The sequence below is a fragment of the Rhinatrema bivittatum genome, chromosome 1 (assembly GCF_901001135.1).
Source record: "Rhinatrema bivittatum chromosome 1, aRhiBiv1.1, whole genome shotgun sequence".
Lineage (NCBI taxonomy): Eukaryota > Metazoa > Chordata > Amphibia > Gymnophiona > Rhinatrematidae > Rhinatrema > Rhinatrema bivittatum.
In genome coordinates this window covers 25,157,969-25,446,326 of record NC_042615.1, presented here as the reverse complement: position 1 = coordinate 25,446,326, position 288,358 = coordinate 25,157,969, and the positions used below count along the sequence as shown (strand labels likewise).

Here is a 288,358-nt window from a genome sequence, read left to right as displayed (position 1 = left end):
TTAGAGAGATTTTTTTTTTAGATAATTGAATTATGAATATATATAAAGAGTAGCCACAGTGGAAGCCTCGAGGATAGGCGCCACTATTCACAGGTTACAAATGTGGGCTAATTTAACTCTTTTTTTGTGACACAGGCAACAAGTGCAAGTTATTTATTTAGTTATTTTGGTTCATAAGAGAATCAAGTCTAGTTACCCAAACTTATTCATGGCCTTTTGCACAAAGGAGTGGATGGAAGGCCACAGACATCAGATCTATGATGGAACATCTTCTTCAACAGAGGACTTACCAGGTTACGGTAAGTTTTTTTTTGTTTTTTTTTTTACATACTATCTATGCAGAGAAAGTGCTAACAAAGACTCTCAGCATTTGAACACCTACACATTGAGGTTTATAGATATTTACATTTTTGGAAGGCAGAAAAAAATGACAGGCTTAATACTGAAAGCAAGTTCAGTGGTCATTTTGTGGGCAGGTAATGGGCGGCAGCGCTGATCCGGCTAAGCATGCGGTAGAAGGATCCACAGATCCTGGAGAGGGCAAAGTCATAGTCATTGTGGAATGTTGATACCTAGTGTCTGGATTGAGGGCCCATGATTGTAGGATTCGAGAAGGAGCATGGCTCCCAGGTAAGGATAGGCACTGCATTAAATGACTAAAGTAAAGTTGAGAGGGAATTTAAAATAGAGGCTGTATCCTGGGTAGCTGCAAATGAAGAATAAGGGCTGGATTCACTTATGCCGCAAGGCATAGTGAATCCCGTGGTAACGGGGGGCGAAATGGGGGGGCGGTCCGGCGCTAGCCGGCAGCGATCACACCGTCGTGGTGCGATCGCTGCCGGCATCGCGCCAAATAACTACACCATAAAAGGTATAGTTATTCGGCTCGAAAAAGAAAGCGAAAGGCATGCGTACCTTTTGCTGTCTGGGAAATCTATGCAGAGTTGGCCCCGGTGCCGCCCCCGATTTCTCCTCTTCCGGGGCCGACTCCACCCCGAGCTAGCTATCACACACGTGCGATAGCTTTAGAAAATTACCCCCTTAGGGTGGCAAATCACAGCCCTGGTTCCAACTGAACTAGTAGCCCAAAGGGAAATGATGAAACTACTAGGTAAAAAGAAAAACTCCTAGAGAAAGCACAGCGAAGCATACCTTTGCTAATGCTTTCCAACACAGATTTATTTACATTTGATTTATTTTCTTTTAATTATGTGATCTCAAAGCAAAGTACAATAAAATGAATGTCATAAAACCTTCTGGTATATATATCTCAGTACAATGTTGTTCAACCTCCTTATCATCCCAACCCTAGTACATTCAAGCATTACATTTTCTATGCTCCTACCATAATAATATGCTCACCCAAACAATAGGTATGTCATTCCTTAAAAAAATCTATCCCATCCAAATTAAATACTACCCAACACCTCCTCTCCCAACAACCATCAGACTTGCTTTAATCAACACACAACCTCCCATTTAATTTTATAAAACTTTTATTTATTATTTATTTATTTATTTTATTTAAAAGCTTTTATATACCGTTATTTGGATATAACCATCATAACAGTTTACAATATTTGTAATTATCTAACAGATAACAGACAGCAATACAATAGTCAAAAATATCAATCTTTCTTTTCTTAAACAAAATTTACAATTTAAAGTCAAAAATTTAAATCATTCATCTATACATTCATGTCATTAGCAGTCTCAAAATCTATGCTGCGTGCTAGCTCCACCTTATTACTGAAAGTACTTATCATATCTCAGTTTTATCTGTACCAAATGCTTGCTTGTATAACCAAGTTTTGATTTTTTTCTTAAATTGAACTACATTGGTTTCTAATCTTAATTCTATTGGCAGGTTATTCCAAATTATTGGTCCAGCCAATGACAGATTTATATACAATAACAGTTTACACACCAGCTTTCTTCAATCCTCTCAAGCAATGCCTCATCACTTGCAATCTTAATAAAAATTAAATGTATCAATAATTCATATAATCTAGGTAATGAACCAGAATCAACAATCCAGACCTCCATATTATCCACACATTCATCCTATTGACTGATATATTATTAGCAGATATAATCCTGCCTAATAGGGAGGATGAATCTTAATCTTCCAAACTGTTACCTAAATACCTCTGTGGCACACCTCCAGGTCAGGCTTCTTTTGTCCTTCTTTTATTCCCTTTTAATAATAATAATAATAATAATAATAATAGTTCTATAATTGTAGATCTGTAGGTAGGAGATAGGCCTTGGCATTTTTCCAAAATGTAAAATAACTGAGCTCTTGACGGATATCCAGTGGAATAAAATTCAAAACAGACACTAAATAGAAAAATACACAGTGTCTAGAGAAAGCCAATTGAAGATTTAGAAAAGATAGTACTTGTAGTAAATCTTCTGCAAAGATCTTAATGATCTCTGTGGTACATAATAAGAAAATATCTGAAACAAACACAGCAGAATGCCTTAATGAAGACCTCGAAACATAAGTATGAGAATCTTAAACCGGATCCTCTGCTCTACAGGAAGCTAATGTAGGACCCAGAGAACTGGAGCCACATGTTCTATTCTTTCTTCCCTTGTAATTAGATGTACAATTGTATTAATATTCGCATACTATGAATTTGCCTCAATAATATAAATCAAGTTTTAACCACATGAGATAATAGATATTTGAGCAGTCAAACAAAGTCCCAAAATACATCCTTAGATTCAAGTGCGATTCCCAGAACTGATGGTAAAAATTCTAATTCTTTTTAGTATCTACTGACTCATCATAGCTCTTTTTTGATGGGTTAAGGTTATACTCAACAATAGTCTAAATGGGAGGTACTGAAAGAGTAGATAAAAGTTCTGATAGTGGTTTCAGAAAGGAAGGATGGATTTTGGTAATGTTATAGACAAGGAAATACCACATTTTAGCAGTACTTTGGATATCATTCTCTATAGAGAAGGAGAAAGAGTAGACGAAGATGACCCCAAGGTTATGGGCTGAGGAGACCTTTTCAAATAATACTAAAACAAGGGGACACTCCATGAAACTAACAACCAGCAGATTTAAAACAAATTGTAGAAAATAATTTTTCACTCAATGCACGGGAGTTCATTGCCATTGGATGTGGTCAAGGTGACTAACACAGTGGGGTTTAAAAGAGGTTTGGGCAAGTTCTTGGAGGAAAGATCCATAAACAATTATTAGTCAGGTAGATGTGGGAAAGTCATTGCTTATCCTTGGTAGTGAGCAAGAAGAAGAAGATCTACTTTTGGGGCTCTACCAGTGTTAGGCTTCAGCCACTTCCCCTATGTAAGCCTTTCACCTCTGATCTGAAGCGACTTCAGGATAGAACTTACTGTATACTTGGACTGTCTTTATAGACTCCCTAGCCAAGACTTACTGTGGTACTGGCTGATGACATCACATCCTCCAGGGGTATATAAGGAAGTCTTTTGCAACCAGCCAGGGCCTTGGCAACAAGTCTCCTGAGTTGCCTGCTTCTCAGTGTATGGTGCTTGATCTTGTTCCTGCCCTGTGCTTCCTGCTTCCTGCCCCTGCTCCTATATTCCAACTCCATAGTTGTCTGGTGTCTGTTTCTTCCTTTGTCTCTTGTCTTCTTGTGTGTCTTGCCCCTTGTTCCTCTCCTGGCTCCCCTGCTTCTTCAGATTGACTTCTTGGTTGACTTCAGCTTGGCCCAGGATTCTGCTGACTGCTTCTTGGACTTGACCCTGGCTTTGGACCTGACTTACTGTTTGCCTGCCGCCTGCCCAGACCCTGATTTGCCTCTCAGATTCTGCCCTATGCTGCCAGCCCCAATCTTAGTTTGTGCCCTTGACTTCCTTGTTTGCCACCTGCCTTGACCTTTGTATGGACCTTCACATTCCCTCTTGTCTTGCTCTAGGACCCAGTTAAGCCCTGCCGGCTGGCTGCACCAAGGGCTCAACCTGCATGAATGATGGTTAGTATAGCTGAAGTTCCAGATAATCCTACCCAGGCATTTCCACCCGTGGATTATGTAGGTTCCATGGATTCACCCGTGCAACTGAGTCAACTATATCACTGCACAGGGGTAACAACTGGATACTTGTGGCTTGATCTAGCCACTATCATATAATGGATGCTGAGCTCCATGGAAATTGGTCTGACTCAGCATGGGATGTCTTATGTTCTTATGACCTCACTGCATCTGCACTACAGATGTGCCTCTAATTTTTTAAACAAACATGATTTTAGTAATATGAAAAATAGAACTGTAATGCATTGTGTGTAGGGAGGAATGTGTACATGAGGATATGCAGGGATGTGGTGGTAGTCAACGTGATCGACACGGGCTTTTTTTATATTTATTTGAAAATGTTTATATACCGTCATTTGTATTCACATCACAACGGTTTACAATAAAATCACATCAAATACAATGATATAAAGAAATTACAGTAAACATCATAAAAGGTATGTGAGGGGAGTGAGTGTGTATGTGGATAGAAGCATGGGGGGGTATTTGGCAAGAATTGTGTGTGGGCAGCAGGAAGAATATGAATGCATATATGTGTGTAGAGAGGTGTGGGCATAGCCAATGTGCTGGAGGAGTGTGTAAAAGGCATGGGTGAATATGTGGATGTCTGTGGGGGGAAGTGGAGATGTGGAGATGTGAATGGAATTATATATGTATATATATGTAATAAACACAAAAAAATAGCTGGTATGTATTATTATATGCTTTTTCTGCTGTATACTATTCAATCACATTTCAAACAGTATATTTCTTTTAAATATTTTGTGATTGCTCATGAAAGAAAAGAAATTTTTGGAAGACGAAAAGACCTCAGTGCTGGGAGGAAGCGTCAATAACAGAATTCAAAACCAGTTGGTTACAGTTACGGGTCTAAAAAAAACCCTCTCTTCTTAATTTTTTTTTTTAATTGTCTCTTTTCCCAAAACTTTTTTTTTTTTTTTTTTTATGCAACTTATTTTCTTGAGTTTTATTTACAAAAAACAGCAGTGTGCCCAATATTGAATGAAAGTGTTTTGTGAAAAGTACACTTGTCATTAATGTGTTCCTTTTCCTTAATCTTTTCCCACAATGTATCTCCAGAATGCTGTAGTCTAAGCCAAGTGTGTAAAAAAATGCACTTATCTTTTAGAAATGTCTCTGGTATTAAATTGCCTCTGCTTTTAGCTTTTCAAAAAAACACCGATGTTGCCAACGTTTCGCAATATATTTGTGTCGGGGATTGTAAGCAACTTCATACTGCTCGTGCTTTACAAAATGTATTCTCTTGTTGTGCTCCTCTTGGCTAGATGGGCTAACTGCCTGCCATGCTGTGGCAGGTCTTGGACAGCTTTGACGATGCAACTACTGGATAAGTGGCAATGTGCATTCAAAAAAATGAATCAACGGTTAACGCTTAAACACAGCGGTAATTAGAACATCTGTTCGACTTGGGTGAAATTACGCAGTGACTGCTTCTGTGCAATGTTTAATGAAAGATTGCTAGTTCCCCCTGAGGAAGCCTGTGGTCAGGCGGAACAGAGGGTTTGGTTGGGGTCCTTCATCTGTAACAGCCAGGTTTACTTTGCATCATGCAACAGTTGGGGTGACATCATAACTGTGAAACAGCAAGGCACATATTGCACGGTGCTACAGTTGGAAGATTAATGTGGAATAAGCCAGGAATATGACTTTGTTGGACAAGCAAAGCCTCAGTATGTCTAAAAACATCTTCAACAGACTTATTATCAGCAATATTTTGTTGGATAAGCAGAATATAGTCCTTGTTGGAATTTCAAGAACTGGTAGAGTATTTCAAAGACACAAAAGGGAACCTGAAATTTATGAGCATTTGAATACAAGCAATTTAATTATTAGACTATGGGGCGGATTTTAAAAGGCCCGCGCGCGTAAATCCTTCCGGATTTACGCGCACAGGGCTCTCGCGCGCCGATGCGCCTATTGGGGCGGATTTTAAAAGGCCCCTGCACGCCGGCGCGCCTACTTTGCATAGGCTGCCGGCGCGTGTAAAGCCCCGGGATGCGCGTAAGTCCCGGGTTTTCGAAAAGGGGAGGGAGGGGGTGTGTCCGGGGGCGTTCCCGAAACGACGTGGTGTTTCGAGACAAAGGTAGGGGGGGGGGGGTTAGATAGGGCCGGGGGGGTGGGTTAGGTAGGGCAAGGGAACAGGCAGGCCGCGCTGGGCTCGGTGCGCGCAGGTTGCACAAATGTGCACCCCCTTGCGCGCGCCAACCCCGGATTTTATAAGATACGCGCGGCTACGCGCGTATCTTATAAAATCCAGCGTACTTTTGTTCGCACCTGCTGCGCGAACAAAAGTATGAGCACGCGTATCGTTTGAAGATCTACCTCATTTTGCATAGGCTGCCGGCGCGCGTAAAGCCCCAGGACGCGCGTAAGTCCCGGGGCTTTCGAAAAGGGGAGGGAGGGGGCGTGTCCGGGGGCGTTTCCGAAACGACGCAGCATTTCGGGGGCGGGCCCGGGGTTGTGGCACCGGCCCGGGGGCGTGGTCGAGGCCTCCGGACCAGCCCCAGGGACCGGAGGACGGAGCGGGGCTGCCGGCCGATGCGCGCAAAGTTTTGCCTGCTTTCAGCAGGCGTAACTTTGCCAACAAAGGTAGGGGGGTTAGATAGTGCCAGGGGGGTGGGTTAGGTAGGGGAAGGGAGGGGAAGGTGGGGGGAGGGCGAAGAAAAGTTCCCTCCGAGGCCACTCCGAAATCGGAGCGGCCTCGGAAGGAACAGGCAGGCCACGCTGGGCTCGGCGCTCGCAGGTTGCACAAATGTGCACCCCCTTGTGCGCGCCGACCCCGGATTTTATAAGATACACGCGGCTACACGCGTATCTTATAAAATCCAGCGTACTTTTGTTCGCGCCTGGTGCGCGAACAAAAGTACGCGATCGCGCAAGTATTTAAAATCTGCCCCTATATGTTGATAGCTCTTAAGGCACTATTGAATATATTCCTGTGTTTTTCTTGAAACTTAAATGCAGTGTGATATCTGAATTTTAATAGGGTATGAATGAGTCAGTGGATGTGGTTTATTATACTGGATAACAATCGGTATGTAATTTTAAAGAGATAGAAAATGTTTTGAAAATTATCATTGAATTTAAATAAACATCGTACGCTATTGTAAATAACAGATGTATTGTATAAATAATTGTGAGAGGAAGAACATTCTTTGATTGTGTTTGTATCCATATATGGCTTCCCTCTATATTATATATTATTTGTGCCATATTTTGTATTGTGATATATATATATATTTATATATATATCAACCTAATAAATGAAGGTTGACCGACGTGCCGCAAATGCGCAGTAGAGAGCAGCTCTACTGCGCATGTGCGGGCGAGCACGTCGGTCTTAGCACGCGTCAAGAAAAAAAAAACATGGCGGCGGCGGCAGCGGGCCAGCGGACGGTAAGCGGCTGGTAGTTGGTTTCGATGGCCGGCGGGCGGCTAGTGCCGGCAGCAGTAGCTAGGGGCGGCGGGCGGCGGGCCGGCGGCGGCGAGCGGGCGGGCCAGCGCGGCGGCGGTCGGCCAGTAGCGAGGGAGGGAGGAGAGAGAGAGAGGGAGGGACCGGACTGAGTGAGAGGGAGGGAGGGAGGGGGAGGGACAGAGAGAGGGAGTGGGAGGGAGTGACTGAGTGAGAGGGAGGGACTGAGTGGGAGGGGGACTGAGTGGGAGGGAGGGAGGGATTGAGTGAGGGGGAGGGACTGGGAGGGAGGGACTGAGTGAGAGAGAGGGAGGGAGGGAGAGGGAGGAGGGACTGAGTGAGAGGGAGGGAGGAGTGGGTGAGTGTGTGGGAGGGAGGTAGGGGGGGGGGAAGAGTGAGGGGAGAGGGGGGAATGAGGGAGAGGTGAGAGACAGGGATGTGAGTAAGTGGAAGGGGGAGAGGGAGAATGAGGGAGAGGTGAGAGGCAGGGATGTGAGTAAGTGGAAGGGGGAGAGGGAGAATGAGGGAGAGGTGAGAGACAAGGATGTGAGTAAGTGGAAGGGTAAGAAGTTGTGGAGCAGAGAAAAAGGGAGTGGAGGAGGGCTGAGGGGGAGGGGATGGGATTGAGAGAGGGTGGGGAGTGACTGAGGGAAGGGGAGAGAGGTGGGAGTGACTGAGGGAAGGGGAGAGAGGTGAGAGTGAGGGGAAGGAGGCAGTGGGAGACAGAGGGTGAGTAAGACTGAGTGGAGGAAAGGGGAGGAGTGAACGAGGGGAAGGGGGAGAGAGGGAGAAAAAGTGTAGAAGGGTGCTGTGTTAGAAAATGGACTGAAAACAAAATGTAATGTAGCCCGTTTTAACGGGCTTAACGGCTTGTATATATATATATATATATAAAACATGGAAAATGGCAGAAAAAAATATATAGCCCACATTTCTCAAACAGTGGCAAAAATTCCTATGACAAGAACATGAGAGATTCAAAATTATATTGACAAATATATTATTCATATGAAAAAACTCACTTAAAAATGATGAGAAAGCCAGTTTATAAAGTGGTAAGCTGCGAAACCATCTGCAGCCACCAGTTAGTCACTGCTAGAACACCGCCAGTCCGGCAGTTATATAGTTTTAATCATCGCTGGCAAAAACAACGTCCTTAAAGAAAGTACAGTGGGCAAACCAGTATCTTTTAAGTGTGAAACCAATTATTTACAAAACTAGCAAATGTTGAAAACCTCGCTGTTATTGCAAATGATATCAATACTGCTGAATACAAACGTGCACCCTGACAAAGGCCCTTCATTTCACCTAGGATTAGGCTTTCGTAGCAGGCTTATGGCAAAAAGGTGGAAAAAAAATGCCAAACTTGTCTTAGAATGTCCTAATTATGGATAAAACCGGAATGGCCTGCGCACTCCAGATGTGCCTTTAAAGTGTCTGCATTAACTTCAATCAAAGAATGCTGAATTAGCTTGCTCGCAGCAGGATACTGAGCTTCATTTTCTGAGCTTAATGGCTTCTCTTACTTAGAACACTTAACAAGTTTTTCATCCTTTTTTTAAGTGAGCTTTTTCATATGAATAGCTGTCAATATAATTTTGAATCTCTCACGTTCTTGTCATCAGAATTTATATTTAAATAGATAGATAGACAGATAGACATAATATGCAGTAAAATGACACTGCAAGTCAAGATAAAGTAGACAAATGAAGAACTTCAGATTTATGGATACCCTGGCACCCATTCTGTAACTGAGCATCATTTTGCATGATGGTTTTCTCTGACAGCCTCCTGTAATTACCTGAAACATAGAAAACTGTAATTTGTTACAGGACAGGGTTCTTGATAGCTACAATGAACCTGACCGAGCGAGGCCGCTGGTTTAATACAAATAAATGGAGATGCTCATAAAGACAGTCGTATGGCAATGCATGTGAATGCTTGGGCGTGAGATGCTGAATATACTGAGGCAACGGTTCACACTGATTCATATCTCCACTAACAAGTACCTGAGAACAAATCTGGGAAGAAGCTACATGAGACAAGCTGCTCAATTTTCTATTTTAAGGCCAACAATCATTGTTTTATTTCTCCAAATGTACTTCAGTCTATTTACATCCTCTAGCATGCAGCTCCAAAACTGTATCTTAATGCAACCACACCATCAAAATCCAACACCCTCCCCCCAAGGATTGTCACCAGCATCCTCATCATATAACCATCATTGGCTCTTTGGATGCTTGAAAACCAGTGGAGAAAAACAGATGATGACAATATAACTGGCAAAAAAATTAAGTTTTACTTCCCAGAGTTTCCACCTCTCCCTCATTCTATCATCTGCCCAGATTAGCATACTCTATCCCCAAGCTGATCTCCTACCTACAGAGCTACAATTATAGAACTATTATTATTATTATTATTATTATTATTAATAAAAGGGAATAAAAGAAGGACAAAAGAAGCCTGGCCTGGAGGTGTGCCACAGAGTAAAGTTACAGAGATCATGACCTATAAAATAAATGCCAACAGCTCTGCTACGTGAAGCAGCTACTACTAATTACAAATCAGAGTTATTCAGCAGCTTATACTAACAAGCCATTACCCTATTAACATGCTGAAAAGAAAATCAGACATCTTTAAATCCCTGCTAATGACTTCCAGAATCTTAATAAAGTGATACAATATCTTGGCTCCAGCTGTGTCAGTAGACAGCACGCCCGAGAATGAACCTACTATGCATACAGCAAAGATTGCACAGGGCTTAGAATGTATATTTAGTCCCTAATAGCATAAGCCATGTATTGCACTCATGGTAATGAGTAACTCTGAATTCTCTTATAATCAATGCATTTCTCCAGTGCCACCCCCTTTTCCCCTCTCTGTATGAAAAAGTGGGTCAACAGCTGATTGCCTTCCTATTTAATCAACGGAAAATGGACCACCAAGCTCCTCCGCTACTGCATTTCCTGCAGTAATAACAATAATTATTATTGTTATTATTTATTAATCATTTGTAATGAGTGAAGTTTACCAAACTCCAGCCACCCAAGGCACAATGGATAAAATGAATGTAAAGCAACTCAGAATAAGCTGAAAATAATATATATATCCCCAATCAATATCCATGCATAGAATGGGGGCCATTGCAATAAAGTGTGCTGAAGCTGCCGCAGGTTTGCAAGTGCCTGTACGTGCATTTTCCCGCGCAAAGCCCTACACGGGGATGTAAAATGGGGTTTTGTTCGTGGGGCAAAAAAGCACGTACGTACGCGCTTACTGACCCACAGGTTTTTCTGCAGGAATGAATGCTAATGGCATGCAAAGAAGGCAATTATCTAATCATGGCAATGCAGGGAGCCGCGCTAATGCTAGTATGTGTGTGTGTGTTTTTGTTTTTTTTTGTTTAAGTAGTTTTTATTAGCAACAAATAGAAATACAACGATGTAAACAATGTTATCACAAAATTGCATAGAATTGCACCTCGAGATATAAACTGGCCTCCACAGTAAATGTTTACATATTTCACAATTTTAAACCCTCGGTTTCCCCCCCCCCCCCCCCCCCCTGTTCCCCCACTTCCCACCATCCTTCCCAAGCACTGGATACAACGGTATGGTCAAGGTCCAAGAAATGCTAATAAGGTCCTCCAAAGAGCAATCAGGTAGACTGTCCACGGTTAGATCCTTGCAAGAATAAATTCCTGGAATTCGGTGGCAATGACTGAATGTACAAGTTCCACGTCTGTTGAAATCGCCGTTTATTACCGCCACGGTCAGGGCACGAGTTAAGTGAAAGCACCAGATTCCTGCTTAGCTGGGCGCCTTTCTGGATTCCTGAACGTCCAGATTCACGCCCAGCTGAGCGCCTACCTCGCTGCCATGCACTATGCATTATCACCGATGAAAATATTTGTCATGTTTTCTGCAGCAGACAGTTATTCAAAATATTAAAAACACATTACTGAATAGGAAAACCCGTTCAGTCGTTCACTAGCTCACTTTTATGCCCAGATTATCGGCGCAGCTTTTCGGCACAGATGCCGCACTTATGTACGCGCATTTCTGCACGAGTGTGAGGATGTCTGCGTGCAAATCATTTGCATAATTTTTTTTTTTTTACATCCCGCGCAGTCGCCAGCTTTAGCCACGCGTACGATCAAAACCCGCCCTCATAACTAGCGCCTCCTTTCCCGCGGGTCTTATTACATCGGCCCCAATCTGAGGAAACGTCTAAATGCTCCAATCGTCAACCGAAGGGAAGAAGAAGGTGAAAACTTGTCTCACCACAAGAGAAAAGTCATTAAGGCTCCCTGCACACTGAATGTCACATGCATAAAAGGGTATAGCTTTTCGTTCATAAGTAAGTAGATGCTCAAATGTTTAAAAATATAAAACATAGTGTGCTATCAGAGGAAGCCTCAGGGGCAAGAAACAGGTAAGCTAATATTGCATGAATTTGGAAAAAGCACTTTCACAATTAAGTACTCAAAACAAAAATTGGTCTTTGATGCACCTGCTCAAAGTTAATTCACATTTTATAAAGAAGGGAAAGCACATTGATATCTGCTTACGCCATCTCCTCTCGCAGCCACGAATGCAGCTCAGAGCATTTGGCGTTGCCTAAAGACTTCAGCGCCTCGCCCCCCCCCCCCCCCCCCCCCCCGATTCAAATCTTGCCATGAATGAGCTGTTCCTTTAACCTAAAAAAAAACCTGCCATTCCTTTTGATGCATTTGATACTGCAACCCCATCATAAGAACAACGATCCCTTCCTTCCGTTCTTTACTTACATGTTTTTCAAACTAATTTTTGTTAGATTTCTCTTTTCCTGCTAGGAAAGTGCCCCTACGAATGCTTCTTGTTTTGCAGAGATATTTGCATATTGATATGAAGTTACACATTATTGCTGATTTTTGTGCTCGTCTTTATTGCTGAGTTATCGTCGCTACTCAGTTCCTTCCAGTTTGCATCCTGTCAAAATGCTAAGCGCTGGGATGTTTGTGCATTGATTCTAAGTTTAGACATTACTGTTGGTTTTCCATTAACTCCTTACTGTTGATTTATATATTAGTCCAGTACAGGACTTCCTGTTACCCACTGTGTGCATCTTATTCTATGTTAAGCTGCCGATGATCTTGGATGGTGTGCTGGTTTTCTAATATGTTGTACCCTGCCTTCAGTGGATTCTTAGTCAAAAAGGCAGACAGTAAATCAAAACAACTGATAAATAAATGTATATAACGATATGGTTACTTTCTTTCATTCTTTTATAAACTTTTCTACAGATTAGTCTTTGAGATCATTAACCAGACTTTCTACCCAAAGTTCATTCTTTCTTTCCTTGAAGATTCAAGCATATTAAAAGTACTATAACTGCCAAGCATGCTAGGATCTGTTTTAAAGAAAGATGTATTCGCATCAAAATAATGTACATTGAGTTTAATTCACCCATTTTAAGGCTGAAACGGAGGCCATGGTGATAGCTATTTGGGAAGACTGGGTGAATACAAAAATGGGATTCACTGCTTGAGCAACTGTACTAAGCGAGGGACTGTTCGTGGGAGCATGGTGTGCTATTCTGCCAGTTTATAGTTTCTGTTTTCCCCAATATGAGATGTGTTGATGTTCTAGGGACCAATCCAATATTTGCAAGGCTGCCATTTCATAGCTTCTGCAGCCAGGTTCAGGTGGCATGGCTCCGAGCAAATACCCCTTCCCACTCCATCCCCCACATGTGAGTAATGGCACCCTTTTTTCCAGAAAAAAATAATTGCATTGTAAATAAATATGTTTGTGTAACATTTTGAATAAAGAATTGTGGCTGCCAAGTTCCATTTGCTGTGACTCCTTTGTGGTTTTCCTAAGTCTAGTGAATGATGGATCTGAGGGCAGGAGGGTGAGTGGCATGTGTACAGAGTAGTGGCAGACGGTATAAGCTTGTGAAAGTGATTGTGAGGATGAGGGACACATGGAGAAGGAAAATGTTTGGCTAGTGTTCTCAGATGCATAAGTAGGGTCTGCAAAAGACACTTCTGAACAGCCATATGCCACAATAAGCATGGTACTGTCTCTTTAAAAGTGGTGAGAAAGGACTCCAGAGGAGAAATGCTTAAAATCTTCTTTCTGATTGCATTCGAATGGAATTGGACAGAGTAAAAGTAAGTACAGTAGACTGACATGGTACAGTTGCCATGATGGCAGAGTAGATGGAAGATACAAAGGGCATGAATAAAAGCTGTATATTTAGGCGGGGTGATTTGCCAGTTTGGACAAGAGTAGAGGTAAAGCAGAGATTAGACTATAGCGGTTCTACTCCCATCCACTCCACATACTTTCTTTTTAAGCTCATCTGAATAACTTTCTGCCACTTCCAAAACATCCCAAATATCTCTTCCTTTTTATCACAGTAGATATCCAGGAAAACCTAATATTTGGCAGCTCTTCCCCTACTGGAAGCTCTTATGCCTGGGGGTGAATCATCCCCATTGTTATTATTATCATTATTAGCAAACTACAAGAATTGTTTTACTCATTTTAGAGATTTGTGTGGCTGGAAGAGTATTTGAATGTCATTAGTATTATATAAATTTAGTTCCAATGGGACTCCTACTTTCTTTGTACCCCTTGTATAAAATGAGGGATAAAGTTCACCCTTTAAAATAGGTTCATGATTCCTTACATCCTCTCATCGCCTTGGTTGATATCACTGCCATCGAAATGTAATGCCAGCCTTCCCGTTTGCAAGGACTTGAGATCACCAAACAGAGCATATGGCATATAGATGGTTGCTAAGCATCCACACGTGTGCCTCTCTGATCAAGAAGGTCTGGTGTTGCTTGTCTCCTGTCATCACCTCTATAAAATATGACGGAAATAAAACGACAAATGTTACAGAGACATCAGTTTTCCCCATTACACATCTACCTACATATTGGCACCCTGCTTCCACTGCCTTCAAAAAGTACTAATAAACAAAGGGTGACATTAGATGTGGTCTACTTAGATGGTTTTTGACACTGTTCCACACATGAGGCTCTTAAACTAGCTGAGCAGTGTAGTCGTGAGTTCTAAGGTTGTATACTGGGTTAAAAACTAGTCGTGTGATAGGCAACGAAGGGTTTGGTCAATAGAATTTCATGCCAAGGAAAGAGGTGTTTTTAGAATGCCACAAGGATCAAGTCTGGAGTTCGTTTTATTCAATATCTTCAGTTGTGATATGGCACAATGAACATTAGAGGTTTATCTTTTTGCAAATAACACTGAGATCTTCAAGAGGGAAAGCATGCCAGAGGGAATGGAGAAAAACTAGGGTGGTGTAAAAAAAAAAGCCTGAGACATGCTCAAGAGTTTGTTAACTAAAATTTAATGCAGAAAAGAGAAAAGTCAACGATCTGGGGGTAGAGAAACCCAAAGGAGGAGACATTGATGGAGGTAGGAGAATACTGATGTGCACCATAAGAAAGAAACATTGGGTGAGTCAGTGAAGTGCTACAGTACTTACAGAGTGAAATTAAGCAGGAGAAAATTGGAAGATGAGAATACATCTATTCAAATCATTGGAGAGAGTTCACCAGGAGTATTGTGTCCACTTCAGGAGGCCACATCTCTAATGAATATAGACAGAGTAGAGGCAATTTAAAGAAAGATATGCAAACTGGTGAAGTCTATGTAAATAAGACCTATGAGATGAGGTTTAAGAACCTAAATATGAATATCCTAAAGGAGGGGGAGGGAATAGAAACATAGAAACATAGAAATGACGGCAGAAGAAGACCAAATGGCCCATCTAGTCTGCCCAGCAAGCTTCACACATTTTTTTCTCTCATACTTATCTTTTTCTCTTAACTCTTGGTTCTATTTCCCTTCCACCCCCACCATTAATGTAGAGAGCAGTGATGGAGCTGCATCCAAGTGAAATACCTAGCTTGATTAGTTAGGGGTAGTAGGGGTAGTAACTGCTGCAATAAGCAAGCTACACCCATGTTTATTCCCTTTACCCAGACTATGTCATAAGCCCCTATTGGTTGTTTTTCCTCTCTCCTGCCGTTGAAGCGGAGAGCCATGCTGGTTATGCATTGAAAGTGAAGTATCAGGCCCTTTTGGTTTAGGGTAGTAACCGCCGTAACAAGCCAGCTACTCCCTGCTTTGTGAGTGCGAATCCTTTTTTTTTTTTTTTTTTTCTTCTCCCCTGCAGTTGAAGCTATTCTGGATATGCGTGAAGCCTCAGCTTTTCTTATTCCCCTGCTGTTGAAGCAGAGAGCTATGCTGGAAATGCTTGATGTATCAGCCTTTCTCCCATGCCATGAAGCAGAGAGCCATGCTGGATATGCATCGAAAGCGAAGTATCAGGCACATTTGGTTTGGGGTAGTAACCGCCGTAATAAGCCAGCTACTCCCCGCTTTGTGAGTGTGAACCCTCTTTTCTTCTCCCCTGCCGTTGAAGCAGAGAACTATGCTGTATATGCTTGGAAAGTGAAGTATTAGGCTTATTTGGTTTGGGGTAGTAACCGCCGTAACAAGCCAGCTACTCCCCTCTTTGTGATTGCAAATCCTTTTTTCCACATTTCCTCTTGCCGTTGAAGCTTAGAGCGATGTTGGAGTCACAGTAAGCATCTGTATGTTTATTTAATAAGGGTATTGTCTCCGGGCAGTAGCCATCGTTCTGGTGAGCCACCCACTCTACATTGGCGGTCTCTTGACTTTATGGATCCACAGTGTTTATCCCATGCCCCTTTGAAGTCCCTCACAGTTCTGGTCTTCACCACTTCCTCCGGAAGGGCATTCCAGGCATCCACCACCCTCTCCGTGAAGAAATACTTCCTGACATTGGTTCTGAATCTTCCTCCCTGGAGCTTCAAATCGTGACCCCTGGTTCTGCTGATTTTCTTCCTACGGAAAAGGTTTGTCGTTGTCTTTGGATCATTAAAACCTTTCAAGTATCTGAAAGTCTGTATCATATCACCTCTGCTCCTCCTCTCCTCCAGGGTGTACATATTTAGATTCTTCAATCTCTCCTCGTACGTCATCCGATGAAGATCCTCCACCTTCCTGGTCGCCCTTCTCTGTACCGCTTCCATCTTGTCTTTGTCTTTTTGAAGATATGGTCTCCAGAACTGAACACAGTACTCCAGGTGAGGCCTCACCAAGGACCTGTACAGGGGAATAATCACTTCCCTTTTCTTACTGTGAAGATTGGGACATTGAAATACCTTGAAGGAAAAGAAGACACAGGAAGCAAACATTTTTCAGTGGATACAAAACTAAACCTCATAGAAATATAGGCAGAAGCCAAGAAGAGGTGAGGAAGGAGATGAATGTGGCAGGAGGGATTGAGACTAGGAGAAGGTGACAGAAGATAATGAGCACATGGAGGAAAATGATCAAATGTTAAAGAAATTAGAGGAAGACCAGAAAATAAGCTTGAAAAGAAAAAGGAGTGAGGAGGCAGAGTAGAAATTAAGAAAAAGCTAAGAGCAAACAGAGAGAGAGAGACTAGACAACCTACCAACACAAAGGTTGGAAAATTGTTTATTTGAAGTTTATGAACATAAGAACATGCCATACTGAATCAAACCAAGTGTTGTGCTGGAGGTGGAACCTTGACCTGGTACAGGATTTGTACGGCCCTCTGGTTGGACCCAGAGAGCGCCTGCCACCAGGAGGCAGAGCACACGAGGAGACAGAGGCTAACTGGAGCTTCACCAATAACAGTTTGGGGTTTCCGCAGGTTGAGCCCTTGGTGGTCTCCCAGAGAGGTAGCGGAGGGGTGTGCCCACCACGAGCAAGGGTGCACGGCTGATGCAAAATGGATGGACTAGACCCGAACTGGAAGCTCCGGGTACCTCAGGGAGGTAGCAGCTCAGGGAGGTCCTCTGGACTGGATAGGCAGCGCCTGTGGGTCTAGTCAAGTGGAAGCGCAGTTGATTTCCAAGCATGTTGGTCTGGTAGTCACAGTAGGCCAGAAGAGAGTGTCTGAGTGAAGCGCAAGGGTCAGAGCCAGAGTATCAGTCCAGGGATAGTCAGCCAAGGCAAGGGTCAATACCAGAGTCAGTTCCAGGTGGCAGGCAGAAGAATGGTCAGGCAGGCAGAGATCAGTTCCAGGCAGCAGGTAGAATGGTCAGGCAGGCAGAGGTCAGTTCCAGGCAGCTGGAAGAAGAATGGACAAGCAGGCAGAAGTCAGTACCAGAGATCAGTCCGCAGAGGTACTATCTGAGAAGGATACTGGAACACACGGAATGAAGAGACGCTGGGTCAAGAGACACTAGAACAGGGAACGCTGGAACAGAAGACACTGGAACAGGAGATGCTGGAACAGGAGATATTGGAACACATTAGGCAAACTCACTACACCAACGGTGTCGACCCGATTGCCAAGGCGAGGTCCTGGGGACAGGGCCTCGCTTTAAATAGCAGGACTATGTGACATCATTGGGAGGCGCCCCCGCAGGTTTTCCTGCTTGGGCCCTTTAAAGGGCTGCATGTCGGCCGCGCGCACACCTAGGGGCGTGGCCAAGGACGACGACGACGCAAAGCCCCAACAGTAGCTCCGCTGTCAGGCCTGTGATGCGGAAGGTGAGTGGAAGGCCTGAGGATGCCGTTAGCTGGCTGCGGCAGCAAGGGAGGGGTGCCCGGAGCTGGTCGAAGGAAGCGCAAGGTGAGCAGGCCCATCCGCGGCGCCAACACAGCCAGGACATGCAACACCAAGGGTCCATCAAGCCCAGCATCCTGTTTCCATAAATGGTCAATCCAAATGACAAGTACATGGCAAGCACCCAAACATTAAATAGATCCCAAGCTACTATTCCTTATTATTTAATAGCAGTTTATGGACTTCTCCTCTAGGAAATTATCCAAAACTTTTTTAAACCCAGTTACACTAATGCCATAATAACATCCTCTGCAATGAATTCTAGAGCTTGATTATGCATTGATTGAAAAAGAATTTTCTCCGATTTGTTTTAAATGAGCTACTTGCTAACTTCATGGCATTCCCCCGGTTCTTTTATTGTCTGAAAAGTTAGATAACTATTTTAAATTTTGTAGACTTCTGTCATATCCACCCCTCAGCCGTCTCGTCTCCAAGCTGAATAGCCCTAACCTCTTTAGCCTTTCTTCATAGGGGAGCCATTCCATCTCCTTTATCATTTTGGTCGCCCTTCTCTGTACTTTCCCAAGTGCAACTGTATCTTTTTTTAGATGCAGCGACCAGAATTGCACACAATATTCAAGGTGTGATCTCACTTTCCTGGGTGGTAACTCCTAAAATGGAACATCATATAGCTACAGCAAGGGCTATTTTTCCCTTATGCATTACCTTGCACTTGTCCACATTAAATTTCATCTCTCATTTGGAAGCCCAATCATGAATTGACTTTTTCAAATGCCTTCTGAAAATCCAAATACACCACATTCCCTGGTTCACCTTTGTTCACATGTTTATTTACCCCTTCAAAACAAATGTAGGAGATTTGTGAGGCAAGACTTCCCTTGGGTAAATCTATGCTGGCTGTGAGTAGGATGACCAAAAAGGTGGATGATCTGCATAAAATGACTTATGAGGAAATATTGAAGAACCTAAATATGTATACCCTGGAGGAGAGGAGGAGCAGGGGTGATATGATACAGACTTTCAGATACTTGAAAGGTTTTAATGATCCATGGTCAACAACAAACCTTTTCCGTTGGAAAAAAAAATCAGTAGAACTAGGGGTCACGATTTGAAACTCAAGGGAGGAAGACTTAAAACCAATGTCAAGAAGTATTTCTTCATGGAGAGGGTGGTGGATGCCTGGAACACCCTTCCAGAGAAAGTGGTGAAGACTAAAACTGTGAAAGATTTCAAAGGGGTATGGGATAAACAATGTGGATCCATAAAGGCTAGAGGATGGGAATGAAGAGAAGAGCCATGGGGGTGGCTTTCTGGAAAGGTGGCTACTACCTGGTGATTACTACCCTTACTCAATAAGCCTTTGCATGGTTAATGCAACTCCAACATTGCTCTCTGCTTCAACAGCAAGGGGAAATGTGGAAAAGATGATTTGCATTCAGACAACAACCAACAAGGACTGAATTGCACAGTCTGAGTAAACAAATAAGCGTGGGGGTAGCTTGCTTATTGCGACGGTTACTACCCTAAACCAGTTAAGCCTGATACTTCACTTTGAATGCATATACAGTGTTGCTCTCTGCTTCAATGGCAGGGGGAAAAGTGGAAAATAGGATTTACATTCAGACAACATCCAACAAGGTATTGATTTGTGCAGTCTGGGTAAACAAGCATTGGGGTAACTTGCTTGATGCGGCGGTTACAATCCTTAACCATTAAGCCTTATGCTCACCTTTGATGCAACTCCCACATTACTCTCTGCATCAATGGCAGAGGGTGGCAGGAAATTTGAATCAAACAGTTACCAACAAGGGCCCTGAACTTGGTGGTCGGTGAAACAGATAAGTATGGGAAAATAAGTGTGGGAGCTTGCTGGGCAGACTGGATGGGCCATTTGGTCTTTTTCTGCCATCATTTCTATGTTTCTATGTATTAAACCATGTCTATCTAAATGTTTCGTGATTTTATTCTTTATAAGTTTCCATGATTTTTCCCAGCACTGAAGTCAGGCTCACCGGTCTATAGTTTCCTGGATCTCCCCTGGAGCCCTTTTTAAATATCGGGGTTACATTGGCCACTTTCCAGTCTTCAGGTAAAATGAATGATTTTAATGATAGGTTACAAATTCAATTGTAATAGTTCTGAAATTTCATTTTTGTGTTCTTTCAAACCCTGCAGTGTATACCATCCAGTCCATGTGATTTACTACTTCTCAGTTTGTAAATTTGGCCTACTACAAGTTTGGTGAAGATTTCTGTGCCAGCTGGGCAGGGTCAAGAGTGGGGAGCAGATGGTCTCTGCCTTTTTCTTCCAGCCCTGCAGTGACCAGGGCAAAAATGGTATTTTACTAAAAGGATAGGGAAGAGGGGGAAGGTGTAGTGGTTTGCAAATATCATAGGTTCAAAATCTCTCTCTCAAAAATTGGCAGCTCCAGTATCGGGAGGGATAGTGGTAAAGGCTTGAATTGAGGTGAACATTGCTCCCCCTTCTTACAAAAATAAATACATATTTCCCTGTTATATCCCACAGGAGACAGCAGTTATCTCTGGGGTTTCCAAGTCAAGGGCAGGAAATACCAAATGCAGCTGTGGCCCTGGAGTTGTGGAGATACTAGAGGTCAGGACCTGCAGGAGTGGCATGGCTTATGCGGACCCTGCAGGCATGAGGCTGTCTCTGGGCTGGAATCTGTGAGTGCCAGCCCGCAAGGGGCTGGGAAGGCAGGAGCAGCTGCAGGGAGGGGAAGTGCCCGGGCTCAGGGAGTGCAGAATCAGGGAAGAGTGAGCTGAGCCTGCCAATGAAGGGAAACCCAACATACTGATGAGGAGTGGCAATCACCGAAGGGATGAGTGAACCAGAGGAGGGCAGCTGGACAAGGAGGGGGGTGAGAAGGACCCTGCTGGGGAGCGGAGAGATGGGAAGAGGAAATGGAAGGGGAGCAGAGAAGGACAGGTCAGTGGGGACATGAAGAGTGCAGCAGGCTAAGGTAATGAAAGGAGTGGAGCTAAAAGAGGGATATTAAACTCCTTCCCCCACAAATATAAAATGTAAAATCTGCCCATGCAGGAGGGGGAGAATTAAGAGTAAAGAGGGAGTGAGGAAGGAAGGAGGAAGAGATGAGGTGAATAGGAAAAGGAAATTAGGAGAATGAAAAGGGGGACTGGGAGAGAGTGGTGGTGTCAGGAGAGGGTGGGGTAGAAACTTTGGGTGGGGGTAGAAACTATGGCGTGGATGGGCTGATGTGCAAGGGGGCAAAGAATGAAGCAGGTGGGAGGAGACTGGTGGGGATGATCTGGAATTAGAAAGATGAATGACTGGTGGCCCTTTGAGTGCTCTCTTAGCTTTTGTTGTGGCCGGACGAGTCTTCCCCTTGTGCACATTGCCTGCGTCTCTCTGCACACGTGCGTACAGGCTGCTCAGTCGGATGCACCGCCCACTCTGCTCTGTGCTTTTCTCCTTGCTGGTGGTTTTGTAATTTGCGGCGAATTACACACCCCCAAATATTTTCAAAAGTCAGCTCCTGTGCCTGGAAATTGATTTTGGAACCATCCTGCCTCTGATCTTTTGTGTTACAGGGAAAAGTCAAAGGCGAAAAGAGCAATATGCGTACTCGCTGCTTTATCAACATGCATATAACTAGGTTGGCTTTGTGAAGATATATTTGTAAGTTATGTTTGTTTTGAAGTGCCTCTACCCTTTAGGGGGTCATTTTCTACAGCTTTTCGCGTGCGATAGCTAGATTGGGGCGGAGTCAGGGCAGAGTCAGGGGGGAGTCGGCACCAGAAGGGGAGGAGTTGGGGCGGCACCGGGACGGACGCGGCAAAGACATTGCTGACAGTGAAAAGGCAAGGCCCCTTATCGCTGCCAGTAACGCGCTCAATAGCACCACCTTTCACGGTATTTGGTTTGCGAAAGCAGGCAGCGATCGCACCGCGGTGGTGCGATCGCTGCCTGCTTTCGCAGGCCCGCTCCCCCGCCCCCCAGTACCGCGTGATTCACTAAGGCCTGTGATTTTAGAAAATCCAGGCCTCAGTGAGGCAGTAGTTTGTATATACTGGTGAATTGTTTTGTTTGATGTTGCCCTGGGTTTGCACTCCCATCTCTATTCCATTTCCATCTCCTACCCCTACTCCCACTCCCACTCCTGTCCCCTCTGCCACTTCAAGGCTGCAAAGTCATTGTATCTGAAAAAGTCCTAACTCGTCATGATTTTTAGGGCTGGACTGTGCTTGTTGGTGGGTTTTGTTTTGGGTTTTTGTTTTTTAAGTCTGTCTTTTGTACTGTCATTTCAGAAAATTGAGCTTTCGATTTTGTGCACAAAGGAAATTCAGGCAATGAGCAATCCTAGGGAAAAAGAAATGATCAGCTTTTGGCAATTGCTATGCATTACATGGCTTGCTGCTTAGAAAAGGCGGATGACCCTTTGAGATCTGGCATTAAAAAAGAAGAACAGAAAAAGCTTTCTGTTTTACATTCTTCTTCTGGTTATATTAATAACGGGATGGGACAATTAAGACCAATAAAAACATGCAGGATAGTACTGCTCCCAAGGCAAAACCACCTAATCTGATTTGAAACAATGACCTTATACTGAGTGCACATTTGAAGATTTTATGTTTTGGGGCAATACATCGATGCAGAGTTTTACTTGCAGATTATTTGAAACTAATATTCTTTTATGGAAGCATAAAAAAATTGCTTGGAGGCAAGAGCAGGAATAATAATAATGTGTCATCACAGTATATATAGAAATATTCACCTACAGAGGCAATTTTATGTAGTTCCTCTTTCCAGCTGTGTATAATCACTTCTCCACAGACTTTAAATTCCTCTGCTTGATAGATGATGGAGGAGACAACATCTGAAAGGACCTAGAAGTTACAAGGATCCAGTAAGAAGTATGATTGCCTCATTCCACTCTGATTTACACTGAGTTTATATGCAATTCAGAAATGATGTTCTCTATGGATGCAAGGGATGCTTTCATATATCAATATTTAAAGAGGAGAACTAAATCCTTTTGAAATTTTAGGTGACTTATTGTCCAATAAATCAGATTTACGTAGCACGCCATCTAAACAGGATGACAAAGCATGGTCCAGTTTTTAGTACTCTAGGGACTTGACCCCAGTCACCTCTGGGTATGGATGGCATGGCATCCTATTTCTGGTGCCCAGACTACAAGTAAACTGGGAAAGGAAAGAAAGAAGAGGAGGAAGAATAGTGTTATTACCTGGCCTAATGGAAGAAATCTAAGGCCATGTTCGCTGGGGTCCCATTCTTTTCGAACACATCAGCTGACTTTTTATTCCTACAAAGAATAACTTGGATGCAGATCTCAGTGTCATCTGCAAAAGACAAGCTTTTACTGCTAAACCACTCAAGAAAGATATTGAAGTGACTTGGCCTCAGAACAGAGCCCTGAGGCACTCCACTAACCACCCTCCTTCCCTCGGAGTGAACTCTCTTTATCACTGTCTTCTGTCATTCAGTCAGTTTCCAATCCAGGCCACCAACCTGGGTCCCGCTCCCAGAGCGCTCAGTTTATTTGCAAGCCTCCAGCGTGGGGCAGAATGAAAAAGTATTGCTGAAATCCAAGGACACGACAAGCAGAGCACGCCCTCGATCTACTTCTCTGGTTACGCAATCAAAGAGCTTGGTCAGATTTGTGTGCCATGAACCCCCTCTGGTGAAACCATGCTGCCTTGAATCCTGCAACCTTCTGGGTTCAAGATACTTCACTATCTTTTCCTGCCGCAGAATCTTCACTCATTTTCCCAACGCTATTTTGCAACACCCTCCCTATTTCCACCTTTAGGAAAAGGGACAACGTTTGCCCTTCAGTCTTTTGCAGCCACGCCGATCTCCAACGAGACTTGTCAGAACTCCTCTGAGCTCCCTTAATGATCCTAGGGTGCATTGCATCTGGCCCCACGGCCTTGTCTGCTTTCAGTTTTGCTAGCTCCACACAAATCCTCTTTTCTGTAGCAATGTAACTTTCAAACCAATTCACACAACTGGATTTGCACACACAAGTGAATGCGTGGAGATTTATCCTAGTGTTTTATAAACTCTGCAATGGGAGTATAGCCCTTCTCCGAAAGTACATATGTGCGAATATTTGCAATGTAATAAAAGTGCCTCCTTTCTTTACTTACTTTATAAACCATATGTGAGAAAAATATATAACATGGTCATCTAATAACCCTGATTTAGGTAGAGAGGCAGGTATTTCATAAATTATGCACGCATACTGTTTTGAAAATACTTGCACGCATGCTTGAGATCACCAGCTCTCCAAAACCTCCAACGGTTCACCCAGGGTACCTCCAGTTCTCCTAGAGCCTCGAGCATTTCATCCTGAACCCACACTAGCTCACTCAAGCCTCCCACCCAAAAAGTGCAGACATGTCCGATTCCACTTGCACTAGTTAATTAGCAGGTGTAAAAGTATCCAAATCAGTTTGATCATTTACATGCATATAGCTCTTATAAAATAGCAACTTTTGTGCATACCTCTTGACTTCATCCTGAAACACCCCAGACCGCCCTCTCTTGCGCTGATAAAATGTACACATGAAACTGGAAATGCACCCATACTTTCAATGTTTATAAAATAGCATGTGCACAAACATATGCTACTTATGCGGATATATGCAGTTTTTTTATGTGACTTAGGCCTAGATTTTATAACACCGCAGAGCTCTATGAATTCGGCGGTAACGGGGGCGGGGGGGGCGAAGCGGGAGGCGAGCCTGCGAAAGCCGGCAGCGATCACATCACTGCAGTGCGATCGCTGCCAGTAACGCACCCAATAGCACCACCTTTCACGGTGGTGCTATTGGTTTGCGAAAGCTGGCAACGATAAGGTGTCTTACCTTTTCGCCATCAGCGAAGTCGTCGTGGAGTCTGCCCGACTCCTCCCCTTCTGGTGCGGACTCCACCACAACTCTGTCCCGATTTAGAAAATGACCCCCTTAGTTTGTCTTTTCCCATTCCATACACAGGAAATATCTCTGAAAATTCTACTGCTCTTGCCTGCTGCTTATAATCCTATCCTATTTTCATCAACGCTCCGTTTTTCACAAGTGCATTGTGAAAAATTGCTAGAAAAACTTGTGAGACTAGAAGACTGGGTATCTAAATGGCAGATGAAATTTATTGTGGACAAGTGCAAAGTAACCCAAACTGTAGTTACACAATGATAGTTTCCATATTAGAAATTACTAGGGATGTGAATCGTTTTTTGACGATTTAAAATATCGTCCGATATATTTTAAATCGTCAAAAACCGTTAGGGCCACGATACAATACCAATTCCCCCGATTTATCGTCAAAAAATCGTAAATCGGGGGAAGGGGGAGGGCAGGAAAACCGGCACACTAAAACCCCCTAAAACCCACCCCCGACCCTTTAAATTAAATCCCCCACCCTCCCGAACCCCCCCCCCCCAAATGCCTTAAATTACCCTGGGGTCCAGCGGCGGTCCGTAGCTAAATCGGGGGAAGGGGGAGGGCAGGACAACCGGCACACTAAAACCCCCTAAAACCCACCCCCGACCCTTTAAATTAAATCCCCCCCCAATGCCTTAAATTACCCTGGGTAGAGCGGCGGTCCGAAACGGCCTCCTGCTATTGAATCGTGTTGTCTTCAGCCGGCGCCATTTTGCAAAATGGCCGCTGCAAAATGGCGGCGGCCATAGACCAACACGATTCGACTGCAGGAGGTCGTTCCAGACCCCTGCTGGACTTTTGGCAAGTCTTGTGGGGGTCATGAGGCCCCCCCAAGCTGGCCAAAAGTTCCTGGGGGTCCAGCGGGGGTCTGGGAGCGATTTCCTGCCGCGAATCGTTTTCCGTACGGAAAATGGCGCCGGCAGGAAATCGCTCCCAGACCCCCGCTGGACCCCCAGGAACTTTTGGCCAGCTTCGGGGGGCCTCCTGACCCCCACAAGACTTGCCAAAAGTCCAGCGGGGGTCTGGAACGACCTCCTGCAGTCGAATCGTGTTGGTCTACGGCCGCCGCCATTTTGCGGCGGCCATTTTGCAAAATGGCGCCGGCTGAAGACAACACGATTCAATAGCAGGAGGCCGTTTCGGACCGCCGCCGTTCCGGACCGCCGCTGGATCCCCAGGTAATTTAAAGCATTTGGGGGGGGTTCGGGAGGGTGGGGGATTTAATTTAAAGGGTCGGGGTGGGTTTTAGGGGGTTTTAGTGTGCCGGCTCACGATTTTAACGATTTTCACGATACTTTACCCACCCAAACAGCAACAATACGATTCCCTGCCCCTCCCAGACGAAATTGATCGTTAAGACGATCGAGGACACTATTCACATCTCTAGAAGTTACCACCCAGAGTATTGACTTTGAAATCCTCAGATCAGTATGTGGTGGTGGTCAAAAAAGCAAACAGAATGTTAGAAATTGTTAGGAAAGGAATGAAGAATAAAACAGTGAATGTCATAATGCCTCCATCGCTCCATGATAAGGCCAAACCTAGAGTACTGTGTGCAGTTTTGGTTGCTGCGTCTCAAAAAACATATAGTTGCATTGAAAAAGGTTCAGAGAAGGATGACCAAAATGATAAAGGGGATGGAACGAAGCCCCTATGAGAAAAGGTTAAATAGTTTGGGGCTTTCAGAAGAGATGTCTGAGGGGGGATATGATAGAGGTCTATTAAATCATGAGTGGAATACAATGGGTAAAGGTAAATCAATTATTTATGATTTCAAAAATACAAAAACTAGGGGGCATTCCACAAAGTTAGTAAATATAAATAGTACATTCAAAACAAATCAGAGACAATTCTTTTTCACTCAATTAAGCACAATTAAGCACAATTAAGCTCTGGAATTCATTACCAGAGGATGTGATTAAGGCAGTTAGTGGAGCTGGGTTTAAAAAGTTGTATTTCCCATATGATTGCCTCTATATTTGTGATGTAACATGTTTTATGTTATGTAATTTTGAAGATTTAATAAAGAGAGAATTAAAAAAAAATAAAAAGGTTTGGACAAGTTCCTGGAAGAGAAGTCATTAAACTATTATTAACCATGTAGACTTATGAGAAAGCCACTACTTATCACTGTGCAATAGCAGCATGTGATCTATTTACTCTCTGACATCTTTCCAGGTACTTGTGATCAGATTGGCCACTGTTGGAAACAGGATACTGAGCTTGAAAAACCCTAGGTCTGACCCGGTATGGCAAATTCTTGTGTTCTTTTCCAATTCAACACTGACTTGTTTTGTTAACTAGTCATTAGTCCCAGAGTGACATCTAATTTGCTTTAGCCAACAAGACATTTGCCATTTTTGTCTCTCTCCGATCCTGACCCCAAGTGAACTCTTCTATGACTGATTCACATACTAAAGGGAGATTCTGCTTGTTTTGAGATATTTTGATCCAAGGCAAAAACGTGTGTGTTCCAAGAAGATTTATGGTTGAAGAAATCAACAAAACGTCTTTATTGAAGAGTACTTCATATTGTACATTAAAGCAGATCTATCCATACATATGAGATTCCCCATTAAACTGCTGCCTTTGAGATATTTTATTTTGACACACAGTTGGGTTCCCTTTTATGATGGGTCATCTCCTTTAACTTTGCCTCTACATTAGATACCGTTTCAAATAGTCTTATGTTTCTAGTGCCATGAAGTTGTGAGCTCAGGCCCCCAGGGGATCCCACCAATCCTGGGCCCTTCTGGTGTGAGATAATGAGGAAATAATAATGGGAGTGACAAATATTGAGTTTGCATCCTTTCACAGGATCCCACCTCAAGTTATGGGCTTAAGCTTTCAGCTTTCCTTTCCTGATGTTAAATCTCTCTGAAAGTCCAAGATTCCTTATCAGGGTGAAGATTATCTTCTAGTCCCTGAGCGTTATTCACATTTAATTCAGTATTAAAGCCTCTTTTATTCAGCAAGCATAATTAGGCTGAAAGCAATTGATGGTTTCCAACTTAACGTTTACTGATTAAAGATGTAAAAATTGATGAAAATGTCCAATTACAAGTTCTTGTTATTTACAATTCATTTTACAGATTTAGTTCTTCTAATAAATCTGTGACATTGAGCTTCCAGTTAATTTATAATGTTACAGAGGTCAATTAATTCTCTTGTTCCTGATCCTTTCCAATTAATGAGCTAGTTTTAATGCTTTCTTCCAGAATTTGGTGGATAGGATGATAACCACAATTGAAATATTTTAAGGTTAGATTCCATGTTTCATACCGTTAGGCCAGTTGTTCATCACAAAGCTCGTACTCCTTATCCTTTCACCCTTTTTGGTACTTGGAGGGTCCCTCATCACTCTTTATTTAATATCCCGATGATGTAGATGTGGTTTACACCAGATGAATGTCACAGATCGTCTTCACATTCTCCTTCTCCCCAGAAATGAATGCAGAGAACCTGTGGATCACTGTCAGACTACAGGACTGACAGTGGTCTACAGATTTTGCCGAGACGAGAGATACTACTCCTTATAGAAGGAATATACTGAATCCCTGGGCCCTAGGGTACTCAGGTAGGTAAAAAATAAAACCTTAGAAAGGGATGACAATAAATAGAGAGAGGAAGGGTGGAATAATTTCTTCTCTAAAACCACAAGGGTTCCAAGAATGCATCTTAAAAATAGACAAAGGTAACCTTTCATCTTTTCCTTACCCAGGCCTCATTTTTAGATGCCAAAGCGTCCTTTCCTAGGAAAACCAAACCAAACATGAGCCAGCATAAAGACATGGAGTCCCAACCAGGGATAAATAATGAGTGAACACCCTAAAATGGTGGTATGGGCTTTATATCCTCATGGGATAGGTTGCAATGTCCTATTTTGGATTCCCAACTGGTTAAAAGATAGAAAACAGAGAGTAGGGTTAAATGATAAATTTTCCCAATGGAAAAAGGTGAATAGTGGAGTGCCCCAGGGATCTGTTCTGGGACCAAAGCTTTTTAATATATTAATAAATGATCTGGAAATGGGAGCAACAAGTGAGATGATCAAATTTGCCGATGATACAAAATTATTCAAAGTTGTCAAATCACAAGAGAATTGTGAGTAATTGCAAGAAGACCTTGCAAAACTGGGAGACTGGGCATGCAAATGGTAAATGAAATTTAATACCTGCAAGTGCAAATTGATGCACTTAGGGAAGAGTAACCCAAATTATAGCTACAAAATGCAGAGTTCCACATTAGGAGTCATCACTCAGAACAGGATCAAGGTGTCATCACTGAAAATACATTGCAATCTTCTGCCCAGTGGGCAGCAGCAGCCAAGAAAGCAAATAGAATGCTAGGAATTATTAGAAAAGGAATGAAGAATAAAACAGAGAATATCATAATGCCTCTGTATTGCTCCATGATGCAACCTTATCTTGAGTATTGTGCTCAGTTCTAGTCACTACATCTCAAGAAAGATACAGCAGAATTAGAAAAGGTACAGAGAAAGCTGACCAAAATGATAAAGGGGATGATGGAACAATTCCCCTATGAAAATAGGACTCTTCAGCTTGGAGAAGCAATGGCTGAGGGGAGATATGATAGAGGTCTTTAAAATACTGAGTGGAATGAATGCGTAAAGGTTAATCAGTTGTTTACTCTTTCAAAAAGTACAAAGACCAGGGGACACACAATGAAGTTACAGGGTAATACATTTAAAACTAATAAGAGAAACTATTTTTTTACTCAACACATAATTAAGCTCTGTAATTCATTGCCAGAGGATGTGGTGAAAGGTATTAGTATAGCTGCATTTAAAAAAGGTTTTGACAAGTTCCTGGAGGAAAAGTCCATTAACAATTATTAGGGATGTAAATCATTTTTTGACGATTTAAAATATCGTCCGATATATTTTAAATCATCAAAAATCGTTAGAGGTGATATTTAATACGAATTCCCCCGATTTATCGTCAAAAATCGTAAATCGGGGGAAGGGGGAGGGCGGGAAAACCGGCACCCTAAAACAACCCTAAAACCCACCCCGACCCTTTAAAATAAATCCCCCACCCTCCCGAACCCCCCCAAAATGCCTTAAATTACCTGGGGTCCAGTGGGGGGGGTCCTGGTGTGATCTTTTACTCTCGGGCCTCCGGTGCGTTGTAGAAATGGCACCGGCGCTACCTTTGCCCTGTCATATGACAGGGCAAAGGTAGCGCAGGCGCTATTTTGTACGGCGCTATTTTGTACGGCAAAACGATTCGAGTGCAGGAGGTCGTTCCCGGACCACTGCTGGACTTTTGGCAAGTCTTGTGGGGGTCAGGAGGCCCCCCCAACCTGGCCAAAAGTCCCTGGGGGTCCAGCGGGGGTCCGGGAGCGATCTCCTACGCTCCTGACGTCGTTTTGCCGTACAAAATGGTGCCGGCCATACGGGGTATGGCCGGCGCCATTTTGTACAGCAAAACGATTCGAGTGTAGGAGGTCGTTCCCGGACCCCCGCTGGACTTTTGGCAAGTCTTGTGGGGGTCAGGAGGCCCCACCAAGCTGGCCAAAATTCCCTGGGGGTCCAGCGGGGGTCCGGGAGCGATCTCTTACGCTCCTGACGTCGGGGGACAAAAAACAAAATGGCGCCGGCGCCATTTCTACAACGCACCGGAGGCCCGAGAGTAAAAGATCACACCGGGACCCCCCCTCTGGACTCCAGGTAATTTAAGGCATTTTGGGGGGGTTCGGGAGGGTGGGGGATTTATTTTAAAGGGTCGGGGTGGGTTTTAGGGATGTTTTAGTGTGCCGGTTTTCCCGCCCTCCCCCGATTTACGATTTACACAATATTTAAAAAAACAAAACCACAATGATCCGATTCCCTCCCTCCCCCAGCCGAAATCGATCATTAAGACGATCGATCACACGATTCACATCTCTAACAATTATTAAGGTAGAGTTGCAAAAATCAACTGCTTATTCTTAGGATCCTGCCAGGTTCTTGTGACCTGGCTTGGCCACTGTTGGAAACAGGATACTGGGCTTGATGGACCATTGGTCTGACCCAGTATGGCATGTTCTTATGCTCTTATGATGACAGGAGAAAAAGGAAGCAAAGATGTGTTAATGATGAAGAGGATATTCTTGTGCAAGAAATGAAACTTTGATCCAAGGAGGCTGCGACAATTTTAGATAGAATTATTCTTCATGCCACGACATTTCACATGATCTGTTTCCTTCCATGTTTTGCTTTTTGATTTATTGGAGATTTGGGGAGAGGGAATAGAAATGCAATATAATGTTGACTGGGCCTGTAATTGTTTCTAGAGATTACCTCATACCACGTCAACCCATGAATGGCTCAATCCCATTATTGTAACTGTAAAAGACTGCACACAAACGAGAATCAATTATCTGAAAGTCATATTTAGAAATAAAAGTGGTGCCCAGGGTAAATAAAGCAATCATTTATGATCAAGAACAAAGATTAACCAAGCACTCAGATCTATCAAACACTTTAGTAAGGTTGATTTATCCCATAATTACCAGCATTTCATTCTCACAAAAGAGATCTGTGGGCCACTTTTCATATTCATATTGTTGAGAGGAAAAAAACTATCTGCAAAGGTTTTACTATCAAGATGTTTCCCAGCCAAAACTCCTTAAATATTCCTCCGTACTATATATCACACATAAATGAAACAGAATATAATTAAAAAAAAAAAAAAGATTTGCATGCATCTTTTAACACCTGGTGTGAATATTCTCGATATTTCAGTGGCACTAGAAAATATTGCCCACTTTCAGAACGTTCTCTGGTTTGCACGATGACCTGTATGCTTCTTCCTGTGGAGTTCCTTAAATTTGACCCTTGCTGTTCATCTTCTATGTTCTTAAATGGGTCCCATCTTCTGCACAATATATTGCCCACTTTTCATAATGTATTTGTCTTTGGACTCCCCTAGAGCTAGGAAGCTTTGAAACCGCTCTGGAGCCGCTGCCTTTTGAAGAGCACCGTACGGGGCAGGACTTAGGTATATAAGGAAATTTGGGTGATGCGCAGGGTCTTGGAAAGTCAGAAAGCTGTCTGGCGGCTTTCAGTGGTTGGTGGGGCTGTTGTATCAGCATTAGCTTGTCGTCGTCCCCCACCCCACTCCCCCATCTCAATCTGGTTATCCTGCACACATAACCTCAGGAAAGTGGTAACCTGTAGTCATGCTGGGCTGCCTCGAGTTCCCGCTCTGTCCGACCACGTCCTCCACGGGGCGTCCCTTTGTCAGACATCCTTCAACAAATGAATCCATTTAATCTCACATTGCAGGAACCCGCCCCGCCACCATCCCTCCCAAGGAGTTTCTCTTAGGACACATGTAAACCTATGAATCTCGATGAACTCGCTTTTATATGTTTGTTCTGCTAATGTTTGCCATGCAGGATGCAAGGTCACCTTTCTTTTTTTTTTTTTTTATTGCTCTCACGTACTCTTAAGACTTTTGCATAATTCGGAAATATAGTTTTTGATTTGGATTAATTTATTATTTAGTTGCCATCATAAAGAGATCAGCATGGAATAAGATTGCAGCTGCTTTTTCATTTTTATTTTACCAAAGGCTTCCCATCTCTTACAGTATGATGCTGTGAGGCAAACGAAGTACATAATACAGTCATATAGGGGTACATTTTAAAACATACACGCACCGTACATGTGCGCGGGCTACCCGGCGAGCGCACGTGTACGCCCGATTTTATAACATGCGCGCGCAAGCGTGCGCATGTTATAAAATCGGGGGTCGGCGCGCGCAAGGGGGTGCACACTAGTGCATCTTGAGTGCGCCGACGCCTGTGGCCTTCTAGCCCCTAGCCCTATTCTAACCCCCTCCCCCCGACCTCTATCTTATATTTTGCGCTTGCCGGCAGGCTGCCGGCACACGATCCCCCAGCACAGCAGCAATGGCCGCTGTGCCAGAGGCCTCTGGCTCCGCCCCCACACCGCCCCTTTTTAAAGCCCCGGGACTTAGACATATCCCAGGGTTTTACGTGTGTCGCCGGGCCTTTATAAAATAGGCCCGGCGCACATAACACCCTCTACGCGCGCAAATCCACTGGATTTACGCACGTAGAGATTTTAAAATCCGGCCCAGAGCGTTTTCAAATTATTTTGTCACGTGTGTTTGAATTTATTTTTATTATACTAGTACCGAGGTGGCCAGCTCTGGTCCTCAAGACCTCAAACAGTTTAGCCACCATGAATATGCATGGCAGAGATTTGCATGGAATGGAGGTACTGCATGCAAATCTGTCTCAGGCATATTTATTATGGATATTCTGAAAGGCTGGCCGGTTTGTGGCTCTTGAGGACCGGAGTTGGCCACCCTGTGCTAGTAGTTTATAATTGTAATGAGTGATGTCGTTCATGGGGCATGGGGGTGGGGAGGAAGAGCTATCCAGCTCCAGCATGTAGGTGATAAGATGTGCAGCTGAGGAAGCAGGCTGAAAAGTACTTTCTCGGCTCGCACTCGCCTTCCCTTGTGTGGGTGTTGTGCTTCTTTGTTTTGAATATCTACATCCAATAAACATTCTGATACATTTCTTGTTCCTTATAACCACTTAATGCTGGCAATTTTGTTGCATAAGAACATAAGAACATGCCATACTGGGTCAGACCAAGGGTCCATCAAGCCCAGCATCCTGTTTCCAACAGTGGCCAATCCAGGCCATAAAAACCTGGCAAGTACCCAAAAACTAAGTCTATTTCATGTTACGGTTGCTAGTAATAGCAGTGGCTATTTTCTAACTCAACTTAATTAATAGCAGATGGTTTAATTGTGTAAGTGTTGAACTTTTATTATGCCCACCTATTGTCTGCTTTGAGAAAGCTGACAGGTATAAAACTGCTTACAGATTGATCGAAGAACTTTGTGAATGCTCAAGAATCAGTTTTATCTACCTGTTTGCCAGTGGGGAGCACAGCTCATATTTCATCCTTCGTATCTCTACAGGCTATCTGGGAAAGATTCAGACACTTTTGTGAACTGTAGAATGACAGTTTCGTAACATCCTAAAAAAAAAAAAAAGTATTCTGAGAAAGTTACTGATTTAATTTGGAGAACATCCATCCACTTCCTTAAATCTTTCAGATATCCAAATGCATAAAACAGTGCTTGATCAGTAAAGTTATTTTACCATCAACAGGATCAGTGAGAGAATGCAGGGTGGTTAGGGGAGGTAAGCACTGCAGGGTTAACTCAGATTCTTTCGAACACTCTCGTCATCCTAAAAAGGATTAAGAGAAGCAAGAACAGAGAAGAAGAAACCGTTCTGATCAATGAGGAAGACAAGCTGGAGGGGTTTACTAATGCAGTTTGCAGTGCCAATCCTAAAAACTAAAAACCATTATTCCTACTCTATATTGCACATGGGGCTCTGTGTTAAGCGGTCATAATTACCCCTTATCTGCATAAAATCTGCCTTTATTATCTGTCAGTCAAGAGTGTCTTGTCTTCTAACACATCTTTACCTAGTTCTTATCTGAAAAGTCTGGTTATGGTGAAAATGGTGAAATTCTTAAATATATTTTGCTAATCTTGGTTTCCTCTAGCTCTCATTGAGATACTGGTATTCTGTACAGATAAGGGAGCACAAGCCAAATTAAAAAGAGGCATGAATAGTCTACAGCTTCCTAGCAGAGACATGCAGCCTCAAAAAATGTGTTTTGGTTTGTTGGTTCATTTCATTAGTTTTGAAGCAAAAAAAAACATTTGTTCATCCATTCCATTCATTTTTCATTTTCAATGGGGCCTTCCCCCATTGACTTCACTATAGAGCAAAAAAAGGACTGGGATCAAGGCCTCACCTCAGAACATGACCCAAGTCAGGTCCATTTGCTGAGGCCGAATCCTAGGCCCGAGGCTTAGGCCCAGGTCTGATGGCGTAGTTTGGATGAGGCTGATTCCTGGTCACTAAGGCCCAAGTCTAAGCCTAGACCAAGGCCTGATGCTGGTCCCAGTCACATAACCCCAAGACCTAGATTTCAATATGAAGCCAGGGCCTATACATCTATTTAGCACCTAAGCCTAGGTCCAGGTCCAATGCCGGGGCATTACTGAAGCTGGACCCCAGACGCCGAGTACCAAGCCTGGGCCAGGTCTGGGGCCAAGTCCCGGTCACCAAGGCCCAGGTCTAGGCCCAGGTCCAAACCTAGGGCCCTGCTGAAGCCGGGTCCCAATTGCCGAGTCCTGGTCCTGAGCAACCAGACCTCAGAGTCAAGGACCTGGCCTAGACTGGGTTCCGGCAACCAGGCCTTGGCTTCAGACCAAGGCCTAAACCCTGGTCCAGACCCTAGGGACACAATTAGATCTAGGCCTGGTTCTACTCTAGGTCCATTTTTTTTTCCTAGAGAATGACTATTAATATAATTTCCATGTATATTCCTCCAAGGCTTATTTTCATTTTGCATCATTCTTACGAACTGAAAATGGCTTCATTTGTTATGTTTCTTGCCTTTGTTCAAAACAAATGCACATCCTTACTTCCTAGCATATACTTTCTAATCTTAAATTCAAATCTGTAAATATTGGAGAACCAAAGTCAGTAAACTAATTCAAGCTGACGGAGATTTATCCGGGCACAGGTCTTTCTGATCATATCATAGTGTGCCTTGCACTAATTCCGACTATCTGAACCCTATCCAAAGTTTCAATGGGGTTTGGATTTAATTAGTTTGCCGATCCTTATTACATTTCAACAGACTTCAGGGGCTTTGTCTATGCTGTCAGAGTGGAAAATCAGGGTGACAGATTCCCCCACTGAGGAGTGAGAAGGCAGAGCTGTGTGATCATGCCCCTATAAAAATGAAATTCCAGTAAAATTATGCAATAGGTTAACCTAAATAAATCCCCTGCAAATTTCATATCACTTGTTTACAATTTCTCAGTGACACTGAAAATCAGTAGGAGGATACTGGGATTTGAAAGTCTCCATGTTAGGAGTGAGACCCTCTCTTTGTGTATTTGTTTATATTTGTATAAGCTTTTCCCCTTTCTTTCTTTCTACAATCTCAACTAGTTCCCTCTTCCCAGACAGCATTGCCATGTAGCTCCATGATCTTCACCAACTCATGAGTTGCCTCCTCCAAGATCACCCTTAGTGCCTCTTACTTGCCATCAGCAGTCACCACATTAGTGGCAGCCATCTTGATCCATCTCTGAGCCATCTTACTTCAATCACATCCATCCTAACCAGCCCTGATAGACAAGGGATCAGAATCTGGATGCCCAATACAGTACTATAGTCTGAGGTGGGAGGTCCCCAACAGATTATTCTTTTGACCAAAAATGTTTTCACTTGGGCTGGCCTGCTGGCTTGGCAGCAATACTGCAAACTGCCATGCTGACGGTCCCTGGTTTGGTCTTCCATTCCCCAGATCAACCTGGGCTAGAGATTCTGTGGAGGCAGTGTTTAAAGTCCAGGGAAAGAGGGTGAAGGTGTTGTGGTCATTGCTTATGGGGGATATGTAGTGACCAGATCCAGGGCCCATGATTGCAGGGTTCTGGGTGGTGCCTTGGTGCATGGACCCTGGACCAGGGCCATCACTGCAATGACCTGACTACTGTACGTATGATGGGATGGGATGGGGGAAGTGAGTTATAAAATAGGGGGCAAAATCCCTAGGCAGTTGGAAATGAAGGCTCCTCTTGCCAGATTCCAGCCCGGCTTCAGATCGAGGTGGAAGCACAATGAAAAAAGGAGAAGCTGCCAGCTCAAAATCAAAACGTTTTCACTTTTCCATTTTGCTTTCTCCTAAATATTCACTTTTTTTCAATGCTTTGAAAAAAAACTCCAAAAATATTTATTGTATTTATTTGATTTATATCCTGCTTTCTCAGCCACTTCAAAGCAGATTACATTCAGGTACTGTAGGTATTTCCCTGTCCCCAAAGGGCTCCCAATCTAAGTTTATACCTGAGGCAGCGAAGGGTGAAGTGACCTGCCTGAGGTCATCTCGATTTCTTTCACCCAGTTTCCTATTTAATAGCATTGACATGTTAGACAAGGAGAACGGATTCTGCAGCGTATCATGAAGAACCCTTTGCATCCAGAAGCAAAAGAGTTGGCCCTGCACGGGTGATCTTACAGCTGAGGTTTTACTGCAGGATTGCCCTTTCTGGGTTTGTACTGATCATTTTCTATACCAGTAGCAAACAGGGGCAGCAGGATACCTTTTTTGATTGGGGGAGGGGGGGGAGTCAAGCTAATTTCTTCCCCCTCCCTCTCAGTCCTCCTGCCCCATTCCCCCAAACGTTTCTCTCTTCCTCTCTTCCCCTTCCCCCCCCCCCATTACAATCTCCCTTCCACCCCCAGGCAGATCAGCAGCAGGAAGAGGAGAAGAGCGATGGCGCCTCGGGCTATGTCCTCCATTTTCTCTCCCACCTGGCCTGACTGCTGCTTTGAGCCACGTGGCTCTTACATGCTGCTCTCTTCCTCTTGTCGTCAAACAGATGCTGCCTCTCCGACTCCTAATCTCTCACAGTGATACTGCAGGAAGGGCCACATTTTGGTCGGACCCTGGCCCCTGCCATTCTGATGCCTATGGAGTAAATATGTACTATGTGTGAGTGGTAAATATTTACTACTGCTAAACAAACTCACCAATTTACAGGAAAACACTCTAGGAAATATGAATCCAGAAAGGACATACTGCATAAAACCTTGACTGCCTTAACCACGTCCTCTGGCAATGAATTCCAAAACTTAATTGAGTAAAAAAATAATTTTCTCTGATTTATTTTAAATGTGCTACTTGCTAACTTCATGGAGTGCTCCTACTCCTTGTATTATCAGAAAGAATAAATAACCGATTCACATTTACCCATTCAAGTCCTTTCCTGATTTAATAGACCTTGATCTTATCCCCCCTCAGCCGTCTCTTCTCCAAGATGAGCCCTAACCTCTTTAGCCTTTCCTCATTGGCGATCCGTTCCATGCTCTGTACCTTCTCTAATGCAATGATATCTTTTTTTGAGATGTGGCAATCAGAATTGAACATAAAACTCAAGGTGCGGTCTCACCATGGATTGATACAGAGGCATTATGACATTCTCCATTTTATTCACCATTTCCTTCCTAATAATTCCTAACCTTTTTCCACTGAAAAAACTGTCCATATAATTCTGTTCTCTGTTTCCTTTCGTTTAACCAATTTGCAATCCACAAAAGGATTTCATAGAAGCCTCTCAAGAGGGACTTTGTCAAATGTCTTCTGAAAATCCAAATACACCACATCTACCGGATCACCTTTATCCACATGTTTATTAACCCTTTCAAAAAAATGTAGCAGGTTTGTGAGACAAGACTTCCCTTGGGAAAAACCATTCTGGCTGTGTGCCATTAAGCCATGTCTATCTATATATTCTATGAAATTGTTCTTTAGGAGTGAGATACCTGAAATAGATCAACTATTTGGGATCTGCTGAGTACTTGTGACCCAGACTGGATATAGAAAAGGTACAGAGAAGGGCAAAAAAAATGATAAAGGGGATGGAAAAACTTCCTCATGGAGAAAGGCTGAACATATTAGGACTCTTTAGCTAGGGAAAGTGATGACTGAGAGGGGATATGACTGAGATTTATAAAATCTTGAGTGAGGTGGAATAGGTAAACAGGGAATGGTTATTTACCCTTTCCAGCAACACTAGAACAAGGGGACAATCCATGAAATTAGCAACCAGCAGATTTAAAACAAATCCTAGGAAGTGTTTTTTCACTCAGCGTGCAACCAAGCTATAGAATCTTTTGTCAGAAGATGTGGTCAAGGGGACTAACATAGTGGGGAACAAAAGAGGACTGGACACACTGCTGAAGGAAACATCCATAAACAATTATCAGTCAGGCAAACTTGGGAAAACTAGCCCTTATCCCGAGGAGGGAGTTACAAGAAATAGATCAACTATTTGGGATCTGCTGAGTACTAGTTGCAACCCGGACTGGCCACTGTCAGAGACAGAATGCTGGGCTCGATGGACTTTGATCTGACACAACATGGCACTTCATTTGTACTCATGCTCAGATTAGACATGGGGTCAGTATGGATTTCAAAAGCCGTCCGTACAAGCAATTATGGAACTTTTTAACTCCAGCTATAAAACAAGAGCTTCTATGTCAATCTAAGCAGAATTCCATTCAGATGATGACAACGTTTGAAAATAATAGGCAATCAGTGCCTCCAGGCCATCTATCAAAGCAAGGCTAGCACAGCCCCAACACCATAGGATGAGGCATCACAGGTGACTATGAGTGGCCTCAGTTTACCACAGTGAATAAGCAATGAGTCTAATGTTAGGAATTTATTAATGGTTCAGAAACCATCTTCATGTTGGCGGGTTCTATGGCACCACTTTATGGAGAAAATTGTGTTGTAGTTTAGCAAATGTTGCCTTTTATGGAAGAAACATATGATAGAATTGTATTTATTTATGAACTTTTATTTACCGACATTCGAGGAGCACATCGTGCCGGTTTACAATGAACTGAAAGATAAGAAAGGAAATTACATTGAACAGGGATGGGGGAGGGGGAAAGGCGAGAAAGAGAAGAGGAGTGGAAGGGAGAGAAGTGCTAACTGAGAAAATGGGAGATCAGAGTGGAAAAGCAGCGGCGAAACCAAAAGGAAGTTATAAAATCATAGAAACTGAGAGCAGCGGAAACTATATACATAATATACCTGTAGTGGCTAAATGCAGTTATACACGGATACTAATTAAAACTGAGGTTACAAAATTATAACTGAGAGGTAGAATCTATAAATAATATACCTGAAGTGACTAAGCAGTTATACAAGGAAATGAAATTCAAAGCAGTTATGCAAGGGAATGAAATTACAGTGCGGTTATACAAGGATACGAAATTAAGAGTCAATTTAGGCAGGATCTGGGGAGGAGGGGTGGGCTATGGTGGTATTGGGGGGGGGGGGGGGGGTACCGGGAGGTACAGGGATGCAAGGAGGCTGGGGCAGGTAAATACAGAATAGCGTAACTGTGCAAGGAAACTAGGGCTGCAAGGAAAACTAGGGCAGGTAAGTACAGAATAGCGTAACTTTTTGAGAAGCTGAGCTTTCTCAAAAAGGAGCTCAGCTCATCTTTAGAAGTCTGTCCAGGGGCATCATGGTTTGCCCCTTTACCTTGTCTCCTGATGGATGGATTCCTGAAGCATCAATGAGAGAAGCCCAAAATGAGGCAGGTATTCAAATGCCTGACTTCTCAAATCAGTGCACAATTCCCCTAAGTTACCCAGAGAGTTTGTCATCTGATGCTTCAGTGACAAAGGCATCATCAAAATAAGATGCAACACCTGGAATTCCAGTTAACATTCTAGAAAGTATTGAAAGATGTTTTGTCTGACAGAGATTGCAAATTGAAGACTTTTAATTTGGAAAACGTGTTATGCTCAGGCTTGTGAACCCTTGGGCCGACGGGAGGATGGTATACCTTAGGAGGAAGATCCGTAGGTTCTCCCGTCAGGTGGCGAGGCAGGAACAGAAGATGTGACCAGCTGACCCTCGGCACTGGAGACAGAGGCGACTGTGGAGGCAGACGAAGAGTCGTGATGTTGAGGAGGAAGTGTGTCTTCACCACTGGAAGTCCGTGGTCCCCCCAGGAGGAGCCCGTAGGGACCCGGACCACTGGGACTTAGGCGGACCTTTGAGAGGTCAAGAAGTCAAGTGTCCGGTGCAAGGGCTGACTGGAGCTTCACCCCTGGAAGCCTGCGGTCCCCCCGGGAGGAGCCCGTAGGGACCTGGGCCGCTGGGACTAAGGTGGGCCCTTGGAGACGATGGTCAAGAAGAAGTCCAAGGTCAAGTGCCAGAGGGTCCAAGGTCAAGTTACCAGTCCGAGATCACACATCGAGGGATCACCACTTGCCAGTCCAAAGTCACACACCAGAGAATCACCGCTTGCCAAACCGAAGTCAAATACCAGGAATTACCGCTAGCCGATCCAAAGTCAGGAACCAGGAATCACCAAGACGAGACAGGAACAAGGATCCAAAGCACAAGAACTCACCGAAGCAAGTAGACATGACCAACCACGGAAGTTGCCAAGACAAGGAATGAGCAGAGGAAGCCTCCTTATATACTTCCTCTGCTCTGGATCATTGGAGGCAGCTGTGTGTAATTAAAGGGCTTAGGTCCCTTTAATTCTGGTGAGGAGGCACGGCCTCGCGCCTAAGATGGAGGCGGCCTTCTTGAATTCTCGACCCGCGGGGGAAGCTACCCAATGCCGTGAAGAGGGAGCAGGGACCGCTCCCAGCCCGGCGGTCACCTCGGTGGCCCGCGCCACCGAGCGGGAACAACGCACCAGACCGGCTCACTTCCAGGTGCTTGCCGCGGCGAGTCGCTGCTGTGATCAGGTAGGGGGGCACGCCCGCGGCCGTCCGCGGGCGCGGAACACAACAAAACTCCTCAATAAGTAATGATTGTCTGGGTTTCTGAAGTTTTTTCATTCATAACCTGTTGTTGGTTGGCTTGCGCAAGGTCAAGTTTTTAAAAGACCTTCTCTCTAGCAAGCATGGCAAGTAGTTGGTAAAGAGCATGCATGGGGTGTGGGTGATCTTTAAATGCCTTGTTAACGGTGCACTTATAATTGCCACAGATATACACATCTCCATTTCATTCTAGCACAGGTACAAGTGATGTAGCCCATTTTATGTATGTAACTGGCTCTAGGATACCTTGTGCTACAAGATGCTTGAGTTCTGCCTTGATTTTAGTTCCTGCACTTCAGATGAATGGATGTAATGGTTGTGTCCAGGTGGACCCTTGTAAGCTTCTAACTCCTCAGAAAACATCCTAGGGAGTTCATCCATGATGCCTTTAAGATGCCCATCAGTAACAACATAATTCCCTTGAATACTGATTCCTAAAGAAGTGATCCATTTTCTTCCTAACAAGCTTTGTGTATACCTAGCGTGACAATGAGTGGCAACATCCCTAAAACAAAAGGCTGCAGTAAGCACTTAGAACAAAGCTTCCGGTGAGCTGTGTCCATTGTAATTGTGGAAGCTGCACTGTGTGGGGCACAACTTTTTTTCTACTCATAGTACTCCCAACACTTTGAACCTGTCTTCACTGATAACTGATACCCCAGACCTCACGTCAGCCACTATTTTGCATTCATGACTCCATGATCTGTACAGTCTGGATGTGACATATTTTACAATTCTGGTCAAACATTGCTGTGTTGAGCATATTTGTTTGTGAATTGAGGTCTTTCTTAAGAACATAAGATATACCATACTGAGTCAGACCAAGGGTCTATCAAGCCCAGCATCCTGTTTCCAACAGAGGCCAAACCAGGCCACAAGAACCTGGCAATTACCCAAACATTAAATAGATTAATAAATTGATTAATAGAAGTTTATGGACTTCTCTTCTAAGAACTTATCCAAACCTTTTTTAAACCCAGCTACACTAACTGCCATAACCACATCCTCTGGCAACAAATTCCAGAGCTTAAGTATGCATTGAGTGAAAAAGAATTTTCTCGGATTTGTTTTAAATGAGCTACTTCCTAACTTCATGGAGTACCTCCTAGTCCTTCTACTATATGTGAGAGTAAATAACCTGATTTACATTAATCTGTTCAAGTCCTTTCATGGTTTTATAGACCTCTAACATATCCCCTCCTCAGATGTCTCTTCTCCAAGCTGAACAGCCCTAACCTCTTTCACCTTTCCTCATAGGGGAGACGTTCCATGCCCCTTATCATTTTGGTTGCCCTTCTCTGCAACTATATCTTTTTTGAGATGTGGTGACCAGAACTGCACACAGTATTCAAGGTGTGGTCTCACCTTGGAGCGATACAGAGACATTATGACATCCACCATTTTATTTGCCATTCCTTCCCTAATAATTTCAAAAATTCTGTTTGGTTTTTTGATTGCCAGAGCAAACTGAGCTGATGATTTCAATGTATTATCCACTATGACGCCTATAACTCATTCCTGGTTAGTAAATCCTAAGATGGAACCTAACATCATGTAACTACAGCAAGGGTTATTTTCCCTATATGCATCACCTTGCACTTGTCCACATTAAATTTCATCTGCTTTTTGGAAGCCCAATCTTCCAGTCTCACAAGGTCCTCCTGCAATTTATCATAATCTGCTTGAGATGTATCTTCTCTGCATAATTTTGTGTCATATCCCTTTCCAGATCATTTATAAATATATTAAAAAGCATCGGTTCAAGTACAGATTCCTGAGGCACTCCACTGTTTACCTTCAACTGTGAAAAAAGACCATTTAATCCTACTCTCTGCTTCCTGTCTTTTAACCAGTTTAAAATCAACAAAAGGACATTGCCTCCTATCCCATTACTTTTTAATTTTCTTAAAAACTTCTCATGAGGGACTTTGTCAAATGCCTTCTGAAAATCCAAATATACCACGTCTACCTTTGTCCACATGTTTATTCACCCCTTCTAAAAATGTAGGAGGTTTGTGAGGCACGACTTCCTTTGGGTAAATCCAAGCTGGCTGTGTCCCATTAAACCATGACTATCTAAATGTTTTGTGATTCTATTCTTTTAAACAGTTTCCATGATTTTCCCAGCACTGAAGTCAAGCTCATTGGTCTATAGTTTCTTGATTCACCCCTGGAGCCCTTTTTAAATATTGGGGGTTACATTGACCACCTTCCAGTCTTCAGATACAATGGATGATTTCCATCCTTAAAGATTTGATTGTGAATTTAGTCTCTTGCAGGATCTTTATCCTGTTGGACTCTATGCCATCCAAGACATAAAGTTCCACCCACCACCAAGTTGCTCCTCTCTATCATTGCAATATCATTTGTACCCTGGTAAAGCACTATCCCATTGGTTATTCTCTTTCCACCATGACTCTGAAATGCCAGTTAATTCTATGTCACCATTCACTACTTATGCTCTAGCTCTCCCATCTTAGACTTCTTAGATTTCTGGCATTAGCATTCAAATACTTCAAAGTGTGGTTTTTGTTTGTATTAACATTCTGTTTTTAAGTTGATAGAGATAAATTGGAATATTTTAGCTCAGGTGATTCTTTACATATAGGCACATGGAATACTTTTCTTACTATTGGAACCTCTGTTGAGATTTTCTAACTCAAATGCTTCATTAGTATCCTTCGAAGATACCTCCCTCCGAACCATGTGCGCCTGAGTGACTGTTGGCTTTCCACCCTGGTTAAGGTAGAGCCCATCCCTTTATAAAATATTCCCCCTTCCTCAAAAGGTTCCCCAGTTCCTTACAAAACCGAATCCCTCTTCCTTGCAGCATCACCTCAACCTCAGACTCCAGAGCTCTTCCTGCCTCTAGGGACCTGTTTCAGAGAATGCTACCCTGAAGGTTCTGGATTTCAGCTTTCTAAGAGCCTAAATTTGGCTTCCAGAACCTCCCTCCCACATTTTCCTATTTCGTTGGTGCCCACATGGACCACGACAGCCGGCTCCTCCCCAGCACTGTCTAAAATCCTATCTAGATGACACATGATGTCCACTACCTTCACACCAGGTAGGCATGTTACCAGCTGATCCTCACACCCACCAACCACCCAACTGTCTAGTTTTGTTTTGTTTATTAGCATTTCTATACCGTCACATCAGACATGCTTTCACAACGGTTTACAAATTAAAACACACAAGAAAATACATTGTTTCGTTAAAATAGTAACAGCTAAAAACTACATAAAGAGAAAAATTAAATAAATTAGCTGTTATTATGAAAATAATAATAATTGAATCACCAACTATGACGGCCAACCTAACCCTTCCTTCCTGAGCAGTAGCCCTGGGAGACATATCCTCGTGTGAGAGAACAATGCATCACCTGGAGAGTGGGTCCTTGCTACAAGATCATTTCCTGCTGCACCAGGTTGATGCTTTCTGACCAGAAGACCTTCCACCTCCAAGGCAGCATCAGGGCTGCCAAACTGGAGTTGGGACTTAGCTACTATTTCCCCTGAATGTCTCATCTATATACCTCTCTATCTGCCTCAGCTCCTCCAGGTCTGCCATTCTAGCCTCCAGAAATTGGACTAATTTTCTGAGAGAAAGGAGCTCTTTGAACTGGGTACACACATACAATCTCTCACCAGCAAGTAAAAAATCATTCATGTGACATACGGTGCAAAAACCTTGAAGGGCCCCCTCTTACTGCTGGACTGCTGCCTTCATCTTGATTTTGTTCAGTTCCTAGTTAAGTTAGTTTGGTATCTGAGTAGGAATTTGTACAATTAGGGTCCATTAAATGTATTAGTATATTCACTATTGACCTACAAGGGGATGATTAAACTCTTGATAAAGCCTGAGGCAATCCTGAGTTTAAGTTAAAAGGCTGATTTTTTTTTTTTATGTGAAAGTGTCACCTGCCTAAAAATCAAAAGATGAGCTAGGGGTGGGATGGAAGGAAAGACAACACGGAAACTCCTGTTTTTTGCCTGCCTTCTGACTAGCTGTTTAATACAAAATACATGCACGCCTAGTTTTTGCCTGCCTTCTGACTAGCTATTTAATACAAACACACAAACTCCTTGTTTATGCCTGCCTTCGGACTAGCTATTTAATATAGGCACACAAACACACTAAATAATATAGCCCAATAGTTTACTTCTTCCCCAAATTTTTAAGTTCTAAAATTTTCCCAAGTAGTACTTCCAAGTCTCTTCAGCCACCAGCAAGGTGATCCTCTCCTCTCAGTGCTCCCACTGGATTGTGGGTGAACAATATTGGCCAAATTTCTAATTGCCAGTGCGCACAAAAACCCAGAGATATGCGTGTGGCTGGGCTGCACATATTTTCCAAGCAGCCCAGCCACGCACATATCTTCCAGTACGAGTGGAAGAGCTGGGTTTGCAAAAAGATGTGGATTAGGGGAGGACCAGGGGCTGGGTCTGGGGAGGGATTGGCCAGGACAGCAGGTGCTGTCCAGGTGAAGCGCACACAACTTACTGCTGCTCCATCAAACAGGTAAGTTTAAAAAAAAATAGGGTAGTAAGGTAGGTTTTAAGGGTCGGAGTACAGAGGGGAAGAGGGAGGCAGTGTAGGTAGGGGGTTAAGGAAGTTCTCTCCCAGTCTACTCCTTTATTAAAGTGGACTGGCAGGAAACTGGGGAAGGTCCTATCATGTTGCCGTGCATTTATTACAAAATCTCCCCAACCTTGCACATGCGAGTCGGTATCCACCTGCACATGCGCACATCGATATAAAATCAGGCATGCATGTGCACACGGGTATCAGATTTTATAACATGCACGCGCCACCGCACGCATGTTATACAATTGGCGTGTCCTTGTGCGCACGCCGGGAAATGCGTGCCTATGGACGCCCATGCACCCTTTTTAAAATGTACCCTTAAGTTTGTATATGTGTGTGTATATATTATTTTAGTATTCTGTTTTTCTCACCCTACTGGGACTTGCACCAGCGGTTACTAGCGGTTGATGAATTGATATAACTGTTGAGCTATAGCATCTGTTGCAGGACAGCTTTGTACTTTAATTGATATACATAATAACATAATAATGATGGCAGATAAAGATCAGATGGTCTATCCAGTCTGCCCAGCCATCTGCCCATGGTAGCAACTGCCACTCCTTGCAGGTTACCCCCATGTGTTCTGTTAAGGTAGTAACTGCCACTCTCTGCAGGTTACCCCCATGTGTTCTGTGAAAGGTAGTAACTGCCACTCTGTGGAGGTTACTCCCATGTGTTCTGTTAAGGGTAGCAACTGCCACTCTCTGCAGGTTACCCCCATGCAGAAATGTTACCCCATCCCTTTCTTTTTGCCTATAGGTATCCACAGTGTTTGTCACGTTCCCTTTTAAATTCATTAACTGTTCTCATCTTCACCATGTCTTCTGGAAGAGCATTCCAGTCATCCACCAGCCTCTTCATAAATATTTCCTGATATTGGTTCTGAGTCTTCCCCACTGGAGTTTCATATCATGACCCCTAGTTTTACTGTTTCCTTTCCAGCGGAAAAGGTTTGAAGTTTGTGCTTTGTTAATATCTATCAGGTATCTGAAGGTCTGTATCATATCTCCCCTACAGAGCGCGATGACCAAAATGATAAAGGGGATGGAACAGCTCCCCTATGAGAAAAGGATAAAGAGGTTAGGGCTGTTCAGCTTGGAGAAGAAATGGCTGAGTGGGATATGATAGAGGTCTTTAAAATCATGACAGGTCTAGAATGGGTAAATGTGAATTGGTTATTTACTCTTTTGGATAATAGAAGGACTAGAGGGCACTCCATGAAGTTAGCAAGCAGCATATTTAAAACTAATCAGAGAAAATTCTTTTTCACTCAACATAATTAAGCTCTGGAATTTGTTGCCAGGGGATGTGGTTAGTGCAGTTAGTGTAGCTGGGTTTAAAAAAGGTTTGGATAGGTTCTTGGAGGAGAGGTCCATTGACTGCTATTGATCGGGTTGACTTGGGGAATAGCCACTGCAATTGCTGGCAGCGATAGTGTTTGGGTTCTTGCCAGGTACTTGTAGCCTGGATTGGCCACTGTTAGAAACAGGATGCTGTTGCGACCGTCGCTGCCCGACGTCTCCACTCCGCCCACCTTACCTCTTTGGTGACTCCCTCTTTGGTGATGGAAGTTTGGCTGCCGCGGCGTCATCTTGCCGACCTCCTCCGGCTTCCCGGACCAGCTAGACGCTGTCTTCCGCCATGTTTCTCCTGAGACCTAAGGGCGCGCGCGCGGCGTGGCCCCGACTAAAGTACCAGCTGTGGCGCGAACCCCAGGGGCGTCCCCCTGAGATGACGTCATCATCATCCCCGGTATTTAAAGGTCTCTTGTTTTGCTAGCTAATCGAGTTAGCAAAGGATTTCCTACCTAGCTACCTCCAGGTATTGCTGCACATGGGATTCGCTCTCCACTTACCTTGCTACTCTGCGTCCTCGGACTTTACCAGGGGTACCCGCTTTCTCTCTTGCTTTTCAGGTCGCAGTCTGGAACCAGTACTCGCTCCTCGAGGGCCCACGTTCCCAGACCTGCCGCCGAATATAACTTCTGCCAGGAAGTCTTCGCTGCCTACAACACCAGTGAGTTACCATCTCTCTCTCAGAGCTTTCCCTGGAACCAGGTCTCGCTCCTCGAGGGCCTTCTTCATTCCAGCTCTGGGGCTGTTCCAAGAGACTATTGTGTGAGTGTTACCATCAAGGTTCTGTTCCTGAACTCTGCCTACTCACTATCTCAGTTTCTCTACAGCTCAGCCATCCTGGGATTGCTGTTCCAGTGCCTGAGGGACTGCAGCCCAGCCGGGCTCTTCCAGCTCACTACTGCCACCTCTGGTGGTTCTTTAAAACAGTTTAATAAAAGAACTAGTGTGTGCCTGTCTCCCAACTCTGAGCCTGACCAGTAGACCCTCTCGGGATCTTCCCCCCCCCCCCCCCCCCCCCCGATGACGTGGTCATCTGCCACCGGCCCAAGGATCCACCCACAACTATCACAAATAATAACAGATGCTGGGCTTGATGGTCCTTTGGTCTAACCCAGTATGGCAATTTCTTATGTTCTTATGTTCCTCTCCTCCAATGTATACATATTATTTAGATCCTTCAGTCTCTCCTCATAGTTCTTCTGAAATAGACCCCCCACCATTTTGGTCACCTTCCTCTGGAGCATTTCCATCTTGTCTCTTTCCTTTTTGAGATGCAATCTCCAAAGTTGAACATAGTACTCCAGGTAAGGCCTCACCAAGGATCTGTACAAGGGCATTATCACTTCCCTTTTACTTCTAGTTATTCTCTCTCTATGCAGCCCAGCATCTTTCTGACTTTAGCTACCGCCTTGTCACATTTCTTTGCCATCTTCAAATCACCAGACACAATCACTCCAAGGTCCCTCTCCTGCTTCATGCACAATAGTCCTTCGCCCCCCATCACTTACAGCTCTTTTGGATTTCCGCACCCCAGGTGCAGGACTCTGCACTTCTTGACATTGAATCCCAGCTGCCATATCTTCGACCACTCTTCAAGTTTCTTAAATCTCTTTCCATTCTCTCTACTCCTTGTTGTACCCCCCTATGCTTTTACCTCTGATTTTTGATCTGCAAAGTCATTTAGCGTGGACTTCCATTTTGCAGAAATAATATTTTGCCCCTTTTAATCTTTGTACAGATCATTGGTGCTGTACTCTGCATCTAAAACATGAGTTTGGAAGTCCAGCCCCCTTGCCTGGCTGCTGAATGACTTTCTTATTGTAGCTACCAACACCCACATTGGTCGCCGAGATACAGATTTCTTTCATGTACTGCAGTGAGATTTCAGCTGCCAAAGCTTTTTCCTGTGCAAGGGTCAGATTTGGCTGGGTGAGAACACGGCACTGAAGTGCTCCATTTGGGTTCCTGCAGACTAGACGGTCGCGAAGAATTCAGTTTAAAAATCTGTCCAATTTGCAAGGCTCCGCATTTTTGCATAGCTCAGCCATATGGGTGGCAATGTTCTCTTTATAATCTTAATTTCTCTTGTGGAAATGAAATCTTTGCACAATGACAGACAGTGTAGAGACACCTTGGTCTTCACCAGATGGCCCTAGGTCCCTATTCGGCCCCAGCCTAGCACAGCAAAGGAGAGACTCAGCCCTGCCACTGCTTTCTGCTAAAGGCTGGAGGGAAGGAGGAGCAGAGAAGGATTTTGTCTGTTTTACTACCTTTGTGATACTTTTAGGACTGTTCAGACCAGCACTCTCTGGGGAGCAGAAATCCCCTTCTCCGGAGGAATCTGTCTATTTTTCTCATCCAGCTAAGACCACGTAATAGTCTTATTTCATTAAGCTTATACCATCTATTGGGAAAGAAGTATTTTCTCTGCCCCCTTCCTTGCCCAGGACTGGAAGTTAAGATCTGCTTGCCGAGTCGACCTTTTTCCCCAGAAAGGTCCCATGGTAATCAAAGTAGAGAGAAGGGAAGAACATCTCGAGCCCCCACCCCAGGATGCAGAACCCCAGACAGACTGGATTTTGGGACATGCGAAGTGGCCTTTGGGTACCGTGGGCAATAGAGACCCTACACACAGCTAGGCCACCCCGGCCATATTGAGCTATTCACTCTTCCCAAAGGGAGGAAACGGATATCTCAGCTTCCCACACTGAAGGACACTAAAACAGGAAAGGAAGCGCAAATATCTTCTACTCTAAAGTTTCTACCAAGCCTGGATATGATTGGACTTTAATTTTTCTGTACATCTTGACTGCATTATTACAATTCCCAGTAAAATATTGTTTGAACACCCAACCAGTGAGTCACAATTGGTCTGCTCAGGTACCTGCACCTAAGAGCTATGGTAACACACACACAAGGGAGAACCCTATGGCGTGGGCTAAGTCGGTTAGCCTTCATCCCCAGAGAAAGCACCCACATCTTGGGGATACAGGAAAGGGGAATGAGACGTGGGAGGACAGCCCCAGATATACATTCTTTTATGGCCCTTCAGGATATGTATTATTTTTACCCAGAGGAACTCGGCTCAATTTAAAGCCAACCATATACTTTATATATATTTATTTCAAAACAACATCTCATAATATGGTAGATACTTTGTATCTGATATGATATTTAAGAGCTGTGTTTTATAAATAATACAATGTAATAGATGTTAATGAATAACTGATATTTGGTACATTGTAATATATGTTGATTGATACATGTTAATCAATTACAGATACTTGGTATCGGCAATAACAGTGTATGTTTAATATAAAGGATGTATTGCAACATTAGGGTTATATAGTGGGGGGCATTAGCAATATTTATGTATTAGTGGGGTTTTTTAGTATGTGGTGGTATGTGAGGGTATGTATGGTGTGTATGTGAGTATGTTTTTTAATGGGGATATTATGTATTGCACTCAGCACTTTTTGTTAAACTGTATGAGATGTTGTTTTGAAATAAATATATATAAAGTATATGGTTGGCTTTAAATTGAGCCGAGTTCCTCTGGGTTGTAATAATACAATGAGATTAACAGAGGGTGCACTTTAATATATAACCTGATTAGGTTACCCCTTCAGGATATGTAACATCCTCCAAGAAAGGGTTACAACAGTATTGGTGAGAAATGGGCTTTTAGTAAGGTTATTATCTCCTCATATATCTTGGTGTTTGGCCTGGCTGGTGAAACCAGCAATTGATGGCATATGTTTTTCTGTTCTGAGATCTCAGTCTTATTTGCTTCCAAATAATGACTGTGAGTAACAGCGGGCATAGCTGCAAATGAACTTGGAAATGAACTTCTAGGAAAAGTAAAAAGTCATGGGATAGGTGGCGATGTCCTTTCGTGGATTACAAACTGGCTAAAAGACAGGAAACAGAGAGTAGGATTAAATGGACATTTTTCTCAGTGGAAGGGAGTGGACAGTGGAGTGCCTCAGGGATCTGTATTGGGACCCTTACTTTTCAATATATTTATAAATGATCTGGAAAGAAATATGACGAGTGAGATAATCAAATTTGCAGATGATACAAAATTGTTCAGAGTAGTTAAAACACAAGCAGATTGTGATAAATTGCAGGAAGACCTTGTGAGACTGAAAAATTGGGCATCAAAATGGCAGATGAAATATAATGTGGATAAGTGCAAGGTGATGCATATAGGGAAAAATTACCCATGCTATAGTTACACAATGTTGGGTTCCATATTAGGTGCTACAACCCAAGACAGAGATCTAGGTGTCATAGTGGATAACACATTGAAATTGTTGGTTCAGTGTACTGCAGCAGTCAAAAAAGCAAACAGAATGTTGGGAATTATTAGAAAAGGAATGATGAATAAAATGGAAAATGTCATAATGCCTCTGTATCGCTCCATGGTGAGACCGCACCTTGAATACTGTGTACAATTCTGGTCGCTGCATCTCAAAAAAGATATAATTGCGATGGAGAAGGTACAGAGAAGGGCGACCAAAATGATAAGGGGAATGGAACAGCTCCCCTATGAGGAAAGACTAAAGAGGTTAGGGCTTTTCAGCTTGGAGAATAGACGGCTGAGGGGGGTTATGATAGAGGTGCTCATCCAGTGGACAGCCCACGCCATTTTTAAAGATGGCGCCGGCAGTCCACTGGATGGCCTGCGCCATTTTTAAAGATGGCGCCGGCCATCCAGTGCTCCTACCATGTGACGGGGCCGGCCAATGGCACGGATACCCTGTCACATGGTAAGGGCAAAGGGCCATCGGCGCCATTTTTATTAGCGCAGCTGATGGCCCGAGAGTGGGAGATTGCTCCCCGCGCCCCCACTGGACCACCAGGTGATTTTAAAATGTTTTGGGGGGGTTTGGGAGGGTAGGGGAGGCTAAGGGGTCAGGTTTAAAGGTTCGGGGTGGGTTTTTTGTTTATCGGATCGGGCACAGCCAATAAACAAAAAACCAATCGGGCCAGATGATAAAAATTATAAGATTTGAATCGGAACTGGAACCGAACCGATTCCGGTTCCAATTCACATCTCTAATATGTACTCAGTTAATCTGTTATTATACTGTACCATGTCATTATAAGGCTTGCCTTAGCCATCCTGTTGTATGTAAACCGGTGTGATATGTCAAATCAAATACCGGTATAGAAAAATAAATAAATAAAATAAATAAATAAACCATAGCAGAGCCTCATCCTCGACACCAGAAAATGGAGACACGTCTAACCTGTCGGCTTTTTTGGATATCTAAAATGAATATACATGAGATAGATTAGCAGACATTGGAGACCCAGCGTATGCAAATCTATCTTATGCAGATTCATTGTGGCAAACCTGAAAACCAAACTGGTTAGGTGTGCTTCCAGGAGAGGGTTGGGAAACACTGGGGTAGGAATTAATTTGGTGGAACCAGCAGATATTAACCAACTTTTATTACATACACCAGCCCCGCCTAAGTGGGAGCTGCAACATCCAAAAAACATAGGAGAGGAGCAGCAGGAATGAGAGTGCATCGAGGTCCCAGGCAACCCTACCACCTCCTGCTGCATACGTAACAAAGCACCAAAAAACCACTTGTATCTTTTCCTTTTCTCCTACATCTTTCATGCTGTTCTCTCTCCTCTCATCTTCTGGCTCCTCTTCAGTCTCTTCCCTGGTTTCTTTTCCTTTTACCTTTCCCTTCTGGCTCTCCTCCTTTCTCCAGTTCTCTCTCTAGCTGATAATGTTGATTCCTTTCCACGTTACCTCTCCCTTCTCTGCCTTTCTTTCACCCATTACCAGCTCACACCAATCATTCTTTTGCATCTCATACAATTTTTCGTACCTTTCACTTATCTATCTCCTATCTGATTCTTTCAGCATCCTATGCCAACCTTCCTTCTCCACATCTTTCTCTTCTCCTACTCCCTAAACCTTTCTTTTAATGCCTCCCAGTTTTCCATCTTGGTCTCCTTTGTGCCCACTCTAACCCTTACTTTTGTCTCTCATTTCCTCACTCTTCCTCCTCCCTCGCCCGTCTCTTTCCCATCTTACATAGAAATGAAACATAGAAATGACAGCAGAAGAAGACCAAATGGCCCATCCAGTCTGCCCAGCAAGCCTCCCTCATTTTTTCTCCCATACTTATCTGTTTCTCCTAGCTCTTGGTTCTAATTCCCTTCCACCCCCGCCATTAATGTAGAGAGCGGTGATGGAGCTGCATCCAAGTGAAATATCTAGCTTGATTAGTTAGAGGTAGTAGGGGTAGTAACCGCCGCAATAAGCAAGCTACACCCATGCTTATTTGTTTTTACCCAGATTATGTTATACAGCCCTTATTGGTTGTTTATCTTCTCCCCTGCCGTTGAAGCAGGGAGCTATGCTGGATATGCGCGAGGTATCAGTTTTTTTCTTCTCCCCTGCCGTTGAAGCAGAGAGCTATGCTGGATATGCATCGAAAGTGAAGTATCAGGCACATTTGGTTTGGGGTAGTAACCGCCGTAACAAGCCAGCTACTCCCCGCTTTGTGAGTGTGAATCCTTTTTTCTTCTCCCCTGCCGTTGAAGTTATGCTGGATATGCGTGAAGTATCAGTTTTTCTTTTCCCCTGCCGTTAAAGCAGAGAGCTATGCTGGAAATTCGTGATGTATCAGTCTTTCTCCCATGCCGTTGAAGCAGAGAGCCATGCTGGATATGCGTCGAGAGTGAAGTATCAGGTACATTTGGTTTGGGGTAGTAACCGCCGTAACAAGCCAGCTACTCCCCGCTTTGTGAGTGCGAACCCTTTTTTCTTCTCCCCTGCCGTTTAAGCAGAGAGCTCTGCTGGATGTGTGAAGTAACAGTTTTTCTTCTCCCCTGCTGTTGAAGCAGAGAACTATGCTGGATATGCATTGAAAGTGAAGTATAAGAATGGAGTGATCAAGCTAGTTGAAAGGCATCAGGAATAGAGGAAGGTGGAGGTAGTAATTTGGATATTTGGTTTGGGGTAGTAACCGCCGTAACAAGCCAGCTACTCCCGTCTTTGTGAGTGCAAATCCTTTTTTCCACATTTCCTCTTGCTGTTGAAGCTTAGAGTGATGTTGGAGTCACAGTAACCATGTGTATGTTTATTGAATAAGGGTATTGTCTCCAGGCAGTAGCCATCATTCTGGCGAGTCACCTACTCTTCATTGGCGGCCTCTTGACTTTATGGATCAACAGTGTTTATCCCACGCCCCTTTGAAGTCCTTCACAGTTCTGGTCTTCACCACTTCCTCCGGAAGGGCATTCCAGGCATCCACCACCCTCTCCGTGAAGAAATACTTCCTGACATTGGTTCTGAATCTTCCTCCCTGGAGCTTCAAATCGTGACCCCTGGTTCTGCTGATTTTTTTCTTATGGTAAAGGTTTGTCATTGCCTTTGGATCATTAAAACCTTTCAAGTATCTGAAAGTCTGTATCATATCACCTCTGCTCCTCCTTTCCTCCAGGGTGTACATATTTAGATTCTTCAATCTCTCCTCGTACGTCATGCGATGAAGATCCTCCACCTTCCTGGTTGCCCTTCTCTGTACCGCTTCCATCTTGTCTTTGTCTTTTTGTAGATACGGTCTCCAGAACTGAACACAGTACTCCAGGTGAGGCCTCACCAAGGACCTGTACAAGGGAATAATCACTTCCCTTTTCTTACTCGATATTCCTCTCTCTATGCAGCCCAGCATTCTTCTGGCTTTTGCTATCGCCTTGTCGCATTGTTTCGCAGACTTCATATCATTAGACACTATCACCCCAAGGTCCCTCTCCTGCTCTGTGCACGTCAGCCTTTCCCACCCCATCGAATACAGTTCATTCGGATTTCCGCTCCCCATATGCATGACTTTGCACTTCTTGTCATTGAATCTCAGCTGCCATATCTTTGACCACTCTTCCAGTTTCCTTAGATCCCGTCTCATTCTCTCCACTCCTTCCGGCGTGTCCACTCTGTTGCAGATCTTAGTGTCATCCGCAAAAAGACAAACCTTACCTTCTATCCCGTCCGCAATGTCGCTCACAAAGATATTGAACAGGACCAGTCCCAACACCGATCCTTGCGGTACACCACTTAAAACCGCTCTCTCTTCAGAGAAGGTTCCGTTTACCATCACACATTGTCTTCTGTCCGTCAACCAATTTGCAATCTAGGTCACCACCTTGTCACTCACTCCCAAGCTTCTCGTTTTATTCACCAGTCTCCTGTGCGGAACCGTATCAAAAGCTTTGCTGAAATCCAAGTATATGACATCGAGCGCTCTTCCTTGATCCAATTCCTTGGTTACCCAGTCAAAAAAGTCAATCAGATTTGTCTGACAGGATCTTCCCCTGGTGAATCCATGTTGCCTCTGGTCCATCAATTCTCCGGACTGTAGATAGTTCACTATTCTCTCTTTCAGCAGAGACTCCATTACTTTTCCCACCACCGAAGTGAGGCTAACCGGCCTGTAGTTGCCAGCCTCCTCCCTGTTCCCACTCTTGTGAAGCGGGACCACCACCACTCTTCTCCAATCTCTCGGCACCACTCCCGTTTCTAGGGATCTATTGAACAGGTCACACAGCGGACCCGCCAGAACATCTCTGAGCTCCCTCAATATCCTTGGATGAATCCCATCAGGCCCCATGGCTTTGTCCACTTTCAGGTTCTTTAGCTCTTCCCACACATTTTCTACTGTAAAAGGATTTTCATCTATTCCACTTCCCTCCAGTTTCTTGTTGTGTAGAGATGGTCCTTCTCCAGGGTCTTCTTTAGTGAACACAGAGCTGAAGTATTCGTTTAATATTTCTGCCATTTCTTCGTCTGTCTCCACACATTGATCATTACCACCTTTCAATTTCACTATACCACTTTGGACCTTTCTCTTTTCGCTGATGTATCTGAAAAATGTTTTGTCACCATTTTTTATCTCCTTGGCAATCCTCTCTTCTGCTTGATTTTTTGCCAACTTGATTGTTTTCTTCGTCTCCCTCAGTTGATACAAATATTCTTCTTTGTGCTCCTCCCTTTGGGATCCTTTATATTTCTTGAATGCTGTTCTTTTAGCTTTAATTTTGTCAGCCACCTCCTTTGAGAACCAGATAGGTTTCAATTTTCTTTTGCTTTTCTTTATGTTTCTAACATATAGAGCAGTTGCCTTGGTGATTGCTCCTTTTAGATTGGTCCACTGCTGATCCACATCTCTCTCGTTCTCCCATCCTTTAAGTTCTTCCTCCAGGTACTTTCCCATTTCCTCAAAGTCTGTGTTTTTGAACTGTAAAACTCGGGTCTTTGTGGTTCTTTTCCCTATTCTATTAGTGATATTAAACCATACCGTTCGATGATCACTGCTGCTGAGGTGGGCGCCCACCTGGACATCTGAGACATTATCTGCATTATTGAGCAATAAGTCGAGTATAGCACCTTCTCTCGTGGGTTCCAACACCATTTGTTTGAACAAAGATACTTGCATGGCATCCATTATTGCTCTACTATTTTTAGTTTCTGCAGATGGGATTTTCCAGTCTACATCTGGCATATTAAAGTCACCCACGATCACCACTTCTCCCTTCCTGCCTATCTTATGGATGTCTTCAATCAGATCTCTGTCCAGCTCTTCCTTTTGGTTTGGAGGCCTGTACACCACTCCAATATAAATGGACACTCCGTCATCTTTTTTTAGGTCGACCCATAGAGCTTCTTCTTTACCCCAACTTCCCTCCTTGGTCTCGTCTCCCTCAACCTTTCCTCCCCTGTGCTCTTCTGTCTCCCATCCCCTTTATCCCCGCCCCATGTCCCTGTTTTTATTTCTCTTCTCCCTCTCTTCTGTCATTTCTACCTCCCTTCAGCAGCTCTCCAACCCCTCTCCCTGCGTTTTCCTAATGCGCCCGCAGCCACATTCCCTGGGCACCCGATTCAGTGTTTAAATGAAGGGCTGCATAAAAAAAGGAAGCGCTGGGGAGAATTGTGCGTCCTTAGCACTCAACTGCATCAGGCGCCCACAGTTGCAACAGGCGCTCAATAAGAGCGCCTGTTGCAACTGTGGGCGCCCGCTGCTTCTGGCCGATTTTCTTGAGGTTGCTGAAGACGCCCAGAGCTAAGCGCCCCTTGCTATGGCCATCTAAATTGTGTGACCAGAAGAATTGTTTTTAATTTTAAATCAAGCCAATATACATTTATTTTTCAACACCACAATCAGTAAATTTAAGTGAGACAATGACACTAAGTAGGAGGAGCCACAGAGGAATAATTTCTCACGAGCCCTTGTCTCGTGGATTGACTTTACACCGCCGCTAAATTTGCAGCATTAAAACGTGTGCACTGGGTGCCCAGCAATGCTCTGCCTCGGGAGGGTATTAGCCTCATCTACATGGAATTTACATATCGGCTATGCATTTGCTTGGGCGCGTGTTTTGGACACACCAATCTCCTTTTCGCATCGGGGGTGCTAGTCTAGCGCATCCAAAACGCGTGTCCCACCGCGCATAAACCTGTGCTAAGGCGCGCTCTATCGCATTGGCCCTACAGTGAGCCTGCCGCATGGATCTGGAGACTCAGAGTCTGGTTAAAGCCTGGGCATGAGGCAGGAGTCTCAGCTGCCTGAGCTGGAGGGCAGGAGATGGCCCACCAGAGCCGGAGACTTGACAGCTCTGCGCTTCATGATCCACTGCCGAATTCTTTCTAAGGAAACGGAATGAAAAGGCTCATGGGAGCGGGCAGAGTTGGACACAAAGGTGGACTGATTAAGGCTCACAGGGTGATGGTTATTCATAATCAGGCTAGCTGCCTGCTCACTCACAGCTGGATTGCACGTGAACGTTTCCATAAATTAGCAGAAGTCACTTGCAATAAAATCCCATTCAATAAAGGGTTTCTTCCATGTTGTGCTTCTGAGAGGGAAAAAAAAAAAAAAAAACCCCAACAACAATCCTCCCTTGAATAGTGCTTTTATTGTCAGCTGTAGTCACCGTAAATCTCGTTTCCCATACCGCCGTAAAATAGGAGGACAGAGGGGCATTAGCACAGGGCGCTCTCGTTCGCCAGCTGCTCCGCAGCCTCCGGCGTCAAATCGACAAACGTGAACAACTTTTCTGTTTTCCTCAGGTAAAAATGCATTCGGAGAGGTCCCCAGGCAACACGTTGCAGAAGCACAGAAGCAAAATACGGCCTGAAACCGGAAAAATGGGTCAGGCTTCCCCCTTCGGAGAAGATGAAACTTTTGCCAGAATTTCATTTCAGTAGCAAACAACTTAGGAAATGCACCTTCGCCACTTCTGGGTGTTCCTGCTAAATAAAGAAAATAGAGTTAAAAAAAAAATTCCTAAATTGCCTCTTTTTTCCCTGTTTTGTCACACAGCCCAACAGGTCAACAATCTGCAAGGTATTGCAGGCATTCAGCAGAAGGGGATGTGAACCTTGCAGCCTGGTCATCAGAGCAGCCCAGTCTCTAAACCACAGGCTAATCTGTGATCATGCACTAATCACCCGCTCTGGAGCCCAGGTTAGGCATTGATTACACGCTGTGAAAGCCATTAACTGGCCAGAGGCCGCTGGGGGGATGGGGGAGTGATGAATGCCTCTTGGCTACTGCCGCAGGAAATGCTGCAGCTAGCAAGGAGAAGAGATGGACAGAGGAGAAGAGAAGAGAAGAACGCGGGGATGAGATGAGAGGGAGAGGCAGCAGAGGAAAAGCAAATATATGACGTACGAAAAGGCAGTTGCATCCCCGCATTTTCAGGCTGAAGCGAATCTGCTGCCGGCAGCAATGTCACCCCAGGCTGTGCGCCCTTGGCATTGGTCCTTTATAGATGATCAGGGTCGTTGTGGGGTGGAAGGAGTCTAGGTTTGGACCTTGGATAAGAGGGGGACACAAGTGCTGGGATCAGAAGATGGAGTGAGTGGTGCAAGGGGCTATGGGATAATGAGGCCCAGCGCTAGCAGGCAGCAGGATCCTGAGCGTGCAAGTGGAGAATGTGGAGAAGGGGAAGGGGGGTGGGGGAGGGCAACTTCCCCTCTGCAGCTTCCCAAGTTTGACATGCATCTCCTCTCTTACCCACTCTCAATGCAGTATGCCCCCAGAGGGATTTGTAATAACGCTCGGTCACCTAACACCCAGGCCAACTCAATAATAGCGAACAAACCCAAGATTTATTCCAAAACAAAAAATATGTATTGTAAAACCATATAGCATGAATGTTGAAATGTTAAGTACTGCACAAAAGTGAACAATAAACAGTTAAGGTAGAGTATCTAGAAGGCAAAATAACCTATCACTCTGAGAGAATGAAGCACCTACTAGTGATGCCATTTGCTGGCTGCAATGGTGCCAGCAGGAGGCCTTTCAAGTCCCTCCTTCTGGTGAAGATGAGAGACTCTCCACCTAGTAAGGATTCAAGATAATTACAGTCACTGGGGAATAAGAACATAAGAAAATGCCATACTGGGTCAGACCAAGGGTCCATCAAGCCCAGCATCCTGTTTCCAACAGTGGCCAATCCAGGCCACAAGAACCTGGCAAGTACCCAAAAACTACATCTATTCCATGTAACCATTGCTAATGGCAGTGGCTATTCTCTAAGTGAACTTAATAGCAGGTAATGGACTTCTCCTCCAAGAACTTATCCAATCCTTTTTAAAACCCAGCTATACTAACTGCACTAACCACATCCTCTGGCAACAAATTCCAGAGTTTAATTGTGCGTTGAGTAAAAAAGAACTTTCTCAGATTAGTTTTAAATGTGCCACATGCTAACTTCATGTAGTGCCCCCTAGTCTTTCTATTTTCCGAAAGAGTAAATAACCGATTCACATCTACCAGTTGTAGACCTCTCATGATTTTAAACACCTCTATCATGTGGCACCAGACAAGTGTGAAAAGTATGGTATTAACAAGCCCACAGTAAATAGTGGGTGGAGACTGGGATGCTTGGGTCTGGGTACTAGATGGCACTAACTGATGGTAATCCAGCAGGGAGAGAAGTCACTTTGGTGCCGTGGGGTGGGGTGGTTAGGGAGTGTGGGTTGTGGCATGGAAGGTTGATGTCGGTGTCACAAGAGAGTTTGCATGAGCAGGAGAGAGAGAGGGAGGAATTGATGATGTTGCTAAGTTGAGGGAGGGTGATTTGGATGTGTGAGGGGGATGCGTGATGGTGCAAAAGGTGGGGTATTGACGCCGGGGTGGGGGAGGGGCGGGGATTCCAATCTTCATGATATGGGAATTAAATTCCTCCTGCTATCTGGCCCTGTCACTTCAGGCTGGATATCACTGGTGATTTCAAGAGGCAGCGTGCATGAAAAAAAAATGTAACGTGTGGCACGAGACGAGTGTGAAAATGATGGTATTAACAAGACCACAGTAAATAGTGGGTGGAGGAAAGCTTAGCAAACCAGGATAGTTATCATGCAATGTTAAAGTGTCATTTATATGGGAGGTTCCTGCATTTCCCTGCATGGAGATGGTAATCTTAATGAGTTCCTGTTAGCATCTCTTCAGACTGTTTTAAGATGCATATTAAGGACCTATTGCTTTGCCTCAGAGCAAAGAACATCAGGCAGCATTATCTGAATTATCGAGACGGTGCCCAGTAAAAATGTTGCTAGCAGTACTTTATGGGTTGACCAGTTGCTTGGTTTTGATTGATTGTAAATATTACTACTCTTCTCATCAGGCTTGGGGGTAACCGCACACAGCGACAGTTATGAAAAAAAACATGGGGGGTATCCTGCAGGGAGCGGCAGATACTACCATAAGAAGTTGCTGGACAGGCTGGAGAGGCCGTCTGGTCCTTTTCCGCTGTCATTACTATGTTACCATGTTATTGCAGTGGTTCCCAAACCTGTCTTGGAGTACCCCGCAGCCGGTCGGGTTTTCAGGATAGTCACAGTGAATACGCAAGAAATAAGTTTGCATACCATGGAGACTCTGTATATGCACATTTATCTCTTGGATATTCGATGTGGTTAACCTGAAAACCTACCACAACAAATAATGTGTGGCAAACAATCTACTGGTCAATATCTCTTAGACGTATAGAAAGTTTTTAATTGTACATGCAATCACCAATGTGGTACATGTTTTTCAAGTACGGTATTCAGTCAGAGTCACAAAATCATAATGAACACAAGGAGCCCTGAAAACCTGACAGGTCCTCCAGGATAGGTTTGGGAACCTCTGACCTACTGACTAGATCAATAGAATGTTATATTAAGCATACACACAGAAAAGGCTTTTCCCATGCATGCTGTAATTGATTTATATTGTATATTGTGAGTGGTTTGTTTGCAGTGCTGGATTCCTCCTTTATACAATCTCTTTCTCCAAAAAAAAATATATATACAGATATATAGATATATATGGGAGATTTATATATAGGGGGATGTATATATATATAAAGAACCACAAGAAATTACTGTAGGCTGAACATAATTAGAACTGCTAGGGAATGAAGAGCGGACTCTGTAAACTGATCCAACGATGGGAGTAAAACTCTTGAAAGCCAGCCAGAAATGTATTAAGTGCCAGCTCAATAAAAGAAGAGCAGCTTGTTTTTTTGACCTTTGTTTCTCCATATCCAAGTGGAGTAACAAGGCAGTGACACTTCTTTAAACTCTGTTTAAAATGCTTGGCTCACTGTAAACACTCCTATCCGGGTCTCCTAGCTTGCAGAACCGAAGGTCCTAAATACCGGTGCGTTGATCTTCACTTAACATTAGCAAACGGCATCCGACTCTGGGGTTTGGAAACAGACGAGGATCTTCTGGGGGGGTTATTCCGTTTTATGCCATTAAAAAAAAAATAAAAAAAATGTGCATCTTGCTGCCTTAAGCAGTGGCTTGACATATCTGTCAGCAGACCTGTCAGCTCCCCCGCCTGCCTGTCACACTCGGCTCTCGCTGGCTTTCTCTGGCCGGCCCCAGCCCGGGCCTAGCCATTCCTCGCCTGACAGCTCGGGCGGACGAGGCCCTCGGCCCATCGCGTCCTGTTTCACCACTCGGGGCCATGTGTCACTCTGCAGCCAAGAGAATTAAAGCCTTTGTCAAGGTGCATTTCTCTTGTTTCATTTAACATCTTCTCACCTTTTGGTATTAAAAAAAACAAAAAACCTGATAAGGATATCCCCCAGGCAGAGTTTTCAAGCTACCCAAAGGCAATGTCTGCAGTTGTTAAGATCCTTCAATAATCTGTCAAAAAAACTGGCATCACCTTCTAAAGGGCTGCTCGTTCCTATATCTTATTTTGAATTGATGAACAGGCGGATTTTTTTTTTTTTAATCCTTCTGCTCACTGCAACATTTGCCCTTTCATGTTCTCAGCTTAAGCCGCTGGGAATTCAAAATGACAGCAAAACATGATTATAGCAATTTGCAAATTAAATGATATGGGTCTTAGAGATAATTCAGTACAAAGAGAGATCTAGTCCTGAGGCAGAAAGCTGCAGTGAGATTCCCTCATGCTGGCATATTTCTCATTCTTGAGAAGCCACTAGATTATTTGTGCCGGGGAAAGCTGGAGATGCGCCCCTGAGGTGACCTGGTGCCGCAGCAGAGCGCCGCATAACCAGTCGCAGAGGCCTTGAGTTAGGCCAATTAAGAGGCATCACCTCCAGCTCGTTTGTTTGACCCTTATGATTGTCTGCACGGACATTTGTGAAAAAGACATCACGGCTGTGGCTAACATATGACTGGGGAGCTTTACTTTTCAGTTTTCCTGTTATATTTCCAGGGAATTTCAATGTTAAAACAACAAATGTCAGTGGAAAAAAAAATGACTTTTCCTCTGATTTTTCTCCTGTTATTAAAAAAAAGTGGGGGTTTTTCCCCCTGATTTTTTTTTCTTTTGTTATAAAATTGAAATTCCCAGGAAAAGTTGAACGAAAAGTGAAAGTGAAGGTCCCACATATGATGATTCCTAAATTGTTTTTCTAACTCTGCTTTCATACCTGCTGCTGCTGCTGCAGCCATGAACAGTTACAATATTATTACCGAATAGGAAATCAGGCCTGAGCGGGTCTCCCTCCCTGCGCGTCTAGTCCAGCTAAGCACATGTGAAGCAGAACTGGGGGGAAAAAAAACCCCAGCTCCAGAAATATAACCGTAGGGAAACGTGGCCCTGCCTGCCCTTGACGTGTGATAACTGAAAACCCCAAACCCCGGTCGCATGGGGCTTAGGAGTCAAACCCGGGAGTGCAACGTCGTCCTCCTCCTCGGGCTGGTGAAACCCTGCCAGCTGCCCAGTGCCCTCGCTCCCAGGTACCACCCCAGTGCATGCAACATCAGGGAAAACGAAAGGGTAAGGAGCTTATGAAGAGGCTCCACTGCTTTTGGGGTGGGAAGGGAGGAAAATGCAGGGGGTAAGGGGGTAAAGGGGGGGGGGGAGAGATGCTGCTCCGCTGAGCCCAGCAAAGGGGGAGAGTGGAGCAGGATTTGGCAGAAAGCTGCAAAGGGCGAAGGCTAAAACCACTGCATGGAGGAAGCATCATAAAGAGAGAGGCCCCGAAATGACCCGTGGAAGAGTCGTTCAGCGAGGGCGCTGCGTTTTATTTCCAGTGGTGCTTAAAAATCACGCAGTCAGGGGTTTGGGTTATTTTTTTTATTTTTTTTAACTCCTCCTTGTTTCCAATCCTTTCCGAGATGTTGAAATTACATTTTGCTGGAGCAGATGGCAGTCCCAGGCCTGAGAAGGAAAAAACCTGCTTGTCTGTGCCAGCTCTTAATTACCAGCCTATTAACACCCAAGGTGTCAGTGGCTGGTGGCAAAGGCAATGCCCGCATGGTTTGGCGCCTGTCACACAGAAGTGTAATTAAGCTGACCTGAGACAGAGGAACCCTGTGGGTTCCCTGTTGCCACTTGGCCACCGGTTTCAGCTGGTGACTGGCTGTGTGCAGTCAGCCCCGGGCCCCGGGGACAGCCATTTGCACTTGCGTATGGAATAATTAGTTAATCACCACTCCTGCTTGTTCACAGGCTAAGGAATGTGGCTTTGACTTTGCACTGCTGTTGAGAGAGGGGGGATTTTAAATACTTAAAAAGCAATGATGAATATAGATTTTTTTTTTTTTTTTGCTGCCCCTAGACTCTGTGCACTCCCCCCCCTCCTTCCCGCTTCCTAAGTAGGCTGGACGTGGCCGGCCCAGGGTGGTAGCCCATGGTGTCATCTCGGTGGCCCATGGCCTTGCGGTCACAAACCCTGCTGCACAGAGAAGGCGGCAGAGGCAGAGGGCGAGGTCACGATGCCAATAACTTTCCCGGCCCTGCACAGCCCACCAAGGCGTCCCTCAGAGGGCTGGGTAAGCGCGACGGCGGGAGCAAACTAGCAGCTTGCTCTGTCCGGCAGGTTGCAAGATCCGTAATCGACTAGAAGTGCCAGGAGAGACGGGAGAGGGATTTTCAACTTAAAGGGGCACAGACCAAATTAAAATAGAGAATTTATATAAGGAAAGACATTATAGAAATGTATACACCGAATATATACAAGTATTGGAAAAGCTAATGCAAGTGGGGCACCCTTCTGGCTTCGCCATACACTAGACTGGGGAATGTTGCAGTGTGACCGAGAGCCATTTTCGGTTAAAGGTAAGCCCTGGGAAATGCCAGATACAATAGGTTAGTGTATGGGGAGGAGAATGCATTCAAACTCAGCCCATCCCCCTGAGAGCGTCTGGGGGCAGTTCTTTATAGTTTGGGAGAGTTAGGAGGCAGTGAGGGGCGTTAGCTTTTTCGTGTTTTCCAGGCCTAGTTAAAGGAATCAAGCTAAGCCAGGAGGGTTTTCTTTCCAGCCTACTCACTAGCTGGTTGGGATATCTCTCTGGATTGTCTTTGGGACTTTCAGATTATAATACTAAATTCATTGGACAGATGGGCAGATTGGTTGGGCCATACGGTCTTTTTCTGCTGTCATGTTTCTGTACCTTTGGTTTTTCCATTGTTGCACTGCATAGCGAGCCTGACTTGTTGCGGTTTCCAGGTCAGTTTTTGCCTGTTATGTTTCTATTAATACTTTATGGTTGCTCTATTCTGTATTTGGCGAGGGTCTGTTTGTGTTCGGAATGTGTGGCCGAGGTGAGGTATTCTCCTAATAAGAGTTGTATTAGTGTGTCGGGCCTGGTGTGACATTTGCAGTGCAGCCTTTTCATAGGTAGAGTTGATACTGTTTGAGTGCTGGTGGTTAGTGCTGTTTTGTTATGAGATGTTTATTATATTTTAATTTTGATTCAGTTTACTCATGGCTTTCTGAGGGTCAAGCTCACACTCAACACTCATTAGAATAAGCCCAACACCAAATGAGTTCCAAGAGTCGGTTTGGCACCAGAGCAGTGCAAGTAAATACATAATATGATGTAAGCGATATTTTTACTTCAGAAGACTTGTTCTTTTTTCATGTCAAATCTGTTACAAATGCATAATTCTTAACTGTGTATGTGGAGAGGGCCTGGGGGGTGGGTGAGTGTGCAAAGCTATAAAGTTTGCTTAGGGCAACTAATAGCCTTGCTCCAGCCAAGGAATCGGGGCATCATATTATTAGGGAGGCAATGCCTGCCCTGGGCACCAGTCTGGCCCAGTCCTGATGATACAGGTCTGATAGATCGAAATTCGGATGAGTTTGGGGGATTTTTTTTTTTTTTTTGCTTTTTATTTTAGCATTTATTTTTGCAGCTATTTATCAAGTGTTTTTTAATTGGGTCATGATTAGAGCTCTTGAGCACTGTTCATGCCTTCCTTTGTAGGCTGCGAGCACCCTGTTTCACTGCCATATTATAGATTTAGAATTTGACAGTTCTCTTTTATTTTGCCGTTTGATAGAACTTCTCAATTCTTTTTTCACTCACTGACTTTGAAAATTCTTTCCTACAGATCTTCTGTTTGTTTGAGGGATCTTTTAGTTATAATTTCTTTAAAATGAATGATGCAAGCAATATATTGTGATTAGGTTTATGAGCAGTAGAGGGACGTTCAGTGAAGACCACAAAAGCTCTGTTTTTCAGAGTTACCAAGCCATGCAGATTAGCCTTGCTCTTAGATTGTATTTATGGAAATGCATCTAATGAATATTCACTGGACCTATTTGTGGTCGTCACCGAGCCCCCCTGTTTGAGGAAGAGCAAAGAAAACTCTCTGTGCAATGTACAAATCCTTATCTATGAACAGGGTGCATGAACATTTTTGCAAGGTTAATTATTATGATTTATTGGCCACCATTTTGAGAGCAAACTTTCACCCAAAGCTGTATACAGTGGTTTGAGGCATGGGGGGTTGGAGAAGATAAATCTAGTCCCTGTTATAATTTACAGCTGCATCTGTCATGAACGGCATACAGTAGCAACTGTTATAGTTAAACTGGCAGAATTATCTAGGATGACATGATACACAGGCCTAAGGATGTTGATATGGTGCCACTGACAGACTGGTACAGCGGGCGTATGAACACCTCCAGAGAGCAGAGGTGAGTCCACAATGAAAGTCCTGCAAGATAGCTCTAAGGAGGAGTTTTGTTAACTATATCGACCGCCAAAAATCCATACACAACAAAAGAAAGTCTCGGCATGATTGATGTTACGTCTTTCTACAACCCCATCGATAGAGCGCAGAATAAAGCGTGTTTCTGCCATGTACTGTGTGGAATCAGGAAATAGTCCAAATGAGTGCATATATAGGACACACTCCCGATTTGGATTCTCCACAATCATTTTTAAAGGACAGGCAGAAAGTCGCTCATCTCTCTCTCTCTCTCTCTCTCTTATCCTTCCATTCAAGGGTCCATTTCCCTGCCCGCCCCTCTTCTCAGCTGCAGGAATGGCAGAGGGAGCTGCTCTCAGCTCCCTGCATCAGCTTCCACCTCACTCGCAGACTCCTTTTCCGGAAAGACATCCAGCAAGCACAGAAAAAGGGGGTCCGACTCTCCGGTCTCCAGCCTCCAGCTTCCTGGCTTGGCATGCCAGGGACAAAAGTGGAAATCAAAGACACACTGAAAGCTGCAACAGGTCCAGATCACTCGGAGAATTCAAGCTCTATCAAACCCCCCTTTGCCCCCCCACCCCCAGGGTTAAAGGGACAATTTTCTATAACTCACGCAAAGTCACTCATCACCGGCTTACGTCAAAAGTAATTATGAAGTTACAGCCCAACAGAAGAAGAAAAACAACCCTCAAGACAAAGAAAAATAATTCCCTGAAGTGATGAACTGGCAATGCCAAGCCGAAAAGAAACCACACAGTTTCTGTTAGGAGAGAACAAGCCCGGGAGGTTTAGCGACAGGCCCAGGCGTCGGTGGGCATGGCCGCTGTCGATTTCTGGGAGGGCTGTGCACGTTAGAGACCGAGCTGGAGGAGATGCCAATTAACGAGCTGCATACACGGAGTTGTGGGAAAGGCAGGTGGGGAGCAGCCAGCTGAAAGGTGGTGCAGTCTGGAAATGAGAGCGCTCAAAGGGGAAACAGAATCCCACGTCTGGGATGAACAAAAGAGCCAGCGGCAGAAGCCGCGTCTCACCTGTTCAGGCCACCAAGCATTTTTTTTTTTCAGGCCCATAAAATGAAAAAAAAAAAAAAAAAACCAACCCTTAGCACATCTGGCCCTAGGAAGAGGAGCATAGAGAGAAGCAACTCACGAGGGGATGATTTTGTTCTTTTATTTTTGTCTGAACTCATTTGATCTGAGGTAGATTGCACAGAAGCATTTACTTAAATTACAAAATGATAACAAGCCATTCCTTTTCTTTTCTACCCCTTTTATTGTGTTCATTCCGGAATTCTCTGCCTGAGACTTAATGTATTTTACCAGTTAGAAAGACATTTAAATGTGAATTAAAAACATGGCTATTCGAAGATGCATATGATCTAACTTAAAAACATTAGAATATACAGAACCACAAGGACAAGAAGGACAAAAGATAATAAACGAATCATAAAGAATAAATCAAATGAGAGAATGTGAGATTGACTAAGATGTGAAAACTATCATTTTGTTTTAATTATCCGTACTCTTTGCCATATGTACTAGAACAATTTTAATATGTACCAGATAATTTAACTTGATAGATATTAATGAATACCACCCTGTCAAAATATCACTTGCATGCTAACATGAGAGAGAGAGAGAGAGAGAGAGAGAGAGAGAGAGAGAGAGAGAGAGAGAGAGACTATTTATAAAGCCGTTCTAGTACTCAACTATTTATATCTCCATAGGAGGGCCAGCTAATAGCTCAAGGTGAGGTGTTAGTGAAAGTTTAGGGGCCAGTTTTAGGGGACATAAGGCCTGGACTGACAGGCACAGCAATTGAGGTCAAATCCTTGTAGGGACATAAGGCCTGGACAAACAGGCAAAGCAGTTGAGGACAGAGTCAAGCACACATAGGGACATAAGACCTGGACTGACAGGCACAGCAATCGAGGTCAAACACTTGTGGGAACATAAGGCCTGGACAGACAAGCACAGTAATCAAGGTCAAACCCTTGTAAGGAAATAAGGCCTGGACAGACTGGTAGGAACATAAGGCCTGGACGAACAGGCAAAGCAGTCAAGGACAGAGGTCAAGCCCATGTAGGAACATAAGGCCTGGACTGACAGGCACAACAATCGAGGTCAAATACTTGTAGGGACATAAGGCCTGGGCAAACAGGCACAGCAATACAGGACAGAGTCAAGCCCACATAAGAACATAAGGCCTGGACTGACAGGCACAGCAATAGAGGTCAAACACTTGTAGGAATATAAGGCCTGGACTGACAGGCACATCAATTGAGATCAAACACGTAGGAACATAAGGCCTGAACAGACAGGCACAGCAATCAAGGTCAAGCCCTTGTAGGGACATAAGGCCTGGACAAACAGGCACAGCAATTAAGGACACAGTCAATCCCACGTAGGGACATAAGACTTGGATGGACAGGCAAAGAAATTGAGGTCAAACACTTGTAGGAGCATAAGGCCTGGATGGACAGGCACAGCAATCGAGGTCAAACCCTTGTAGGGACATAAGGCCTGGACGGACAGGCAAAGCAATCGAGGTCAAACCCTTGTAGGAACATAAGGCCTGAACGGACAGGCAAAGCAATCGAGGTCAAACACTTGTAGGAACATAAGGGCTGGACAGACAGTCATAGCAATCGAGGTCAAACACTTGTAGGAGCATAAGGCCTGGACAGACAGGCACAGCAATCGAGGTCAAACACTTGTAGGAGCATAAGGCCTGGACAGACAGGCACAGCAATCGAGGTCAAACACTTGTAGGAACATAAGGTCTTTAAAGTTCTCTTTTCCCTTATTCAATGTAAACCGATATGATAAGATATCCATCTTGAATGTCGGTATAAAAAAGGTTTAAATAAATAAATAAAAACATACATACATACATAAATAATTCCACTATATTTTTTTGAGATGTGGTGATCAGTTTGCATACAAAATTTCTAGATGTGGTCACACCAGGTAGTGATACAGAGGTATTCTGATAGTTTCCATTTTATTCTCCATTCTTTTCCTAATAATTCCTAACATTCTGTTTGCTTTATTAACCATCACCACAGTACACTGAGCCAAGGATTTCAACGTATTGACCACAATGATGCCCAGATCCTTTTCCTGGGTAGTGACTCCTAGTATAGAGCTAACATCCTACAACTATAGTTTGGATTACTTTCCTTACGTGCATCATTTTGCACTTGTCCACATTTAATTTCATCTGCTATTTGGATGCCCAGTGCCCAGTCTCGTAAGGTCCTCCTGCAATTTTTTGCAAGCCACCTGTAACTTAACAACTCAAAATGATTTTGTGTCATCTGCAAATTTGATCACTTTGCTGATTGTTCACTTTTCCAGATCATTGACAAATATATTAAAAAGCACCGGTTCCAGTACAGATCCCTGGGGCACTCCACTATTTATTTTCCTCCATTGAGAAAACTGACCATTCTACAAACCTACTCTACGTTTCCAGTCTTAACCAGGTCACAATTTACAATAGGACATTGTCTCCTATCCAATGACTTTTTAATTGTCTTAGGAGCCTCTTATGAGGAACTCTGTCAAATATCTTCTGAAAATCCAAATATAGTATATATATCCATTGGTTCACCATTATCCACATGTTTATTAACCTCGTCAAAAAAAATGTAGCAGATTGGTGAGGCAAGGCTTCCCTTGTGTAAAACCGTGTTGGCTGTGCCCATTAAACCATGTCTATCTAAGATATAGGTGTTTGCATATCGTCTTTATTGTAAACAAATATCTGTTTCTCTTTAGTTATACATATGTGATATTGATGTATACACATGTAATGGACCCGACCCTCCAGTTTCATTATCATTAAGCCCTGGGAGAACTTTTCCAGCTAGGCAGTGTAGATTAGATTAGGGGAAGGTTCCATTCAGTGCAGTCCCTCCCTTTGAAGATGTTGGGATGGTCCATTCTCGAAGGGTTATAAGTAGCTCTCTACAGAGAGGTTGTGGGCAGTGCTTTTAAGTTTTTAAAGAGTTAGGTGGTAGTGAGGAGCGTTTGTTTCATTGGATTTTCAGGCCTACTTGGAGAATCTATTCAAACCCTGCCTGGGGTGTTGCGTCTGTCGCTGCTCGATGCCCTCTCTCCGTCCTCCTTACCTCTTTGGCGCCTCCCTCTTCATCCATGGGAAGATTGGCTGCCGTGGCGTTGTTCTGACGAAGTCTTCCGGCATCCCCGGACCAGCTAGACGCTGCAAACCGCCATGTTTCCTGGAGGCCTAGGGGCGCACATGCAGCGCGGCGCGGCCCCGACAGAAGTACTGGCAAGGGCGTGAACCTCAGGGGCGTCCCCCGAAGATGACGTCACCCGCGACGGATATTTAAGGTCTCGGTATTTACTAACACATCGATTTAGCAAGGATAAGGATTCATTCTATCTGAGCTACTCTGCCTCTTCGGACTTACCAGGGGTACCCGCTCCTCGGGGGCCTCGCTCTCTTCTTGTTTTTCAGATCAGTCTGGAACCGGTACTCGCTCCTCGAGGGCCTATGTTCCCGGATTTGTTGCTGAATTCCCTTCTGCCTGGAAGTCTTCACTGCCTAACTACTTCAGTGAGTTACCATCGCTCTCTCAGAGCTTTCCCTGGAACCAGGTACTTGCTCCTCGAGGGCCTATACATTCCAGCTCCTGGACTTCTATGAGACATTGTGTGAGTGTTACCATCAGGTTCTGTCCATGAACTTTGCATACTCTGCCTACTCACTATATTTCAGTTTCTCTACAGCTCAGCCTCCAGGGATCGCTGTTCCAGTATCTGAGGGACTGCAGCCCAGCCGAGCATTCCAGCTCACTACTGCCACCTCTGGTGGTTCAGTATACTGTCTAATAAAAGAACTAGTGTGTGTCTGTCTCCAAACTCTGAGCCTGACTGATGGTCCCTCTCAGGATTTTCCCCGGGGGCATGGTCATCTCCCACCGGCCTAAGGATCCACCCACAATTATCCCAAACAATAACAGAACAATAACGGTGAGACACCTGCACAGATAAAGCAAGAGTCTGTAAGAAGGAAAAAGACTGTAATCAAAAGAGCTCCTGTGATGCTGAGAACTGGCTGAATTGTACCAGATTTCACCTGTTTCATCACCAGTGAAGTATTTTATTTCTGGATACTCAACCAGTGACTCCAGTGTATCGTTTGGAACGCGCAGCACACATAGAGCAAGAGACTTCAGTGCATCTCTGCCAGGGAAAGAAAGTAAAAAGAAAATCACCCCTGTCATTCTGGGCCCTGAAAGAACACTGACCCTGGGGAAAAGAGAGACTGTGAAAGAGTTAGTCAGGAGGTCCAACCTCAAAGAGATATTACATTCTTTTACGGCTCCATCGGTGGTTAGCCGCCTCCCAAAGATGGGGGGTCGCACATGCATATTGTCATATCACTTATTTGCAGTGCCATACGTTATGTTTGTTTCTATGATTACAGGATGACAAAAGATATATGTGGATATTTTTTTCTCCTATATGTATCTGTAATAAATAGTTTAAAACAAAACAAAACATGTTTATCTATATGTTCTGTAATTTTGTTCTTTAGAATATTTTCTATGATTTTTCCCAGCATCGATGTCGGGCTCACCAGTCTAAATTTTCTGGATCACCCATGGAGTCCTTTTTAAAGATTGGTGTTACATGGGCCACCCTGCAGTATCCAGGTACAATAGATGGTTATAACTTATTTGTTACAAATTACTAGTAAATAGGTCTACAATTTCATTTTTTAGGTGTTTCTAGGATATATATATATACCATCTGGTCCAGAAGATTTGATACTCTTTAGTTTGTCAATTTGCCCTATTACATCTTCCAATTGATTTCAATTCCTCCAACTCATCACCATTAAATATCATTTCTGGCATGGGTTTCTCCCCAACATCCTCTTCCATAAACAGTGAAGCAAAGAATTTAGCCGTTCTACTTAGCGCCCCCTTTATCCCCTCAATCCATCTGTTTCTGCTTTGGATTAATTTGAAAAAGATCTTATTATGAATTTTTGCCTCTATGGCAAGCTTCTTTTCACATTTTTTTTTTCCCTGCCTTATCAATGTTTTGCATGTTACTTGCCAATGCTTATGCTTTCTCCTGTTCTCTTCATTTGAATCCTTTTTCTATTTCTTAAAAGAAGTTCTTTTGGCTATAATAGCCTCTTTCAACTTAACTTTAGCCATGCTGGCAGGCTGCTGGGAATAGAATTTGGAGATATTTGGCAGAGAAGTAATAATTAAGAGGAAAGTAGCAGCCGAGGAAGGCTGTGCTAGTAATTGGGAGGCCCGGCTGAAGCTAATTAGGGAAAGCTGCTACATGCAAACAGTGCGTTTTTAAGGGGGAAAAAAATGCTGACTTCCAGGAGCAGGGAGGCAGAGGAGAGAGAGATTCCTGCAGTTACTGGTTAGGCACAGAGGAGACGTGGGTTCCACACAGGCCTGGGGAATTGAGCCGGTTTCTAGGTGATGATTAATGTATCCTGATACAGAGATGACCTCAGCCATGGGTTAGGGGTTTTTTTTAATTTGCAAGAGTATGGTTTGGGAAGTAGGTGCTTTATAACGCTGGGGAAGTGGGCTGACCTGTAGTGAATTGTCCACATAACTTACTGGTGTCTCGGGATAAGAAGACTGAAAGCTATGAGTGTGAAGTGAGCACTGATGCATGGAATAAAGTTGTTTTACTGCAAGGGGACGGCTCTGAGCAATGTGTGCCAGACAATTGTCAGCAGGTCATGCAGGGTCCAGCCAGCAATTTGTGACAACCTACAATCCCTCAATCCCTTAATTCAATATTAACTCTATTGTAATCTGTTTTTAACTGTATCACCATTGTAATCCACTGCCAGCGGCTCTCCTAATCTTATTGTAATCTGATTTGAAGTGGCTGTCCAGTCATGAAAGGCAGAATATAAATCGAAAATTAAATTAAAATGAAACGTGTTTGGTGCTTAGGCTGGTTAATTTTAATTCTTTAGAAAATGTACACTGCATGTACATCTTTCCAAAGTTGCTTTTCTCTGTACCTACCTATTCAAGTGGTGCTCTTACCTCATTCTTCTGTATGCCTTTATATAAAGAGTATGCAGTACATTGTCCTGGTCTGCTTGGGTTTTTTCCCAGTATTTGGGCTGTTGTGCTGTGCTGTGCAAGATTTATATGTAAAAATGTGATATTTTCCTGCACTATTTGATTGCACAGCATAACAGTTGATGAATTTACTTTTTTTTCCTTTCTGTAAAAGACACTGTAATGATTGTGAAATGCCATTGATGCTCCATTTGATGGAGCTATTTTTGTAACTTGCATGACATGCAAAACATTTAGGGCCTGATTTTCAAAAGCATTTACGTTCTTAAAACAAGGCTTAATACTTGTAAATACACTTTACGGGTGTAAGTGGGCTTTGGAAAATTGCTACAATATATGCCATTCAATGATCAATTGGTTTTGCATGCATAAGTGCACTTCAAGCAAGTAAACGGACTTTGTGAAAATTGCAACGATAGTGTGTTACGTTTGCACGCGTAACTCCTTTGAAAATGGCCTCCTTTGCCTCTAATTAACGTTTTGTTAACAGGAGTTTTAAGCCTCCTGGTTTGCCCTGGGAGGGGGGGTTGGGGTGAAGGGGTTTTAACCCTTCGCATTCTACAGGTTCTCAATCTCAGCCAAAATGCGAAGAATGAGATATAGCTAACTTTTTACGCCTTAAGCCCTTCTACCTCACTTTCAGAATAAAAGCTGAAGCATGGCTCTTCACCCAGACCTTCCCACTCCAGCCCACTGACCTAACCACCTGACTATCTTGAAAGCCCACACTACTGGGTTCTTACTCCTATGCCAACTGTGAATTTTGCTACTGAGTATAGAGTAATTCTAATGGTATGGGAAGAGCTAAAGAATCTGAAAGTGGACAAAGCCATGGGGCCTGATGGGATTCATCCAAGGATACTGAGGGAGCTCAGAGATGTGCTGGCGGGACCGCTGTGCGACCTGTTCAATAGATCCCTAGAAACAGGAGTGGTGCTGAGTGATTGGAGAAGAGCGGTGGTGGTCCCGCTTCACAAGAGTGGGAACAGAGAGGAGGCTGGTAACTACAGACCGGTTAGCCTCACTTCGGTGGTGGGAAAAGTAATGGAGTCACTGTTGAAAGAGAGAATAGTGAACTATCTACAGTCGGGAGAATTGATGGACCAGAGGCAGCATGGATTCACCAGAGGAAGATCCTGTCAGACAAATCTGATTGACTTTTTTGACTGGGTAACCAAGGAATTGGATCAAGGAAGAACACTCGATATCATATACTTGGATTTCAGCAAAGCTTTTGATACGGTTCCGCACAGGAGACTGGTGAATAAAACGAAGCTTAGGAGTGAGTGCCGAGGTGGTGACCTGGATTGCAAATTGGTTGACGGACAGAAGACAATGTGTGATGGTAAATGGAACCTTCTCTGAAGAGAGTGCGGTTTTAAGTGGTGTACCGCAAGGATCGGTGTTGGGACCGGTCCTGTTCAATATCTTTGTGAGCGACATTGCGGACGGGATAGAAGGTAAGGTTTGTCTTTTTGCGGATGACACTAAGATCTGCAACAGAGTGGACACCCCAGAAGGAGTGGAGAGAATGAGACGGGATCTAAGGAAACTGGAAGAGTGGTCGAAGATATGGCAGCTGAGATTCAATGCCAAGAAGTGCAAAGTCATGCATATGGGGAGTAGAAATCCGAATGAACTGTATTCGATGGGGGGGGGGGGAAAGGCTGATGTGCACGGAGCAGGAGAGGGACCTTGGGGTGATAGTGTCTAATGATCTGAAGTCGGCGAAACAATGTGACAAGGCGATAGCTAAAGCCAGAAGAATGCTGGGCTGCATAGAGAGAGGAATATCGAGTAAGAAAAGGGAAGTGATTATTCCCTTGTACAGGTCCTTGGTGAGGCCTCACCTGGAGTACTGTGTTCAGTTCTGGAGACCGTATCTTCAAAAAGATAAAGACAAGATGGAGGCGGTACAGAGAAGGGCGACCAGGAAGGTGGAGGATCTTCATCGGATGACGTACGAGGAGAGATTGAAGAATCTAAATATGTACACCCTGGAGGAAAGGAGGAGCAGAGGTGATATGAAACAGACTTTCAGATACTTGAAAGGTGCTAATGATCCAAAGACAACGACAAACCTTTTCCGTAGGAAAAAAATCAGCAGAACCAGGGGTCACGATTTGAAGCTCCAGGGAGGAAGATTCAGAACCAATGTCAGGAAGTATTTCTTCACGGAGAGGGTGGTGGATGCCTGGAATGCCCTTCCGGAGGATGTGGTGAAGACCAGAACTGTGAAGGACTTCAAAGGGGCGTGGGATAAACACTGTGGATCCATAAAGTCAAGAGGCCGCCAATGAAGAGTGGGTGACTCGCCAGAATGATGGCTACTGCCTGGAGACAATACCCTTATTAAATAAACATACACATGCTTACTGTGACTCCAACATCGCTCTAAGCTTCAACAGCAAGAGGAAATGTGGAAAAAAGGATTCACACTCACAAAGAGGGGAGTAGCTGGCTTGTTACGGCGGTTACTACCCCAAATCAAATAAGCCTGATACTTCACTTTCAATGCATATACAGCATAGTTCTCTGCTTCAACGGCAGGGGAGAAGAAAAACTGATACTTCACACATCCAGCAGAGCTCTCTGCTTCAACGGCAGGGGAGAAGAAAAGAGGGTTCGCACTCACAAAGCGGGGAGTAGCTGGCTTGTTACGGCGGTTACTACCCCAAACCAAATGTGCCTGATACTTCACTTTCGATGCATATCCAGCATGGCTCTCTGCTTCAACAGCATGGGAGAAGACTGATACTTCACGCATATCCAGCATAGCTCTCTGCTTCAACGGCAGGGGAGAAGAAAAACAACCAATAAGGGCTGTATAACATAGTCTGGGTAAAACAAATAAGCATGGGTGTAGCTTGCTTATTGCGGCGGCTACTACCCCTAACTAATCAAGCTAGATATTTCACTTGGATGCAGCTCCATCACTGCTCTCTACATTAAAGGTGGGGGTGGAAGGGAAATAGAACCAAGAGCTAAGAGAAACAGATAAGTATGAGAGAAAAAATGTGTCAAGCTTGCTGGGCAGACTGGATGGGCCATTTGGTCTTCTTCTGCCGTCATTTCTATGTTTCTATGTTTCTATGTTTCTATTGTCTATTTTTAAATTCGTAATGTGGTTAGGCCCAATGATTGGGCTTTCTCACTGTGCAGCTGAAGGTGCTGCATGTACACATTCGGCTCCTTTCCTGAAGACATGGAAGACCTGGAATGACAGGTTTTCGACTACTGGGAAAATTGCCTGAAGTCCATAAAAAACCTCCTCTCTAGCCTGAACCTGGTTCTAAACGCATCCAAGACGGAAATCCTTCTTATCTCCCCTGAACACTCGACCAACACCGACATTACAGCTCTGGACCCACAGATCTCTCAAACTAGAGATTTAGGAATTATACTAGACAATCATCTAAATCTAAAGAAATCAATTAATAATATCACCAAGGACTGTTTCTATAAGCTTCAAGTTTTAAAAAGAATCAAACCCCTTTTCCACTTTCAGGACTTTAGAACCATCCTTCAATCCATGTTATTTTCAAAAACAGACTACTGCAATGCCTTACTCCTGGGGCTCCCCATTTCAGCCACAAAACCTATACAAATGCTCCAGAACGCAGTAGCAAGAATCCTAACCAATACCAACCGCCGTGCCCACATTACCCCCATCCTTCGAAACCTGCATTGGCTGCCAATAAAATATAGAATTCTATATAAAGCTCTCACGATAATCCACAAATCTATTCACCAACAGCTCACACTAGACCTTCAGAACCCTCTCAAACACCACTCATCCGAAAGACCCATCAGAGAAGCTTATAAAGGGACCCATCAAGTCCCACCTTCAAAATACACCCGTCTAAAAACCACCAAAGAACGTTCCTTCTCCACAGCAGGCCCAGTCCTCTGGAACAGACTTCCGACTGACCTAAGACTGGAACCTTGCCTTCATACCTTTCGAAAACAACTGAAGATGTGGCTTTTCCTCCAAGCCTTCCCTTAGTCAAAATGCCACTTCGAACTCAGCCTAAGGAATGAGATAATTACCAATCTCATAACCAGTTATATATTATTTATTTGTTGCTTATTTCCGCTCTACCTTTCTTCCTGGCTACTCTAGCCCCCAAGTTCAATGCCCCTGTTTTATGTAACTTTGCTTGATTCAGCCTTCTTGTTCTTGGTTACACTTGTTTATCCCCTAAGTTCCATGTAAACCGGCCTGATGTGAATTCTATTCGTGAAGTCCGGTATAGAAATATATATTAAATAAATAAAATAAATAAACCTGCAGCCTCTGGACTCCCTGTGCAGAAAGAAAAGGCATCCCAACATCCAAAGGCCACAGCTTGCATCAAAAGACTCAGTAAGACGCCCCCGCCACTTCTCCATAAGAACATAAGAACATAAGAAAATGCCATACTGGGTCAGACCAAGGGTCCATCAAGCCCAGCATCCTGTTTCCAACAGTGGCCAATCCAGGCCATAAGAACCTGGCAAGTACCCAAAAACTAAGTCTATTCCATGTAACCATTGCTAATGGCAGTGGCTATTCTCTAAGTGAACCTAATAGCAGGTAATGGACTTCTCCTCCAAGAACTTATCCAATCCTTTTTTAAACACAGCTATACTACCTGCACGAACCACATTCTCTGGCAACAAATTCCAGAGTTTAATTGTGCGTTGAGTAAAAAAGAACTTTCTCCGATTAGTTTTAAATGTGCCCCATGCTAACTTCATGGAGTGTCCCCTAGTCCTTCTACTATCTGAAAGAGTAAATAACCGATTCACATCTACCCGTTCTAGACCTCTCATGATTTTAAACACCTCTATCATATCCCCCCTCAGTCGTCTCTTCTCCAAGCTGAAAAGTCCTAATCTCTTTAGTCTTTCCTCATAGGGGAGTTGTTCCATTCCCCTTATCATTTTGGTAGCCCTTCTCTGTACCTTCTCCATCGCAATTATATCTTTTTTGAGATGCGGCGACCATACTGTACCTACAGGCAATTATATCTTTTTTGAGATGCGGCGACCATACTGTACCTACAGGCAAAATCATGGCCTAGCAGATTCCTGAGTCGTCTTCTACGAGAGACAGCTGTGGGGAAAGGTGGAGGCAGAAAGGAAGCAAGCAGAGAACAGAAGAGAAAATGGAAAGGAGAACCAGAATACAGTCGGAAGCAGAGAAGAGACCGAGGATAAAAAGACAGTCGGAAGCAGAGAAGAGACCGAGGATAAAAAAGTAAACAGTTAAGGTAGAGAAAAAAAACAAAAGAAATGTAAGCATAATAATTGCTTTAGATTTTGAATTGCTGTGAGATCTCTTATACTCTTGAAAGGGGTTATGAAAGGTTGACAGCCCCGTGTTCATTATTACTGCCGTTTGCCCCTTTATAAGGAAGTAGCAGCTATTTGTATTAGATGGCGCTTTCTGCCTGGAGTTTTCAGTACAGAATCAGTGGTTGGTGCCGTCTGGTTTACTGGAATAACTGGAGGACAGTCAGAGGATATTTCCATCCACTGCAGACATAAGGGAAAAAGAGCTTTGTCTCTGTTAACTTCTCTCTACAGTCTGTTTGTTTTATGCACGGTAAAAGCACTTAAGAGATTTTGATTCTTTTTTTTTTTTCCACATAGAACTACTGTCCAGCTGAAGCTTCTTGTTTCTGGAGAATTATACCCGCGTTCAACTTATATTTCCTGTGGTTTTGCCACAAACTTTGGAATGTATAATCCCAAGGCCCAACTGCTACTACCCAGCAACAAATTATTGTCAGAAAGCTATTCCAGTGGGAACCCAGCTGATACACTGAAGATATCTGCAAAGAAAGAGATTGTTAGCCTTGCATTTTCAATATGTGGCCAGACAGACACCCCCAGTCCGCCACTGTAAGCACTCAGTTCCATTCCCTGAGATTTAACACCTCTTAAATTATCCATCCCCTCGTGTCCTCCTCCCACCTAGGAGAGCTGGGATTGTTTGCTCCTTGTTTTATATCCCAACCATTTTGCAAGTTAAGGTTTGGCTTGATTCAGTTCAGAACAGACACAAAACAGTAAGGATGTCTGTTATTTCCCTCCCTGCCTCACCAGGTTTTTGCTTTCTCAGGGGAGTCTCTTCTGTGCTCATTCTGCCAGAGGGTCTCTTGGAGTTTAGTTACAGTAAGGAGATCTTTGTTCAGGAACCCCTGCAGGACTCCTACTCCAGGACCTTTAAGATCTATAAGAGTATTTTATTAAAAAATCATACTTTACAATAGAGTTATATATATATACAATTAAAACTGAGAAGCGATGAAAAGGACAAGATCTTTAACTTTTGCAAATAGTCTTTATTACGGAACTATGTCACCGGAACTTAATGGCACTTTCTATAGATTGAATTAATGTATACAACTTTCAAAGATGTATATATGTACCTCACTGTAAACCATTGTGATGGTATACTACTTAACGACAGTATAGAAAAGATTTTAAATAAATAAATAAATAAGACCAGTGAACCCATCCGCCCCGTGAATGAGGCAAGCACCTATGACAGGCTTGGCTGTGTGAGGTGCTTGAAGGCCAGAAGAATCCTATTTTTGTAAGGGACAATGTTTTATAAGTAAAATAAAACATAGTCAACAGTCTAAGGTGCATACTTGCAAAATAATGATGACATTTTTATTTTATTTTTACTTTAAAATTTCTGACTGTATCTTTTAGTGGTAAAAATAGTATAGTTTTTTTTAGAATTAGGGTTTATAAAAATACTTTGTATTTTTTTTCTTATCTGTTTTTTTATTTTTTTTATTCTATTTTACTAATTTTCCACACAATATTTGTTTTAGTTGATTTATGTTTAATTATTTATATTTTTTTTTTATTTTGTTTTTGTTGGAATTGTTGTGAACCATTTTGGTCAAACTGTATTTGTGAAAGACGGTATAGAAATATTTTTAAATAAATAAAATAAATAAAGTCATCCTCGCTGGCTGGACTCAGAGGGCAGGGGCTGAAGATTCACTGACCTCCATTCACCCCATGAACGTGGCAAGCACCTGTGACAGCAGAACACCGGTCTGGAAAGATTTTTGATTAAGAACGTATTTTCTCTTTTGTTTGTGAGGAGGTTTTTTTAAGCCGCCCCTCTTCACTGGGAGCCAGGCTGGATCAGCAGGTTCCTGACACCACAGACTTTTCAACCCAAGGAGTGACCCTTTCAGAATAACTAAAAGGAGTCAAGTAAGATCAAGGAGACTCCATTCGGATCTCCAACCATATGGGACCAGAACCCAGGGTTGGGTGATCGGGAAGTCACTGGAGCTGAGGTAGGATGGGTTTTGCTGTGCTAGAATCACAGTTCAAAGGTACCTACAGAAAAGGCCCCACACAACAAAGCTCTGCTTTCCAGCTTGTAATGCAGAGAAACTGAACATTTTTTTTTCTTTTGGCAACATTTTGCTGCTCTTTAATAAACAAAGCATAGGATATTAAACCCGGAGAACACAAGAAAGCACGACCTGCCAAACTGGATCACACTAAAGACCCATCTAAGGCAGGATGCTGTCCCCCACCGTGGCGAACGGTGAGAGCCTACAGAAAAGTGGTGGCCAAATGTTTTTCAAGCCGGCAACAGTCTGGATGATCAGAACAGCAAATTAGAGTATCCAGGGCTTAAATTGCCAAGAGAAAGTTGGAGAAGTGCAGCTAATTCAGATTAGCCTTCCAAAGCTATTAGATGCTCGTTGCCACTATTTGGATGACAAAATAATGCTCCCAAAACACAAGTAAGTAATTCAGATGGCAAACTAAATCATTAAGATCTCCCCTCTTCCATTCTAATCCCTGTTTAATTCTTGAGGATGTCTCAGTATTGGAAAGTTTTGAAAACGGCTCCTACTTAGTCACTCGGACAATCACGAATCTAAATATGTCCGGGAATGCTACAGCACAAACCTGCTTCATCAAATGAAATTGTTCTCCATTCATGCTGCAAATCGACAGGGCAAAGCAATGGACTTTAGAGGTGTGCATCCGTTTTCCACGTATTTGTAATCCGCAACTTATTTTGTCCTATCTGTTAAATACGTGGGGAGGCGAAACGCATCGCGACTCCCCACGTATTAAACAGATTGGTGTCAGGTGCAAAAGAAGGATGTTGACGGTGTTGATGACATGGTTGGCGGCTCAGGACCACGAAGATCAGAAGGGCAATGATGGCTCCTGCCATGAAGAAGACAATGGTGTTGGCGGCACCCCTGCCATGAAGATGGCCAAGACAGTAGCAGGCACAACGGCAGGTTTAACGCCACAAGGACCAGCTCTGCACTGGCAGACTCAGCGCCATGGAGAAAGACAGCGTCAGTGGTGGCCCTGCCGTGCGGGAGGGCATGGGATCAGAATCCTGCCGGCAAAGGTGAGAGGTCACTCATGGGCTTGTCCAGTGGTAGCATCACAACATATATGCTCTATAAGCAACAATTTAAGATCTGAAAATGTATGTTGATGATTGATACAATTCTGTTCCATAGCTGCATTTCATTTCTGTGATGTTAAAGTGCGATGTTCATTTAGGTGTATCTTAATCGTGTGTTTCATGTGCCCTACATAAATCAGGGTGCACGGGCATAATGTGGCATACACTACTCAGGATGTCAAACAGTCCGTGTGATGTTTGAATTTAATAGTTCATCCTTTCTGGGGAATTATCCATTCTGTTTTAGTGATGTCTTGTGCACAATAGGGTAGATTTTAATAGCTGCGCGCGCGTGCACATGGATGCGACAATTTTACATGTGCGTGCCGGCATGCACATGCGTGCTGGAATTTGTAATCCACTCGCGGCTAGGGGGGGGGGAGGATTTTTGCGTACCTCGTGCGGCGATGCTTTTTGCCCTTCCCCAGTTCCCTCCCAGTCCGCTCCAATTAAGGAGCGGATTGGAAAGGAACTTCTCTACCCCCTACCCTAACCTCCCTGCCCCTCTCCACCCCAACCCCTAAATCTAATTTTTTTTTTTTTTTTTACCTTTTTCGCTCAACTTACTTCAGCCTCACAGTAGTGGGAGACATAACAAGTACTGAGGAAAGTTCTGTAAAATATTCTCAACTCCAGCAGAAGAGAGAATTTCAGTTTGAACAACTGAAATAGATCTCCCAAAAATGTGTAAGATCTGGATATGATAAATTGCCTAAAGTGAGAAATAGCACGATTTATGCAGATCATACTAAAGAACAGCCTCAGGGGCTTGAGAAGGAGTGAGAGAAAATCTTATGAACTAAAGTAGCTGCAGAATAAATATATACACTGCAGGCTGCAGTGATATTGCTGAATTTAAAATATACAGTGAGAGAGAGAGTGTGTGTGTCCATCTTAAGCACTTACACTGCCACTGTATAAGAATATACACAAACTTATTCCCTCTGCATAAAGAATAGGGAATACTGCTTATCTATTTCTTCTCTATTAGCTAGCAAAAATGCAATAAAGCACAAATCACTATATAATAGGGATGTGAATCATTTTTGAACAATTAAAATTATTGTCAGATAATTTTAAAATCGTCCAAAATCGTTAGAGTGCACGAAACAATACAAATGCTCCCGATTTATCGTCAGGGGCATTTGTATTGTATCGTTAATAGGGCGCGGGAAAACCGGCACACCAAAAAAACCCTAAAACCCACCCCGAACCTTTAAAACAAATCCCCCACCCTTCCAAACCCCCCCCCCCAAATGTTTTAAATTATCTGGGGTCCAGTGGGGGGGTCCCAACGCGATCTCCAGCTCTCTGGCCACGGCTGCGTTGAGAGAAATGGCGCCGGTGGCCCTTTGCCCTTATCATATGACAGGGCAAAGGTAGCGCCGGCGCCATTTTGGTTCCTGGTTCCCGACGTCACGCGTGCAGGAGATCGCCCCTGGACCCCCGCTGGACCCCCAGGGACTTTTGGCCAGCTTGGGGGGGGCCTCCTGACCCCCACAAGACTTGCCAAAAGTCCAGCGGGGGTCCGGGAGCGACCTCCTGTACGCGGGCCGTATTGCCAATCTTCAAAATGGCGCCGGCGCTACCTTTGCCCTCACTATGTCATACAGGCGACCGTCGCCCGTATGACATAGTGAGGGCAAAGGTGGCGCCGGTGCCATTTTGAAGATTGGCAATACGGGCGACCGTCGCCCGTATGACATAGTGAGGGCAAAGGTAGCGCCGGCGCCATTTTGAAGATTGGCAATACGGCCCGCGTGCAGGAGGTCGCTCCCGGACCCCCGCTGGACTTTTGGCAAGTCTTGTGGGGGTCAGGAGGCCCCCCCAAGCTGGCCAAAAGTCCCTGGGGGTCCAGTGGGGGTCCGGGGGCGATCTCCTGCACGCGTGATGTCGGGAGCCAGGAACCAAAATGGTGCCGGCGCTACCTTTGTCCTGTCACATGATAAGGGCAAAGGGCCACCGGCGCCATTTCTCTCAACACAGTCGTGGCCAGAGAGAGGGAGATCACGTCGGGACCCCCCCCCCCCCCCCACTGGACCCCAGGTAATTTAAAACATTTTGGGGGGGTTCAGGAGGGTGGGGGATTTGTTTTAAAGGTTCGGGGTGGGTTTTAGGGTTTTTTTGGTGTGCCGGTTTTCCTGCCCTCCCCTGATTTACGATTTTTAATGATTTAAAAAAAAAAAAAAAACGCGATAAGATTTCCCTCCCCCCCCAGCCAAAATCGATCGTTAAGACGATCGATCACACGATTCACACCCCTACTATATATTTACCCTCAAGTTAACATGTTTTAAGTGTTATGTTGACCTATAGTATGAATGTTGCTTTTGTAAACCGCTGTGATCTTCTTTTGGAATGACGGAATATAAAATGCTTAAATAAATAAATAGTCACACAAGGGTCAAAAACACAAACTACCTCTTCCTTACTGTACAACTATCTAATCTTCCCCATGTAGAAAGTAATTGGACATTGGTTACAGCGGACATCACGGCGTTATATACGAGTATACCGCAGAAGGAGGCATTAAAAGTTGTGGAAATGGAACTCAAGAAAAATCAGTTATCTGATCGATGAGTGCAATTTTTATTAGTTATCGCTGAGATCACTCTCACTTCTAATATTTTCAGTTATAATGACCAACTGTATTTACAGATTAAGGGGATCCCTATGGGATCCCCCATGGCACCTAGTGTGGCATGTTTATATGTCTCTCATTTTGAACAGAGATATATATATATATTCATCTGGATGGTTTTCAAGTGTCGTTTGTTGGAAGCGATACATTGACGACTTGTTTTTTTATATGGCACAGCTCAGGTGAAGAATTAAATCAATTTTTAATGATTTTGAATTCAAGCGATACCATTTTAAAGTTCACTACGTCGATACATCCATATACAGTGAATTTTTTGGATACGCAGGTCTCTATTCATGGAGGGAAATTGGTCACTACGGTGTTTAGAAAGAAGACAGATAAAAACACCTTATTACATTTGAGAGCTTTCATCCAAAAAGGCTAAAAGATAACATCCCTGTTGGGCAATTTTTATGCTATAGGCGTTTATGTAGTTCTACGTTGGACTTTAAGATACAAGCCCAGAAGCTGTCGGATAGATTTATAGCTCAGGGGTATTCGAATTCTTGTATAAAAAAGGCATACAAGAGAGCTCTGTATGCCCACAGAGATAATCTTTTTTTACCAAGTAATAGAGATACCCCGTCTAGAGTTGCATGTGCTGTCCCTTACTCCATGAAAGTTTCTGAAATAAAAAGTTCCATTTTGAAACATTGGTACATATTATCCCCTCTAAAAATTTTTGATCAACTCCCTATTTTCGCCATAAAAAAGCGTCAATCTTTGCGTGAAAGGTTGAAGGGATCTACCATTAGGGGTATAGAGAGTAATCAAATCCAGGGGCAGATCCCTTGTGGATCTTGTTTGGTTTGTCAACACGTTCTTCAATGTAAAAGTTTTCATCCACCGAATACAAATTATACTTACACTTTACCGGATTTGTTTTCATGCGGGAGCAGTGGAGTTGTATATATTATTCAATGTCCGTGTGATTTAATATATGTGGGACAAACTTGTAGACCAGTTAGAACCCATATTATAGAGCACCGCAGCCAGATCAAGGCATTGAAAGAACATGCTCCTTTGGACCATTGGAGCGAGTTCAATCATTCATGGAAGGATATTAAGTTTTTCGTTATTAAAAAAGTCTCTTTGAAGAATGGTGGGAATTTGTCCACGGCATTGCGGCGAGCAGAACAAGGTTTCATTTTTAAATGGAACACTACGACCCCGCATGGACTCAATGGTCCAGTTGAGTGGAATGCATTCCTTTAAGAGATATTTGGGATTTTTTGGTGCTGGCTTTAAAATGTATGTGACTTTAAAGAGTATGTGGGTTGGAGAGTGTTTCATTGGACAGTCACCTGATCTCTGTGAGCATATATAATAGAGGGAAGTGAGTTGGAAGTCCATTATGCTCTTTTCAAATGTGAAGCATGCGTCACTTCTGGGTAAGTGTTCGTTGAGAGATCGCGTTGGTGAGTATATGTGCTCTTGTTAGTTTTTTGTTAATTCATCGTGGAGGGATCATTCAAAGTATTTTTGTTATGTTATAGATGGTGAATTCTCTTCCGTGATAGGATATGAATGAACAATACAGATTGATTGAGTAATCACCCATTGTTTGGAGATTTTTTGAAGGTACTGTAAGTTTTATGACCATGGTTAAATTCCTATCTTGGTTAGTAATTTAGATGTAGGAAGTAAGGATCACTTTTTTTTACTTTTTATTTTCTTATTCTTTGTTATAGAATTGGATATCAACTGGTGCTATAATCTTTATATGTAGGGTACGACGGGTTAAGAGTTGGTACTTGTGCGTGTGAAACAAGAGTAATAATATCCGTGACTGTGATATACAGCGAGCAAGTTGGTGGGAAGAATTGTAAAGTCTTCGGGTTATGCATGTCAATGCGGTACTTGTCCTTGAGTAATCTGTATATTATATGTTTATTGTATCTTTATTAATGTTTGTTTAGATTTTTACGAGGCTGATGAAGACACCAATGTCGTCTGTTGGAAGTAGTTAATCAGGAAGAAACATAAATACTGTCTGGGAAAGTTATTCTGGATGTTCTTTGATGTTTAAGTCCATCCCTGAAGAAGCCCTTGAGATAAACCGGGCGAAACGAAGATCTTTGTTGGACGTTAGGACAAACATCAGTGCTTTATAAAATGTTTAAAATTTAAAAGTCATATTATAAGACATAGACATTATAAAAAACACTTTATGTTCATTGATGAATATTGGTTTTAGATGTGTATGTATGTGTGATGGATGAGTGTGCTAGAGAGATTTTAATGTTAGATAGGTAATTGGGGTACACATTAATAAATTAATTTAATTGTTGGTTATGTCCTCTTCTTGTGTACATTGTGTGTTAAATAAATAAATAAGCATAAATATATTACTTATCTCTCACCTTCGGCAAAAAAGAACAGGAACATCTATAAAAAGAAGTTTAAACAGAATCAAAATTCTTCACAATACCATAACAGTTACACATCTTAACATCTGTATTGAAACCTCAGGATATAACATTATACAATATTTATCTGATAATATAGCAGAGTCAGTTCTGAAAATTCTTAAGTCTATAAAAAAAAAAGAGCTCTTATTAGTTTTATTAAAGTATATATTTGCATATGCTGTACTGTTTCTTAAATAAATTACTATCAGCTTTAAATGAAGTACCAAAATAAATACTGAAAATTGAAATTCCTACTATTAATTCTAATTGAGTCCGTTGGATTCTAATTTTTGAATTCTGCATTCCCTCTCTACTCCTGGGAGATTGTCTGGATGGGTTTCAAACCCTTCCTTCTTTTAGAGGAGACCTGGCTGGAAGGAGAGTTCTTTTCTGGCCTTCACTCTTGCCCACAACACCTAGTGATTCTGCATTTACCATCAGAAATCCTAATATATATATTATATAATGTCAACTTAGCCAGCATAGTGGGAAGAGTCAGAAACCACAAGAGAGGTGGAGTTTAGACTGGGATTTGCTAAACTATATATTAATGTCCAGTTTTCTGGCTACTGGTGGGCAGGATGCTGAATTCTCCCATATTTTTGTTTATAAATCCTGTAGGATCAAGTACACTGGGATTGCTCTGGACTCATTGGAGTTTCCAAGATCCAGAGAAAACCGAAGACTTTGCAGACATTGACTCCCAATATCCTACCTGACTTGTCGAAGAATGGAGTATGAGAGGTCTTCTGATGGTAATGAATTCTCTGGAAGATGAGGAAGGGAATAGGAGGACATCTCTATAGACCCTTCTTTCAAACCGAGGGGTGAGGGAACCCTAACCAAGGACTTCAATGGTGAGGAAAATGATTAGGGCAGGGTATACTCCTGGAGTATGCTCCAAAAGATGGTGTTTCAAGCTCCCTCCTCAGACTGGCTATACTCTACAGCAAAGGATGGTTGGGAACTAGATCCCGCCTCTGGGATTTCTGATGGGATCTCCTGTTGTGTGGAGGCAAGAGGGACTCCTCCTTGAGGAAACAAATGCAATACCTCTCATAGAGAGGTTGAACAGTGCCCTCCTTATCACTAGCTGCCAGCAAGGCAAAGAAAGTCTTTAACAATTCTTCAACCTGATCTATGAGCTACTGTGTCCTCTCGCCAGTAGTAAAATTTTACTGAGCTAGAGAGATGGGTCCATTTGGCACCATCAGATGACATCCCCCACATGTCATGGTTATTTCAATCCTGCTTGTCAATGGAGAGTATCTAAATCATAAAAATATACAACTCAAACGGGCGGATTTACGCGGGCAGGGCCCTCGCGCGCCGGCGCAGCATAGGCCGCCGGTGCGCGGAGCCCCGGGACGCGCGTAAGTCCCGGGGCTTTTTAAAAGGGGCGTGTCGGGGCGTCGGGGGCGTCGCCAAATGACGCGGTGTTTTGGGGGTGTGACGTGGCATTTGGGGGGCAGGCCCGGGGTCATGGCGCCGGCCCGGGGGCGTTCCGGGGGCGTGGCGCGCCCTCCGTAACAGCCCCCGGGTTGGGTCTTGGCGTGCCAGCAGCCCGTTGGCTGCTGGCGCGCCAAGACCCGACCCTCCGAGGCCGCTCCGATTTCGGAGCGGCCTCGGAGGGAACGGAGGCAGGCTGCGCGGCTCGGCGCATGCAGGCTGCCCAAAATCGTCAGCCTTGCGTGCGCCGATCGCAGATTTTATAAGATACGCGTGGCTACGCGCGTATCTTATAAAATCCAGCGTACTTTTGTTTGCGCCCGGTGCGCAAACAAAAGTACGCGATTGCGCTATTTTTTAAAATCTACCCCAATATGAACTGTTCTTTGATGCCAAGGAGATACAATAAGTAAAAAAGATTTAACTATGTGACTTACATAGCGTAATAAGTCAGAGGACTCTCAGAGTTTTCAAACATGGTGTTGATATATATTGGCAACAATTCACCTGCCAAACACAGTTGGTAGAAGATTATGTATTTCAAAGTTACCAGTCAAGCCCCAGCAGCAGAGGATGAGGCCCAGGGTGTCATTGCCCTATTCCTCTCATCTTGAATTAGCACAGGCATTAGTTGGGGAGGTGTATGGGGAAGAGGTCAGCCTGCACCTAACCTGGCTCCAGTGATTTGGCCATTCCACAGCAAGGAACAGATTTTTGTGCCCTTGCCTTGGCACTGCAAGAAACTGGAGCTTCTGCTTATAGCACATTTGGTGTTTATTAGAATTCACACTTTTTCCAGAAAGTCAGACAATTGCTACTATATTTTTTCAATTCTGCTCGAAATAAGCCCAATTAAAAAATCTTATTTCACAGTACTTGGTAATTATTATGTTCCTTCATGGGGATGAAATCAAAAGATCTATCCAGCAATAAGTCATTCTGTAAATGAGTTTGCTGTTGTTGTTGCTCCATATTAGGCTTGTGATTCATAAGCTGCCTAGATCCACTGGTTTTTATATAAATAGTAGAAAATAAATAGCTATATTTTGTACAAGCTCAGTTCATGCAAAGGGAAAAACAAATTAAAACTTAGAAGCTGACCTTAAGAAAAAAAAAAGAGCATGCTATTGTCCAATGCTACCAGCTGTAGAAAGAATTACTGAGCTTTTAGAGTTTTTCACTAGAAGAGTACTTCAAAGAGCAACAAGAGAACTAGCAGCAGCATGGAAAAGCAAACAAAATAGATTTACTTAAATTGTAGACTTGAGGAAGGCTCTTTACTAGCATATAGAGCAGCATTTCAACAGAACTCACAAAAAGTTAAAGCTTTTTATTTTAACAAAACTTACTCATTTTATTGTGTCTTTAAGTATTTTATAATGCTTGTTTAAATTTTGCCTTTATTTATTATGGTTGCTTTTGGTGATCCAGTTTGAACTACCTTGGAAAAGTGTGGAATATAAATTGTGCAAATAAAAGCTGTTCTGGTTTTACACAGTCTCTCAAGTCTGCGTCAGTTCAGGTAGGTAGCAACAGAAAAGCAAGATTGCTCACTGTAAATGGTGTTTTCAGTAGATAGAAGGATGAATTAGCCATTACATTTTATTTATTTTATTTATTTAAATTCTTTTAATATACCAATGCTCAAGACAAGTCTTATCGTACCGGTTTACAATGGAACTAGGGGAAAAACCACATTAACAACTATGGAGAAGACAAAGTTACAATAAACAGGGAGTATAAACTTGGGCGTTAGGAGAGAGGAAGACGAAGTTCAAACGAATACAACTGGAGAGTAATATAGTTGAGCAGCCAACAGTAGATTTAAGTAGCGGTACATATATAGATAAACATAGAGTTGCTTGATTCTGTGGGTAATTTATCATAAGCAGTTACTAGGATAACATTTCCTGCGGGGTAAAGAAGTATAACATTTCCTGTGGGTACAGGAGTAGGGGAGGAACCGGGTGGGTGAGGGGAGGGCAGGGACCGGAGCGAGGCGAGGTGGTGGGGAAAACTGGTAGGAAGGAGGGGGGGAGGGTGAGAGAGTCAGTACTGGTTGATTTGAGGCTCGTTCAGCTGAATGCTTGCATGAACAGCCATGTTTTCAGTTTCTTTCTGAAGGAAAGATGGCATTGTTCCTGGCGTAGATCTGGGGGTAGTGAATTCCAATGGAGTGGTCCCTCTGTCGATATAGTGCTCATTTATGAATGGAGTTGTGAACCGAAGATTTGATTGGGGGAGCCTGGAGAGAGTCTTTGTATGCAGATCTAATCGGCCTTGTGGAAACATGTAGTTCGAGAGGAATGTAGAGTTGGAGTGTGGATTGCTGGTAGACAGATTTGTGGATGATAGTAAGAGTCTTGGAGTATTCTGTAATGGATGGGTAGCCAGTGTAGGATTTTTAGGATTGGTGTGATGTGGTCCTTACGACATGTGTTTGTAAGGATCCTGGCTGCTGCGTTTTGCAGCATCTGTAGAGGTTTAGTAGATGAGGCGGGGAGACCGAGTAGTAGAGTGTTGCAGTAGTCAATCTTTGAAAACAGAATGGCTTGAAGAACTGAACGGAAATCATAGACGTGTAAGAGCGGTCTTAGCTGCTTTAGGACCTGTAGCTTAAAGAAGCATCCTTTAGTTGTGGAGTTAATGAACTTTTTGAAGTTTAATCTAGAGTCAAGGGTGGCCCCAAGGTCTCTAACCTGGCTTGCTAGAGGAATAATTGCGTTGTTGGTGAAGGGGTTGTTATCGCTAGGGGAGATGACCAGGAGTTCTGTTTTGGACGTATTAAGGACCAGGTTGAGGCTCGAGAGAAGGAGGTTGATTGCGTGTAGGCAAATGTCCCAAAAGTTTAGAGTAGTGGAGAAGGAGTCCGAGATGGGGATTAGGATCTGCACGTCGTCTGCATATATAAAGTAGGTGAGGTTGAGGCTATTAAGTAATTGGCATAAAGGAAGTAGATAGATATTAAACAGGGTAGGGGAGAGTGATGAACCCTGTGGTACTCCTTGTTTAGAAGGTATGGGGTGGGATTCTTTGTCATTTATTTTAACTTTGTAGTGCCTGTTGTTCAGAAAGTATGTAGGGTCTTGTCATCTGGTGTCATCGAAACGATCTCTCTCTCTCTCAGCTCATAGAGCCTTGGCTCTATTAAGCATGTGCATGAATTTCCATGTGGTCTTGGCCTCGTGAGCCCCTTCAGTCGATTCTAGAGCTAGGTCTAGCTAAGTAGTTGATTCTCGCAGGAGGTGGTTTTTCTGAACCCTTACTTGGTTCCTCACACTCATCAGTGAAACCCTGGACATTGAACAACTAACCAAGAGAAGCAATCTATCCACAGAAACTGAATACAAATGAGAAGTCAAGAGTACTCTGAGGAGAATATTGTGTTCCAGAAGAGAATCGCATGGCCTATGTTTATATCACAGTAGCACATGAAAGGACATAAGACAAATTTGTTTTGTGCAATCCCAATGCTAGTTATGACAGTCATATGTTTTATAGATTTATGTTATTTTTGTTGCTGATGGGAGTGAAATTCTATTGATTAATGTTATAGTGTAAAGTTTGCTGGTTGTGGGGGTCGTCCCACAACTGGCAGCACTCACCCTAAAACACAGCCTGACTCCGAAGTGGTAAGAACACAAGCATGATGTCCCTAGCATTCCTGTTCACTGGATGCTCCCAGCAGCATTCACCCCAGGACGCCAACTGCCCCCCGAAGTGGCGAGAATATGTCGCCATGAGACTACCAGCAGCCCCACTCCTTGGGTTCCCCTAAGTGTACACATGCATGGCTCAGTGCCCTTTGTAGCCCTCGAGGCAGGAAACAGCCTAGATGGTGTGCCCCGATGACATCACGCGGCTTCACAGTTCAGCCTCCAGCATCCTGCTTGTGTCCGCTTTCAGTGCTCCTGTTCTGAGTGTCTCTTCTGGTAATTCTCCAGGTTCCTGGCTTTGTCACCGTGCCCCCACCTTGCCTCTCCGAGTGTGCCACCTTCCCTCCGGGGTGGCCCTGATAGCCAAGCCCAGACACCTGGGGCAGACTGAACCAGAGGCTAGGATGCCAAGTGTATTTTCTTTTCTCCCTGCGAGAAGATGTTTTCCCCACAACAGATTTACAACTGTGGACTGCTTTCTTGAGCCTGGGGCTCTAGTCGAGAACATAATCTGATTGGAAGTAGCTGTCCTGCAAGACCCCGAGGATATGACTGCCAGCTATGGAGAGATGAAGAACATTTAGCCCGGGTCCTGTGCAATTCCATGCTGGTGCACCAGTTTTCCGAAAAGGCTCTTGGCCCACAGCAACAGACTTTGTCCCAGGCTGCATCCGCAGCATCCACGTTTTCGTCCAAAGCTGCACCTGCAGTGTCCATGACTCTGCCTTGGGCAGCTCCCTCAGCAGTTCCAAAGAATCTGGGCCAGGCTGCTTCTGCAGCACTTCTATACTCTCCATTTCAGGCTCCATTCACAGTGTCAGAGACTCTACCCCAGCTGTGTCCATGGCAGAATTAAAGACCCTACCCTAGGTTATGCCCACAGGTGCTCCAAAGACCTCACTTCAAGCTGATTCTCTTGTGCCAGCACCAGAGATCTTGCATCAGGCTGCTTCATCTGCAGCAGCGCCAAAGACTTTGTTCTTAGGCTACTTCTCCCATAGCAGTATCGGCTTCAAGAATCTTTCTCCAGGCTGCTTCTCCACAGTAGCAGCTCCCGAGACCTTGCTTCAGGCTGCTTTTCTTGCGGCCGCACCAAGGACCTGGCTACAGGCTACTTTGCCTGCAGATTCAAAGACTCCATCCACAGCAATTTCAACCTTCCAGGCCGAGCCAGCTCTAGCAAATCCAGTGCAGACTTTCTAGACCGAGTCAGTTCCAGTGAGTCCAGTGCAGACTGTCTAGGCCGATCCAGTTCCAGTGAATCTAGTGCTGGCTGTCCAGGCCGAGCCAGCTTCAGCAATTTCAGTGCTGTCTCCGCAGTGGCCGAGCCAGTTTCTGCCAAAGGAACATAAGAAGTTGCCATACTGCATCAGACTGAGGGTCCATCAAGCCCAACATTTCCAACAGTGGCCAATCCAGGCTACAAGTACCTGGCAAGTACTCAAACACTAAGTAGATCCCATACTACTGATGCCAGTAATAGCAGTAGCTATTCCCTAAGTCAACTTGATTAGTAGCAGGTAATGGACTTCTCCTCCAGGAATTTATCCAAACCTTTTTAAACCCAGCTACAATAACTGCCCTAACCAAGTCTTCCGGCAACAAATTCCAGAGCTTAACTGTACACTGAGTAAAAAAGAATGTTCTCTGATTTGTTTTAAGTGTGCTACTTGCTAACTTCATGGAGTGCACCCTAGTCCTCTATTATCTTAAAGAGTAAATAACCAATATACATTTATCTGTTCTAGTCTTTTCATTATTTAATGACCTTTATCATATCCCCCCTCAGCTGTCTCTTCTCCAAAGTGATCAGCCCTAACCTCTTTACCCTTTCCTCATAAGGCAGCCGTTCCATCCCCTTTATCAATGTGGTCGCCCTTCTTTGTACCTTTTCCAGTGCAACTCTATCTTTTTTGAGATGTGGTGACAAGAATTGCACACAGTACTCTAAGGGACAGATTTTAAAAGCCCTACCGGGGGGGGGGGAGGGGGAGTGTTGGGTTTACGCGCGCCGGGCCTATTTCCAAAAGGCCTGGCGGCGTGCATAAAGCCCTGGGGCTTGAAAAAATGGATGGTCCGGGGCGGAGGCATGGCCAGAGGCCTCTGCAAGGCTGCTGGGCTGGGGGATCACGTGCTGGCAGTTGGCAGGCGTAACTTGTGAAATAAAGGTACGGGGGAAGTTTTTCGGGCTGGGGGGTGGGACAGGTAGGAGAAGGGAGGGGAAGGTGGGGGGGAACGGGGAAAGCCAGCTGGTCTCCCCAAGTGTCAGCACGCGCAAGGTGCACTAGTGTGCACCCTCTTGTGCGCGCCAACTCCGATTTTATAACATGTGCATGGCTGCATGCGCTACCCGGCGCAAACCTAATATTGTTTGCTTTTTTGAATATCGCAGCACACTGAGCTGATTTCAATGTATTATCCACTATGATGCCTAGATCTTTTTCCTGAGTGGTAGCTCCTAAAATGGAACCTAATGTTGTGTAACTACAGCAAGGGTTATTTTTCCCCATATGCATTATCTTGCACTTATCCACATTAAATTTAGAGACTCAATCTTCCAGTCTCGCCAGGATCTCTTGTATTTTATCACAATCCATATGCGATTTTACTGCTCTTTAAAATTTTTTGTCATCTGCAAATTTGATCAGCTCGCTTGGTCTATCCATTGGCAGATCATGTTTCAGCAATCCCAAGCTGAATCAGTGACTGCCATGATTCCATGGAAGATGTTCAGGTCTGTGCTTCCATGGATTGGATCTGGGATGCTGGTGGACTTGGGGATGTCCAAGGGCCATCCATTAGGGTGGATGGGGCTTTCTGTGAGGGTTGATGGGGCTTGAATCTGCAAAAGTTGGAGCTCCAGTCAGTGAACTTGCCACAAGGCTGAAGAGGCTACTGGCTTTTGTGGGAGTCCTGGTACGTTTGTCCTGTTTCCTGGGATAGTATGACATGCCCCTACAGTCTCCTCATTGGATCTGCACTGAGTGTGCCCCACATTCCCATCAGTATATAAAGCATGCAGTGAAAACCTCAGCACATATCCATCTTGTATCACCTCCAGGCCCCAGTGGTCTGATGAGATATCGACCCACCTATGATAAAAGAGAGAGATGGGGGTCCCCCTATCTCCTGCTCCCAGCGGTGGGTTGATACGCCTTCATTTGGAGGTTCCACTACCTGAGTCTGTGCCCCATTTAGCCTGTCTGGAATGAAAGGACTGCGATTTACCCAAAGGTCGAGTCATCTGAAAAGCAGCTCCTCTGTAGGGTCGAAAATGTTTGGACCCCCTAGAACAGCATTGCATGCTAAAGGGATGCGGCATCTGCTTCTTATCCTCCAGCAATTGAGGAACATGGGACTCACCCTATTTACTGGCCATTTCTCCAATTCACTCCCAAACAAAAGCGAGCCATTAAGGGCAACTTTGTAAGGATAGACTTCAAGGTTGTATCGGCTGACCAATTTATCAGTCATAACTGATGCTTGATTGCTATCACCAAAGCCACCCCTCTGACTGAGGGGCAGAACAAATCGCAGTCTGCATCTGCCAAAAAAAGTGACTGCTGCTTCCATTACTGCCCTGGAATTCACATCTGATTTTTCGACTTCCTGAGAGAGAAGTAAACAAGAGTGAGCCACCAGGGAACAATAAGAAGCTATCTGCAAAGTCAATGCCATTACTGGAAATTTTTACCTAAGGTTGGCCTCAAGGATCCTTCAAGGCCGCTCCTCCCTCTACGGGAATAGTAGTTTGCTTGGTGGCAGCATACACAAGCACATCCACTTTTTGAAGCTGTATCTGCTCTCTCACAGCTGGGTCCAGTCCATCCAAAACATGTCCCCCTTTAAAATTCGCTTCAGGGGTGCCCCATTCAAGAACAATCAATTCTGGAATGGCCTCCATTAGAGGGGAAAAAAACATGAGGCTTTATGCAAAGAAGTCAAAATGGGGCCTAGCCAAAAAAGGATGCTCAACCCTCCAGACTGCCTTGACCCCCAAGCCTTCCATAGAGGCGGGAAACAAGTTGGATCAAGCACACCGCGGCTTCGGAAACCAAAAGGGGGGGGGGGGAGGATCCTTAATACTCTCTACCCCTTTTTTTTTTTTTTACAACTCTTTACCGGAGCTGAGCCCGTCCTGGTTGATTACAGCTCTGGTTTCAGGCTGCGGGGGAGGGGGCTACTGTCTTCACCACCGCGCATGGCTTCCTGCAACCGCTACCATTTCAGCTCCCATCAGCTAAGTCCATACTGGGAACCAGCTACCAGACCAAGGCAATAAACTGGGGGAAGGATTGAATATCACACCAGGAGAAACTTGACCAATGGAGGGTCTTTCTTGGTATTACCTCAGAAGAGCGGTGCATATAGTCTTCCTTAATTTCTTTTTTTTTTTTTTTTTTTTAAAGCAATCCACCTTCTGCTGGAGACGGAGAATATTGGCAAGCTGATGTCACTGCAGGGGTATATATATACTATGATGTCAGCTTTGCTCTATCTCCATCTGGTGGTAGAGGGGCAGAACCCACTGGTTCTGGATTCATCTCTCTGCATGCTAAGTAACAGTTCATTGTTCATCATGCATCGATGTAGCTGGGCCATGTGTTAGGTGCATCAGTGCACTGATACCGATACTTCGAGCATGTGGATGCATTGTAGGTGTGCTTTGATGCGGATGTTGAGTCGTTAGCCTGCATTGGTGGCACCAAAGAGGGTTGGGTCCAATGGCATCAAATTCGACTCACCTACGAGGAGTGTTTATGATTCTTCGATGCAGAAAGGACTGCCTCAAGGGAGTGACCCCACTTATACTTTGATGGCACATGGGTAACTGAACTGGAGTCCTCGGGCTTAACTTTCGTAGACAAGGGAGGTTTTTTTTTTAATGATTCTGGCTCAAATACTTTCCTGAGGAGGCACTGCAGAAGGAAAATCTACTGTTATTCCTCAGACATTTAAGCAGCTCATCCATTTTTAAGGCCCTGGAGCATTGTGAGCACAGGGACATCTGACTGCAGGCGTCACAGTTTTTATGGTTATGGTCTGATCCCAGCCTGTGGTAACAAAAATCATGGCTGTCCATGAGGGACATGATTTTTCTACATGAGCAGCTCTTAAATCCATTCACTGTTATACACTTTCTGCTGGCCCAACATTTTTTATGCAGGAAAACCTCACTTTTTCTGGTTTTGTTTTTTTTTAGGTAGAACTTAGAAGTGTGTGGCTGCAGAAGCAGCGAGGCAAGCCATAAAAAAGTTTTCTGAAGGAAATAACAAGGTATAAGGAAAAAAAAAACAGAGGAAAGACTAAGTATAGCTCCATGCTTTAGCTCTGACATAAAATGATTTGAGGAGTTCCACACAGGCTCAATCGAGCTCAAAGCTCTACAACCTGGAGAAGTCCAATCGGTGCTGCCAGATGACATCACCCACCTATAATGGCTAACACAACCTGCTTATCAACAGAAAACCAAAAGTCCCATTCAGCAGATCAACAGACAAAAAAAAATAAAGCAAATCTTCAGAAGTGCTAAACCATTTAACTAGGTCAATCTAGGGTGGTTTAGGAAAACAGCCTGAAGAAAAAGATCAGCATCTTGAGTGCTACAGGGCTTCAAAACAACCATGTACTATGGTTTTGGCCTCAAAAGTTAATTGAGGGCAGCTGAAGGGCTGTAGCAGCACAGAACTATCACATGGGCTTTCCAGAAAGCTTTAGAAGAATTTGACTATTCACTGCCAAGCATGGTTGTGTAACCTAATTTAGGGATCAAGAATTCCAACATATTAAGTGAACAAAATACTTCAGTCATTATTACACTGTATTTTAAGGCATCATTTCAATACAATCAAGTCAACTATAGTGCAGCCAAAAGTGGAAATTTTTCAGCATTGGGATTTTCTGCAGACAGATGAGGAATTTTTCACAGCAATTCTTTCAGGTATATTTTTGCTCATTTCTGCATACAGTATAATGATCTCTCACTGCTGTAAAGTGTTTAAAGTTATTTTATGGCCATGTTCCTATTTTTATTATAATTTTCCTTCCTCAAAATCCATGCTCACATTTCACCTGAATGAGTGTGCTCCCAGCAAGTATCAGTACAGCAACCCCCTATACCAATTTACTTAACATGAATGGGGTTGGGTTAAGAGTAGCTTTGTAAAGCTATGTCAGAAATGAAAACAAAACATACACATTTTATCCTTAATGTTTTAAAAGCCAAGTTAATTTTAAAAAAACTTGCATTATATTTCTTCAACTTAAACTTATATCATCTTCTTCTTCTACTCCCAGTTAGAATCATCCCTTATACATCCCTTATTGTAACTTCTTTTTCTGTGCACTTGTTATAATTTGTAATGTATACTCTCTTGTTATAGTTATGTACGTTATAATGTATTGCTCACCCCTTGTTCTATGTAAACCGACATGATACGAACTTCCGTGAATGCCGGTATAGAAAAACACAAATAAATAAATAAAACTATAACATTGCCAATACATTTTCCAACTCATTGTTTTCTCATATTATTCATAGGACTTAGAACATTCATCATAACACTTAAAAGCCACTTAAGGTGGATGAATTCAAAAAAAGAGATAGCTGTATAATCTACTGCATTGCTATTAGAGCAGGGGATGGGTAATTCCGGTCCTTGGTCACCAATTAGTCAGGTTTTCAGGATAACCTTAATGAATATGCATGAGACATTTTTGCACCCACATTGCCTCACACTGTATGCAAATGTTTCATGCATATTCATTAGGGATATTCTGAAAACCCAATTGGTTGATGGCCCTTAAGGACTGGAATTGCCCATATCTGTATGGGCAATTCATGTAACTCTTGCATATACTCTGTTTGCTGTCTTAATTTTATATTTGTATAAGTACTTGTGACACAGTTATCAAATTTACTGTGGACTATATTTCTTTTAGCAGAGGTACAGGGCCAGTTCTCCCATTAATCAAACTAGATTACTCAACAGGAAGTAGAAAGAAAACTAATATACAATAAAATACTCACCTGCTTTGAAGAAAAATACCGCAGATATCAACTAATCTCAGATTTCGATTGATAGTTCTGCAAGTTTGGTAGCAAATGGAGGGTTCTGGACTGGTCTGACTGGATGTGAAAGGAAGATGAAATTTAGTTCTACCTTATAAATTTTCTTTCCTCAAGTCCAAAGGTAGAACTACATTTCATCTTCCTCTACATCCAGTCAGATCAGTCCAAATGAATGTGATATAATAAAGCTACTCCTGAATAGGATGTGATACTTCTAAACCTACTCTCAACACTGTGGAGGTTCCACCACATCCAAACGATAATGCTTAGAAAAAGAATTCAAAGACAACAGAGTTGCTGCCCTACAAATAGAGGAGAAATTCATTGCAGCCCTGTCTCTAAAGTAGTCTGCACTCTTGTAGAATGTGCTCTGACTTGTGTAAGTAGTGACTTCCTAGAGTTCACACAAGCTTCTGTAATAGCATCCTTAATCCAACATGCAATGGTAGCCTTGGTTGCTGCCTCACCAATCCCCACTGTAGAGTACAAAAAGATGATCAGACTTCCTGAAAGCATTAGTGACAGTTATTTTAAAAAACAACACAAAACTCTTCTTGCATCCAAGGCATGAAGCAACCTGTATTCAGCTAAATCTTCATGTTTGCTAAATGAGGGCAATGATTCAAATGAAAGGCCGAAAAGAAGGAACCATACAAATCTTGACCATACTTTTTGTAATCAATAAAAAGGATTCTCTGCAAGAAAGCACTTGTAACTCTGAAATTCTTCACCCTGAACAAATAGCCACTAGAAAAACCACTTTCAATGTAAGCAGCTTTAGAGAAATATCCTTCATAGGTACAAATTGTGACCCCGGTAAAAAGGACACCACCAAATTCAAGTCCCAAGGTGGTATGGGAACCCTTAGTGGTGGCCTAATGTGTTTTGATGCCCCTTAAAAATGATACACATTGGGATGAGAAGACGGGTCTACCCAATATACGCCCTTCTGTAGTAATCTGTACTTTCAAAAAATTGAGTCAAACCCTTGGAAAGTCTATTTAAAAAAAAGAAAATTCTGAATAACTGGCACCAAAGTTTTGCTATGTGTATACTGTCTTCCAGCACCCCAATTTTCAAAAGACTTTCTAGTCTTTAAAGAGTTACAGTTTATTAAAATTTCTTAAATCGCCAGGCATACAAGACTCTAGGTGATGTATAATAAAATATACATTGAGAATAACCCTTGTTAATCAGATGAACCTTTTCAAGGGCCAAGCTATAAGATAAAACCAATCCAGATTTTTGTGTAGAGTCAAACCTTGGGGTATCTAGTTCTTTGCAGGAAGGAAGTCTCAATGGCCTACCGTTTAACAATCAAACTCAATTAACATTCCAAGAGTGTCACAGCCAGACCAGAGGTACTAGAATCACCAGACCTAGATGTTCTGAAATTCTCTGTAGTACTCTCCCCTACCAGGGACCAGGAAGGAAATGCATAAAGGACTGCTTCTGTCAGACAACACTGGACCAAAGCATTAATTCCAGATGATTTGATTGTCCTTCTTCTGGCTGAACTATTTCTTACCTTTGCATTTTTGTTGCCATGAGACCCATCAGATTTCCCCATTGGTTACAATTTGATCAAATGCCACTTGAGACAAAGACCATTCCCTGGGGTCGACCACATTGTGAAATAATCCACGAATATTTTCCACACTTGCTGTGTGTGATGCCGTTATGACTTTCAAGTTCTTTTCTGCCCAAATGAGTAGCAAATCTATTTCTATTGATATTTGAGGACTTCTGGTCCTCCTTGATGATTTAGCAAATGTTGCTTACCTGTAACAGGTGTTCTCACAGGACAGCAGGATGTTAGTCTTCACATATGGGTGACATCATCAGGATGGAGCCCAATCACGGAAAACTTCTGTCAAAGTTTCCAGAACTTTGACTGGCCCCTACTGGGCATGCCCAGCATGGCACTAACCCTGAAGCCAGCAGGGGTCCCCCCTTCAGTCTTGTTTTGAAAGCTACAGGCAGTGCCAAAAAATAAAATAAAAAAACAAACCCAACAGCGCAGGGCGGCGGGCGGGTTTTGTGAGGACTAACATCCTGCTGTCCTGTGAGAACACCTGTTACAGGTAAGCAACATTTGCTTTCTCACAGGACAAGCAGGATGGTAGTCCTCACATATGGGTGAGTACCGAGCTGAGGATGTCTGAACATGCACCAAATGTACTCAATGGCGTGCAACAGGCACAACAACTGGGGTGGAATTTGGTAGAGGGCATCCTGAACCCCACCGGGCAGGCGGAAGGGGGTTGGTACATCACGTTGGAAATAGGTTACGGAGGACAGATTGGCCGAAGATGGAATCCTGTCTTCCGGCTTTGTCCAAGCAATAGTGGGCTGCAAAAGTGTGGAGTGAGCTCCAGGTGGCAGCCCTGCAAATGTCAGGAAGCGGCACCGATCGAAGGTGTGCTACTGAAGTCGCCATGGCCCTCACAGAGTGTGCTTTAACACGGTCTTGGAAAGGAATGCCCGCTTGCTGATAGCAAAAAGATATGCAGTCTGCCAACCAGGAGGAGAGAGTCTGCTTACCCACAGGTTGCCCTAATTTGTTGGGATGGAAAGAGACGAATAACTGAGTGCTCTTCCTGTGGGCAACTGTACGGTCTAGGTAGAACGCTAGAGCCCGTTTACAGTCGAGGGTATGCAGAGCCTGTTCCCCTGGGTTGGAGTGGGGCCTGGGGAAGAAGATAGGTAGTATGATAGATTGATTAATGTGAAACTCCGAAACTACCTTAGGTAAGAACTTAGGGTGAGTGCGGAGTACCGCCGGTCCTGCAGGAGTTTAGTGTAAGGTGGATAGGTAACTAGGGCCTGTAACTCACTAACCCTGCGAGCTGAAGTGATAACTAAAAGGAAAATCACTTTCCATGTGAGATATTTTAGGTCACAGGAGAGAAGAGGCTCGAATGGAGGTTTCATGAGCCAACCGAGAACCAGATTAAGGTCCCAAGAAGGGGCTGGAGGACGCAAAGGTGGCTTGATATGGAGCAAGCCTTTAAGAAAATGTGTTACGAGGGGTTGTACCGATATAGGGACATCCCCGACACCGTTATGGAAGGCGGCTACCGCACTGACATGCATTCTGATTGAAGAGGTCTTTAGACCTGATTCCGATAAATGCCAGAGATAGTCCAAAAATCTTTGGATTGGACAGGAAAAGGGATCAAGGGACTGTGAAGAACACCATGATGTATACCTTTTCCATTTATAGGAATAAGACTTTCTTGTGGAAGGCTTCCGTGAAGCAATCAGGACACGAGAAACCGAATCTGAAAGGTTAAGTGGCTGAAGGATTAACCTTTCAACATCCATGCCGTCAGGGACAAGGCCTGAAGATTGGGATGGCGTAGACATCCGTCGTTCTGAGTGATCAGAAGCGGGTCCATTCCCAAGGGATGTGCCTGCGGATGAAGAGATCCTGGAGTATGGGAAACCACACTTGGCGTGGCCAGTGAGGTGCTATAAGGATCATGGTTCCCTTGTCCTGACAGAGCTTCATGAGAGTCTTCGAGAGAAGAGGAAGTGGAGGGAATGCATAAAGCAGACCGATTGTCCACGAGAAGGAGAACACATTTCAGGGCTGAGAGCGCTCACTCCAAATGAGGAGCAGTAATTGTTTACTTTGTGGTTCTGAGGGGACGCAAAGAGGTCTATTTGGGGATAACCCTATTGCTGAAAGAGAGAGGTCGCTACCAAGGGATTGAGCGACCACTCGTGCGGTTGGAAGAGACGACTCAGTTTGTCTGCCAAGACATTGTGCACTCCTGGCAAGTAGGTGGCCCTGAGGTACATGGAGCGGGAGAGAGCTTCCGCCCAAATCTGCGCAGCTTCCTGCCACAGAAGGAAGGAGCCTGTGCCTCCCTGTTTGTTGATGTATCACATGGCCACCTGATTGTCCGTCTGAATCAGGATGACGTGATTTGATAGGCAATCCTGAAAAGCTCTGAGAGCATATCGCATTGCTCGAAGCTCCAGGAAATTTATTTGGTGTTTGGCTTCCTCTGGAGACCAAGATCCTTGTGTCTGTAGATCATTCACATGAGCTCCCCAGCCAAGGTTGGAAGCATCGGTGTGAGAATGAGTTGAGGATCTGGCACTTGAAAGGGCAGTCCCTGGAGGAGATTATTCTGATCTTTCCACCAGGCAAAGAGCCAGATGGAGTGCATCGGTGACATGGACAATGGTTGACAAAGGATGAGATGCTTGAAGCCATTGTGACCTCAGAGTCCAATGCATGACTCTCATAGCCAGGCGGGCCATCGGTGTAAGATGGACTGAGGACGCCATGTGTCCGAGAAAGACAAGGAATTGCCGAGCTGTTGCTGTATGCTGAGACTGCAACTGGTGAGCGAGTGACACGAGGGTTTGTACTCGTTGTCGAGGTAGAAAGGCTTTTGCCTGTAAGGTGTCCAAGTCTGCCCCAATGAAGGACAAGGTTCGAGATGGGAATAAATAGGATTTCTCATATTTCACGAGAAATCCTAGAGAAATTAGAGTGTATAGGGTCAAATTCAGGGACGATCGAGCAGCTTGCTGGGTTGGGGCCCTGATTAACCAGTCGTCCAAATAGGGGTAGACATGAACACCTTCTTTCCTGAGAAAGGCTGCGGCAACTACGAGACATTTGGTAAAGACTGGTGGTGCTGATTCTAGGCCAAATGGAAGCACCCGGTATTGATAGTGCCTTGGGCCTACTAAAAACCGGAGGTACTTGCGATGAGCTGGAGCTATCGCAATGTGGGCATATGAGTCCTGGAGGTCCAGAGAGCAGAGCCAGTCTCCTCTTTGTAGAAAAGGTAGAAGAGAGCCCAAGGTTACCATCTTGAACTTTTCCCGCTGGAGGTACTTGTTGAGGGCACATAGGTCCAGAATTGGACGAAGTCCCCCGGATTTTTTCGGGATCAAAAAGTACCGGGAATAGAACCCTAGACCTTGTTGTGAAAGAGGAATGGGTTCTATTGCTCTTAACTGGAGAAGAAGTGAAACTTTCTGCTCCAGAAGGAGAGAGTGGTCAGTTACTCTCCATGCTTGTAGAGGTGGGGAGTCCGGTGGAAGAACAAGAAAGTTCAGGTGGTAACCCTGAGCAATGATTGCTAGCACCCATTGGTCAGTTGTGATTGATTGCCACATTCCATGAACGTGGCATAATCGACCTCCTACTGGAATGCCTGGCAGAGGGATCAGGCTGCTGCTCTCCGAGTGAAAGTCAAAAACCTGAAGCAGGCCCCGGCTGGGGAGCTGCTTGTGGCTTTTGCTTCCGGGGCTGGCGAGGCTGAGATTTTTGATAAGGCCTCTTAACTTGGGATCTTGTCGGTGGGGGATAGTACTTCCTTGGGCAGAAGAATGACTTAAGAGTCCTTTTTGAAGGTTTGTCTAGAAGGGAAGTCAGAAGGTATCGATGAGAGCTGTTTGAGGGTCTCATGATGGTCCTTTAACTCAGCCACTATTTGCTGAATCTGTTCACCAAATACATTATCTCCTATACAGGGCAGGTCAGACAGCCTGTCTTGTACTTCTGGGCGATGGTCAGAAGACTTAAGCCAGGCCCAACATCTTGCCAAAATGGCAGCTGCAGACACTCTAGTGGAGGTGTCGAAGATATTGTAAGCTGTTTTTATCTCATGCTTCCCTGCCTCAAACCCTTTGTTGACAAGGGTCTGAAGATGTTCTTGGAATTGGTCTAGCAGGGTTTCTGAGAAGTCCTGTATTTGCTTGAAAATGACCCTGTTGTATTGGGTCATGTACAGCTGGTAAGAAGCAATTCTGGATATAAGCATGGCCCCTTGGAACACTCGTCGACCAATATTGTCTAGGAATTTGTGTTCCTTGACAGGAGGGATAGAGGAGTGTGGCTTTGTCCTTTTTGCTTTCTTTTGAGCTGATTCCACCACAACTGAGTGGTGGTCAAGCTGGGATTTCTGAAAGCCAGGGGCTGACTGTACGAGATAAGTAGTGTCAGCCTTTCTGTGTACTGGAGCAATTGATCCAGGATTTTCCCAGTTCTTTTTGAGGAGGTCAAGAAGAACTTGATGAATGGGAATAGAGGTGATCACTTTAGGGGCATCCAGGAATTGGAGAAGCTCCATCATCTGGTGCCTATCATCTTGCTCCGTCTGAAGTTGAAAAGGGACCAATTCCGACATTTCCTTCACAAAATTAATGAAAGAGAGGTCCTCTGGAGGAGAACGCTTCCTGCTTTCAGTAGGAGAGGGAGGTGAAGGTAAATCATCGGTGTCTGTGGAAGTATCATCACCCCAGCTGTCATAAGGATCAGTAGGCTGACCTGTAGGACGAGAAGGGGGTTGGATACACGAAGGACCCAGCTGAGGCACCGATAAAATCGAAGGAATCGCCGGGGGCAGTGTGTACGCCCTGGGGGGCATCGGTGCCGGCATCGATGGCACCCATGTGCGTATCGCGCCCGATGAATGAGTCTGTGGCGAGGGACGACATGGCATCGATGGCTGAGGCAATATTCCCGAAGGAAGAATGAGGAACGGTGTTTCTCCTCCCGATGAAGCTGTCATTGCGGAGCATACCGGAGGCATCAGAGACCCGGGAATCACCGGTAGAAGGGCAGTCATGAGCGCCTCCATCCGGGATAGCAGCGATGTCAGCGCAGCTGGAATCGGGTCGATGACCAGTTCCACTCTCGGTGCAGGTGACGGAGGAAGCTGGAGTTGTTGCATCACTTTATCGATGGCCTCCTGGACCAGCCGGTCCAATTCTTCCCGGAGACCTGGGGCAATCAGTCCCGGCTCCGTGATGGAAGAGGGAGGCTGAGGCACAGTCGGAGGGACCAACTTTACAGGTGGAATCGCGACTCCCAAACCCCGATTGGGTGAAGGTGGCCTCGATGTCCCGGTCGGAGTGGTCGTGCCATTCTGGACGGGGCTTCTTTGGTGGTGGCTCGGACGTGGCGAGGTTGATGGATTCGCTCCCTCGACGGTCCGAAACTTACGATGACGATGTTTCTCCCTGCGATCCCCTTGGTCTTGAGGGGGAGAAACGGGAGTCGATGGCCAAGAAAGTGTCGATGGTGGTGTGATGCCGATGGTGCCGATGACATGGACGGCGTTGGGGTGTGAGCACGGAAAAGGAGTCCCATCTTCTCCATTCTGGCTTTGCGACCTTTCGGTGTCATAAGGGCACATTTGGTGCAAGTCAGGACATCATGCTCACGGCCTAAACACATTACACAGACTCCATGAGGGTCTGTGATAGACATGGTGCGAGTACAGTCTGGGCACCGACGAAAATCCAACGCCATGGCCATAGAAAAAAATCGAGCTGCGGTACGGTCAACGGCCAGTAGGCCCCGAGGGCCAAACTCGACGGTAATTGATGAAACTCGGTGAAAAACTTACCAGAGTAACGCGGCCTGGGTAAAGTTAGAGGAGGGACCCATTTAATTTTAATTAACTCCATGAGGAATATTCCTGTCAGGAATCTCTTCAGAGCTCCTAAACCGCGAGGCTACTGCTGCGCGGAAAAAAGAAGACTGAAGGGGGACCCCTGCTGGCTGCAGGGTTAGTGCCATGCTGGGCATGCCCAGTAGGGGCCAGTCAAAGTTCTGGAAACTTTGACAGAAGTTTTCCGTGATTGGGCTCCATCCTGATGTCACCCATATGTGAGGACTACCATCCTGCTTGTCCTGTGAGAAAAAGAAAATTATTCCTTACCTGCTAATTTTCGTTCCTGTAGTACCAAGGATCAGTCCAGACGGTGGGTTATGTCCCCCATCCAGCAGATGGAGTCAGAGCAAACTTCGGAGGGTGCTGGCATATAAGCTGGTGCACCCTCCCCAGATCCTCAGTATCGAGAATATCAAAGCCAAGACTGAGAAGGATGGATCAAGCATATCAAAACTTAAACTACAGAAATCTAACAGTGCAACTTGCAAAGAGAACCGTCGAACAGACAGGAAAAACCAGAACAGGGGGGCAGACAAAACAGGACAACAGACAGATCAGTCGGACAGGACAGACCACACGAGCAGGGGTGCCCCAAAGTCCCAACAAAACCAGAGTGGGCATCTGGACTGATCCTTGGTACTACAGGAACGAAAATTAGCAGGTAAGGAATAATTTTCTTTTCCCTATACGTACCAGGATCAGTCCAGACGGTGGGATGTACCAAAGCTTCCCTAAACCGGGTGGGTCCCTGAGAACCCTGCTCGAATTACCCTGTCACCAAAAGAGCCTGAGTCGGAGACCGGCAAGTGAAGCCGATAATGTCTGGAGAACGTGTGCAGGGATTTCCAAGTCGCTGCCCGACAAATTTCCTGAGATGAGACATACTGAGATTCCGCCCAGGACGTGGCCTGGGCGCGTAGCCTTGACACCTGCCGGGGGATCCCAACCGGCACCGATATACGCAGATACCACTGCCTCCTTGAGCCATCTCGCTATCGTGGTCTTCGAAGCCTGATGGCCTTTTCTGTTCCCGGACCAGAAGACAAAGAGATGGTTGAAGACCCGGAAGTCGTTGGTCACCTCCAGGTAATGGAGTAGGGTGCGCTTTACATCCAGACGCCGGAGAGACCTGGGGGCGTCTGCCGGGAAGGACGGGAGCTCCACCGTCTTGTTCAAGTGGAGCGCTGAGACTACCTTGGGTAGGAACGAAGGAACCTTCTGCAACGAGACCCCCGAGTCAGGGAAAGCAGGAAGGGCTCCCTGCACGAGAGAGCCTGGAGCTCAGAGATGAGACGCACCGAGCCTATGGCCACCAAAAAGACCGCTTTTAGGGTGAGGTCCTTGAGTGAGGCCTGGCGCAGAGGTTCGAAGGGGGGCCCTGAGAGAACCCGAAGGATCAGGTTGAGATTCCAGGAGGGATAAGGATTCTGCACCGGAGGCCACAAGTGTTTAACCCCCTTGAGAAACCTTGTAATGTTCGGATGAGGCGAGAAGTCCGACCGTCCCGCGGTACAAGCAAACAAGGCCAGAGCGGAGACCTGCACCCGCAGGGAATTGTAGGCGAGTCCCTTCTCAAGGCCGTCCTGGAGAAAAGCCAGGATCTGAGGGACTGAAGCTGTGGACGCATAGGAACCGTGTTCAGAGCACCAGACCTCGAACACCTTCCAGACCCGCACATAAGCGACCAATGTCGAGGCCTTACGTACCTTGAGGAGGGTGTCTACAACTGGGACAGCCTAGCCCTTGCTCAGGAGTCTCCGCCTTTCAAAAGCCAGGCCGCAAGACAGAAGTGTTCTGCCTGGTCAGAAAATACCAGACCCTGATGAAGCCGAGGCAGATGAGAGAGCCGTAGGGGACCGTCCACCGAGATGTTGAGCAGGTCTGCAAACCACGGCGGCGCGGCCACTCCAGGGCCACTAGGATGACTGTCCCGTGATGGGTTTCTATTCTCCTTAGAACCTTGCCCACCAGAGGCCACGGAGGAAAGACATAGAGGAGAAGCCGGGATGGCCAGGGAAGCACCAGGACGTCCACCCCTTCTGCACTGTGTTCCCTCCTTCGGCTGAAGAACCGAGGGGCCTTGGCGTTGGACAGAGTTGCCATGAGATCCATCGAGGGCGTTCCCCAGCGCCGGGTGATGAGTAGCATCGCCTCGTCGGAGAGGGCCCATTCTCCGGGGTCCAGAGTCTGCAGACTCAAGTAGTCCGCTTGGATATTGTCCACCCCGGCGATGTGCGAGGCAGCTAGACGTTCGAGGAAGCGCTCCGCCCAAGCCATCAGACGGGCGGCTTCGAGGGCCACCTGACGGCTTCTGGTGCCGCCCTGATGGTTGACGTAGGCCACGGTGGTCGCGTTGTCCGACATGACTCGTACTGCCCGGTTTCTTAACAGAGGAAGAAAATGGACAAGTGCCAGACGCACCGCTCTGGTCTCCAAGCGATTGATCGGCCAGGTTGCTTGTTCCTTTGTCCACGGTCCCTGCACAGAGCTCTGTTGACAAACTGCTCCCCAGCCAGTCAGACTGGCATCGGTGGTGACCACCACCCAATCCGGAGTCTCAAGAGGGCAGCCTTGAGCCAGGTTCCGTGGATCTAGCCACCACCGCAAGCTGTTCCTGGCGGTCGGGGGGAGAGGAAGAACAACCTGGTAATCCCGTGACACGGGTTTCCACCGCGAGAGCAGTACCGCCTGCAGGGGCCTCAGATGCGCAAACGCCCATGGTACCAGATCTATTGCAAAGGCCATGGATCCCAGGATCTGTAGATAATCCCAGGCCGTGGGTTCCGGAAGAGACGCAAAATGACGGATCTGTTCCCGGAGGGCTTGGGCTTTGTCTGGATGCAGGAAGACTTTGCCCTGAGCTGTATCGAAGCGGGCTCCCAGGAAGTCCAGGCACTGGGAGGGTCGGAGGCTGCTCTTGCTGAAATTTACCACCCAGCCGAGAGACTGAAGGAGGCGAACCACTCTGTCGCCTGCCCCTATGAGAAGGTCTTCGCCTGGATGAGCCAGTTGTCCAGGTAAGGGTGGACCAGGCTCCCCTCTCGCCTTAACGCAGCCGACACTACCAACATGACCTTGGTGAAAGTTCTGGGGGCGGTCGCCAGGCCGAAAGGAAGGGCCTGGAATTGGAAGTGTTGGCTCAAGATCTTGAAACGAAGGAACTTCCGCTGAGCCGCCAGGATCGGAATGTGCAGATAGGCCTCTGTCAGATCCAGAGAGGCGAGGAACTCTCCCTGGTGAACCGCCGCAATGACTGAGCGAAGGGTCTCCATGCGAAAGCGGGATATCCGGAGTACCTTGTTTACTTCCTTGAGGTCTAGGATGGGACGAAACGTGCTGTCCTTCCTGGGTACCACGAAGTAAACTGAATAGTGTCCCGAGCCCACCTCTCCGGAGGGGACGGGTGATATGGCTCCGAGGTCCAGAAGTCTGTCTAGAGTCTGCTGCACCCCCAGGCACTTGGGACTTGAACCGCAGGGCGAGAAGATGAACCTGTCTCTTGGGAGGCATACAAACTCCAATGCATAACCGTGCCTTAGGATGTCCAGGACCCACTGATCCGTGATGTTGACCCACTCGTCGAAAAGAGAGATGCGACCCCCAATCCGGGGTAGCGAGGAGTGGGCTGGCCTGGCATCATTGGGGAGGCTTGCCAGAGGATCCCTGCATCAAGGCATCCCTAGGAGATCTGCAGCCACAAAAAGGCCGGGGCCACGACTGAGACCTGGAAGAGGGTGTCCTGGGTCCCTGCTGCCTGGCACCCCTATAATCGACGTTGGGTGCGGGAACGATTCCTGGAGGAAGAAGACGGGCGATATGACCACTGGCGGTTCTCGGGCAGCCGGTGTACTGCATTTTCCCCCAGCAATTTGATGATCTGGTCCAGATTTTCGCCGAATAGAAACCTGCCCTTGAAAGGGAGGGCGCCCAGACTTGATTTGGAAGAGGAGTCTGCCGCCCAGTTGCGGAGCCATAGGAGGCGTCTGGCAGAGACCGAAGACACCATGGTCCTTGCTAAGACGCGCAGCAGGTCGTGAAGGGCGTCAGCCCCATAAGCCATGACTGCTTCCAGCCGATCCGCTTGGGCCGCCTCATCCGGTGGCAATTGCTGAGAGGTGAGAAGCTGCTGCACCCACCGGAGACCAGCCCTCTGGGTGGGTGAACCGCAGATGGCTGCGCGGACTCCCAGCGCCAAGACCTCAAAGACCTTCTTGAGGTCTTGGCGCTGGGAGTCCGCGCCAAGACCTAAGCTTCCTGTCCTGGAGGTCACGGAGAGCCGTGCCCCCTGTCACCGGTATCATAGTCCGTTTCGTGACCGCGGAGACCGCCGAGTCCACCTTGGGCACCTTGAGGAGATCCAGAAAGTCTCCTGGGAGCGGGTAGATCTTGTCCATTGCCCTGTTGACCCGGAGGGAGGCCTCCGGGGTGTCCCACTCTCTCACCAGAAGCTGCAGAAAGGAATCATGGATTGGAAAAGTCCGAGCCAGGGGATGCAGGCCCGCCAGTACCGGGTCCCCCTTTTTCCTGGAAGAGGCGATGATGGGAGCCGGAGGCCCTGGCGGTTTGATGGGTGGATCGAGGTCTAACTCCTGAAGGACATTCGGGATGAGGTTCACCAGCTCCTCCTTACGAAAAATCCGGAGGACACGCGGATCGTCGCAGTCCAGATGAGATGGCAGGATCGTGTCATCATCCGCCAGCGATGCTGGGTCTCCCCCTGGGTCCAGCAATGGTGTCCCCCCCCAGGGGAAGAGCCAGGTGCACCCTGGGGCCCCCCTCCACGGTCCCAGGAACTGCGACCGCTGCGTCCGCCAGCTGGGGGACCTTAGAGGGAGGTGGGTCCGAAGCTGGACCCCCCCGGCTGCTGCATACTCTGTAAGTAGGCCTTGTGCATGAGCACCACAAACTCAGCCGAAACCGCGGAGGGCACTGGGGGGGGGGGGGTGCTCAGAGTTGGATAGTGGTGGACCCTGGTCCCGAATCAGCGGCGACGGGTGTGAGAAATCCTCCTGCGCTCCTGTATCAGAAAAAGTGCTGTCTTCCTGCTCCAAGATGGCCGTCGCTCCCGCCGGAGGGGGCGGGGCTGTCTCACGAGGCCCACGGCACTCCGAGCGCGGCGGGGAAGTTGACTGGGGCGCGGGGCTACTCTCCCCACCAGGGAGACACCTGCTGCAGAGCCCCTCCCGACCCCAGGCCGCTGCAGGAGGAGCATCAGGGACGCTGCATGACGCGGGCCCGAGGGAGGAATCACCAGCGCAGGAAAAAAACAGGAGCTGGGAAACACCGCGGGAGGAGCGGGCGCGGCGCACCGCTCAACTCTGGAGCCCCCCCCGCCGAGAGCCGCAGGGGAATGTCACCTCCCTGCAGCGTCGGCCCCGGGGAATGTAACATCGCGGGGCCGAGGGGGGGAAACTAAACCACGGCGAGGAGGGGGGGGGGGGGTGGGGCTGGCCCCACCAGCATCCACCCCCTGCTTCCTCAGAGAGAGAAGAAAATCCTGTACTGAGAAAAAGATCCAACACAATAAGGACCAAAATGAGAGGACTTACCACTGGGAAAGACAGGAGGGAGGAGCCACTGCCATTAGCAATGGTTACATGGAATAGACTTAGTTTTTGGGTACTTGCCAGGTTCTTATGGCCTGGATTGGCCACTGTTGGAAACAGGATGCTGGGCTTGATGGACCCTTGGTCTGACCCAGTATGGCATTTTCTTATGTTCTTATGAGAGAGAAGACTGAAAAGACAGCCCTGCTGGCAAGGGACAGGGGCTCCGAGGAGCCAAGCAAAAGACCACAGAACTGATCTCACTTTTTTTTTTTTTTTAACTAACACAGAGACTGCTTGATCCAACCTGAGAAAAGAATATGTGGAGAAGATCCACCTGACAGGGGAAGCACCAGGTTCCCCTACTCACATCTGCTGGAGTCAGAGAGATACTGAGGATCTGGGGAGGGTGCACCAGCTTATATGCCAGCACCCTCCGAAGTTTGCTCTGACGCCATCTGCTGGACGGGGGACATAACCCACAGTCTGGACTGATCCTGGTACGTACAGGGAATGTATGTTACCGCCATGCTGTTGTCAGACATTATCCCAACTGCGTGACCTCTTAGTAGAGGCACAAACTGCAGAAGAGACAAACTAATCACTCTTACCTCCAGAGACTCCTGAATTACAGTGAGCTCTCCAGCCCTTTAGATTGGCATCCGTCATCACAGTTACTTAGGCAAGGGACTGTAGGTCTATTCCTAATTCCAAGTTCCTGAAATCTACCCATCACTACAAACTTGTCCTGATGGATTTTGGTATTGGTATTGGTAGTCTCGTGGAATTAATTCTGAGATTAAGGATTTCATCTGGAGAGCAAAGCTTTTTGGAGGGGCCTCAGATGTGCCCTTACCCATTGCACTAAGTCAAAAACCATCATGGAGCCAAGAAAGCGAGGGAAAAAGAAACCCCACAGTTGGACTCCTAGAGGATAACAGCACTAGGATCTGCTGGCCCAGCTTCTGAATTCTTTGTTCTGTTAGCCGCATATAGCCTATTTTCAAAATGAACTGTTCCCCAAGATATTCCAAAGTGCAAGATGGTTGTAGACTATGAGAAAGTGAATATCTAATTCTTATAAAAACTGAACTGTCTGGATGGCCAGCATACTTTCTGCTAGACTTTGCCTTATTAACCAATCATCCAGAAAAGGATGTTCCAAAAATCCCTTTGTTGCACAATGCTGCTGCTACAACCATCACCACCTTTGCAAAGGTTCTTGGAGTAGTGGCAAACAAAAAAAAAAAAACAGGGCCTGAAAATGAAAATATCAGCTCAGTATTGCAAAACAAAAACTATGATCCTTTTTTATAGAAATGTGAAGAAAAGCATTCTAAAATTCAAGGATATCAGGAATTCTCCCATTTACATTGCCATAGTTACAGATTTCAAATGTTTCCATCTTGAAATCATTTGTTGACAAATTACTTTAGATCTAGAAAGGGATGGAAAAAAATACTTTTTTGGGAACTACAAAATAAATTGGATACAGACCTAACCCCGACTCAGTCTTTGGGACTGGTAATACTGCCTTTAAAATAAGAAACCTTTCTAGTATCACGCATGGTTTTCCTTTTTCTCACAGAATGACAGGGGGAAACCATTAAAATGTCTGAAGTGGGTCAGGAAAATTCCAGTGCATAACTGCCTTGTATGATCTGTCCTAATTTAGTCCCAACTCAGACAGAATTGCGACACACTCCTGCCTCTATCTGTGGAACCGGAGATAGGGCCCTCAAACACTCATTGGGCACCTCTTTTGTTGGAATGAAAGGACCAATACCTGCCAAAGGCTCGGTGTTGTGCGTCCGACCCCACTTACCTTCACGACGGTGTTGTAGTTGAGGCTTGGGCCTGACCACGATGATGGGCCTGGCCATAGTACTTCCGTTCCTGCGCGCACCGCGGTTGTCGTGGTGCACACAGGAGTGGGAGTCTCCGGTTTCATTTTTGCCTCCAGGTTCGGGTCGTTGCCGGGATCTTGCTGCATGCGCGACTGGAACGGCTGACAGTCAGGGCTCCGCTGTCTTCGCCAGGATTTCTGGGTCTTCCTGTCATCTTTAGGCACGTGCGTTGTTTTCTTTTAAATTTAAAGGGCCAGTAGAGTTTTCCTCAAGGCCCTATTCAGTGAGTATTCAGGGACTAAATAAGGAGAGTCTATATAAGGAGAGAATATTCAGGGACTATATAAGGAGAGTCCCTGCACTGCACTAGTGCCTTGGCAACGATTTTTCCAGCAAATCCAGAGTTTATTTTTATTTCAGATATTTCTGTGGTTCCTGGCTTCCTGAGAATCCTGATTTTTCCTGTGCTTCCCAAGTTCTTCATTGGATTAGTGGTATCGGTGATTGTCAATTTCCGATCCTTCTGACTCTTCGGACTGAAATCAGTTTGATCTTCGCTGACTGACCAAAATACCATCGCCTGCCTTGATCTGTGCCCGGACGTCTATCAGAGACCCCACGTAAGTCCAACCGGCCCCGGTACCCGAGGGCTCAACCTCCAGCAGGGTTCTGATTCTCCTCCACCTCCTGAAGGAAAGGATTAGTGGAGATTCATCTCATGGGTTGAATTACTCTCCTTCAGTCAAAGGGTCCACTTCTGGAACACTTGGGTTCACTGATTGCTAGCACTTCTTCCCAGCTTAAGACTCCCAAAGTTCCAAAAACTATTCCGGGTAGAAAAAAGAACATGATCAACCCTTTGACCTATCTTCTGAAAACCTTGGCACTTTGGAGAGGATTTTGAGAAGATGGCAAAGGCTTTGTGGGGAGTCCAAACAAAAGCTGTCTTTTAAAGGGAAGTTTTGTCAAGTTGGTTTTAGAAATTGAATCAGCTGATTAATTACACATCCAAAAACATCTCCTTCCCTAATCTGGATATTATACCCCTAGCAGATATCTATACCAGATCATAACAGGCATCCAAATATGCTACACTCTGGTTCCAACTGAAAGGATTTGTCCAGTCTCTTCTTGGACATAATGCGCCAGACAAATCAGACCCTGCCAGTATGCAGCTGCAAAAAGCTATCTGCAGTGCTATGCTAACCGCTGTCCTAAGAATCTAAGCACAGCATCTCCCTCTACCAGGGTTGTAATTCTCTTAGTTACAGAACAGATTAATGTATTCAGCTTTGGAAAATGAAACTGATCTCTTTCCTGAGAAACTAATGGATATAGCTTAGCCAGTGAATGACCTCCTTTAAAAGTTTGCTGCTGGAGATACCTACTCCAGGTCAATCAAGTCCTTCACCAATTTATGAAGAGAGAAGGGCGTAGGCGGCTTTCTTATGCCAACCATAATGGGATTCTCTATTTGTAAGACTCCTCTTCCTTATTATCTGCAATATTTGATGTACACAGGAATTGGGAAATTAAAGATGCAAGTTCTTTACCCTCAGGAAGATATTCCCCCTTCTCCTAACTATTCCTCAGTAGCCCCCTTAAGGAAACCTATTAAACTCTTTTAGAGAATCCTCTGATCCAGAAATGATACCATTGTAAAAGTTATTTTCTTCACCTCTGACTCCTTTCTTATCCTGACCTCCTGTAACATCCAAAGGACCAGGAAGGGATGAAACAAGCTTTGGGACTGTTCTCTGTCCCATGCTAAATGCTTGCTGGAGGCATTTTAAAAACATTTCTGTAAACAAAAACCCAGACCAATGAAAAAGTCTCAACCAAAGGTGGATGAGGAACTGGATCTTTTTGAACAGATAGTGAAAGGGGGATCCCAGCAGGACCCACCTACACTTGACCCTTAGGGCAGAATGGAGGCCTCTCTCACTGCTTTGCTGCTTCACAGTGGCTGCTGGGTCCTAGCTTAGCAACTGGGACACTAAACTCAAGAGGCTGGCGGGATGAGTGTCCAATCGCAACATTTTTGCCCCATTCAACCTGGAGCAAAAATGTTGCTGCTCCATAGCTATCCATGGGCCTTCAAACTCTTGCGATACAGCTTTGCATCCTCCGCATCTCCTGCTTGCACTTTTCTTAAATTATAGGCAAAGCAGCTGACCACGTGAACCAAGATGGCAGCATAGCGGGTTGCTTGAGCATCTTGCTCTCTTACCTGATTTTTTTTTTTCCTCGGGGATTATGCCACAAGCAGCCCGCAAACACAGGGCGAGGGAGTGTCTAGCCCTGGAGACATCCTCGCCCCAAGTGCAGGCGGGGCTGATGGACGCCCATGTGTGTTGGATCAGAGAAACCGTGGAGGGCTCACTGGGAGTGGAGCAGGGGGAAGAGGAGCCTGCAAACTCCCCTAAGCTGACGACAACCTTATTTCTGGTTGTGAGATCACCACCCGAAAATCCAGCAGAAGCACAGCCCCCAACACCGCTGGAGGGACTTGGAGGGATCGGAAGTCGGTGCCCTGGGTGAGTCTCTTGTTCCAGAGCCCTCGCTGTTGGTGGGAGAGGCCTCTTTGTATCCGGGTGAAAATGCTGCTTCAACCCAGGGCTGTGAGATAGAACCCAAATACCCTCCATTTCAGCTAATGGAGTTGGCGAGGCCTTCGGCGTTTAGCTTTGAAATGATTTGGGAAGCAATTAATATATTGAACAGTAATGTTTCTTCACAAGTTACCAATATTTCTAAAATGGTACAAGAAGTGGATAAAAGACTGGGACTAGCATAAAAAGATTTGGGTGAAGTTAAAAGGATTCAAGATCTACAAAATATAAAAACTGAAAGTTTAATTCTTACCCAACAAGAAATCATAAAAGAAAATAATTCATTCAATTTCAAGTTGGAGAATCTGGAAAATATGACTCATGCTAAGAATGTATGCTGTATAAATTTTCCAACGCTTCCATATATTTCTCCTAAGGATATCTGGAAAAGGTATCTAATAGAACAAAGATTCCAGAAGAAACACTTCCGATAGTTGCTAAAGTGTATTACATGCCAACAATTAAGAAGGTTACAGCTCAGGAAGATAAGGCTCAAGTGAAAGAGTTACCAAAGATGATTATATCTGATTTATTGGAACAGTCGGATGAAGAATCAGTAGTGCCATCTACCTTGATTGTTATGTTTCTACTTGATTCAGACAAGGAATGGATTTTCAAAAAGTACTTTCAACATCGAATGGAACTTTTTTTGAAATGAAAAATTCTGATGTTCTATCCAGGCAGATGCAGAAGCGCAGGCGCCAATTCATGCTATTAAGACCTAGAGTACAGCAATTAGGAGCATTATATATTCTTAAATTTCTATGTAAATGTTAAAATATCAAGGGGTTTCATACCAATTTTTTCTTCCCTCTCAATTAGGGAATTTTCTTGGTAATAAGGGGGAGGATTTGGGCCAGCTTCCGCTCTCTGGTTAAGGAAGTATTATGAAGCGCAAATTGATCTTGAAATAATGTAAGTGATCGGTAACAGCTAAATTTCTTGAGTTAAAAAATTTCCTTTGGATTGTGGATAGCGGGAGTCATGATTGGTCCAGATAGTGGTCTAAAATGTAACATGTATCATCATGTTCCTAAAAAGAAGTTTTTCCTCCATTTTGATGTGAAATTTATACCTGAACATGTGTTTTTGCAATTCAAGTGTGTTTGCTTGATAAATATTGTAAAATGATTGATAAATAAAAAATTTAAAAAATATATATTATAGGCAAAGCAGAGCACAGTTTTCTTCCCACACTCTACAATGGAGGTATAACAGTCTGTCAGCAGTTTGCCTTCCCAGCAGAAAAGCAGTGAGGAAAAAAAATTGCAGTGACTCGCCTGGAGCTTGACTATTCTCTTCCTGAAGTTCCTGTGAGCCATTACTAGGCAATCCTGGCCAAGCTTTTTTTTTTTTTTTTTTTTAAATACTTTATTACGCCTACAAAGAAAGTCTTAAAGGAAAAATGCCTCTTCAGACACATCAGAAAGATAGGGAAGCTGGTGGAGGGGAAGGTAGAAACATATGGCCCATCTAGCCTACCCATTCTCTAGTTTATCTAGAAGACTAACTCCAACCTCTTAAAACCAGGCACAGTCCCGCTGGAAGGTCCTTAGCCCAGGCTCTGCTCAACTAAGGGCGGGAGCTCAAAGCTTCACTCCAGGAGCTGGCACCTTTTCTTTCTTTTATGTCTTACATGAGGTTGTTGCTCAACTATTCTTTCACCTCAGGAGCTGCTTCCAAAAGGTCTTTTCCTATTCAGCCTACTAAGCCTCAGTCCACAGCTCAGGATGCTTGCCTACAACCTTCTAGAGACAGAATACTGGCAGGCTAAGGTAAGCAAGGATGCATATAATGAGACACATCACTGTCCCCCCATTTGCTAGTCTGAACATAACTCATTTGTCTGGACTGATTGGACTGGATGAAAAGTAATATCTTTTTTGAGATGAGGGCAACAAGAACTGCATAGAATACTCAAGATGTGGTCACAACATGGATCTATGGAATTCTCAGATTTAGTTTTCTACTCCTTTCCGAATCATTCCTTACAATCTGACTTATTCAGGATGCTTCTGTTTATATAGTGAATGTAGCTCAAATCAGCTTAACAGCTTTTTAATGTAGGACGAAGCTTGGTAAAATGGACAAACAGCAAAAGAAAGATAAAAAATAAAACAGTCTCCTTCTTACAGTACTATAACTGAATGAGCAAGTTTTTTTCCCCCCATTCTATATGCACAAATTCCATACCTGGGGCAGTCAAGAACTAATGTTAAAAGCATCGCTTTGCAATCTTACAAAATTACTTGAACTCAAGCACCGAAATTTATTATGTGAGTATGACAGATTTCCAAACCACTTATGAAAATAGCAAAAATTTTATAAAAATCTAAAAAAAAAATAAATTACATTTTGCAAAAGCAATTATTTGAGTATGTTGCATGTTAAATTATGGAAGCTTGGAGAGACTGTGGCATTCATTCACACATTCCTTCTGCCTACACCTCAAATACACAAAACCTCACTAAATTCTCAGGTTTGTTAATTATAAAATGCTTTTGTGAGTTTTCATTGCCAGACCCTTACAGATATGCCACATCTGCTACATTGTACTGAAACAATATACACTGATATTGATTTTTTTTTTCACTTTTCATTTCCAAACAAATGTAATCCAGTCTATACCCTCCCCAAGCAGGAGGCATTTATATACCAGAAAAAGCTAAAATGACGAACAAGATTTACCAAAACCTATTACAACAAATAAAACACCCTTTAAATGGAAAGTACCATAGATTAAAAGGTCTGACTTCAAGCTGTTGATTTCTTGTAGATTTTGATTGCACAGTTCGTAGGTTCATAAGAAGGCATTGAAAGGTTTGCCAGCTCTACCATTAACTATTTTCAAGCTGTTTACAGTACACAAGAAATAACCCACACCTGATGGACTTCAAGAACCATGACACCCATTGTCTTCTTCCTTGCAGAGTACCTTAGGGGCCCAATCTGTGTATCTGTGAATGCTTTCACTTTAAAAACAAATAGTATTTGCTTTCAATCTGGAACTAGATCTTCAATTACTAGGAAAGAACTATTCGATTTGAATGTCAAAGTTAAAATATTGCAACATACATTAAATTATAGAAAAAAAATGAACAAATCATTAGTTTTAGTAATTTGCCAATTAAATGCAAACTGATGCCATAAAACTAAAGGTATATATTTGTTTTACTTTGAGGATTGTAATCTTAAATAGTTGTTTCATTTTCATAAAAAAACATTTTGGAGATAACAGTTTAAATAAAAAAAATTATTATCAGACACAAATAATATTGATGTGTTTAATAATGTGCCATGTTCCTAACTCCAAATCTCTGTAGTGTACAAAATGGATTGGAAAACAATGTTTTATGATCTGTCCTCTATCAAAAACATTTCTAGCCAGGATTAGAAGATTATATATATATATTATAGATATATAGAGAGATATAGATTTTAAGTTTCCACAAAACTATGCTAAAGAAAGGTACGTGTAAGTCCTATAGCTCGGGGCAGTTTCTTAAAATAGTAATCTTCTGTTACATATCTTACATTGCAAACTGTACAGATACCTAGTGCTGTTTTTAACAACATATACAGGTGAATTTATAGATCCTATATAAAACTTTCTTTACGTGATAGTAAAATCAAAAGCCACAGAAAATAATGGAGGTTGAAATATACTTTTGATAGTACATAGCGCTCAATCTGGTCATGTTAACAGTTGTCTCTTTGGCATTGAACAATTCTGTACAACGTTTTAACAAATTGTTGTAGCTTGTATCATTTCTAACAAGGATATATAGGGTTGAACGAAATATGAAACTGGAAAATACTAGTAATGTTCCTTTTATTTATTTATTTTACCATGTATAACCTTGGGACCCTGAATTGCCGTCTCATAGTGTATCATATAGACCATGTGAATTCATTTATAAATCAACTAAATTGTACCAATTTTTCAGAAAATTATATATAATATATATTTTATATTTATTTAGAAGCTTTGAAATAGTACAGTAAACACTTCGCAACACGGTGTATAAACTACAGAATGTCTAATATTTTGTGGGTCTCCGGATTAAACGACATTTGTCTGGCCCACTGGTGAAAAGAACATGGACACAATCTCTCTTGTAAAGTTGGAATAAGTTTGGAGGGCAGAACACAATCACACACACAAAAAAGAAAAATAATAATATAAAACAGTCACGTTTAAAACAGTGATATTGCATTTATAATGCACATATTTCTCTTTATCTGCACAATTGGCTTCTGGTGAATAGAAACATCTAAAGGGCTCAGTGACATTTTGGAGAGAGAAAGATATTTAGTGCTGTAAACAGGCACACACTGATCAGAGAGGCAGTATCCGTCACCTCTGAAGTTTCTACAGTTCCGCACCTTCCAACTCATTTCTCAGTCCTGCTGAGAGCACTTAGGTCCCCATTTGTTGGCCAAGAAGTCTCTGCCTGTATTGTCCATCTGTCCTTACACAGAACTGGGTGGCCAAGATAATGAAGTTGAAAAGTTGATGCTTTTTGTTGGTTGACATTTGTGCAAATCATGCTGCTTCAGGTAAGTCCTGTAGAATTGACTAGCATATCCTTTTCCGTGCTGCAGAAAGGAATCAAATGGAAAAAACAGTTGAGAAAAAACACACAGCAACAGTACCGACAACCTTTTTTTTTTTTTTAAATTTATAGTACATGCAGGGTAACAAATATCCTAGCATACAGCTATCTGGCTATTAAAATGTAGGATGTGTCTTATTTCTGGAATACATTTCTATGGGTATCGTGTCTTTGCTATGATACTCTGTGAATAAGCTTCATATGTTGACCATGTGTCCTATTTTTTTTTTTTTAAACCAGCAGCTCCTTAAAGATGCCTTTAAAAAGTATGTGCGCGTGAATGAGGCAAAGAATCACAGGTTTCAGTATTGCTGAAATGTCTAGGTATCCCTTTTGTTTCTGAGAACATAAGAAGAAAGGTCTAGAAGCTCCAACAAAATCAGAACTTAGCTTTCCATACCACTTTAAGGGAACCATTATGCATGTCACAGAGTGACCCTTTAGTCTGGCTTGACAGACAGGTATTAAAAAAAAAATGATGCATTAGTGCAACAATTCAGATCTAAGCATTTACAGCCAGGCTGCAAATTGAACTTGTGTTCCTCTTGTGAAGAAGGCCAATGCATTAGCTAACTGATCTACCAAGCCACCATGCCAGACTTCTGGACTCTGGATATTTCAGCTTTAATTGGGAGCAAAGGTAACCCATTTTTACTGGCTTTCTGCTGATATTCAGAAAATATCTGGTCTTGAACACGTAATTTTATTCCCAGAAACACATATTCAAGCTTGAACTTAAACTCCAAAATGAAAATAAAAGTGGTCTCTGAGAAATAATGTGCTCATCCATTCCAGTACACAAAGTAGTGTGTGTGTTTATATCTATATATCTCTATATATATATCTCAACTCTCTCCAACTTAAGTTAAAACCAACACAGATTAGTTTACAGAGTACACACTGTAAATTAGTGAAATATATTTCCTGATTAAAACAGATAATTACCTATGAGAAAAGCTATTAGTACAGCTATTATATGCTCATTTAATCTATTCCAGGTACATTGAGCATTTGTGGTGCATAAACAGTTCAGGAAGATAAAACTAACTCAGTTCAATATAATACTGTATCAAACTGAACTAATGGAACCTACTACTCTCTGGGAAACACATACACAAACACACACTTGTGTTCACACATACATACATAAAAAAAAACCCCATCTACATCTGTCAATGTTCAGGGACGACCTGCTGACACTTTGTCACGAGAACACGGGCAGATACCAGGGAATAGCTTATGTTATATCAACCTCTAAAATCCTGGTACCCCATTATACCCCACTCTCTTCAATGTACACCTCCAACCCCTTTACTCACTATCATCAGAAGCTTCAGAGTATACATTTACACCGATATACTGATACTCCTTCCAGAACTGGACGTATGGGAAAGCACAACAGTGCCTCAAAAGAGTAACGATCAAACTGAACTCAACCAGAAAAATGAGATCCTATTGGTGGGCAGCATTCTTCATCTACTTACTTCTTGATCACATTACCCTACATCCACAGCAAGAAGCTAAAAGGACAGGATTCATTTAACGCTGCCCTCACCATTGAAAGCCAAACAGCAGTAACTCAGAAAACCTTTTGGCATCTCCGCATTGTAAAACAATCACGCCCCTGCCTCCAACATTTAAAAAAAATGTCATGCAGAGTACCATCTCACAGACTATTAACCATTTGTCAGTCTACATCAAACAATACTTAAACTTCAGGCACTACAAAACACTAGCGACAAAACCATTACTGGCTCTCACTTCACTGCTTCCCTTTTTCTATCCAAACTGAAAATCCTCCCTCACCATCAAAACAATGGAAGGAATTGGCTCCACTTATCTGACAGAAAAAGTGAGAAGGTATCACCTTGCTCGAAATCTGTGCTCACTGAAAAAATACCGCCTGATCATGGCATCTCCCAAGCCTATACATCAGAAGAAAACAATCTTTGGAACATTGAACATTGTGCCACCTAGTCTGTGGTTCTTGCTCCACCTCTACTTGAGAGAAGCTAATCAGAACCAGGTCTTACATTGTCAACTAAATACATGGCTCTCCAGCCGGCCGAGCCAAGGACTTTCTAAGCCAATCCCACGTTAAGTCGAAAGCCAATTTTTATGCAGCCTTTGGTAGGTCTTTTTCAGGAATTAGGGGTATATCTATGCCGATGACATCCAATTTCTGATCTCAACTGAACGAGAACTGGAGAAGGTAATAGGCTGACTGAATGCCTGTTTGGATAAATATTTGATATGGTTATGAAGTAGCCAGTTAGTACTGAATAAAACAAAAGGATTTTGTGTGTGAGAAGCATTTCTGAGAGACCTTTGATAACCTAGCGTGGGAGAGAATGAAGTGGTTATATATTAAGTAAAGTCTTGGAGTAACTCTTGAATCCGCTTTCTCTATGGAAGCTTATGTAGGTCAAACTTGTTAAAAAAAAAAAAAAAGGCATATGCAGTTAAAAAGAAAGTCAGTTAAAGCCATTCCTAGATAATGCTGCAGTAAAGATTGTAGAAATAGCATTAGTTATGGGGACCTTAGACTACTATAATAGTTTGTTGGTTGGGTTGCCAGGCTACCTGGTAAAGAAGCTGCAGTTGTTTCAAACAGTGTGTGGGAAAACTAGGAAAGAGTACCTATCTCCTTTGCTTTCCTCACTGTACTGGCTTCCTATAGCTAGAGGGCAAAATTTAAATTGCCAAGTGACTTTGTTGCATGTAGTCTAATGGCTCACAATATTTGTTGCTTAAAGTGGTTGGTCAATTACTCAAGGCTTCCCAGTGAGAGAAGTTAGCGGTTTCTTGTGGTTGCAAATTTAGATCTAGCCATGACTCCAAACATGTTTACAACTGCAGCCTGCTCTGATAAGTGAATCATATTTAAAATTGTGGATGCTGATTAAAGCTCACTTATTCCATTTTAAGAATAGAGAGAGGGTTGGAATGGCAGGGTGGGGGGATAGGAGTCATTGATGGAGAAGGATGGCTCTGTAAACTGGGGAGTATTTGTGGGGTTGGCAGTTAGCAGGATGACTGTGTATTGTTTTTAGTTTGTGGTTTTAATGCGTGTGTTAAGCAGAGTTGCTTACCTGTAACAGGTGTTCGAGAATAGCAGGATGTCAATCCTCACATGGGTGATATCATCTGATGGAGCCTGGCACGAAAAACTTATGTCAAATTTTCTAGAACTCTGACTGAGCCTCTCTGAGCATGCTCTGGCATGCAATATACCATGCATCTATGAGGAGTTCCCTTAGTCTTATAAATGGAAAATTAAGAAGAAAATATTTTATTTATTTAAAGTCTTTTCTATACAGTCGCTAAGATATATACCATCACAACGGTTTACATGTAGGCACATAAGTAATGTTGGAGTAAGCGTACTATAGTACATTCTAACAGGTGCCATTAAGTTTCGGTTACATTAAATCATCAAAATACGCATAAATGTTTAGTATTAAGGAACAAACCCACATTATGCTTCCATAATACCATCTACTAGCAGGATTAGGAATCATACATTACATCTATGCAGATGATATTCAATTAACTCTACCAATCGACGACACAATAGAAAAAACATTAAACCTAGCTAACATGTACCTAGACATCATAAAACAACTATTAAACCGAATGGAACTAGTGATCAATATTGAAAAAAAAGGAATTTCTACACTTAGAAAGAATATCGAAATCATTTAAACCCCAATTATACTCAAAAACAACCAGAAAATAGAATTAGCGGAAAAAGTAAGGAACCTTGGAATAATAATGGACCCCGACATTAATCTAAAACACATATCGCGCTAAATGTAAAAGTAGGCTATGCTAAACTCATGATCCTCAGAAAACTTAAACAGTTACCAACTCCTGCAGATTTCAGAACAGTGCTTCAGGCACTAGTTTTCGCCAGTACAGATTACTGTAATGCACTTTTTCTAGGACTCCCAAATACAACAATAAGACCACTTCAAATTCTACAAAACACAGCAGCGAGAATACTAACTGGAAAAAGAAGAAGAGACCATATAACAAACTCTGACCAAACTTCACTGGCTACCCATAGAACAAAGAATAAAATACAAAACACTGTGCACCATATATAAACTAATACATGATGAAAAAGCGGACTGGCTAAACACTGCACTACGGGTACACGTGCTCTCTTAACCATTCCCTCAGTCAAGACAGCGAGACTAACCCAGGTAAGAGAAAGGGCATTGTCTTTAGCAGGACCCACACTCTGGAACACAATGCCTTTGGAGACCAGATTACAGAGAGACCCCAAAACATTCAAGAGATGTCTAAAGACATGGCTTTTTAAACAAGTCTTTTATAAAGAGACCGGAGAATAGAAAATACACTGGAATAAACAGAAGAGCACTGGCACACAGCACTATTCGCATAAATGTGCATTACAATATTTTAACAAATTGAGTACACAATGAATGTAATAATATAGCACAGTAAATGTGATTTTTTTTGACCTGTAATAGTACCTTCTAGGTACACCTGGCCAGAACCTACATCACTAAACATTTGTATGTATTTTTATGATTTAATGTAACCGAAACTTAATGGCACCTGTTAGAATATACTATAGTACGCTTACTCCAAACTTATGTGCCTACTTGTAAACCGTTGCGATGGTATATAACTTAGCGACGGTATAGAAAAGACTTTAAATAAATAATACATTGGAGGCCCAACTTCATGGGGAGGCAAGCAGGTCTTGTGAGGACTGCCATCCTGCTGTCCTCTGAGAACACCTGTTACAGGTAAGTAACTGCTTTCTCAGAGGACAAGCAGGATGGCAGTCCTCACATGGGTGAATCGCTATCTATAGGCAGCCCCCAACAAAAAGGGGACCAACAAAACAGGTGTCAATAAGCACAAGGTTTGACAGAGTTGCTCTCCTGTAACAGGTGTTCTCCAAGGACAGCAGGATGTTAGTCCTCACACATGGGTGACATCAGATGGAGCCTGGTCCGTAACTTTAACCTCAAATATTCTAGAGCTTTCAAACATGCCCTACTGAGCATGTGCAGCTGCAGTTATCACCCAGAGTCCTTCAGTCCATGATATAACTCATACATGGAGAAACCAACTCCCACGGGAGACGGGTAGGTTATGTCAGGGCTAATGATCCTGCTGTCCTCTGAGAACACCTGTTACAAGTCATCAATTTTATTTACTTCGAGGACACAGGATGGTAGTCGTCCTCACACATGGGTGATTCCTGAGCTATAGGCTATCTGAGCAGATCAAAGTGGGAAACTGCACAGTGCTGAAAGCACCACCTCTCTGCCTTTTGCCTGTGAGGCAGCCGACCCACATAGGGGTCTAGGAGGAAAAAACAGCTGGCTTCTTTAAAGATAAATCCATAGAAAAGACAGATACAAAATCCCAATACTTAGCAGAGGCGCTTAAGGCAGGGGAATGATACGAACGATGCGAATGCCAGCAAGAAGCATACTCCGCATCATGGAAAACATTAAAAGCAGGGTTTCGGATCAGTAAACCCTGACAGTAGGTCTAGAACCTCTTGGATACAGGAAAAAGTCTAGAGATGTAAACAAGAGAAGAAATCTTGGATGAAGACCACAGTTTCCTTCGGTGTTACAAGACAACTGAAAAACCAACTGGGGCCTGAAAGCTTTCTAGAAAGAAACCGCAGTCCACTGGCATCTGAAGGACAGAATGCATTTGCAGAAGTGTGCCCCATGTTTGGGTGATAGGCACAATGGGCAGAAAAACTCAAGCAACACTCGGAAGAATAAATCAGCAACAGCAGCAGAGTCTGTGACAAACCCTACATGCCAAAGTACCAGACATAGCTGACCACGCAGGACAGCATCAAGAATTTCAGGGGATGAAAGGCAATTCCTGCATGAGATTGCTAGCCCAAACCCCCATGCAGGGAGATGTTAGGCCTGAAGCTCATCCACAATGCACCCCGTCAAGGGCAGGGCTATCCACCCTGTCTACAGGATAGTTCAGGTGAGCAAGAAGGCACTTTGGACAACCCAGTGAAGTGAGAAAAGCTAATGGCAGTACTGACCAGAACTTGGTGAAAATATAGGGGAAAAGTGATGTATTATTTCCCTGCAAGTATACACTAAGACATACCACGATTGCCCAAGCTTTTCTTCCCTTCCCCTCGACATTACAACTAAAGTCAGAAGAAGTGAAGAACACAAGGAGGCAGGTTGCATATCTCAGCCCCAAGCAAATAACTCACTGTTGATGTCAGTAGGGGAGTTACCCACCAAGATAGAGCCCTCAGCCTGCTTAGAACTGCTGAAACAGAGCAAATCCCCTAGGGAAGAAATCCAGAAACACTCCATCAAGAGACAGGAAGCCAGGGTGTCAAGTGCAAAAACCCCTGTAGAACAGGATTTCTTCACCTAACAGTACCAGGGCAGGGTCAGTGTGATCTCAGAACAGACTGTCCACCAACCTGGCTTAGATATTAATACCTCAGCCATGATTACATATACTTCCTCCAAGGAAGTTTGCAGTCCAGTAAATGGAACAACCGTTGCATGAACCAGGACTCTCTTGTCCGCTGAAAGGGTTATCCCTAAAATGGGGAAGCACAGCTTGCAAGCCACTGCAACCAAAGAGTAGCACCTCTGTTGCGGGGTCCCTCAGCCATGGAAATGACGATAGGTTGAAAGGAATACTTGTCAATTAGATGGACTACAACCCTCCTCACTAAGGTAGAGTCCCGCAGGCAAGAATGACTGACAATAGTGGCCCTCCATGAAAAATGCCCCATTGAGCTCAGTAGGTGTCAAAGGTGACTCCTGGATAGGAGAAACCCCTAAACTTCACTGGGAAACTACTTTGAAGATGAGACTCTCAGGGAGACCAAATCTGGAAGGGCTCCCTTGTGAAATAGACCCGCTGTGCCTTAGGACGACTGAAGGAGAGTGCTACCACTCGACTTGCTCTCAGATCCCGCGAGGAACAGAGAGCAACTGCCAGTCAGAAGCAGCAACATTATTTCTCCAAGAAATGGAGAATGAGGAGTGGACAACCAGGCATCGGGGGAGGGGGGGGGTGGGGGCATAAGGATTGCCCTGGAAACCCGGTCGTATCTTCCCTTCCACAGGGGACAGGAAAGCAAAGGGAATCAGGGCCTACTGATCCTGAAAAGCCTTCCAACTCTCTAGGTAAGAGTTTGGTTACAGTCACTGACCGCTGAGGCTCAGAAGCTATCAAATCTGCCACTTGTGGCCACCCTCAGATGGAGTAGGTCACCATGGTAATCTACGGAGGGACCCCAGCAAAAACAGTTCAATGACCACTGCGGCTGTACCTTGGGCCCTGGCCTACAATGAGACGCACAGATTGAAAAGAATCGAGGCTCCAGTTCGGCGCCAAATCTGCAAGGGACGGAGCCCAATCGGCTTACCTACAAAGGGGATTTCTAACACGGAAGGGGGTCGAAAGACAGTCTTTTTCTGAGGAAGGGAAAGACTACCGACACTACCCTCCTAGTATCCACTCCCATAGGGATTTGATCAGGAACACAGTCTTAGGTCAGTCCTGTGGCTGTGGCGCACAACCTATAGTGCTCGCCACAAGGAAACACACCCCCATACATAGAGCAGTGATTCTCAGCCAGTGTGTCGCAACAGCACTGTGTCGCAAAGCACAAGCTAGTGTCGCCACGTCCGCAGCCACAATACTGTGCTCCTTGGTCTCCCATTGATGCGGCTCCTCTTCCCTCCCCCTCTTCTGCTCCAGCATAATGCAAAGATCTCCTCCTCTGCCCGGGCTGCCGGTATTTTCAAGCCCGGGCGGAACGCAAGCAACAGAACTAATTGCAGTACTAAGTGGGCACCCAGAAAGAAGACTTGGGGATCGGGGCTGAGCGGGCGGTATGGCTTATTGGCACGGCCTAGAAAAGGAAGTGAAGTGGACCCGTGCGAGCCAAATTTGAAGAGGCACAGCATCAGTCCCCGCAGCCCCAAGAAAGAGCATGTCCCTTCGGCCACAGGTGCTGGAGGACAGGCTGAAGCTTCAAGCTGCTGCTGCTGTCACTTGTGCTTCTGGAAGAAGTTGAAACATTGTGTGTGTGTACGCCTGTGTGAGACTGAGCATGAGAGAGAACCTATGTGTCTGTGTGAGACTGAGCATGTGAGAATAAGAGACAGCCTGTGTGACACTGAGCACGTGAGAGTGAGACAGCCTGAGAGTGTGTGCTTGTGTGCCTGAGCACGTGAGAGAGTGAGACAGCCTGAGTGTGCGTATGCACGCGCAACAGTGAGCAAGAGCCAGCCTGTGTGTTTGTGTGAGACTGAGCATCTGAGAATGAGGGAGAAAGTATATATGAAAGAGAAGAGAAAGTTTGAGCAACAACCCTCCTCCTCTCCTCTTGCTAATCCAAGACAATCTCAGGACTCCATGAACTCAAATGTTCCCAGGTATGGAGAGCAGGGGATTTTTTTTTTTATCCTTATTAGTTTTAATTATTGGATATTTGTGTCTGCTGTTTGGAACATTTTTATGAGTTTTTAATTATTAGATGTTATTCTATTCTTTTAGCTGTTATGAAATATGTACTTTTTTTTTTTTATTAGCATGATTTTATTACTATTCATTTTTCCATTGTTGTGCTGTTGTGGTTTCCAGTTCAGTTTTTGTCTACATATTTCTATTCATATTTTCAGTATGCTCTTTTTATTCTGTATTTGGTGAGGGTCTGTCTGCATTCTGTATGTATGACCCTGCCAGTGTGTAGTTTCTGTGAAGGGATCTATAGCAGCCTGGCCTGTTCTATCTTCCTAATATGACGTGTTTTGGTATTTTAGGGCCTGGTGTAATATTAGCACTTCTACCTTTTCATAAGTAGGGTTGTTACTGTTTGCATGCTGGCACTGTTATAATTCTTTTCCTTGTGAGTGCTAAGCTCACACTGAACATGTATCAATAGGCCTGATGCCATATGGATTCTGAATCTTTTTTATTTTTGTTTTTTTTTACTTTTTTGCAGGGTTTTCTGTTTGGCACCACAATAGTGCATGTAAATATAATACCTGTTGTGATTTTCTTTTTTACCTCACTGTACTTATGTCATTTTTCATATAAAATCTATTATACATGCATAAGTTTTAATTGTGCAGGGAGGGAAGGATGCACAAGGCTGTACGGTTCACAAGGCAGACTTCTTCACCCACTGGGCCCAGTAGGACACAGTTCTTATCCTCCATTGCTGCCGGAGCCCAGCGAGAAACGTCAATTCTCTCTCTTCCGGGCGAGTGATAACCAATTCTAATCTTCCCCGCTGGGCCAGAGAGTGACAGCAGAAGAAAAAAAGGTTGGTGGCCCCACAGGGGATTGAAAATGCAGCTTGTACAAAAATTTGTGTTATTTCTGTTCAGAGAGAGTACTCAAATTTCCCTTGTGTCATTCTTAAAAGTAATATTGAGGCTTTTTTTTTTTTTTAGATTAGCTGTGGATTGTTGTGAGTGCTGCGTCACATGTGAGCACTGTCCATCAGGTGTTTCACGATGGGGAAAAAGGTTGAAAATCACTGCAGTAGAGGACAAGTGGAAGAATAGTGCCCTCTGTTGTAAAGGCATGCTGACCAGTACTCATACAGTGGTATCCCATCCTACGGATGGCAGCACACCTAAGAACCCACTCACCGTGCTTAAGGGTAGAATCCCTTGGCACAAGGACTGAGCATAACCTGCTAGAGTTGGTGGCTGCGTGCTGTCAAAAAGCAATCACTTAGGGGCCGATGCCCAGCGCACTGTTAACCTGCAGTCGGACGCGGGTAGAATAGGCGCTAATCAATCCCCTAATGCAATAAGGGGATTAGCGCCTATTCAACGTGGGTCCAACGTGGAGTGAATCTAATAATTAACTTAATAATAATTAATTTAATAATTAACTTAATAATTAATGCCTGCCAGGAGCAGGCGTTAATAGCTGAGCGCATCAAAAACAAGTACAGAAAAGCAGAAAAAAAACTGCTTTTCTGTTCTGCCGCCTACTTAATATTTGTTTCTTTAATTTTTCAGGAAACAGCACTCGACTGACAAGCATTCGCTTCCTGAACCCTTAGCGTCGGTTTTCCTTACTGATGGACAGCAGAGTCATGAAAACCGACGCTGATAAACCCGGAGTTGATTTTCCAGAATGCCGTCCGCCGGTAAGGAAAAATAATGCCAATAAACTCTGCATCTGTTTTCCTTGCCGGCGGACGGCCAAATCACGAAAACAGATTGGGTTCTCATTAGCATGGATGTGCTAGGGTCGCGCAAGCGACCCCCTAATTTAAATATTGCATGGCACCCCCCTTGGGGGCACGTTGAGAGAGCGGGCACTGACTGTTCAGCATCCGCTTTCTACGCAAATGTATTGCATCGGCCCCATAGTATGTGATGGCGCCTTCCTTGCCAGTGCTCCCAAGCACCTTATCGTACAGAACAGATGTGGAGGCTGATTCCTTGACGCAATGATGGCAGAACCCTGTCATGGCTGTATACTGCACCGACAGAGGGAATGCCGCCTGGCAGTGCCCGAGGCACTTAGAGTAGATGACTCCTGCTGTACCCAATGCGTAAGCTGCGCTCCACTGTCTCACTAACGCCCAATGGAGTGAATAGGAACAGTGTGACAACAGTGCCCCAGTACCACTGGGGCTCTGATTATGGCATGGTGGTGGGTGGCATTCTATGGCTTCGCCCCCATGGTACCCCAGTACCTGATAACACTCCAAGAGGTTTAACACAGCCCTTGAAATTGCATCGGAAATGGCTCACTGCCGTTTCCCTCATGGAATGGCTACAAAGTCCATGGCGACAGATGGTGCCCATGGTGCTCTGCTGTAGTGTCATGCAGGTACCCTAGGCGCCAGCGGACATTGACAGCCCAGTGGTATAGACAGAGATCCCTGTGCCCTAAGGCACTGATGGCCCTGTGGAACACAGGATGCTAAGGCTGCCTGCAGGCAGAGGCTCTGCAGCCCCAACATGCCTCATCGGTGTCCAAAGGAACAGATGACTTCTGGCATCATTGACAGTTCCCCTCAGCTCACCTATATGTCCGAGAGCATCAATGCTGTGAGCGCAATGGCACCCTCCCTCTAGTGGATATGGCTAACAATAGCCTCGACAGCAACCCTAGCACTCATTAGCACCAAGGGTGCACGTAGCCAGGCGGGGCTCTCCAATGCCCCCCCCCCCCCCCCCGATACCAGTGGCTCAGGGCCCTCAAGATAGGCATCCATGGGCACTCGAGGGTTCTCAGAAGCCCCAGCAATTGAAGGCCTCGAGGGTGCTCAGTGGCGATCCCAGTGCCTGGTCGATGGTGCTCGGCAAAGCTGGCCAACACATCTGAGGGGCATCACAGCACAGAAAGCAGCCCTGCACCACGATGGCATCAATGGCCACCACAGCATAGAGGGTGGCCACACACTTCGATGGCATTGAGGGAGACCATGGGGCTCGATGGCATTCCTGGTCCCCTAACTAGAGGTCGGTGCTGCTATTCCGCTGCATCAAGGTCCAAGGTGCTTGATGATGCTAAGGTAGATGCTGTTCTTTTGGCGCATGGAGTCTCTATGGCCCACACAGACACCTATGGTACAGAAGGCTCAGACACTACACTTGAAGCGCGCTTGCTCTTACTGGCGCACATAGCCCTTATGGCATAGAGGGTGCCCTGGTACGATGGCATCAAGGATGACCGCATGGCAATGGCAGTCCTGGTCCCTGACACGGTTCCGACATGTGTGTGTCAGATCATCGGTGCACTGGTCACAGATGGGGACGGGCAACTGATATGGACATGGCAGCGAAGATGCAGCAGCAAGCTGCTTACCCAGGCTCCTGCTCACCCTCTCACAAGAAGACTGCACTGCTATTACAGGCAAGCAGGAGGGGAGGCAGTGTCTTCCAGGGTTCCTGACCATGGAGACTAGTTGCTTTGAATGTGGGGAGGATGTGCTCTCTCCCCCACAGGAACTGTGTGGTCCTCGATCTCTTCACTGTCGATGTCGATCGACTGGTGAAACATTGGAACTGCTGCCCAGGAAGAACTCATCCAGGCTCAGCCGCCTACAGGGATCACCAGCACCTGACAAAGGTACAAAAACAAACAGAGCAAGCAGAGGACACAAATACTAAACTGCTGGCACAGTTTATTTAATAGGGGATAGTATTAGACTCTGCCAGGCTGCACAGTGACTAAGGGCTGCCATGCAGTTGGCAGACAGTGGAAAGAGGAAAAAAGGAAAATAAAACTACTGTAAGGTAAAGGAAAGAAAAACATCTGCAGCTCTAGAAAAAAATCAATTTCAAAAAATGTGAGAAGACAGCAAAGCTGAATTCGGTGGGGGGAAAAAAAGAAGACTGAGGGACTCTCCTAGGGGAGAGGGTGAAAACCACAGCTGCTCAGTAGGGCATGCTTGAAAGGTCTACAGTCTTTGAGATCAAAGCCCCAGACTGAGCTACATCTGATGTCGTCACCTATGTAGGAGGACTATCATCTTGCTTGTCCTCAGAGAATGTTAAGGGAGCAGCCTGAACAGAAAGAATGGGCACTAGGTGGGAATAAAGTTGAGTTCTAAACTTCAAACAAGTTTCAAAGGACAGACTGGCCAAACCTGCTGTTGCATCTGCCATCCCTATCCAAACAGTAATGTGATGTGAATGAGTGGCTAGAACTCCACATCACAGCTCTAAAGATCTCCTCCATGGGGACTGCTCGCAAGCGGGCCTTTGCTGCCATGGCTCGAACACAGTAAGTGACCCCCCCCCCCCCCCCCACCCCAGATCAATCTGGCCTGGGCATAACAAAAGGAGATGCAGTCTGCTAGGTAAGTGGAAAGCATCTCCTTGGCAATGGAAATCCCCAGCCCGATCTAGTCAAAAAAAAAAGCTGGGTGGACTATCTATTGCAGGGCTTCCCAAACCTGTCCTGAGAACCCCTCAAGCCAGTCAGGTTTTCAGGATCTCCACAATAAATAAGCATGAGATAAATTTACAGATCATGTAGATTCCATATATGCAAATGTATCTCTTACATATTCATTGTGGAGATCCTGAAAACCCGACTGGCTGTGGGGTCCCCAGGACAGGTTTGGGAAGCCCTGGTCTGTGGACTTCTGTCTGCTCCAGATAGAAGGATAAGGTTAAGGCTCTCTTGCAGTTCAAACCATGCAGGGTTGTTTGCCTTGGTGCAAATGGGGCCTGGGAGAAACCGTTGGCAGGACAATGGAAGATGGAAGGCAGACACCACCTTCAGCAGGAACTTAGGGTGCTTGCGCAAAACTACCCTATTATGAAAAAACGTAGTGTAAGGTGGTAAGTCACTAAGGCCTGGAGCTCACTAACCCTGTGTACAAGTGACTGCCATTTAACAAAACCAGCCTCAGAAACAATCCCCAACTTACAACCAAAACAGAAAAGATTAGGGGAAATGTTGATGTGGAAATTGGTCAAAGTTTGTCTGGTACAGTATAAAACTCACCACCAAGAGTGTACTGCACCGTTTTAATTGTATTTTAATAAGTTGAATACCACTTCATATTTCGTATTTTACTTTATATTTTTCTTTTATATTTAAAATATTCAGTGCGCTCTTATTGTGAGCTAATGTCCATAGCTTTAAGCATGCTGACTTGTAAAAACCTTGTTTCTGCCTCTCTCTAGTCCCCTTGTCCTCTCTGAGCTTCAACGAAGTCTTTGCATCAGGAAGGGTACCCACAGCAGAACAGAGGAACCTTCTGATTCCAAGGGGGGGGGGGGGTGTCGCAAACAGATCCACATCCAGGTTTCCCCAGAGGTGGAAGATCTGATTTGAAACCCCTTGGACCACAGACCATTCATAGGGTCTGAAGGGGTGGCTCCCTCTTTGCCAGCCAGATACATCGCTCTGAACCACATCCTGTGGGAGAGGGCCCAAGATCATATCTGGATCATCTCTTGCCACAGGAGGTAAGAGCCCATACCTCCCTACTTGTTGACATAGTACAACGCCACTTGGTTGTCTGTCTGGATCAACACTATTTTGTTGAACAGCCAATCTCTGAGAAAGCCCAGAGCTCCAGGAAGTCGATTTGGCAGTCACATTCCTGGGCGGACCAGTGTCCTTGGGCACTGAGTGGATGCATCCATGGTTAGGACAATTTGAACCTGAGGAATTTGGAAGGATACCCCTTCCCCCCTGATCCAGATTGGAAGTTTCTTGCCACCAGGACAAGGAGTCCCTGAGGGATGGTGTGACTTGTGCTGTCCTGAAGCTCCTGAGTGACTTGAAACCACTGGGATTGCAAGGTCCATAGGGCACTTCACATGTCCATGCATGCCAAGGGAGTAATGTGCTGTGGCAGCCAACAGTGTCAGCATGTGCCATATTAATACCTGCTGGCTCTGTTGAATCTCCACAGTGATGAACATCAGGGTGATGACCTGTTGCCACAGCAAGGTGGCCATGGACTGAGCCATGTCTAGCAGGGCTCCTATGAAGTTCAATTAAAGTGATGGGCTGAGATGAGGCTTCGGGTAGTTGATGACGAACCCTAGCAACTCCAATACCTGGATGGTCGAGTGCACAGAACATTCAGCTCCTGTCTGAGAGGTGCTCTTGACCAGCCAATCGTAAGACATGGGAAAATGAACTCAAAGCCTGCAAAGGTACACTGCCACCACGGTCAGGTACTTGGTAAAAACCCACAGGGCAGAGGCTAGCCCAAACAGCAGCATGTGGTAATGTTAGTGCTGTTCTTCTACCATAAATACTAGATACTTCCGGTGGCTGAGGAAGGTTATGATGCAGATATATGAATTTTTTATATAGAGAGAATATAGCAATCCCCTTTTTACAAGAAAGGAATCAGGGTGCCCAGGGAAATCATCTTGAATGTTTCCCGTTATAGAAATTTGTTCAAGGCCCTTAGGTCTAGGATGGGACAGAGTCCTTTTTTCTGTGGAATCAGGAAGTACCGGGAGTAAAATCCCTGCCCTCTCTGCCCTGGTGGAATGACTCAACCACTCTGGTTGTTAAAAAGAGCTCTGATAAAAACACTTCCTGATATGCTACTGGTCTCCAAAATGGTATCAGGGATTTTAGTGGGGCACTCAATAGGTTTAATTTGTTTTCTCTGTGAATGGCGGCAAGGACCGGAAGGTCTGTCGCAATGAGTACAATAGTCTTGACCTTGCTCCCTTCCTCAAAGTTGACTGAGGTGCTGGCTGAGGCTTTGGGGCCTTCTGTTGCCTTGTGCAGCTACAAGGACCCCTCCGGCTGCTGACGGGATTGAGGTGGCAGAGGCTAGTATCTCCTCAGGTGGAAGACAGTCTTCCTGGGGCCACACCTCGAAGGCCTCCTACCCAGGTAAAACAGAGAGAGATGCAGTCTTTTTGCTAATTAGATAATGTCCATTTTGCAACAATCCCCAGTTTGTTGGTGTCAAATTAATCAAAAAGCTGAGTGGACTTTCCATGGACTTCATGTAGAAGGACAAGGCTCTCTCTCGCAGTCCAAACTGAGCAGTGCTTGTTCACCTTGTGGATGTGTGCTCTGGGAAAAAAAATGTTGGTATTCAGACAACACAACAGGAAAGAACTTAGGATGGGAATACAGAACTATCCTATCATGATGAAATTTGGTATCAGGTTGATAAGTTACTAGAGCCCGTAACTTAACAACCCTGTGTGCTGAAGGAACAGATTAAGTGGGGGGAATCAAAAATTAGGCTCAGGTCTGGGTTGGGCATGTTGCATGTTCTTAGGCCAGAAGCATTCTCGTCGTCAAGATCTGGCCAGAAGCGGCTGCTGACACTGGGCCGGAAAAGGCAGATGGTATTGTTGAAAAGACCGGTTGGGAAATCAGTGGAAGCATGGCCGTTTGCATGTGAAGAAGGAACGCCTTGATGTAGATGGCGGTTTGGGAGCAGTTGAGAAAGATTGTACTGCCACATTCTGATCCTTTGAGTGTTTCTCTGAGCTTTTCACCAAATAGACAGTAATCTAAACAAGGGAAGTCTGCCAACCTATCATGGACATCTTCACATATGCTGCTCACTCTAAGCCACACCATATGTCAAGCCCTGATTAAGGCTGAGGAGGAACATGAAATAATCAAATGATTCATAGATGGGAAAAAGTAAATGAGACCTTCTGTGGTTGCAGATAATAATTACCACTATTCATAGGATATAGAAAAGGCTTTAAGCTTCTAAATGCAGTTGTGGAACTATTGCACCATGTAGAATTGAGCATGCAGCTTTGAAAGACCTTCATGCCAAAGCTGTCAAGTCTGATCTTTCGTGGAGGTGAATTTGATTCCTTTTTTTTGTTTGTTCTTTTTCATAGCAAATTCAAACCAGTACAGACTGGTGTGACACATGGACACATGTATTTGAGATTAAGCTTCCTAGCTGTAGGAATGATTGAAAGTGTTTCCCACATTCTCATTTGTAATATGTTGAGGACTGAAAGGTTGCTGGTTCTGAATGGGTGTTCAGAATTTGAAGACCAAGGAGTTCTCAGTAAGGGTCTCTGTTAAGAACAGAGACACCAAGCATTGATACTATCTTTTCCACAAATCTGGAATATGTCAGGTCCTCTAGGGGCGAAGTGTGATCTGGGGGATCTGAAATCAGATCAAAAGGTATACCAATATAATCTTTTTCTGAACCTAATGACATGAGTTCACTTATCCAGAACTCCAGAGTTGAAAAGGGTGAACTGGGAGGTACTTCCAGTGCCCTTGAGGGGATACTCCCTGACTCACTACCTCAGACCAACTGGACTTCGCTGCAAGAGTGGGTTGATGAACACCAAATTAAGGATTCCGATGATACGTTCACACCTATAGGTGAGTTTGGGACTCCCATCTGAGAAATCACCGCAGTAATAGTGGAAAGGAGAAGCTGGATAGTGCCTTCTGACTCCTTGGTCAAAGAGGCAAAGAAACTACTCACCAAACCTACAATCTGGTCCAGTGACTGATGACATGGGTTAGTGAAGGAGCATCTTCAGAGACCAGGATAAGTTCCTGCATTTGAATGGGAGGTTTGTTGGAGATGAGTGGAACTATGGAACACATCATCGTTTCCAAACGAACTCTCAGCCAGTAATCTGGATAGAGCGAGGACTCGTTATTGGAGGGGTAGAGATAACTGACTCCTGCTGCAGATCTAGGATGGGCTGCATATTGTGTTGGTACAGCAGCCTGATGTGTGATAGCTTTGATAGAGTGCTGGATGCTTTGGAAGAATGTGACTGATTTAATGAGTTGCAATGAGCAATTCAGCGCAGAGCAAGGATGTTGCATCGATGCAAGCATCAAACTGTATCAGGGATGGGTAATATTCTTACACTGTGCATTATGGGGTCATGCAGAGAATGGAATGCACTGTGCGGCCAGTGTGGAAGCCTCGAGGTACATTGATGAAACGTAGGCTTCAGTGTATTGAGCGTCAAGTGCACACAATGCCTTGGTGCATTGAGCGTACTGGTGAGATATGCAGACAACGCAGCACCAAAGTCAAAAAGCTCAGGAAGGGAAGCCAAGAAACAATATCAAACAACCAGGTAAGAGCCCTTAAAGTCAAGGCTCTCCCACAACATAGGGGCCTGCCACGAGTACGCCTCTTCATACAGCCCCAAGAAAAGCCCCAGATTCTTTTCACACAGAAGTCTTACTGCTGAACCACCTCTCTAACTGCCAGATACTTTGCCTCGGTACATCTACTAAACACTCTCTTTTACTCTTCACCTCCCATCACAGCCTTCCTATTCTTTCAACAATAATGAGACCCAATGCTATTCCAATCATATACAAAAGCAGGAGATACTCTCCAAATAAACAAGTCGCACCTTTGGATATACAAACACGACAAAAAAATTATGCTCTCTCCACTAAACCAACTTCTTGGTCTTACCTTATTCTCAATAACCCTATTGAACGCCCAATCCCTAACGAAAAAATCCCACCTACTCTATGACTATCTCGTTGATGAGCAACCAGATCTATGTGCCATCACCGAATCTTGGCTAAAACCAGGAGATACAGTCCTGCTCAACCAACTTCCTCTCCAAACATTTGATATCTTCTCTGTCTGGTCGGCGGGGCTTGGTTGAAGAAGAGGACTCGAAGTTAGTTAATCTGTTGAGCAGTACTGTAGGCAGTGGGTTCTGCTCGGGGCTCCCTCGGGGCTGCACGAAGAGGCGCACAAAGGGGCCTGCCCCTTTGTTGCGCTCCTTTGGTGCGCAACGCTCGGCACGCGGTGCCGCACAGAGCACAGATTTAAAGCCCAGCCGGGCAAGCTCTGATTGGCGGTGCTGGCTGGTGGGCGGGGTTTAGCCTGTCTCGGTGCGATTTTTCTTTTTTTCTTAAGTTTTTCGTTTTGGCCTGGTCGCGCTGTCGGCGCTGAGGCTGTCCGGGTGGGGAGCGTGCTTTACTGACCTTCCCCCGGCGGGGCTTGGCGCCGATCGCGCAAGCCCTCCCCAGCGGTTACAGCCGCGATCGAAGAAAGAGAGAGATGGCGCCGCACAGAGCACAGATTTAAAGCCCAGCCGGGCAAAAGAGAGACATACTACACCTAGACAGACACAATGCCCAGAGAGTACAGACACACACCACTGACAGTTATAGAACAATGCCCAGATGAACAGATTGCATTGCACACAGAAATATAGGCTACACACAGAACAAGCACAACAAATACAGAAACACGTTCCATACCCAAACAAACCCAGAAACATAACTAAGGGAGGAAATAGACCTAAAAAAGTTTAGAAGAAAGTTGAAAACCTGATTTATGTCTCCATCTCTTAACACCTGATGACTATTAATGAGTAAGAATGAAGAGTGAGATCTCTGGGTATGATTGTTTTATTTTTTTATTTAGATTGAGTTTATTAATGTTTTGTGATTTTAATTTTAATTTTTATTATGAATGTGTTTTAATTTGTATTTATGAACTTTTTTATACCGACATTAGTAGGAGACATCATATCGGTTTACAATAAACTAAATGTATTTATTTGTAATAGGCTGTATACCACTTCGAATGATTTTTTTTTTTTAATCAGTGAAGTGATATATAAATATTAAATAAATGTTAAATACATACCAGACAAATAGTAAAGGCTGGAAATTTTTTCAGAAAAATTTAGCTGCTAGCCAAATAGTTTAGGAGCTGAGAAATACTCCATCCCACCTTGTCCAACTTTTTTTCACAATATTTTCCTATTTTTCTCTCTATTTTTATTTGTTCTTAATTTGCTCCTCTATTTTCTCATGTTTTGCTTATTTGCATTTGCCTTTAATCTCCTTTCTCTACCTCCTCATTTTCCCTGGCCTCTTTTCCCATTCCCCTCCCCTACTTCACCACTTTTCACTTGTGGGTGCAACAGTTGTGATCTGAATCTCCTCTCAGTTGGGGTCTGAAGGTGGCAGCTCTTTTTGGGTTGTAGAACACTGCAGTGGCTCCTCCCATATTCAGTTCTACTGCAGAGTAAATGGCTCCCTGACCAGGCCCATCACAGGGGAAACAATTCATCTCCCCAGTCCATCCCCCATCAGACGTATGGCTTAGCAATGGTATGCTTACAGTGATATCACTATGTTCCTGAGCTTGCATCTTCAAAGCATCAAGGCTAGACAGCTAGGGTGCTTCTCCTTCCGGATCACTCACATCAGTTTTCTCTCACCCGTGCTTTAGACAGTATATGATCAGCAAACGCTCAAAATATGGTGTCAAGATTTGGTAGTGTTGTGATGTGGCAACATTATACCCCCTCCCCCAAATGTGGATGATTACGTGGGCAGACAAGCTAGAGAAGAATAGCACAAACAGGAAGCCATGTTATATAAATTCTTGTCAGGCACTGGTAAAAACCAGAAAAGAAATGTAGATCACTATCACCAACACAGACCTAGCAGCAAAATTGCTAAATGAAAATCTGATCTACATGGCCAAATAAAATTCAGCCTGATCGAGAGACCTTTTCATCCATTCTTGGTTTTTGATGGGGATCTCACTTTAGTTTCATGTGTGTACAGAAGTCTAAAGCAGTAATGCTGCTATCAGTGTACTATGACATTACAGCAGTTGGAGAGTAAAGAGCCACTTATTATTTCAAAGGCCTGGTCACTTAGTATGTATGATTACTTAAAAATGCAAAATAAAAGGTGGCCAATGGCAAGATTTTTCAATTTGATTGCAACTACCAGCTTTGTTTGGATGAGAAATCATCCTGCTTGGAACAGCAGATTACCTTGAGAAAAATGCCACCTGTTCCTTACTCAGATAGGAGAGTAGGGCTGATTAATGAACTGGTCAAACGAAGCTACAAAATATCGATAATTTGACATGGTCAATCAGATCTGCACAGACTGCACTGGAATACAAAATCCAAGTATACATCACTGTACTTGCCAAGGGGAAAAGGCCACATTGCGTTGTCTATTCCAGAACAGATGGTAATCACAAAGATATTACGAGGACTGCAAAAGGTTAGTGTTAGCACATTACCACCATAAAGCTGTGCTTAGATTTGATTTATCTTTTGATTATGTTCAGTAAAATAAAATTCATTATGGTGTATTTTTGTATCTTATCTTATTTGGAGTCACATAAAATAAGATATTTAACTATGTATATTGCATTTTTAACAAATACGTTCTAATCACATTTTTTTGCAAGAAAAAGGGCAGATAACAAACAATTGTACACAAGTCCATATGCACAATCTAAAATACACAACGTTAATGTTAATATTGCACTTAGACTTTTGCATACATTTGCCTGTGGTTTGTAGTTTACGTGCACATTTACACGGACCATCCACCTGCACGCTTCCATGATGCACAACTTCCAGTTCTTCAGGGATGTGGTTTTAAAGAAATGCTGGCATTCACACACCACTCAACTTCACCACCAGGGACAACGATCACTTGGCGACTAATGGTGGAGCATGAAGGAGACTATTCACCATCCCAGGGTTTTCTGCAACAAGCTGGCATAGAGGATGGTCAAAAGCCTGTTCAACTGAAGCTTCAGATTCACACAGAACGTGGATAGTGGGAGGTGGGGTCAGGACAGGATTTGCAGGGACCTACAAATAGGGCAAGAGTCAATGGGTATGTCAGGCTATAGTAACAGATGTACATTTCATTAACATGATGTATGTACATGTGTTGCCAATGTGATAAGGCAAAAGTGAAATAGTTGGCATGGATGACAAGGGAAGACAACAGTCACAAGTATAGTAAAGGTGCAATTACTGAGCTAGACCTGCCCATGAGATAATTAATAGATGTAATGGCCCCAACAGTAGAGAAACCTATTGTCTCTCCTTTCAGCAGGGAGAGATTTGGCCCTTTGGTTCCTGTAATATCCCAAAGCTAGACACTGTGTGGAAAGGAACATGCACACTGGTTGCACTACTCAGCTTGCTCCCTCATGAATGTACCATGGCAGTTCATGGAATGCCCCTGTTCTGAGGGACTTTGAGTCCTGGCTGCACTCCCTTAATGCACCTTGAAGTGGTGTGCTGCCACCAGGACTCAAAGTCTCTTAAGACATCAGTGGAACACCAATATGAAGGTCACAGTTAACAGCTACCTTGCACACTAAACTTTTTTCTCTGTATAGATTGAGGATCTAAAGAAAGTGGCCCAGGAACTGCACCAGAAGCAACCAAGGTGACTGGACTGGATGTGAGCCAGGTGGGATGAGGCTTGAGGTAAGTTACATATATGACCATCAGGGGGATTTTCACAAGGGCGGTCTATGCATCACGTTTGTTCCTTGAGCTTAATCAAATCCTCATGCACACATACTTGGATCTTGCCATGTCTCTGGGTCACGGGCAGCACTATCATGAAGCGTTACTTTGAAGGCGTCCTCAAGCCTAGCTGGCTTCAGGTTGTTTGCACCCACTCCTACCTTTATTCCCAATGAAAGTATATGCCATTTATCCAATACTACTAAGTGGCCATACACGCCTTGCTATGTGACTACAACCTCAGGCTAACTAAGGCCATATCACAAGCGAAGCACCATCATGTAAAATACAGCTGGAATCAAGCTTTTGTAATTAAAGCTATCATTGTATGGCCTTGCCACCACTTATCTTCACATGGGTGCCCCATAGCTACAGCACTTTCCTTTGTCTTCACCTCTCCTAGAAAAGGAACGTCCTCTAATTGTATGATTGTTCACATCACCGACTGAAGCATGCGATTACATAAAATGACACACTTGCTTTTCTCTTCACAGGTGACAACTCCTTGTCACCATCCGAGGAGGAGGAAGAAGATAGCAGTGAGATCCTAAACCCCTCTCCCAGCCCCAGCCAATGCCACTGCTGGGGAGGAAAAGGCACTCCTCCCCACCTTCTCCACCACCCTGGGATCCAGAGGTGGCAGTTCAGCCCCTCCATCCACAACCAGTGGGCCTCAGGTCTGAAGAAACAAAAATCCCAGTAGGGCCTCCTTGCTCAAAATATCTAGGGATGCTGAGACTCAGATTGGCCAGCCCTTGCTGGCTGAGGGAGGCCCAGATCCCCCCACCTGTTACCCTGTCAGAGGCTCCTCAGCCAGGCTCACTGCCTAGAGCACTCGCTCCAGGTGATGAGCCTGTGTCTCAGAGTCTTTTTGGGGAGGGTATGCAGATGCTGGTAGAGGAGATAAGAGAAATCAGGAGTCTGCTCGGTATGATGGGACATCAGAAGCACCTCACCATGGCAGTGCAGCTCATGGCCATTACACTCCTACCACATCAACCAGAGTCCTAAGTCTGCAGCACCTGGCCTTCCTAGGACCCTGGGCCTTTTTTGTGTAAATAGTTCGCTCCCTAGATTGCCCCACCCCTGTCCCATTTTATTTTGATATATTGTAAATAGGTTTTCTTCATATACTGTAAAATGTTTTCCATATTTTATAAAAGTTTGCAACCTTTATCAAAACTTTGGGTTTATTTTCTACTACAGTAATGAGCCTTTAAGATGGGGCTTCCCAAACCTGTTCTATGGACCCCACACAGCCAATTGGGTTATCAAGTTATTCACAATGAATATGCATGAGATAGATTTACATATCATGGAGACTTAATATATGCAAATTTATCTCATGCATATTCGTTGTGGACATCCTGAAAATGTGACTGACTGTAGGGACTATTTTGGGAAGCCCTTAAGGATATCCAATAGCCATAAGTCTAAGAACCACACATAGCACTGCAGGTCCCCTTCCATGCTGGTTTGTCCAGTAATTATTAGACTCCTCTTATGCACTCTGACATCAGCAAATGTAATTGGTTTAGGTATCAATCTTGCACCCCTACAACTGTTACCAGTAACTGAGACCATAATCAATAGTTATATATCCACAGGTACCACTTTCTTCCCTAAAGGGAAACAGATGTGAGTGCATCCAAGTCACAGCAGAGGTTTAGCATCAAGTTTCTAGTATATTGGGTATCCCCTAAAATAAAAAAATCACAGAATAGGAAGATAAGGAGGACACAAGATGTGGCCCTTTCGGAATCAAACAAAAAGGTATACCCAAAGAGTAAATCTAATTTATCAAGGATCAGTACTAGAAATTTAAATGAGCTGTAAATGCTTTAATCCACTTCCTCTCGCTCACAATGGGCCCCAGGCAGTAATCAGACACAAGCACCAAGGGATCACATCATCTACTAAATCCTCCATCACTTTTTTGGAAAAAAATTGTTTGCACATAAAATATATTGTCAAAGTATGTACTTATCTTAGTGCCTGACAATTCTATTAAGAAGCAGTTTGTATGTCTTCTCAAAAAAGAACTGCATACACAGCCTGCTTCACAGGGATTACGGCCAAGGGCAAATTAATATTCATTCAGACCTCTGCTGATTATGTATTCATCCACACATTCCATGCTCGACTACATTAAAAGAAACATCTTGTGGTGATGGATTAGCAGCTGCAACAATGGCATCAGGGACTGGTTGATCCAGTCCAGGTCTTTCCCACATTGCTATCTTTGTGGAGAAAACAGGCAGGAACCTAGAGTCCCAGAGGAGGTGAAGCCTGCTGTCATCCCTGGTATAGTCCAGGGATTCTTAACCCAGCTCTTGGGACACACCTAGGCATTCAGGTTTCAGGATATCCAAAATAAATATATATGAGCAAAATCAAACACTGCCTGAATTGTATGCTAACCTAAGTCATGCCTTATTATGTATATGCAGAAAACAGGCTGAGCTGAGACCAGGTATAAACCATCTCTGCACTGTGAAGTAGAAATAATACATGTATACACATCAATAAGGAGAAGCTGCACGTGAAAGTTACATGTGTATACATGAGTAACATGTAACTTTCCTATTTTAATTGTATAGATATATAGTACTTACATGCCTAACAACAACACCCCATACCCACACAAATGGAGAAATTACTTACCTGATAATTTTGTTTTCCTTAGTATAGACAGATGGACAGGACCAGTGGGGTTATGTGCTCTTCTGCTAGCAGATGGAGTCAGATTTCAAAGCTGACGACTCTCTAGATACACCCCTGCAGACACCTCAGCTCTTCAGTATTCTCTTCGAAAAGCCATTGTGGATATATATTTGCTTAATTAACTTGACTATAACTGATTAAACTTGACTGAACTGATTCAAAAAAACTGGAGACCACCAGTGCACTCAACCAATTAACGCTGATACCGGACAAACTGCGGGTGTCTTGAACTAGGGGTAGGAAACGGCTTACCCGTATTTGCTTAATCTCGAGGTTCGCTTTCCAAGGTCCTCCTTCTCTGGGGCAGCCGTGGGTGGGATGCTGAGTCCATCTGTCTACACTAAGGAAAACGAAATTATCAGGTAAGTAATTTCTCCATTTCCTAGCGTGTAGCTGGACTCAGGACCAGTGGGATGTACAAAAGCTACTCCCGGACAGGGCAGGAGGCTGCCCATGGCCCACTTAATACTGCCCTTGCGAAGGCTGCATCTTATCGGGCCCGAACATTCAGGCAGTAGAACCTGGAGAGTGTGTGTAAGGAGGACCACATCGCCGTCCGACAGATCTCGGCGGGCGACAGCAGCTTGGTTTCTGCCCAAGATACTGCCTGGGCCCTAGTAGAATGAGCTTTAACCTGTAGGGGTAAGAGCTTTCCTACCTCTATGTAGGCCTCCTTGATTACTTCCTTGATCCAGCGAGCTATGGTCGCCCACTAGGCAGCTTCTCCTTGATTCTTCCCACTGTGGAGAACGAACAAGCGATCCATTTTGCGCACCGGTTCCAATCTTTCCAGGTATCACACCAGGAATCTGCCGATATTTAGATGGCGAAGAAGGCATGAGTCTTCAGAGTCCTTATGTTCATCCAGAGATGGCTTGGTTCAAATGAAACTTGGAAACCACTTTCGGTAGGAAGGAGGGGACGTTGCGCAGCTGTAGTGTTCTAGGAGTGAACCTAAGGAACGGTTCCCGACAGAATAGTGCCTGTAGTTCGGACATGCGACAAGCTGAACATATTGCCACCAGGAATACCATCTTCAATGTTAAGAGGCATAGTGACGGACCATGTATTGGTCTGAAGGAAGTCTAATACCAGATTGAGGTTCCATAGGGGCACCTGCCACTTTAGGGGTGGCCGAGTTGCTTAACCCCTTTTAGGAAACAGACCAAGTCCGGATGAGCTGATAGACTGATTCCGTTCACTTCGGCTCTGAACCAGGAGAGGGCTGCTCCTTGGACCTTGAGAGAGTTGAGCGACAACCCCTTCTTCATACCATCCTGTAGAAACTCCAGAATCATGGGGATATTGGCCATCCGAGGAAATATCCCACGGTTCTCGCACCAGGCTTCGAATATTCTCCAGATCCGAAAGTATGCCAAAGATGTTGAGAACTTGCACGCTCTGAGCAGGGTGTCAATCACGACCTTCGAGTAACTGCGCTTCTTCAGGCGAGTCCTCTCAAGGGCAAGACCGTAAGAGAGAATCGAGATGCATCTTTGTGAAGAATCTGGCCCTGCTGGAAAAGGTCCCTGTGTGGAGGTAGGCACAGAGGGCTCCCTGCAAGGAGTCTTTGCATGTCTGCGTACTATGGGCATCTTGGCCAATCCTAGTAGAACTAGTCCCCTGTGGTGTTCTATCTTGTGGATGATCTTGCCCAGTAGTGGCCATGGGGGGGAAGGCCAGGTCTGGACGAGAGCATGGCTTTCATCTGCGGCTGAAGAACCTGGAGACTTGGGCACTGAGAGAGGTGGCCAGTAGGTCCATGGCTGGGAGGCCCCAGCGATTTACTATCAGTTAGAAGGCTGTGATCGACAGCGTCCATTCCCCCGGGTCCAGGCTCTCTCTCTGCTGAGAAAGTCTGCTGAGACATTGTCTTTTCCCTGCGATGTGGGAGGCCGAGATCCCTTGTAGGTTTACCTCCGCCCATGCCATGAGAGGGTCTATCTCCAGAGACACCTGCTGGTTCCTGGCTCCTCCCTGGTGGTTGATATAGGCAACAGTTGTAGCGTTGTCTGACATTACTCGAATCGCTCGGAGTCTGTGGCTGAATCACAGGCAAGCTGGTCTGACTGCTCGAGCTTCCAGGCGGTTTATGTTCCATCCCGCCTCTTCCTTGCTCCATTGTCCCTGGGCCATCAGTTCCTGACAGTGGGCTCCCCATCCTCATAGGCTCACATCCATGGTGAGCATGATCCAGTTCGGTGGGGAAAGGCTTACTCCTCTGCTTAGGTGGTCTTCCTGTAGCCACCACTGAAGCTGAGAACGTACCTCTGCTGGTAGTTGGAGGCAAATTGAGTAGTCCTGGGTCAGTGGGTTCCAGCGTGACAGTAAGGAGCACTGGAGTGGTCGCATGTGAGCCCTTGCCCACAGAATGACCTCCAGGGTTGATGCCATGAGCCCGATAGTCCCATACCTTGGGGCGTGTACTGGTCATCAATCGTCGTAATTGTTCCATCAACTTCCTCCTCCTCGGGGAAGGGAGGAAGACTTTGCTCTGTTTGGTATCAAAACAGGCTCCCACGTACTCTAGAGACAGAGGGCTGCAGACTGCTCTTGACCGTGTTCACAACCCAGTTGAGTTCCTGCAGTAGGTTCTCAACTCTGCTGGTCACTTGCCGGCTCTCTTCCGAAGACTCTGCCCTGATCAGCCAGTCATCCAAGTAAGGGTGTACCAAGATCCCTTCCTTCCTTAGTGTTGCCGCCACAACCACCATAATTTTGGAGAATGTTCTGGGGGCGGTTGCTAGGCCGAAGGCTAGCGCTCGGAACTGGTAATGGTGTCCCAGGTACTGCAAAGCGTAGAAAACGCTGGTGATCTTGATGGACTGGGATGTGAAGGTAGGCTTTGGAGAGGTCCAGGGAGGTTAGGAACTCTCCTGATTGTACTGCCATTATTAAGGAGCGGAGAGTTTCCATGCGGAAGTGTAGTACCAGCAGATGATGGTTGACGTTCTTGAGGTCCAAGATGGGTCCGAATGATCCTTCTTTCTTGGGAACGATAAAATAGATGGAATAACGCCCCATATTTTTCTGGGGCATAGGTACCGGGGTTATAGCCTTCAGACTGAGTAGCCTTGCCAGAGTGGATTCCACTGCCAGTCTCTTGGTGTGGGAGTAGCAGGGTGATATAAATTTGTCCCGAGGGATTCTACGAAACTCCAGAGAGTAACATTCTTGAATGATGTTTACTACCCATTTGTCCGATGTGATTTCAACCAATCGTTGGTAGAAGAGGGAAAGCCGACCCCCTATTTCCTCTTCCTGTAGATGGTTCAGCCCATTCTCATTGGGAAGCACGGTTCGAGCCTGCCCCCGGGCCTGTTCCTCTCTTGGTTTATTGGTTCCGAAAGGGCTGGGACATTCCGGAGGGACGAGGTACATGGAACGACAAGTTCCTGTAGGGTCAAAAACGTTGGGAGCCTCTGCCCCTAGTTCTTCTGGGGGAGGGGCTTTTACCCCTGTCTTCCGGAAGCTGAGGCACTGGGGATTCGCCCCACTTGCTGGCTAACTTCTCTAATTTGCTTCTGATTAGGAGAGATCCCTTAAAGGGCATTCTTGTGAAATGCGCCTTAGAAATCGCGTCTGCCAACCAGTTCCGCAACCATAACTGCCTTCTGGCTGCCACTACCGAGGCTACTCCTCTGGCTGAGGTGCGCACCAAGTCTGAGCTTGCGTCCGTCAGGAAGGCTGCGGCAGGTTTGATCGTTTCACCAGCATAAGTTCCGGAATTATCTGCCTCTCTTGACAGGAGCAAGCAGGAACGTGCCACCAGCGCGCAGCAGGAAGCTATTTGCAGTGTCATAGCTGTTGCGTCGAATGCTTGCTTAAGGATGGATTCTAATCGTCTATCCTGAGTATCCTTCAATGCTGCCCCTCCCTCCACGTGGATGGTTGTTTGCTTCGAGATAGTGCAAACCATGGCATCCACTTTTGGGAAATGCAGGCGTTCCCTGGTCGCTGATTCCAGAAGGTACAAGACTTCCAAGGCCCGACCTCCCACTCCAGGTCAATCAGTTCCTGGATGGCTTTCATCATTGGGAAATAGCATGAGGCCTTATGAAGGGACACCAAGATGGGGTTCTTCTTTGGTTCTGCCATAGGGTCCGTGCCCAGGATCCACAGAGTCTTCAGGGTCTGTGAAACAAGGGCTGGTAATTCATGCCTGTGGAAGAAGCGAAGCATTGTTCTGTAGGGTTCCAGGCCTGGAGGGATTTCCCTTCCTCCAGTGAGGCACCATCATCATCTGAGGTATCCGGGTCCCTGTCCATAAAATTCTTGGTGAGGCGAGGCATGTCTCATGGCACCTGAGCAGGGCCGGGAGGGTCAGGTGTTCCTGACTGGGGTTGGACCTGTGTCGCAGCCGGGGCTGATTGTGCCTGAACGAAGGCTTGCAGTCCCTGGAAAAATTCTAACCAGGAGACGGCCCCTGGGTCCATGTTAGCCCCAGGGGGGAGTCCGAGCAGGAGCCCCTGAAATTCCCTCTTGTGGAGATGCCATTTCGAAGTTACATAGGTCCGGGGTGCTATCGTATGTTGTATTTCCGGACCCATCCTCAGACTGTGAGGGACCAGGCTTTGGTACCCCTTGGGCTTCTTCGCAATGATGGCACAGACAGGACTCTAGTTCAGGCTGTGCAGCTCTGATGTGATAGGCTGTGCAAAGAGAATGCCTTCTGAGCTTCTTGGATGCTGGTGCCATTGCCTCTGTATATAGACGCAAAGGCAATGCATTTCAATAAGCGCACAGTTATGAGCATGAGCATTGTGCGGGTGTGTACTTATGCGCGCGGTGTGAGCTCGGCTATGCGCGCGTCTATATTGGATGCACCCAAGTTGGGCGCATCGGCCGTCTGGACTGCCCCGCGTGTACCGCCGGTGCCCCCAAGGGTCTCCACATGTCTGGATCCCTGCACCAGATCGGGGCCTAGCCCAACCAAGGCTACTCAACCCGATCGCTGCTCCCTTTTTACTTCACCAGAAGAAAAATGGAATCGGTACGGCAATCCGAGCCCCAGAGACCGGAGACCTTAAAGTTTTCTGCTTACCTGGTCCCGGCGCTTACCGATCGCGTGCCGGGATGGTCTCCAGCTGCAGGGAGAGAGGGCTTTACCTTCACCATTGTGCTCGGTTGTGCACCTGCTGCCTTTCAGCCGCTCTGGGGGCTAAGTCCACACCGGGAACAGACTACCGGACCAAGGCACACCTCTGAGGGATATCGAAATCACCTCAGGAATTCTCAACTTGGGGAAGGACTCTTAGGTATCACTGCAGGAGAGCGGGGCTCGATCTTCTTTAAGGTAAAAAATGTTCTTCTTTGCTGTAATTCTTAACACTGTTCTAGTGTGTGGGATAGTGTCCGCATCTGCTAGGATACAGAGCGATACTGGAGCTGAGGTCAATGCAGGGGTATTATCTAGGGTGACGACAGCTTTGAAATCTGACTCAGTCTCCCATCTGCTACCAGAAGAGCATATAACCCCACTGGTCCTGAGTCCATCTGGCTACAAGCTAGGAAATGTGTGTGAATCTAACATCCCTATGCTGGCACTCATGGAACACACTCTACCCAATGGGCAAGTGCAGCATCTCCATTGCTAAGGGCCATTATGCTAACAGACTACACCTGTTGAAACCATTCTACTATTGAGGGTACCCAGATCAGCTAGAGAGTAGCCTCCCAGTGCATATCTTCCTACTTGCACCATGTTCCAGAGAAGTGGACCTCTTGTAAGGAAGCACAGCTTCCTACCTAGGAAGGTGGACCTTCTTGTCCATCAGTCATGAAGGTCCAGCATGCCCCATACGGCACCCAGTCCAGGAGAGTGGAATCCTATAGGAAGGAGCAGATTTGGGAGAACATTCACTGCAGAGTGAATGTGGTATTTTTTGAAAGCAACCACAGTGTTTATGAAACTGAGCCACAAGTGGCACGATCTGCAACAACTGGTGAAAAGAAAGCAGGCCAGGATGCTAACAGAGGGGTGTGACAGCAAGGTCTGCTTCACCACAGCAAAGTGGTTAGTGCTGAGCACCATATCGGAAGCTGCTGTGGTAGGGGTTGGCAGTTTGGTCACTTCCAAACCTGAATACCAGCAAGATGAGCACTGTATATAGTAAATGCTGAAAAAATGTCTCTCTAGAATCATATGTATTGTGCCTTTCTGGGATATACCTGGTCCTTGTCCTACGCACAGGAAAGGCCTACAAGAAAACCTAAGCCTCCGACTCCCCCCCCCCCCTCATTTCTGAACAGGCTGAAAAGCTTAGTATTTTATTAGCCATAATGCACTTATAAAGCATAGACCTTTCCAGCACCACTGTCAACTTTCCCAAAAATACTTTGTACAACGATGGTCTGGGAGAAGCAATGATAGATGGTTTGGAACAGAACGTCTAAGAAACCTTTCTGCATCGTGTAGCCTCTCTATCAATATGCACAGAAACATGAACCCCGATGCTGTCAACTCCAGACTCAAAGCACATGACAGTAGTCTTAGACAGGTACCACTTGCATTCTGACCCCCCCCCCCCTTCTACTAGATGATAGCTGCATTATTCTCCAATGTGTTGTTCACTCTCTTTACTGCTAAAGCAGCTTGTAGATCAGATTCAGACTAGTGACTGTTCCCTGGTAGAAGGCCCTACCAGGGAATGTACTTTTTGGACCCTCTCTCACATCACTATTAACTTCCCTAAAGTTATCTATAAAGCTCCTCCTCTACTCTCCTCCGAGCCATCTGTGAATCTAACATCCCTATGCTGGCACTCATAGAACACACCCTACCCATCGGGCAAGTGCAGCATCTCCATTGCCAAGGGCCATTATGCTGACAGACTACATCTGTTGAAACCATTCTACTGTTGAGGGTACCCAGATCAGCTAAAGGCATACACGATATTAGTAAGAGGCCGAGAACTCATGAGAGGGTACACAGTTGACCAATTCCTTACATATATATAGGAATGCCCTCTATCTACAATTAATGGTTTAACAGGGAGCGTAGAGCTATTCTGTTAGGCAGAAAGGAAATTCAAGTGACTGAAGAGATTTCCCCACATAGCATGATTATTGGGATGTACATATTTCAATTTTGTAGGGGAGCAGTCAGACTATTCAGATTGCCTGGGACCAAGTACCTTCTGAAAGGCAAGGTACCACTCATTGGTGCTGCCTGATAGCAGTGAAGAGGACACAGAGGTAGAAGAGGGAGCCACAAAGTAACAGTGGCAGATAATGAAGAAAGAGGAAGGGGAGGAGGAAGGGGAGGAGGAGGAGGAGGAGGAGGAGGTAATGCAGATTGTAGCTACATTCTCTTGCACAGTGGATCGCAGGTAACTTGCTGGTGACCAGCTGACGTTCAGTTCTTTAGAGGAGGAAGAGGTTGTCTCATCACAAGACGAGAGATGCAGCTCACTCTTGCATAAGAACATAAGAAATTGCCATGCTGGGTCAGACCAAGGATTCATCAAGCGCAGCATCCTGTTTCCAACAGATGCCAAACCGGGCCACAAGAATCTGGCAATTACCCAAATACTAAGAAGATCCCATGCTACTGATGCAATTAATAACAGTGGCTATTCCCTACGTAAACCTGATTAATAGCCGTTAATGGACTTCTCCCTCTAAGAACTTATCCAAACCTTTTTGAACCCAGCTACACTAACTACAACCACATCCTCTGGCAACAATCTGGCAATATTGCCTCCTATCCTATGACTTTTTAGTTTTCTTAGAAGCCTCTCATTTATTTAACAGTTTTTCTATACCGACATTAAAATGCACATCATATCGGTTTACATTATAACAATGAAAGTAATGGAAATAGAAAGTTACAATGTGGGACTTTGTCAAATGCCTTCTGAAATTGCAAATACACCACATCTACCAGTTCACCTTTTGTACACATTTATTCATCCCTTCAAAAAAAAAAATGTAGATTTGTGAGGCAATACTTCCCTTGGGTAAATCCATGCTGGCTGTGTTCCATTAAACCATGTGTATCTAAGTGTTTTGTGATTTTATACTTTATAATAGTTTCTACTATTTTTTCCGGCACTGAAATCAAGCTCACCAGTATATAATTTCCAGGATCACCCCTGGAGCTCTTTTTAAATATTGGAGTTACATTGACCATCTTCCAGTCTTCAGGTACAACAGATGATTTTAATGATAGGTTACGAATTAATTGAAATATTAGGTCTGAAATTTCATTTTTAGTTCTTTCAGAACCCTAGGGTGTATGCCATCTGGTCCAGGCGATTTACTACTCCAGTTTGTCAATCTGCCCTACCACATCTTACAGGTTCATCATGATGTGTTTTGGTTCATCTGAATCATCACCCTTGAAAACAGTCTCTGGTATAGGTATCTCCCCAACATCCTCTTCAGTAAACAATGCAAAGAAATCATTTAATCTTTCCATGATGGCCTTATCTTCCCTAAGTGCCCCTTTAACCACTATCATCTAATGGTTCAGCCGACTCCCTCACAGGCTTTCTGCTTTGGATATATTTTAAAAAGATCAGCATAATGGCTATTAATAGACAAGTGGAGGAGGAGACTACAGGACTCGAGACAGATACATGGCCTGCAAGAAGTAATAAGGGAGGAAATGCAGGACATCAGTCAGGCTCTTGATGACCAGACTGCAGCATGGAGAGATATGCTGCAGAGAATGTCCCCCTGGCAACTGCTGCCACCACTAGCTCCCTACTATAGAATGCCCCATTGGATGCAGCCACCACTAACCACAATTTACTGCACCTCCAGGCTGGAGCTCCACTTGCATCAGTGGCACCTCCACCTATACACAGATCATGCTACCTCCTGTTACAGGACCACCACCAGCTCCAGCCCATGCAGCATCACTACCGCTGCCACCATCTCAGAGATGCTATCACCTCTCCCAGGAAACAGGAGGCAGAGGAGAAAAGATCCCTGTAGCTGCTGGTCTTTCTTTCCATAGGACTGAGTGCCATGCAGACCCCTCCAGCACCTCTGAGGTATCAAATCTACTAGGTCCCGTGCTGGCTACCAAATTGAATAGTAGCTTGATGCTACTTGATCTGAGCTACAGTTTCCTTGACTGTCTCAAAACAAGTTGTTTCTTGTAGAGAGACCATTTACAAGTCATTCACATCTTTAAGTAGACCATTAACACATAGCCAAGCTTGTCTGGCCACCACTGAAGTTTTGACTCCAGGGTTGAATGCCTCAGACTAAATTGATTAAATATTTCTCAGATTTCTCTGCATACTCCACCACTTTACGAATCTCAGCTTTTTCTGGGTTCAACGATTTCATTAAGAGCTTTAGCTTCTTGACTCACTCATACAAGGGCACAGGCAAAGAACTCTGGAAGATTTTCTTCCCAACGGTACCCAGGAACTTTGAGTGTTTTCCTGGAGGTGTATTGGAGACCTCTAGTCTACTTGGCCTGCTTGAGAGCTGACAACTACTGAGTGGCGAGGAAGCTGGACCACACTAAAACCAGGTGCTGGTTGCACCCTTTACTTTAAATCAGGTTTTCGGGCTCCTGGAAGGCATTTATTGGGATTCTGCCATATCCTGATTGGAGGCATTAGAGCAACTTCTGCAATGGAATAGTCAACAAGTCCGCTGCAGGAGCTGTAGAAGCCCTATACCTCCATTTTCAGGTCCACCTGTTTCCTAACATTGATGCTCAATACATTTGCTAACTTATTCAGAAGTCTGAAATAGCAAAGGCATCTCTGGAGGGGAGGAATGCTGCAATAAGTCAGGTCAGACCGAGTCCCTACTGAACCCCCCCCCCCCCCCCCCCTTGATCCCGAAAGTTATAGAATGCTGATCCTTGATCCCAATGATGAATATGGCAGCCAAGACAGAGACCTCTGTTGTCCAGTAGGGGACATACCCAACAGGGAAACTAACTTAGCTGAAGCTCCTTCCTCATACTCCAATTCAGGGTGTGACTCCCCAATCTCTGCAGGTGGCTTGCTGAACTGTTGGGAGCTAATACCTATAGTGGGCTACATACTGTTGAGAAACTAGGCAGGAACACTTCTATTTGAGGACAGCCTCTAAGGCTCTATCTATAGTAATCAAAGAAGCAAAGCAATTCCCCACTCCTTAGCAAGTTTGTCCACCAGCTGATGTGTTCTCTGGGCCGGAGTTGGAGAAAAGACATCCTCTTCACAAAGCCATATAGGTTTCTTATCATTTTGTTGCAATACTGCTGAAGGCTCCAAGGTACTCCACGCTAACTAGGTATATGTCCATTTGGTACGATCTGATATCACCCAGGTGTCATGGCTAATTCAGCCCTGCTGGTCGACAGACAAGTTGGTCTTACTGATATAACCAACGTAAAATCACAAACACTAGTTGTGGAAAGACCTGCTGACAAATTGGCTGTCAAAAAAAAAATTAAACTTTCTCACTGTCTCAACTCTCTAAATCTTCTCTACCCAAAAAGTTTTAAGTAACACATTCCCACTGCTAGGAACATTCAAAACTTGACTGATTTAACCAAATTATTTTCATTTTCTGATACACCAAAATGGATTTTCACCCACTATTGAGAGGCAAATTTAAAAACTGCACTTAAGACAACAAAATAAGCAGGTGCTATCCTGTATTTCAGGCATGGCTTTTGTTATTGTAATAAATAAAGGGATAGTCATAATATACCACCTCAGCATGGGTGCTGTCACTCAATGAAATCAATTGCCCCAATAGGTAAATAACTATGTACATTCTGAACTGTATAGCCAGACAATTTTATGTTTGACACAAAAATAGCTTAACATTCTTCAAACATGCTCACCCTGAAATCAGCAGTGGCTGATCTGGAAAGAAACAAGTGAGGTTATCAAATTTGCAGATGATACAAAATTATTCAGTGTAGTTAAAAATCACAAGCGGATTGTGATACATTGCAGGAGGACCTTACAAGAACAGAAGATTGGGCATCCAAATGGCAGATGAAATTTAATGTGGACAAGTGCAAGGTGTTGCATTTAGGGAAAAATAACCCTTGCTGTAGTTACATGATGTTAGGTTCTATATTAGGAGCTACCACCCAGGAAAAAGATCTAGGCATCATAGTGGATAATACTTTAAAATCGTCAGCTCAGTGTGCTGCAGCAGACAAAAAAGCAAACAGAATGTTAGGAATTAAGAAGGGAATGCTTAACAAAACAGAAAATGTCATAATGCCTCTATATCGCTCCATGGTGAGACCAAATCTTGAATACTGTGTGCAATTCTGGTCGCCGCATCTCAAAAAAGATATAGTTGAGATGGAGAAGGTACAGAGAAGGGCAACCAAAATGATAAAGGGGATGGAACAGCTCCCCTATGAGGAAAGGCTGAAGAGGTTAGGGCTGTTCAGCTTGTGAGGCAAGACTTGCCTTGGGTAAAGCCATGCTGACTTTGTTCCATTAAACCATGTCTTTCTATATGTTCTGTGATTTTGATGTTTAGAACACTTTACACTATTTTTCCTGGCACTGAAGTCAGGCTAACCGGTTTGTAGTTTCCCTGATCACCCCTGGAGCCCTTTTTAAATATTTGGGTTACATTGGCCACCCTCCAGTCTTCAGGTACAATGGATGATTTTAATGACAGGTTACAAATTTTAACTAATAGGTCTGAAATTTCATTTGAGTTCCTTCAGATCCCTGGGGTGTATACCATCTGGTCCAGGTGTTTACTACTCTTCAGTTTGTTAATCAGGCCTACCACATCTTCTAGTTTCACCGTGATTTGGTTCAGTTCATCTGAATCATTACCCATTAAAACCTTCTCCGGAACGGATATCTCCCCAACATCCTCCAGTAAACACCGAAGCAAAGAAATTGTTTAATCTTTCCGCGATGGACTTATCTTCTTTAAGTGCCCCTTTATCCCCTTGATCATGTAATGGTCCAATTGACTACCTCGCAGGCTTTCTGCTTCGGATATATTTTAAAACATTTTTACTGTGAGTTTTTGTCTCTACGGCCAACTTCTTTTCAAATTCTCTTAGCTTGTCTTATCGATGTCTTATATTTAACTTGCCAGTGCTTATGCTTTATCCTGTTTTCTTCTGTTGGATCCTTCTTCCAATTTTTGAATGGAGATCTTTTGGCTATAATAGCCTTTTCACCTCACCTTTTTTTTTTTTTATATTCTTTATTTATCCATTTTCAATATTATACAAGTATCAACTTGCAAAATTGTAATTACAGAACCTGAATTTGTATAATCAATACAATTTTACATCTTACTCACTTTCTGTATTCTTTAAAAGTAAAAGAAAAATTTATCAAGTATAGAGCAATCTTATTATAGTTATATATTGCACATAAGAAAAGTAAGTTTAATTATTCTCCCTCATCTATTTTCTGCCTGTTTATCTACCCCTAAAAGTACTCTGAGGTGTTCAGGATCGGTGAATTGATATTTATGTTCATTCAAATTTATCACGCATTTACAGGGATATCAATAAAAACTGGCCGCCCTTATCTATTACCAGTTGTCTTAAAGTAAGAAATTTCTGTCTCCTAAGTTGGGTAGTTTTTACAAGATCTGGATAAATCCAGATTTTGTAGCCATAAAAGGTCTTCAATCTATTACGAAAAAAGAATTTGAAAATGTTATCTTTATCAGAGATGAATGCTAATGTCACTAGCAAATTTCCTCTTTTTTCAACAATTAGTTCGCTCTGAGACTTTTCAAGAAGATCAGATAACTCAAGTGACATTTCAATCTTTTTTTGATCTCCTGGTTCTTTAACTTGTTTTTCATCTTGTGCTTGCTCTTTCCTGCCATTCAAGATGTTAATATAAAAGGCTTTTACTATTGTCGGCATGCATTGGTCTGGAATCTGTAATACTTGTGTTATATAAGACCTAAATAGGTCTATGGGATTCATTTTACTAATAATTGGAAAATTAATGATCCGCAGATTCAAGTTTCTTGAATCATTTTCAATATTTTCTATTTTTCTTTGAATCTCATTTTCACTTTTTATCTGATTTACTTGAATTTTCTCTACTAGTGATAACCGATTAACAATTTCTTTAGTTTGCTTTTGTTGATTAAGCGTCATCTCTGCATTACTTTTAACTGCTATATTAATCTCATTCGTAACTTTAGTCAGGTTCTTAATAGAGTTATCTAGCTTAGTCATGAATGTCCATAAAGTGTCCAATGTTATATTTGAAGGTCTTTTTTCTTCTCGAATTGGCTTCTGATCTAGTTTTTTAGGAGGGTCAATCTTTATAACCAACATCCCTTGTTCTTTTTCTATATTTTCACTAATCTCTTCCACAGTCCCAGTGTCTCCTTGTGGGGTATCCGGAAGACTTAGGGATAACATCCCTTCTTTACCGGGTGGTGTTGGAGTTTCTGGCACCCCTGGACTTAATGTGATGTCGTCGGCCAATGGCAGTGGATTTTGCCCTGAACCCAACCCCATAGCCAGTCCACAAAAGTCCTTTGACCTTGTTCCATAATAAGAGTACTAGAGATTGGCGGCAACTTGGCCTTTCTTTTCATATGAGGCATGCAAAAACTTACTTTAGGAACTAAGGCTTTAAGGTATAATAAGGTAATAGTAAACTTACTACTAAGATAAACTTTCTCTCTGAGAGGCAGAGGGAGGATTAAAGATAAAGATTTTTGCTTTTCCTGCAATCAGTTTATATCAAATAAGTAAATTTTCTTTTACCTTCTCCTTTAAATCACTTCAGGAAACTGTTTTTATCCAAGATCAAGAAAAATCCATGCTTATCCATGCGGATCCAGTCTGAGCCGGTCAGAGCCACGCGCCAAAGGGGCGCGCGGCTTCGGCGGCGCGCCAATAGGAAAGATTATTTATAATTCCTTACTGGCCCCTCCTACTGACGTTTAGGCAGCTGATTGGCAGTTCTTAATGCACCGTCGAGGCAGATCCACGTCTACCCCCGGAAGTTCAGTTCTTTAATCCCAGCAAAGCAATTGTTATCAGATAGGGTAACCGGGTAAGAAATAAGCAGGAAATAATGCGCTTTGCTTGCAGGAAATCACCCTCCTCGCCTCTCTTCACCTCACCTTTTAACCATGCTGGTAATCTTTGTGCCTTCCTTCCTCCTTTCTTAATGTGTGGAATACATCTGGACTGTGCTTCTAGGATAGTTTGTTTAAAAAAAAAAACAAAAAAAATGTCCTCGCCTCTTGCACACTTTTTACCTTTGTAGCTGCTCCTTTCAATTGGTTTTTTTTTTTTTTTTAACTTTTTTTCATTTTATCAAAGTTTCCCTTTTGAAAGTTTAGCATGAGAGCCGTGGATTTGCTTACTGTCCCCCCTTCCAGTCATTAATTCAAATTTGATCATATTATGATCACTATTGCCGAGCAGCCCCACCACAGTTACCTCTCTCACCAAATCTTCCGACATCCTGTTTTATGTAAACCAGTGTGATATTTTGAATTGAATATTGGTATAGAAAATAAATAAATACATAAATAAATACTGTGCTCCACTGAGAATTAGATCTAAAATTGCTCCCTCTCTCGTTGGCTCCTGAAACAATTGCTCCATTAAACTGTCATTTATTCCATCCAAGAACTTTCTCTCTGTAGCATGTCCTGATGTTACATTTACCCAGTTAATATCTCTCACTATTCTATACTGTGTATGTTAAATTCTGTAATATAGATATAGAGATGTATAGATCTATTTTAAAGTGAAAGGCTCTGCCTCTTTGCCCCAATGTCATTGGACACAGCCCATCTTACACTTTGTACTGCATTGGAGGTGGCTCAAACATTCATATGCCTGGAGATTTGAAGCTTCCCATAACAAATATGAAAGATGAGGAAATGGTTGATTTCATAGCTAAACTAGTACTCTATCCCTCCTTATTCAGCAGTGGTAGGAGACTTCATTTGACACATTTACTGCTGACAGTAACAGCTTTGGATCTTAAGCCACACAATCTTTTCCCCACTCATATGGCAGGCCACACTATAGATCTCCTAGCAGCAAAACACAAATAAAGGTACTAATATCATTCCTGCTTTAGAACAGAGCTTTAATTTGGTCAGACAACTAATTGCAAGACGAAGTTCTCCACTGACAGTGGGTGGTTTCAGAAACCTGTGAATGTGATTAATAGCAAAGGTAAAATTGAACCAATGGCATTTGTGGTGGCAGCAGCTGAAACTGAAATGGTGTAGTTGATCTTCTGGAGAAGCTTATAGAAAATTTGAGGAGAAATGGAACAATTCATTACAAAAAGCACTGAATCAGGTAACTCCTATTAAAGAAAAGGTTTGAAAGAAAAATTTATATCCCTGGTTCTCTGAATCATGAGGTAACTAAAACAAAATTGCCATCAATTGGAAAATAAATGGAGACAGTCAAGGAAGTGTGATATATGTATGACCTGAGTTGTACAATTTAAAGTTTATGGAAATGATTGTATACTGGGGGTCAAAACTCCTCCAAGGAATTATTCCATGTAGTGAGAGAAATTTCCAGCTTTACATTTCTTCTAGTGATGCCAGATTAACTGCCTGTGTGTGAAAAATTCTCATTTAATAAAAAAGGTTCTTGACATACAAAATCCTTTAGGGTCACTTGAAGTGCAAATTAAGGCTGAGGGGTATTCACACATCCAAGAGTATGGAGGTGAATACTAATCACTTATCCCTTGAGTTACCGCAACAATTTGATCAAGTCCGTGTAATGGAATACTGAAAGACAGGTGGGCCTTGAACCCTTGCCTATTATATCATATAGTGACATAATTTATTATAACAATTTTTATTTCAATTACAAAAAATTTTAATAAAGATCTTTTCACAATTATATGCATTTTAAATATACAAAGGAATGAATACATGTCTCCAAAAAAACATTCAATATTAAAAAACATCCATCCATACACATATTAAAAATACTTATCTCTCTCGTAGTGAAATTTCTTTTTCTCCGTTATTATTGAGAAAAAAACTCTTGTATTTCTCCACAATGCTTTATAATCCTCCTGACATGTTTTGCCTTCTCACAGGCTTCTTCAGGAGAGTATGTTTCAGTTCACTACTGAACCCATGTGTTCAGTAGTTTAAAAATACAATCCAAGAGGTGCAGTCCAGATGTATTCCACACATTAAGAAAGGTGGAAGGAAGGCAAAACGATTACCATCATGGTTAAAAGGAGAGGTGAAAGAGGCTATTTTAGCCAAAAAACATCCTTCAAAAATTAGAAGGATCCATCTGAAGAAAATAGAATAAAACATAAGCATTGTCAAGTTAAGTGTAAAACATTGGTAAGACAGGCGAAGAGAGAATTTGAAATGAAGTTGCCTGTAGAGGCAAAAACTCATAATAAAAACTTTTAAAAATATATCCGAAGCAAGAAACCTGTGAAGGAGTCGGTTGGACCAATAGTTGACAGAGGAGTTTAAAGGGGCTCTTAGGGAAGATAAGGCCATTGCAGAAAGACTAAATGAATTCTTTGCTTCCTTGTTTACTAATGAGGATGCTGGGGAGATACCAGTTTCAGAGATCGTTTTCAGGGGTGATGAGTCAGATGAACTGAACAAAATCACTGAACCTGGAAGATGTAGTAGGCCAGATTGACAAACTAAAGAGTAGCAAATCACCTGGAACGGATGGTATGCATCCTAGGGTATTGAAGGAACTAAAAAATGAAATTTCTGATCTATTAGTTAAAATTTGTAAACTATCATTAAAATCATCCATTATACCTGAAGACTGGAGGGTGGCCAACCTCAATATTTAAAAAAGGCTCCAGGGGCAATCCGGATAACTATAGACCAGTGAGCCTGACTTCAGTGATGGGAAAAATAGTGGAAACTATTTTCAAGATCAAAATCGTAGAGCATATAAAGACATGGTTCAATGGAACACAGTCAACATGGATTTACCCAAGGAAAGTCTTGCCTAACAAATCTGCATCATTTTTTTGAAGGGGCTAATAAACATGTGGATAAAGGTGAACCAGTAGATATAGTGGTTTTGGATTTTCAGAAGGCATTTGACAGTCCCTCATGAGAGGCTTCTAAGAAAACTAAAAAGTCATGGGATAGGAAGTGATGTTCTTTCGTGGATTACAAACTGGTTAAAAGACAGGAAACAGAGAGTAGTATTAAATGGTCAATTTTCTCAGTGGAAAAGGGTAAACAGTAGAGTGCCTCAGGGATCTGTACTTGGACCGGTGCTTTTCAATATATATAAATGATCTGGAAAGGAATACGACGATTGAGGTTATCAAATTTGCGGACGATACAAAATTATTCAGAGTAGTTAAATCACAAGGGGATTGTGATACATTACAGGAGGACCTTGCAAGACTGGAAGATTGGGCATCCAAATGGCAGATGAAATTTAATGTGGACAAGTGCAAGGTGTTGCATATAGGGAAAAATAACCCTTGCTGTAGTTACACGATGTTAGGTTCCATATTTGAGCTACCACCCAGGAAAAAGATCTAGGCATCTTAGTGGATAATACTTTAAAATAGTCGGCTCAGTGTGCTGCAGCAGTCAAAAAAGCAAACAGAATGTTAGGAACATAACATAAGAAAATGCAATACTGGGTCAGACCAAGGGTCCATCAAGCCCAGCATCCTGTTTCCAACAGTGGCCAATCCAGGCCATAAGAACCTGCCAAGTACCCAAAAACTAAGTCTATTCCATGTTACCATTGCTAATGGAGGTGGCTATTCTCTAAGAGAACTTAATAGCAGGTAATGGACTTATTAGGAAGGGAATGGTTAATAAAACAGAAAATGTCATAATGCCTCTATCTCTACATGGTGAGACTGCACCTTGAATTCTGTATACAATAATGGTCGCCGCATCTCAAAAAAGTTATATAGTTGTGATGGAGAAGGTACAGAGAAGGGCAACCAAAACGATAAAGGGGATGGAACAGCTCCCCTATGAGGAAAGGCTGAAGAGGTTAGGACTGTTCAGCTTGGAGAAGAGACGGCTGAAGGGGGATATGATAGAGGTCTTTAAGATCATGAGAGGTCTTGAACAAGTAGATGTGACTCGGTTATTTACACTTTCGAATAACAGAAGGACTAGGGGGCATTCCATGAAGTTAGCAAGTAGCACATTTAAGACTAATCGGAGAAAATTCTTTCACTCAACGCACAATAAAGCTCTGGAATTTGTTGCCAGAGGATGTGGTTAGTGCAGTTAGTGTAGCTGGGTTCAAAAAAGGTTTGGGTAAGTTATTGGAGGGAATAGCCACTGTTATTAATTGCATCAGTAGCATGGGATCTTCTTAGTGTTTGGGTAATTGCCAGGTTCTTGTGGCCTGGTTTGGCCTTTGTTGGAAACAGGATGCTGGGCTTGATGGACCCTTGATCTGACCCAGCATGGCAATTTCTTATGTTCTTAATCATACCATGATCAAGGGCTCAACAAAAAAAAGAAAAATCCTGCTTTCTGTGGGTCCTCATAAGAAGAAACCACAAAAAGCAGCATCCCCAAGATCTGGCCTGATTGAATTACTGCAGGCAGTAAGTGAAGGAGTGAATAAATTAAGTTTCAGGCACTTAAATTCACTGTTTCACTTTCTACCGATTGGTCCCATTCACTTACACTGACGAATCAGGAACAGCCCTGCCGGGGGTGGGGAGGGCGCTCTTGCCAGGCTGTTGTGGGGGAACAGCCACGTCTCCTGGCTACCAAATGCAGAGTGCTAGGGATGCACAAATTAACCACCGTGCATCCCTTTAGCATGGTAGCTCATTTGCCTATTGATTTGAACACCCATGAGAAGTGGATGTGCGCACATTCAAAAAACGTTCACCCAGTTTGGATGCACGTTTTTTTTTGGCACAATGATATTGCATCGGCCTGTTTATCTTAACTATTCCCTTTCCCTTGCGTATCTAAAGATTTATTTTCGTCTATTATTGATTGGATAGTTTGCTTCTGTTTACACCTGCCTCTCCCTTTGCTTTTTCCTGAAAATTTTTTTTTTTTACACCTTTCTAAATGCTAATCCTTGTGCTCTTACCAGTTCTGCTACTTTCCTAGAGCAGGGCTTAGAACACAAATGACGGCAGAAAAAGACCAAATGGTCCATCCAGTCTGCCCAGCAAGCTTCCCATGTTAGTACCTGCCGCACCGTGCAGGTTACCCACATGTATCAATCAGTTTTGCTTCATGTGCCTTGCCCATGGACCTGGCCACATAAGCAGCCCCGTGCCCCCTCAATGTATGCGTTTCAGTACCCCAAGACCACAAAAAAAAGTCATGGCCTGTGTTGGTTGTCTCCGAACCCAAATTTCTCTTTCCTTTCAGCCCCCACCCCCTTCCTTCGAAACAGAGCAATGCTGCAGCTGTATCAAAAGCACTAAGGCTCATTGGTTAAGGGCAGCAATCTCATGCCTTCTGTTAAGGGTAGTAACTGCAACTCTGAGCTGGTTACCCCCATGCTCATCAGTTCCACAGACCGTAAAATTTTGGGCCTCCTGTTGTCATCGGAATCCAATTCCTAAGTGGGGAGCATTGCTGCAGTTGCATCAAAAGCATCAAAGCTTATTGGTTAAGGGTAGTGTTCCCATGCTTCTAATAAGGAGCCCTTGATGGTGGCTGTCTAAATCCAATTCCCCTTTTCCCCTGTCATCGAAACAGAGAGCAATGTTAGAGTTGCATCAAAAATATCAAGGTAACATCCACACCAACATGTTACCCCCAATCGTGCTTTTTTTCATTTCCTTTCGGACTTGGCCAGAGAAACAGTCCTGTGCTTTTTCGCTTATGTCCGCATAACAATATCCCAGACCATGGAAGTCGGGGCCCTCAATTGTCATCTAATTAAAATTCCTCTTATCCCTCTGCCGTTTAAACGGGGAGTAATGTTGCAGTTGCATTAAAGGCCTCAAAGCATACTGGTTAAGGGTAGTTATCTCCGTGCCTTCTGCTAAGGGTAGTAACTGCCGTACCAGCAAGTTACCTCCTGCACGCTTATCTCATTACCATCCGCTAGCTTTTACAGATCCTTGACAAATCCAGGGGAGTAATCCCATGCTTCTATTAATGGTAGCCATAGCACCCAGAAATTACCCCAGCACCTAAGACTGTCCTGCTCCAAACATCCTTATTTGCTATTTCAGATGCCGTGCACCCCTGGAACAGCTCCTTCAGGAACTCCCATGAAACAAAACTGAGATCAGCATTGGAGTTTGAGAGCTGCAAAGTGCCCAACTGAAAGGAAGGCTGTTCCAAGCCAAGTGGCAGTTACAAGTCAGAGGTGAGGCTGGCGGTGGAAAGAGGAGCTAGAGTGGGGGAACTCTTGGCCATGCTACTGGCAGCAGTAAGAAAAAAGCAGCAGGGGACTGTGAGGTAACACACCAGAGGAGCCACAGAGTTAAGCTGAGGCAGGGGTGATGTCAGTTTTGCAGTATGAAGTACTGTGGGAATGGAAGGGAACATAATACAGTACATTTTTAAAAAGAAAACAAAATAGTGAGGCATAAGGCAGCCTACAGTAGAGCTCCTGGAGGATGGGAACCCCCAGTTGAGCAGCAGTGGAATAGAGAGGCAGAGCTAAGAAGGAGTGGCTGGCTGAGACTGGTAGGATTGGGGGCAGATGGTTGAGAGAGGGAAAACTGTGGGAACAAGGTATGAGAGGTGAGAGGGGGGAAAACTGGTGGGGGATGACGGAGGGTTGAGAGGTAGACTGGTGGAGACCTAACCCATGACACAGAGAGAAAGAGCAGGCATTAAGGGCCTAACAGCTTTTCTCCCCCATGGACAGAATGGGAAAACAGCCTGTGTCTTATTTGAAGTTTATCCATAAAAATGAATAGTTTTTGTCCTAGTTAATAACTCTGCGAAAATTGCTCACTAGTCCTCTTGAATGAGAAACTGTTGTGATGTGGCTCCTCATATGAAAGAGTTGGACAATCCTGCTTTAATAAGCAACTTTCCTTTAATATCAAGAGAATCCAATTGTCTGAGGTTAGTAGGAGCCAACAGTTTTATATAAAACCTCAGCCTTCTCTTGAAAGGCAAATTCTATAGTATGAACTTCGGACACCAGCAATGAATCCTGGAGTCAGTCAAAACCTTGCCTGTGATTTTGACTAAGTTGTCACCTGGGACTTTGACCTCCTGTGATCACACTGGTGATCGGGATGAGTGAAAGGATAATGTCTGAGAGGAAAAAAAAAGTTTCCATATTGGAGTACTTCTGTATCTTCGGGAAGTGGAGGGTGGATCGAAAATCTGAAGCATGATAAATGGTCTTTTATTAGATCTACTACTTCTTTAACCTTCTCTCCAAAAAGATTGTCAATGGTACATGACATGTACATGAGCCTGTTGTGCACATCATCCCAAAGGCCTGAGCAGAAAGGAGAGTCTGCATATAATAACCATGGCTGAGACCATTGATGCCATCTCAAAAACACAGGTTGAATGGCCAGATGCCTTCCACATTCCCCACCACCAGTATTAATTCCAAACTCTCAGTCTTATGTACAGATAAGGATTGGTGCCTTAGCTATCTTGCCTGCACATGACACTGACCTCAGTGTGGTGAAGGAGTGGGATGGTTCCCTACTTCTGGACCTTTTCTTAGACCTTGGCTCAGAGAAGTGAGCTCTCCCCAGCTAACAGGCCACAGATACATGGCATAGCTGCCTAATCCTTTGGAAGGATACCTTCAGCTATAACAGAAGACAAAAATAAGGTGCAGCATACACTTTTTAAATAACTAAGAGTATTTCTGGGCAAATTTAGGTTGGATAAGTTAAGGGCGTAACGGGAAGAGCAGCATTAGCCGGGTAAGTTATCCAGCTAACTCCATTATTCAGTTAATTGGATAAATTATCCAGCTAAGTCTGGTCATCCTGTAGAGCCATCCTAAAGTTTATTCGGCTAACTTTAGGATAACTTGGTATATTCAAGCAGTGAGCCAGTACTCCTGAATATGTAGGCTAAGTTAGCCGGATAGTTTTATGTGGGCTAATTAGCCACATTGCATAGAAGCTGAATATGAACCCCACAGTGGTTAATAAATGAATGTTCTTATACCTACAATGGGCTGTAGACAACCATAAATGAGCACATTCATAAACAAGCACACAAGTCATTTACCACTCAATACTAAAATATCCATTTAAATGCATCCTATTTTTTTGTTTGCACTTAAATATGTTCATACATCCATACAATTACTCTGGAAACAATACTTATCAAGTTATTGTGATGTGACCATCTTTGCAGTAGATGGAATACACAGTTATATGTATAACCTCATATATATAACGCGACCTTAGTAGGCACTGCAGGTAAGACGAAGATACGCCAAAGGTGTCAAAAAGCTTGAATCTTTGGAACCTGGGTGACTTAGCGCAGATGGTGCAACCAGGGACCTCATGGTCATGCCCCAGCAATTCATGCATTCATTGATAATCTGTAATGGACATTGATTGCACATGGGACACCTCTTGAAACTGCTGGCTTGCTTTAATTCCATGATGAGAAAAAACACACACAAAAATCAAACAAAGGCATGAAAAAAAAGTGATGCTGAAAAACCTAACTAGTGAATTAAAGGACAACTGAGGAAACTACAGTGGAAAAAACAAAAATCTAGACAAAAACCCATTTATGAAGCAAAACACAACCAGAAAAACCAAGTACAGGTAAGAACTCCCACATGTGATAGGCAGAGGGTGAAAAATAGTTGGAGGGAGCTCCCTATTTAGATGCTAAACTCCTGGACTTAGGTTAATCAGTCTCTGGGGCTATATATGTACAGTTTTTATTTTGTACTAGCTGTACCCGGCCACGCGTTGCCGTGGCTCAGTCTGGTTTAATTTCACAATGCGCATTAGCTCTGCTCCGGCCGTCCCAACTCCCTCCCCCCCTCCCCCGGCGGTGGACGGACTGGCTCGGCGACTTCTACCCTTTCCTCCTCCTGTGTGTAACTGTCTGGCAGTCCTTACTCCCTCCCACTTCCCCAGCGGTGGAGGAACGGGCTGAGCCGTTTCTCGGAGCGGCGACTCGTCTGCCCTTTCCTCCTCCCCTCTGTGACACCCAGCACGTAGCGCAGAGCTCTATGGTCCGCACATGCGCGGTAGAGCTGCTCTCTACTGCACATTTGCGGTCCGGTCAGAGCCCATTTATATTGTAGATAGCGTGTGTTGCTTTAACGTCCAACAGATGGCGCTGTTTTTCCAAAAAAACATGGTTTTACCTGTCACAGGTGTGACATCTATATAATATAGGTATATAAAAACACGCGCGTATTCGAATGCAACGTTGTGCCAAAATTTCAAAGCAATCGGTGAAGAACTTTCGGAGATTTAAGATTTTGAACAAACGAACATTTACATTTTTATTTATATAGATTAACTATATGCTGTACCTCACTATGAATACTCTACAGGAAAAGATAACACCCTGTTTGATATATTTCTAACCTGGGTCAATGTAAACCGACGTGATATGTCTTTTCATGAACGCCGATATAGAAAAGCCTTTAAATAAATAAATAAATTTTAAATCCTACTTCTTAGAAAAGTCTTCTATTTAATCAGATTTATGAGTCCTCCCATTTCTACACAAGTTTTAAGTAATACACAAAACAAGGCTTTTTTGGGCTCAGAGCACTTCTTTGCTTTGGCTCCATCAGATGATGCCACCCATCATCCTGCTTGTCGAAGAAAGGAGAGGCTAAAAGGAAAGCGAATGCTGCAGTGCTTAAAAGCAGACCAAAAACTTTCTACTACCCTCTCAGTCTCCTTAACACGAGCTAAAATTCTGCAGCGGAAAGGAGACACTGCTAGTTTACTACAAATGTTAGAATGACTTTATAAGTAAGATCAGGAAACCTTGTAGATGCTGACAGAACAGCACTCGGGTCCCGGTGGTAGTGGCCAAACCCATGGTAAAGCTATACTAGGTTCTAGGAGGAGCTGTAGTACCCCTGGCTAAGGGCTAAATGAAATGAAGGGGTTATAAAAATGGGAAACCAACATAGGTAGTTGCAAATGAACTCTCCTGGTAACATATGTATATAATATCAATATAAATATGAATATATCAACAATTATGTTCTCTCTGCATAGCATGTTACGCACTTTTCTCTTTTTGCCATGTAACCAATTTTGTTCACTGTTCTTTCCTCTACCAGTATTATACGTTCTATGTAAACCGATACGATGTGCAAACGGTTATCGGTATATAAAAACACTTAAATAAACAAATATAACCACACCAAGAGCTGGTTCTAAGCTAAAACAAAACAATGGGATAGGGATGCAAACAAAAGCAGCATATTATTCATCTCAAAAGTTCTCAGAGAAAGAGGTCTTACTCTGATATAAATCGAACAGCGCCTATAGACTTGATACTCTACATATTTAAATAGAATTGAAATGTTTTCAAATAAGAATACAAAAGCTTTATAAAAATTACAAATAGACATATCTGGGTTCTCTAAATATTAAAAAGATCTGCAACTGTAGATATAAATGACAGAAGCTAATTGTTAGAGAGAGGCTTGATGGTAAATTAAACTCTATGGTTTCTGAAAAATTTCTAAGAGGGACCTCGCCAACTATAAAGCATCCCATTCTATGTTAAACTGGCTTAGTATCTTAGGAAAAATCAATCCCCTCTCCCTTTACTTAGGTATATAGGAAAGCCCCTTCTTTTAATCCAAGGGTCTCCCATCCTTGGTTTTCTGCTGCTGCTCAGAGATGGATTCTGCAACAAGAATATAAGATTTGCCATACTGGGTAAGACCAAAGATTTATCAAGCCCAGTATCCTGTTTCCGATAGAGGTCACTTAAGTTCACAAAAGCCTGGCAGAATCTCAAAAGGTTGATAGATTTCATGCTGCTCATCTCAGGAACTTGTCCAAACCTTTTTAAATCCAGCTATACTAACTGCTTTTACCACATCCTCAGGCAATGAATTATACATTGAGTAAAAAAATATTTTCTATTTGTCTTAAATGTGTTACCTAGTAATGTCATTTCAGGTTCCTTAGTCTTTGTACTTTCTAAAAGAGTGAACCACCAATTCCCATTTACCCGTTCCACTCCACTCATTTTATAATCCTCTTATATCTCCTCCTCAGTCATCTCTTCTTGAAGCTGAAGAGCTCCAACCTCTCTCAGAGGTATAGTTCCATCCCATTTATCATTTTGGTCGCCCTTGTCTGTACCTTTTCTAATTCCGCTATAGTTTGAGATGTGGTGACCAAAACTGGACAATACTCAAGGTGTGGTTTCACCATGGAGTGATACAGAGTCATTATGATATTCTCTGTTTTATTCTCCAGTCCTTTCCTGATTATTTCAAGCATTCTATGTGTTTTGTTGGCTGCTGCCATACATTGAGCAGAAGATTTCGACTTATTACCCACGATGACACCTAAATTATTTTCCTGGATAGTGACTCCTAATGTGGAACTTTGCATTGTATAGCTATAATTTGGGTTGCTCTTCCAAATGTGCTTCACGGACTTATACACATTAAATGTCATCTGCCATTAGGATATCTAGTCTCCCAGCCTCACAAGGTGCTCTTGAGATTTCTTACAATCTTCTTGTGATGTAATAATTTTGAAAAATTTTATCAGCAAATTTGATCACCTCACTCATTCTTTATATCTGTAGGTCATTTATAAATATGTTAAAAAGCAGTGGCCCAGTACAGATCCCTGGGACACTCCAAATATTCACCTTTCTCCACTGAGAAAATTGACCATTTAGTCCTCCTCTCTCTTTTTAACCCATTCTCTAGCCACAATAGAACATTGCCTCATCTCCCATATTTCCTCAAGTCTCTCATGAGGTACTTTGTCAAACATTTTCTGAAAATCCAGATACACTATATCAAATGGCTCACCTTTTTTTTTTTATCCACAAGTTTATTTATGCCTTCAAAAAAAAGGTAGCAGATTGCTGAGGCAAGAGTTCTTTTGGCTAAATCCATTTTGGCTTTGTCCCATTAAATTATAACTATCCATCTATATATTCAGTAATTTTATTCTTTATAATAGTTTCAACCATTTTTCCAGCACTGACATTAGGCTAACTGATCTGCAGTTTCTGGATCACCCCTGGAACCCTTTTTAAAAACTGGAGTTATGATGGCCACCTTCCAATCTTCAGTTACTGCAGCTAATTTTTAATGATAGTTTACACATTACTAATAGTAGATCTGCAATTTCATTTTTCAGTTCTTTCAGCACTCTGGGATGTATACCATCTGGTCCAGGTGATTTTCTACTCTTTAGTTTGTTAGCTTGCACTAGTACATCTTCCAGGTTCATTGGGATTTCTTTCAGTTCCTCTGAATCAATGCCTTTAAATATCACTTCTGGCATGGGTATCTCCCTTACATCTTCCTCAGTAAAGACTGAATCAAAGAATTCATTAAAGTTCCTTGCAATGGCCTTGTCCTCCCTTAGTGCCATTTTAACCCCTCAGTCTAATGGTCCATCTGACACTTTAGCAGGCTTTTTGCTTCAAATGTACCTGAGAGCTTTTATTAAGAGTTTTGCTTCCACAGCAAGCTTCTTTTCAAATTCAGTCTTTGCCTTCCTTATCAATGCTTTGCATCTAATTTGCCAGTGCTATTTCCTGTTTTCTTTATTCAGATCCCTTTGCCTTTTTTAGTTTAAACTTTTTATTGCAAAACACAAATACAAACCAAGCAATGACACAGGTGGCAAAGATAATAGCATACAAGCTCCTGGCAACATCAGAAATAACGGTATGCAGGAGCCCGTATCTCCTGCATCCGAACCAACAGATTCAATTTTTCTGCTGCAGCCAGTTCTTACTTATGAAATTGTGAAACAAAGTTCCACCACATGTTGAAGTGTAAGACAGCAGTGTTCTTCCAATGCATCAGGATCAAATGCAGGGCTAATTGACATTAAATCCAACAATATATTATCCTCTTTGGTTAGAGAGTCAGTAAACCCACACATTTCCAAATTACAATTCGAAAACTCTGTTTCCCTTGAATGGAAAAAATAGAACAGACATTCCCATACTGAAAGCCAAAAGGTTCACAACTCTGAGCAATAAAACAACATGTGAGAAAAAGTACCACGTTCTGGCTTACAGATCCAACATTTATTCCCTTCCTGATGCCTAACTTTCCCTACTTTTACAGGTATCCAGACAGCCCAATGTGCTATAAAAAAAAAGTTTGAGTAACAGAGGCAGATAAAGAAACCCTCAATGATTTATCCCCAAAAAACCAGTGTCTCCTCCCAAACCTTTTCAGTTCCCAGACAATGCTTACTAGATTCCTTCTTCATTAAGATATAGAATTTTGCTGCATGCTTTTTGAAAGCCAAAACAATATCAGATTATATAACACAAATCTCTCTCCAAGGTCTTGCAAAGAAAGCCCGTTGGTAGCAATATGTCGTCTCAGTTGTATCCACGTAGAATATTGAGACGCAGTTAGGTGAAATTCTGTGCGAAGGGATTCAAGAGAGATCAGTTTACCAACCTGAAGCAACTGGCCCAAAGTCCATATACCTCAATTCTGCAATCCCGCCAATTAAGAACCATTTTATCAAATCTTAAAGAGCGATTTAAATCAAATCGGAAAATCTTTAGAAAGTAAATGAGTGCCATGTAGCCCATTACCAAAAATAGAGAAAGCAGAAATAGTGGCTTGGAAAACAGAAAAACTGCATAAATAATGAGGCAGTGCGATCCCCAGAAGATGTAAGGGAATATGACTTACTACAGCCTTTTCTAATTTAAAACAATTTGGTAAGCCCTCCTCCACAATATCTTGTATCCACTGAGCCCCCTGACATAATACAAATGCCGCATAAGCCTCAAAACCTGGAAAGTTGCAACTTACAATTCTGGGGGGGATCCTTTCCCATTTTTTAGGGTATGTTCTTGTGGCTAGGATAGCTTCTCACCTCAACTTTTAACATGCCGATCAGTCTTTTGGCCTTCCTTCCACCTTTTTTAATGTGTGGAATAAATCTGATCTGGGTTTACAAGATGGTTTTTAAAAAGTCCGTGCCTGGTGTAAACTAAGCCTTTGCAGTTGTTCCTTTCAGTCCTTTTCTCAATGTCTTCCTTTTGAAAGTTAAATGTTATCGCAGTAGGATTTCCTCAAGTTATCAAGTCAAACTTGATCATATGATTACACTACTGTCAAGTTGCCCCAACACCATTACCTATTACGACTTCTAAGGATTAGGACTAAAATATCACCCCCCCCCCCCCCAGCTCTTGTTGGTGCTTGTAGCAGTTGCTCCATGAAGCAGTCGTTTATTTCATCTAGATACTTTACCTCCTTAGCATGTCCTGATGAGAGGTTTACCCAGTCAATACTGGATAAATGAAGTCACCCATTACTGTGTTGCTAATTTTATTAGCTTTCCTAATTTGTTAGCATTTGATTGTTTATCTGTTCATCCCCCCGCGCATTGCTATTCTATTCCCCTTCATAGATGGAATTTCTAGCCATAAAAATTCTACAGTGCATTTTGTTTCCTGCAGAGCTTTTACACTGTTTGACTCTATGCCCTCTAACGAATAGCACTACCTCTCTACCCAGGGCCAAATTTACAACAAAATGGTGCCCTAAGCAAAACTGGTTACGTATTTAAAAGATTTTATATCACAACGGTGTACAATGTGTTTACATCTAAAAGCAAAGATATTCATAAAAATCAATACAAAATAAAATACAACATTAAAACATCTAAAATACAAGTCAATTAGTATACAGACTTAAGCCATACTAAAAACATTAATCTAAGGGCTAACTGCAAAGGCTTGCTCAAAGAGCCAAGTTTTCAATCCTCTCTTAAATTTCTTGAACTCTGTTTCAAGCCGTAACTCAGCTGGTAGGATGTTCCATCCATGTGACCTGGATATTCATACAAGCTTTCCCGGACGCCAACATGGTCAACTAATCTCCAACTACACCTTGTTTAACCATATCTTCTATCGTTTACCTGTGTGAATTAATAACCTGTCCTTTCTCTTCCTTCTCAGCCAAGTTCTTATCACCCTGTTATATGTAACTGCCTTTTCAGCACCATTGTTATAGTTATGTTTACTGTGCACCCCTGTTCTATGTGAACCAGCATGATGTGACTGCTGTCTCGAATGCCGGTATATAAAAATCTGAAATAAATAAATAAATAAATGTGCTTGGGCCTGCTATAGAGATTACTAGCTTTAGTACGGGAAAGAGATGTGCAGTATTTATTGAAGGAATGGAAAGCAGCCCTTTATTAGCGGATCTTAAGGATCGGTGTGGCGTGTGCATACGTATGGCGCACACTCCTCTCTCCCACAAACCGATCTCCTTCACAACATATTTTTTACAAAATATGCATAATAAGTGTCTTGGTACTTGTATTATAACCAAAAATAAGAAATGTTTACTTAGACAATACACCAAAACTTGCCTTTACGAGCTTTTATTTCAGCAAATTGCCTTACAGTGACAGAGTTCTCCCACACATGCACACAGGCTCTCTGTTTCCCTCTCTCACAGGCACACATTTACACTTGTTCATTCACACACACACCCACCCCATATGCTCTTCCATACCCTGTCCATAAAAACACCCCTAATAATGGTGCAGAGCAGAACTAGGATATTTCCCCTTACTATTCACAATATAAAAAGAATATACAAATTTGGGCATCAGCTCAGTAACAGTGACACAAGCTCTCTCCCTCTGCCAAGCCAATCTGTGAAGGAACACAAAACCCTGCAAAAAAAGCACATGGCATTTATGTAGCAAATCTGCTATCCCCAAATTACACTAACATCTACCACTCAAACAGCAACAACCGTGCCTACAAAAAAGGTGACACTGCAAATATTGCACTGGGCCTTAGAAAACCAATATACTTCCTGCTGGAAAAACAAGATTGCCATCAATCCCCACACAAACTACAAACTAGCAACATAACTCACCTCATCCACACATGCAGAACACAGAATAAGTGAGCAGAAATTAGAAATGCACAGACAAAAACTGAAACAAAAATCCCAAGAAGCCAGACTCCACAGGCAGTGCGACATTTGAGAAATCAAACAAATGCATTTCCTCCTCTGCTCAGCACAATGAAAAGAAAAGATGCAGGTTTCCAGGACAGGCACATTCCAATCAAATTAATAATAAAACGCTTTCTTCTACCTTTGCTGTCTGCTCATCTTATTTGTCCAAATTGTGTTGATCCCAGTCTCTCTTTTCTGCTTTTCCTATGACCTTATCAAGGATCCCCCTTTCTATTTCTTTTCCTGTCTTCACTTCCACCTCTACACTAAGTGCAAGGTAAATTTTTCGTCTCTTTTCTTCATGTTTTTTTTTTTTTAATCTAAGACATTCATAAGTAGATCTCACCCCTCGTCCTTCCCAGCTTTCTTTCTCCTTTCCCCTCTGTGTCCCCAGTTCTTAGTCTTCTATTTCCAATCCTTTATCTGCACCTTGCTTGCTCTGCTCTTAACAGCGCACCCTCCTCTGTTTCTATGCCTTTCCCTGCCTCCAGCCTCTTTCTTCAGTCTTTTACCATTACCCAGCCTCCTCTCACCACCTCCTCAACCCCATTCCTGTTCTTTCATAGCTCCCGCATCCACTGCAGTCACACCTCCTCAACCCCTCTGTATCCTTCAGCCCCTTTTCCTAACCCACCACACACCTCATACCCCCAAATCCACTTACCACCTCCCACACACATTCAAATCCACCTCATTGCCAAGTTACCACTGTTCCCCAACCCCAAACCTCCAGTCACTCTGAGTCCCAATTCCTGCTCTGCCCCACTGCCCACAATCTCAGCCTCCCAATGCTCGAGTCTCCATTCTTCCTCTGGTATACCCAGCTCCATAGCCCCAGTTTCTGTTCTCGCTCTGCTCTCCTTCCCCAAGCAGTCTAACACAAAAGCCATCACCTCTCTACTCCACTCCCCCTGTCCCTCCCCGCTCATACATAGGGCTTGCACGACTTGGGCTCCCTGCCGGCCCTGTCCATAGGCTTTACTTGCATAAGTGCACTTTACTCAAATATATGGCTTTTGAAAATTGCTACGATAGTATGTTACACGTAACTTTTGAAAATTACCTCCTAATGTTTTTAAAATTTGATAGCTAGGTGATTTGTATTAGTTTGCGAATGACCAGCAACAGCTCCTATTTTGAAGATATTCCTCATAATTATTTAATCTATTTAACAGAAAGAGAGCCTGGGGTGGGTAGGGAGATGGAAAGGGAGGTGTGTGTGAACTAAGCTACCGGTAATTACTAGTCGTCCAGGAACCAATAATCTCACCTTTTCAGATCTGGTAAATTCCCTTTACAAACACAATTCTAATACTTACAAATACTAACATTGTAGCTCACAAAATTAGCTCAAAGCCTATTATCTGTAAACTCTCACCATTCTTAACCGGGGCAAACAATACTAACTTATACAAGTTGACAGAATCAACTAAATGCCCTGCTTCTAAATACACAAAATTCTTAACACCTGCAAACACATACTAGCCTTAAAAATTAAACAAACACAGCCGGTCATAGTTTATCACCCCATTTTTTTTTAGTTAATGTTTTAAGGTTTCTTTCCCAGTTATGTCCAGCTTACTATCAGCAGATAAAGGTTCTGCAGTCAGCTCTCCCTCCGGGGACTGGATCTGAAGATTTTCAAACATTCAAAAAAATGTTTGTGGCGGAGTGCAACAAAGGCCATTTCATACACAATAAGACACATCGCCGTCACAAGGAAAGACTCAAAGGACCTGAAAGACCTCTCAATCAGAGGCAGCCTGTTTAATCAAAGGTTTGACAGAGAATATAGATGACACACAGATCCTCAGGCAGAGAGAGCTGCAGACCAGTGAAAGGCTCTGTCGTGCCTAGCATCAAGGTACGCCAGTTTCAGAGAAGGAATCTCCAAATCAGCCCTACTGAGTGTCTTGCAGCAGATATACGGAAGTGTACCGCACAAAGTTCATATTCAAAAAAAGCACATTTTAAAATTAAAACCTTATGTTCTCACAACGAAATCTTTCTCCAGCCACTGTGTGCATCTGTTTCATCTTCCAATTCCATTTTTAAAAACTCATTGCCTTCTCTCAATTCGCTTCCTCTCACTACTCTCCTCTCCTCTTCAACCCCCCTTCACAAAGAAGGCAGCTTATGAGGTAGATAGAGACACAAGCAGATGCGCGCCCACCTAATGTTTACTATCCTATTCACATCGGGGGACAAGAGGACTGACAGGTGGTTTTTTCAAGAGCCAAATGTAAGCTCCTTTAGTTCTGAGGAGAGCTTCTGGTTCATCTCTTGTGCCTCTCCTTCCAGTTTCCCACCCCTAGCTCTCTTCTCAAGCTTCCCCATTCTCTCAGATCTTCATCAGTCTCTCACCATTATCAGTTTAGTGTGGTGCCCTCCTGACACGACTGCCTTTCGTGTCACAGCAATTCTTTTCACGTCTTTCTGCACCATCTTGCTCAGTCAGTTCACCACCGCTACTGTGCTCTACGGTCTGCCCCAGCAGGCGATGTACCCCGAGGCCAGAAGTGTCGTCAAACTCAATGCCTGCAAATCCAATGGTAGGGGCGTACAAGGCAACAGAGTGCCACCATTTAAATATAAATATGCCCAAAACCACGTTCCTGGGCTGACTTCACAGGAAATAACAGAAAGCTTGAAAAATGTTCTATAAGATTTTCCATGCATCTGTTGTAGAATTTTCTACAGAGGTTTGAGAAAGGCCTACATGGTTACCTTCCCCTTCCCTCCAAAAGCACACCTCATCTTTAGTAGAGTTTGGCTTCATCTCACTCCCTCATGAACACCACTGCACATAAAGTCGGTCCATTCCCTTCATAAATCTAACTGCCCACACCACAACTATAAAGTTTAATTCTTTACGACATAAGAAACATAACCTAGCTTAACATAAGAAACGCCATGCTGAGTCCCACAAAGGTTCATAGAGCCCAACATTCGGTCTTCAAAAGTGGCCAGTCCGGGTCACAAGAACCCGGAAGATCCCCAATCATTCATCTATTTCTTTCATCTCACCCACGGATAAGCACTGGATTTCCCAAGTCTATCTGGATAATAACTTTATGCAGTTTTCCTTCAGGAACTTGTTCAATCCTCTTTTGAATCATATTTTAGTTGGCATAAACATGTCCTCTGGCAACAGATTGCACAGCTTGATTGCATGCAGAAAAAAATAAATAAATACTTCCTACGATTTTAAATCTGCCGATTGCTAGTTTCATGGACTGTCCCCTAGTCCTAGGGTTGTCCCTATATACCTGTTCTACTCCATTCATGATTTTATAAATCTCAATCAAATCCCCGTCTAGTCTAGCCCGCTGATTCACAGAGCTCATCAGGTTACAGAGTTACACGTAAATATTACAAAATGTAAACCTACATTAAAACAATCTAAAATAAAATACAGAGACATCCAAAAACACTGCAGCAGTTAATAGTAACCATCAGATTTGCAGATACTGCTAACCCGAGAAGATGGAATACCATGGCTTCTTTACCATGTGAATTATTTGGTGCATTTGCAGCTTAGATTTCTTCTAGAAGCTTTTATCACACTTACTATAAATACATGGTTTCCCTCCAAGCTAAAGAGCCCTAATATGTTTAGCCTTTCTCCATCCCCTTTATGATGTTTGTTGCATCATAAAGGGGATGGAGATCAGAATTGCACACAATACTTTGGGGTGCAGCTGCTCCACAGAACTATACAAATACATTATGATACTCCGTTTTGTTCCCCATTCACTTCAAAATAATTCCTAACATTGTATTTGTCTGCTATACACTGAGCTGCAGATGTATAAACATGAAAACCTAGAGGAAAAGCAAGACAGAAGATATGATGAAGGCATACAAACGCCTCTCCCCCCCAATCATTGTTCCTCTGCGCCTATTCTTCTTTGTATTTAATCTATGTGCTTATCACTTTTTCCTCGAACCCCCTATACATATCTTTCCCTTATGTATCCTCTCTCACCCTCCCCCCTCCCCCCCCTTTGTCTCGTCTACCCATATCCCTCCCTCCCCTATTTATTTACTTTCGTGTTTATAGCTATATCACTGAGTTTATGAGTTTTATGTTACAATCTGTTCATTGTAAAGGCATTGCCTATATATCCCTGGTTGTAAGTTATTTGTAAACCGGCACGATGTGCAAACGGTTGCCGGTATATAAAATAAAATAAATAAATAAATAAATTTAAATACTTTCATGAGCCTCTTTCAGCAGAAAGGCCACGGGACGAGGTAGATTCATGTCTAATCTTAGGAAATATTTATTCACAGTGGATGAATGAAACAGCCTCCCAGTAAAGATGGCAGGGACAAAAAAAAAGTATCTAAATTCAAGAAAGCATGGGATAAGCACTGGGGATTGTAAAGCTGAATTAGCTGGACGGAAGAAGGACTAGATGGGCCACACAGTCTTTCCTGCTGTCACGTTTCTATGATTTCAAAGTATTGTCCACAAGGTCTCCTCCAAAGTGATTTTCCTAGGTGAAGCCTCCTACCATAGTACCCAGTATTGTGTTCCTGTAATTGGGATTATGTTTCCCTACATGTATTACTTTGCACGTGTTCACTTTAAATTGCATCTGCCATTTAGATGTCCAGTCTCCTAGTCTCCAGGCTTAATGTGTGGGAGAATGGCAGACAATGGAGTTACGTCTGAAAATTAATGTAAGAGGCAGAGCAGAAGGGCATTTGGCTTCAGCCTCTCCCCTCCAGGAAGTCTTCGAAGATAAAGAGGGGAAGGGCTAGACTGTACAGCTTCCCATTCAGTTTCAATAGCACAAATTCCACCTCAGTGGGTCCTCAATCCAGTCCTACCAACACACCCAGCCAGGAAATCCACAAGCAACAGGGAGAAACAGACTTGCAAATACAGCGGAGGCTGTGCATGGAAATCTCTCTCAGGACTGGACTGACACGTGGTACTCGACTAGATCTTCCATGGCCAAAGCGATGCCGTGGAATGCCCTCGCCTCCCCAGCACTTGGTACGACTGTTTTCATGCTATAGACTTTCCTGACTCGTGTGCATGAATACTGCAGTGCGTTTTTGGTCCTTTGTGATGGAGTCTCTTTTGTACTTGTGTTACGTCATGGGCTGGCTCTCTCCTGGAGCTATCTGAAGGGGCTACACACTGCTGCTGTTTGCCTTTCTACCCGGACCCGATGTTTGAAATTACAATATTAACACTCAGGACCAAATAGGGGTGAGAGGGGCAGGTGCTGCTGCGTGTTATACTTGCAAGCACAAACTTGTTTATAAACACAAACATTAGTATTGTCTTTGATAAGGATCAGATTTGTTTTCTTTTTTAGCTACAGTCAAAGCAGGGTTATAGAAGACTCTTCCTCTACACTTTCTCAGTGTAAAATAAAAAACCTTAATTACTTAGCTGCAGATTGCTTTTTTTTTTTCTTCCTAACTATGAATATTGTTTGGATGAGACATTTTCTCTCTGCTTTTTTCAGTATTGCGATTCCTACTTAGACTATTTAAATAAGGAACTTAAACTTAGATGAATGGTTATAATTTGCTTTAATTTCTTTGGATAATTTCTCATGATGCGAGGTTTTTTTTTCCTATCCTCTGCTTTATGGCTTGGCTTGCAAGCGTACTTATTTGAACTGTAAAATGCATAAAAATAAAGTTTAAAATGGACTACTAAAAGGAAAAAAAAAAGAAAAGTAGCTGCGTATTTTGGGGGTAAATGGGCAATCTGTAGAGAGGTCTGTGTGCAGTGCAGAGAATATTAATTGAGATTCTATGGGGGACCTGCCTTCTCAGCTCTGCAAAATCTTTTCAAGCCATGAACATTACTACACCAGTGAGAAAAATGCTCCAATCAGAGCAAAAAAAAAAAAAAGGTCAATTTATTTGATCCTCGGCCGTTTTAACTAAGCATTTACAAGGTTCAGACTAGGAAAAATGCCAGTGGTATTTGTTGAAGGTATGTTAACCGCTGAAAAGAAAGCAACTAGAAAAACCATTACAATATGGACGTTACATTTCCACATCGGAAGAAGTCCTGAAAAATTTGTATTCACTTCCACCAAATATATTCTGTGGCCTCAGAGGAACGCCCTATGACGTGCGATACCAGAAAGTGAATATACAGTCAGGTGCCGCAGCGCGCTGCAGATATGAATTCTTTTGGATGTGTGTCATCTGCGTGAAATGTTACTGAACTGCGTCGGTTGAAAAATGTTACCAATGTAAGCGTTCTCCATGAATTGTTTACAGCATGGAAAATATTTTTCCAATAAAATTTTGTCCCTAATGTCTTAAACATTACAAATAAGATGTCATAGACTTTTCTGCCAAGTTGGTAGCAGCAAGACTCTACACTCATTAATACACAACCATTAAAGTTACTCATGTATGAAAATTTGATTACAAAATATAAAAGATTATGAAAGTTTGCTTTCAGCCAATTTTTTTATTTTTTTTTAAGCTTTTGAAAATGCTTCCTGTTTCATCATTAAACAAAGTCAAAAGCAAGCTTGTAACTTTTTAAATGCGAGATTTTTCTAATTAGCTCAGGTGGGAATTTTATGTAATAGAGTTGACTGTGGATTTTTATATTTCCTTAATTTTTCATGAGGACTTTACTATCCTGCATATTACAGCTTTAAGCTTTGCAGCTTTGCCCAGCCTCCATTGTATTTGCAGCTGTCTTTATAGGCAGGATTCTGTGATAGGAGATAATAAAAAGTAAATGGATTTTATGCACCAAAAGATTTCTGATAGTTTCTTTGCAGACCACGGAATATATTTGGCAGAAGTAAATAATTTTTCAGTTCTTCCGATGTACACATGTAATGTCCATATAGTAACATGTGGTTTTCACCTTTTCCTAGTTTCTTTCTTTTCAGAGCTTAAAAATGCCTTCAACAAATACCACTGGCATTTTTTTCTAGTCTGAACCTTTTACGTGCTTAGTTAAGTGGCCGAGGATAAAGTATATTCACCTTTTCTGCTCTGATTGGAGCATTTTTCTCGTTAGTCCATTCCTTTTTTGTAGCATCTAAAGGCAAATTGTTTGCTTATATACTCTGCAGGTGAATTTTTTGCATTTCCTAATCATAGTAGCAAAAATGTTGAATTTTATACTTTTTATTCAGCTTATTTCTATGCAGTATATGGTAAAGTTTGGCCTATACCTCATGTGATCTCCCCCCTCACAAACCCCTCATTTACCTGGTCCCCCCCCCCCCGAAATCCCTCACTTACCCCTCTTCACACCACTAAATTTTAACTTACCATAGCCACCCCCATCCATCCCAATGAACCTCTCACTCACCCCAGGTCACTTCCTCCCCCACAGAACATTCACTGCCCCAGCTCCTTGGGTCACCGATTCTCCCTCCCATGATCCCTGTTCTGTGCATTCACTCTCCCTCTGACTCCCACGATGCTAAGTAAGAAGAAGGGAGGGGGCAGCCTTTTAGCACCTCGGGTGCGTCCTACCTCCTCCTCTGCCGGGGCCCAAGCATCAATACACGCTTTGAACCACCTGGCAAAAAGTGCCTGGCACTGCTCGGGGTGTGTGGTCAATAACAGATCTACAGATTAAGATCAAACAAAAGTAAAAACAATGTATATTGTTTTATTTTATTAAGTAATATAGAAACATAGAAAGCCTCTATAAACTACACTGACGGTATATCAGACATCTCCCGTTGTTGGCTGCCATGGACCCCACCGCGACCTGGATGAAGACGGGGTCGTGGTGGTGACTGAAGAAGATGACCTGTATGTGTGTGTGTATAGGTACTTGGATGTAACTGTATGAAGCCTGTGTGTGCGTGGCAGCCTGTGTGAATGTGCATGTATGCAGGGCAGCCTTTGCCTCCCTGTGTGTCTGCCCACCCAGAGAGAGAGTCAGGGCTTTGCAGTCAGAGCACATCTTTGCACACTGCGCCTTCCATGTTCCAGGCGCCACCTGGTGGCCACAAAGACACCAGTGTGACCACACAAGGCTTTTAAGTATATTCTACAGAAGATACATGAAACAAAGTACCTGATAAAATCTGTCAAATGCAACATACCAATAAAACGGAGAAAAGACCTCTAGAGAACTGCCCCATATAATATTCACTAACATTTTATTACTGTGTGTGCATGCTTCATGGAGAAATCCTTAATAGGCTCCATGATAACTTTCTCATTGAATCATCATCAAAAGTTGAAATATACAAAAAAAAAAAATAAGTGATAAGCATAAATAAAAATATCATTCCTCATGTAGCTATCCTTGTTGACAAGTTTCATGACAACTGTGTCACTGAATAATTATCAAAATATGAAGTAGAGAAAAATATGGACCGTCTAAGTATAAACAGAAATGCCCCAAATTATTTACAGAAAACCCACCTCTGAACGCTGGTTATTGCTGGGGATAGGGAAGGAGCACTTTTCCCCACCCCTAATATATTACTGGCACTGCCTAAGATAGGGTTTGCCAAATAGCTGCTTACAGCACAGATACCATTTAGACTTTTACCACTTTTTGCCTTTCAAACGAGAAGGATTTGGGGTGAATCAAGTTCCATATAAGTCCATATAACGACATGCAAGAGCTGAAACTGAAGGAAAAACTGTACACAAACCATGTATTAAAAATGCGCTAATAAGTCCAGTTACAACACTTACAATATTCTAAAAGCTGTGATAAATATCCTTTATTTTGGTACAACACTAAGTTCTCCAAATATGCAATTAATCTTATGGATTATTGCCTAAATCTGCTCTGCAAAAGGTTTTGTAACTTTCTCTTAGTAAAATGGCTTTTCACTAAAATAATAAAATCTGAATAATAAATTACTGCCTTTCAAGCCTCTGCAGGGTGTTTCAGACTGGAAGTACTCTATCAAAGACTGCTAAAAATACAGACTATTTTATACAGCCAGCACACCTTAGCTATGTCGGTGAATGCCCTCAACTCCCTTGTTCATCCATCCAGTCATGGCAAGATTAGAAAGGCATTTGTAGGAGGCCAAATGCTCCGAAAGAGAGAGCGCGTGAGTGAGGGTGTGAGATGAAAACTCAGTGAAGTCACCAAACACTGGCAGCTAAGCTTTAATTTTTTTTTTTTAATTTTCTCTAAGTTTTTCATAATAAATATACAAAGCATTAACTTTGTTAACGAAAAATGTTGTAGTACATTCAAAGCCAAGAAATTATATATATATTCAGAAACAATGCATTAGATACATCTTACTCTTTAATTAACTACACCCGTTAGACCTCAAACTGCATTGGGGGGGGGGGGGGGGGTTGGTGTAACTGCAAAACCAAGGGAGAATCTTCAAATACACAAATCAGGAAAAAGGGCCCTGCATTACGGATTTTAATTTATAGGACTTTTAACTGCCTCCCATTTGCTTTTCCGCTTTTCTAGCATTGACAAAAAACTTTTAAGTTGGTCCGGATGAAAAAAAGATATAATTTTCTCTTCCATATTTTAAAACACATTTTACATGGGAACCTCAACACAAAAGAGGCCCCCACTGCTAGAACATCTTTAGTTATATCTGGGAAAATTCTGATGGTGCATCCCATAAAGGGAACATTGATTTCCTTAAAATAAGCACGCATTACTTCTCCCAAATCTTTTTCATTATGGAAAGATATTAATAATGTAGCTTTTTCAGCAATCTCATATGTCGAAGACTCCAAAAAGTCTGTTAAATTCTCTAATACATTGATAGTTGGTTGTGTCTGCAGATTTTTCTTTGGGAGAAAATACACTTTCTAGGGGTGGAGTCATTTCAGGTGTAATCTCTAAAATCTCGTGGAAATACCGTTTTACTGTCATTCGAGGAAACTCTCCAACTACCCTTGGAAAATTTATTATTCTCAAATTGAGATGTCTCAGTATGTTTTCAATATTTTCAATCCTTCTCTTTGCAGCTCCACAGTCTTGTATCAGTGTAGACTGGACTTCTTTGACATATTTCTCATCATTTTCCAAATTTGCAATTTTCTCAGTCATTTCCAATTTATGGCCCTCAAAGTTCTTATTCAAATCATTCATTTGACAGGAGACAGTGTTTAACTTTATGGAGCAATCCGTTATTAGTTTTGCCATAGCTGATGACATCTTCCATAAACAGTCTAAAGTGACTATTTCTGGTTTCTTAAATATCTCACCTTCAACGGGGGGGGGCGGGGGGTCCTGCCTTCGGATTTCACCTCCTAGGCTCCGCTGTTCTTCACCCCTCCTGCCTTCACCCCTATCCAGTGAGTTCTCTCCGCTCTCAATGGAGGTCTGCGGCAGGCCTTCCAGCGATATCGCCCCCTCAAGCTGCTGCACGAGGAGTTCCACTTCGGGATTCCCGGAGAGCTGCGGTGTCGAGGTGCTGCACGCAGCCGGGGGGCAGCCTTGTATCCGGTGGACTGAGGGAAACTTCTCCCGAGGTCGGGTCGCATTCTCCCCTCTGTGACCCGACAGCCGGACTCCTCAGTACCTTTTCCTCCGCTTGCTGGACGCATTGGTCGATGGTTTTCTGCCCCGACGGGATTGCTGAGGCAGAGGGGTAGGTTCTCAGTCTCCCTTTACGCTTAGAAGGCATTTTAAATGAAGAAACAAAATTTCTCAAAATGAAAAAACGCCGGAGCAGTTTTCAATGCGTCCGCTCAGGGCGCCATCTTGACTCCAACCCTGTTATGTTTTTATGTAAGCTTTAATTTTAAAAAAAGAAAATGCAGCTGTGCATCTGGGGTGCAGAAACCTGAGGAAGCAGCACACGGGGTGGTAGCGAGACACTGATACCCACAAAACAGGATTAAGATTTAAGGTGCACAGGGAGAGGCAGAAACCAGCAGACAGTGTAACCTGCTAACTAGCCAGAGTTCCACCCTCCATGCATCTCTTATGGGAAACAGTCAACTCTGCTCCCACTCCTGTGTCCCCCAGATCACTTCCCAACTCAGATAACTATAAAAATCTGCTCTCCCACCCACAGCCATTTCCAAAGGAGGGCAACTTCTTACTGCCCGCAGAAGTGCCAGGTCCCTGGGTACCAGCTTTCTAGAGAAACACGTTTCCTTTGAAACCTGCCTGAGAGAAAGAGCCTGCCTAACCCTGCACCTGTTTTTCCACGTACAATTAAGTGCACGCGTTTGAAAATGAAAAAGTACTAAGCCCCTCCCTGGTGACGTGGCCTGTCAGCACAGGTAAAATTACATGCGGCGATAATATGCTGGTAATTTTATTCACACGCAGGGTGGGCAATTTTCCAAGATCCCATTTCCATGGGTAAAAAGCACCGTTTAGCCAGGGAAATGGCTTTGGAAGCCGCCCTCCCTATGGATGGAGGGGACACACAGACACATCCGGTACAACTGAAGCGATGATGCCATGGCAGCGGTGGAGAACTGAAGGCAGACAACTGGAGGTGGGCCAGAGAAGGGCTGCAGCTAAAGGAGCCAATATGTACCCTCTAGGAGAGGCGAGAAAGCAAAAATGAGGGACGCATTCAACAAATAAAGGCTATTAATGCACAAGAGGTAAACTTTTTCCAATGGAAAGGAAATTCTGGAAGAAGGGGTTATGAGGCTGAAAGGAGATGCTCGGGAGAAAAATCAGGAAGATTTTCATAAACACTGGCAGGGATACATAGAATAACCTAAAAAGTGAAGAAAGAGTGGCGGCAGAACCTAGTGGCACATATTTGAGTTTTAAAATGATTCAAGCATGAACAGCCAGCAAGCCAATATGAACCACTAGAAATCTCCGCAGAAATTCAGGTGGTCACGAACCCTGGTCCGTGTAGGATGTGGAAAGACTAAAGAGGTTAGGTCTTTTCAGCTTGGAGAAGAGACGGCTGAGGGGGGATATGATAGAGGTGTTTAAAATCATGAGAGGTCTAGAACAGGTAGATGTGAATCGGTTATTTACTCTTTCGGATAATAGAAAGACTAGGGGGCACTCCATGAAGTTAGCATGTGGCACATTTAAAACTAATCGGAGAAAGTTCTTTTTTACTCAACACACAATTAAACCCTGGAATTTGTTGCCAGAGGATGTGGTTAGTGCAGTTAGTATAGCTGTGTTTAAAAAAGGATTGGATAAGTTCTTGGAGGAGAAGTCCAATACCTGCTATTAATCAAGTTCACTTAGGGAATAGCCACTGCTATTACTAGCAACGGTAACATGGAATAGACTTAGTTTTTGGGTACTTGCCAGGTTCTTATGGCCTGGATTGGCCACTGTTGATGGACCCTTGGTCTGACCCAGTATAGCATGTTCTTATGTTCTTACACATGCGGGACACAGGAAACCAGATATATTTGTTATAGATAACTATTTAAATTATTGAAAAGCTGGTTAGATATGGGAACAGAAGAGTACTAGGTGTGAAATAAGCAGGGGATTTTTTTTAAATTTAAAAAATCTTTTCTATACCGTCATTAAGAAAAACTGTCCTAGATAAAGCAAGAGATAGTACAACTGGTCACACTATGACTGGCAGGATACATCCATAGCAGTGTGGACAGGAGTATTTGGGCCGATTGGATGGACAGGGATAGTCTCTTTCTGCCATCTACTATGGTGCCATGGGTCAATTTTCAAAAAGGTTTAACTTGATAACTTCAGGAATTAACTGGTTAAACCTCCGATTTTCAAAATCCTCCCTCAGTGATCAGTTAAATTTGTTTGGCAGCCAACTACAGCCAAACAAAGTGGACAGCTCCACTGGGGGGATTAAGATGTAGCCTGTTAGTTCCAATTTTCAGCTAAACTGCCAAGTTTAGGAAGCCACACAAAAAGTCACAGCATGTCTATTGTTTCTACCCCTGCTATCCCTGTAGCTTCACACAGCTTCCACCCCCAATCCTTTGGCTATTTTGTCACGCTACATCCAACTTCTGTTCTCCCTGCCACAGTATGCCACAGCTTCCACTTCCAGCTCTCCCTGCATCACTGCCACGGTAGGGCCACCACCTCTGACCCAGCCCGGCAGCTACATTACACCACACCCAGCTCTTGCTCTCGCTGCAACTTTACTGCTACAGCAAATCCACCACCTTCTACCTCCTGCTCTTCCTGCTTCAGGCCCACAGCATCTTCTCCGTTTCTACCTCCTGGCTTTCTCTGCAGCTTCACTATCACATCATGTCCACAGCTTCCACCCCCAATCCTGGGGCAGGGGGAGGGAGGCGCTACTGAGTCGCTGAGCACCATCATTCTGCCCTTTGGAGATGGTGAGAATGACATGGAGGCCACCGAGCAGCCACCAGAATTCTGTTCTTTAAGCGTGGCTGGAAGGGAGGTGCTTCAGAGCACAAGAGGCACTTCCTGTGTGTCTGGAAAGGGAAATCAAGGGATGGAAGGCGATTCACGGCTGTGTGGTGGTGATGAAGTCCCCCGTGCTAAGAAGCCCTTTGACTTGCGGCCATTAGCGTGGGGGGGGGGGGATTTCAAGAGGCAGAAGCCAGCACACTGTTTGTGTTAGCTTATGCACCAATACTATATGCATGCAGATGAGTAATTCTTAGCAAGAATTCAGTAAAATTTACTGCACCAGCCCATAAGTGATATTTCAGCATGCACATTAAATTTTTAGCAACTTGCACACGATGTGAATTTTATTACAAATACCCCCTAGAGTTTTTATCTACTGAGCATCAATATTAATGATTTCATAATCAAAACCCTTCAAAATCTTGATTTAATAATGTAATCAATCACCAACATTGTGAATTTGATCTCTAACAAAAAAATGACACTGTCAGTTACTGTTACAGAAACATCCCCTCCAGGGTGAAATGTAAGAAACCACCATTATGCAGTCCATGTATGCTTTTGCAGGTTTCACACTGTTCTACCTTTTGATCTTACCAGACACTGAATGACTGTTCTCTTAAGCACCGTTACATTCCAAGTCTCTAGACTACCAGTTCTACAGATCTGCTCCTTCCACCCCCCTCCAGAAGAGATACCACCCCCAACTCCTTTCCTTTAAGGGAACGCTGGGTCAGCTGCACCAGTTTGAATGTTAGCATTGGGTCAGGCATAGAGTCAAACAGGATAAGAATCCTGCAAGAGACTAAATGCACAATATAAATCTTTATGGGATAAAATCCCATGTGTGTCAGGGAAGAGTATAGCGATAAGAGTATACTACCGTCCACCTGGCCAAAATGAAGAGATGGGAAGCTAACCAAATTGGTAGTGAGGTAATAATGAGAGAATTCAATTGCCCCAGTATTGACAGGGCAAATGTAACATCAGGACACCCTAGAGCGATAAAATTCCTGAATGGAATAAATGACAGCTTTATGGAGCAATTGGTTCAGGAACCAATGAAAGAAGAAGCTATTTTAGATCTAATTCTCAGTGGAGAGCAGAATTCAGTGAGAGATGTAACAGTGATGGGGCCACTTGGCAATAGTGATCATAACATGATGAAATTTGAATTAATGACTGGAAGGGGGAACACTAAGTAAATAACACGGCTCTAGCACTAAACTTTCAAAAGGGAAACTATTAAAATAAAAAAAATATTTAGATAGAAACAAAGGTGCAGCTACAAAAGGTTAAAAGTGCACAACAGGGTGGGACATTGTTAAAAAAAAAAAAAATACCATCTTAGAAACGCAGGCCAGATGATTTCCATACATTAAGAAAGGTGGAAGGAAGGCCAAATAGATGCCGGTATAATTAAAAGGTGAGGTGAAAGAGGCTATTTTAGCCAAAAGATCTTCCTTCAGAAATTGGAAGAAGGATCCATCTGAAGAAAATAGGATTAAGCATAAGCATTTGCAAGTTAAATGTAGAATAGAGTTGGGAATAGCCTATAGCTAGGGATTCACCCATGTGTGAGGACTAACATCCTGCTTGTCCTAGGAGAAAGAGTTGCTTACCTGTAATAGGTGTTCCAAGTGTGAGGACTAATCCTGCTGACCTAGGGGGTGACATCGGATGGAGCCCACTATCCTCTTCAGTCTCATAACACAGAATTACGAAAAAATAAAACAGGAGAAACCCAACTCTGCGGTGTGGCGGGCGGGTTTCCTAGGAGAATACCTGTTACAGGTAAGCAACTCTGCTTTCTCCTAGGACAAGCAGGATGTTAGTCGTCACACATGGGTGAATCCACAAAGAAACCAGACACCTAACCAGGTGCTAATAGGCACAACACCACTGGTGCTGTTGGTAACAGAGGGAGATAGCCTGAATCTGAACAATGGGCCCTAGGCAGGCAGAGTTGGATTCTACAGCTGAAAGATTCCAAAGGACGGACTGGCCCAAACTGCTATTGCATCGGCCATCCCTGTCCAGACAGTAGTGAGAGGCAAAGGTGTGGAGAGAACTCCCCATCACAGTCTTGCAGATCTTGCCCACGGGGACCGCTTGCAAGCTTCGGTCCTGCCTGATTGTAGCAAAAGGAGATGCAATCCGCCAACCAGCTGGACAGAGTCTACTTAGTAACAGCAACTCCCAATCTATTTCTGTCAAAAGAGATGAAGAGTTGCATGGACTGCCTATGGCCTGCTGTCCGCTCTAGGCAGAAGGTTAAGGCTCTTTTGTAATCCAAACTGTGCAGAGCCTGCTCACCCTGGTGCGAACGTGGCTTGGAAAAAAGGTGGGCAGGACGACAGACTGGTTAAGATGGAAATCCATTACCATCTTAGGCAAGAACTGAAGGTGGTTGAGCTCACGCACCTTATGAAATAACTTGATGTAGGGTGAATACGTCACCAAGGCCTGAAGTTCATTGACCCTGCGAGCTGAAGTGACCACTACCAAAAACATGACCTTCCAGGTCAGGTAGTTGAGGTCACAGGAGCACATGAAGGTTCAAAAGGAGCCAAGCCCATGGCACACTGAAGTCAAGACACAGCGGGAGGCTGCAGTGGGGGCTTCAACAGAAGAAGATCCCACATGAAGAAACACACCAGGGGCAGCATAGAAATGGACAAACCATCCACACCCTGGTGATAGGCACAGTTAGCAGTCACATGTACCCTAATGGAGTTGATTTCTAAACCAGCATCTGAGAGGTGGAGGAGGTAATCAAGCAGTTTCTGTGTGAAGCAGTAGAATGGATCCAAGCCGTGACGCTCACACCACACGGAAAACCTCCTCCATGTCAGGCCACAAGACTTCCTAGTGAAAGGCACCTAATCAGATAGATCAAGGGGCTGCAGAATTAACCTCTTAACATCCAGGCTGTCATGGACAAGGCCTGAAGGTTGGAGTGGCACAGCCTGCCCTGATCCTGCGTGATGAGGTCAAGGGAAGTCCCCAGACTGATCAGTTCCCAGAGGGAGCTATCTGGGAGGAGTGGGAACCGGATCTGTCTTGGCCAGCGAGGGGCTATAAGAATCATAGTGTTTCCCTACCCCCGTCCTATCGAAGCTTCAGGAGAGCCTTCGTCAGAAGAGAAATCGGAGATTATGTGTACAGAAGGCCCTTGCCCCGATGGTGGGGCAAAGGCTTCCGAGGCTGGTTTGTCATCTGCCTTGTTGCAGGGGGATGCAAACAGATCCATGTCTGGATTTAACCAGAGACAGAAGATCCGATCCGCCACTGCCTGGTTTAGGGACAGGAAGGCGTGACTCAGCCTATCTGCACCGCATTCTCCATCACGGCCAGATACATGGCTCGGAGCACCATACCCGGGGACAGAGCCCATGACTAAATCTGCACGGTCTCCTGGCACAGGAGGAACGACTTTGTACTTCCCTGCTTATTGATGTACCACATCACCACCTGGTTGTTGGTCTGGATCAGGACCGCTAGCTGATCTCTGAAGACCCAAAGGGCATACCGGATCACGGAGCTCCAGGAAGCTGATTTGACACTGAGCTTCTTGGGCAGACTTTCCACGGGGGCACCCTACTCCAGGTTGGACACATCCATGGTGAGTACAATTTGGGCAGGGGGATTTTAAAAAGGTACCGCCTGCTCCAAATTTGAAAGACTCCCCCTCCAGGACAAGGAGTCTTGGAGAAGCGGAGTAATGCTGATGCACACACAGAGATCCTGGGTGGCAGACGACAGTTATGAGGGCGGAGAGCTCCTCCAAAAGCATATCCTGATGCATCACTGGACCCCAGGAGGTGCAAGGGGGAGGAGGGGGAATCAGGAGAGACACCCAGAAAGTTCATCCTCTACCTCCGACATGATGGACAGAACCCACTGGACTGAAGTGACGCTGGGCCAATGGTCTGCGAAGAATTGGAGCATCAAGGGTACAGGTGGTTGGCTTATGCTGTCTCACAAACAGTTAAAACCTCATGGGGCGGCCCCTACAGCTCACCCACTGCGGTCGGGTGTAAGAAGCAGGAGCGAGTAGCAGGTGCCCTAGGCGAACCTTCTGCCTTGCCCCCGCCCCAGTCACACAGTCCCTGCCCAGCTACTACCTGCTTGGGTGCTCTTTGCCATGAGCAGAACACTCATGGCACCGCATGGCTACTCTTCTGTGCAGGGCCCCCTACTGGTCAGCACCATAGGCAACCACCTAGTTTCACCTAATGGACGTGCCGGCCCTGCCTCTGGCGGCAGAAGGGCCTCTTTGGACCCTGTCGGGAGGGCCTCTTGACTGAGGACAGCAGGTCCTACATACTGGCCGACAGATGCTGTAGGGTCTCATGATGATCCTTTAACTGAGACACAGCATCCCTCACCTTGTTCCCAAAGATTATCGCCGGTACATGGCAGGTCCGCGAGCCTCTTCTGCACCACTGGGCAGAGATCAGAGGCCTGGAGCCAGGTCATTCTGTGGGCACCAATGCCCGCAGCCATCACCCTTGCTGCCGTCTCAAAGACATCATAGGTGGAATGCACCTCATGCTTGCCACCTTCAAGACCCTGCCAGACATCCATCAAGAAAGCATCCTGTTGCTGCTGGGGCAGGCACTCGGCCATGTCCTGGTCTGTTTCCAGAGGTTACAAGAATACTGTCTCATATATAGCTGGTAGTAGGCGATACAGAAAATCAGCATGACACCCTGAAAAACCTTCGGTCCCAGCGCACCCAACACCCTGTGTTCCCATCGCGGAGGGGTGGAGGCATGGGTGCGAGAATGCTTGGCCCTCTTGAGGGCAAACTCCACCACAACTGACTGGTGTGGGAGTTGATGCTTCTCGAAACCCATCGCGTGCTGGACCAAGTATACCCCATCAGCATTCTTAATGACCCGAGAAACGGAAATGGGGTGTTCCCAAATTCTAAGGAGCAAATCCTTGAATCTCTCATGGTCGGGAACAGCCACCATCTTCTTTGGGGTGTTCATAGATTGGAGGACCTCCAGCATCTTATGTCTGGCATCCTCTTCCTACAGAGGTTGAAACAGAATGGCTTCTGCCATGGCCCGAATGAAACCAGCAACGGTCAAGTCCTCAGGCAGGGACCGGCACGGTTCCTCCGGAGGAGACAGGTCCGAGGGCAAGCCACCGGAGTCATAACAGGAAGGCTTGGAGGTATCATCCCCACATGGGTCATAAGGGGCATCTTCACTGAGATTGCCCAGAGACACCTGTGGTGGGGCCCTTTCCAGGACCTGGAACCGACCAGGCAATGCTACCCAAGGAACCGAAGGCTTTGGTGGTGACTCCAGAAGGGCCTTCCCTCCTCCTTGGACCCTATGATAGGGATGGCACAGCAAGGAAGCGGCAATGGTGCCCGTCAGGGCATGGATGGCACACCAGGCACCGGCATCGGCTCCATGAGGAGAACGCCAAGAAGAAAATTGAGGCGCTCCAGCAGCAGCATCAACATGGAGGACGCAGGCTCAAGACGCTGGTGGGGCCAGCGGCTCGATGCCCTACAGGGCTCAAACAACTGCCAAGTGCACCCTGCGTTCCACCTACTCCTCAAAGGCCACTGCCAACAGGACTGAGGAGGACGGAGACAGGTGGCGATGTTTTCTGGGTTTCCCTCGGTGCTCAGGAGGAAGGAGGCAATCCAGAAGTCCTCGAACAAGAGGAGACCAATGAAGGCTGATCACCAGCATCCCCTCCACCAGAGGTATTGTTGTCCATCAGCTCCCCACAGCCCTTCGGAGTCAATGCCCCCAATGCTGGTGTCGAGGGTTCAGACTTCTTCGATCCAAACAGCTTCTCCATCTTGTCCAGGCAGGCACCCTGGCCCTGGGGGGAGGGGGGGGGGGTGTCATCTGGTCACAGAAATGATACCCCCAAATGCTGTGCGATGCCCCCAGGCATAGGATACACACCTCGTGAAGATCTGTAAAAGATGTAGTCTGAGGGCACTTGGGGCACCTACGAAAACCTGACGACACCATGACGAAAAGACAGCTGGCGAGTGGTCGACGACCAGTGGACCCCAAAGGACTCCGGTGCGGTCAGTTCCCAGTCACGAATGAAAACTTACCGCCTTGAGACTAACTAAAGCCGGGAAAAAGTTGAAGAGGGACCTGGCACAGGGAGTCAAAGAAAACAACCATGGAAGTAGTTTTCCAAAAGAAAAAATACAAGCTCCACAACCGCGAGACAACAGCTCAGAGGAAAAGAAGAGACTGAAGAGGGACCCCGCATGGACGCATGGCATGCTGGGCATACTTAGTGTACCAGTCAAAGTTTTCCCGTACCGGGCTTCATCCAATGATATCACCAATACGCACAGACTGCCATCCTGCTTGTCCAAGGAGAAAACATTGGTAAGACAGGCTATAAAGGAGAAGTTGGCCGCAGAGGCAAAAACTCATAATAAAACTTTTTAAAATATATCTGAAGCCTGTGAAGGAGTCTGTGGGACCGTTAGATGATAGAGGGGTTTAAAGGGACACTAAGGGAAGCTAAGGCCATCGCAGAAAGACTAAATTAATTTTTTGCTTTGGTGTTTACGGAGGAGGATGTTGGGAAGATGCCCAATCCAGGGTGATGATTCAGATGAAGACTCAAATCATGGTGAACCTGGAAGATGTAGTACACCGGATTAACAAACTGAAGAGTAGCAAGTCACCTGGAGCGGATACTATACATCTCAGGGTTCTGAAAACTAAAAAATGAGATTTCAGACCTATTACAAGTATTTGTAATCTATCTACTTTAGACTGAACGGTGGCCGATGTTACCCCAATATATAAAAAGGGCTCCAGAGGTAATACAGGAAACTATTGACCGGCAAGCCTGACTTCAGTGCCGGAAAAAATAGTGGAAACTATTAAAGAATAAAAATCACAAACAGATAATTTAATGGGACACAGCCAGCATGGATTTACCTAAGGACAGTCTTGCCTCACGAATCTGCTACTTTTTTTTTTTTTCTGAAGGGTTGAATAAGCACATGGATAAAGTGAACCAGTAGATGTGGTGTATTTAGATTTTCAAAAGGCATTTGACAAAGTCCCTCATAAGAGGCTTGTAAGAAAAGTCATGGGATAGAGGAGATGTCCTTTTGTGGATTGCAAACTGGTTAAAAGATGAGAAAGAGCAGGAATAAAATGGTCTGTTTTCACAGTGGAAAAAGGTGCCTCAGGGATCTGTACTTGGACCAGTCTTTTTAATATATTTATAAATGATCTGCAAAGAGATAAGACGAGTGAGGTGATCAAATCTGCAGATGACACAAAATTATTCAGAGTAGATAAATAAGCGGATTATGATAAAACTGAGGAGCACCTGGCGTCCATATGGCAAATGAAAGTTAGATGATATTAGGTTCCATTTTAGGACTTACCACCCAGGAAAAAGATCTGAGTGTCAGTTCATATTATATTCAAATCATCAGCTCAGGGTACTGTAGCGGTGAAGAAAGCAAACAATGTTAGGAATTATTAGGAAGGGAATAGCAAATAAAACGAAGGATGTCATAATGCCTCTGTATCGCTCAATGGTTAGACCGTACCTGGAATACTGTGGCAATTCTGGTTGCCATATCTCAAAAAAAGATATAGTTGCACTGCCTATGAGGAAAGGCTAAAGAGCTCAGGACTGTTCAGCTTGGAGAAGAGACAGCTAAAGGGGGGGGGGGGAGATATGACATGGGTCTACAAAATCATGAAAGGACTTGAATAGGTAAATGTGAAATGGTTATTTACTCTTTCAGATAATACAAGGACTAGGGGGCACAGCATGAAGTTAACAAGTAGCACGTTTAAAACAAATCAGAGAAAATTCTTTCACTTAACGCAAAATTAAGCAATTTGTTGACAGACGATATGCTTAAGGCAGCTAGTGTAGCTGCAAAAGTCCACAAACTGCTATTATTCAATAGAGAATAGCCACTGCTTGTTGTAGGCATTAGTAGCATGGGATCTATTTAATGTTTTGGTACTTGCCAGGTACTTTTGACTTGGATTGGAAACTGTTGGAGACAGGATACTCGGCTTGATGGACCCTTGGTCTGACCCAGTATGGCATCTCTTATATTCTTAGGACCCTGAGACTAGCACATTAGCAGGTCAATCCAGTAACGAGTGGTAGGAAGAGCTGTGTTAGTGCCCGGCGCACCCGCGGTTGCCGCACACACAGTCCAGCTCACCTACCGCTCGATCCTGTATGTAAATAGCTTGCAAATGCAAGCTGCGTCTAAGAAGCGTCCGTGAAGCGTTAGGCCCGCGCAACCCATTTTACTGTATAGAGCGCTATACAGCGCCTATACAGTAACCTGGGTGCACGGGCTTAACGCTTCACGGACACGCTGGTATCTGTCATTTCAAATGTCATTTGAAATGACAGATACCAGGAAGTGGACGGTTCTCCTACGCTCGGGATTGCCAGTCCTCTCTCCTCTCCTCCCGAAGCAAGCAACGAAAGTGGAAAAAACGAGAAAAAAAATAAAAAGCGAAAAAAAAATAGAAAGAGAGAGGGGAGAGAGGAGGGACAATCCTACGCTCTCCCCTCCTCCTGAAGCAAGGCGCAAAAAGCAGCCTTGCTTTTCGGGAGGAGGGGAGAGAGGACTGGCAGTGAAAAGCAACGAAGCGACTTACTTTTTTTGCAGCCCCCCTCCGGAGACGGACATCGGCGACGAGGGACCGCAGCTCCCCTGCCTCCAGCTGCCCGCGAAGATAGACGCATCGCATGGGCGAAAGCGGCCCCCTGTGCGTGCAATTGGGCCTCCTCCCGAAAGCAAGGCTGCTTTTCGCGCCTTGCTTCGGGAGGAGGGGACAGAGGACTGACAATCCGGAGCATAGGACTGCCTGTACTCTCTCCCCTCTCTCTTGCTACTTTTATTTTTTCGCTTTTTTTCACTTTTGTGGCTTCGGGAGGAGGGGAGAGGACTGGGGCTGCCCTGGAGACCAGCACCCATGGACGCAGCCAGGGCAGGTGAGCGGGGGCTGGGGGAAAGTTTGCCGCCTACCCTTACCCCTGCCTCTAACGCAGGGGTAAGGGTAGGCGGTAAGTTAGCAGGTTAAATGCGCGGCAAAACGGCAGGGTAAAAAAGCGATAGTCAGGGCGCGCATTACTGGATGGTAGGGAATAGCTAATTTGATCGTTTACATGTAATATACATGCCGCGTGCGGAAGGGGTTACCCGGGGATTTAAGGACACGGTAAGAGTAGGTTAAAGGGGATTTTGGATCGCAGGAAGAGCCAACGCGGCCGGAAAGTGAGTAGAAAGCGGGTTAGGAGCGGGGTAAACGCGGCCGCAGTTTACTGGATTGACTTGTAGGTAAGGGAGAATCCAGGTTGAGGGTGGGAACAGGAACCTGGGGAGCAGGGCAGGACTTTGGCATTTTTGTGGGGGACAGGGTTAATGGACAGAGGATAGAGCTGTTTTCTGTAAGAGAAGGATCTCTGTTGGGAGGAGGGAGTGACTTCTGGAGGGTGGGGGGTAAAGGTTTTTTGCAATCTGCATTAATCTTTTTTATTATTATTATTAATGTGCTGCATTGCATGTATTTGCATACAATACAACTCAATAATTTATCACATATTGGGTATATTTTAGCCATATCCCCAATGTTTAAGCAGGCATTGGCATTAATGTGGCTTAATAAATAGAACCCTAAGTAACAAGAAGTTCCACCCAGAGCTAATCTACTGTCCCAGACACACGCACATCTGCAAACATCTGCATCCGAAATAAACCACCCCAGCAAGGAACCTCATATCCCGACATACGTAGGGACCTTCATTTTCAGTTTTTATTTTTCCCAAGAACTTATCAGCCTCTATTATAACCAACAAAGACAGGAGGAATCCACCGATTTTCTGCCATTTGATGGGTTCTACTAAAACACTGATAAATTACCAAGGATGATATAATAAAAAATGAACATGAAGGTTCCTAGATATACTTCTGGGGTAATTCAGCACAAAATATTTAAAATTTGTTCACAAATATGTTCTGCACACTTTATCAAAACAACATTATTGCTGTCTCTAAGTGACAAATTACAAGGCAATACAGAAAAGATTTATTAAAAAATGCAAGTAACATTTTTGTGCAGAATTCCCAAGTAATGTAATAGTGCATAATGCCCAGCCCCTTCTCCCCCCCCCCCCCCTTACAGGCTGAGTTACCTCAGATCTCCCAATCCCACAGTTTCAACCTTTCAGAGCTCACCCCACAGCTCCCTCTTTTTTCTCCACCACTCAGTTCTGTCTGCCCAGTAATATCACCCCCCTAGTTCTTTCCCCAATCTAAAACCCATGGCTCCAAGTCTTGACCTACCATTCACGTTCACTCTTACTCCCCCAAGTCTCTCTTCATTCTCTCCACCCAACTTCAACCCTACTGCCTCCCTCGCCCCATGCTCTCTTCCTTTCTCTAGATGCCACCTCACCGCACTTCCATACTTTCTCATCCTACTCCCAGCTATCTCTCCCCCTCAGTTCCCTCTCTCGTCAGATTGATCTCTTCCTCCAGGCTTGATCCTCACTACTGGCTTACTCTCGCTCTTCTCTTCTATCAACCCACTGCACGGCCTAGAAAGCTGCCATCTCTTTTGGGCAGGCCAATGGATGCAACGGGTCCTTCCTTCTGGGACCCTCCTGTGCTTCCTCCTTCGGGAGCAGCGTTTTTTCTTTTGGAGCCTGCCAGGCAAATTCTGTACAGAATTTGTCCAGTTCTGCAGAATTCCTCCAGAAACAGGAGGAAAAAAGAAACCAGGTAGTTGTAAAGGAAGGCTCATGGTAGCCTAAAGGAAACCAGCACTGATTGAACAGAAAGCCCAAAGAAGCCAGAAGAAACTGCTGGAGAAAAAAGTAGAGACACTGAAGAAAATTCTAGCTATTCACTAAAGCCCAGTTTTTGTAGAAAAAATAAGTAGAAAATTGAGAAAGTCTACTAGCAGCCAAGATAGATTTCCTGTCAAAACTGTCAAAAGCCTGCGTGGGACGGACAAAATCTGCTATAAATGTTAAAACATCTAACTTAACACATTTTCAACGTAGGCTAAATAGCTTGAAATGCATCTTTAAACATACAGAAAATATGCTAATTAAAAGGGCACAGATTCCTAAACTCGAAGGCAAACTAATACTTAGAAAATACTGCTAAAATCTTATGCATCTAAACCAGGAAAATTAAAGAATAAGGACTGGCCTAGTGATCTTTGAGCATACACCCTTTATGATTTTATCCGTTTGAAGCATAACATCAAAAACGTAGTCCAATAAGCAGATTGAAACAAAACTCCCCTGCAAGAGAAGAAATCTGCATAGGGACTGTTCTGCGGGATTCTCTCTCTCCTGAAATCCTATGCCCATGAAAACATGTTCTTTTGTTTGTGTGTTCTCCAGTTCTTGCAATGCTCTACTCCCTTTATCATCAGCTGCATATATATTTTAACCAATAGCACCAATAAAACACCTTCAGCACACACCAAAAAAAAAAAAAATATAGAGCAGGTGTTTTTCTGGATAAACGTTTTCCCAGTAGTCACTCAACCCTTCCCTTCCCTGCCTTGGAGCCTCTACTCTGTTTTTGTGCCTTTTCTGCTCTGCTGATTTCAGCTGCACAAATGAATATATTCAATTCAACCAGAAAAGGTGCCCAGCAATAGTACCTGCATCGTGAAGAAACTGATTTTTTTTTTCCACTCTAAGACCTCCTAATTAGTTGGAAAATTTACCATTTATGAACACGAAAGAACAGAAGCCCTAAACACATATACATCCCCACCATCAAATTCCTCCCCCCCCACCCTCTCTGTTTTCTTCCCAAATGTATGAAAGGGAAGCAGCTGCAGAGGCAGACCTGAAATTGGAAAATGAACATCTGTGTAAAACAAAGCCTAAAATTACAGAAGTAGTGCATGGAGTTATCAGAAGGAATTTAAATACGGGCAACAGTCAAACTGAAAAATTGTTAGAGCTGCAAAATGCAAATGAAAGAATGAGAAAAGTGCAACAGGCAAATTGATATGCAAAATCTTATTATGCTAAAAATGGCTAAAATATCAAATTCTTTCCATAGGAAAATTAAATACAATTGCAGAGGGCTATATGGTCCATCTAGTCTGTCCAATCTGACTGCATGTGCAGCATCAGGCTCTTTTAAGCTTGGGCTTCCTCTCCTTTCTTTGTAACAAGGGATGTCTGTGCTTAGGCCAGGTTTTCTTCAATTGCATTACTGCTGTTACTTCCACCACAAGGTCACTCCATGCTTCATGCACCCTTTCCCAATATTGCTCCTGAGTCTACCCTGCCTGCATTTTCACTCCATGTCCTCTTTTCTGGGGAAAAAAACAAACACATCCAGGTCGTAAAACGTCATCTTATATGGCCCCTTGTGCAGATCCTGCACTGTTCCAGCAGCCCTTCTTAGGGCCTCCTGCATCCTGTCTACATCTATTTGGCAGTACAGCCTAACAGTAAATACAAAATTGGTACAAGTGTATTCTTCTATAACTAATTACTTATAAAATATGTCTGGATAGACAAACTTCCTATCCACAAAGTACCTACCAGTCTTTACACAACCCAGTAGTTGACATTGCTCATATAAAATCTGTCTACATAAACAAGGGAGGATGGACTTTACCATCGGGTTTAACATTCATTTAATGGACAAAGCTTCACGTGTATGATATCAGGCTTTTACTATAATTGAGGAAACTATTTTGCAGCACAAGATTGGGTTTTGATGGTTTTGTTAATGTTTATATTTTGAGTATAGCCAATTACGTCATAATTCTACATCTCTGTAAACCATTGAGATGCTTCCTCCAAACGACGGTATATAAAAATCAATAAATAAATAATTTGGTGGTAAAGAATTAGGTAATTTGTAGATAGGAAGTGTGTCTATCCAAACATTTTATATGAGTAATTATGAGAGTTATATAAGAATTAATGTGTATCCATTTTGTATTTACTGTTTCTTTTTATTTTGGTTTCTAGTATTAGAAAGAGTTTAACAGTTTTAGTTTGATGTAGTACAGCCTGTAAAACTGGACACAATTACTCTAAGCAAGGCCTTGCTGAAGACGTGCGCAGGTAGACACATTATTACTGGCTCTGCCTGTACTCATGCACCCCTGCATCTCCCCAGCTCCGGCTACTGCGCCGCTACCTTAAGATCAAGGTGTGCCTGCTGATTAGGACACACATCACCCCTCTTTCTGTACTGTTCCCTATGATTTCTGCAACCTAAATGCATGATTCTACACATTTTTCGTATGCATCTTAACTGACAAGGAATCGACCACTTCTATAGCTATCCTCATTCTGTCTATTTCCTCAGCTGTATCCATTCAGCTGTAGATCTTAAGAACATAAGAACATGCCATACTGGGTCAGACCAAGGGTCCATCAAGCCCAGCATCCTGTTTCCAACAGTGGCCAATCCAGGCCATAAGAACCTGGCAAGTACCCAAAACACTAAGTCTATTCTATGTTACTGTTGCTAGTAATGGCAGTGGCTATTTTCTAAGTCAACTTAAGTAATAGCAGGTAATGGACTTCTCCTCTAAGAACTTATCCAATCCTTTTTTAAACACAGCTACACTAACTGCACTAACCACATCCTCTGGCAACAAATTCCAGTGTTTAATTGTGCGTTGAGTAAAAAAGAACTTTCTCCGATTAGTTTTAAATGTTCCACATGCTAACTTCATGGAGTGCCCCCTAGTCTTTCTATTATCCGAAAGAGTAAATAACAGATTCACATCTACCCGTTCTAGACCTCTCATGATTTTAAACACCTCTATCTTATCCCCCCTCAGTCGTCTCTTCTCCAAGCTGAAAAGTTCTAACCTCTTTAGTCTTTCCTCATAGGGAAGTTGTTCCATTCCCTTTATCATTTTGGTAGCCCTTCTCTGTACCTTCTCCATCGCAATTATATCTTTTTTGAGATGCGGCGACCAGAATTGTACACAGTATTCAAGGTGCGGTCTCACCATGGAGCGATAGAGGCATTATGACATTTTCCGTTTTATTCACCATTCCCTTTCTAATAATTCCCAACATTGTTTGTTTTTTTGACTGCCGCAGTACACTGAACAGATGATTTCAATGTGTTATCCACTATGACCGCCTAGATCTTTCTTGGGTTGTAGCACCTAATATGGAACCCAACATTGTGTAACTATAGCATGGGTTATTTTTCCCTATATGCATCACCTTGCACTTATCCACATTAAATTTCATCTGCCATTTTGATGCCCAATTTTCCAGTCTCACAAGGTCTTTCTGCAATTTATCACAATCTGATTGTGATTTCACTATTCTGAACAATTCTGTATCATCTGCAAATTTGATTATCTCACTCGTCGTATTTCTTTCCAGATCATTTATAAATATATTGAAAAGTAAGAGTCCCAATACAGATCCCTGAGGCACTCCACTGCCCACTCCCTTCCCTCCCCCCCCAAAAAAAGCTTTTCCTTCTAACCTCTCTGCAATATCAGTCAAGAGAATAATCACCTCTCTCTCCACTTAACACCATCCACCAGTTTGTAATCCAGTCCTGGATCCCACCCCTAGCCTACTCAGTTTATTAGCCTCTTATGTGGGTCTGTATCAAGACCTTTGCTGAAATCAGTGTATCGAGCCATCAGTGCACACCCCCAATCTAATTCTCTGGTCATCCATTAAACATATGTATCAACCTGAAAATCTCCCTTTGGTAAAACCATGCCGCCTTGAATCCTAGATTCAAGATGCTTCACTATCCTTTCCTTTCGGGGAGCCTCCATTAAATTTGCCAGACATCAAGGTGCAGCTAACAGGCTTGTAATGCCAATCTTCTGCTTCTCGCTAACCTTACAAAGAGGAACGTTTGCCCTTCTCTATAGTCCCACCGAACAATTTGTCTCCAAAGATCCATAAAACAATTCCATCAACAGACCCACCAGAACTTTAAAGATCCCTTAATATTACCAGATGTATCACCCAGACCCATGCAGTCTTGTTCTTTTAGTGGCACGATACCTATACCACTACTCGGATTGCTTTCTACTCTCAGAAACAATCCTTCACCAGCCCTTCTTCAGTGAACACGGGACAAAAGCATTTCTGCTTTAGATCATCTTCCATGCAAAACGTCATCTCCTTGCTTTACAGTCTTGGCTCCCCTCTCTTCTACTTGCACCTTTGCAATCCTAATTACCTTCCTACTTCTCTCAGCTCCAGATATTCTTTACTGTTCTCTTCTTTCCAAGATCCCTTCAATCCCCTAGAATCTTTCCGCTGCTACTTTTTCATCCATCTCCTTTGAAAAGTCATACTGGTCTTTCTTTCACTTTAATCTATCTTCCTAACAGATCTGTAGGCCCTGCAATACGTTTTAGTTGGGTCCACTGTTCTACTCCACCAAACTTCCCATCCTACCCGAGTCTTAAGGTATCCCTCATTTTAACAAGAACCTGACCTTTTTATGACACCTCTCTTTACTAATCCTCACTGCAGCTCATAACTGGACATTAAAAACACAGTATAGTGCCTTCCCTTATGGGTTCAATTACCATTTGTCTGAGGAGCATCCCTTGTAGTGATTCCAGGATCTCTCAGTTCTGCAGATGGGGTGCTCCAATCCAGGTTAAAATCTCCCACAAGTCCTAAGTATGTGAATGACTATCTTTATCCAGCTCTTCTACACATGCCAAAAGGGCTGTAAAACACTATACTGCCTTTCCAAAATGACTTACAATGCCACCTTTTTCCCCCCAGGCCCCTCCATTTCAGTTGCTTATTTATATTTACAGTTTGTCTTCCCCTCTTCTGCCTTGTAGGTCCTTCATGAAAGTTTCACCCATTGTAACCATCTCAAACTATATTGCTGTGACTATGAGAGCAAGTGAAGTCAGAATTATTTGCTAGTCTATGAGCACTTGTGCTCATAGGGCAGGGAGAGATCTGGAAGGCTATCATGCCACTATATAACCTCTTACCTACCACCTTACCTTCTTTTTTTACTTTAAGGTAGTGTGGTGGGATCCTTAGATTTTTTCTCCAATTCATTTGCTGTTGGTGCAACAGGCTTCCATCCATCATCCTCATCTACTTCTGTGTGCGACCTTCCCTCCCCTCAGAAAGGGTTGCAGGCCATGAATAGCCCCAGCACCCAATATATCAGAAACCCACTTCTTTACTCTGTTTCTTGTGCCATATATGAAAAGTTGTTGATACAATATGGGCTGTCTTTACCCCTACAACAAGCAGGCAATGCTCAAAAAATACTATAATGCTTACCTGCTCCTTAAGACCCTCCCCAATCTTTCTACTTCGGTAATATTAGTTGTACTATCCTTGCCAGCTGAGGATCATGGTAGCCATGTGAACTTTGCTTCCTCCATCTGTTCCCCAAGTCAATGCTTGTGATGGGTGATTCTCTTACCAGAGAGTTTGGTTTTTTTTTTAACTATCCTTAGGTACTATCCTTAGTTTCACAACTCCAGCTGCATTTTCAGGATTATCTTCCACTTCCAATGCCATGGAGGCATCTCTTATGGCTCTCTTTGACGGCAGGTCTAATTCACAGATCTTAATCTACTGGGCCCCCTTTGGATTCTGTGGGACTGAGGACAGATATCCTAGATGCAGGATAAAAAAAAAAAAAAAATGGTGCCCATAGCTTCCTGAACACATATATAAAGGCAAAGACTTCACAGCTACTAAAAATGCTACATATTGTAGGCATTAATTTCTGTGTAACTGTTCAAATTTTTCCAAAAGTTTCTCTGCTACTGCCCATTTAAATGTCCCAGATGGAAACCACTTTAGCTGAGTAAACCTACTAGAAGTCTGGCTTCTGCCTTTTAAAGAAAGTCTACATAAAACCAGTAGAAGCTGTGACGTTCTAATTAGCTGTGGCTCAACCACCATGCATTTCCTCTCCTTGAACACCTTCACAATCACTCACCAACCTTTTTTGAAAGTCTGATGTCATCTGAGCACCTAACTCCATAGAAAATTTGCTACAGCTAGGTTTAGCCATTCCAAAATTATAAGGCTGGAGGGGGAGGTGCCAGATACACACAGACGTTCGGTATGATCTCATAAGCTTCTGCTCTACCGAACAAAACTAAAAAACAGGAAGGAGCTGGGCAAGAAAATCAAACTGTTCCTGAACAAACACCCAGAGACCCCTAGCAAACAAGCAGTTATTTTCCCTATTTCCCTCTCCCCAGAGGCACTGGCAAGCACATGGCCTGGGCTAACTGCAAGGAATCTCCACAACACAAATCTTTAAAATCCAAATCCAAAAAACGTCCTTTGACAAACATCCAGAGTCCATTGTTTTCAAATCTGGTCCTCAAGATCCCTGAATGGATCAACTTTCCAGGGTAATGAAACTACAGAAATGAGCCCGGTTCTGAGATCAAATGTCTCATCCACATTCATTTAAGATATTTAGAAATCCTGAATCACTGGGAGGGATGCAAGGATTGAATTTGTGAGCCACTGGCTTTAACACAACAAGACACAAAGATTAGGGATTGTACTTAGCTTTCTATGTCAAAAGTGAAATAGCTTTCTAGGTTACCTAGAAAAGACTTAAAGGCTGTTTATATTCTCTTTCACAGGCACGTAACGAATACTAATGAGGCATTTTATTTATTTTATGCCCCTATTATATTGATTTTAAATTTGAATTTTTATTTCTTTGTGCTTTGATATATTATCTTTTCTGGTAATTGTAATACTTTTATGGTTATGTTTTATTATATTTATTGCAAACCACTGTGATTTTTATGTAAACGGAATATAAATATTTTAAATAAATGTCAAATGTCCAAGTAAAATAGCATTTAGAAAGACTATGGCACCATATATATTATTGAACCTAACCATCATAGTTTGAGTATAGTCACCAAAACATGCACTGGATTCCACTGTCCCAATTCACTCAAATCCATTCCAAAGACCTGGACTCTGGAGAATCCTAGGATATGATGCTCACAGCCCCTGATTGAGCCATGCATATTATGCAAAAAAAAAAAAAAAATGATTTGAAACGTATCGTCCTGGCCTCAAACATTGTCAGGTGTTTTCATGCAGATGCTGCAGTTGGAGGCATCATGAATTTGCCCCAGATACTTATTGCCAACTATGATAAAAAGGCCTCATAGTTGGCGACAAGTATCTGGAACAAGTGCATTACTATATGATTGTAACATTAGCAGCACAAATAACACACACAGTACACTAAAAGGTAAAGTCTTCAGTGAATTTCACATTAAAAGTACCAACACACACATTAGAACAGCACACAGGTGAATGCATATATTTAAGACACTCGGCTATACCTCTAAAGGCAAGCTGTGTTTTTGCATTAATGGCAATGTTAATGAGCAACACATAATAGAGGATATAAATTTAAAAAAAAGGGGAGTAACCTATGTAAACATCAAGTATAACATTTCTACATGGGGTTAACTGCAAGAAGCGACAGTTACTACCTAAGCAACTTACTGGGCAGAATGTATAGACCATTTTCATCTTTATCTGTTGTCATTTAGTATGTTTACTAAGGTAACACATGCTACATTTAAATGAGCAGGTTAATATAATTTTATAAATGAATCACCCATTTTATATTTTGATGCAAAAATCTGCTTTACTTGATATAAAGTGCACACTCAGCACAGTTTGATTACAAGGCTCTGCTGACTGTCATTAAATGGACATAGTCTGTTTACGCTTATAACAAAACTTGAAACAGATAGCTTGCTTCTCGAATATGATGAGAAAAAAAAACCAATACAAGATTTTCCTGCTTCAAAGACAAGATAAAGGAATGGGGGGGAAAAAAAAAACAAAACGCTGCCTGGTGGCCTATTAACTAGCCACGCTGAAAGGAAAACAAAGTGGCTGGTTCAGGGGATCAGAAAAAAAAAAGAACTGCCAAAACCCAACCAGGATAATCGAGAGGGGATTTATGTAAAACAGCCTGGGGGGAAAAAAAAAAAAAATAAAGACAGCCTCTCAAACTCTGAGCCACAGGAGAACAAATGCATCCGATCATCTTGGCAGACAAAGTAACTGAGGGGAGCTGCAGCAATGCAGAAACTGCTCGTACCTGGGCAGCAAACGTTTTTTCTCCTTTCCAGAAAGATCTGTAGGAATCCATTCATTCGCTGCCAAAAGTACAGTCATGTGACCCATGTGCATAACACCGGGGACAGCTCAGCCCCTATTGTGTCCATTCCATATTAGATTGTTTTAATTTTGGACATCTTATATCCTTGCGTAAATCAAGTTCCTTTTTAATTATCTTCATCATTTGGTCATATAAAAAAAAAAAAAAAAAAAAGGCTTTATGATATCCTCCTGACCTTGGCTAAAGTAAAATGTTTCAATTGGAAAGATTAACAAATCAATCATTTTTTGCAAGAATAATGAAGGGATTGCATCAGAACACTATAAATACATATATAGTTTTTATTTGTTAACAGCTGTTCCTTTGTTTATGAAAATATTGATGTGGTACTATTTCCATTTTTAGCCTTGGCTCTATGAGATCGTACGGATGCCTGTGCGTGTCAGAGTTCCCCTTGATTTCTCTAAAACAGCTGAGGGAGAGATTTCCCAAATTTAGGGAACTTTAGGCACCTGAAAAAAAGAGATTAGATCTTTGTACTTTCCAAGTTTTCAAAACGACTGGAGGGGGGACAGTTTCCAGCCCAGGCACAGCATATGTTCAACTCGGCAGATAAGCAAACCGAGAGCACTGCAGGAGAAACAGTTTCACTGCCGGCGGGCATCCATGCAGGACAGAAAGGAGGCCATTTAGAATCCCTCACCTTCACCTTGCACAGTTAATTTCACATTAATTTGGATGGCTGAATCCAATGGTTTGAACTCTCACCATATAATCTTTAAGTTACTAAAGTTAAAATAAAAATGATAGATCTTTCACTTCTGTGCATAACTCAATTTTCAAAAGCATTCTCAATAAGAGATGTCAGAAGCACACACAACCTTTGGGGGATCACCCTCCTGCTCTATGAGCAGCAGCTCCCCATTAATTCGGCTTTCTTGTATGAACATGCCCAGACAGGCCATGACACCGGCACCACCCAAAATAAATGTGGTTAAAGTCTCACTATTCTAAGACAAAGTAGCTTATTCTCATGTCATCAAGTCATTGGGGCATGATTTTCTCATCTCACGTCACCACTATCAAATATGACAGGTGCACTCCGTCTTGTAAACTGTGCACCATTTCTCATCTGCTTCATCCTATCACTGGCCTCAGCTTTCACTTACAGCATTTAAGTAGATGAGAACTGCATCAACTCAGCACCCATAGACTTGGTACCTTTTATTTTTTTTTAGTAGAGATATTTTTAAACAAATAGTCTATTAAGGATGAGCAAAGAATGAAGCGCAAAAAGGGCCTTGTATAAGTGTATTAGGATCTCACTGGTTTGTATATTTAAAAGCATCTCAGAAGCTTTTGAAACAATTTTTAGTTTTATAAACTGAATACATCACAATCGGGGACTTTAAATGCATACGTGATAAATCACAAGAAAATAAATGCATAACTACCAGCATTTGCAGACATAATGCTAAATTATTGCCCACTGTGGCAGAAGAAGTCCAAGATCGAGCCAAGGACATTGCCACTTACATCTAGTAGCTCTTTAGATATAGGTAGTACTAGAAGAGGGGTAGCCTAGAAAGGAAAGAGGCAGTAGTGGCAGCTTCAGTTCCAGGAGAGAGGAGGCAGTGACAGATCAAAATTGTGTGGGTAAGCCACAAAAGTTAAATAAGAGATGAAATTTTCCTTTGATAAAAGGACTATAAAAGAAATGCAGTAAGACAGGGCCCTTGCTCATTATGAAAGTAAGAAAGTCAAATGTATCAGTTGTGCCCCTAGAAATGGCAGAGTACTTCAGTATCCAAGATAGCACCTTTAATTACACCTACACACAGGATAACTTCCACATAGTTTATTCCTAAGCATGGTGTAATATTTTACCAGGCTGGATTAGGGAGTTAACATAGAATCACAATGCCCCCAAGTGGTGAAAATTCAACTGGCAATTTTAATGCCCCAAGTCTCCATAAAGCTGGAAGGCCAGAGGAGGTGGTCAACCAAACTCTTCTAAGATTTTGGAAAGTAAGTTTGTTTACCACAATAGCAATTAAGTTCCAGAATTAACTGCAGCTATGAAAAGGAGCCATGAATACAAGTGTCACATGCAGTCCTCATGATTCTCCCCCATACCAAACAAGAGGCAATTCTCTCTGGGGAACACAGTCTTCTACGGGGCTTAATATAGAGACAAAAAAAAGGGGGATCTGGGTTAGAGCCAGGTGTGAACACACACACACATCCCTCCCACTCATCCCTGTGACCTTCCATCTTCAGCCACCAGCAGGGCTCAGTCCCCAGGCTTTCGCCCACCAGTGACTGAATTAGGACCAAGTCTGAAACTTGTGAGCCGCTGTGCCAGTCCCCAGGCTTTCGCCCACCAGTGACTGAATTAGGACCAAGTCTGAAACTTGTGAGCCGCTGTGCCAATCAAAGCCAGGGCCGAAGCCTTGATGGTTGGAGTTATTGCTCACCCCTTTCAAACCTGCGCTAATTCAATCCCTTATCTGTTCTTTGCTGTGCAGTGCTTGCTTCAGGATCACAACAGGCAGGAGGGAGGGGGGGGGGGGGTTGTGGAACAGGAGGGAAAGCGCTGTTCTCTGCTCAGTCTCCCTCAGGCTCGCCTCTTCCCTTCCGCTTTCTTGCAGGCTGCCTGAAGGGAACGGGCTGGGGCAGAACATCCCTGCTGTTCTGCCTTTTAAGACTGCTCCAAACCCGTTCCCCTACAAATTGAGCTCGGTCTTCCTAATGTGGCATGAACCCGCCATCTTTCATAGCAAACAGAAAACCAGCTCGTAACATGTTTTGCAGAGTAATTGAATAACAATGCTTTCTAGATGTGACTTAAGCAGCACAGCTGGTCAGACACGGCCTCGCCAAATGGAGAGAACTGAAGAGATTTTGCAGGCTGAGGGGGTTAAGTGAAACAGCAAATTAAGCCAAGGTATCGCAGACTACCCCGACTCTACCTCTTGCCACCGTAAACTAGTGATGCATCCAAATTGAGTTAAAATCAAGGACATTCATTTCAGAAAAAAGCAGAGCACTGGATCTTTCACAACATTTCCCAGGTTCTGAACATACTACAAAGCTAGGACAAAAAACATAAGAGCTATAACAATTATGAGATCAAAAGAAAATGCAAATTAATTTAAATTAGATTAAAAAAAATGTTCTGCAAATACTGAAAACAAACTCCTTGGGTTTCAGATGTTACGAAAACCAGACATAATTTGCTTTAAAATGTAAGCAGAATTAAATATTAAACAGAAAAGCATTTCAATGCTCCTGGTAAAGCCTCATCTTGCGCTACACCTAAGCCTTCCCAGGCTGAGAATCACTGAGCTAGATTTAGTTTTTCCACAATCCAGCCTTTCCTCTGCCTTTGAAAAATGAGCCAATTGCTGATGCTCTATAACTAGAAGAGCACGGTCAGACCTCACAGGATGGAGAGAGGCGCCCATGGTTTGCCTGGATTGGCTCTTCAAGCTTTAAACATTACTGGAAACAGCATGTCTGTCATAGGGGTGCTAACAGTCCCAGTTTGTCTTTAATACTAATGATTTTATTTCCAGGTCTAAAGAATTAAATTCCCATAGATTAAAGTCTTCCAGATTAAAGGATTCATTTCTAAATAGGGGGATAAACTCATCATTCTACAGGCTTCTGTCAAGTGCCATTTGGCATGCAACCTACACCAAGCAATAAATTAGTTTCCTTAGACATATGTGGACAGTCTACAGATCAAACATCCTAGTGCTGTGATGATTCATTTTAAGTGAGAATAAGTGACAAAAGGATCAACAAATCCTTATTCTTGGGAATGGATATAAGGCGACCAGGGAGGGACCTTTTGGTCATGTTCTTCTACTCTACATGAACTTGGATTATCAACCAACTGCTTCCCCCACCCTCACCCCGCTCCTTTCTCAAATGTGCAATGTTCATGGGGTAATAGTAACAGGTTTTCTTACCCTATCATTTAGCAGCACACATGCAGCAGAAGTCTATGGCATCCAGGGTAAAATGGCAAACTCTTGTTTTAAAGGAATCTGCTTGGATGAATTTTACTTAATCGCTACACACAGCTCTATTTAAAACCTTGTCTAAGTTCCCTGCCACATTCAAGAAACAAAGAAGCATTACTGTATTCAGCGTTAAGGCTTACACAATTACCAAAAATAGAAGAAATAAAAATTCTTTAGCATCACTTTTTTTTTTTCCCATCCAAATTCCAAACCACCACATACACACAGAATGGCAGGATAAGTGAAAGGAGCCCAGGGAGAGCGAAAGACCATCTCTAACAAATCTAAACCACAAATGGCATACCTAGCTGGGCTAAGCAGCAGTGCATAAACCATCAAGCAACTTTCACAACTGCACTTGGCATGTATGTCAGCAGCCTTATTAAATCCAAAAGCAGCAGCCATCTTCAACAATAGCCTCTCTACTACAGCCAACAAAACTCAATGAAGGCCCTATCTGTGGAAGGGGCTAAGTGATTTGGCTGGCTTGTGTATGCACTTCACTGTGACTGAACGTTCTGTGTACTTACTCAAATATGGGGGTTTATAAGGCGCTCGTGTGCCAGAAAGTAGGCCATCTAACTCCTTTCTCTCTAACGTGTTCCCGCTCCCACCACAGCCGTGCAGGGCCTTCTCTTTGCCGAAGGTGGAGAAAGACCTCTCACCCCCAGGCTGAGCTTCTGGGGCTTCAAAAACCTCTGTGTCCGGGACGGAGTCCATGCCGGGTACGTGGAGGTTGCTGCGATAGTCCGCGGCCTGGCGTCCATCTGAGGGTACAAATGAAGGCATCCAACACCGATCCGAGTGGCCCAAGGCTTTGCATTCCTCTGTGCAATTGGAGAAGAGATCTGTCCCTGCAAGCAGGAGAAAGACAGCAGCCTCAGTGTCATTCACCTTCACCAAGCACAAAAGTCATCTGCAGATACAGAGGGATCATATTATAACCAGAGACCTTCCAGGTAACCCCAAAACTTTTAAAGACCCTCTCATTTTACATCAAAACACTCATCTTCTAGGATAAAAATTTGATGTCCTTCAAAAGGTCCTAAATGTTAATAGAACAAAATTGCTATATTTTAAAAAGCAATTTCATTGTGTTTCTTAATGGCTAAGTACAAATGCCCCCTACATCTTTTAGCTTGTGTTCTCACTATACAGAGTGCTACATGATGTCTGCAAACTCCTCTGTAGTATAAGATTCTGATTCCCCACTCTCGCCACTCGGGAAGGGAAAATGCATGACAGCATTGGGGTTTCCACTCTGACACTTATCTGTCAAAGCTCATGCAATTCTCTTTTATGCAACCTTTACTAAAGGCCACATTTACAGTGGAGGATCACTTCTTTGTTACAGTGAACTCCATTAGCGAGTACACCATATAAATGTATAGCAATTTGAGCCTTATCATTCTGGTACCACCCATTCCCATTGTATTAGCTGACTATCCTTACACTGAACATGTTGATGCTGCTTGTTATTTTTAAAAAGACTGGTAATCCTGGAATAATTTGCCTCCCCAGTTATCTAACTATGTATGATCTTCCTGGCAGAAATCCAACTCATGCATGGAACGGATGACTGTTTCTTCTGGAAGAGACTTAAGGCTACAGCCAGAGCATAAGGAAAGGGACTCGTATTCAAGTGCCGAGTCCTCCACAACGATGCTCAGATACATAAAAGCACACATGAATAAGCAGTGGTAATGATCAAAAAAAAAAAAAAATATATATATATATATTCATGGATGCACTAGTAAAATTTCCACAATAAGAAAACTGCACTTAAAAACTAGCTGCGAACAAATCTACATGAAAAAGAGGGTGAGGGGCTGACAACTCAACCACCCCAGCAGACCGTGCAATGAAATTTCAAAATCTATCAGCACACCAAGCAAAAAGGCGATGACAACATTTCAGTCTAACATGGAGATGGTCATCCATGCGAGACTGAGGATTACAGCAGGCACACTGGATTCTTTATATCTTTGAGCGCTGGCCCAGTGACATGAGCACAGAACTAAAAACCAGTCCTTCTCTGTAGGCAAAACATTCCTAAACCAAACCACCCTCCATTTGGTCAGGCATCAAAGCAGCACAGAGAAAACCATGCATGACAGTGAACAGGAGAAAGAGACTGACATGTAAATCTCATTAATGGGCAAGAACAAAATTCCCCCTCAGGAGAACTTGTGATAATTCGTCAAACATACCGCAACTGCTGCAAGAAAAAAAAAATCACTTTCATAAAAACAGATGCCAAGTAAACTTGTGAGAAGAGACAACATATGAAAAGATGGGCGCCTGTATCTTAATTTTATAAAACTCTTCAGGTATCTCACTTTAATCATCAACAGCACTGGTGTTACCTCTGCAGATTAATGGAGAGAATCTTTACAGCAAATGGTTGTAATTAGTGGGACATGGCTAGCTGAAGTCCAGTGTTTCACAGCAACTGATACTATTGACAAATGCAAATACTCATCCCCACCAGCGCAAAGCTACTGTCTTACAAATGCTTCACAGCGATTAGGATTTCAAGCAAGTAATACTTCCATCCACGGCCTTCAGACTGGTACTTCAGCTACACATTTTCTGCTTGATTCTTTAGATTCCTTAAGCCAGGAGGAAGAAGGGTGGTACTCGAAGATTATCAGTTCTCTGGGCATTGAAGGAAACACTATTTCACCTTAAAAAAAAACCCTAGACTACACAAGATATAAAACCAACAGAACTTTAGCAGCATATATTCTCAGAAAAATGAATAAGCCTGTCTAAATGCAAACTACATACAGAAGAATAGCATGATACACGAACTATTAAAGCCAATAGCCAAATTAATCTAAGACTTTTCTCTTCAACGTGAATGGCTCAATTCAACCTAACAAAATTCCATATTTAACAAAGATTAAGACTACTATTAGGATGAGAATAACTTGAAAAGCTCCTGTCTGAAAAAAAAAATACCAATCTGGTTTCAAATTCCTTCACACTAAAAGTAATAAAGCAGGATTCTGTTCTGCCATGTATGCATTGCCACAAGTTTTATTAACAGCTCCCTGGATAGATAATATTTAACATTCCACTAAGCCTATTTTGGTAACGATGTGCTGTTTCATTTGATGCTCTAGATTGTTTTTGCTTAGAACATATGAAATTATCTCATGCATTATTTGAAAATATTCAAGTTGCTTAAAAGGTTACACAGAATGCACTATTTTCTTTTACAGATTAAACCTCATTCACAATGATTTTTTTGTTAAATGAAGCTATCTGTGATCTTAACGCTGGCTTCGCTAGCATGGCTATTGATAAGTGCTATGTAGAAGTCTGGAAATAAGTTAGTGATCAGTGAGCCGTTGAGGAACACAAAGTTGCACGGCAGCCAGAATTAAGGAATGAGATGGGGGAATAGCATGCAAGGCTCCCAACCTCATCACGCTGGCATGCATCACTGTGTGAATATGGAGGTGGGGGAAGCGACACTGCTTCTTAGAAACGGGGCTGCAGTAGATTTGTGTTAGAGCATTTTTAAAACTAAAACCTCAGATCCTTAAACTACAAGGATGGAAGAGAGCTGGCTCAATCTCAGCAGTTGCCCATCTATGTGCTGCCCTCCTGGCAAGGTTTTGCTCTGTACATGCCCTTGTGTGTGATTCCCACACTTACAGTAGCAAAGGACAGGAAACAAGAGAGGCAGCTCCAGGCTTAACAGCAGCAAATAAAAAAAAAACTTGAATTTTTTTCTCTCTCATGCAGTTAAAAATTCACTCCCCACAGGTTATTTACATCTTCTAATATTGTCAGCAAAATGTAATTAATGCTCATAATTGCTTTGCTGAAAAATTAAATTGTATTACTGCTACTATGAGTGAAGACATGCTAAGATGCCTGGAAAGGGAGGACCCATGTGCGCATGTGAAGGGATTAGGAGGGGGAAGGTGGCAGAACTAATTTGAAGACAAAATCTTATCTTTGAGGGGGGATCAGAGCAGGGATGTCCTATTATACTGGTCCCACATAAAAAAAAAACCACTGACTCTCTCTCAAACCAAACACATGGTTCATCTGCATGGCTGTAAACCTTCACCATCAGTAAAGGTAAGTAGAAGACTTCCTTCTCTCACCACAGCACTGCCTGGGGGGGGGGGGGGGGGAAGCCCTCAATTCCACTGAATGCATTCAGAAATGCACAATTACAAAACATGAGCTGTCCTCCCCGATGGAAAAGCAAAAGGACGGGCGGTTTGCTTTGGCATATTCATTGCCACAAAGGACAGCTGGGTCTCACACTTTGCCAGAGGTAGTGAAAATAGTTCAGTGTGAGGAGAAAGGGCTATAATATTTTCCAGCACAAGAATATCAAATTAGCACTTTATTATCAAGTCATTTCAGGATTCTAAATTCACCCTCTTATTATTCACAAGTGCAGAAAGAAGAAGGCAAGCAGGCAGTTTATCAGCAGGCAACAAAAAAAAAAAAAAAAAAAGGTTGTGAAAGAAATAAACCTCAAAAGGATACCTTAAGCTAAACTAGCAAATACTTGGACTACCAAGAGCCACTTCCCTCAGGCTATGCCTTATACTAGTAGTGAACATATTTCACTTAAAACATGTTAGCCTAACGAGAACGGAACCAAAGAGCAATTTGCTTAGCAAGACTTGAATTTGCAGAGCAGGCTAATGCCAAAACAAACCAATGATTTCTAACCGAATTCTAAAGAATGCATGTCTTTTAACTAGCAAAGCAAATGAAATGAGAATAGTAGTATGGCTGTTTTGTGAGGAGAGAAAGGAAAGGCTCAATCTAAAGGAAGAAGGGCAGCTTACAGTCTTTCCTTCATAAACTATGAAACTGTAGTGTGTTATAAGAGAACCTCTCTATGCATTGCAGCACTCCCAGGCACATCTCATAAATCTCGCTTGATATGGTCTTTCTACATTATTTTTTTTTCTCCCATCTGCAGCATCCTGGGTCCTGATTCTGACACTACATTCCCGGGAGTGCAAGCTTACTCGATTCAGAGATACTGAAAATTGTTTTCTTTTGCTGAATAACCCTGAAGGAGCCATCAGTAACCCCATTTCCCAGACAGAGAGCTTTCCCTCAAAGCCGTTCTGATATTAAATCATCTGTCATAATCTGCAAGAAACCATTGCCGAGAAAAAAAAAAACCAACCACATTTAATAAATTAGTTCATGAAAAGTTTCAGGCAGCAGAAACGCTGAGGATGAACATGACCGCCACACTAAACACATGCATGTAAATATGGGAGAGATGGGGAGAAGGCAAACAATTTTACAGGGTACTGAAGATAGAGGTTACACTAAGGGCACATTAAACAATCACTCCTCATACTCACTTCTGAATTGTACTGCCTCCATCTTTAACCTGTGCAACATGACAATGCAACAGGTAAGCTAGTAAAACACAATATGGCAGCTTGCAGAACCCAAGTGCACCGGTCTCATTTCAGCCGCTGGATTTATATGCAAATCACCTATTGCTACATTGGTCTATCACAACTCCAGTGCCTCCTGCAGATGGTTAAGTCTGGCCTTCTCTGATTCATTATATTTATTACACTGATGGACTAATCTGATTGAAATAGTCATTGGACTAAAAGCACGGCATAAAACCTGTTTAAAAAAAAAAAAAAAAACCCATCATGCAGCTAAAGAAAAAAATAGCTCCTAGTAGCCAGTCACTTATTTAGCAGGTAATGCAAAACGCGCAGTTTACAAAGGCAAAACTGAATCAGTCCCATACACCGAGCAAAATGAAAGGGTCTCTGTTCAGATGTAGACTTCTGGCATACCCTAGACATAAAAGAGATGCTCTGTTCACTTTAGCATGAAGTCCTACAAGGAGCAAGGACCTCCAGGGACTCTTGGCTCTTCTGAGCTCTCATTAGGTCTGCATATTAATGAAGCAGCATTGTGAAGGGGCCCTTGAGAATAGGCGTTTCTATTCAGAGGGTTTTCCCTGCAGAAGGGAACACAACACAGCAGAAAACAGACAAGCGAGTGAGGGCCTGGAGTCTGCAAGATCTTCAGCAACTTCCGCATGGACTGCCTCAGACGCCTCCAAAACCAGCTCAGGATGCCAATTAACAGACAGGCAACAGGGATGAAGAATTCCCAGACATCTGGAGAATTGCTTTCCATTTTCCACATGTCTCAAATGTCCTGCCTTGGAAACCTTAATGCCACAAATCCTACGAACATTGTATGCTCACCCTTTTGTTTGGCGTTGGTTACTTCCTACAAAAATGTCTACATGATTTTCAGAAAAACAGTTTTCGGCATTAAGAGAGATGAAAATAAACCATTTCTCATCTTAGCATTTTCATGCTTGTGGCTATTTTATTTTTTGGGGTTTTCTTTTCTTCTTTTTAAAATTATGAAATAGAAGACATTGCATTTCCAATGCCTGATGTGTGTAACCACATTTTTGTAACTGCCATTCACAAAATATTCAGTCATAAGGAATTCCTTTTAAAAATCACTGCTATATTAATGGGAAAAAAAAATACTCTATGCATCCCATCTAAACTGAAAACAACTTGAAAAACCACCAACAGAAAATCTCACACACTTCCCTTTTACCCTACAGTGGCTTTCAACATCTCCTGCTGAAAACATATAAGCTTCCAAAACAAAGTCAATGCATCTACATCTCCAGACTTAGTCACAGTCACATTTAACATGTTTGCAGCCATCTTCCATATATTATATGCACGAATAAATAAGCATATCATTAGAATCTAGAGCACAGATAGGGGGGGGAGGAGCAACACCATAAGGCCTTCAGTTTACTAAAGAAAGTTAGCAATTCCAAGGCAGGTCTCACTAGCCTAACAGCTAGCTCTTTCCAAGCGACTTATTCAAAAATCTAATCTTTCTATCCCCCTTTTATCAGACTTACCAGAGGATTGACCTCGATTAGTGGCGTCGTGATCACTGTCTCCTTGCTCGCTGTCTCCATGACCACTGTCCTTAGAGCTTACTATGTCTGCTTCCTGGAATGCAGAACTAGAACCAAAACAAAAAAAAAAAAAATCTGAATATTAGAATGAAGCTTATTGGAAAAAAAAAAATAAAAAACTCGAAAAACATTCTTCTGCCATCACATGGCCAGCCAGGGTGTTGCATTTGCAGCTATTACATTCAGCTGCAAAGGATTTTTTTTTTCTTTCGAAAAGGAATGAAGCTTATATTTGGAGACATTAGCCAACCAGCTGAAAACAGCACTACCCGTTATCAGCTGCCTTTCTGGCACTTGTCATTATAGATCATTTTTACTCCCTTTGCTTAAATTAGAAAAAGAATTTATGCTCATGTCAAGATTTGTCAAATGTGAATAGATGAAGTGCACATGTAAGCATTTGACAGACTTAATTTCTGTATTCATTAATCTGTACAGTGATTCTAAATAGTGCAGACAGGCGCTATTTGCCAAAAAATGGTATACATGTAAAGCTGTGTATGCCTTTTTCTAATATTCTGATTGAAAAATGTTTCTCCTGGATGAAAATCCTGTCTCACTACTGTGAGTTCTATTCCATGAATTCGAATTGTCTCTGAGCTTTTTTTTTTTTTTTTTAATTTTTTTTTTAAACATGTATTAGAGAAGCCAGACCAAGGCATCCGTACCTGTTTACCCGTCGCGGTCTATCAACTAGGTAACTGAGTTCTGCTCGCTGGTGTTTATTCTAGAAAAATAAAGCAGATACAATTTAACTCCAGATGTTAAGAAACAGCTGCATCTAAAACCTCAAGCTATTCTAGTAAGGTGGATCCTTCTTTAGATGTAAAACTGGAGTCTCATCACTCATTCAGTCTGTGAAAACCAGAGGACAGAAAGCAAGGAAAAATCAAGCTGCCAGCCCCACAACTGGATCCAGAAAATGAGACAGACTTCCCAGCACTGCACGTGATTTGCAAATATTGCACTTTGAAGAATAAAGAAACATGAACCTTTGAAGCACACCAGAACTTAAGGTTAATTTAGCAGCCTTTGATTGGGGGAGGGTGTTTATGTCCTTTGTACAAGCTTACAAAATATTACATTCATAAGTATTCAATTCATTGCCCTGGATTAATGCAAAAAGTCAAGAAAAAATACTGGAAGGAGGAACCTCACTGCACAAATGTGTAACTGGAAATACAACAGACAAAACTGCCACAAATGATTGCAGGAATCTAATGTACAGGTCTGAAATGTGTTTGCGGTTGGTTTGATTTCAGTATAAATGGACTGTCTGGATACAGTCAATATAAGTATCGCCACATTATCAATTAACTTTCCTGAAAGAGTAGCAGTCTTCAGACCTCTGGGTCTCCCTATCCCCAAATCCTTTTGGAGAGAGAAAATATTCTCTCATGCATTGTTTTTGTAATAAAACAAGGGGATTTTTCTTTAAATGCAAGTGGTTTCTTTGCAGTCTGCAAAAATCTAGCATGAATCAGATTCCAAAACTGGTTAAAAGAACAGCAAATGGTAAACCTGTCTGCTAGTATTTATACAGCTCTGTACTGTGCCAGACAAGCTTCATTCAAATTCACACAGTGTGAGCATTTGGCTGCAACAGCTTTTTTCCCCCCCTTTTTTTTTTTTTTTTTGGGGGGGGGGAGAGATATAATAAAGTGCAGTGCACAACTACTGGCTTTCCTACAAACCAGTTCTGAAATGACCTTACTCTGTTAAACTGCAAATCCAAAATAAAACTGCATTTACCTCTGAGCTGCTGGGTAGAGCATATGAGAATTGTAAAAATGAAGCTGAGAAACCAAAATGAAAAAAATGCAAAAGATCACCAGAAAAAAAAATCTTAAGATGAAAGACTGAAACGGAATGCAAGAGAACTGCAGTGGTAGGAGCGTGACATTAAAGAGCAGGAGAAAGGCAGCTGTGAAGGGGGTCTGAAAGCACAGTGAATAAGCATAACAAAAGAAGATTTACAGATAACAAGGGATCAGAGGCATCAAGGTTCATTATGGGAGGTGAAGCTTTAAAATACAGACTCCCTAAGTGAGAATAAAGGAGAGACATTCTAAAGTAGGTTTGGGAGAGAGGTTACCACAGAAGGCATAGGTTATTTACCATGAAGGTGAGGGTAGAGCTGCAGCAATTGTATGGCTGGGGGGGGGGGGGGGGTGTTAGGAGAGGGGGGACATTGCTTATGAAGGTAGAAAAATTTCAGAGCTGCAGGGTAAGGTATTCCTTATGAACCCAAGGGAAGTGCTGCTCTCAGCTACCGATCTTTAGGTGCTTGATGTGAATGGAGGGAGGACATGTTATTAAGAGAAGAACAGGGGAGCATTTTAATGATCCTGGGGGAGCTGGAAAGGATGGATGGGTTTCAGAGCTACAGGGGAGTTGGGCTATCTTCCATTCTACACTGCAGAATACTAATTACTACACAAGTCCTTGAGAGAACAGGATTCTTTTCTGCTTAAGATTCCTTTCACTGAAACAAGACATATATAAGAACTTTCAAGACCACATTTGGAGGAGGAACTTATGGTCTCATAAGCTCATGTACAACATCTATATTGGTATCATAAAAAGGTATCACAAGCTACAAACAAAGGCATGAGGGGACATGCTAGACAAAACAGGAGACTGGGAGCATGCAAGAGAGGATAAAGAGACACTTGTGACTGACCACAGAAGTGCTTGGTACCATAGCAATAAAGACAAGAAAGACTTCATGATCAGGGTAGAGAGTATGCCAAATGGGTTATATATTAGTAATTATAGCTGCAAGGGGCCTCCAACCCTCTTGATGGAGATATGGTGTTTGCAGAAAACAATACATGTTAGTGAGCAGGGTTGTAGGACTTCCTGATGCTTCTGATGGAGAGCTGGGTATTTAAGCAAAGGAAGGTTACAGGTTAGTGATCACAGTTGGCAAAGCACAGAATTTTCTGAAGAAGCTGGAGAGAGGGAGGAAAGAGGTCAGCAGAAGAGGTTAAGTGATCAGATTTATAAGGACATGTTATGCGAGTGGGGGAGTCACTTTATGAAATGTTAGTTAGCATAGTTGGTAGCACACCGACCCTTCCAATGGAGATGAGGGAAAGGAAGAATGGCGGGAGAGATTAGGAGATTTCGGACAGGACAGGATGACAGGAGAGATCAGGTGTCAGTGATCCCAGCTGGAAGGATGGGGGGGAGCTGCAGGGGAGGGAGGCAGCGCGCAGTCTCTTACCTCTCCGGAGAGGATACTGCCGTTGGAAATGATGTCGGGCTGCTGGTCCGCGTATCCGGTCACGACGGCTCCGCAGGGGCTGTGCTCGGCGTCCGTGCTGCGGGCGGGGCTGCAGGGCTTCAGGAACATCAGGTCCGTCTTGGCGGACTCGGGAGTCAGGCACACCTGGTAGCAGTAGTTCTGGTTGTGGTGGTGGGAGCCTGGCCCAGGACCTACGGGTTCCTCCCCGGGCAGGGAAGACCCGACGGGGCCACTCCCCCCTCCTCCGCCGCTCTGCACCAGCATAATGTCGGACTTGCTGAGCTTCTTCTTGCGCGCCCGGGCCTGGCGGGGGCAGCAGCAGCAGAGGCAGCAGTCGCCGGCCAGGCAGCTGTAAATGTTCAGCTTCTTCTCCTTCTGGCAGCGCACGGCCAACACGATCATGGCGAGCAGGAAGACGAAGGAGACCGAGCCCAGGGCGATGATGAGGATGAGGGTGAGGTCCAGGGCCGCGTCCCCGGCGCGACTAGGCCGCTGCTCGGCCGCGGAGCCCCCGCCGGGCCCTCCGCCGCCCGCGCCTCCTCCCGCGGCCCCTCCGCCGGCGCCCAGCCGCTCGCCCACGGCGCTCTCCACCACCTGCACCTGCAGCGTGGCGCTGGAGGAGAGCGGCGGCTGCCCGTTGTCGCGCACCTCCACCAGCAGCTCGTAGGGCCGCGGCGGCTGCTGCTGCTGCCGCGTCTGCTGGTGCTGCTGCTGCTGCGGCTGCCGCGAGTCCCCGCGCCGCTCGGGCACGCGCCGCGCCGTCCTCAGCTCCCCCGAGCGCCAGTCCAGGCGGAAGAGGCCCCCCTCGTTGCCGTGCGCCAGGCGGTAGGTGAGGCGCGCGTTGTCGCCCGAGTCGGCGTCCACGGCCGCCACGCGCGTCACCAGGTAGCCGGGCTCGGCGGCGCGCGGCAGGGGCTGGCGCGCGGCCGTGCCGTTGCGGCCCTGCGGGGGCGAGACGATGGCGGGCGCGTTGTCGTTCTGGTCCACCACCAGCACGCGCACGGTGGCGTTGCCGCTCAGCGGCGGGGCGCCGGCGTCTCGCGCCTCCACGGCGAAGGCGAAGTCCTTGAGCTGCTCGTAGTCGAAGGAGCGCAGCGCGTAGAGGTAGCCGTTCTCGGCGTTGATGGAGACGTAGGTGAAGACGGACATGCCCTGGATGTCGCACTCCAATATGGAGTAGGTGAGAGCGGCGTTGGGGCCCTCGTCGGCGTCGGAGGCGCTAACGGCGTAGATGTAGGCGCCCGGCACGTTGTTCTCCGTCACGTAGACATCGTAGGCGGGCTGCGAAAAGCGCGGCGCGTTGTCGTTCACGTCCGCCACGCGCACCTGGATGGCGCGCGAGGCGCTGAGCGGCGGCGAACCCCCGTCGCGCGCCACCACCGTCAGCTCGTAGGCGTCGCGCGTCTCGCGGTCCAGGGCGCCGTCCGTCACCAGCGTGTAGTAGTTCTTGAAGGAGGGCTGGAGGCGGAAAGGCAGCTCGGACCCGCCCCCGCCCAGCAGCTCGCACTCCACCTGGCCATTCTCGTCCGAGTCGCGGTCGGCCACGCTGAAGAGAGCCACCACGGTGCCGGGCGGCGCTGCCTCGCTCACCTCCTCCTTGACGGTGCTGAAGGTGATCTCGGGCGCGTTGTCGTTGGCGTCGAGCAGCTGCACCAGCACCTTGCAGTGCGCCGGCACGGCGTTGGGGCCCAGGTCCTTCGCCTGCACGTACACCTGATACAGGGAGCTCTCCTCGTAGTCCAGCCGCCCGGCCACCTCCAGCCGCCCCGTTCGCGGCTCCAGCCGGAAGAGCTCGCGCGCCCGCGGCGCCAGGTGGTTGCCGAAAGAGTAGGCCACCTCGCCGCTGGGGCCCTCGTCCGGGTCCGTGGCGTTCAGCTGCAGCACTAGCGTGCCCGGCGGCGCCGTCTCGGGCAGCGCCACGCTGTAGACGGGCTGCGCGAAGGCGGGCGCGTTGTCGTTGGAGTCCAGCACGCGCACGGAGAGCAGGGCGGTGCCGGTACGCGGGGGCTGCCCTCCGTCCACCGCCGTCAGCACGTAGCGGTGCAGCGCCTGGCGCTCGCGGTCCAGCGGCTGCTGCAGCACGAGCTCGGCCACGCGCCCCCCGCTCTCGCCCTGCGTCTGCACGTCCAGCGCGAAGTAGTCGTTGGGCGTCAACTCGTAGGTGCGCAGCGCGTTGGCGCCCACGTCAGGGTCCGAGGCGCTCTCCAGCGGGAAGCGCGTGCCCGGCGTGGCGCTCTCCGAGATCTCCACCGCCACGTCGGGCTGCGGGAAGCTGGGCGGGTGGTCGTTGACGTCCAGCAGCTCGACCTCCACGCGGAAGAGCTCGAGCGGGTTCTCCAGCAGCACCTCCACGTGCAGCGTGCAAGGGGCGAGCTGGCGGCAGATCTGCTCGCGGTCCATGCGCTCGGCCACCAGCAGCAGACCGTTCTCGGCGTTCAGCTGCAGGTAGGGGGAGCCGGGCGCCGGCCGGAAGCGCCGCTCGGAAAGTTTTGTAAGGTCCAAGCCCAGCTCCTCGGCGATGTTGGCCACCACGGTGCCCGGCTCCTGCTCCTCCGGCACCTTGTACTGCAGCTGCGGGAGCACCCCGCGCGCCAGGCGGGCGCAGACGAGCAGAAAGAGCACCAGCATGTTCCAGAAAGAGGGGGGCCAGGCAGAGATTAAAAAAAAAAACAACAAAAAAACGAATAAAAGAAAAAGGAATTGTTTAAAAAGTGCACTTAATTTTCCTTATTCATGCGTAACGTTCAGGGTTTTCTGTTCTCGTACCTGATGCACGCAGGAGCAGATAGATGCTGTAAGAGCAGGCAATCCCCACTTCATCTCTGGAATTTTTGCCATCACCAGTCAGGATACAATCCATTTGTATTTACTTGAGATGTTTCAAAAAATAAAAATTATTCCGATCCACTAGCGTTCCACAAAATTGTAAAACAGCAAAAAAATGACCAATAATATCAGGCGGGTGGGTATTTTTAAAACAGTCCTCGGCTTTGCTTTTCCACATCGGGGCAGGTGTTGAGATGCTGGCTATGCCTGTCCACGGCACGGGCGCTAATCACTCATCATCATCACGGATGTATTCAAAGGCATTCGCTCGCAAACCCCCAAACTTTAGTTTCTTATTTAAGATTTCCCTCTTTTTTTTATTCTCATCAGTTCTGATCTTTTCTTTTTCCCCTCTCCCTTTTGTAGTCAGCGTGCAGTTCTCGGTATTTTGTCCCCTTTTCTTTGCCTTCAGTATTTTTCTGTCTTTTAGAGATTTTTTTTTTTTTCCTTTTATGTATTTATCATTGAAAAGAGGGGGGGGGGAGGGCTTAGGGAATGCTCTGCTGTTCCGTGGCTCCCGCGACCACTGCTGGCACTTTCTGAGCACGGAGCGCTCCGCTTCTGTGTTTTTGCGCAGCGCCCTCCTTCTGCCAACCAATAGGGCGCCAGGAACGCCCCCGGGGGCGGGCACGGATTGGGCGCGGCGCGCGTCAAGCGGGAGGACGTCATGGAGAGGGAAAAGGGAGGGCGAGCGTGCTCTGGGGAGAGAGGAGAGCGCAACCCCTGCCGCTCCCAAGGCGATGGCAGGGCTTTCTCCTAAACAAGCCGGCGTCACCGCTTCGCATCTTCAGGGAATAAACTAATGCATCTGTTAAGGGAAACGATCGACAATTAAAATTGGAAAAAAAAAAAAAAACAGCAAGCAGCCAGCCATCTGCCCCTTCCTTTGCTCGAACTGTACTTTCTGACACAGGCTAAAGTTTCAGTTCCTTGCAGTAGCAAAGGGGGAATCCCAGTATAAAGCAGGATCTGGAGCGTTTGCAGCCACTTATGATATCGAATATTAATAATAAACCGACGAGAAGAGGGTGACTTTGCCCAACTTGCTTCTCTTTACGTGTCAGGTGAAAAACAAAAAACTGTCACCTTTTTTGTCTTGATCTGGACCGTAAGTAATTCACATTTCTTGAGTATCAGCATTAAGAAGGAGGAGGCAAAAAGGAGAGGGAGGGCGGAGGAAACATGCAAAACTGAATGAACAGGAGAGAGAGAGTGGAGCGGCTGTACTCGTGGACCGATTTGCCTTTTTATTCTTGGCTTGAAACCTTAGTAATTGGCCAACCTGCATGAAAATGATGGAGACGGGGAGGCTGAAATGTAAAAAGAATGTGTAGTGAGCGTTCGTACACGCTGCAGCTATGAAGCTGCGTATCCCTTACATACGGATGCTATGTAATGTGTTAAACTACGAGTAATGACCAGTCATTTACGCTGCAGAGCTAACCAATGATACTTCCAACATATGTATATGTATGTATGTATGAGGTATTTTTTTCTTCCCCACCCCCCTCCAAAAAGCTACACGCCTGCCATTTAAATCGTGTAAAACTATACATATGACTAATTTTCTAGGATTTGGCTTCAGATCTTTCATCCCTAGTTAAGCAATTTAAAAAAAAAAAATGGACATTTGTAATTTAGCAGGCAGGCTTGAACCCGCTACGGTAGTTCTTCAAGCGGGTACTGTGATGTGTTTATATTATTGCAGGAATGCACCTTTCTGTGCGCCTTACTTGTTCACAAGCCAAACTCCTCGCAGTCTTTCCCCCTCATTTCCCCATGATTTCTCTGCAATCGAAATAGAACAGCTAAGATGTTTAAAAAGAACATTTAAAGCCCACCAGGAAAAAGATGGCTATTCCTTTCGCAGCTGCAGTGTATTTCGGCAGTGAGCAAAACTAGGCAGGGTTTGCAACAGCTTCAATGACTTTCTCGTCACGTCCGTGCCTGGGAACGAAGGCGACACTTTATAAAAGGAGCATTTGAATCAATAAAAAGCAGATTATGGCAGATCTGAATATTAACGCAGCCCTTTTGATCGATGCACGTTTCTTTTGTAGAACCACGAATCCTTGGAAAGGAACGCTTCGCCGAGCTTGGAGCTGTTGAAAATGTGCCAGCAGTTTTGGGTAGTGTTGTTATTTATATCATTGTTATGATGATGAAAATGTGGTCTTCTTTGCAATCCGTGCAAAGCAACTTTTTCTTAGGTGCTGGAAAGAGAAATGGCGTTTCATTCAAAATAGCATATTCTTTGGGAGGGCTTAGATGGATTATACGCCTGACTTTTAGTAAGTGAGAGAGGGCACAGTAGCCGAATAGAGATAGCCCTTAAGGTCAAAATGAAAACAACGTTAATCAATTTTATTTGGGGAGGGGGGGGGAGTATCCTGACATTGCCTTGGCCCCCATTTAGCTTGTCGATAGATGGAGGGAAGAGTTGAAGCGGTACCTGCTATTTGCTTCTGTTTTCTCAAAGCTGTGCGTTTAAACTGCAGGCTGCTTGCAATTGTTGGTAACAAGCGCCCTCTAGCGTACGAAGTCATAGATTACGCCGGAGTTTAACTTTCCTGGGCGGCTTTTTTTTTTTCTCTCTTTTGCCTGCGCGTTCATTTCCCTGCCGCCTGCTTCCAGGATTTCCCGGAACGAATGCCATTCGCTTTCAGCACTCGATTCTTTCTTGTAAGCTGTTCCATTTCTTTCCTATCGACCGCAGCTTATATAGTTAGCACCTCGGTTACTTTAGGCATGCTTTAAATCGCCAATCATCGAATAAATAAAGAAAAAGCAATTCGCACGGCAAGCGCCGCTGCATTGCAATAGACTCCCTGACTGGCAGCCAGGTGCCGTCGAGCTACAGCCAGAATGCGTTGCAGTGTAGTTCTCTAGGAGGAGATCGATTCGGATCTCCTTTTATGCTCGATTTGGAACTGGTAAGGGAGTAGGGTCCCGCCGCTCCATCGCTGTTTTCTTCTCCGTTGCATGCAGGATGATGATGATCTAAATGCTGCTGCTTCCCCGGAGCTGTAAGTACAGCAGAGCTGCAGCCGAAGCGGGGGAGTGGGGGTTAGAGGCTGTGGTTAGATGGATGGACCCAGCAGCTCCGAGAGGCTCCTTGCAGCTCGCCGTGCAGTCGTGAACCTGCGCCCCTGCTGCCTCGGGGTGGTCTTCATTGAGCCTCCCCCCCGCCCCCCCCCCCCTACTCCCGGCTTACGCTTTGCAAAGGATGATGAATGATTTCTGGCTTTTTTTTTTTACTCTCTCTGTATATCCTTATCATTACTAAAATAAACTCAAGCGTTTAGGCATGGGTTGGAAATAAAACTATGAATGAGTGAGTGACTATGCAGCCTGTTTTATTTACTGCGGGTCTTTATGCTAAATGACCGTAGCATCTCACAGCCGAGGATCTTCAATTTTTATTTTTACGTTTGGCCCGCTCGGTGGGCGTTTAATTCCGTCCCCCCTTCCCCGTGGTTTGCATTCATTAGCCCAGCCTTCCTGGGGAAGCTGCCGGGGGACCCCCCCCGCTGCCCTCCGGCTCTCTCAAGAGGGCCCGATTACCGCAGCCCGCCCCGCTGCCCTGCCAGGGGCGATCTTCCGTGCCGCTTGTGACCTCCAACGCGGGCGCCGGGAAAACTTCGGCTGCTCGTCCTGGGGGACAGACAGGGGGGGGAAGACCCATGGGCCAAACGTTCAAGAGACTCCGTGCAGGACTGCGGAAAAGCAGCGGATCCTTACCTTTCCAAGCCTCGGAAAGGCAGAGCAAGTGGCTTTGGGCTCTCCGTAGATATTAAACGTGGGCAGCGTAGGGGTGACCGGGAAGGGACTGGGCTCGGTAGGGCCCGGAAGAGTAAACCCTTGCTGTAATTAATAATAATAATCGAAGCGCCCACGTTGGGAGAGGAAATACATATCTCCATCTTGTCTGCCCATGCAGCAGCCCCTGATGTGCAAATTTCAGCTGTCAAAACAGGGCCAGCATTTTGTTAATCTCTAAACAGTGAATTAAAAGCACCGATGATCTGAAGCAGTTCCCCCACTAATGTAAAATGACAAATTGCACTTAGCCGATACAAGAAGGAGAAGATGATGTATGGATTTTAGGAGGGCCTGAGCAAAGGAAGGCAAAATGAATTATACATCCTAATGGGCACTATATCATTCTCTGATAATCCGCTTCCAGCCCTTGTTGCCACGCACTCTTTTTTTTTTAATTCAGTAAGGGGGTATCGATTAGTAAAATGTCCACTGCTGTCTTTAATCTGGGCCCAGGTAGGTGCTCCTTGTACGGGAGCAGGGATTTCACAGAAACAAGGGCGGACACCTTTTCCCTTGCCTGATGAACATTTGTCTTTCCCCCGCTTCGCTCCTGACTTCAGCCTGTGATTACCGCTCCTTTTTTTTTTCTTTTTTTTTTTTTTTAAAGAATGATGGGTTAGATCCACGTGCAAATAAACGATTTGAAACTCTCAAAAGTCCACTTCCGGGAAAAGGATGCCCTGGAATGGTATGGGAGCATTGCAGCTCTGTGCACGCATCTGCATTATTTCTGCTCCAAAATGCCAGTATAATGTGTGGAGGGGTTTTTTCTTTTTTTAGTTTCTTTAAATTCGGGCCCTAATTTTGCAATGCATTGCTTTCCCGAGATGTCCCCATTCTCACTCCAGACACAGAGAGATTGCAAGGTACTCTTCAAGCCGTTTACTGCAGTTGATTTTTTTTTTCCAGTTTTGCTTAAGCATCTGAGTGCTTGTAAACCCCTAAAACCTCTCTGACCCCCCCGACCAGCACGTGCGCAACAATCGGTGAAGTATCAGTCTCGCCTACCTTTGCTTCACCCGATTTCGGTTAGAGTTTTAGGCTTCTCTATGGATCTCCGAAGCCAGCTTCACTTGTCTTAATTTTAATGATCTTGAATTTAGGGGGGGAAGCAACAATCTTGCCTGTGAGAGAATTGATACGCCTGCTTCCTCCTGCAGAAATCAATGAGGCGATTAGGGGATTGTGAGTGAGGAGCACGGGGCACGGTCATTAGGAGCAGGCTCTGCTAACGGGAAGATCCGAGGCCTAAGGCTGCAGACCTCGATAAGAGGGCAAAATCGGAAATGGACCGCGAGAGCCCGGTTAGGGTTATTGGCGTAGGCGGGAAATGCCTAAAGGGCTCCTCCTAATCAATCACCACCAAGGACAAACAGGGCTCTGCCTCCTTTCGTGCTGAAGCGAAACTGTCGAGCGGTTTCTGCCAGCAGGAGGTTGTGCAGCTTCTTAATAGCCCCCCCCCCCCCCCGTGCTTGGAAGGTCACCAGGGGTCAAGATGTGCTGCAAGGAGCTGGCATGCAACAGTACCGGGTGCAAGCTCGGAGACCCCGGCCACAAGTAATGAACTCCCCCACCCACCACTTTTGTAATGCAATTTCACCTGGGAAAGGTTAAGGCCTCCTGGGGGGAAAAAGACAGAAAAAATCGCAGTCCTCGGGACGGCGGGACAAGTTTCCTTTTAATAACTGCGTATCCGGAATTTGCGTCCCTCCTCCCCATCAATCCATATTACGCATGCTGTTTTGTTATTTTTTAGCAGCTAGGGGGGGGGGGGGAGGACAGGAATCTTTTCCCAAGCTATTCTGGTGTAGCCTTGCAGGACGGTGAGGCGCGCGCGCGCCCCTCTTCTCGCTGGGCCGGAGCGCGAGGCTACCCGAGGCGCGCGCGAAGGGGCCCTGAGATGTGTGCACCGTGGCCGGGTTTTCGGTTTATAACTTTTGAAGTAGTAGAGAAGGAAGAGGGCAAGCTTTGCTCGGCGGGAGGTCCAGTGAGGAGCTGGAGGCTGTTCTGGAAAGGAGCGCTCAGCCAGCCCCTCCCCTCGCCGGGGCTGCTGCATAATAGTGAAGGGGGCCCTCCTGCTGAAGTGTTGGGAGTGCGATTGCACGTTCTGCCGATGCTGACTTGCATTTGTCCCCTTGCTAGGTGTGAGCAGGTGCAACCGTAAGCAAAATGCAAATGCTTTGAAAGTGACAGGAAACAAACAAATTCCGAGTTTTCAGCTGCCTGCGCCACTTTTTTTTTTTTTAGCAGTGGAATCCTTTAAGATAGTTTACAAAAAAAAAAAAGGATAAGGTGCATTTTCAAGGAAAAGACGACACTCCTTTTCCTACTAGTCCATGACTAAAGGCATCATACGGACACATAATATGCAGATCTCATGTGTATAATTTGCGCTTTGGTCCAAAGGGCGGTGCAGATGTTAAAATATCTGTATCCAGCAGAGAAAAACATTTTCTGAGTGGAGAGAGGAGTGTCATTGCGAGCCAGATTGCTCCTGTCAGCATCTCTCAGGCCGGCACGTTTTGGTTTTGGGGATATTCCTAATGAAAATGTGTGAAATATATTAGGGGTGTGATTTTATGGGTAAAATATGACAAATAAGTTGATTTTCAGGAAGCTGAAACCAAACTGAAACGTCCATCTGCAAATATCTGACATTTTTGGGGGATATTTTTGGTTCAAAAAATCATGCCTATTGTTTGCAAAAAAAAAAAGCCCCATTTACTCATCTTCCTCCTTCTGTGGGGTCCCCACAGTAGAGAGGGAGAGGAGTAATCTCCAGCCACGCCTGCTTCATTGGCTTCCAGTTCCAAAATGGCGCTCTGAGAATGGCATCATTTTGTTTTACAACTGTAATACAGCTGTGTGCTTTATGATCTTAAACAAACTGATGCTGGTCTTCAGGCTGGTGGGTGCCATTGTGGAAGCAGGAGCCGGGAATGACTGGGGCTCACTCGTGCTTCTTTCAACATCAGACGGGTAAATGTGGACCACTGGAGGAGGACTGCAGTGGTGGTATTGTTTTTTTTATAAGCCTCATACTGCCTTCTGTTCTTGGAATGTGTTGGCATAAATTGGATCTTATAGATAACCTGGTGGACATGCTTCTTACATGTGACTGTGAGTACTTTATAGAGCCGGTCTATGACTCTAGAACTGTGGGAGAGTGCAAGGCCTGCAGTTTGCATCTTATTCTGGGCTGTTAAAGTGTTAATAGCCATTCAGCCATCCGGCGGTGTCCTTTGCTGACCATTGCTTTCAGTGACTTGTGCTGGATTGTTGCGCCTTCCTCCTCTTGATATTTACATGTACCTCCCTGCTCAAGTTCTTCCATGTTCCAGTCTTCAGTCAAAGAGACGTTCTCAGTTTCACCCGGCTTTCTGTAAAGGAAGGTTGCGCCTGGGCACAGTGATTTCTCCAGGTCAAATGTCAGTCTGGGTTCATCCGAGAAGCTCTTCGGTACTGGGAGTTGGGCTGCTGAGAGATGATCACAGGAGTTGTGAAGCTTCCAGTCACCAGCAGAGTGGCCCCGGCTTCTCTGGTTGTCACTTCAGGCCACCCCCCCGTGGCTCTGCTGCTTGCCTTTTCCACGTCCTCCCGCGTGTGGGCCTGGCCGTTCTGCTGATCAGTCCTGTTCTGTGGGATTCCCATGGTCGTTTCTGTCAGACGCTTCGCTTTTGGCTTTGGTTAATGGTGCTTTCACTGCACTGACTCCTCCCTCCCCTGCCCCCAGTTCTTTGTAAAATTGCTTTCAGTTCTGTCTAAACATTTTATTCTGATGCCTCCCATTTCTGTTTTCTTCATATCTGGGCAGCTTTTGATATAGGAGTGTAGGAATTTCTGGTGGTCCTTCTATGAGTGCAGCAGGTCTCAGCATGAGGTTTTGCAGTTTTCTCATTATGTTTTGGTGTCCTTGCAGGCAGTGATTTTATTCTATTATTTTTTCCCAAGGAGGAGATGGTATCTGTCTCCTTTCCTTCTGAACTTGGGACTCCCTCGGTAATGATTTCTTTCTGCAGGTTGTAGCCTGTTTCGCATGCTTTTGAGTTTGGACGTCAGATTGAATGCAGGCAGTCTCCCGGACTCCAGCATACATAACCATCTCCACATAGGGTCAGGAGCTCAGCTGCCAGCTCCTCCACCTTCTGCCTTTTCACTCTGCTTCCTGCTTTCTCTTCCATTGGTGATGGTGCAACAGAACAGTCCCGGTTATCTCGCCCATTAACTCCTCCTTCTGGCACTTCTTCTTGCCTCCTGGCCTGTTTTGGCACGTCTCTCAGCCGCAGCTGTTTTTCTCTCTCTTTCTTGTTCTGCAGTATATCCCTTTAAGATGTTATCACTTGTGTACTTCTTTGCTTTGAATTTTCCAGTCAGCGAGCTTTAAATTTGTTAGTTGCTGTTTGCAGCTTTCCCCCTCTTTCTGCTAGGGTTTTTATTTGCTGTCTTTGTGAACCCTCTTGGATTTTAAATCAAGGGCAGCAGAACACCTTCATGATTTCGTGGAGCCCAACCATGCTTGGTCCCCGCTCCACCTCCAACTCCACGCACGTTCCCACCGCCAGTTGTCATTCTGTCTTACATTCAGTATATTTTTCACATAATCGTGGAGTATAATTATTCATTCCCAGACCACTTAAATGCTTGCTGCTAGAAAATCAGAAATAGTGGTAAAGGAGAAAATGACAAGAACAGTGAGGGTGATATTCTGCGCCACTTAGGACTTGTCCAGCTAAGTAACGGTGGCTGAATATCCAGCCTCTCTGAGCAGCCGCCTCATAGTCAGATACCTACTTATCCAGCTAAGTAACGGTGGCTGAATATCCAGCCTCTCTGAGCGGCCGCCTCATAGTCAGATACCTACTTATCCAGCTAAGTAACGGTGGCTGAATATCCAGCCTCTCTGAGCGGCCGCCTCATAATCAGATAACTGCTTATCCAGCTAACTAACGGTGGCTGAATATCCAGCCTCTCTGAGCAGCCGCCTCATAGTCAGATACCTACTTATCCAGCTAAGTAACGGTGGCTGAATATCCAGCCTCTCTGAGCGGCCGCCTCATAGTCAGATACCTACTTATCCAGCTAAGTAACGGTGGCTGAATATCCAGCCTCTCTGAGCGGCCGCCTCATAGTCAGATACCTACTTATCCAGCTAAGTAACGGTGGCTGAATATCCAGCCTCTCTGAGCGGCCGCCTCATAGTCAGATACCTACTTATCCAGCTAAGTAACGGTGGCTGAATATCCAGCCTCTCTGAGCGGCCGCCTCATAGTCAGATACCTACTTATCCAGCTAATTAACGGTGGCTGAATATCCAGCCTCTCTGAGAGGCCGCCTCATAGTCAGATACCTACTTATCCAGCTAAGTTACGGTGGCTGAATATCCAGCCTCTCTGAGCGGCCGCCTCATAGTCAGATACCTACTTATCCAGCTAAGTAATGGCTGAATATCCAGCCTCTCTGAGCGGCCGCCTCATTGTCAGATACCTACTTATCCAGCTAAGTAACGATGGCTGAATATCCAGCCTCTCTTGAGAGGCCGCCTCATAGTCAGATACCTACTTATCCAGCTAAGTAATGGTGGCTGAATATCCAGCCTCTCAGAGCAGCCGCCTCATAGTCAGATAACTACTTATCCAGCTAAGTAACGGTGGCTGAATATCCAGCCTCTCTGAGAGGCCGCCTCATAGTCAGATACCTACTTATCCAGCTAAGTAACGGTGGCTGAATATCCAGCCTCTCTGAGCGGCCGCCTCATAGTCAGATACCTACTTATCCAGCTAAGTAACGGTGGCTGAATATCCAGCCTCTCTGAGCGGCCGCCTCATAGTCAGATACCTACTTATCCAGCTAAGTTACGGTGGCTGAATATCCAGCCTCTCTGAGCGGCCGCCTCATAGTCAGATACCTACTTATCCAGCTAAGTAATGGCTGAATATCCAGCCTCTCTGAGCGGCCGCCTCATTGTCAGATACCTACTTATCCAGCTAAGTAATGGTGGCTGAATATCCAGCCTCTCAGAGCAGCCGCCTCTTAGTCAGATACCTACTTATCCAGCTAAGTAACGGTGGCTGAATATCCAGCCTCTCTGAGCGGCCGCCTCAATCAGATAACTGCTTATCCAGCTAACTAATGGTGGCTGAATATCCAGCCTCTCTGTGCGGCCGCCTCTTAGTCAGATACCTACTTATCCAGCTAAGTAACGGTGGCTGAATATCCAGCCTCTCTGAGCGGCCGCCTCTTAGTCAGATACCTACTTATCCAGCTAAGTAACGGTGGCTGAATATCCAGCCTCTCTGAGCGGCCGCCTCATAGTCAGATACCTACTTATCCAGCTAAGTAACGGTGGCTGAATATCCAGCCTCTCTGAGCGGCCGCCTCATAGTCAGATACCTACTTATCCAGCTAATTAACGGTGGCTGAATATCCAGCCTCTCTGAGAGGCCGCCTCATAGTCAGATACCTACTTATCCAGCTAAGTTACGGTGGCTGAATATCCAGCCTCTCTGAGCGGCCGCCTCATAGTCAGATACCTACTTATCCAGCTAAGTAATGGCTGAATATCCAGCCTCTCTGAGCGGCCGCCTCATTGTCAGATACCTACTTATCCAGCTAAGTAACGATGGCTGAATATCCAGCCTCTCTTGAGAGGCCGCCTCATAGTCAGATACCTACTTATCCAGCTAAGTAATGGTGGCTGAATATCCAGCCTCTCAGAGCAGCCGCCTCATAGTCAGATAACTACTTATCCAGCTAAGTAACGGTGGCTGAATATCCAGCCTCTCTGAGAGGCCGCCTCATAGTCAGATACCTACTTATCCAGCTAAGTAACGGTGGCTGAATATCCAGCCTCTCTGAGCGGCCGCCTCATAGTCAGATACCTACTTATCCAGCTAAGTAACGGTGGCTGAATATCCAGCCTCTCTGAGCGGCCGCCTCATAGTCAGATACCTACTTATCCAGCTAAGTAACGGTGGCTGAATATCCAGCCTCTCTGAGCGGCCGCCTCATAGTCAGATAACTACTTATCCAGCTGAATATCCAGCCTCTCTGAGCGGCCGCCTCTTAATCAGATACCTACTTATCCAGCTAAGTATTTAGCCAGGTGGGCAGGGCGAGGACTTTTTAGGGAGGAGCTAAGTTAGCCGAATAAATTATCCAGCTAACTCTGTTCGGCATGAAGACCTGTCTTAAAGTTAGCCAGGCATATTCAGTGGCTTCCCCGTTGAGCATACAGACTAAGTGATAATGCCAGATACATTTATCTAGTTGGCTAGCCGAGCCGCCAAGTTTCTATCCGAGCATTAATGACTATTCTGGTACTGTGCTTGGAGAGAGGTAAGATCATCAAGTACCAAGAGATGTAGCCAGAGACCAGGAAAATTTAGACTAAAGATACAGAAACAATCCTGGGTCGTTTAGGTGCCACTCACCTGATTAAAAACTTCCTAGCTCATCTCAGTATGTTGCCTATATATATATATATATATAACACCATAACAAGTCTCAGAAAGAAGACATTTAACACAATGCAAGTATTAGGAAGAGCGCTAGCAATACATTTAACAGACTGAGATCATACCCAACGTACTGTACCCACGTCATTGTATGTGCAAGACAAACAGTATAAATCCTGCACCTCCAGTTCTGTAAATATATACTTTGTAATCACAGACACCCCCCCCAACACGCACACAGAGCCCTCTAAGTATGGGGACAGAGCAGGATATTTTACCGTATACCTCACCATACAAAAACATTCTGGTGTCATCTACATAACCTATACTGCACCATACATTTTATGCTTACTTGCATAATACGCCAGGTTCAATGTATACCCTACTTATTATTTATTAATAGTCCACTGTACATATTTTATGTTTCAACTACATAATACTCCATGTTTAATGTATACCTTATTTATTAATTGCTGTTTATTGTTAATGTTCAATGTACACCATATATTTGGTAATTCTAATTCTGGTTATCTGTAAACCGAAGTGATATGTACTAGTACATGATCTCCGGTATATAAAAAAAGTCTTAAATAAATAAATAACAGAAACACAAATTTCCTCCACTATCAGGGAGAAGGTGAAATAATACAAAATCCAGGGAAAAAAGGGAAAAAAACCTCTCAGCACATATGGAGCAAATCTGCCATATCACAGCGGCACTAACTCACAAGACTCCAAAAGCAACAACTCCATCTATGATTAGGCAGGGCCGCAAATAATACACCAGGCCCTAGAACACTAATACACCGCATGTTGTGAAAACACAGAGGTAGATTTTAAAAGCCTTGTGGGCGCAAAAATGGCCACATACGTGTGTAAGTGAGCCGCGTGGGATCTATGCAAATTTTAAATAGCCGGGAAGGGAGCGCCTACATTAATGTGGAAAAGAGCGTTCCAGCAATGACGCATGTAACCCCCTCATTTTCCTCTCCAGTGCGCGTTTGTTACGCACATAACTTTGCTACAGCTCCTCAACAGCTCCTCAGCAGGCGTAAGAGCCCAGGGAGAGAGAGAGAGACTTTTTATAAGGCTCAGCCTGAACACTCGATATATGGGGCACTTTGACTGGGGGTGAGTTTTCAGGAGGTGGGTTGTGGTTATGGGGGGGTGGTGTTACAGACACATTCAGGGGTATCCATTGTATATTTGACCGCATTAAAGAATTTTAGACCTTATAAGTGATGAAAAGAAATTGATTTGTACAATGCAGCTAGCAGAGACTGCAGTGTACAAATCAACTCCTCTTGTTAGAATTTTTATCGCTTATAAGGTCTAAAATTCTTTAATGCGGTCAAATATACAATGGATACCTCTGAATGTGTCTGTAACACCACCCCCTAACCAGAACCCACCTCCTGAAAACTCACCCCCAATCAAAATGCCCCCTTACAGTAGTCCATATATTGAGTGTATGGCTGAGCCTTATAGAGAGTATTTCTTTCTCTCTCTACCTCCAAGTGTGCGTAAGATGTGTGTGTAAATATGAGATGCACACATTTATGGGCACATGCACGGCCTTTTTAAAATCTACCCAGCAATGAACACGATTGCTTCAGATCCCTGTGCAGAAACCACATGCTAGCAGAATACCTCACATTAGTTACACATGCAAAATGACCTCAACAGTACAAAACAGGTGGTTACAAATTAGAAACAGAAATATGCTGAGAAAAACTAGAATGGTAACCTGAAGAAGGCAGTTTCTGCATGTAATGCAGCACTGGGGCACTAGAAATAGAGATACATTTCCTTCTAGACTAAGCCGGGCCTCAGCCATTGTTCTTATTGGGAGTGAGGCCTGTTGTTACGTAACAGCCTCCAGAAGAAAAATGACAAAGGCTCAGCGGCCCCAGCATTAAATACCATATTATGTGGGTGGGTGCTGCCGAGCCTTTGTCTTTCTTGTGGGAGGTGGGTAAGGATGGGGGGGCAGGAGGGAGAGCAACAGGAGGAGGAGGGGGTAGGGGGAGAAGAAAACAAGAGGAGATGGTGGGAGCAGGAAGAAGAGAGGAGGGAAGCCGAAGGGAAAAGAATGAAGGATGGGTCAAGGGCTGAGAGCGAGAGGGGGGAGGGGGGAATGGGCAAGAAGTGTAGGGTGCTGAGGAGGGAGATGGTGCGATAGGAGTGGGGCTGAAGAAGGGGAGGCAGGAGAGAAAGAGGAGAGGGCTGGGGACAGAACGAGAGGCCTGCCCTCAAGAAAATCAATGAAGGCTCTGCGGCCCTAACATAATACAGTAGTATGTTGGGCCTACTGAGCCTTTGTTGTTGTTCATGTGGGGGTTAAGGTTAGGGGTAGGGATAGTGGTGGGGGCAGGAGGGAGAAGGTAAATCAAAGGAAGAGGATGGGAGTTGTGGAAAAGAGAAGAGGAGGAAGGGCTGAAGGAAGATGTGGAGATGGGAAGTCAAAGTGAGAGGAAGGGGAATGGGGCAGGGCCAAGGGTGCAGAGAGACAGGCTGAGGGGAGAGGAGTGGGCTGAGGGGAGAAGAGGTGGAAGGGCGAGGGAGGTGGGATGCTGGTAGGGGTAGAGGGGGAGGGCTGGCAGCAGGGGGGAGAGAGAGAGGAGAGATCTACCCTCAAGAAAAACAACAAAGGCTCAGCAGCCCAAACATAACCTCCCCCCAACAAAAACAATGACCAGGCCTCTCTTTTCGAGCCCCAGCCCTTCCCCGAGAGCCTCCCACCTCTCTCCCCCTCTGTCCCCTCTTCTCCTTCAGCCTGTCTTTCTTCCTCTATCCCCAGCCTGCTTGCTCTTGGCCGCCTTCTCTCCCCAACCTTACTCTCTCCCTCTGGCCCCACATCTCCTCCCTTCCACCCCTTCTCCTTTCCCATGATCTGACCCTCCCCTTTCTGGCTTTCTCGCCTTCTTGTCCCCATCCCTTCTTTATGCTGCCCTCCGGGTCCTGACCCCTGTTCCCCAGCTCTCCCAGCCCTCCCCCTCCTCTGTTCACCATCCACTGCTGGGGGGCAGCAGCCGTGGTCCTAGAGGCCATGCAAGGTCCGGCACAGAATGCAGATCCAGGGCCCACAGCTGCGGTGGCAAGGGAGGGCAGGGCCGGTTGCTGCAGGGCCGGGGGTGGGGTGTGTCAGCAGCCCAGGGCTGGTTTGGTGGGGCGGCGAGAGGTATCTGCAAAAGAGGGCAGGGGTAGCAGCTGCGGCAGGCACTATCTGCAAGGGAAGGCAGGTCCGGAGGCAACACAAACTATTGTAGCGGTTGAGCCGACAGCAGAGGGGGGCCTTGAGGTGCTCCTGTCCCTTTTCCAGATTGCTCTGGGAAGAAGCTTGGGGGCGGATTTTAAAAGGGTTACGCGCGTATCCCTTTGCGCGCCGGGCCTATTTTGCATAGGCCCGGCGATGCGCACAAGCCCCAGGATGCGCATATGTCCCGGGGCTTTGTGAAAGGGACGGAGCAGGGGTGGGGGCAGGGACGGGACCGAGGCACAACTTCCAAAATAAAGGTTGGGGGGATTTAGGTAGGGCTGGGGAGCGGGTTAGATAGGGGAAGGGAGGGGAAGGTGGGGGGGGAGCAGATGGAAAGTTCCCTCCGAGGCCGCTCCGATTTCGGAACGGCCATGGAGGGAACTGGGAAAGCCATCGGGGCTCCCCTAGGACTTGGCGTGCGCAAGGTGCACAAGTGTGCACCCCCTTGCATGAGCCGACCCCGGATTTTATAACATGCGCGCGGCTGCGCGCGCATGTTATAAAATCGGGCGTACATTTGTGCGCGCCGGGTTGCGCGCACAAATCTACGCCCGCGCGCAATTCTTAAAATCCGGCCTAACGCCCGCACAGGGAAAGCTGCACAGAAGGGGGAGGCTCGGAGAACGTTTGCATTTTCTCAGCAGGAAGGGTTTGGAAGAGCGGAGAGCTCTGGCCCGAGCCCAGCAAAGGCTTTTTGGCTTGCCCGAAATTTTGTTGGGGCCTTGGCCCCTGCGGCCCATCCCCATTCCAACAGCTGGGATTTAAATAATAGGGTTCACGGCATAAAAACAGCAGCGTGCTCTCTCCTTTCAACCTGCATGGCTCCAAGTAACCGCATCTTGCCCTCTTGATTTTTTTCCTTGGCGTCTGGCGCTACGGCTCTCGCCTTTATGAGCCCTAGCGCTGAAGCCAAGGGTGGGCGCGTTTTTTCTCCGGGGAGATGTGCGGCCGGTATGAACTTTTCTTTTCCCTTTCCCTTCATTCTTCGGTCGCGGTGCTCACCGTGCTGAGAGTTGGTCCAGATATTATACAATGGGGACCCCATGTGAAGACACTCAGCAGGACTCGGGGAGAGAAATTTACTCCGTTCTCTCCCCCTGGGAGCGCACAACAGTCGTTAATCACCAGGATCACCGCGGACCCTGGGATGGTGCCGGGGAAGACGGACTGAAGACTCCAGCTGCGGCCTGGCTCCGTCGTCTTTGAGTGCATGAAAGTAAGTGTGAAGCTGTCAGCATTTTCATATTGCTCTCTTGATTCTGCTGTCCTGTATGTGTTTAGCATAAAGGAAAGTGGGCTAGAAATATGTTAAATATAGCAGTGCATGTCTTAAAGTGTGATTTGTGTGCCGCAGGGTATGGCACAGCCGAGGTACAAGAGAGAGATTTTTTTTTTTTTCTAACCCTTCCTGCTTTCCCTATCTGGTGGTTTGATCTGGAGTTGCAGGAGTTAAGATTTCAGTTCCTAGCATCAGAAGAGAATCTGTTCTGAGTTGTGACCTGAAGTTTCAATGTCTCCCTTAGTCTAGTGTCTGTCTTAGAAGTCTTTGATGTGCTGAAGAGGTTGTGCAGGCTGTGTCTCTGCCTAGCTTGCAAGTCCTCTTTCTGCTTACAGTGGAATTTTCTAAAACATAATTTACAAACAAAAGTAGCCAAATTTGATATGTTTTTGTTCCATTCAATATAAATACTTTTTCTGCATGCAAATCCATCCGTGTGATTTATGAGGCAAAACTCCTTCTTTGCTTTATTGTTACTTCTAGGACTGGATAGCTGAAAATATTTTTGAAAGAGTGCCCATTAATTTTGCTTTGCGCTTTGCCTCCTTGGTGACGTGATTTGGATCATGCCTTATGAGCTTCTTCTGCCCTTTGTACTAACAGCGCACAGGGGTCTAAGAAGGGGATGAAAAGCTGCAGAGAACGTGCTAGCCATCATCATCATCACCACGTTTTATTTCCCATCTAAGGTGAGTCACAATAACATATCACAAGTTAACATTCAGAATTGGAACGTTCCCAAGCAGCACAGAATATATCGTAAAACCTCTTCCTCCAAGCCTCATCCTCGTATCGACTTTCATCTCCTCCACATCAAATCAACACCTTGAACAGAAAGTTCAGTCACTGTCCAGCCTGATTGCAGTATTTTTTTTTTTTTTTTAGGGGGGTTGAATGTTAGGCTCATTTTGCAACAAGGAAGAGCCCCTTTTGACAAGGGTTTGTCTGTCTATCTGTCCCTTCTGCATCCAGGTGCAGATGTGGATGTGCGGGCCCTTAGTCAAGCACCAGGCTGGTCCAGGACGTCCCGACTCCACCGCTCCCTATTTCCGACCCTGCGGCACTTTGAGCGAGGGAGTGGGGAAACCAGCGGGCATCCCTACTGCCGCTGGGTTCTCTCCTTCTGTGGGGGACCTGAAGGGCAACTGCTTCAGGCACGCGCTTTTTAACTTATTTGTTGGCGAGAGCCAATAAATATCTTCCTGCGGGAATTTGCTCTGTTTGTGCTGGACCTGAACTGCAGCAAGAAAAGGACATGCGTGCTATTTGTGATAAGATCCCGTGCTCCTGCCCTTTCGCCAGCCCCTTCAGAAGGAGAAAATGTTGGTTATAAAAGATCAAAGTATTGTGCCACACAGGAATGAGTGCACAGTATTGGGAATCATAGTTAAATTTCAGTACGTCGTCAAATGCTCTTACAGAAAAAAACAAGCAAGATCCCAGCCTCTTTTATGTAAAGAGAAAACATTAGCTTTTCTTTGTGATTGTCATTTGATATTAGTATTACAGCAGAAGGTGCTTGGTCTGTGTATTTTTCTGACTTTTTTTCAGCTTCGTGCTTTAGCTGACACAGGTTGAAATTCGGTTCACTTTCACGTAGGAGAAAAACTTACCAGAAATATCCTGCAGCTAATAGAAGACATCACTTCTGACTTACAGGTTTGTTTGGGTTATTTTTAAATAAAATTGTGAATCGTGGCCTTTATATTTTTGTAAATAAGTCTAAACAGTTTCGAATGGCCTCCCTAAAATAATTTGATCTCTTAAAAATTATTCATTATTAGGTCTGAAGAACGGGACTGCGTGGGTCTCAAAAAACTCGGTGGGCTTACAGCATCCTGCCGCTTTCTGAAAGGTTGGTAGCACAAAGAGCGGGTCCTAAAACCTACAGAATTCAGGGGAACGGTAACTTTCAAACAGCCGCGCGGGCGTCCACGCACACGCATGTGCTGACTCGCGCTGATGGAGGCGGTCGCTTCGTACCATGCGCGCGTATATGCGACAAATGCCGCCTCTCCCGCTGACGCAGGCACCCGTTTCCCCGGGTCCTTCCCAGTTCGCCCCGGTAAAAAGGTAGGACTTCCTAATCCCCCCCCCCCCCCCCGGCTAGATAGCCTTCCTCATACCCTACTAGCCCCGACTCTTCAAACCCTGCGGAATAGCACTGATTTTTGTATTTTAAAGCTTACACGGAAGTAAAGTTACGCGGTCGGGGACGTCGGCGCACGCATACTTACACGCAGACTTCCTGGTGCTGGCCCGGACCAGCCATGCCCCGCCCCTTTATTGCCATTTCGATCTGTGCGCCTGCCGAGAGATGGCACGCACGGTCGGGCGCCCCTCGAAACCCGTCCGGCGCCCGCCAGCCCGAGCCACAGGCGTGTCCCCCGGCTTTGGCATGTGTAAGGCTTTTAAAATCCGCCTGTGAATTCCTTACAAGGTTGCTGTGCCTCGTCATTTGTTTCTGCTTTTATTGCTGTCTTCTCTTTTCTGTTGTGACCTAACACATTTTATATCTTAAATTTTATGCCTCTTGGAATAAAAGGCAACTTTGTGTGACTGCTCTTCCTCTTTTCAAATTGCCCAGCAGCGATTAGGTCGTGATACCTTTTTTTGTGTGGAGCAGGAGAGAAAGGGAGCAATATCAGAATAATCCAAAGATGACACTTTAGGCACACAGGAGTGTGCCCGGGGCTGGAAACATTCTAGGAGCCAGTTCACCTGGGCATCTGAAATTTGGGACTGGGTGCCTAACATTCAGAAAAGCAAAAAAAAAAAAAAAAAAATTATTACAAAACGAAACTACCATAAAAAAAAAAAAAAAACAAAAGAAGAAAAATGCCAGTATGAAAAAGCAAGAAAAAAGTAAGATTTGTTTTCCCCCAGGCTTCTTATAATGTTCGATTGCTTTCTAAATATGTTTCTACCCCTCTGGATACCAATGATGCCTGCATGAGTTTCTAGAAAGAATTAGCACAGTGGCACCCCAGTCTACATAGGTTTATGATGGCGGATTTGAGTAAGTCGAAGACATAAATCGAGACTTTTACATACTAATGGCTGCTTTTGAAATGAGCTATAAATTAGAGGGAAAAAGGGGGGAATCTCTGTCATGGCGACTGTTCCATCTGTTAAATGAAACTCTGAACGAGGCGGCGAAGGGTAACTTCTTTGGAGTGGCAGCTTTAATCCTGAGGGGGGTAGATTTTATAAAGTGCACGCGCTTCCCGGCGCGCAGACATGGACATGCCGATTTTATAACGCGCGCCCGCCAGATTTTAGAATCCGCGCGCATACGTGCAGGCAGCGCTCACAAGGGGGGAGGGGCAACTTCTGCAATTTCCATGCGGCGATGCATTCCAGCCTTCCCCAGTTCCCTACCCCCCCCCTACCCCTCTCCTCCCCACCCGCTAAACCCTACCTTTTTTCTTTTTTTTTTTTCCTTTGTTGTCGAAAATTGGCTCAGCGCGCAAGGCGTTTAAAAATCAGGGCTTGAGCAAGCTGGCGACAGGGTAACCAGCATGGAGTGGCAGTTCCAACCCTGAACACCTTTGCTGGGCACAATGGATGAGCCACGTTGGTCTTTATCAGCCATCATGTTGTTATCAATCATGTTCTGTTTTGGTTTTTTTTCATGGTACTGTTGCTGCCTTGAGGAAATGTGCTTTTTATCCAAGGCGTCGCTATTGTGGAGCGCTCTATAAGACGCATTATTTGTGCTGAAACGAACCCTTCTCGTTTTATCAGACAATCTGCTTCAATTGCCTTATTGCTCATTTACTCTTGCAAGCACAATTTCAATTAGAACGTGAAGGAATAATAATTGCATTATATAATGTAGGGGTCTTTTTTAAAATCTTACTCTCCCTGTACTATTGATTTTCTTCTAATGCTGAAAAGTAACTATTCAGGGAGCACTCTAGCATCTATTTCATTTGTCCATGGAAGCTTAATTAGTTTGGCATCCAGTGGAAGTGGATTGATAGTGGTTCAGCAGAGGACGCGCGCGAGTTCTGAAACCAAGCAGGTTTCTATGTCCGACTGCAAGCATTTGTAAATATGATTTCTTTCCTTTAAACTAAAGTGATTGCTAATTCGATGGGTTTCATGGTTTTCTAAAGTCAGTTTGATGAGGAAGAAAGGGAAACATCTCCAAATTTTCTGCTCTATGGAATACCCCACAAATAGGATGTGATTTGCAGGTGAGAAGAAAAGGGAAGGAGTTTTAAAAGGGTAGGATACAAGAGATAAAAGGATGAGGAGAACATAAGCAGCAGACGAGCAAGAAGCACCCCAGTGCTGAAATACAAGAGGACAACAGGCATGTTTCGTCAAAGAAAAAGATTGGCCATGATTCTTACGCGATCAGTCACTCTCATGAGGTTTCCAACTCAAATGGTCATTTTGCTTTCCCCAAGGAGACACAAACTCCCATGGTGATGGCTCTTCTTGTTTGCACGCATGACAAAAACCCAACACCGACAAAGAAGGGTGCTGTCAGTTTGGTAACCTTGTAATTACACAGAAATAAAGATTAACATGTGGAGCGGACTGGGAGGGACGTGATACACTTCTTGAGCAGAGAATATTCAGGTGCTTTACTCCCTGAAAGCCCAGGATAACGCCGGAGGTTGTTTTATGTTCTGTACTGGACCCCTGCATTGCAGGGAACTCAAAGACTCGGAAGCCTGGCCAGTATTAAAGTGAGGAATAACTGTTCCTGCTCCGGGCCTCCAAAGTCAGATCAGACTTGCCTAGAGCGTCTTCTGCTTTTATCTATTTTGTAAATCACGTGTAAAAAAAACAAAACGTCCATTCTCCATTTCTGTTTAAATTTATTTTATTTATTTATTTAAGGATTTTTTTAATATACCGAGGCACGTTTGCAAAACATCACCTCGGTTCACAATGTAACATAACTTAGCAACAAGCTTTACAATAATATCATTTTTTAACAGGGGGTGGGTGAACAAAGTTGGAGGAGATAATACGAGAATTATATACATATGTACATATATGTTTTAACAAGAGAGTTAATCGAAGCAGTCATATTATTAGCCAGGGGAGGTAATGAGAGTGGGGGGGAAGAGGGGGAGGATACCCACAAAGGGTGGGGAGAAGAGAGAATAAATATATTGGGCGTGAGTCAGTCGGATGGTCATATCATAGCTTTGGGGGGGAGTCTGTTCGTTAGTCAGGGTACGCTAGTTTGAACAGCCAAGTTTTTAGATTGTGTTTGAATTTTTTGTGGCAAGGTTCCTGGCGTAATTGGGAAGGCATTTTATTCTCTGTTTTCCGCATTGTTCATAAAAGATGCTGTCTTTGAGATTCCAGTGCCATACGATTACGGGGAATAGGTTACCTCGTTTGACTCTTCTGTTTGTAAGTACGTTTTGCCATTTTTCCCATCTTCTTAGAGGATTTTCGGTGCTGTAAAGCGGAAGGGGGTGGCCAGTCCATAGGTGTCACATGACAGGGTACCTGCATGTATGATTCATTTGGGGGGGGGGGGGGGGGTGTGAGAGAGATTGTCTGCATCCCCTACTCTAGCAACTGGCCCAATGCCCCCAAAACCTGATTAACTGATCCATGCTGTGTTTTGAATCAGGCTGAGCATCAGAAGGTGCGGTGGAAGGGCATTTGTACTGTTCCACTGTGCATCATGAGGGGAAGCAGAAGAGCAGTGAGCAAAATTAGATATCGTAAAGACAGCAAACCTTTTAGCTTGGAAGGTAACTAAAGGTAAGAAAAAAGAGAGACTGTAGTAACACGATGTTAGGTTCCATATTAGGAGATACCACCAAGGAAAGAGATCTAGGTGTCATAGTGGATAATACATTGAAATTGTCGGCTCTGTGTGCTGCAGCAGTCAAAAAAGCAAACAGATGTTAGGAATTATTAGGAAGGGAATGGTGAATAAAATGGAGAGTGTTATAATGCCTCTGTATCGCTCCATGGTGAGACCGCACCTTGAATACTGTGTACAATTCTGGTCGCCGCATCTCAAAAAAGATAATTGCACTGGAGAAGGTACAGATGGCCAACCAAAATGATAAAGGGCATGGAACGGCTTCCCTAATGAGGAAAGGCTGAAGAGGTTAGGGCTGTTCAGCTTGAAGAAGAGACGGCTGAGGGGGGGATTTATTAGAGGTCTTTAAAATCATGAGAGGTCTAGGACAGGTAGATGTAAATCGGTTATTTACACTTTCAGAAAATGCAAGGACTAGTGGGTACTCCATGAAGTTAGCAAGTAGTACATTTAAAATAAAAAGAAATTTATTTTTCACTGAATGCACAATTAAACTCTAGAATTCATTGCCAGAGGATATGGTTAAGGAAGTCAGTGTAGCTGGGTTTTAAAAAGGTTTGGATAAGTCCATAACCTGCTATTAATGAAGTTGTCTTACAGGCCGATTCAGTAAAGCATGCAGGGCGGCCTGCTCTCTGAGTTGAGCGCCCGCGTTCCCAACGCGCGCTCAGGCACTTCTCCTGGGCATGCGATTCTCTATTTAAATCAGGTGTCGCGTAAAAAAGGAGGCGCTAGGGGCAATAGCGGGTCCCTAGCACCTTCTTATTAGTGGAAGCGGTAGCTGTTAGCGGGTTCGACAACCGATGCTAAATTTTACCGGCGTCGTTTTTTTAAACCCGCAGACAGCCACGGGTTCGGAAAATGGACGCCGGCAAAATTGAGCATCCGTTTTCGAACCCGCCGACCAGCGGGCAGAGGTTTTCTTTTTGATTTATTTTATTTTTGGGGGCCTCCGACTTAATATTGCTCTGATATTAAGTCAGAGGGTGTACAGAAAATCAGTTTTTTCTGCTTTTCTGTGCACTTTCCCGGTGCTTTCTAAGCTTAATGCCTGCCTTTGGGCAGGTGTTAATTTCTGAGAGTAAAATGTTCGGTTTGGCCGCACATGTTCTTTCTTTTTTTCAAATTTTATTATTTATAAGATTTACATTTTCAACAAGACAACCTTGAAATATAGAAATATTGACTTGAAGGCTTGAGGAAAAGAAATAGCAAGTAATTTAACCAATAATTAAGAACAACCCCCCCCCCCCCTCAGTGAGGCCTAAAAATCCACATTAGTCCTGAGAAATAAAGGGGGAAGGAGTGAGGAGAGAAAAGAAAGAAGGCTTTAGGAAATAGGAAGCAAGCAAACTCCATCCCAGCTTCAGTACCCAGAGCCGTTCAGCACAGGGGCAGAGTTGTAACTGATCAGAGAAAGGGCCCGGTATCTGACATGAGAGCGATTAATAATGCACACCTCCTGGCCAAGCGCCAAAAAAGAACTTCCTCCTTTCTTGCAAAACTTTGGAAGCAGCAGGTTAGACCCACAGTTTTTTGTTTTTTTTTGTCAAAGAAACAAAACTTGAGATCTGCAAAAGGGAAAGCACATAATTGTTTCCTTCTTTACATTTTGCTTCTCAGGAACTTCAGACTGGATTACATTCAGGTACTGAAGACACCCCCCTGTTCCCCAGAGGGCTCCTGATCTCAGGGCCTGATTCCTGAAGCGTCCTTCCCCCCTAGACTCAGAACGCAAGGAAAGCCTCAGTAAATCGGGCCCCGAGTTTGGACTTGAGGGAACGGGAGGGGGAAGCGACTTGCCCGAGGTCACAAGGCATGGCCCGGGGATTTGAACTCTGCTTTCCCTGGTTTGCAGCCCGCTGCTCTCACCGCTAAGATACCCCTGCTCTCTGTGTCGCACTCAAGCTCACATACAAAGGAGGCTTAACCGCTCTCTCTGATTCCTCCACACACTTTCTCCAAATGGGTTTAATTTGCGCAGACCTTGACAGGCATGAACCTCGCTCTCAAGCCATGCCATGCCGGGGGTGATCTCAGTCTCTCAGATTTACCGCTAACCCCCTTCTTAGTGCTTGCATTCTAGGGATGTGAATCGTATTTCTGACGACTGAAAATATCGTACGATATTTTCAAAGTCGTCAGAAATCGGGGGCTCCCCGAAACCGATAGGAAAACCCCACGAAATTGCTCGTGGGGTTCTCTTATCGTTTTGGGGGAGGGCGGGAAAAACGGCACACAAAAATAACCCCTAAACCCACCCCGACCCTTTAAAACTAATCCCTTAGCTTCCCCCACCCTCCCGACCCCCCCAAAAAAACTTTTTACAGGTACCTGGTGGTCCAGTGGGGGTCCCGGGAGCGATCTCCCGCTCTAGGGCCGTCGGATGAATGGATGGATGGCCAGCGCCATCTTTAAAAATGGCACGGGCCATCCAGTGTTCCTACCATGTGACAGGGGCTGGCCAATGGCACAGATACCCTGTCACATAGTAAGGGCAAAGGGCCATCGGCGCCATTTTGATTATTGGCAGCCGATAGCCCGAGAGTGGGAGATCGCTCCCGGGACCCCCACTGGACCACCAGGTACATGTAAAAGGTTTTGGGGGGGTGGGGGAAGCTAAGGGATTAGTTTTAAAAGGTTGGGGTGGGTTTTTTGTTTATCGGCTCGGGCGCAGCTGATAAAAAAAAAAACCCGATCGGGCCGGACGAAAAAAAAATCACATCTCTATTGCATTCTACCAAAGAAACCTTCTGGAGTTCATAAGCAACATATCGAAGGACTGACGCAATAATTGTGTGCAGAAAATGGGCACTCCGTTTTGAGCACCCGTTTTCCTAACGTATGCCCAGCCACCTCTCCTGGGTGCGTGATTCAATATTTAAATGAGGAGCTGCGCTAAAAAGGAGGCGCTAGGGGAAAATGTGCACCCCTAGCACCTCCTCGGGATTGGGCGAACAGGAGAGATGGCTGTCAAGCAGGTTGGGAAAACGGACGCACAATCTACTAGTGATGTGCAATCGTTTTTGCCGAATTGGACTATTTCTTTGAAATAGTCCAATTCGGCATGAGTCGGAGGACCCGAATCCCGAGACGGATTTTCCCCGAACTTCGGGGAAAATTCGTTATTTGGGTTAGCGTGGGGGGAAGGGGCACCTTTATTTAAAAAAAACAAAAAAAAAACCCCACCCAACCCTTAAAATGTAGTTATTTACAACGCCCCCACCCTTCGGACCCCCAAAACTTACCTAAATCTGTGGTGGTCCAGCGGAAGTCCTGGGAATGATCTCCTGCTCTCGGGCCACTGGCAGCCAATAAACAAAATGGCACCGTGGCCCTTTGCCCTTACCATGTGACAAGGGCTACCAGTGCCATTGGTCGGCCCCTGTCACATGGAAGGAGCAATGGATGGCCCGCACCATTTTCTAAGATGATAAAAAAATGAAGCACATCTCTACAAGCATCCATTTTCTCCCGCTACTGGCGTAGACGCACAAGATACACGGCCTGGACCGTGTATCATATGTGTGTATTGGGCGTCCAGAATTTTTTTCCCCAAAATGTTTTTTTTAACTAAATATTTCCTTATTTGCTTCCTATCACTACAATACTATTAGAAGGAATCACTGAAAGCAGGATTTTGTTTTTCTTAATGCGCCCTTGAGTGTGGCATTCCTTTACGCCAGGCCTGGGCTGAGATAAAATTTGCCGCGTTGCAAGAGTGTATTGGGCAAGCGGAGAATTAATTGGATTGCGGGAATTACTAATAGCCTCATCTACATGAGGTGACTTGGACGCGCGCTTTCGAGCGCTAATCCCTGTATTGGATCGGAGCTTATGGACGTGCGTCCAAAATGCTCGATAAGCCGTGTGCAGCGGCTGGCGCATGGTATGGTCTCGGCCCCCAAGATGCTCCTGAAATTTCTTCTTAATCAGACCCGTGGCCCCCAAGATGACTGGGAATGTTTCTGTACCGTTCTGCCACATTTGCTTGGTCTCCGATTGCATCACTTGCTGAGCTTTGCCGTCTCCGTACGATCCACAGCCTAATCGCTGGGTCCTGACACCTCTCTCGGCAGTGCCCGTCTTGCGTTCACCTCCTTCCCCCACAATACCTGGTTTTTGCGCATTGATCTTGCCGCTAGTGGGAATAGGGATATCTCAGGTGATCCCAGCTCCTCATTCTCTTCCTTTCTGTTAAGGTCGTGCTCCCCGTGTTTGTTTTTGGTGGGCCAATGTTGTACTGTTTACACAGCTTCCCATGAATAAGCCGTGCTCCTTTGAAGTGCCTCTCCGTGTCCAGGCCTTCTGACGTGGCACGTCACGCCTTGCGAGGAGACGCGTGGCGGTTTCCAGTTCTGTTCCGCAGAATCCGCATTTTGTCTGTCTCACCGGTCTTTTCGATGCTGGCTGTGAACCCCCTGTGTGGAGCCTTCCAGAAAAGATGATGATGTCCAAACTATCGGGAAATCGTAATTGCTTGACCTTCTCCCGGCCTTGCCTTGACCTTCTCCCATCCCCCCAAGCCTACTCCCAGGCAGGAAAAACAAGCAAAAAAAAAAAAAGCCTCATTTAGGCCCAGGAGGCAGGATTCAGAGGGAGTATTTAAAAGCTCCACAAGACATTTCTGAAATCGGTGTCTCGGAGAACTGCCACAACTCTCGACTTACAAAATTATCCATCTGCCTGGGGCCAGAAAGACGGAGATGAGAGCTCTCCGTGCTCCTGGGACTCGGCAGGATCTCTGTCACGCTCCTGTTTTTGTTTTTACAGGCCTGTTCTCAGAGATGGGGGGGGGGGGGGGGCCTTATTATGACTGTTGAATTCAATTAACAAAATCTCAAAGGGGGGGAGGGAGTCCTAGAGGCCCAAACGCAGGTTTTAAGTACCCAGCACTGCCTCTGCTTCTATGGCTGGCAGCTGGGATACTCCCTTCACAATGTGGACTGGAAAATGCCCTAACACATCAGGCTCCTCGCCTCCTTTCCCAAGTGTGCGGCGGGTTACTGACCACAGCGGAGGAAAAGGTGGGATCAGCCGCCGCCGAGGTAGACTCCTAACCCAAGGCTACCAAGCTTAACCATTTCAGGAGCAGTACCCGGCCTCTTTGTCCTTAAGAAAACTGGAAATCGATGGTGGTGGTGGTAATATTTGGGCTAGAATAGTTTCCAGAAGTAGTCAACAGGTGACATTGTCAAACTCTGGGGCCTGAGCCGTCGGATCTCTTTGCAGCCGAGGCTTTTCTCCCATCCCCACGCCGACGGGGGAAGCAAAGCTTGGTGAACCGAGCCCTAAGAGAAACAACATGGAAATGACGGCAGAAAAAGACCAACCACCCCATCCAGTCCGCGGTCTCATTTCACCGTCTCGTAATGCGTTTCCGACCAGTTGCAGCAGCAGCATTTCATCCTGATTGACGACATTTCATTGTGCAGCCTAAAACTATCTTGGACATTGGTTTCTGTGCTCGTCGGGTAAGAAAGTTGCTGTGGTTGGCTGTAAAAAAAAAATAAATAAAAAATAAAGTTGGGCCTGTTGCTGTTATTTTGACTTAAAAAAGCGGAGTATTTCCAGATTTGAATGGAGCGTAGATTGCTTGGACTGGCACCAATTAAAATGCAACCGAGAAGGCCAAGGATAATTACACATTGCATACAGCCTTGTACAGAAGACGTCAAATTTAATCAGAGTCATGTGAGCTGTGTATAAAAAGAGATTAGAGTTTGGTTATTGTTATTGCTAGAGCTGCCACTACCCCAGCACAATTGCAAAAGCCAGAACCCGGGGAGCCGCTGGGATATTTTGTGGATTGCACAATTCAGGGCTTTATTTAGGGACGCTTCCTCCAGTCTGTGCATCTATGGGGAAAGAAAGCTTAGTAAAAGTCAGCGGAAGACTCAAGACTAGAAGCACATCCCCCCCGTCCACCCTGCCATTTCTGGTTGTCAAAACTTTCCAAATCTCCAAACCTAAATGTGGATTGTTTTAATGCCAAATGAGAGTAGCAAGGCTTGTAACGCAGTAGCATAGTATTGATGGCAGAAAAAGACCAAACGGTCCTGCCAGTCTGCCCAGCGAGTTTCTTATGGAAGTAACTTAACTGCCGCTCCGTGCAGGTTACCCCCAAGCCTTAAGGTAAGGGCAGCGATGTTAACAGTCAGAAACCAAGCAACTGTCAAAGCCATTAACAAAAGTACTGCTGGCAACACTTTTACAGGGTGAGCGGCCCTCTTGATCGTTCAGACAAGGCTGTTCAAACATGCTCTGCTTTTGGACTGGGCCGTAGAAGCAGTCCCTGTACTTTATCCCTAATGTCTGCGTATCAGTACCCCAGACCGCCCCCTGCTGTCGAAGCAGAGAGCAATATTGCAGTTGCATCAGCAACATGAAAGTTAATTGTTTAAGGAGAAAGCTAATTGTTAAGGAGAAAGTATTGCAGGGAATTCAAATTAGGAGCTTCCCAGTCCGGGGTAACTGTGTCCCTCCTACAAGGAGTTGCAATACCCGAAAAGGCTCGGCCACAGAAACCTCTGCAGGACTTCCATTTCCTGCTGACAGATGAGCTCCGTGTGACCCCCAAAGGGGCGGCAAAGATCCCGTTAGATGCGGAAGTCCTGCAGTAGATCTTCGCTGTCACTCGAGGAGCCTCCTCCGGGCCGAGCTACTGCCCCACCTGCCACCTCTTGTCGAATGCCAGCCATGGGGGCCGGCCTGCCTGAAAGTAGACTTGACAAACTCAGCTTTGTGCAGGGGAGATTCCCTACCCCCTTTTCCTGCTGGGTGTCCGGTCTCCAACTGGCAGAGGGTCAGCCTGAAAGGGGATCTATCGTCTGTGTTTGACTGCTATTAGTTGTGGCATCCTTGCTGTAGAAGTATTTACAACAGGGATCCTCAGTCTGAGAAAACGTGTATCCAAAGTGAGTAAATACCTTTAACTAATCCTAGAGAGGGAGCCAGGTCTATATATGCAGCGTATGCCTAGGTTGATATCTAGTGCTACCATGCAAATAAGAAATAAGCATCCTAGAAAACAGAATGTGATTTCAGTGCAAAGTTAGCTTTGCCCATTAGGTCCTCCTTGCTAGACCCAGATGTTTCTGATCTTATTATTGCAGTAATGATCCCAGGGCTGGGAGCTGCGACCCAGGGTGCCTCCTGAAACCCTGCATGATGAGCTGGAAGCCCGGCCACCAGTGTCACCTTTCTTGATGATCACCCCCTCCTATCCGTACTCCCCTCCCCCACATGAAGGCTGCAACCTGCAGCATCTCTAATGCAGGCCAAGCAGATCTGAGAAGGGAACCAGCGCTGCCACTGCCTCCCATAGCATTTCAATGCAATGTCATTTCTTGATTCCTAAACGTTTCTTTTGAAATGCGGGAGGTTTACACTATAAAACGGTGCACCTGTGCTAGTTACCTTTCTTTTTATGATACAGTAATAACCGCACCAGCATCAAGACCAGCTGCATGTCTCAGAATTAGGCCTTGCTTGTTGGTTAAACATAGAACGTGACAGCAGATGAAAAACCTACGGCCCATGCAGTCTGCCATCCACATCTCCTGCTCCGCTTTATAATCCCTTCCTCACCCCTCTGAGATCCCTCCCCACCCGGTGCTTGTCCCAGGCATTCTTGAATTCAGATACTGCCCTGGTCCCTCATCGCCTTTACTGGGAGGCTGTTCTGTGTGTCATCACCCTCTGTGTAATGAAATATTTCCTTAGAATACCACTTAGAACATAAGAACTTGCCATGCTGGGTCAGATCAAGAGTCCATCAAGCCCAGCATCCTGTTTCCAACAGAGGCCAAAACCAGGCCACAAGAACTTAGTCTCTCCTCCTCCCATAAACCGTTTGTTGCAGACCCCATTTCCATTGAAAGAGCCTCACCTCCTGTGTATTTATTCCTTGGAGATAATTAAATGTCTCTATCAAATCTCTCTTCCCTTTCCTCCAGGGTGTACACGTTTAGATCTTTAATTCCATCCCATTATGCTGTACGGTGAAGACCATTGACCATTTTAATGTTTATTTATGTAAAAAAAAAAAATTGTGCCCCATACTATCATTTCAGCTCTGCCTTCTAGACCAACTCTTACTTGGTTTATATCCTTTTGGCCAGGTTGTAGTCTTATTCCTAGGTTTCCTTTCCTACCCTAAGATTTTTTTGTTTCCTTGTGCGTTTGTTTAAATCTGCTCACCTTTGGCTAGGAGCGCTGACCGTTCTTTCCCGGGCTTGCTGTTCACTTCATCGTTTGCTGTCTGCGCTTTGCATGGATCAGCGGGTGGCTCGCACGGCGTTCTGACAAGGGTCTACTTGCAAAGCTAAAAGGAAGACCAGATGTCCAAACTTCTGATTGCATTAGGGGGTCTCTCGCCCAAGCATGCGGTAATCCAGGCAAAGGTGAAAAGAAAAAAAATCCTTCTCATTTATTTAAAAGATTTTGTTTTCCTGCTTCTAAATGAATTTCAGCACAAACGGGACAGACAAAAAATAACTGCCGGTTTGGGATATTTTTCCTTATTTAATTACATACAGGCCGATACAGTACAGTGCACTCCACCGCTCTCCTGGTGGTTTACTGTATCGCCCGATAGGATGTAATGGTTTTTAGATTTTTTTTTTTTTTAACTAAAGAGCAACAGACACTTTTGGTACATAAATATGACAGTGCGAAGCGTTGCAAATGCAGTGTGCTGGCTACGCATACATTATGATACCCTGCAAAGAATCTGCTGCCTGAGGCTCCCCCAGCCCCACCAGGGAACGGCACAGGTCAAGTCATCAAGAGGGGACTCTCGATGCAGTCTGGCCCTTTCAGTGATTTGAAATGTTGCAGAGGGGGGGGGGGGGGGGGGGGAAAGGGGGTCAGAGTTCCCAGAGGAGTGGCAGAGTGGTAATGTTTCTAGGAAGCTGGCAAACCCGCCACACTCCCAGGAACCCTAAGACCTGCCTCCCACCTTTCCCCAGCATTTCCCCCCCTGGAGATGAGGGAGTGGTGGTCTGTGTGTGGCGCACTCTCTCAGAGCCGTTGCAAGGACATAAGGCAGACTGTGCCCTGTACAGCCTTGTGCCCACACCACCCAAAATTAGAAATTCTGCATTTATAATAACTCATTTTACATGAAAAAGGACATTCAAAATACAGTCTTCTGAGGTAAAGACATCACAACAACATATATATTATTTTTACATGCATTGCTGAGCGCCAACCAGAAAACCCTGCAAAAAAGCAAAAAACACTTGGAATGCACATGGAATTACGTTATTGTAATGAACATGGGCTTTGTCCTCAGAAAACCAGGAGTAAACTGAATTACAGTTACAATAGAGTAAGCCTTCCATACTAAAAAAAACAGCATTAATTCAAAAAGTAAAAACCTTATCTATGAAAAGGCAACAATGCAAATATTACAGCAGGCCCTAAACACCAATACACTTCCTATTAGGAAAACAGAACAAGCCAGGCGACTATAGATCCCTACACAAACTTCACACTAGCAGGATACCTCACCTCAGTCACACCTGTATTTATCTGTCTATTTATTTACTTAGAAACTTTGTAGTCTGCTAATATGAAAATCTTAGTGGATAAAACGTACAAAATAAAATTGGCAAAATGCAAAACAAATCAAAACATCTAAAAGTACAGAGCACAAACAAATTATATGTTACAAAAATTACAAAGGCAGATTCCAAACAATAGGTAAAGCAGCATAGAAACCCACAATAAATCTGCAATGAATTTACCAAACACACACATGCAGAACACAAACAGACCCTCTCCCAATACAGAATAAAGTGATCATAAAGCATAAACAAACATGTAGCCAAAAACTAAACTGGAAAGCACAAGCCAGACTATATGCAGTGCAACAAAGGAAAAATAGAACTACCATTCCTCAAAAAATAAAAAAATATATAAAACCATCATAATACTAAAACCATATTAATAAAAAGAAGAAATGTTTCAAAACAACTAATGAATAGAACATCCAGTAATTAAATCTCATATAAAAATTATTTAAAACATTTCCCTAACACCAATAAAATATTTCAAACTAGCAAAAAAAAAATTCCTGCTTTCTATACCTGGGAACTTTCGATTTCCGGTCACCCTGAGGTTTCTGTGCATTAGTGTGCGGGGAACAGGGGAGAGCAGGGGATCTTTCTCCTTCCTCTCTCTCTCACAAGTTCTTTCATGCTCATACATACACATAGGTGCTCTCTCATACATTCACCTGTTCTTATCCACACACCCGCTCTCACATTTGTTCTCTTACACACACACACACACAGATGCTCTTACACTTGCTCTTTCACACACACAACACATGACCTCTCATACATACACATGCTCTCAGGCAGATGCAGATGCTCTCACATACACAGATATGCTTATATAAACTTGCTTTTACCCATACACATTGATGCTCTCACACATGCCCTCACATGCACGCATACGCACACACACACACACACACAGATGCTCTCTCATTCACACACATATAGATGCTCTCTCTTACGCAACCCATGTTTTATCACATACACACCCACACATGCTGTCCATCGGGCTCAGTCTCCCCTTTCTGTTGTGGTAGTGAGGGGTTGAACTCAATAGGCAGATGGGGACCTCCTGCCGCTGGCAGACTGAGCTCCAATGGCAAAGAAGCCTTTTTTCTTCCTCCTGCCCAGGCCGGCTGCTCGCAGATGGGGGGGTTGAGGGTGGCAGACTGAAAAAGAAAGAGGGCACCCGGTGGATCCCATCTCGCCAGCGGTGAAGACGCCCTTGCATGATCCGACCGGGAGCAGGAAGGAGCCCATTCAGCTGCTGCTCCTTCTCCTGTGCCGGCCTCCTGCTTCCCCTCGGGCAGGCCTGGTGCATCCCATTAGGTGAACTAGGCAGTCGCCTGGGTTGCCAACCATTAGGGAGGGCCAAAGAGCAGCCATGTGGGGGTCACATGCGGAGCCTATCCTGTTCACGGCAGAGAGGAGTAGATTATCAGCGTGCCGTGAGTGACGACCATCCTGCTCGTGGCCCAGAGAAGCACACAGTGGGCCATGAGCATTGTCTTAGTGAATGAGGTAGGCGTCGAGGCCAGGACTGAGGCCGGGGTGGGACCGGGAAGGGCAACCGACCAATGGACCTGCCCGGGGGGGGGGGGGGGGGGGTTTTGGGCACAAGGCAGAAGGTTTGCCTAGGGTGTCTAATGCCCTTGAACAGACCCTGCCTTGGGTTGAGCGTTTGGGTGCCAGGGCCAGCAGGATTTAGGCGAGGATCTCTGCTGAAGGCTGAAGACGTGATCCAAGGTTGGGCTAAGCTTGTAGGCAAGCAGGGAACAGGCATATCCATAGTCCAGGCAAGGGTCAAAGGCAGGCAGCAAATAGGCGAACCCAGAGTCCAAGCAAGGGTTAAACACGATATCCATCCGAAGAAGGGGACAACTAGGGCTGAGGCATAATGGGAAGCAAGGCAGGAACAGGCAGAGCAGTAACACGCACTATGCACAGTACCTGAACCTGTTGCTGAGTCAAGTTGCATCAGGGAGCTACCCTCATACATGGCAGTGCTGCTGGTGATGTCATCATTAGGGCCACGGGGACTTTCCTGCCACCGTCCCTTTAAATGGGCAGACGTTGTGCACACGTGCGCCTAAGGAGGGATGTGGCCCCTTGAAGCTGGCGGCATCCTGCTGCAAGGTGATTGGCGGTAAGCTGATGCAGTTTTGTGCACAAAAGGAAGGTAAATCTAATGGTAATGAAGGCATTAGCTAATGCTCCCCCCTCTCTACAATACAGAGTAGGCTTATCTTCTCTATTGCTGGAAGTGTTCTCTCTGTCAGTGGTGGAATAAAGTTCCCGGTGCTAGGTGTTAGTGTAGGAAGCTGATCAGGCACGTGTGGTGCTGGGGACCCGCACTCCACATTTACCTGCATAAAGACTGATTTGATTGCGTAAATCCCTCTCCTCTAAATATTTTGCAAATGTCCCCACCCACACGCACACCATTTCTCCTTCCCTTGTGTGCTGCTGGTTGCTTGCAGCTGCCATGGCAGGAAGAGGCTGCAGCGCCACCACTAGGAGGCAAGATCCATCGACCTGAAGCTGCAAGAGAGCTCTGATGCAGTCTCACATTGAATGGGGGTGAAATGGCCCTGGACTGCCAACATTGACTATGTTACTGGTACAGCTGGGGAGAAAGGCGCATTATAAACGCAGTCGATTCGTTTTTCCAGACTCAGAGGCTCCTATAACTTAACTAGTGGAGAAGAGTTCCTTACTGGGATACCGTGCAGCACTGCAGCTGCAATACAGCAGATACCATGCACAAGGTCTGGGATAAAACTGCTGTGGAATTATATAAACATGTAGTTCCTTATCCAGGCTTCAGTTAGCACAGGCTCGGTGGGGGAGCAGAAGTGCTGGTGGGGAAAGTGACTCTGTTTTCATTAAAACTAAAGATCTGGGCTTTGAAAATTCATCAGAAAAGAAAAAAAAATAAAGCAATTTTTTTGTTTTTTTTAATAAAACACCCCCTCAAATGATTGTGATTATGAAAAGCAAAATGAAATCTCTCTAAAGATCGCACCCCCCCCCCCCCCCCCCCTTGTGCTGTGTTGCTCAGGGCCGCCAAGCCGAGTGCTTGCTCTGCTCACCCAGAGGTGCTGGGAAAACCTCTGCAGCCAGCGGCCCCGGCCCCAAAGCGGGAGCAGCTCATCCCCCATCCCCCTCAAACAGGGGAAGAAACCTCCAAGCACTGCCGCCCGGATGGGCCTGGCGCGATCAATGTGTAAAGGTGAGGAGGCATAAAAGGGAAGTGGAATGGAAGAGGAAATGAAATTACTTGAAGGGATTACGCCCCCCCCCCCCCCCGAGCGAGACTCAAAGCCGCCCCTGCACAGATTAATTAACGGAGGGAAGGTTTGGGGCTTTTACACGAGACCCGGCAGCCATTCCCGCGCAGCTTGCTTTCCATGCGGGGAAGGCAGGGATTAGAAATGGCAGCCCCTTGCTTTCTCTTCCCCTCGCCCTCTCCCTTCCAAAGTTTTCATCAAATAATACCGTCCACTTTTCCCTTGTACACGATTTGCATTTTTCGTTTCTCCCCTTCTACTCGAATCTGACAAAGTAGCATTTAGAAGACTTCCTCTTATCAGCTTGCGTAAGACAAACTAAACATTAGCGCCTGAGTTTTGCTGGCCAAATGTCAGAGCGTTTTCTGTCCGCCTCTTCGGATAGGGGAGGGGCTCGTGATTCCCGGCTGGGAGCCAGGCAGAGGGGGGGGGGGGGTCCCCAGGGGTCACCCGGGAAGGGGCTGCCGCTTCCTTTCATCTCCCGCTGCCTTTCCTTTCATGCTCTCCCGCAGAGCCGGCAGGGTTTTGACAGCTGGTGGAGGCCAGGCGAGCCGGCGCTCTTTTGATTTGCCTTTGCTGCGATGGCTTGGTTTGCTTATTTTACAGTTACTGGTTATCGGGGGGGGGTGTGGATCAAAGGGGGAAACCTGCTCTATTTCATATCCCACCTCTCAGAGAGAGTAAGATCCTCCTTTATGTACTTACATCAGATTTTCCAATTATTCAACTACCTAGATCTAGCTACTGTAATTCGTGCAGTAATCACCAGCCAAATGTACTATTGCATTTGTAACTCATACTGAATGGCATCTTTCAGTACCGCATAAAACGCCTCTAACGCTTGCAAAATACTGCAACAGTGCTGGTAGGGGCCAAAGCCTGTCCTGCACAAACTGCATTGGCTCCCAGGATAAAATTCAAAACCCTCGAGGGGTGTGCATCGGTGAAAAGTTTCGTTTCATTACGTTTTTACTCTTTTTTTTTTTTTTTGTGAGGTTATGCTTTCATGCTTTTTATTTTTCATTCAATGCTCGCTGTTTTGAGTTAGAGGCGGAGAGAGGAGGTGGGGGAAGGGCAGCTGCTAAGGAGAGTGTTCGGTGAGGTCCCACCCCCACGCTCCTCAGCAGCCAATCACAGCAGAGAGGGGAAGGGCCGCGGGGCAGCTGCTAAGGAGACTGTTCGGTGAGGTCCCACCCCCACGCTCCTCAGCAGCCAATCACAGTAGAGAGAGGAGGTGCGGGGGAAGGGCGGCAGGGCAGCTGCTGCCGGAGCTCCCTCCCCCTGTCTGTGAACTGGGCCGTAGGGGAAAGGAGCCGCCTGCCCAGGAGCCAGATTTTTAGTGTTGGGTCAGTACTTCTGACCGAAAACTGCACTGACTGGTTGAAAATCGGGCGGCTGGCAACCCTACCTCCCGTGAAAGCACTCTCTGCAGTTGGTCCTTGCGTGGAATGCCCTCCCAGGAAAGGCAATGGAATTCAATAGGGAGTGGAATAAACAGAGGATCCCTAGTGGCTATAGGATGAAATGAAGGAAAGGGATAACCCGTATTAAATAGGGTATCTTGCGCAGAGCAGCAGTTACTACCCTAAAAAAGAAAAATGCTGGATGGACAGGATGGACCATGTGGGTCTTTTGCAGCTGACATTTTGTATGTTACTATATGCTATGTACCCCAAATCTGGAATGTGGTAGCCCTTCCCCTTGACCTGTCCTTCACTTGCCCGAAAAAAAAAGAAAAGCAAAGGCATGGCCATTCAATCAGGCCTTTCCTTACTACAGAACCAACATGCACTATGTCTAGATATTGATTCATTGACAACTGCACATGACCCTACAACTAATGTTAATATTCTTTCTTTAATTTCCTCCCCTTTCAGATCCTAGTTATTTTTCCTTGTTTTTTGTAACTTCCTCACATCCTAAATATTGTTACAATGTTTTTATTTGTTAAGTTTCTTATTATTTTTTATGTTGAATTGGGAAATGTTCTACCATGTTACTCTCTGCAGTTATTCACATTGTTAATTGTAAACCGGGTTGATGTGATTCATATTATGAAACTCGGTATAATAATAAAAATAAATAAATAAATAAATAAATAAATAATGTTATTGCTAATGCACCTCTTCAGCTGCTCTAATTCAATTGCAATCTGCTTTGAGGCCATTCTTGGTTAAAAAAAAAAATGCTTGTAGCTAAATAAATAAATAAAGATCCAGCTGTACAGACCACTGGCTTGCTTCTTTGGCCACTGCTGCCAATGGGAGGGGTTTGGCAGGGGTGTGTATGTGATGGGGGAGGGAGGTGAATGGCTGGGGCAATTCTTTCCTCTTGCATTCTGCAGTTTATCCTCCTTTCCTTACCAGTGTGTGAAGGCATAGGTATAATAGGGGGGGGAGGGTGTTGTGTCGGAGTGTATATGGGTAGGGCATTCTCTCCCCGTGTCCTTGCTCTTGTGTGGGGGGAGGGAAGAAGGGTGGGGAGATAGTGGTGTAGGTGGGACGTGTATATGTGTGGAAGTACGGGGTGATTGTGTGTGGGTGGTGTTGTGGAGGGGAGTGCAAGGGGTGTGCTCGGGGGAATAGAAGGATGGGGGTGAATATTATGTGCATATTTTGTTCCCCTCGCCCCCAATTCCCCAATTTGCTCCTCTGTGCTCCCTTCACACCCACTCCTCCCTTCCCTCCCCTCATGCCCTATCTTTTGCACTCTCTACTATGCAACCCTGCCCTACCTATTCCTGTGTGAAGGGGGTAGTAGTCCAAGTGTGGTGTATATGAGTGTGGGGGTGCACTATTTCCCTCTCCTTACACCATCGTGTATGTTTGTGGGGAGAGGTGTGGGTGTGATTGGAATATGTATGTATGAGAGTTGTGGGGGGGATGCAGAGGAGTGAGTGAGTGTGTGTGGTGTGTACATACACTATCTTCTGCCTTGCAGTCTCCACTTTGTAGCCCTGTTCCCTCCCCATCCGGTGGATGTGTGATGGGGTGGGAGTGGGGAGAAGTGGTGTAGGTGGAGTGTGGTGAGTGTCAGGGGAGGGAGGATGGGCTGCTTCACCTGGGTCTATCTGCTGACGGTGAGAACCTGCAGGGTCTCCTCCTTCCAGTTCGAGCCAATCTCGCCTCAGCCCGAGTCCACAGACACAACTGCTTGGCAGTTGACGACTTCAGTGTAGGAGAGGGGTGACGCTCAGAGCTGTAAGGCCGGCTGTGCACAAAAAGGCAGCAATCAAACATGTAGCCATTAAAAGAAAAAGTTAGGCTGTAAGTAAAAACAACAAAAACATTTCATGAGTTGGCAACTCTGATGATAAGGGCTGGGTTATGTATGATATTGTTCCAATATTAGCCAATCAGTTGGAGCGTTAGCAATCACTAGTGGCGTGCGGGCTGACACATGGTGTGTGCAATGATCCTTTTGTCAATGTGGTGGCTCCCCGGAGAGCAAGAAAATTACAGGACCAGGGCTGGTTGGAGAATTGATGAAGCTATGCAAGCAATCAATATCCTATCCCCACTGTCAAATGAAATGATTTGATTCCATATGAGATTCTTTTGGACGATCTGTGACTCTGATCAGTTCATCAAAGAGTAAACAAAAAAAAAATAATAATAATAATAAATCTTTTGGTTCCATAACCCCATACTCTAATCAGTAAGCTACACTCCAACACCCACCCAAAGTATTGGATTTTCTCCTGAGCCTGAAGTTGTTCTTTCGTTCGTATTCTCTTCTTCTTTGAAAAGAACCCTGCATGACTACCTACAAATATTATTGTATTCACCTCATAATTCATGTTAAGCCTATTATAATCATCAGAAATGCGTGGAAATAAAGGTGAATAAATACATTGCATCTAGTTTATTTTTTCCAACCTGACAGCTTTTATAGATCGCCTTCCTTTTTGTTTTTTTGGGTCCCTCTAAATAAATTGTAGGCAATACCTATTTTGGGGGCTAACCTAATACATTTGTTAATAGTTTTTTAGAGCTATGCTTCCTTCATCAGGTCAGTGCAAGCTGGGAATGATATTGCCAAAATGTACTTATAGATTCCATTAAGTTTGTACTTGTATATTTGGGCAGCATTATCCTTAGCTCATTTTACATTAACCTGATGTTTGCTGGTTCAAGTTTCAGGGCTCCTGACATTTTGCAAAAAGGACAGCAACTGAGCCCAACTTCACCAGCTATTTCCACAACATCAAGACAAGCCTTTTGGCATTGTCAGATGATTTCATTCAGAGTAGTTAAATCACAAGCAGATAGTGATAAATTGCAGGAGGATCTTGTGAGACTGGAAGATTGGGCATCTAATTGGCAGATGAAATTTAATGTGGGCAAGTGCAAGGTGATGCATATAGGGAAAAATAACCCTTGCTGTAGTTACACGATGTTAGGTTCCATATTAGGTGCTACCACCCAGGAAAAAGATCTGAGCGTCATAGTGAATAATGTATTGAAATTGCCGGCTCAGTGTGCTGCGGCAGTCAAAAAAGCAAACAGAATGTTAGGAATTATTAGAAAGGGAATGGTGAATAAAACGGAAAATGTCATAATGCCTCTGTATTGCTCCATGGTGAGACCGCACCTTGAATACTGTGTACAATTCTGGTCGCCGCATCTCAAAAAAGATATAGTTGTGATGGAGAAGGTACAGAGAAGGGCTACCAAAATGATAAAGGGGATGTTTAAAGTCATGAGAGGTCTAGAACGGGTAGATGTGAATCGGTTATTTTCTCTTTCGGATAGTAGAAAGACTAGGGGGCACTCCATGAAGTTAGCATGGGGCACATTTAAAACTAATCGGAGAAAGTTCTTTTTTACTCAACGCACAATTAAACTCTGGAATTTGTTGCCAGAGGATGTGGTTAGTGCAGTTAGTATAGCTGTGTTTAAAAAAGGATTGGATAAGTTCTTGGAGGAGAAGTCCATTACCTGCTATTAAGTTGACTTAGAGAATAGCCACTGCCATTAGCAACGGTAACATGGAATAGACTTAGTTTTTGGGTACTTGCCAGGTTCTTGTGGCCTGGTTTGGCCTCTGTTGGAAACAGGATGCTGGGCTTGATGGACCTTTGGTCTGATCCAGCATGGCAATTTCTTATGTTCTTCTTATGTTCTTATGAATGGTTCCCTTATGCAGGGCCAGTGCTAGGTTTTTTGCTGTCCTGTATGAACAATTACTGTGCTGCCCCCCACCCCACGAGTCATTCAGTCCCTGTCCCGGCCCATCAAATAAAGCCCAGCTCCCTCCTGCAATCTATATTTTTAAAAACTGACAGGCCCCCACCCCTCACCTCAGTCATGTATGCAAAACACAGACAAATATAGAATGAAGAGATCAGAAAGTATAAACAGAAACGGGCTGAGAAGAACTGAACTGGAACCCACAAAAAAGCTGGCCTCTATAGGCAGAGCAACAATGGAAAAACAGAAGCATTACCTTTCTTCATAAAACATTAAATCATAAAACCTAGAAATATAAAACATCAATCATAATAGTAAAATCATATTCATAAAAAAAATAAATATTTCAAACCAGTTAAAGAGTATCCAAAATTTTCCATCAAACAATAAAATATTTCAAAACATTCAATGAATAAAAAATCCAGTAAATAAAAAATGTTCTGTTTCCCTCCCAGAAAATTAAATATTTCAAAAGAGCAGAAACATCAAATTACATCCAATAAGAAAAACTAATAAGGATTTTAAAAGTTCCTGTTCTCCATACCTGGGATCTTTTGATTTCCAGTCATCCTGAGATCATTGTGGATTGGGGGAGTTAAGGCCGTACAAATTTTATTTTCCCTATAAAACACATGCACAATCACACATTCATTCTTTCACACACTCTCTCACATACACAGGCTCCTTCTCCCTCACAGATGTGACACATAGGTTCTCACAGGCACACAAACACACACACAAGCACACACGCTTTCACAGGCATATTCATAGGCACATAGGCTCTCGCGCTCTCTCTAGGCACATAGGCTCTCGCGCTCTCTCTCTCTCTCTCACACACACACACACACACTTAAGCTCTCATACAGACACACACACACATGCTCTCATACACACAGAGCCTCCTGTTGTCATCAAGCCATGGTGGGATGATCTCCACCTCAGCCCAGCAGACCTCCTGTTGTCATCCGACCGTGATGAGATGAGCTCCATCATGGTCCGTGTGCCTCCTGTTGTCTTCGGGCCATGGTGAGATGAGCTCCACCACGGCCCACCAACCTGCCTGCTTGGGGGGAGAGCAGAAGTTGTGTCTGGGCGCACAGGTGCATGTGCATGCATGGAAATAAAAACACGGCCCTCTCCTTCTGCACCCACCGGCGGGTTGAACTTCGCTGGCATCCTGCGACCTCTCTCTCATTTTTCAGTTGCCAGCCAGCTAAGCTCCGCCGGTGGCCCAGCAGCATCTCCTGGTGTCGCCGGCCTGTCGACCCCCCCCCCCCCTCACCCCCCAGGTGTGCCACCACTTGCAAATGCACAGTATGCACACCTGGTCATGCCAGGCCTGCCCCCATGAGGAAAGCCTAAAGAGATTAGGGCTGTTCAGCTTGGTTAAGAGACGGATTGGGGAAGGGGGGGGGGGATATGAAAGAAGTCTACAAAATCATGAAGTGACCTGAATGGGTAAATGTGAATTGGTTATTTTCTCTTTCAGATAATACAAGGACTCGGGGCCATTCTATGAAGTTAGAAAGTAGTAAGCAAACCAGATTTAAAACAAATTTGATTTAAAATAAACCGGAAAAAAATATTTTTCACTCTATGCACAATTAAGCTCTGGAATTCATTTCCCGAGGATGTGGTTAAGATAGTTAGTGCAGCTGGGTTTAAAAAATGTTTGGATAAATTCCTGAAAGAGAAAAACATAAACTGCTATTAAACAAGTTGACTTCCTGGGAATAGCCACTGCTTATTACCGGCTTAAGTATCATGGGATCTATTTAACGTTTGAATGCTTGCCAAGTACTTGTAACCTGGATTGGCCACTATTAGAGACAGGACGCTGGGCTTAATGGACCCTCCATCTAACCCAGTATGGCAACTTCTTATGTTCTTATTTTTTGAGAGCCTTTGGCCAAGGAAGGCTACCCCTGCTGATCGTCCTGTACTTAGAGGACACCTTTGTCACTGATGAGCATGACATCATAATATATACCGTAGATTGTCAAATATCGATGTCATGGGCGGGGCTCTGAAATGATTTAACTGCTTCCTAACTGGGAGAAATTAATCTTCGGCCTTTAAATTACTGCCTCTCTCTCCTGTACTATTTAATATTTATTTATTTTAAACTATTTATGAATCACCCTTTCCAGATTTAAAAAAATTCACTCAGAGCGATTTAGAGAAATAACACATAATATAATAAACATATAATACTAGAAGTGAAAAATAGAACAATACATAAAACAAAATTAAAACATTTGATCCTCTTGCATTGTATACTTATAAACCATTGTTTCCTCCTCAATTCAGCCCCATAAACAAGATCTTAATTATCCTCTCTTCCTTAGCCATGTTTTTACCTCTTCTGGAATTTCATCAAATCATCTTCTTCCCTTAACACCACCAGGATGTCATTCCAGAGTTTCAGGACCAGAGAAGAAAAGGCTCGATTTTGCAGGCGTAGGTGTGGATAGTAAACTTAATTGTGCTCAGAGATGTCCCTGAGATCACATCTACCTTGATGCCATTGAATACATCCCTTACGATGTGCAGGACACAGCCCTCAATACCTTAAAGGCCTGAACTAAACATCGTTGAGATATCAATAGTCAATGTAACCTTAAAGGTAATGGATGAGTCGGCATGCGACAGCCACTTCCTGTTAATAATAGTGAAGTCACATTCTTTTGCCACAGTCTTTTGAGGAATTTTTCACCTAACATTGCGTACAAAACTTTGCAATAATGCAATAAATTATCCGAGAGTATTAGTTGCAGTGTTACATCTATGCTGATGACCTTCAGGCCTTCATGTCAATAGGGCTGGAGAGGGAGATTACCTTTAACAGGATGAATCAGTGCCAGGCAGACATTTGGGTCTCCATTAACAAACTCGGCATATATACAAACAGAATTTATTTGTGAGGGTCTTGCTGGATCCTTTGGAAGAGGGAAAATTAAGGTTAAACGGAGTGCTTATACTTTTAAAATCTGAGGTCCTGTAATCCACCTCCTGCTTAGCAAAAAAACCAAAAAAAGCCTGGGATTGGTGTCCTAGACTTGGGAACCTAGGCCTACCTGCCTGGAACTCCCCAAGCCCAGACAAGGTCTCCCCAGTACAAAATCCTGGCCATGGCCCAGGCCTACCCAGCTGGGCCTCCCCAAGCCTATCCTGGGCTCCAATGACCCCCCCCCCCTCCCCCGCCTTTAAACTTTTCAAGAGGCTGGAGACCACCCTGGCCTCCACGTTCCCCATTCCATAGCCACAGAAAGATCAAAGAGTTCAGACAAAGCCTACCTGCTGCGGCCCTTGCTCTTGGTTCTTTTATAATGGCACCGGAGGCCCCCCCAGACAGCGCCAATGTAACGTCGCTTTGATGCTTATCTCAGGGGATAGCTGGCATAATTATCCTGTGTGGAAAACAACAACAATAAAAAAAAAAAATGAACCTCCCTCCTGAAATGAGAAAATGAAAGAAAACAACATTTCTATGGCTGAACATCCCTGTTAAAATGTTAGGGCCCATGCCACTTGAATGACTGTCTCTGCCACTTTGATGCCAGAAAAGGTCAGAAAATGAAGGGATTCTCCAAATTCTAGCTTTTTAGGAAATCAGACTAGTCAGAGCCAGCAACTGAGCCTTTCTTTCTTTCATTCCTAGACTCTGGAATTTTCTTCCAAAGGAGACAAGGCTCCCAGATGATGTTCAGGCCTTCTGTTTGCTAACCATGAGGCCATTGTTTTACTGATAATTAGGCCTGTTTTATTTCTGACCAAAGATCGGCTGTTCTGGAAGGATGTTTATCTGAGCAATTTTCGACATTCAGTTTTGTCACTTGAGATTTGTTCAGCCTTTTGTTCATCAACTTATTTTGCATTGTTTAAGATTAGTTGTCCTGGAAAGGACTGTGTGAAAGTCTTCTAGGCCTAGCTGTTTAGGCCTCTGATATTTTGGTCTTTCTATTTGGTTTTAGGCTATAGTCGAATACTTGTGTTAGGTTTTATCTTGTCATCTGTTTTCTACAATTTGTCTTCTGAAGTGCCTTGTCAGGGGTTATTTGGGGCTGACTATCCCACTTTCTTTTTAATGTGATTCTTTTTTTTGTTATCAGACTTAGTGTATTAATTGCCTGACTTATTTTCTGCCCTGCTGTGCGCCAAATGTTTTCCCCTTGTTCATGTTTGACTGTTGTAACTATGTTTTTTGTTGTAACTATGTTTTTTTTTAATGATTGACTTGTTTCAGTTGTTTTTGTACCTTGCCTTGAGTACCCCAGTAATGGACCAAGTCACAAGTTGTGTTGATAAATAACTAAATAATTAAGCTAGTCCAATAATAAAGAAGAATCTACAGCTTGCTTCGTTACTGTCTATTCAAAGAAAACTAGCACGCCAAATGCATTATTTTATTCATGAATAGAATTAAAAATGCAACATTTCTGGGGGAGGTAGGTGTTTCATTTGATTTAAGTCGAGCATTTATAAACTGCTCCTCTTGGCTAAAAAAAAAAACCCAACAACCGGGAGCGGTGTCCGCAGGCAAACTTCCACGTGCTTGTAGGTTACCCACATATCTTGTGACTGCGTGTGTGGTTTTTGTTTTGTTTCTTATGTTTCTGAAAACCAATAGCGTCAAGACAAAAAAACTGCTTACAAGGTCTCCAGATTTCTGCTCTGGAGCCAGACATCATTACCACGAGAAGCCTGTAACACTGTCCCCTGAGAATAGATGCTAGACACGGTGTAGTGCATTACAGTGGTTTTGCAATACTCAGATTTTTTTTTTTTTCATTTTTGCTTGCTTTCTCACTCGCTGTTCTGTTGTTTCTCTAGTCACTCTAACCCTGCTAGGGTAAAATATTCAGAGAAGGAACACTATTTCTGGCAGGGCGTGACTTCCCCTTTCTTCTTTTTCCCCATAGAAAGCAAACATGTCAGTTTATGGATCAGTACTTCCTTATGATGCCAGATAGAGTGGAATAAACTTTTAATGACACTTTAGACATAAAATAGTTCCACAATAAAGGAAAAGAGGATCTCACAAGGGTTTTGGGGAGAGGCAAGCTCCTTTTTTAAAGCACATTTAAAAAAAAAATGATTCGCCCACATTTCTGGCACACACTCGATCGCCTAATGTGCTGTCGAGGGGAGCTGGCAGCGTGGGGATGATTTTTAATAGAGGTCTCGAACAGTATTACCAGACAACGACCGTGCTTTGGGTCCAGCTCCTTCCACGAGTGAAAGGGGAACCTTAGTTTTTGGGTACTTGCCAGGTTCTTGTGGCCTGGATTGGCCACTGTTGGAAGCAGGATGCTGGGCTTGATGGACCCTTGGTCTGACCCAGTATGGCATTTTCTTATGTTCTTCTTATGTTCTTATCTCTCTGAAGCAGCAGCACGCAAATTCTGTTCCAGGCACCAGAAGGGTGGGCTGTTTAATTTTCGTTTTGTTTTCTGTACTTTAAATACTTTGCCCTTGGCAGAGGTTTAATTTCAACCAATCGTGTTTTTTGGGTTTTTTTTCTTTTTGATCCTTGAATCGTTAAGCGCAAAACAAGAATGTACTAGCCCACAGAAAACCACTGCAGTCTGGTCTCCAAAAAAAAAAAAAAAGTGAATGTTCCCCATATGAGCACACGCTGGTCAATCACTTCCGCCCATCCCCACCCATGTACGTGCACCCACTCCAGCCAACCCGTCACTTACATACTGCACATTCGCCGCAGATCAGTCACATCGCAACGCGTTACGTGACGGCAGATGAAGGCCTACTGGTCATCCGGTCTGCCTAGCAAGGTACTCGGGGGTTGTAGCTGCCGCTCTGCGCAGGTTTACCCACATTCAGCAAAAGTTATCAAATGTTACCCCAATGCTTCGTTTCTGTTCTCTTGCCACTAGGGTTATCCTCTGAGCTTATCCTACCTCCTTTTGAATTCCATTGCTGCTTTTTTTTTTCTCCTCCAGAAAGGAATTCCAAGCATCCATCACCCTTTCCTCGAAGAATATTTCCTGTTGTTGCTTCTTATTCTACCCACCCTGGAGTTTAAGGTCATGACCCCTAGCTCTGCAGCTTCCTTTCCACTGGAAAAGGTTTCACCCTGGTGCAGTTTTAACACCTTTCAGATATTTAAAAGCCTGTATCCTATCCCCCCTCTCTCCTCTCCTCTCGAGTATAACTATTTATGTCCTGAAGTGTAGAGCCTGCACCACTTTGGTTGCCTTCCTCTGTACTCCTTCTATCCTCTTCCTATTTTTTTTTTTTGAGTTACGGCCTCCAAAAATGAACCTAGGCGAGGCCTCAGCAGTGACCTGCACAGTGGCATTTTCCACCTCCCGTTTCCTGCTCATTAGGCATCTCTCGATGAAGCCCAGCATCCCTAGAGGGGGATAGGATACAGATTTTTTTAAATATATGAAAGGTATTTAAAAATGCACTTTTTAGCATGGACTCTTAAATGCCAAGCCTTAGACCTCTCTTCAGACTTCCTTAGGTCACTTCTTATTTTTTCCACTCCTTCAGGGGTGTCCACTCTGTTGTAGATCTTAGTTTCAGCCACAAAAAGATAAACTTTTCCTTCTAAACTCTCTGCATTATTGGTAGATGGCGGAGGGTATTAGTAAATGGAAGTCACTCCTAGGGAAAGAAAGGTGATTAGTGGGAGTGCCTTAGGTTCTGGGGCTGGCTCTGTTCAGTATCTTGGTGAGCGATGCAAAGATACAAGTGGCTCCCCAGTCGTGGTCTACAGACCCCGGTGGTCCACAAGGCCATCAAAGGGGTTCCATTGTAGAAAAAAAAAAGTGCCTTTTTCCTCATGGGACTCGGCAATAGCTGCTGCAGTATTGGTGTGCAAAGGCGGAGAGTCTAGCTTGGAGGCAGCAACGATATGTGGGCCGAATCAATACGGACGCGTAAGACAAAGTGCGGTAGTGCCGGGCGCCCGCATGTTTGACGCGCGCACATTTTGGTTCACAAGCCTCTCGAGTCAGTATTCAAATTAGACGCAAATGCAAGCGGCGGCAAACGAGCGTCCAAAGCGCGTCAATGAAGCGGTAGTTGGAGGGAGAGAACGGAGCAGATGGATTGGGGAGGGGGAGAGAGATTGGTGGTGAAGGGCTGTGGAGGGGGGAGAAGAAAGAGTGATAAAGACAGGTTGGGGAGTGAGAGGAGACTCTCTCTCCTCTCTCCTCTCCCTCCTTTACACGCTCAGGAAGAATTTGCCTGGGGCTGCAGGAAAGCCTCTGCGGAGGGACCTTGGGCCTGGTTCCTGCTCAGTCAGGCAGAGTAAAAGATTCCAGCTTTGCAAGCCAACAGGCAACCGGGAGCCGGCTCTGTCAAAAGCATCCTGCTCAGTGGTCCTGGCTGCCAGCCCGCTCTCCTTCAGTGCCTGACAGCATCGGCGTCACGCTGACCAGTCAGGGCTCCCTGGCTTTTCCTGTCATTGGCTTTTTTTTTTTTTTGCCGGTCAGCTGGACCAATTAATTGAAGTACTTTATGCAAGGCTGCAGCACTCAGGGGTACAGTTTTGTTTGGCCTCTTTTAACTCACGTTTACTGCTGTAAGGAGGCTTTCAGAGGGGAGGTGGAAGCTCAGTGAACACAACTCCTGACTGTCTGTTGTTAACAATGTGAGCTTTTCCTGGAGGGAGGAGGGAGAAGTTATTGCATGAGAATTTAAAAGTAATGCATGAAGAAACTTGAGTTGCTGGAATGATATGAAGTACCTAAAGAAATGATTATTACAAAATGATGTAGGTAAAACAAGCTTATTTAAAAGAAGCTGGAGGAAAACATTTCAAAAGGAAATGCTTAGATTATGTTTGATGACGTCACAAAACAAGATAAAGTTAAGCATAAACTCAATTCATTTTTTCCCTTTCATTTGTACAAACTTTCAATAGACTTTCATGAGGCAGTATTAACTCTTCTTCCTTTTACCACCTTTCACCAATTTTCATTTTCTTCTACAGACTGTGCATATATATATATATATATACCATTGCACAATTCTGGGCTTGTAGGCAGCACCACTGAACGCCTGTCAGAGGCCACTGGGTCCAGGAGCATTGGAGTCCTTGCCTGTTTGCTCCCCTGCTAAACGGAAACGTGGATATGCATGCCATGTGGGATTTTTCTCATCACACTCACTGGACCTTCCAGCTCCATGGGCGCTACTCTTAGCGCCTCCTGTTACTCCAGAAACTGTTAATAAAGCAGTCCCATGGGTGAGACTTGTGAAGCACTAGTGAGCATATAGGCAGAGAGAAGACTCACAGGCCGATGCAGAATGCCAAGCATTGGAAAAGGGGTGCGGAAATTCAGGGCTCAATTTCCTGAAACACAAGCAGCTTTATTTATTTACTTCCCTGTGCAGCAGGTGTTAAAGCCTGCAGACACCGTAGTTAAAACGTGCGCTCAGAATGTGAGGTGTCCAACTCTTTCATAGGGTGCTGAGGACCCATCTGTTCTGCTGCGGAGGTAATCTGACTTTCAGGGCCCTCTGCCCTCATCATGGCCCGCTCCTGCCTCACCGGGCTCTGGTCTTTCACGCTCTGAGCCCGGGATGCATCTTCTCCCAGGTTCGCTCTTTCTTGTATGAGCCCATTTTCCTCAACTCCTGCCCATACAGGATTTTCTGGACCTTCGTGATGTCTCAAAGCAGGAAGTCCGCCTCCCTTTTCTGGAAGTTAGGCTTCCCAAGCAGGGGACTCCCTCTTTCCAGTCATGGTGCAATTAGGAAGCCTCCTACACCTACCTACACTTGCGCGTAAAATGCACGTATTTGTAAGTAAAAAGGAGCAGTATTTATGAGAGCAAAAATTACATGCATGGAGTTTTAAAATAGCAAATGCACACTGTAAATTTTATTCGCATATATTGATTCTATATATATGCGTACAACTTATTCGGCTAACTGAATACTGGAGTTAGCCAAAAAACATTATCCGGCTAAGTCAACTCTGCCCAGGAATGCTCCTGAAATGTCTCCAATTTATCTGCATATTTTATCTGGTCAATCATGTAGCCAGATGAAATGCATCTTCTTAGATGGGCCAGATATTTAAACCTAGGGCTTTGCCCAACTCATACTTATCTCTTTTGAATATGGACCTCTCAACGATCATGTATTCTATTTTCACAGCTTTCTCTTACTATCAGAATTTGCCAATGAGATGTGTTTTGCCATTGCAAAAGATAAAGCTATAAATATTTTGTTCCAAGTGTATATGTTTGCGCCTTACTTTTTTTTTTTTCCTTTTCAGGTTTTTAATTTAAATAATTATCAGTGCTGTGAGAGCAATTAATGATGTTGTTCATAATGGTTGAATATGTAATGGTCTTGTGAGCATGAGGTCTTGCAATTCAGGTGTCAATAAGAAGGTTTGGGCCTTCTGTTATGGCCATAGTCATCGTTCAATGTCTTATTAGGAATCTGCAGGCCGAAATATTGTTTTTGTTTGTTTGTTTGTTTGTTTCATTAGGTGAAGTTTATTACTGAATTTTGTTTCATTTGGTGGGATTTTTCATTTTTTTTCTAAAATTTCCATCATTGCTCCTACCGTGTGACGGAGGCCGGCCATTGGCACCGATAGCCCTGTCACACGGTAAGGGCAAAGGGCCATCGGCGCCATTTTGATTAGTGGCAACCGACGTCTGAAGAGAGGGAGATCACTCCCAGGACCCCCGCTGGACCACCAGGGACTTTCAGTAAGTCTTGGGGGGGGGTTGCAATTAATTAAATTTGAAGGGTTGGGGTGGGTTTTTTTTAATGTGCCCTTTCTCCCCCCTCCCCCAAAATACAATAAGAAAACCACATGAAATTCGTGGGTTTTCTTATAATTTCGTCGCCCCCCCGAAATGCAATGAAATAGGAAATATCGTCTCTATTTCCTATTTCGTTGCCCACCTCCATAAACCCACCCCCATAAGCTCCTGCTCCAGCCCGCACTCCTCAAGCCAGGAAAATGTAGGGTAGATTTAAGGGGGGAGAGGGGAGGATGGCCTTCTGCTGGTGACGTGTGCTACTTTTCTGTTCTGAGATTTGCAGGAGGAGGCTTCCCAGGCCTATAGACCTGCAAAGTTTGTGACATATTTTGGGGGGACTTGGCTGGTATGGGTTTCATTGGTTTCACTCAGCTGGGGCATTGGAGGATCAGGTTGGCAGATCTGCTAGGGTTTTTACTATTTAACGTTAGTATTGCTACTTAACTGTCTCTGTTCTTTTGCATATAGCAGGTTAAGGGTAACGATATCCAGGTACAGGTACTCCATATAAATCTGAAAGCCAACCAGAGGTATTCAAAAATCGCTGGTTAGGTTTCACAGTTATCCGGATAGTGTCCCTGGATAACTTCATTTGAAGATATTCAGCAGAATGTTTATCCCATTGATGCCCCTGACAACTTATCTGCCTAACTTTAGCCAGATAAGTTACTTACTATAAGGATTTTTGAATATTGACCTCAATGCTTCAACCTGTATATCAACATAATACCCTTTCATTCGGAAGAGAGCAGCATTTTGTTTTCAAATGCCAGTGTTACATTCTTTCTTTCTTTGACTTTTTTTTTCCGGTTTTTCTCTTTCCATTCTATAATCTTCCAGAACCCTAATCTTCTTTTAAAATTCTGAGTATTTTTTCCCCACTAGAAGTATAAATGCCAGCATATTTTCCTACCCAATTCAGAGAACTTGTTTCACAGAATTTTTAGTTAAGTTTATATATCAGTGCCACAAATTTAAAAGTTCCTCTTACATAAGAACATAAGAAAATGCCATACTGGGTCAGACCAAGGGTCTCAGATCTATTGTACTTCGACACTCACCCCGCACAGGCTTAAAGCACGGTAAGGTGAATTTTGAAAGCACAGCACGTGCCAAAATTAGGAGATGCGTGCCAACGTCGGGATCACGCACGCCCAACACATTTTAAAAACTGTCCAGATGTGCCCGTACCTCCCGCTGCGCCCGCATCGCACTTGATTTCAAACAGAGGCGCGGTGTGGGTGTGATCTAGGTGGGGACGTGAGCATTTCAGGGCACAGCCAGGAGAAGTGCACCCCAGCGCACCCCCCAGGCCCGCTGCCATGTAACTCTACTTCTGCTGTGGAGGAGGCGTAACTTTAAAAAGAAAATAAAACAAAGCTATTTCTGCCGAGCTTAAAGGGTCTGGGGTAATTGGGGGTAGTGCAGGCTATCGAACCAGCTATTAACTGGATGAGCTGGTGAAACTGGAAATGGCATGGACATGCACCCATGATAAAATTACCTAGATTTATGTGGTAGAATCAGGATTTGTGCACCTAGGCCTATGCATGTGTGCTTGCGGCCAGGCCATTTTTTTTTTTAATGTGCACGTATGTGCACGCAAGTTATAAAATGGCTGACGCGCACACACCAAAGTGCAGCCACACCGTCAGTTTGAAAGTTACCGGCCCTATGAACATCCTGCCCCGACACAGATTCAACAGTCTGTCTTAAAGGCTGCCTCAGACACTGCAGTGTCTGTCTCAGTGTCAGTCCTTAGGCTTTTTTTTTTCACTTCTGTAAACTGCAATCTCTCACACTCAATTCTCCTAAGAACAGATTTAATGGAAATTTCTACGAATCTGCAAAAAAAAATAAATTACTGAACTCTCCTAATCAATCACTTCTTCCTTACCTGAAGTGAGTTTTACTTATAAAAGAAACCCGACCTTTTACATGTATTTTCATTTGTCTGTGTATATTTCTTTCCTTCCTGTACACACGTATACAAGAAAAAAAAAAACCAACAAACCAACCCTACAACATTTCAGCACCATGGAGAGCTCAAGTCAGCTCAATTCTGTCCGATTCTCACAAAAACTGCAACTTTCAGAGTAAAATTCATCTTTTTTTTTTTCAGCGAGGGAAAGAGCAGTCTTTAATACTGCTTGTGCCTCTTCTGAACGTCAGTGGTCCTCCGTCTCCAGCTGGCGCTGAAGATGCCCCCCCCCCCTTAATTCCTCTGGTCCCGGCTTGCAGTGGTTTGTGGGAGGCAGGTCGAAGGACGCCTCGAGTCCCAGTCCCCTCCACCCCTGAATCTGGCCGCAGCGGTGGGAGCAGCTCCACAGGTGCTCCCGTCGCTTTCACTGCCTCCTTCACGCTGCTCCAGGCTTCCTACCTGAAGAAAGTCACAAGATCCACTGTGAAAAGCATCCAGGTTGGGTGTAAACTAGCTAGAACACTGTGTGTGCTTACTGGCAGGCGCTAGCAAAGCTGGGAAATTATGAGTTTTGAGCACCCTAAGATTGGTTTGGATTGTCAAAAGTGTGTGCCAAGCCGCACATTTTACTTTCAGAAATTAATGCCTGCCAAAGGCTGGCATTAATTTAAGCCACGGGGAAGTGTACAGAAAAGCAGAAAAAACGGCTTTTCTGTACACCCTCCGACTTAATATCATAGTGATATTAAGTCGGAGGCCCCAAAATTTTAAAAAAAATCAAACATTAAAAAAAAATAAAATTAAAAATCCACCCACGGGTTGGAAGACGGACGCTCAATTTAGCCGGCGTCTGTTTTCCGAACCTGTGGAAGTCAGCGGGTTCGAGAACCAACGCCGGTAAAATTGAGCGTCGGCTGTCAAACCCGCTGACATCCGCTGCTCCTGTCAAAGAGGAGGCGCTAGGGATGCACTAGTGTCCCTAGCGCCTCCTTTTACCATGGGCCCTCATTTACATAAATTTATTTACTGGATTGAGTGGCCTGGGCGCTCGCCCGCTCTCCCGCGAAGTTTTCTGCATCGGCCCGATAGGGATCGATGTGATAAACCACGCTGACCTTAGTGCTGGTTTTAAACCATGCTCTAGCACAGATTATTCTGCACTAATGTAACGCCGGTATGTAATGGACGGGAGGGAGGGGTGTTAGCATGGGAAAAACGTGTTAATACTGGGGTTAAAACTCACACTAGGATTAATATGAGAAACTGCAAATGTCATTAGAGTGGAGGGACGGGCTAGACTTCACACTGTTTTTCACATTTTTATTTTAATGCGCAAATTTAACTCCTGGTGTCCATTTTATTCTATTGCTTGTGTCTCCGTGGTTGTGACTAGCTGCTTCTGCTACACCGGACACAGCAATGCAATAACACTGGCCACCAAAATTGTGTTGTTGTTTTTTTTATCCACTTCAGACCCAGGAGTTAAATTTGCAGCATTCAAGAAATGTCATCACTTTTGTGTACTTTGCAGCTGTAGGTGCCCACCCCGGAGAGCTTCCTCTTTTTTGTTTCACTTGGCATGCCTTGCCCCAATGGCCTGGCATGCAAGATTGTGCTCAGGCAGGATGCACAGTGCCAGCTTTTCCTGCAAGGCCATTTCGGTCACTCGCCTTCCAGCCCCAACCTCCCCTTATGCCTGTTCTGAAAACACTGTTTACAGCACTTTTCTGCATTGGTGACACATATTGTAGCTTGTTTTCTTCATCTGGTGCCTTTTTTTTTTTCCCCCTCTCCTGCTCAATTTGCATCTCATTAGCTTACTGCATTCCAAGGCACCAGACGTTTGTAACGAAGGAGTAAATTAAAACCCATGCTAAAAATGAGCGCAGATTTTGGCAAGGGTTTTGTGACTTCAGCCCCAAACTTCATAACAGAATTGATCTCTGGAGTACTAATTTCCATTCTTCTTTCTTCTAATTGGTAAAGCCTTTGCCCAATGGTCCTGCCTCAGTGTGGGCAGAGGATTTCCCTGACAACGCAGGTGTTCGGAGGGAGTTTCTGGGACCACTGAGCGATTGCCCGAGGGAAGCGGCCATGGAGGGAAGCCACCCACAGGATACCTCCTTTAGGACATCAAGGCCATCGGCAGATATTCCCCACTGTGGGAATTTACACCCTTTGCCAGTTCCTGGTGGCATCCTACATTTCTTCTGACCGGAAGACTCGCTCTTGTGCATTGGCAGATCTGCCAGTGAAGACAGTTTATTCCGGTTATTTCTATGCCCTATCAAGCACTCTCCCAGTGTCCATCATCCAAATGTAATAATACCATCAAGCACACTGGTTACTACATTAATTTCTTATTTTTAACTGTTTTATTTTTTTTATTTTTGTATTTTTTACAAATTGTTTTCACAAAAAAATTCACCATGAATGTTATAGCACAGGGCAGTGCAAACTATTTTAATTTTAGAAAGGGAGAACCTCGGCACTCACATCAGGATACCAATTTAATTCTCTTGAAGCTCACATGCAATTCTTGTAACTGCCATCACTGATAAAAAAAACCCCTTTCTTTTAAATCAACTTTATAATCTTTCAGTCTCTTGGAAACTAATAATATTTTCTTTGTGATTAACATATTTTTCTTGCTCTACTTCCACCGTATGACTTTTTGCAAATGTTTCCACTTGCCCCCAGTTAATCATACATTCAATTTTTCTTAGATGAGAAACATCCCCAAAATTCAAATTCAAAAAGCAATACGTATCGATGCAACACTGACAGGACCATGCTTTGCTCTGGAGACAAAAACTTCAGGGCATGCACTCAAAAGGTTGTTCACAGCATGTTTTATGGGGCTGTCTTCTCTGCACGCTTAAGTGGCCATCTTTTTTCAGTTTTAAATCCCTTCACAGAATGTGATTCTAACCAGAGAAGGATTTTTGAGCATATGACATTTCTTATCCAATCCTCTTCCCCATTAGCAATCCTATTGGATACTTCTCTTCTGCTCTGGTTCCTCATCTGACATTTCTCAAATATGCAATATCACTTCTACCAATCAGCCAAAATGTGAACATACAACATTATGCAGCCAATCCTCTTGTGAACTGCCAATCATATTGAGTGCCTTTCTTCTACTATAGTTCCCCATCTGACATATCTTCATTGTGACTTCAACCAGTCCGATTAGCCAATGCAATAGTATATAGTTCATGCTTTCTTGTACAGCACAAGAATGCTATCATTACTTTTAAAAAATGTATCCATCCCGCTGCAAGATTTAACCACTTGGGTTGAAATGATCCCAATCAGTGAATCTATCATTGTTCTCACTGAATTAACTGCTGCTCCCAATCACCACTGTGAGGGTGAGGCTGGACCACATCCACAATGCAACGTCATAACTGATCAAAACTATGTCCCATTTGAATACAAGGGCACACCAGAGGAACTTCCATTCATTGGTTAGCTAAACAGTTATTATGCTGCAATTTGTTTGATTGTAATGTTGTGTTGACTGCTGAAGAATTTAATAATTGGAACTTTGAACTTAATGGCTGATTGCACCTGCTCTCAACCTGATTTACCAAATATTGTGGCTAAGAAAAATTTATGGCCAAAAGATATTCAACAGGTTTGCCTTTAAGAATGATTGCATCTTATGTTAAAAAAAAAATTGTGACTCTGTGGACTTCCATATCTCGGGGAGAACAAATAAACCCATATTTGCACCATCCTCCACTCAGAATCGTGCAATGTTTCATGTGGGTCATTATAATATGCAGGACCTTCATTATCCCATACCCAGTAAGCAAAGCAGCTCTGACAACATCACCAGCATCTGAGATAGGACTGAGGAAGCAAAACATGGTGGCTCTGATGGTGATATCAGTTTGAACTAATGCAAGAGGACAAAAATGCTCTCCCCAAAAAGTCACCACGATACCTCATTTAAACATGTTCAATACCTCTTAAGCAGCCCCACTCCATGGGAATCAATGGAGAAAAAAAAAAGAAAAAAGCACAGAAATGGTAAGGAAAACACTGTCATAAATAGAAGGAAGTTAAACATGCTTCCACATCATGGTTTTGCAAATGTTTCCACTTGCCCCCACTTAATCATACAGTCAATGTTTCTTAGATGAAAAATATCCCCAAAATTCAAATTCAATAAGCAGTACTTATCAATGAGTCACTGACACATGTATACATAAAAATGTAATATTGCTTAAGTAAGTCATTTAGGATGGACATTATATTCCACCATTTGCACTTATATAGGCAGTCCTTCCTTCTAATAGTGATATGATGGGCTGTGTGAATGAGTATGCGCTATGCAAGGCCATAATATTTGGCTTGTTTTTTGCTACCCTTGTGGTCAGCTTCAAGGCTATAACAGTACATCCATCATGTGCTATTCTTTGCTTCTTGACTGGCCATGACAGAGGCTACAGCATGCACGCTGCAAACACTTCCCCACCTTCTTCAATTTGTCCATCTGGGACATTGCTATGTCCACTACGTGGAATGGATTGCTTGGTGGTTACTTTTCCCACGCTAGTAACTGGCATCTTTCCAGCTTTAGATAGCTTTTTATATATTGGTTCTAGTTTGCGGGGAGTTGATCTGCCCTGCTTTCGGAAGGGAATAATGATGATTGCGTACCCAAGACGTTGTTCATAGTTTTTTACGTGGCCATGTTATAAATGTGCTGGCACACTACATTTCTTTCTTCTTTTCATCTTTCTCAGACAGAAGAGAACAGCCTCGTGCAGACGTGGAGGTGTGTGGGTACCTCCCTGACTGCATGAGTGACTGAAGTTTTCCTTATCATGGGTGGACACATGTGGCTTGTCCTTCCCTTCTCTGTGATTATTCTTCTTTCATTCTTTTTTAAATGCTTGCATGGCTCTGTGCTTGTAGGAGTGCTACTTGGTTTTCATGGGAGAAAGTAGGTGGCCTATTGCTTAGACTAATGGGCAGGGAACCTGGAGGTTAAAATCCTGATTCTGATTCGGACACTCATTGTGGGCCTGGGATAAGTCACTTTATCTACCATTGCCTCAAGTACACATTTTGACTGTAAACTCTCTGAGGAAGGGAACTCATTGTGCCTGTATATAAAGTTTTGTAGCATGCCCTGGTTAAGGACACTGTATAAATACTTGAACTTCTCCCTACCATTGTAAGGATGAAGTCCTCATGAGTTCCCCGGCCGTATCCCAGACAGTAGAGATCATGCCAGTCCTCGTTCAGCTCTCGTCTTTGGATTTTTTTTTTCTTTCTCGATTTAATTTAGAATATTGTTCTCAAAATAAAAATGCAACAGAAGGAAAACAGTGCTTACAGGTCAGCAGCAAAGAAAAACTTAAACCCATACAGGGGGATTCAATTCTTCTCCATGTTACTACCTGCCTTCCCAGAGCAGGTAGCAGGGTTTCTACCTTTCCGCAGGCCTGCCTTGCCCTCTGGTTTCCTGCCACCCCTGCTTCCCAGGTCTGGAGCCAGCCCTACCTCAGCTGCTTCCTTTCCAGCAGCCTGACTAATTGAAATCACTTGACTTTGGGTAGTGGAGACTGAGCCTCGCCCCCACCTCTTCTCTCTCTCTCTGCAGGGAGCCCTTTACCATGCTGCCGGCTTTCAAAGCCCTCCATCTGCTTAGATCATTTCCTTTGCCTGAGGTTACACTGCTTCTTTTAATTGCCAGTTCCCTGTTTTGCTGAATTTCAAGTGTAAGCTTTCCCTGCAGCTTCTGGCTGCTGCTGCACCGTTTTAAGAATCTGTCCCTCAGGTCGTTTACGATTTGCTGGTGTGGGGTCATGAGTGCTGCAATCACTTTTTGAGCGCGATGACTCTTTGCCACTTTTAATGCAAGAATTATGATTGGGCGTTGTGGTATTATCCTTGTTCTGTTCCCAGTGGATTTTTAAAAAATGATGAGCTGTGGGCCCGAGGACACAGACTGCAGTTCCCTCAGACACTTGGCATGTGTTTACTCCCCAGTCTGACCATTAGGCCTCGCCACTGCTGTGCAGTGACTGGGACTGCCCCCTTCCCTCCTTCCAGGGGTCATGAATGTTGCCTCCCTAGTGCCAGCTGGCCTGAGGAGTACAATCTGGGCAAGGCAGTTATCAATATAGGCGGAATACAAAAATTCCAACTAAATAAATAAATAAGGCATGGTTGATCTCCTTCATGTTAGCATACAGCAACCTTGACTTGTTCTGGAGAACCTTTGGTTATCTTTGTCCCTCCCGAAGCAGTTTCGGCAAAACACAGGCCGTGTTGGGGGACCCGATTCCGTTAGCCCTGACCCTTAAACTCCCGCTGATCTGGTTCGTTTTATGACTCACACGCCATCCATAGCAGACGCAATGTTACACGGCAGGGGACCCTGGAGCTCGTCTGTGCACATAAAGTATTTGCACTCAGATTTAAAATTGAAATCCAGGAGCGCCCGTGACTTGCCCACACACACACCACCCCTTTTCCGGAACTTTTCATTTGCGCACGTAGCGGGAGATACGCACGTACACGGGCGCCTTTTAAAATCCGCTCGGTGTGCGCCGGCCCAACATATTTGCAAATCTCCCACTTTTGGCATTACCGGGCTTTTAAAATTCACCTTTAAGCACACAGCAATACCACCGGGTCACTGGGCCAGTCTTGTCCTTTTTATGTTTAACATAGTAACATAGTTAATGGTGACTGATAAAGACCCAAATGGTTCATCCAGTCTGCCCAGCAAGTTGCCACTCCATGCACGTTTCCTCCAACACCCCATGCCTTTTGTTAAGGGTAGTACTGGTAACTCGTCTGTGCAGATTATCCCCATTCAGAAATGTAACATCTAATAGTTAGCAATGGGTTCCTCCTTGTTTTCTTCTGTGTAATTCCCTGCGCTTTTGAATTTAATTTCCATTCTTGTTGTCATCTTCTCTTCTGGGATGTCATTCTTCCTGAGTCTACCCCTTTGGAGTTTCATATCGTGACCCCTAGTTCTGCAGCTTTCTTTCCATTGGAAAAGGTTTGATTCTTGTGCACTGTTTATAGCTTTCAGGTATGTAAAAGTCAGTATTATATCCCCCTGTCTCTCCTCTCCTCCAGGGTAGACATAGCTTCATCTCATAAATCTTTTGGTGCAGACCCCACACCATTTTGGTCGCCTTTCTCTGGACTGCTTCCATCCTGTCTCTATTCTTTTTGAGGTAAAGTCTCAAGAACTGAACATAGTAGTCCAAGTGACACTTCACCTAAGATCTGTGCAGGAGCATTATCACCTCAGTTTCCTGCTGGTTATGTCTCTCTCTGTGCAACCTATCATCCTTTTGCTTAAGCCACTGCCTGTCAGTTTGTTTTGCAACCTTCAGATCATCAGATGCTATCACCCCGAGGTCTCTCTCCTAGTCTGTGCACATCAGTCTCTCACCCACCACCTCATACTGCTTTTTTGGGATATTGTACCCCAAATGCATGACTCTTCAGTTCTTGATATTGAATCCTAGCTGCCAAAACCTTTGATCATTCTTCAAGCTTTTTTCGATTGCGCCTTATTCTCTTTACTCCTTTAAGGGTGTCTATTCTGTTACAGATCTTGATGTCATCCGTAAAAAGACAAACCTTGGCATTATTTTATATTACTTTTCATCCAGCTACATGGGTTTAAGTCATCCTGCCAGCAGATGGAGACAGAGAGCAATGACTTTTCTGTGATATCATCACTGCTTTAAGAGTCGATGCAGAACAGGCACTTGCCAGTATTTTTGGTCTCCAGCAAGAAGATGGTGGACATGTGAAGGGCTGGTGAAGCAGTATTTCTTGTTCCCAGATTTTGGTTCCAGGTCATTCCTGCTAGAGCTAATTTTATGTTTTTATTTTCTCTCAGAACAATAGACCAGATTGATTCATCTGATAGATCCAGTTTTTCTGCTCCTAGATCAACAATTCTTGTGATTGTTCCTCTGGTAGATCAGAGGAAGTCATTTCTGACTTTTAAGGGCTCCCTGTATGGTCATTGGTTGAACAGATCCTGGTGGGCAGTTCCAAGGCACCACTTGGGTCTATTAAGCTGTTTTTTTTGGGTTTTTTTGTTTTTTTTTTTGTTTTTTTTTTTGGGGGGGGGGTGTCAGGAAAGGGTTCACCAGGCATGCATCTTCTCTTTGGATTCTGTTGTTTTTTGCCTCCTGAGATCTTATCCCCATCTCTACTCTCCTCTCTGCTTTAATTATTCACCTTGTCCATTGATGGCTGCCATGGCTGAGGCTGTGCAGTGTGGCCTTCAGCTAGTCAGGCAAGTTCCATTTCATTGTTGGACAGTAGTGAATGCTGAACTTTGGGGTAGCCAGGCACCATTTTTCTTTGCTGGCTATAGTGGAAGCTGATCTGAGGGAAAGGGTAGTCCTTACTGTGTCATGGGGAGAGAGGCTGCCAATGCAGGGTGTGTGGAAGCCAGCACCTGTCCATCATGACTGGCTCCTTTTATCCTGTCTGTGACAGGGACTCTGGCTCCTTTGGGGGAGCCAGCAATACAGAAACTTGGCTCATCCACAGAGCGGTGCAAGTTCACCTCCACCTCTACTTCTGGCAGCACATTGGTGGGAAGAGCCATCATTTTTTTTATTCTGAAGGCCACCCAGCTTTTCTCTTTTTGGTCCTCAATCTTTCCTGACTTGAAACTCACGGCCCTCCAGTATTGGTCTAGGAAGGGAAGGGTTGCAGGAGTTTCATCAGGGGTCTCTCTCCTTCTCCCATGATCATTTCTTTCCTGAGTTTGTTTTGGGGATGCACCAAGCCTCTGTGCCATGCAGAAGCCAGATGGTGGGGGTAGTGGGGCGTCAGGGTCTGCACTTCCAGTGACCTTGCTTAGTCTTTTGATCCTATGAGGAGGAAAAGACTAAGCAAGGTCACTGGAAGTGCAGACCCTGACGCCCCACTACCCCCACCATCTGGCTTCTGCATGGCACAGAGGCTTGGTGCATCCCCAAAACAAACTCAGGAAAGAAATGATCATGGGAGAAGGAGAGAGACCCCTGATGAAACTCCTGCAACCCTTCCCTTCCTAGACCAATACTGGAGGGCCGTGAGTTTCAAGTCAGGAAAGATTGAGGACCAAAAAGAGAAAAGCTGGGTGGCCTTCAGAATAAAAAAAATGATGGCTCTTCCCACCAATGTGCTGCCAGAAGTAGAGGTGGAGGTGAACTTGCACCGCTCTGTGGATGAGCCAAGTTTCTGTAGTGCTGGCTCCCCCAAAGGAGCCAGAGTCCCTGTCACAGACAGGATAAAAGGAGCCAGTCATGATGGACAGGTGCTGGCTTCCACACACCCTGCATTGGCAGCCTCTCTCCCCATGACACAGTAAGGACTACCCTTTCCCTCAGATCAGCTTCCACTATAGCCAGCAAAGAAAAATGGTGCCTGGCTACCCCAAAGTTCAGCATTCACTACTGTCCAACAATGAAATGGAACTTGCCTGACTAGCTGAAGGCCACACTGCACAGCCTCAGCCATGGCAGCCATCAATGGACAAGGTGAATAATTAAAGCAGAGAGGAGAGTAGAGATGGGGATAAGATCTCAGGAGGCAAAAAACAACAGAATCCAAAGAGAAGATGCATGCCTGGTGAACCCTTTCCTGACACCCCCCCCCAAAAAAAAAAAACAAAAAAAAAAACAAAAAAACCCAAAAAAACAGCTTAATAGACCCAAGTGGTGCCTTGGAACTGCCCACCAGGATCTGTTCAACCAATGACCATACAGGGAGCCCTTAAAAGTCAGAAATGACTTCCTCTGATCTACCAGAGGAACAATCACAAGAATTGTTGATCTAGGAGCAGAAAAACTGGATCTATCAGATGAATCAATCTGGTCTATTGTTCTGAGAGAAAATAAAAACATAAAATTAGCTCTAGCAGGAATGACCTGGAACCAAAATCTGGGAACAAGAAATACTGCTTCACCAGCCCTTCACATGTCCACCATCTTCTTGCTGGAGACCAAAAATACTGGCAAGTGCCTGTTCTGCATCGACTCTTAAAGCAGTGATGATATCACAGAAAAGTCATTGCTCTCTGTCTCCATCTGCTGGCAGGATGACTTAAACCCATGTAGCTGGATGAAAAGTAATATAAAATAATGCCAAGGTTTGTCTTTTTACAGGATATGTGTAGGATATGCCCTACACTGGAGAGGAAGGTTTTGGGTCTGAAGGTTCATGGTCTTCCCTTAGTTTTGGGGGGAGGAGGAGAAGGAGACCTATAGCCTCCTAGGTTGGGAGAAGTCATGGTTGCGACAGGGATTCCAGGAGATACAGACCAGAGAAAATGGCCTCCCAGGCAATCAAGTTTTGGGAGTCAGTCTTTTGTGATACTAGACACCCTAGGAACGACATTACTGAAATATTCGGGGGCCTCCTGTTCAGCCAAGTGAGAGTTGATGGACCTCTCTTGTATAATACCAGTAGGTGGCCACCTCTAGTGGTTTCCTCAGTAGTATACTCATATCACTTCAGGTACTGAATATTGTGCAGAATGGTTACTCCCTATATCTAATTTCTGACACCTTTATGGCATTCCCTTGTGGGTCAGATACCAAAATTGTGGCAGTAAAGGCAGCTTTGGAGAAGCTTCAGTGTCTGGAAGCTGTGGCTCCAGTTCCACTTGAGGCTCAGGGTTTAGGTTGGAGTTCAATTTACTTTATGTTTCCAAAGGATAAGTCCTTCCTGCCCATTCTGCATCTAAAAGGGATCAACAGATGTCTTCAGGTTTCTTGTTTCCATATGGAAACAAATCGCTCCATCATAGTAGTGCTGAGGAAAAGGGAATACCACGCATCCCTAGATCTCTCAGAGGCTTATTTTCTCATTCCCATCAGGGATGATCCCCAGAGATTTCTCAATTTTTGCATTCTAAGGAAGCATTTCCAGTTTAGAGTCCTTCCCTGAGATGATGTGGGCTGCAGCAGCTTGGGCTATCTGCAAAGCTCTCAATATATTGGTCAGCAAGCCAATGTACAGTGAGTTGCAGTAGCCAAGACCAGTGAGAATCAGTTTGAAAATCATAAGGACTTAGCAAGGGCTTGAGGCTGTGTAACATTCAAAGTTTAAAAAAAACATTGTTTTCACCACCGCCTTGATCTGGGACTTCAGAGATAACTCGAATTGAATTTAACATCCAGATTTCTAACCCAGGTCACTATTTTCAGGTCAGCACCATCAAAGTGAAAAACAGAAGGGCATCACTAGATGGAAATCAGTACAGCAAT

The 288,358-nt window shown here is 44.5% G+C and overlaps 1 protein-coding gene across 2 annotated transcripts; it reads right to left on the bottom strand.

Annotated features, from left to right (window-relative positions):
• Positions 1 to 120,352: 120,352 nt before the first annotated feature.
• On the bottom strand, positions 120,353 to 226,295 carry PCDH10 (protocadherin 10). Of its 2 annotated transcripts, none has more exons than XM_029592711.1 (6): positions 225,682 to 226,295; positions 222,895 to 225,486; positions 220,334 to 220,392; positions 219,606 to 219,712; positions 213,211 to 213,534; positions 120,353 to 121,681 (listed from the first exon to the last, which is right to left on the bottom strand). In XM_029592711.1, exons 1-6 carry the CDS (start codon positions 225,751 to 225,753, stop codon positions 121,662 to 121,664), a joined length of 3,174 nt encoding a protein of 1,057 aa, XP_029448571.1. In that variant the 5' UTR covers positions 225,754 to 226,295; the 3' UTR covers positions 120,353 to 121,661. The 2 variants fall into 2 exon arrangements, with proteins under 2 accessions (XP_029448571.1, XP_029448610.1); XM_029592750.1 differs by having other exon boundaries at positions 213,346 to 213,534.
• Positions 226,296 to 288,358: the final 62,063 nt, after the last annotated feature.

What these genes read in the sequence shown, in the direction of transcription:
- PCDH10 (XM_029592711.1), bottom strand. Translation starts at nt 225,753, where the DNA reads ATGGCAAAAATTCCAGAGATGAAGTGGGGATTGCCTGCTCTTACAGCA. An exon ending in GCAGTATCCTCTCCGGAGAG is followed by an intron (nt 220,393 to 222,894) that starts GTAAGAGACTGC and finishes TTATTTTTCTAG; the next exon opens with AATAAACACCAGCGAGCAGA. An exon ending in TAATCGAGGTCAATCCTCTG is followed by an intron (nt 213,535 to 219,605) that starts GTAAGTCTGATA and finishes TCCTGCTTGCAG; the next exon opens with GGACAGATCTCTTCTCCAAT.